The sequence below is a fragment of the Sciurus carolinensis genome, chromosome 13, assembly GCF_902686445.1.
Source record: "Sciurus carolinensis chromosome 13, mSciCar1.2, whole genome shotgun sequence".
Classification (NCBI taxonomy): Eukaryota; Metazoa; Chordata; class Mammalia; order Rodentia; family Sciuridae; genus Sciurus; species Sciurus carolinensis.
The window spans coordinates 53,790,178-54,078,535 of NC_062225.1; the positions used below are offsets into that span (position 1 = coordinate 53,790,178).

General features: G+C 38.6%; 1 protein-coding gene, 1 non-coding gene and 1 pseudogene across 3 annotated transcripts; 1 reads left to right on the plus strand and 2 right to left on the minus strand.

Moving 5' to 3' along the window:
- The first annotated feature begins 71,751 nt into the window (after positions 1-71,751).
- On the plus strand, positions 71,752-229,160 carry Fshr (follicle stimulating hormone receptor). 2 transcript variants are annotated; one of them, XM_047523033.1, is made up of 10 exons: positions 71,752-71,903; positions 143,969-144,040; positions 182,895-182,969; positions 185,050-185,124; positions 206,482-206,553; positions 208,165-208,242; positions 211,806-211,874; positions 211,986-212,060; positions 223,367-223,552; positions 227,927-229,160. In XM_047523033.1, exons 1-10 carry the CDS (start codon positions 71,752-71,754, stop codon positions 229,158-229,160), a joined length of 2,088 nt encoding a protein of 695 aa, XP_047378989.1. The 2 variants fall into 2 exon arrangements, with proteins under 2 accessions (XP_047378989.1, XP_047378990.1); XM_047523034.1 differs by lacking the exon at positions 208,165-208,242.
- Positions 89,359-89,993, minus strand: LOC124963489 (60S ribosomal protein L12-like; annotated as a pseudogene).
- Trnaa-ugc (transfer RNA alanine (anticodon UGC)) lies at positions 137,813-137,888 on the minus strand. The gene has a single exon. It is a non-coding gene; the product is annotated as a tRNA-Ala (tRNA).
- Positions 229,161-288,358: the final 59,198 nt, after the last annotated feature.

Consider the following 288,358-nt stretch of genomic DNA (forward strand, 5'->3'; position numbering starts at 1 on the left):
ACTAAAGAAAGAAATTAAAGAAAACCTTAGAAGATGGAAAGATCTCCCATGTTCTTGGATAGGAAGAATTAATATTGTCAAAATGGCCATACTACCAAAAGTGCTATACAGATTCAATGCAATTCCAATTAAAATCCCAATGATGTACCTTACAGAAATAGAGCAAGCAATTATGAAATTCATCTGGAAGAATAAAAAACCCAGAATAGCTAAAGCAATCCTTGGCAGAAAGAGTGAAGCAGGGGGTATCGCAATACCAGATCTTCAACTCTACTACAAAGCAATAGTAACAAAAACGGCATGGTATTGGTACCAAAATAGAAAGGTGGATCAATGGTACAGAATAGAGGACACGGACACAAACCCAAATAAATACAATTTTCTCATACTAGACAAAGGGGCCAAAAATATGCAATGGAGAAAAGATAGCCTCTTCAACAAATGGTGCTGGGAGAATTGGAAATCCATATGCAACAGAATGAAACTAAACCCATATCTCTCACCATGCACGAAACTAAACTCAAAATGGATTAAGGATCTCGGAATCAGACCAGAGACCTTGCATCTTATAGAAGAAAAAGTAGGTCCAGAACTTCAACATGTCGGCTTAGGACCAGACTTCCTCAACAGGACTCCCATAGCACAAGAAATAAAAGCAAGAATTAACAACTGGGATAGATTCAAACTAAAAAGCTTTCTCTCAGCAAAGGAAACTATCAGCAATGCAAAGAAAGAGCCTACAGAGTGGGAGAAAATCTTTGCCAATCATATTTCAGATAGAGCGCTAATCTCCAGAATCTATAAAGAACTCAAAAAACTCTACACCAAGAATGTAATAATCCAACTGACAAATGGGCTAAGGAAATGAATAGACACTTCACAGAAGAAGATATACAAGCAATCAACAAACATATGGAAAAATGTTCAACATCTCTAGTAATAAGAGAAATGCAAATCAAAACCACCCTAAGATTCCATCTCACCCCAATTAGAATGGCGATTATCAAGAATACAAGCAACAACAGGTGTTGGCGAGGATGTGGGGAGAAAGGTACACTCTTACATTGCTGGTGGGGCTGCAAATTAGTGCAGCCACTCTGGAAAGCAGTGTGGAGATTCCTTAGAAAACTTGGAATGGAACTACCATTTGACCCAGCTATCCTACTCCTTGGCCTATACCCAAAGGACTTAAAATCAGCATATTACAGAGATACAGCCACATCAATGTTCATAGCAGCTCAGATCACAATAGCCAGATTGTGGAACCAACCTAGATGTCCTTCAATTGATGAATGGATAAAGAAAATGTGGTATATATATACAATGGAATATTACTCAGCCATAAAGAACGATAAAATTATGGCATTTGCAGGCAAATGGATGAAACTGGAGAATATCATGCTAAGTGAGATAAGCCAATCTCAAAAACCAAAGGAAGAATGATATCGCTAATAAGTGGATGATGACACATAATGGGGGGTGGGAAGGGTTAGTGTTGGGGTTGGAGTTGGGTTTAGGGAGGGGGGCAGGAATGGAGGAAGGAAGGAATGTATAGATGGAGAGGAAGGGTAGGAGGGGAGGGGGGAAGGGAAAAAATGGCAGAATGAATCAAACAACATTACCCTATGTAAATTTATGATTACACAAATGGTATGCCTTTACGCCATGTACAGACAGAGAAACAACATGTATCCCATTTGTTTACAATTAAAAAAAAAAAAGGGCAGGATGACAACATAGATAATGGAAGATCTAAAATTAAAAGTGAGAGAGGGCAAATGAAAGAGGTAAATATTCATGTTCCATAGGGAGAAGCCAATAGACAAGTACCAATGCTGAAAAACCAAGAAATAACATGATGAGCCTATAAGGTAGAGATATGGAGGTAACCAATCAAAACAACTGAAAGCAGTTGTCATAAGGATAAAACAGGATCATCTGGGCAGAAGACTGACATATTTGGTAACAGACATTGTATAAATCTTTAAAACATTTCCATGGAAAACTTCAATTTTTAAAAAACACTATTTCTAAACAGTACAATGTTTCTGCCTTTTAAAGTATTAGTTATGCTTTTTAGAAGGTTGGGGTACATTACTCACTTCTTTAAGATCTCCTTATCCATATATAGGGAAGAGCAATCTCTGTCTCACCAAATTGTTTTAGGCTTTTATTTTTTTTTCCTTTTTTTTTTTTATTGTAAACAAATGGGATACATGTTGTTTCTCTGTTTGCACATGGCGTAAAGGCATACCATTTGTGTAATCATAAATTTACATAGGGTAATGTTGTTTGATTCATTCTGTTATTTTTCCCCTTCCCCCCCATCCCTCCCACTCCTCTTTTCTCTTTATAGAGTCCTTCCTTCCTCCATTCTTGCCCCCCTCCCTAACCCTAACTCTAACCCATAACACTAACCCCTCCCACCCCCCATTATGTGTCATCATCCACTTATTAGCGATATCATTCGTCCATTGGTTTTTTGAGATTGGCTTATCTCACTTAGCATGATATTCTCCAGTTTCATCCATTTGCCTGCAAATGCCATTATTTTATCATTCTTTATTGCAGAGTAATATTCCATTGTATATATATACCACAGTTTCTTTATCCATTCATCAATTGAAGGACATCTGGGTTGGTTCCACAATCTGGCTATTGTGAACTGAGCAGCTATGAATATTGATGTGGCTGTATCTCTGTAATATGCTGATTTTAAGTCCTTTGGGTATAGGCCAAGGAGTGAGATAGCTGGGTCAAATGGTAGTTCCATTCCAAGTTTTCTAAGGAATCTCCACACTGCTTTCCAGAGTGGCTGCACTAATTTGCAGCCCCACCAGCAATGTAAGAGTGTACCTTTCTCCCCACATCCTCGCCAACACCTGTTGTTGCTTGTATTCTTGATAATCGCCATTCTAATTGGGGTGAGATGGAATCTTAGGGTGGTTTTGATTTGCATTTCTCTTATTACTAGAGATGTTGAACATTTTTCCATATGTTTGTTGATTGCTTGTATATCTTCTTCTGTGAAGTGTCTATTCATTTCCTTAGCCCATTTGTCAGTTGGATTATTTACATTCTTGGTGTAGAGTTTTTTGAGTTCTTTATAGATTCTGGAGATTAGCGCTCTATCTGAAGTATGATTGGCAAAGATTTTCTCCCACTCTGTAGGCTCTTTCTTTGCATTGCTGATAGTTTCCTTTGCTGAGAGAAAGCTTTTTAGTTTGAATCTATCCCAGTTATTAATTCTTGCTTTTATTTCTTGTGCTATGGGAGTCCTGTTAAGGAAGTCTGGTCCTAAGCTGACATGTTGAAGCTCTGGACCTACTTTTTCTTCTATAAGATGCAAGGTCTCTGGTCTGATTCCGAGATCCTTAATCCATTTTGAGTTTAGTTTCGTGCATGGTGAGAGATATGGGTTTAGTTTCATTCTGTTGCATATGGATTTCCAATTCTCCCAGCACCATTTGTTGAAGAGGCTATCTTTTCTCCATTGCATATTTTTGGCCCCTTTGTCTAGTATGAGAAAATTGTATTTATTTGGGTTTGTGTCCGTGTCCTCGATTCTGTACCATTGATCCACCTTTCTATTTTGGTACCAATACCATGCCGTTTTTGTTACTATTGCTTTGTAGTAGAGTTGAAGATCTGGTATTGCGATACCCCCTGCTTCACTCTTTCTGCCAAGGATTGCTTTAGCTATTCTGGATTTCTTATTCTTCCAGATGAATTTCATAATTTCTTGCTCTATTTCTGTAAGGTACATCATTGGGATTTTAATTGGAATTGCATTGAATCTGTATAGCACTTTTGGTAGTATGGCCATTTTGACAATATTAATTCTTCCTATCCAAGAACATGGGAGATCTTTCCATCTTCTAAGGTTTTCTTTAATTTCTTTCTTTAGTGTTCTGTAGTTCTCATTGTAGAGGTCTTTCACCTCTTTTGTGAGATTGATTCCCAAGTATTTTATTTTTTTCGAAGCTATTGTGAATGGGGTAGTTTTCATGATTTCTCTTTCTGAAGATTCATCGCTTATGTATAAAAAGGCCTTAGTTTTATGTGCATTGATCTTATATCCCGCTACTTTACTGAATTCACTTATGAGATCTAAAAGTTTTCTGGTGGAATTTCCTCTAAGTATACCATCATATCATCAGCAAATAGGGATAGTTTGAGTTCTTCTTTTCCTATTCGTATCCCTTTAATTTCTTTGGTCTGTCTAATTGCTCTGGCTAGAGTTTCAAGGACGATATTGAATAGAAGTGGTGAAAGAGGGCATCCCTGCCTTGTTCCAGTTTTTAGAGGGAATGCTTTCAGTTTTTCACCATTTAGAATGATGTTAGCCATGGGCTTAGCGTAGATGGCCTTTACAATGTTAAGGAATGTTCCCACTATCCCTATTTTTTCTAGTGTTTTGAGCATGAAGGGGTGCTGTATTTTATCAAATGCTTTTTCTGCATCTATTGAAATAATCATGTGATTCTTGACTTTAAGTCTATTGATATGGTGAATGACATTTATTGATTTCCTGATTTTGAACCAACCTTGCATCCCTGGGATGAAACCCACTTGATCATGGTGCACTAACATTTTAATATGTTTTTGTATGTGATTTGCTAAAATTTTGTTGAGAATTTTTGCGTCGATGTTCATTAAGGGTATTGGTCTGAAATTTTCTTTCCTCGATGTGTCTCTGTCTGGTTTAGGTATCAGGGTAATATTGGCTTCATAGAATGAGTTTGGGAGGGTTCCCTCCTCTTCTATTTTATGGAATACTTTGAGAAGTATTGGAATGAGTTCTTCTTTAAAGGTTTTGTAGAATTCGGCTGAGAACCCATCTGGTCCTGGACTTTCCTTTGTTGGTAGGCTATTGATGACTTCTTCTATTTCATTACTTGAAATTGGTCTATTTAAATTGTGTATGTCCTCCTCGTTCAGTTTAGGCAATTCATATGTCTCTAGAAACCTGTTGATGTCTTCAAAATTTTCTATTTTGTTGGAGTATAGATTTTCGAAATAGTTTCTAATTATGTTTTGTATTTCAGTCGTGTCTGTTGTGATATTTCCTTGTTCATTCCGAATTTTAGTGATTTGGGTTTTCTCTCGTCTTCTCTTTGTTAGTGTGGCTAAAGGTTTATCAATTTTGTTTATTTTTTTGAAGAACCAACTATTTATTTTGTCAATTTTTTGTATTGTTTCTTTCCTTTCAATTTCGTTGATTTCAGCTCTCAGTTTAACTATTTCCTGTCTTCTACTACTTTTGGTGTTGGTCTGTTCTTCTTTTTTTAGGGCTTTGAGCTGTAGTGTTAGGTCGTTTATTTTTTGAGTTTTACTTCTTTTATTAAATGCGCTCCATGAAATAAATCTTCCTCTAAGTACTGCTTTCATAGTGTCCCACAGATTTTGATATGATGTTTCTTTGTTCTCGTTTACCTCTAAGAATTTTTTAATTTCCTTCCTAATATCTTCTGTTATCCATTCATCATACAATAGCATATTGTTTAATCTCCAGGTGTTGGAGTAGTTTCTGTTTTTTACTCTTTCATTTATTTCTAACTTCAATCCATTGTGATCTGATAGAATACAAGGTAGTGTCTCTATCTTCTTGTATTTGCTGACATTAGCTTTGTGGCATAATATATGGTCTATTTTAGAGAAGGATCCATGTGCTGCTGAGAAGAAAGTGTATTCGCTTTTGGTTGGATGGTATATTCTATAAATGTCTGTTAAGTCTAAATTATTGATTGTGTTATTGAGATCTATGGTTTCTTTGTTCAATTTTGGTTTGGAAGATCTGTCCAGTGGTGAGAGAGGCGTGTTAAAATCACCTAGTATTATTGTGTTATGGTCTATTTGGTTTCTAAAATTGAGAAGGATTTGTTTAACATACATGGATGAGCCACTGTTTGGGGCATAGATGTTTATGATTGTTATATCTTGCTGATTTATGCTTCCCTTAAGCAGTATGAAATGTCCTTCTTTATCCCTTCTGACTAACATTGGCTTGAAGTCCACATTATCTGAAATGAGGATGGACACTCCAGCTTTTTTGCTGAGTCCATGTGCATGGTATGTTTTTCCCCATCCTTTCACCTTTAGTCTATGTGTATCTTTCTATGAGGTGAGTCTCTTGCAGGCAACATATTGTTGGATCTTTCTTTTTAATCCAATCTGCCAGTCTATGTCTTTTGATTGATGAATTCAGGCCATTAACATTCAGGGTTATTATTGAGATATGATTTGTATTCCCAGTCATTTGGTTCATATTTAAAATTTTCTTTCTTTCTTTCTTTCTTTTTTGACACATCTTGGTTCCTCCTTTATTTGACAGTTCCTTTAGGGTAATTCCTCCCTTTGCTGATTTGCTTCTTTGTTTTTTCTTTCTTCCTCTTGAAATATTTTGCTGAGAATGTTCCGTAATGCTGGCTTTCTTTTTGTAAATTCTTTTAGCTTTTGTTTATCATGGAATGATTTTATTTCATCGTCAAATTTGAAGGCAAGTTTTGCTGGGTATAAGATTCTTGGTTGGCATCCATTTTCTTTCAGAGCTTGAAAAATGTTGTTCCAGGCCCTTCTAGCTTTTAGGGTCTGGATTGAAAAATCTGGTGATATCCGTATTGGCTTCCCCCTGAATGTAATTTGGTTCTTTTCTCTCACAGCCTTTAAAATTCTGTCTTTATTTTGTATGTTAGGTATTTTCATGATAATGTGCCTTGGTGTGGGTCTGTTGTAATTTTGTGTATTTGGAGTCCTATAAGCCTCTTGGACTTGATTTTCCATTTCATTCTTCAGATTTGGGAAATTTTCTGATATTATTTCTTCAAATAGATTGTTCATTCCTTTGGTTTGTTTCTCTAAGCCTTCCTCAATCCCAATAATTCTCAAATTTGGCCTTTTCATGATATCCCATAGTTCTTGGAGATTCTGTTCATGATTTCTCACCATCTTCTCTGTTTGTTCAACTTTGCTTTCGAGATTAAATATTTTGTCTTCAATATCTGAAGTTCTGTCTTCCAGGTGTTCTATCCTATTGGTTATGCTTTCTAAGGAGTTCTTAATTTGGTTTATTGTTTCCTTCATTTCAAGGATTTCTGTTTGGTTTTTTTTCAATATCTCTAACTCTTTATTGAAATGATCTTTTGCTTCCTGTATTTGCTCTTTTAACTGTCGATTGGTGCTATCATTCAATGCCTGTTTGCTCTTTCATCTCATCATTCAATGCCTGCATTTGCTCTTTCATCTCATCATTCAATGCCTGCATTTGCTCTTTCATTTCATCATTTGCTTCCCTAATCATTTTAATTATGTACATTCTGAACTCCCTTTCTGTCATTTCTTCTGCCATGCTGTCATTGGATTTTATTGATGTAACATCTAGATTTGTTTGGGGCATTTTCTTGCCTTGTTTTCTCATATTGTTCAGGAATCAGTGGGTCATTAAGATATTGCAGATTTCCTCTATGGACTTATAATGTCCCTGAAGATTGCTAGTATATCCCCTCTTATCCTTTAGTAGCCTGAAGTCTTGGAGGAAGTTGATACTGCGGAGCTCCACGAAGAAGCTGCCTCTCTAGGGGTGGTGACCCTCAGGTGGCGTATATTCCCTGCTAGTGGGCAGAGGTGCCTCCACTTGTTGACCAATGGTCATTCAACGGGGAAGTAGGCTGCAGGCTGAGGCAAGTCCTGTTTGTGCCTGTGTCTCTGGTTTTACCATCCCTGTGGGAAAACCTCACCCGGCAGGGAAGACTCACTAGGTGGGGACGTCTCGCTGGTCAGTTGCCCTCCTAGAGGTTCCCCTCAATCTACAACTACCGCCTGGGCTGGGCTGTCTTCCTCTGCAACGTTCCCAGGGGCCCGGACCTACGTCCTGGGCCTGGGAGCCTCACCCTCTGCAGGCGAGTCTCCTTAGGCTGCCTCTCCCAGAGACTCTGCCCGCAGTCCTGGAAACTTCGCTCTGCCCCTAGGCGTGTCTCTGTGTTGGTCTTCCAGCAAGAAGCCACCTAGCTCCTGGGACCCTGCTCTGCACCTAATCGCCTGGCTCTGCTGCCCCTCCTCTGAGCCACCTGGAGCCCCATACAATAGCTCCGATACCCAGAGACCCGCCACACACCTCCTCCTCTGGACAGCGGCCGGCCGGGTTTCCAACGCAGTCACTAGGAGCCCAAGCAATTCACTTCGCATCTCCTCCTCCCGCCAACCACCCGTAGCCCTAGGCAGTCACTCCAAGTCCAAGTGACCCGCCCTTTTCTTCCTCCTCCTCCTTGGGGTAGCCCCCCGGGTGTTCAGGAACGGTGGCTCCAAGACCAAGTGACCCACCACGCTCCTCCTCCAGGCAGGCCACCGGTGTTCAGGAGCGGTCGCTTTGAGTGCAATCAACTCACCACTCGCCTCCTCCTCTGGCAACCGCCTGTGGCTCTGATGCAGTCACTCCTAGACCAAGCGACCCGCCGCGCTCCTCCTCTTCCTCCGGGCAACCCCCCGGTGTTCAGGAGCAGTCGTTCTGAGTTCAAACAGCTCACCACGCAGCTCCTCCTCTGGCAACTGCCTGTGGCTCTGATGCAGTCACTCCTAGACCAAGCGACCCGCCGTGCTCCTCCTCTTCCTCCGGGCAACCCCCCGGTGTTCACAAGTGGTCATTCTGGGTTTAAACAGCTCACCACGCAGCTCCTCCTCAGGCAGCCGCCCGGAGCCCCAGTGGTTGCTCCGAGTCCAAGCGCTGTGCTAAGCCGCCTCCTCTATGATGATCCCAGTTGTCCGTGTTTACTGCTCCAGTGGGGGGAGGGGCGTCTCGCCGAGGGACTCTACTTCACAAAGTTCCCTGCGTTCCGGGGCTACCGCCCCATCCTGGACGCCTCCCCAATGGGAGAGACTCACCGAGCGACTTTGAGTTGGTCCCAAGTCTCTCACTATCTCCTCTTTTGAATCTTGCGTCCTGGAGCAACGTGAAATGCAGCCGCCCTCTAGTCCGCCATCTTGAAACCCCTGTTTTAGGCTTTTAAATAAGATAACGTATGTGAAGAGTTGACTAACATTCTACTAAGTATTACAGAGCATAATAAGTGTGAGTGATTACTTATATTCCCTAGGTTAGGTAGAAATAAATTCCTCTGTCATTTGCCAGAGGATTCTCTCATTCCACCTTTGTTTATGATGCCAGAGATACAAAAGGTTTTGAAAGAAAATTATATTTCTAGGACTTTCTCTGGACTTTTGAAAGTATTTTCCAACCAGTGATTTCTACACACTAACCATTGGCATCTACAGTTGGCATCTATTAACTACCTCCCTTTGTCAGAGACAAAAGTCAGAATGGAGCACTCATCTGGATAACAAGGAAGGTAACATGAGCATTCTTATTCTGTGATAGATAAATGCTTTTTTCATGTTATTAATTATTCTTTTTACCCTAATACATTTCAAGGTGTTGAATTTCAGAAAAATTTAAAATAGTAACAATTTTCGTGGTAAGCAGATTGAATTTCAAAGACCTCTCTGCCCCGCTCCCTGGAATAGGAGTGCATTCTTTTACATGGTATAGGGAGCTTTGCAAAACCATCCTTCAAAGAGGGATTTTTCCTAGATTACGTGAGTAACCCAATCTAATCATATAAACTCTTAAAAGAAGAGAATTTGCCTATAATCCCAGCAGCTCAGGAGGCTGAGTTGGGAGGATAGCAAATTCAAAGCCAGTCTCAGCAACTTGGCAAGGCCCTAAGCAACTTAATGAGACCCTGTCTCAAAATAAACAAACAAAAAAATTTTTTTAAAGGCCAGGGTTGTGGCTTAGTGGTAAAACACCTCTGGGTTCAATCTCCAGTAACAGAAAAAAGAGAAAGAGAGAGAGAGAGAGGGAGACAGAGACAGAAAAGAGAACTTTCTCTGGCTGGATATAAGGGAAATCTAGAATAAGGGGGTGTCAGAGAAATTAAAAGCAGGAGAGAGGCTTGATCTGCCATGTTCAGGGCCACTGAAGAGGAATGCAAGACATTTCTAGGAGGAAACACCAGTCTTCGGCTAAAAGCCAACAAGGAAATAAGGACCCCAGTTTTACAACTGTTAATAGATGCAGCAGCCTAAATATACCTGGAAACAGATGCTTTCTCAGAGCACTGTAAGGATTATAACCCTGCCAACACCTTCAGTTCAGACCTGCTAGACCTTAGCAGAAGATGCAGTAACTTCCATCCAGACCTTTGACCAAGAGAAACCCATACAATAAGTTTGTGCTGTTCTAATTTACAAAGTCTGTGGTTAACTGGTTATGGCAGTCTCAAATACTGATACTATATTCAAACAGGTCTTCTGGTAGAAACTCATCTGACTCAGAATGGAGAATCTGATTCACCGGATATGTATACAGAGATTCCACAACATGGAAACATAATATTGTAGCAACTTGTGTATTTTTTAAATAATAATATCCATGTTAAGTATTTTTATCTTCGAGAAATCAACGAGTCTTGATAGAATCTATATGCTTCTGCATATAAGTTAGGTTCTAATAGCTGAATAAAAAGCCAGATAACTCGATATTTCTCAATATCAACTACTTCAAAAGTGATTTGAACTTTACAAACTGCTAAGAACACTAATATACACCATAAAGTATAACCTGACCATTTCTTTCTCTCATTGCTATTAGGCTACCTTTTAGCCTTCATTGAAAGGTGGTAAAGTACATTATAGGAAATTACTTAATACATTTCTCAAAGAGAACATTTAAGTACAAAATGAATAATAGCACAAGGTGTTGACAGTCATTGAATTAGTATGTTATCATTTGTGATATTATATAGTAGAGCACTCCATAAAATGTCCATATTCTGGGTTAGACACTAGAAAATGAAATAAAATGAAAACAAGATAAGGTCCTGAGGTTGTGGGTAAACTGCAGACAATGAAAAGTAACATAAGGTCATATTGTATCAAACTAAAAGAGCAACATAAGAAAATGATAGGGCTCTAGGGAAGAGGGATACTGTAATGTCACAGTTATTGAATATCTTCAAATCCCCCCAATAAAGACAGAGAGATCAACTAAATCAAATTTCTACTACAAAATAAGGTAGCAAGATATCACCAGTTTACCCCCAAAATACTAGCAAATGAATTTAGACTACAAACCTGTGTGTTAGCAACTGTGCAGGAATAAGTAAGAAGAAGGAGAAAGGAATTCCTGATATGTCTGAATTCATAATAGCCTCAAAACAGTCCATAGATACTCAATAGAAAAATCAGCAAGTTATGATAAGAATACATAAGTCTAAATGGCAGAAAGTTTTGCAAACTCCAAATCTTAGGTGAAAGCAAATAGGGTGAAAATCTCAGACCCATTATTGTTCTTGATAACTTGAGAGGTAGTATTAGGATGTTCACAGGGACATGACCTTCTACAATAGGACATATAGGGCCCCAAGGGTTGGCTTCAAGGACATAAGAAGATTCCCTGGGATTCAGTATTAAAAAACCTTCCCAAGTGGCAGCCAGGGCTAAGATTCACTGGTACAAAAGTAAGAAAGTACGTGGTATAAGCAGGAATAAGTGAATGGTTGTGGTGGAGACAAAGGATCATAGAGAAGCTGTGGCAGTAGAGGTGACAAGGCCAGGGCAGACCTGTGGACCAAATCAGGGCTGTCACTCTTTTAAGGTGCCCTATTAGCTGAGAATATTTTTTACATTTTTGACATAATCAAATAAAGAAGGAAAAAGAGAGATATTTCATTATAAACATAAATTATATGAAATTCAATCAAAGTGTTCCTAAGTAAGATTTTATTGGGACATAGCCATGCCTATTTATTTATGTATTTATCTTTGGCTGCTTTTTTACCATAATGACAAAGTTGAATGGTTGTGACAGAGACTGGGTGGCCCACAAAGCCTAAGATATTTTTTTTATCTGATTTTTTCTTTTGTTTGTTAACCTAAGGACATTTTTGTTTTTAACTAAGTTAACTTCTAAAATTTTAAAGATTGTTATTTTTAGAGCAGTTTTGGGTTCACATCAAAATTAAGCAGAATATATGGAGATTTTCCTTATACCTCTTGCCCACCCCCACATGCAGAGACTCCCCTACTTCAATACTGAACCTGCCCTGACACATCATTCCAACACAAAGTCCACAGTTTACTGTGGGTTCATTCTTGGTATAGCACATTCTACGGGTTTAGACAAATTATAACATGCATGTAACATCGCCATGTCATACAAAGTAGTTTCACTATCCTACAGATTTTCTGTGCTCTGCTTGATTTTTGTACAGAAAATAATTATAACCACTGGTATAGATCCTCAGTTGCCATACTTACATAATTGAACATCTTTTCTATGAACATTTGAAGAATAATATCACCAAATGAAATCATAATTAACTCTCACAGCAGTATAGAGGATGAATTACATGAAGAAGCACTTAGAAATTATAACAAGAACCCCAATCACAGATGAAAAGAGAATGCATTTGGAGAAGAGGGAGGGAGGCAATGCAGAGGAGGGAAATATCTTGGGAGACATTGGTCATGCATGTAGAATTGACAGAATCTGATAGGAGAGGGAAGGTAAAAATGGGGAGGAAAAGATTGCTATTTCAATTCTATTGGCTCGAGTGACATTATTTAAAGAAAGGAAGAGGGAAAATAAAAGAAAAATGAATTTGGTATTATATATTGAAGTTTTGCATAGATGCAATATAACTAGGTAATCTTTGCCTCATGGCATTTATACACACTCCCATTGAACACTGTGTCCTTAGAATGTTGTGATCCCTCAAGAAAACAGTTCACATATTATTCCTTTAATAACCTGGCACAACAGGTTAGTAGGTAGCCTACATATTCTTGAATGCGTAAATTATATTGTAAACTACTTAAGGGTACGAATATGTTTTTAAGTTGCTCCAGAGCCTCTCAGCACTCAAGACAGAGCAAAGAACCCTCTAGTTACAAATAAATGGTTTGTGACAGGTGTCAAGAGGACAAGCCCTACCATCTCCAAGAAAAGAATACAGTGGCTATCATGCTACCTCTTATCTTTAATTAGCCAAAATTCTAAAACATCACTTTAGACCAAGAAACGGTCTGGTCAAAAACTGCTCTCCCAGCATTAAATGCTTTAGAAGCAAAAATTTTGCTTTTTACCTTTCTGTCCTCAGGGAACACAGAGAGACAATGGTTGCTATTTTAAAAGACAGGTTATTGGAAAAGTTGACTGTTCAGATGAATGGGAGCACACTTTGGCAGTGAAGAGAATAAACACCAGGGTATTAGAGCCATCAAGAGATGCCATCCCCAGAGGCTGAATAAACCCATCTGCCAGTGACATTATTCAAAACCATAGGCCAAACTGCAATTGTCTGGCAAATAGACTCTCATACCATTAGGTGAAAATGACAAGTAGTGACAGGTAAAATGGAATGAAGTCTACCCTGTTATGTATATTGAATGCCTGAGGGTCATTTCTAAATGTATAGATTACAAATTTGAGGTTACATCACTCACCTGTAGTTATCAAAGAAAGAACAAGAAAGAATAAAGGAATGCTGATGTAGGGGTCAGGTGAATATGTGGCTGCTGCTAAGCACTGACAGTGATAATTAATCAGGCAAATGAGGCCAGAGTCACAAAGAGAAGGTCTGCCACAAGGACAAGGGAGGTCAGATCACAGTGGCAGATGACTTTGGTCTTATGGTGAACACCCCTTTTCCCCTTACCTGTCCCAGCTCCCAGCCACTGCCTCCTAATTACAAATTCTGGTATATTTTCAATGCACAACACTCCACAGGTCTACCATAGGGTAGACCTAAAAGTATTAAAATATATTCTTTCCTTTTTCTGACTCAACTTCCATAGGTACTCAGCCAAAAACTACCTTCTAGCCAACCTCTCCTAATTATAAATTAGCATAATGCTCAATTATGCTCACTCTCTACAATTAAAACATCTGCTTCAAGTAGCCTTCTTAAAGAGTGGCTTTTCTCTAAAATAGACACTTTAATAGATTTTTAGGGCTACTTTAGCATAAGGGGTCATGTGGGACATCTCAGCTCATGAAGCCAACTGTGCAGTTCCAGAGGAAAAAATGAGCAGGTTCAGTAAGAGGGTCCTCTGAAAGATAGACGGAAAGAGATGACATTAGAAAGCAGGGAATCCCTTGAGCAGACCAAATCACACCACACCCAGGTCTTTTGTCCTAAAGGAAGTTGTCAACATCTACGACCTTGTAGTAGAGCAGGAAGTAGCTCATCTTCTCATCAACATGGGTAATAACAGACCCCAATTACATTTTTATGCTTGTCAATCATCATTCAGAGTTCACCCTTTACAAAATAAATGAATTGTCCTTTATATTTCAAGAGTAATTTTCAATTGAATAGTTCAAAGAACCAGCCAAATTCTCAAATTCTCAGATCTTTCTCAAGAGTCACAGTACATGAAGTTCTTTTAAACCTGAAAAACAGATCATCATGCTTTTTTTTTTTTTTTTATGATTGGAGACCATCGGAAAATAGAGTGTGTGGGACAGATCATCACTGGAAATTGTTCATTTAAAAAGAGAAGATTGGACTGGGGATATAGCTCAGTTGGTAGAGTGCTTGCCTTGCAAGCACTAGGCCCTGGGTTCAATCCCCAGCACTGCAAAAAAAAAAAAAAAAAAAAAAAAAAAAAATTCATAGAGACTTCCTTCTAAATTCTCTTGATCAAATAGTGTGGCCAAGTCCAAGGATGGAATGCATATCGAAGGAAACATGAGGAAACAAGAAACCATTCCTACTTCAAGGGGAATAGTAAAGAAGAAAGAGAAAGGAGACATGCAAGCTTTTGGGTTAGCAGTGTGCTTGAATACTGCCTCTGTGGATTTCTGTGTGACCTTGCGTAAATGTTTGGGACTTTTCTGCACTCTTAGTGTCATTTGTAAAAAGTCAGGATGACATATTATTTCACAGGGTATTTGTGCCTATTACATACTAGGTGCCACATAGTGATTCCATGTAAACCTTGTTTTCCCACATCAGCTGGGTAGACAAGGTTTACCTAGAATGATAACATTTTAGTGGATGCAGATTGATATATGGTACTGGACAGAGCAGGAAAGAGTCAGGGGAGCTGTCTTGTAGGCACAGCTCTGTCACTACAATAGTAGCTACTATTTCTATAGCAATTTTCAGTTGATAAACATATTAACATATTCCAATGCACTCATGATCACCACTTTAGTGAACACCCAGAATTTCTATAAATTTTCCCCATCTATTATTATTCTAGATTTCTCCAAGTCTCAAGTCACAACTTACATTCTGTCCTCTCCTGTGACAGAGAATAGACACCCAATGATACACACAGATTAGTCAACTACTTAAAACAAACCTACTCCTTATAATTCTGTGACCCATCTATGTTAGCCACAGAGTGGTATTGCAGTTACCACTGGACCATGTTCAATAGAAAGAATAATTCAGTTCCAATATTTAATTTTTCTCTAAAACCTAATACGATTAAAAGTACTTTAATCAACAGCAACATTTCTCAAATTTTTTAGATTAAAAAATTTTCTCTCCCGTGCAAGAACTGTACATATTACACTTGCTCTTAAGCCTGCCCTCCAAAGTACCTGAAACCAATCCCTCAAAACTTTCTTGTTTTCTCCCTTTGGTCCTTCCTTTTCCATCATCTACATTCTTCAGCCCCCAAGTTGTAAAAAGAAGCCAGGGTGGAAGCAGAGAGATACTGAATGACCAAATATGGAATTCTTGAGAGTGGAAAGGAGGAGAATTTTGTAGATATTCATTTATTAACCATTTTTCACACAAACTTCCAACATCTGCTCTTTGTTGAATCAAATGAAGTGGGGGTATGTGTTAGTCAGCTTTCCATTACCATAACAAATACTGGAGATAATCAACTGATAAAGAGAAAAGGTTTATTTTGGCTCATAGTTTTGATCAATTGGCCCTGTTGCTTTTGGAATTGTGGCAAGGCAGTGCATCATGCCAGGAGCACACAGTGAAATAAAACTCCTCACCTAGGCACAAAAGAGAGAGACAGGAAGGAGCCAGACCCCACTATCCTCCTTAAGGGCACAGCACCAATAACTGGAAGACCACTGCTAGGCCCCACCTCTTAGTTTCCACCACCTCCCCATAGCACCAAGCTGGGAAGTAAGCCTTTAATACAAGGGTCTTTGGGAGACATTTCAGATCCAAATCATAGCATTTATGTTTAATATTTTGCATCTCATCTAAATTATACAAGAGATGGGCTCTGAAAAGCCTAATTTCAGGGACTTAACTGGGGCAGCAAGGCAAAACCAGTACTCCACACGACTGCAGAGAGAAAAGCATGCTTGCTGTATCTAGACTGACCCAGAGCCAGGACAATGACTGAGAGTAGAATTTGAACAGGAAGAAGGAGAAGGAAGCATGTAGGTAATTCTGATATTAACATAAATCACAAACTCCAAAGTTCCTCAGTTGAGTTTCTGGCTTATCTAATCTCAAGGGAACTAGTTATCACAGCACTCAGAAAACTCACCTCCCCTGGTTGCTGGCTGCTACTCCTGAAATCCCTTTATCAAGGGTCAAAATATCACTTGCCTCTTGGGTACCCATGAGAAATAAGAGCAATAATAAGCCCGACTTGCAAAATGAACCCTGCCTCTGGTGTTTGGGGGTAGAATTCCTGCAACTTTTTGGAATAGCCTAGGGAGAAAAAAGAACAAAGCTTATTTCTCTAGGGCATGCTGGTACATTCATTCCCACATGACTCCCCTTCCTCCCCATTTAGCTCACAGGTTTCTTCCTATTAACCAAGGGCAGCCTGAATCCAATTTACATATCAGCCCCTGCCCCCCCCATCAACAAGTTTTCATCTGTTTCTTCTAAGGAGACTGTACCCTACAAGACTCTCACAAAGTATGTGATGAAAAGTCCGATTCTTGGGAACTGTGTTCCTGCAAGTCAGAAAGATGCCCTACATTTTTTTTTTTAAACTGATCAGTCTAAAAACAGCTTCAGCCAATTTAAACCACTTTTTATAAAATATCATTTGCATCAGGTTTGACAGCCTGCCTGCCAGTTTTCTACCCCATTATGATATGAAACAGCTGAGCTACCAACTCTGGGAAAAACTAACTTTTGCTGGAAACTGCAACTCAACAGTAATAATGGTCATTGTCCTGGAAACTGGTTTTAGGCCACATTATGAAGCTGATCCTAAGAAATTTAGGAGAAAATAAATCAATCTGTATAGGCAGGAAACAACTAATTCTTCTGTTACATAAGTGGAGAGAAAGAATCTGCTGACTCTCCATTGTGTGACCTCAGACAATGGTGCCAAAGCTCCTATAGCCTTGCTATGGGCTCTGAGGGGGAGAGTCTCTTTCACCAAGGAACCCTGTAGCCAGCAGCCTAACAAATGGCTGGCCTGCAGAATGAACTTGGGGACCCTGGTAAACAGAACTAGAAGACACAGTCTAAAGCTGCCTGGAATCAAGGAATTAACTGCCTAGGACTTGTGACTCTGAACTTGCTCCTCCTGCTTGGACTTTGTTTTGCTACATGAAATTGCACATCTGAACTCTCAAAGAACATGGGGATATGTGCAATTTAGACAACCACATGAAGGCAGGTAGAATATACCCCCTGACTTATCCCCCAATGGTTTTGACAGATGGTTCCATTAAGAAAATTGCAACCCAATTTGGGAGCAGAAACCCATATTTCATTTCTTTTTTAGGAATTTTTTAATCATTATTTTTTTAATTGGTGCTTCATAGATATACATACATATAGGTGGAATTCATTGTGGCATATATATGTACATAGTAAAATTTGGTCATTTTTATTCCTCAGTACCTCCCTTTTCCTGACCTTTCTTCCTCCCCATCAATTTCCTTCCTCTACTCCCCTGATCTCCCTTCTGTTTTCATGTTTTTCTTTTTCCCCTGTTATTTTGCTCTAGCTTCTGCATATGACAGAAAACATTCAACCCTTGACTTAATGAGTCTAACTTATTTCACTCAGCATAATGTTATTCAGTTCCAGCCATTTACTAGCAAATGTCATAATTTCATTCATCTTTATAGTCAAGTAAAACTCTACTCTGTGGATAGATCACATTTTCTTTATTCATTTGTTGATGGGCACTGGGGCTGATTTCACAACTTTTCTATTGTGATTTGTGTTGTTGTAACATTGATGTGCCTGTATCATTGTGGTATGCTGATTTTGGAAAAATACCCAGGATCAGGTGACTGTATCAAGAGTGGTTCCATTCCTAGTCTTTTGAGAAATCTCCATACTATTTTTCAAAGTGGTTACACTAATTTGCAGTCACACCAACAGTGCATGAATTTACATTTTCCCCCGCACCTTTGTCAGCATTTGTTATTAATATTCTTGATGATTGCCATTCTATTGTAGAGAGATGAAATCTCAATGTAACTTTGATTTGCATTTCCCTTATTCTTAGGGATGCCAAATAGTTTTTCTCATATATCTGTTGGTCATTTGTATTTCTTCTTTTGAGAAATACCTTTTTAGTTCTTTTGCCAATTTATTGATTGAGAAACCCATAATTCTAATTGTTCTGAGATAAAGGTTGTCATGACGTGGGTATGGGCTGTCTAGTTGTAAGAAGAGGACTTTGTTTATATAAAGGGAGCCTGCTTTTCTTCCCTCCAGTCAGGGGGCTCTTCAGCAGAAGGGAGAATACACTTGAGAGAGACTTGGACCCTTTATTCAACTTATTCAGAGGAACTGAGACCTTTGTCAGAAGTAGTCCTAAACTTTTGGAAAAGGTAACAAGTCATGAGAATTGACCCAAATGCTAAATACTACACTTAAGTTGCTCTTTCTCTACTATTGCTTTAAATCCTGGTTCTCTCTTATCTACTCCCTCTGCCGTTGATAACTCTCATTTTGCTCCAACCTTGACCTCAGTCCTCACCCCTATCAAGCAGTATAAGGTTGAGATTATTCTCCCCCATCCTAACTGTGATTTAGAGGGGTTTATAATTGCTTCTCTCTCCTATCAGCATATTCTATTCGTGTCTCACCTCCTAACCAATGTAAAATAGTATTCATCCATTCACCCATTCTTTGATTCAGTAATATGTACTGGGCACTATTGTAGGGCTTAGAATCCAACGCCAAACACATGAAATGAAAATCTCTCCCATCATGAAGCTGACATTCTAAGAAGTAGGAGGGAACATTGATTTTGGAACTTTTAAGAATGTCATTTAAATTTTTTCTTCATCTCTTACACTCCAGCTACCGTCCCTAATTTCTACTATTTCGGTTCCCCTGTAGTAAAAATAATATTATTTTCTTTTTTTTTAATATCTAAGTGTGCTACTTTTTTAGGCATCTTAAAATACTATTGAAGGGGTTCTCTAAACAAATTTGTGAGACAGGGTTTTTAACTTTTTATTTTGACATAATTTTTGATTTACTAACAAGTCACAAAAATATTTCAGAGAATTCACATAGATCCTTTGCCCATTTTCTCCAGTGTTAATATCTTACATAACTAATGCATACTTATCAAAATGAATAAATTAATATTGGTGCCAAACTATTAACTAAATGACAAGCTTTATTCAGATTTCAAAATTTTCTCATTCCCATTAATCATTCTGTCCTAGGATTTAATCTAGGATCCCACACTACATTAAATTTTCTTAATCTCCTCAAATACGTGACAGTTTCTTAGTTTTTATTTTTCCTGACTATTGAAGAATGCCATTCAGGCATTTGCAGAATGCTCCTCAATTTGGGTTTGTCTGATGTTTTTCTTATGATTGGATAGGGATTATGGATTTGTGGGTGGAGAATACCATAGAAGATATGTGCCCTCTTCATTGCATTATATCAGGGACTATATGATATCAACATGATTTACTACTGGCAAGGTTAACTGTGATCACTTGATTTAGGTGGTGTCTGCCAAGTGTCTCCACTTTAAAATATATTTTTTTCTTTCCATATTCTTTATTAAAAATATTCTTGAGTTCAGTCAGTTTTCCAGGACAGGAGAATTAAGTCCCCTCTCATGGAAAGAAAAATATCAAAGAATTTGTAGACATGTTACAACTACCAATCTATTTAATAAATATCTGGGAGGAGATACTTTGAGGTTATGCAAATATCCTGTTTAAAGTTTTACCAATGGTTTTAGCATCTACTTGTGGATCTTGAATGCAGCAATTATCTAATGGTGATTCTATTCCTCTATCTACATTTATTATTTAGAATTCTTCTGATCTGCTCCTTTCTCCATTTATTTGATAATTTATTTATATCACTTTGGGCTCCTGAGTATTTGTTTCATTTATACTGCTGGCTCATCTTCTAATTGTGAGGTGCTGCCTTTAATCTCTGTTCCACAAATAAAAAACTGAAATTCAGAGCATTTTCATGTTGCACCCAGGATAACAGTCACTCAGCTACAAAAGAGGTTTGAATTCAAGTTTCCTAGCTTTGAACTCTATGCTGCATCTTTCTTCATGTTGTGATTCAGATAATAGGTGCTCCCCAAAAGCTCATGTGTGAGACAATGCAAGAAGCTTTAGAAGAGAAATTATTGGGTTATAGGAGTCTTAATTCAATCAGTGGATTAATCTCCTGATGGGATTTACCGAGTAGTAACTGTAGACCAGTAGGGTGTCGCTGGAGGAAGTGGGTCCCTTGGGCATGCGTTTGGGGTATATATTTTCTATCTGGTTAGTGGTGTTTCTTTCTTCTTCTTGATAATCATGTGAGCTGCTTCCCTTTACCACATTTTGCCATGATGTTTTGACTCACCTCAAGCCCCCAAGAATAGAGCCAGTTATCTGTGGATTGAGACCTCTGAAACTGTGAGCTCCCAAATAAACTTTTCCTCCCTAAAGTTGTTCTGGTCAGGTCTTCTAGTCACAGCAGCAAAAAAATTGACAAAACACTTCACCAGGTCCTCTACTTGCTACATAGCATGAGGGATAAACACAAACAAGCAAATAAATAAATGAATGAATGCAATAATACATTTGCAAGTTCATTTGATAACGGGAGTTGACTATCAGTGCTCTTATTCTAAGAGCACAGACAGGAAATGTATAGTAAGGAGATCTGAACACAAGGAAGAAACTTCATACATCAGTAAAAAGACATCTCCCAATTCATAAGGGATTTTGTAGTTCTGGCTTTTGTACAAATGATTAGAATATATCATCATTTCCTTTGGCCAGAGTTGATTTTAGGCAAGAATAGCAAAATAATCCCTATATAAAGAAGCTCAGCAACTAGTTATTCTGATAATCTACCATGACCCTACATGTAACTCTAATAATGCTCCTAGGAATCTATAAGCTCCCCAGGGACTTGTCAATTTATGTTGCTGAATATGCTTCTTAAAACAAGAGGTTCCTTTTGCAGGAGTACCACATGACTCTTCCCCTTTAACTGCCACAGATTTAGGGTTCTGAGTTGTTTTTAAGTGGCAACTTTAGTAAATAAACTGTATTAATAATAAATCATATTTAAAAAACCAAGCAGAGTTGGTAGAAATGTCTAGCATCTTGTTCAATTTCTGACACAGTGGTAGTAAATGACTGCTTGCAAAATGAACCCCTAAAGAAATGAATGAGTAGGCTGGAGTAGTTGGGGAAGAATTCATGCAGAAAATAGTGTTTGAACAGGACCAAGAAGAATCTGCAGACAGGTGGAAAGGGCATGTCATTAACACTGCTAAATATTGTTCCTTTTCTGGTTTTAGTTATATCAGATGATGATAAGACTTTTACCTTTATTAGAACCCCCTGATAATCATAAGAGGCCAACACCTTCTAATATCCCTACAACTGTCTTCCAAATCCTTAAACACTCTACCTTCTATCTTGGTATGTGGAATTGGTCTATGATACCAAGAGATGAGCATTCAACCACCTGCTATAGGATCACTTCTAACTAATTCCATCTTTCCAGCCCATCTCATCAACCACATTGTACCTGAAATCAATCTGTTCTGAATGTTAAAGCCTGATACTCCACTTCCAAAGGCTAATTTCTGTTTTTCTAGGAATCTTTATATATGTAAGAAAAACTCAGAACAAAGTCACTTAACTAAAAGGGGCTTATAGTCCCATTTAACTGGATGGGCTCACAGAAACAAAGATACAGGTCAAGGTAGCAAGGGCATCTGTTAGACCAAATAGAACTAGAATAAGGAGCTGTACCAACATGATCATTTCTTTGTATACCAGTCTCTCAAATCTACTTGTTTCTGACTTTATTCTCTTCTTCTACTGACAGTGATCCCCTATGGCAAGAGAGCCATGTCTCAGCTTTCCCAGTCCATGAAGTCAAAACCAGGTCCCTCCTTCCCCAGTTCAACTAGACATTATGGATACTATAGTAAAGATATGGGAGAGTTTTCAAGATGGCGGACTAGAGGGCAGCTGCATTTCACGTTGCTCCAGGACGCAGGATTCAAAAGAGGAGATAGTGAGAGACTTGGGACCAACTAAAAGCCGCCGGGTGAGTCTCTCCCGTTGGGGAGGCGTCCCGGATGGGGCGGTAGCCCCGGAACGCAGGGAACTTTGTGAAGTAGAGTTGCTCGGCGAGACGCCCATCCCCTCACTGACTGATCCCACACAGACAACTGGGATCATTGTAGAGGAGGCAGCTCAGCACAGCGCTTGGATTTGGAGCAACCACTGGGGCTCCGGGCGGCTGCCTGAGGAGGAGCTGCGTGGTGAGCTGTTTAGACCCAGAATGACCGCTTCTGAACACCGGGGGGTTGCCCAGAGGAAGAGGAGGAGCACGGCGGGTCGCTTGGTCTAGGAGTGACTGCATCAGAGCCACAGGCAGTTGCCAGAGGAGGAGCTGCGTGGCGAGCTGTTTGAACTCAGAACGACTGCTCCTGAACACCGGGGGGTTGCCCGGAGGAAGAGGTGGAGCGCGGCGGGTCACTTGGTCTAGGAGTGACTGCATCAGAGCCACAGGCGGTTGCCAGAGGAGGAGGCGAGTGGTGAGTTGATTGCACTCAAAGCGACCGCTCCTGAACACCGGTGGCCTGCCTGGAGGAGGAGCATGGTGGGTCACTTGGTCTCGGAGCCACCGCTCCTGAACACCCGGGGGGCTACCCCGAGGAGGAGGAGGAGGAACAGGGTGGGTCAATTGGACTTCGAGTGACTGCCTAGGGCTACGGGCGGTTGGCGGGAGGAGGAGATGCGAAGTGAATTGCTTGGGCTCCTAGTGACTGCGTTGGAAACCCGGCCGCTGTCCGGAGGAGGAGGTGTGTGGCGGGTCTCTGGGTATCGGAGCTATTGTACGGGGCTCCAGGTGGCGGGTCAGAGGAGGGGCCGCAGAGCTAGGAGATTAGGTGCAGAGCAGGGTCCCAGGAGCTAGGTGGCTTCTTGCTGGAAGAGCCACACAGAGACACGCCTAGGGGCGGAGCAAAGTTTCCAGGACTGTGGGCAGAGTCTCTGGGAGAGGCAGCCTAAGGAGACTTGCCTGCGAAGGGTGAGGCTCCCAGGCCCAGGAGGTAGGTCTGGGCCCCTGGGAACGTTGCAGAGGAAGACAGCCCAGCCCAGGCGGTAGTTGTAGATTGAGGGGAACCTCTAGGAGGGCAACTGACCAGCGAGACGTCCCCACCGAGTGAGTCTTCCCTGCCGGGGGAGGTTTTCCCACAGGGACAGTAAAACCAGAGACACAGGCACAAACAGACCTTGCCTCAGCCCGCAGTCTACTTCCCCATTGGATGACCATTGGTCAACAAGTGGAGGCACCTCTGCCCACTAGCAGGGAATATACGCCACCTGAGGGTCACCACCCCTAGAGAGGCAGCTTCTTCGTGGAGCTCTGCATTATCAACTTCCTCCAAGACTTCAGGCTACTAAAGGATTAGAGGGGATATACTAGCAATCTTCAGGGACATTATAAGTCGACAGAGGAAATCTGCAATATCTTAATGACCCACTGATTCGTGAATAATATGAGAAAACAAGGGAAGAAAATGCCCCAAACAAATCTAGATGTTACATCAATAAAATCCAATGACAGCATGGCAGAAGAAATGACAGAAAGGGAGTTCAGAATGTCATAATTAAAATGATTAGGGAAGCAAACGATGAGATGAAAGAGCAAATGCAGGCATTGAATGATAGCACCAATCGACAGTTAACAGAGCAAATTCAGGAAGCAAAAGATCATTTCAATAAAGAGTTAGAGATATTGAAAAAAAAACAAACAGAAATCCTTGAAATGAAGGAAACAATAAACCAAATTAAGAACTCCATAGAAAGCATAACCAATAGGATAGAACACCTGGAAGACAGAATTTCAGATATTGAAGACAAAATATTTAACCTCGAAAACAAAGTTGAACAAACAGAAAAGATGGTAAGAAATCATGAACAGAATCTCCAGGAACTACCAGATATCATGAAAAGGCCAAATTTGAGAATTATTGGGATTGAGGAAGGCTTAGAGAAACAAACTAAAGGAATGAACAATCTATTCAATGAAATAATGTCAGAAAATTTCCCAAATCTGAAGAATGAAATGGAAAATCAAGTCCAAGAGGCTTATAGGACTCCAAATACACAAAATTACAACAGACCCACACCAAGGCACATTATCATGAAAATACCGAACATACAAAATAAAGACAGAATTTTAAAGGTTGTGAGAGAAAAGAACCAAATTACATTCAGGGGGAAACCAATACGGATATCAGCAGATTTTTCAATCCAGACCCTAAAAGCTAGAAGGGCCTGGAACAACATTTTCCAAGCTCTGAAAGAAAATGGATGCCAATCAAGAATCTTATACCCAGCAAAACTTACCTTCAAATTTGACGATGAAATAAAATCATTCCATGATAAACAAAAGCTAAAAGAATTTACAAAAAGAAAGCCAGCATTACGGAACATTCTCAGCAAAATATTTCAAGAGGAAGAAAGAAAAAACAAAGAAGTAAATCAGCAAAGGGAGGAATTATCCTAAAGGAACTGTCAAATAAAGGAGGAACCAAGATGTGTCAAAAAATAAATAAATAAATAAATAAAATTTTAAATATGAACCAAATGACTGGGAATACAAATCATATCTCAATAATAACCGTGAATGTTAATGGCCTGAATTCATCAATCAAAAGACATAGACTGGCAGATTGGATTAAAAAGAAAGATCCAACAATATGTTGCCTGCAAGAGACTCACCTCATAGAAAGAGATACCCATAGACTACAGGTGAAAGGATGGGGAAAAACATACCATGCACATGGACTCAGCAAAAAAGCTGGAGTATCCATCCTCATCTCAGATAATGTGGACTTCAAGCCAATGTTAGTCAGAAGGGATAAAGAAGGACATTTCATACTGCTTAAGGGAAGCATAAATCAGCAAGATATAACAATCATAAACATCTATGCCCCAAACAGTGGCTCATCCATGTATGTTAAACAAATCCTTCTCAATTTTAGAAACCAAATAGACCATAACACAATAATACTAGGTGATTTTAACATGCCTCTCTCACCACTGGACAGATCTTCCAAACAAAAATTGAACAAAGAAACCATAGAGCTCAATAACACAATCAATAATTTAGACTTAACAGACATTTATAGAATATACCATCCAACCAAAAGCGAATACACTTTCTTCTCAGCAGCACATGGATCCTTCTCTAAAATAGACCATATATTATGCCACAAAGCTAATGTCAGCAAATACAAGAAGATAGAGACACTACCTTGTATTCTATCAGATCACAATGGATTGAAGTTAGAAATAAATGAAAGAGTAAAAAACAGAAACTACTCCAACACCTGGAGATTAAACAATATGCTATTGTATGATGAATGGATAACAGAAGATATTAGGAAGGAAATTAAAAAATTCTTAGAGGTAACGAGAACAAAGAAACATCATATCAAAATCTGTGGGACACTATGAAAGCAGTACTTAGAGGAAGATTTATTTCATGAAGCGCATTTAATAAAAGAAGTAAAACTCAAAAAAAAAACGACCTAACACTACAGCTCAAAGCCCTAGAAAAAGAAGAACAGACCAACACCAAAAGTAGTAGAAGACAGGAAATAGTCAAACTCAGAGCTGAAATCAATGAAATTGAAACAAAAGAAACAATACAAAAAATTGACAAAATAAATAGTTGGTTCTTCAAAAAAATAAACAAAACTGATAAACCTTTAGCCACACTAACAAAGAGAAGACGAGAGAAAACCCAAATCACTAAAATTCAGAATGAACAAGGAAATATCACAACAGACACGACTAAAATACAAAACATAATTAGAAGCTATTTCGAAAATCTATACTCCAACAAAATAGAAAATTTCGAAGACATTAACAGGTTTCTAGAGACATATGAATTGCCTAAACTGAATGAGGAGGACATACACAATTTAAATAGACCAATTTCAAGTAATGAAATAGAAGAAGTCATCAAAAGCCTACCAACAAAGAAAAGTCCAGGACCAGATGGGTTCTCAGCCGAGTTCTACAAAACCTTTAAAGAAGAGCTCATTCCAATACTCCTCAAACTATTCCATGAAATAGAAGAGGAGGGAACCCTCCCAAACTCATTTTATGAAGCCAATATTACCCTGATTCCTAAACCAGACAGAGACACATCAAGGAAAGAAACTTTCAGACCAATATCCTTAATGAACATCGACGCAAAAATTCTCAACAAAATTTTAGCAAATCGCATACAAAAACATATTAAAAAGATAATGCACCATGATCAAGTGGGTTTCATCCCAGGGATGCAAGGTTGGTTCAACATCAGGAAATCAATAAATGTCATTCACCATATCAATAGACTTAAAGTCAAGAATCACATGATTATTTCGATAGATGCAGAAAAAGCATTTGATAAAATACAGCACCCCTTCATGCTCAAAACACTAGAAAAAATAGGGATAGTGGGAACATTCCTTAACATTGTAAAGGCCATCTACGCTAAGCCCATGGCTAATATCATTCTAAATGGTGAAAAACTGAAAGCGTTCCCCCTAAAAACTGGAACAAGGCAGGGATGCCCTCTTTCACCACTTCTATTCAATATCGTCCTTGAAACTCTAGCCAGAGCAATTAGACAGACCAAAGAAATTAAAGGGATACGAATAGGAAAAGAAGAACTCAAACTATCCCTATTTGCTGATGATATGATTGTATACTTAGAGGAACCAGGAAATTCCACCAGAAAACTTTTAGATCTCATAAGTGAATTCAGTAAAGTAGCAGGATATAAGATCAATGCACATAAATCTAAGGCCTTTTTATACATAACCGATGAATCTTCAGAAAGAGAAATTAGGAAAACTACCCCATTCACAATAGCTTCAAAAAAAATAAAATATTTGGGAATCAATCTCACAAAAGAGGTGAAAGGCCTCTACAATGAGAACTACAGAACACTAAAGAAAGAAATTAAAGAAAACCTTAGAAGATGGAAAGATCTCCCATGTTCTTGGATAGGAAGAATTAATATTGTCAAAATGGCCATACTACCAAAAGTGCTATACAGATTCAATGCAATTCCAATTAAAATCCCAATGATGTACCTTACAGAAATAGAGCAAGCAATTATGAAATTCATCTGGAAGAATAAAAACCCAGAATAGCTAAAGCAATCCTTGGCAGAAAGAGTGAAGCAGGGGGTATCGCAATACCAGATCTTCACTCTACTACAAAGCAATAGTAACAAAAACGGCATGGTATTGGTACCAAAATAGAAAGGTGGATCAATGGTACAGAATAGAGGACACGGACACAAACCCAAATAAATACAATTTTCTCATACTAGACAAAGGGGCCAAAAATATGCAATGGAGAAAAGATAGCCTCTTCAACAAATGTGCTGGGAGAATTGGAAATCCATATGCAACAGAATGAAACTAAACCCCTATCTCTCACCATGCACGAAACTAAACTCAAAATGGATTAAGGATCTCGGAATCAGACCAGAGACCTTGCACCTTATAGAAGAAAAAGTAGGTCCAGAGCTTCAACATATCGGCTTAGGACCAGACTTCCTTAACAGGACTCCCATAGCACAAGAAATAAAAGCAAGAATTAATAACTGGGATAGATTCAAACTAAAAAGTTTTCTCTCAACAAAGGAAACTATCAGCAATGCGAAGAAAGAGCCTACAGAGTGGGAGAAAATCTTTGCCAATCATACTTAAGATAGAGCACTAATGTCCAGAATCTATAAAGAACTCAAAAAACTCTACACCAAGAATGCAAATAATCCAATCGACAAATGGGCTAAGGAAATGAATAGACACTTCACAGATGAAGATCTACAAGCAGTTAACAAACATATGGAAAAATGTTCAACATCTCTAGTAATAAGAGAAATGCAAATCAAAACCACCCTAAGATTCCATCTCACCCCAATTAGAATGGCGATTATCAAGAATACAAGCAACAACAGGTGTTGGCGAGGATGTGGGGAGAAAGGTACACTCATACATTGCTGGTGGGGCTGCAAATTAGTGCAGCCACTCTGGAAAGCAGTATGGAGACTCCTTAGAAAACTTGGAATGGAACCACCATTTGACCCAACTATCCCACTCCTTGGCCTATACCCAAAGGACTTAAAATCAGCATATTACAGAGATACAGCCACATCAATGTTCATAGCTGCTCAGTTCACAATAGCCAGATTGTGGAACCAACCTAGATGTCTTTCAGTTGATGAATGGATAAAGAAACTGTGGTATATATATACAATGGAATATTACTCAGCCATAAAGAATGATAAAATTATGGCATTTGCAGGCAAATGGATGAAACTGGAGAATATCATGCTAAGTGAGATAAGCCAATCTCAAAAAACCAAAGGAAGAATGATATCGCTAATAAGTGGATGATGACACATAATGGGGGGTGGGAGGGGTTAGTGTTGGGGTTGGAGTTGGGTTTAGGGAGCAGGGCAGGAATGGAGGAAGGAAGGACTGTATAGAGGGAGGGGAGGGGTAGGAGGGGTGGGGGGGAAGGAAAAAATGGCAGAATGAATCAAACAACATTACCCTATGTAAATTTATGATTACACAAATGGTATGCCTTTACGCCATGTACAGACAGAGAAACAACATGTATCCCATTTGTTTACAATAATAAAAAAATAATAATAATTAAAAAAAAAAAAAAAAAGATACGGGAAATGCCAGGTTTGGTCACCAGTCCATCTCGATGACCAGTGGGGTTGAGGGCTATGATAGAAAACCCCACCAGGATCACAGAATATAGTGGGTAAGGAGCAGTTTCCCTAGAAAAGAGGGCAGCAGGGCAGGCCAATCTCCCATCAAAGGTCTATAACTCTTGACTTAGCTAGACAGAGCAGGGATAAGCATTTGGGGAAAGCATTTATAACATCTACAACCTTCACATCTGACATGTTTGACCCTATAGAACCCCCAGGTTCCTATTTGTCTGACTCCAGACTCCCATAACAAACTCCTCACTGATGAGCTAGAGAAGGAAGAACAATGGAGGTGAACATTAACTACATGGGCTATAACAAGTGGAGAAGAGAGGCGATGAGGAGTGATGATCTTGTCTTGCTAGTCTTCTGTTCACTTTGGCAGTAAGTCGTCACTAACATTCTAAACCATTAAGACCATATGTGATGGACAGAGGACATGTGGGCCAGAATAGTGTACACAATAGTGCAGGTATAGCACAGCTCTCAATCTGGAGGAAACATAATCTGTGCTTTTGGAATACTTCATTTACCTGGCTTTACATTTTCCTCAGCAAGTTACAGCCTTTTGTGTTGCATCTTTCTGACCCATGTTCAACACCCAAATGCTCCCTGTACTTCAACCAGATGTAATATAACTCACAGATACTTAGTATTCACATTTCGCAAATTTATAGTTTCCTCTATGAATAATAAACTACTTTTTACTCTCTATAATGTCTCATCTCTGCCTTATGTATATATTTGTTTTTTTCTCTGGGTAGCAGAACTGGATCTTCTTAAGTAAAAGAGAAAAATTAAACATGCAATGGCATCTGATACTTCTTCCCAGTAGAACATTCTAGCATTGGATGACTACGGAAGTTGCTGTATCAACACACTTGAAAGCATGGCAAGGAAGTCAGCCCTGGAGAACACTCTTTTCTGCTCCTCTATCTCCAGGAACCAAAAGATTCACTACCAAAAAATCCATCTGCTTGTTGAAATATTCCGACTCAATGAACCTCCGACTGGTAAACTATGAGAGTTTTTCTTTCTTGAGTTTAAATATTGGAGATGGTCCTTCAGTTACAAAGCTGGGTGGTAATATCCTACACAAACATTGCCACTCTTTGCCTGTCAGTACTAAGACCTGGGAAATAATTCCCATATGAGTTCAGTTATCACTGGGGAGTGGGCAGTAGCAGTAAACTCTGAGAAAGTATACCCAAGGACTGTGGACACTTCTGCTCTAAGTCATGAACATATGGCTTGTTTACCACAGGCTTTGTCTTTTTACCTTGGTCAAATACAATTCTGAGCACCTCAACTGTAACAGGCAAAGAAACATCAGGAGTCAAGCTGATAAGCAGAGAGTGAAAGAGTGAAAACAAGCCATTGCCAAAACTGAGTGTTAACTATGCAAATATTTTGAGTTCCTTGACCTCCTCTTTAAGGAGTAGTTTCAAGGACACGAGTGCTGCTAGGAAAGGTAAGTCCACCCTTCTGGCTACCTTTCAGGAGCAAACAAGTGCACACATGAAGATAACAAGGGGACGGGAGACAGCAAGTGGATTTATTCTGTGTCATTTAAATATACCAAGATTTCTTGCCATACCCGCTGATAGGGTTTAGATAGATGCCTGATGGCTATGTGGAATAGTGGCTTAGTGAACAATGCCTTAGGATCTGTGGAACCAGAAATACACACACAATCAGAAAGGTAGCCACAGCAGGGGTTTTTGCTAGGCTTCTCCAGCAGGTGCCAAAGTGATAGTAGTACACCATTCACAGGAGCATTTGCTTCCTTTAGTGCTTGTGACTCCTATTGCACAAGCATCCAGCTTCTCTCTCTTTGCAAAGATATCATTTCTCTCCTCACTTCAGCAGAAAACTTGATAGGGGAGGTCAAGGAATTTGTCTAAAATTAATTTTAAGCCCGTAGCACTGCTCAGGTGACCGACACCAACAAATTCAAAACTACACCAGGGGGATACAACCTTCAACTCAGGTCATGCAATGTTTCCACAGAAATTTCTAGAGTGAGCACAAATTCCAAAATTGCAGAATAAATGAAAAAACAATCAAGCATGAATAGAGCCAGTCAAAGGGCAGAAGCAAATCCCATTCAAAACTTCAAATAATTGAGATGTCAATTTGGCAATGAAACTAAGTATTTTAAATAAGTTTAGAAATGAAAGAAGGGATCAGAATCATGACAGGAGACTGATTTGGAAAGAACCAAATAAAATGAAAAATATTGTGACAAAATTAAAATTGCCCTAACAGAATTTTAAAGTTCTCAATGTTCCCTTAAATTTAGTCTCTAAGTGCATGATTATCAGCTATGTTTTAATTGTTATCTTTTAGCTCTCTGTATGGTCTTTGCAATCGTAAACTTTTGTGTCTACCATCTGGTTTGGATATGTGGTATTGCCCAAAACCTCATGTGTGACAGACAATGCAAGAAATTAGGAGGTAAAATGATTATATTATGAGAAATGTAACCTGATCAAGTCACTTAGGGGTGACTTTGGGATTTATATTTTGCCCCTGATGAGTGGAAGTGTCCCCTCCCCCTCTCTCCTTCCGGGTTACCAAGTCCTGAGCTTCTTCCTTCTGCCACACTCTTCCACCATGATGTTCTGCCTCACCTCAGGCCCAGAGAGCTATGGTGTCAACTGACCATGGACTAAACCTCTGAAACTGAGCCAAAATAAACTTTTCCTCCTCTAAGTTGTTCTTGTCAAGTCTTTTGGTCACAGCAACATAGAGCTGGTTAAAACATTCTTTGATCAGAAAAACGAACTGTTCTTTTGACAAGCTCAGTAAATAAAGCATAAATCAGTTTTATAATGCATTGTTAATAGCTGGACTAAGATAACTATCACTTTTTTGTTTGCTTTATTTTACATGTTTTTTCTTTTAAAGATTCTGGCTTTTCCTCTGTGTTTGAAGATAATCTCAGACATCCTTGAATAGGAGTGCAGCCTCTACTCTGCCTTTATAAAAGGGGTGTACGTGGTGATTCAGAGGTGAACCTACCCAGTGAGGGGAGAAAAAAAAAAAAAAAAAGATCTGTCTTCCCTGCAACTCTGCAATCCCTTAAGAGCACATGACTTTGGGTCTGAATTTACACCTTATTTTTTATTTATGAGACTACAACTCAAGAATTTTAAAGTACATTGAGTTCCATAGTAGTATCCCTAGAGAACTGCAGAAGCAAGGCACATCTCTCAAGAGGAGCACACCTAAGCAGAAGCCTCTTGCATTTTTAGCAAGAATCAAACACACAGAGATTTTGCTTTTAAGAACTAAAATAGGAATTAAAAACAAGAGTAAATACCAAAAATGAGCTAACTAGTTTGATAAATATTCAAATAGAATGCTTAAAATTGAAAAATATTACAACCAAAATTTTAAAAGTACAATCAGAGGGTTAAACAATAGAAGAGATGGACAAAGTTAGAGAGCAAATAAGTAATTAGAAGGTTGATATGATGAAACAGCAAATTTAAGTACTGAGACATGGAGATATTGAAGTAGAAGACAGGTTAAGAATATAAAGAATGGAGCAACTTCCACCTAACTACTAGAGCAGATAATGAAAGAGAAAGTGTGATGAGTAACCTCCAAAGACACAATGACTGAGAGTTCCCAAAATTAATGAAAGATATCAACCCTCAGATCCAGAAAGTCATTAAATACCCAAGAAGAAGAAATACAAAAAATCTATTCTTAGATACAGTACAATTAAATTACACCAATGATCAAGGGAGGGTCTTAAGAGCAACTACAGAGAAGAGGTAGATTATGAACATAGAGAAATATTAAATTGAAACAACTTTTCAGTGTGTCATGAGGGAACCACAAAGTAGAATGGTACCAACTAATATCTCAGATTGTTGGAAAATTATTTCTATTCCATCAAGAAGTGTCTTATAAGAACAAAAATGAAATAAAAGTACATTCACATATAAATACAAAAAAGTGAGTTTTTCATCTACAGAACTATAGTAAAGCTTCTAAAGGAAAAAAGAAATGTTATCCTAAAGGTAAATAGTGGACAAAGAAAATGCTAGACAAGTGATTTAAGTTAATCCAACATTACTTGTACAGAATGATAAAAATAATTTATGAATTTAAGAACAAATAAAAAGGCTATGAATGTAGTTCAGAGGTAGATCTCTTGCCTAGCATGTACAAGGTCTTGAACTGATCACCAGCACTGGGAAACAAAACAAACAAATATAAAAATAAGCAGTAAAAAGGCTGAACAATAATTTCACATGGGTTTGGACTGTGTATTTGCAACTGAAGCATTCATTCACCCAGCAACATTTGGGGAACACTTACTATAAGTAGGAATCTTTGAAACACTAGGTAAACAAAAATGAGAACAGGGCTAAAAAAAAAAATTCTTGTCCTGTAAAATTTGCATGTTGGTGAAGGAAGGAGTGCAATAAGCAAATGAATAAATTTAGATATGTTAAGTTCTATGGAAGAGAACATAGAAGGAAGAGGAAGAGCTGAGGGGCCTTGTTCTTCCTTCATATCTCTCTTATAGTCCATATATTCTTTCTATAATTTTTTCTTATAATACACAGAACACTATTATAGGATTTTTGTATTTTGGAGGAAAGTAAAATTCTTAATTAAATATAGCATAAGTATATGAAGTATGGATGTTAAAATTTTTTAATTGAAAAACAGAAGAATATATATCTTCAAATTAAGCATGAGGAGGGATGGAAAGTGAAATAGGGGGGTAATCAATTCAAAGAAACCAAGAAATAAGATAAATCTGAAACATAGAAAGAGGAGGACAAATAGCTTAAAAATAAAGTTCAATTGATTAATCCTCAGCTGAGTTCTACCAGACCTCTGAAGAACTAATGCCAATCCTCTTCAAATTATTCCATGCAATAGAAAGGGAAGAAACCTCCAAAATTCATCCTATGAACACAGCATCACCCTAACCAAAACCACATAGACCCATCAGAAAAAGAGAACTATAGTCCAATATCCCTAATGAAGACAGGTGCAAAATTTCTTAATAAAATATTACTAATTCACATTCAAAAATACATTATGAAGATTGTACACCTTGGTCAAGTTGGTTTCTTCCCAGGGATGCAAGGTTGTTTCAATATATACAAATGAATAAGTGCAACTCATCACATACATAGAAAAAGAAAAAAGATCACATGATCATCTCAATAGGTGCAGAAAAAGCCTTCAACAAAAGTCAACACCCATTCATGTTGAAAGCACTGAAGAAGCTGGGCATGGTGGCATGAGCCTGTAATCCCAGTGGCTCAGAAAGCTGAGGCAGGAGGATCACAAGTTCAAAGCCAGCCTCAGCAAAAGTGAGGCACTAAGCAACTCAGTGAGACCCTATCTCTAAATAAAATACAAAATAGGACTGGGAGTGTGGCTCAGTAGTTGAGTGCCCCTGAGTTCAATCCCCAGTATCCTCCCCCAGAATAAATTAGAAATAGAAGGAGCTTACTTTAACATCATAAAGGATATACACAACAAACACAAAGCCAACATCATATTGAATGGAGAAAACTGAAAGCATTTCCTCTGAAATCAGGTACACGACAAGGATGTTCACTCTCACTGTTTCTATTCAATATAGTTCCTGAAATTCTAGCCAGAGTAATCAGGGAAGAAAAGGACACTAAAGGGATGCAAATAGGAAAAGAAGATGTCAAATTTTCTATGTTTACTGATGACATAATGCTAAATTTAGAAGACCCAAAAATTTATGAGCAGACTTCTAGAGATGATAAATTCAGTAAAGTAGCAGAACATAAGAATAACATACAAAATAATTGATTTCTCTCTACCCCAATATTGAATCTGCTGAGAAAGAAACCAGGGGAAAAAATTCATTCACAATATCCTTAAAAATGGGCTGGGGAGATAGCTCAGTCGGTAGAGTGCTTGCCTTGCAAGCACAAGGCCCTGGGTTCGATCCCCAGCACTGAAAAAAAAAAAAAATAGCCTTAAAAAATGAAAAACTTGGGTATAAATCTAATTAAGGAGGTGAAAGACCTCTATAATGAAAATTCTAGAATGCTGAAGAAAGAAATTGATGACCTTAGACAATGGAAAGACCTCCCATGTTCATGGATAGGCAGAATTAATGTTCTCAAAATGACCATATTACCAAAAGTGATTGACAGATTCAATGTAAGTTCCATCAAAATACCAATGATATTCTTTACAGAACTAGGAAAAGCAGTTCCAAAATTCTTATGGAAGAATAAAAGACCAAGAATTGCCAAAGAAATGCTGAGCAATAAGAGCAGTGCTAGAGGCATCACAATGCCTGATCTTAAATTATATTACAGAGCTATAGTAACAAAAATACCATGGTTTTGGCATAAAAATAGACATGAAGACCCCAGAGACAAATTCACATAGATAGAGTTATATGATCCTTGACGAAGGTACCAAAAGCATTCTTTGGAGAAAAGACAGACTTTTTAAACAAATGGTGCTGGGTAAATAGGTTTCCCATACTTAGAAGAATCAAACTAGGTCTCTATCTCTCATCCTGCACAAAAATCAACTCAAAGTGGATCAAAGACCTAAGAATTAGACTGGAAACTTTGCAACTGCTAGAAGGAAACTTAGGGTCAACTTTCCAACATATTGGTGCAGTCACCAATTTCCTCAGGATAAAACTCCTAAAATTCAAAAATTAAAACCAAGAATCAATAAGTGAGGTGGCATCAAATTAAAAAGCTTCTTCATAGCAAAGGAAACAAGAGTATAAAGGGAGAGCTTACAGAATGTGAGAAAATATTTACCAACTACTTTTCCTACAGGAAATTAATATCCAGAATTTAAAAAGAATTCAAAACACTTAACACCAAAATATCCAACTTAATCAATAAATGGACAAATGAGCTAAAAAGATATTTCTCAAAAGAAGAAATACAATCAGTCAACAATATATGGAAAACAAAAGTTCAATATATTTAGCCTTCAGGGAAATGAAAATTGGTCAACAAATATATGGAAGAAAAAAGTTCAATCTATTTAACCATCGGGGAAATGAAAATCAAAACTACTTCAAGATTTCATCTTACCCCAGACAGAATGGTGATTGGGAAAACAAATAACAATTACTACTGTGGATGAGGGTTAAAAAAGTACACTTCTACATTATTGGTAGGACTGCAAACTAGTACAACCACCTTAGAAAGCAGTATGGAGATTCCTCAAAAGATTAGAAATAGATTCACTATGTGACCCAGTTAACCCAGTCCTTTGTATTTATTCAAAAGAACTAAAATCAGCATACTATAGTAATACATGCATGCCAACATTTATAGCAGCACAATTCACAATAGCCAAGTGGTGGAGTCAGTCTATGTGCCCATCAACAGATGAACGAGTGAAGATAATGGGATATATATACACATCAGAGATTTGCTCAGTCCTAAAGAAAATGAAATTATGTCATTTGCTGGTAAATTAATGGAACTAGAAAACGTTGTGCTAAGAGATATAAGCCAGACTCAGAAAGAGGAGAAAAATTAAAAAGGGGGGAATCTCACAAAAATAGAAGGGAGACCAATAGAGTAGAGCAAGGGGATCAAAAGGGAGGGAGGAAGGGAGGGCATGGGGAAGTACTGAAGAATTAAATCTACCAAATTATGCCAAATACATGTATGAATATACCACAATGGATCCCATTTATATGTCCATATCATAATGTAATAATAACAACAATAAGAGAAAGGATATCAGTAGAGTAGAGCAAGTGGATGGGGCAGAAGGGGAGGAAAGAGAAGGTACTGGGAAATGACATTGATCAAATCTCATTTTGTGCATGTGTGAATATGGCATAATGAATCTATTGTGTATAATTATTATGCATCAATTAAAAAACCCAACCCCAAAACAAATAAACAATAGAGAGTTCAATAAAAACATCACATAAAGCATTTAAAAATGAAGGCCAAAATAAATAAAAATATTTTTTAAATTACAGTAAATGAGAATGAACTGAACTCTCTGGGTGAATGGCATAAACTGTCAGACTTGGTTACAAAAAGCAAGGAAGAGTTGCCCTTTAGAGGAAACAACCCTTACAGTAAATACAGAAATGTTGAAGATAAAGAAATGAAATAAACACACTAGGCAAAAATTAGTCACAGATACCTTGTCTGCTTATCTCATGCTTGCCAAGATAGACTTTTCCACAAATACACATATAAAACCAGAGTTAAAGACTGTTACAACATAATGAAAGAAGGTTCCACTTTTCTAGAAAAGACAATAATTCTAAATTTACATAACTCTTCAATCTTTAAAATATCTAGAGCAAAAACTGAAAGAACTAGGAGGAAAAACTGACAATTCTATAAATTTATAGGAGATATTAACATTCTGTACTAGTGATTTATAAATTAGGTAGGCCAAAAATTAGTAAGCATGAAGATGATCTAAATATTATCAAGCCTAAATAATGAATATAAAGAATAAGGAATACAATATTAAAAATGTTATATATACCATTTCATTTTCAAGTACAAATAGAATATTTATAAACATTAACAGAGACCACTATCCTATTGACCTTGCATTCTCCTGGAAGACTATAAACAATAAATAAGTAAACAAATAATATAATATATGGGGTATTAATAAACATTGAGGGAAACCTGGAAAAGAGGAAAGCAAGTAGGGTGGGAAAGAGAATCAAGTAGGTATGTTATGGAGCTGGGGCCTACTGAGAAACTGAGGCAATGTGAAGAGCCTCTCTTCAAGCCTAATTCTCACACCAACTCAGGAATATTTCAGACATGTCACTCATAGTAACAGGGAGTGAGTTTATTGAAGGGAAAGGCGACACTCTCAAGGTGGAGAGTGGGTCCTCTCAGAGGAGAAAGGGACAAAGTGCCTCTCCTTCACTCTGGTTTTATTGAGGATTCCAGAGAAGTTCCAGAGAGTCCCACCACCTCTTGAGATTTGACTGACAGCAGAACAGCAAGGTGATATCAGACTTTCACGTTCCCTCTGTCATGGCAACTCTAGGTCCCCTTGGCCCCTGCTGACCAGTTCTGATTGGATTCTTAACCATAAATTCTTACAGATTTTATGGTTAGGAGGAACTATCCTTATTGCTCAGAGTTTCAGGATCTAATCACAAAAGTCTCCTTGAGGGCAACTTGGGTTTCTCCTATCAACATTATTTTGGGTCTGCATTTCTCCTGAAGTGAACAGTTAGTTTGCTGAGGAATGCGGCATATCCTGTCCACTTGGGTTGGGCAGGGCTGCAGATAAATTACTTATTAGAAAAGAAAGCATGTTCCTTAGCACATTTATTGATTGGGTTATTTGGTTTTTTGGTGTTAAGTTTTTTGAGTTCTTTATGTATCCTACAGATTAATGCTTTATCTGAGGTGCATGTGCTAAAGATTTTCTCCCAATCTGTAGGCTCTCTCTTCACATTATTGATTGTTTCTTTTTCTGAGAAGAAGTTTTTCAGTTTGAATCCATCCCATTTATTGATTATTGATTTAACTTCTTGCACTTTAGGGGTCTTGTTAAGGAAGTCAGATCCTAGGCTGACATAGTGAAGATTTGGGCCTATTTTTTCTTCTAGTAGGTGCAAGTTCTCTGTTCTAGTGCCTAAGTCTTTGATCCACATTGAGTTGAGTTTCTTGCAGAGTGAGAGATAAAGGTTTAGTTTCATTTTGTTGCATGTGGTTTTCCATTTTTCCCAGAACCATTTGTTGAAGAGGCTATCTTTTCTCCAGTAAATGTTCTCGGCACCGTTTTCTAGTATGAGAAAATTGTATTTATGTGGGTTTGTCTCTGTGTCTTCTATTCTGTACCACTGGTCTACATGTCTGATTTGATGCCAATACCATGCTATTTTTATTACTATAGCTCTACTGTAGTATAGTTGAGGTGTGGTATTGTGATGCACAATACCATGTGATGTGGTATTGTCCTGCTTCGCTTTTCTTGCTAAGGATTCTAAGTAATACAATCCACCAACAAATATATGAAAAAATGTTCAACATCTCTAGCAATTAGAGATGCAAATCAAAACTACTCTAAGATTTCGTCTCACTCCAATCAGAATGGCAGTTATCAAGAACACAAGCAACAATAAATGTTGGTGAGGATGTGGGGGAAAAAGTATACTCATACATTGCTAGTGGGAATGTGAATTGGTGCAACCATTATGGAAAGAATTATGGAAATTCCTCAGAAAACTTGGAATGGAACCATCATTTGACCCAGGTATTCCACGCTTCAGTTTATACCCAAAGGATTTAAAATCAGCATACTACAGTGACACAGCCACATCAGTATTTATAGTGGCTCAACTCACAATAGCTAAACTATGGAACCAACCTAGGTGTCCATGGAACCAACCTAGGTGTCCTTCAACAGATGAATGGATAAAGAAAATGTGATATATATATATATATATATATATATATATATATGAAATTATGGCATTTGTCGGTAAATGAATGGAGTTAGAGAACATCATGCTAAGTAAAATAAGCCAAACCCAAATAACCAAAGGCCAAATGTTTTCTCTGATATGTGGATACTAATTTACAATAGCGGGAGGGGTTAGGGAAGAACAGAGTTACTTTAAATTAGGTAGAGGGGAGTGAAGGGAGTAGGAAGGATAGTAGAGTGAAACAGACAATGTTACCTCCTATACATATATGACTGCATGACTGATGTGATCCTACAACATGTACATTCAGAAAAATAAGAAATTATATGCCATGAATGTATGATTTATCAAAATGCATAAATGCTTTCTACTGTCATGTTTAACTAATTAGAACAAATAAAAGTTAATTGAAAGAAAAGAAAAGAAAGCATATGGGGGTCAGCACAATGGGCTGATTTTATAGAATTATTCTCTTAACCTCATGTCCCCATCCTTCACATTTGTCTGTCCCCTAGCAGGCCATGGTACATCTCCCTAAGAAAGATTTAAGTAAAGAGCAGGATAAAGTGTTGGGTCGAACAATACTCTATCTGGAGGGAAATTATTCCAAGCAGATAGAATAAGAAAATCTTGAGTCTAACCACACGTTCAGCGTGGGTAAGGGAAAGGGTTTCTGTTGGAGGGATGAGCCAGCTGTAAATTAATCACTAAGAAACTTATTTAATAGAATAACCACAGAAGACAATTATCTTTTGAAATAGGAGTGTGAAGGATTGAGTCATGCTAAGATCTGGCTCTAATAATCTATGGAGCCCGCTCTTGGTTTATTTATAGTGGTACAGATCAAAGGGGGACTGGTAGGAGCTTCTTTCCTGGGAAACAGGATGGGGTGGAGTTAAAGAAGTCATTTTGTTCTAGCCGGTCATGGGACACATCGAGGACACAAATCCCAGCAGTGAGCCACTCTGCAAGGAAGTCACATACTTCAGGCTATCTAAAACAATCTCTTAAGATTGCCAGTTCCTGAAATCCAGATTTCCATGTCTGATGGCTTGATCCAGCCTGATTTTGCTAGTCATAGACAGCTACCCGCACTTGAGGTTGACATATATTTAGGTTCCAGCAAGGTAGACAGAACAGTGTGGCTGAAGCCTGGAACAGAATGAACTTGAAGAGAGAAGAGTATGAGATAAGCTGCAGAGATAAGGGATGCTGGATTAAGTAGGGCCTCCAAGCTATCATAAGGAAATGTTAGTTTTTACTGTAACTAAGAAAGTACAATATTGAGAGAGGATTTAATCTGATTTGTATTTCACTAAAACCACTTTGGCTTTCATGCTGTGAATAGATTAAAGGGATAATAAAACAGATGCAAAGAGGCAAGTTATGGACTATTCTAAAACCCAAGTTAGAAATCTTAGTCACTTGGGACTTGGTGATACAAAGCAATGAGAAATGGTTGGATTCTGCTTTTACTGTGAAATAGAGTCAGTGGTATTTGGTGACACATTGGGTTCAGAGTGTCAGAGTCAAGCAAGTTTTCAAGGTCATTTGGTCCACATGACTTCGAGGATACCATCACTGTTTCCTAAATGGGAAAGCTGTGGGGGGAGCAGAAACTTTATTTTTAGATGGGTTAAATTCTACATGTGGAGTGAACATCCAGGAGATATCATGTTGGCTCTTGGATATCTGAGTCTGAAGTTCAGAGAACAGATGTGCTCGCCAGCTTTTCATCACTGTGATCAAAATACCTGGCAAGAACAACTTAGAAAAGGTTTATTTTGTCTCATGGTCTCAGAGGTTCAGTCTGTGGTTAGTCCACTCCATTGTTCTGGGCCTGAGATGAAGCAGAACATCATGGATAAAAGGCATGGCAGAGGAAAGCTGCTTTGCTTGTAGCACCCAGGAAGCAGAGAGAGAGAGAGAGAGAGAGAGAAAGAGAGAGAGAGAGAGAAAGAGAGAGAGAGAGAGAGAGAGAGAGAGAGAGAGAGAGAGAGAGAGAGAGAGAGAGAGGGCGCACACAAGGAACCAAGGACAAGATAAAAACCCTAAGGGCGCAACCCAAGGACCTACTTCCTCTAACCTTGCCTCACCTTCCCATAATTACTACCCAGCAATCTACTTAAGTTATTAATTAATCCATAAAATGAATTAATTCACTGATTAGGTTACAGGTCTCATAATCTAATCATTTCACCTCTGAACATTCCTGCATTGTCTAACATGAGCTATTTGGAGGGTACACCTCATACCCAAACATAACAGTCATCATATGAGTGGTTTGTAAAGTCATGAAATAGTGAGCTTATCAGGGGAGTGAGTGTAGATAAAAAAGAGAGAAGATCCAAGGATTGATGTTGAAACCAACTCACAGTTGAAATTAGGAAGGTGAAAAGAATGAAGCAATGCTGTCCGAAGAGTGCTCTGACAGGCGAAAAGAAAATCAGAGCCAAAAATCACATTCAATGCAGTTGATAGGCTAAGTAGAATGGCTGGATATAGGTCCAAAAACCTGAAACAAAGTAACAATGAACTATATTCAGCAGTGTTTGAAAATGAAATCATATCATGACCTAATTGGATTTACCACCAGGATGCAAGACTAATGTAGCATTAGAAAATCTATTAGGGCATTTGCTATTCTGACAGTAAAAAGAAAAATTAAATGATCATATTAAGAATGCATAAATGTATTTGATAAAATTCAGCATTCAATCATAATCAAAAATATACACCCAACTAATAAAACACTGGACACTCCTTAAACAGATTGTGTGTCCACCAAAAAATTTCTAGCCATGATCTGTTGTATATTCAAATAGTGGAACTGTCTTTTTAAAATAAAAAGTAAGACAAAGCTTTTTTAATGTTTAATTGGTCTTCTGTAATATAGTACTCCGCTGATTTAAAAATGAAGAAATTGAGGCAAAGAGAGATTAAGAAGTAAACCTCAGGTCACACAACTAAAGAGTGGCAGAGGGGAATTGAATCCTGCTTAATTTTATAATATGAAATTGGATTATTATAGATCTAACTGTAGTCCTTCAATTACTTCTTTATAATAGGTTGTTTCTAAAATCTTGAACAAACTATTTTAATGCATAGTGGTATTATAATTAGAATATTTTATTTATAAATAATATTAAAATGTACATGAAAATGTCACTTAAGATGAAACAAAATAATAAGAATCCTCACTATTCAATGTATTCTAAGCACTATGTTGCAGATCTTAGAGATCTTGTAGGTAATAAGAAAAAATAATTTATAAGTATTGGCATAGAAGACACAAAACCTCATTATTAAAGAATCATATCATTGTCTTCAATGAAAATGAAAAAAAGTTCTATGTATAAAATGTTAGCATTAGTAAGAGTTTGCAATATAATTAGATACAATTCCATTTCTGTATACTGACAAAAGTCCACAAATGCAATTTTAAAAAGGTAGTCATATAATAATAATAGCAATGTAACACACATGTATTAAATATATATTTTACTTAAGAGTACAATTAGCAAAACGTGTGCAAATAATTTGTTGAAAAAATATAAAACGATTTGAAAACATTAAAGAAGAATGAAATGAATGATGTTTGAAGTAAGTGAAATACAATGATTTTGGACTAAAAGCTAAATATTATGATAATATTCAATTATCCCTAAATTCACATACAGCCTCACTGAAGTTTTATCAAAATTCCAATAAAGTGTTTTAAAAGATATTAAGCATGCTGATTTTAATATTTATGTTATAGCCCAAAGGCCAAGAAGAGTCAATATGCTTAAATAAGAGGGTCTTGATCTACCGGAAAAAAAGATTTATCAAAAAGTTGTAAAAAATAAAACAATAAGAATTTGTTAAATGATAAACAAATGCAATAGTAGAACAGAAAAGAACACCTAGAAACAAAGTTGTGCATATGTGTGATTTATTATTCTGATGGATGTAGCATTGCACAGGGGAAATAAGGGATTGTTTAATAAATGATGCTAGAAAAATTGGTTATCCATATGGAAAAATTGAAATTATACCTCTAAGCCAGAGCATACACATAAAGCAATTTCTAATATCTTGAAGGTTTAAAGATAAAAAAGCAAAACTTTGAAATAAATCTCTCTGATTTGAGGGTAGAGAAACAAGGATTGACCATAAAAAGAAAGTATTTTATTAGATTAAAAAGAATTAATAATAACTTTTGGTCATCAAAATATTAAAGGAAGAAAATTGAAATACAATTCATAAATTTTGAAAAGGATTAGGACAAAGATTACACTTATAAATTCTTAAAAAAAAAAAAAGTAGCCATATTTGGTGGCACATGCCTGTAATCCCAGTGGTTCAGGAGGCTGAGATAGGAGGACTATGAGTTCAAAGCCAGCCTCAGCAACGTAGGGAGGTCCTCTAGTGAGACCCTGTCTCAAAATTAAAAAAAGGGCTCAGTGGTTAAGCACCCCTTAATTCAATCCCTAGTATTACAAAAAAAAAAGGTAAAAGGCAAATAAGCTTACATAAAAATAGTTAAAATATATTAATATGTATTTCAAAGAAGAAAAACAAATGAATAGTAAATATGTGAGAAAATATACACTGTAAATAATTATCAGAGAATTGCAAAGTAAGAATGAAATACAATGTACAGTTACTAATATAATAAAACTTTTAAAAATCAGACAATACCATGTATGGCAAGAATATGCAACAATGAGGATTATACACTCTTGATGAGAATTCAAATTAGCACAACTGACTGCAAGTACAATTGGTATTGTCTGAGTTTCACTCTTATGAATATGTTTTATACCCTAAAGAAGCTCTGACCAATAGTAATTTATCACAAACCATATATGTAATTTAAAATTTTCCAAAAGTCATATCCAAAATAGTAAATAAACAAAAGTGAAATTACTCTTAATAATTGTTTTCATATGATTTTTTTTTCTCTTTTGAAATTATTTATTATTTTATTTGGTTTATTTAACCCAATATAACCAACATATCATTTCAACATGTAATAAAATGTGAATAAACTAAATAAGATATTTACATTTTTTTTTGTACAAAGTCTTTAAAATTTGTTGTACGTTTGATGCCTTCAACAAATACCAGTTCAGACTAGCCACATTTCCAATTTTCAAGAGCCACTTGTGACTAGTGGACTAGCGGTTACCATATTAGACACTGTCATTTAAGAAATCACAGAAAGCGGTATTGTTCATAATAGGGAAAATCTGAAAACAATCTAAATACTCATTGGCAGGAGAATAGTTAGTTTAATTGTTGGTTGTTATATGAGGGAATACTATGCAACAATTTTAATGAAAGAACAGCTGCCACAAACAGCAGGAATGAATCTTAGAAACAAATGTGGAGCAAGCAAAGACAGTTCCATAGGAATATATACAGTTTAACATTTTCAGAAAGTTCAAAAGGAAGAAAACCAGACACCATGTTGTTTAGGGACACACATATGTATGGTAACAGTATAAAGAAAAGCAAGGGAACAACAAAAAAAGGCAGTTATGTCTGAGGGAAGGCAGAGAAATAGAGTCAGGAAAAATTACAGAAGTTTCAAGGGTTTAAGTAACCTTTCATTCTTAATAATGTTTTCATGGGTGACCTTTTTGTTATTCTGATTCATAACTTGCATGTGTTATATGTACTGGTTTGTAAGTCTTAGATTCTTCATAATAAAATGAGAAAAAATAAAGAGCTCCTTCTGGAAAAACTCCAGCTCACTTTGCCTATGGTCATTTCCCTCTCCCCCTTCACACGTTTTTCAACATTTCTCTGTAGTTACAGAGAAAGCACAGTATGGCCAGACATAATATATATAAGTTGCAGTTTAAAAACAAACATTTATCATGTGTCAAGCCCTGGACTCAAGACCTTATATCCAAAATCTTATTTTCATCACTTCAAAAAGCAACTGGATGGACTCTTTTAAGGTCTCCCTTTTCATACATGAGGAAGTCAGCTTAGAGAGATGAATGACTCACTGATAAGATTGCCCAAAGTTGCATGGTTAAGTTGCGTGGCCAACACAGGTTGAATTCAAATCTGACGAGTGACCATACCTAAGCTCCTAAGCTCCTGAGGTGCAATATTTCTATTTGAGTTTTCAGAATGCTGTCGTCCCTTGGCCTTCTTTTTCTCGTGTGTGCCGGAGACTGAGTCAGAGCCTTGTGTATGCTAAGCACATGCTCGAACACTGAGCTACACCCTTCAGTCCCCATTGGGTTTTTCTTTACTTGCAGAATGCACTCAGAATATACTGAGTATGTGTCAAACACAAAAGGAAAACACCATTATTTTTTTAACATGAGAGGGCTCCCAACTGCTGAAACTAGAACCAAATGTCATTAACCTGGAATATGGAATAAATAATAGACAACTGCCACTGATGAATTAAATTATTAACTAAGTGCTTTCTCTATATTAGTGATGGGTGTGCATCACATCTCTAACCTTCTGCTGGACATGCTGCTGGACAGCTCGACAGTTACTATCCCCTTTTACACATGAGGAAACTGAGGCTCAGAACATTTCCACTGTTGCCTTAAGTTCATACATTTAGGTAGTGGGAATATCAATTTAGGTGTGGATGTTTCCTGAATCTTAAAAGGCTAAGGAGAAGCTAGAGATGTAGTTCAGTGGTAGAGCATTTGCCTACCATATTCAAAGCTCTGGGTTCTATCTTCATTACCACAAAATTAAGTAAATGAACAAAAATGTTAAGGAGATACAGGTAGGTGGTCAGTCCATCTGTCAAGAGAATTTTTAGTTGGACTATAACTAAATGAGAGATGCTATCTTTCCATGTATGTCCATGCATTTAAATGCAGCCTGATTAAATGTAAACCACACTTTTGGGCTGGACAAACCCTGATAAGAGATGGAATGAAACCCTGTCAAATTACCGAGGAGGTAAAGTGGGAAAGAGAATCAGACCAACAAAAAGATGGCCAGGAAGCAACGTGAGTAACGATTTTACAAATGCTGCCTTATTAATGAACATGAAACCAGAAAGCAAAGCATTGAGTGGTTTAGGCAGTTTTACTTTTCAAAAAGTAAACTTGAAGCTCGATGCTATATATAGTGAATGATTCATGCTCTTTGAGATCACAGAAAGACTTTGAGATGCTCTAGGAAAAAGAAGGGGGGAAAAATTGTCCAGGGAGTTTTGTGGGTTGGAAAAAGAAGGGTATGTGTACTACGTGTTAACGCAACTTTAACCAGGGGTCCAAATCAGTAAATCTCTCCACAGTCCATGTGATAAGGAATCAGGCTGGCTTTCAGTGGGAGTTCCACCAGTTTTGCAATTTTTTTTTTAAAAAGTCATCACACAGTGAACATTCTGTGTGATCCTCAAGGCTGAAAGTGCCTTCCTTTTGCCTTTACTATTATCCTAATAGGTTTCTGTCTCCTTTCTCTCTAGGTCAGCGTTACAGATTGATATTTTCATCCCTACCCACTCTGCCTCCCAGATTCACTGGGAATAGCTCTGTGAGGCCTGAACCAAATCTGAAAAACTTGTGATGCAGCAACCTTAGAAGGGACACTAGGTTTGAACGAGTCCCACTGGATGATCTGACCTGGATTTCTGTTAGTTCTGTGACATGCATCTCAGAGATATATTTCAACAAACTTCCAGGCACAATTGTCAAATATACTTTACACTATGAAATCAGCCCACCAGCCATCTCGTTCCCACAGAAAGTGTCCAGTTTCCCCTTTTGGGAGCTGAGGAAGCCCACAGGGAAAGACAGTCACAAGGATCCAGGCAAACAACAATAGGAGAGTCTGGGAAGTCTCCTGAATGATCCACAGGTACAATCTGAGGAAAATAAAGAACCAAGACCAACAAAATTATATGAAGGGCCATAAAGTGACTAAGAAAGCATAGAGCAGGCAGCCCTGCTGAGAATGTCAAGAAAGTTCTGGAAGCCATCTAAAGTCAAGGATTGAACCACCACTTTCCTCCCCAGAGGTGATGCATGTTCTACACTGTTAGACAGGGTTGGGACTTCCAGGTGATGAAGGGTCAGCAGTCTGATAACTTCAGTTGGTCCAGAGATGGTGATATTTCCTGTGGTCTCTCTAGCTCTCCCCTATGGAAACAAATATCTTCTAGCAACATCTCTTATCTTCCTTGTCTGGCTCTGCCACCTCTTGAGTCTCTCAGCTCAAAGTTTAAAGAGAAATAATAACAATGATGATGATAACTCAGTGGGTACCAGAGATCCTTATTCTGAGGATCATTTATTCTTCATAATAACCACATGTTATAATTATGATGATGATACCCCTTCTAGCAGATCAAGAAAACAAAACACAATCCAGTTAAATTACACATTCAAACTGAGACAGTTTTTAAGTGTGAGAGCTCAAATTTGAACTCAGTTCTGACTTTGAACTCTGTTCCTGATACCTGTAGCAATATCTCCCAAGTTTGAATGATGCACAGATCCCTTTAAAAAGAAAAAAAATTCTTGACTAAAACTACCTATAAACTCCTTCTAAATATCATTAAACCAAAACTAAATGTATATATTAAAAGCATTTAATAACTAAACGATAAGACCAATAAAATTCATATTAAAAACATTAAGTCACTGTGAAGGATATTCTGCTGAAACTAGATCCTGGTGTTGGTTTTAATAGGAGAAAGAGAGCCCCAGGTCAGGTTCTGTATTGAATAATTCTTTTGTATTTTGGCTTCAGTAATTCAGATAATGCCTGTTAGCATAAGTATGTTATTAATTATTTCAAGGTTCTGCTTGCTGGTTCACAATAAATAGACCTCACGTTTTTCCAAAACACTGCCAACAAACAATCTTCAAATGTCAATTTTCATTAAGTGTTAGTTGATAACTCTGTAATTCTGTCTCGTTTACTTGAAAAGTTTATGATTGCAGCATTATTGAAATATTCACAAAATACTGACTACCAGAAACAGGCCTCATTTCACGTGTCTGGCCATGCTTACAGCAAAGGAGCAGAGGCCATTTGGTGTTTTCAAAGGAGGAACCTGTAGAGATCATGTGTATAATTTGGGAGTCACAGCCCAGAGGCATACTGTCTTGAGTGTGATGTGAGAGATGCCCTCTGCCCTCCGATGGTACAGCCTTCCCATCACATTTCTTTCTGTGATAGTTTATCAGTGTGTCACTCCCTGAAGTCATTTGACTTTCATGTAATAGAAATAAGTTTATAAAAACAAATGCAAATGTCCACATCGAAGTTGTACAGCAGTTGATTTGATGCCTATAATTCATCAGATAATCAGTGAAATGTAACACAGATTTTTAAAAGTTCTTTTATGAAACATTTGGACATGAAAGCATTTGAACCATGGGTTCCAGTTTGAGAAACATGATCCATGTGTACTGAGTTGCCAGCATGCAGTAAGCAGAGTATCACAGTTCTTCCAAAGATTCTTCACTGTTAAAAAAAAAACCTTGGTCCTGGCATCTCTCAAATACACACAGAGGGTCTGTTCTTTCCACTGGGTCCTAAACGCAGACCCACATACCTGTTTCTATATGCCTTACCCACAGGCACAAAACTCCTGTTTCTCAGCACCCAGATTTCCCCAACAAAGGTCCAACCATAAGTAAAGGAATGACTCTGAGTTCCATGTTAAGAGAGGGAAGAAGGTGTACAAAAGCAAAGCAACTCCACTAAGATTTAATATTGCACCTGCTATTTTACAGATAACAACAATAACCCTGCTGAACATGGAGAATTTTAGATTAACTTCTCTGGTCAATGCCATTTGCACTATTTGAGAAGTAATTATTGTGGACAACTTATTTATCATAAGACTCTAAAATTTATGTATTAATTCAATAAGTACTTAAATAATGAGTTACCAGTAAAGACAAACTTTAAGTGTTTTAATTTTATTTTAATGGAAAACTGCTATTGGGAATAATTAGAATTTTTTTAAACAGACTTCTTAATTTGAGGCAAATTAACAGGATGGATCCTTGAGTTACATAGATAATGCAAATGCCGACAATTGTTCCCAAAGAAAACTGATTTCCTAACAAACACAGATGGCATAGATTCAAGTTTGCATTTTGTATTCAGTTGAGTAAATTGAGTGCACCCTTTGTAAGCTAGCCTAGACCTTTAAAGATTCAGATAACTGTTCTAAATAGCAGGTTTAATAATTAATGCTCCTTAAATGACATTATTTAAATTAGAATATCTCAGAGTTGGAGAAATACATTGTTTACTATTGCAACTGCCTTTTTCTAGCATTCCCCTGAAATAAATTGATTATTCAAATCCAACAAATGGATTGAAGAGGACATAAAACCTTCTCCAGGCTCAGGAATTAGTGCCTGTGGGTCCCAGAAATGACCACTGCTGTGACAGTGCACGTTAAACTTGGGACTGTTCTTCCATTATTCCATCAGCAATCCATAAATGAGTCTGACCTTAGCTGTGTTTTTGAAGACAATGGAAGAAAGACACTGTGCCCATTCTTAGCACAGAGAGAGTCAGCAACCTGGAAAGTGAATTATAGATAACATGATAATGTAGCATGGGGGTAAGCAATGATTTGGAGCTGAGTTGATAGACGAAGTAAGAAGTGACTACAAGATTAATGTGAAGAAACTCTAAACATTCATTTGGGACCCCTGGAAGAAAGACTGACTTTTCCTAAAGTTTCAGTCATAAAGTATTTTACACTCGTTTTAGGAGCAAATTAAGTAACTTTTCTAATTAAGTTTATCATGTATATGCACAGACACAATGCTTGAAATTGGATGTACAAAGGTCAATAAGGCATTTTAAATCTGGTGGGTGATCATTTTTTTGTGTGTGTTGTGAGGGTAAGGGGGTAGTAGGGATAGACAGCTGGCTGTGCCCTGCTCAGAGTTATTCCATGAAAAAGAGAATAGTCATTTTCAGGCTGTGCCTAATCCTGAGTTGTTCCATTTAATAAAGCAGTAGTTTGCCATGAGTTACTCCATTTTGAGTAAGAAATCTCCTTATTCAATGCTGGGATAGAATGACTCTATACATTGTTTATACAAGTAAACGACCACCATCTGCCCAGCACAACCATAGGCACATATTGATAAATAATTTAATTGTGCTAATAAAAATGACCACCTGTGAATTTATCAAATAAATCAGAAGCACATGGATATATGGGTGTTTCAACCCGATATCAGAAAAAACAGGTCCATGAGCTTATCAAATACACCAGACCACCAAATAAAGCAAGCCCCTCACCTGAGACTCATAAAAGGAGTAGCCCAAGACTGAATGCAGTTAGCACATTGATCCTGTTACCTGGTCACTCATCATAAGCCTGAACCACTCCAATATAACATCTCAAGCTGATACTCTGAAACTACCATCCATCTATACCCTCTACCTTGACAATTCTGTAGCACTAGGTTAAAACTCTTATCCAACCACCTATAGTGATTCTTCGCATTCCTATATGCTCTCAGCCTTTTCTCTCAGTTCTGAAAGCCTATGGTCACCTTAACTCTTCCTTAGCCTTTTTCTAATGTGTGTGTAACACACACACACACACACACACACACACATATAAAATGTAAAGTGCATGTGTGACTTGTGTACTATAAACACAAACATAAGTAGTTAAAATTGAAATAAAAGGATTCCTGATGGCATGGTGTATGACTATCAGGTGACCCATGAATATTCAGTGAATTGTAGCTGCTGAAAGTGGTATAGCTTATGAATTTATTGTTATTCAAATTTTGACATTGTGGAAAGACACCAACTCTTTGGTCTATGTTAATAGCGTAGATTGCTCATGACAGTAGGCAAGTTGGGAGAGTTTGAATAGACTGGGTGGTAACTGGGCAGGTGAAGCTTGACTGAAGGAGGTGAGTCACTGGAATGGTGTACCTTCCTTACTGTCCCTTCCCCCCTCTCTCTGCTTCCTGATCCAGTCATGAGGTAAGGACCTTCCCTCCACTGGGCCCTTAGGTCATGATGCCCCACCTCGCCTTGAGCCCAAGGTAATAGAACCATATGAGATGGATTAAACCTGTGAAACAATGAGCCAAAATAAACTTCTCCTCAATTTGTTCTTGTCAGGTACTTCAGTCACAGCAACACAAAGCTGACTAACATACCTTTAAAGAGCAGGATACCAAAGTATGAGTGACCATTTCCAAGTTTATAATTGTCTATAGAAGTGAAAATATTTGGTACCTCAAAAGGCTCTACATTATAACAAGTCACAGAGTAACTTAAGCTATAGGCTTAAAACAACACATGCAGAGTGTGGGAGGAGTCTTCTCCAAACTGGCAGAATAGTATAGCGTGGCTAGTATCCCTGTGTGCATGCACGACGCTGTCAAACAACGTGGTGAGGCCAGTATCTGCACCCATGAACAACTTTGTGGCACAACAGGGCACCTTCAGTAACCATGTACACGTGCCTTAGACAAAAGAAAGGCAACAAGGCACACTCAGTGCGCATGTACAACCCTGCTGACACTCAAAGCGCATGCACGGCCCTTCCCCAGTGCGCCTGTGCAGTTCTGTTGTAACTTCTTGCTTTATAGTTTAGAATATCCGTGTGAAATGTATTTTTCCATGGAGAGGAGACAAAGGGGCTAATGTGTAATGGGGTGGGGGAAAAGGGGACTAGTAGGAGCTATACATGGCAAAGCCCTGCCGTGTTCAGGGCTCAGCCTTTAGATGAGAATCTGCAGAGTCTGTGCTGGCACAAAATAATCACTGCTTCCTGTCAAAGGCCCCAGTGCCCTGTCTCTCTGTGCATGAGTCCCACAACAAGAGCAGAAGCCACTTCTCAGTCACACATTCCTGGGAGGAAAAGATTGCTCCATGGGAACTGTGGTTTATTCCACTCTTCATAAACTATAGGCATAGAGTTGTTGTTTTTTGTTTTTTGTTTTTTTTTTAAAGATTAACATTTATGAAGACATCAGGAGAATGCCAATGAAAAAATGAATCCATGTGAACTGAATGCCAAAGAGGAGCAGAGTAAGCATATAATTAACTCCATCTGCTGATAAGTAAGAGGAATTTTGTTCTCTCTGGCCTCTTCCATCTATGTGAGGAAGTAACATAAACTTCCTCCTTGGGGTTACCTGGCCCGAGGACAACCGCTATGATTCCCAGGGCAGAGAGCAATAGAGAATCACCACTTGCATTGTGTCTCATGAAGAATGATTGTGACTCACTCAGAGAAACCAGAAAACATGATTTCTGACTGAAGAATTAAAGACAAGGCAATCTATTAGATTTAGAAAGAGCCATTTCTCTTCCCAGTTCTCTGCCATCATCATTCAACTTATTGACAAGTTATTGAAAGGTTTTAAATGGCTTACCACATACATGAGTGAGAATCGAGTTCTCTTGGGGTAGGGGTGGGGAGGGAAGGAGGTTTCTAAGAACTTTATCTGCACATTGTATTTGGAAAAGATGGCCTCTGAAAGAGAGGAGTCATCTGACTGCCAATGCCAAATCTGCTTTGTTCCATTAGCTGTAGAAGTTTACTGTTATGGTTTAGATATGAAGTGTCCCCCAATGCTCATGTGTGAGACAATGTAAGAATATTTATGTTTTGTCCCTGGTGAGTAGAGCTTGCTCTCAGCTTCCTGTTTGTTGAATCCCTTGCTGCTTTCCTCCACCACATCCTTCCACCATGATTTTCTACCTCACCTCATGCCAAGAGCTATGAAATCAGCTGACTATGGACTGAACTGCTGAAACTGTGCACCAAATTAACTTTTCCTCCTCTTAAGCTTTCCTTGTCAGGGCTTTCAGTCACAGTGTTGAAAAAGCTGACTAAAATATTTACTATATATAAAATACAATTTTCTCAAGAATTTCTATGTCCAGAAGGCCAGTGAAAGAATAAAATAAATTCAACTAGTACTATTTGACCTGTGGTCACCAATCATATCTGCATGGTTTTAAAATAGAATGAACAATTTGTCACCCTCCTAATTTCCTTATACTTCTGGCCACTCCTATAGTTTGATCATGGTTTGTCCTCCTCTGAAATGCACATGGGAGTTTAATCCCTATTGTGAGGGTTGGGAGAGCTTAACTTGACCATGATATTTAGAGGTGGATCCTTTGGGTGGTAATTAGAATTTGATAAAGTCAACAGGGTGGAGTGCCCATAAGAATACCTTATAAGAAGAAAAAGAGAAACCAAAAGATAATCTCATGAGCACTCTGTCTCTCACCATGTGATGCTCTGGGTCACCTTTGGTGGGTGGGTACCAGGTAAGGGTATGACCCAACATAGCTTGCTAAAGAGATTATTACAGATAGAAAGATGTTAAGGGATAAAGTTCCAGAGAGTGGAATAAAGTCCTCAAGGGCATCTCAAAAATCTTTGGGCTCTCCTATCACAATTCTAAGGGCATAGAACAGAGTGCTTCAGGGAATCCTGGGATACTCTTCATAGGCTGACTGCCCAGGGCAGCTTCAGGCATCTGTTCCCCTAATCCTAGTGCTCAAGTGGACCCAAGTAAGGCTTGTACCATTGCTCTGTAGGGAGTTAATGGCAGACTGCCATTCACCTGGTGTTAACTCTGCCAGCACACAGAATGCAGGGGTGATGGAGTTGTGTTGGCTTCCATCAAAATTTCAAAGAAAAGCCCAGAAGATCAGGCAGAGGTCTGCTTCAGGGGTTCAGCTGCCATAGAGCACTGTTGCTGGGGCTATGACTAATAGAGTCACTGAGGCAGGACCACCACTGAGACCCAAACTATAGAGCAACCAGGATGCACACCAATCTGGGAATGCTATAGCCTTGAGATTCCACATGGAAAAAGATGGAGTGTGGATTGAGCCCAGGAATCCATAAGGGCAAGAAGGGCTGCTTGAAGCCTTGAGGACCCAACAGAACCCCAAGGTACATAGGATGCTAGTTGGAGCTTTAAATTTTAATTCCTTTAAGAGAGGAATACTTTGTATTTCTCTCTTTTAAAATGGAAACATGCACACCATGCCTGTCCTACCACTGTATGTTGGAAGCAGATAATTGGTTTTGATTGTGGGCTCACAAATGAAAGGAGTTGGCCTTGAGTCTCAGATGAAATTTTGTATTTTGAACTACTGAATTAATGGTGGAAATAGTTAAGACTTTGGGACTATATGGGTGGAATGAATGTTGTAGGTGAGATCCAGGGGGCAAGTGTTGTTGTGGGCAATAGAAAATGGACTAAGACAACTACTTCCCTCTTTTAATGTTCTCCCCTCCCTTTTCTTTCACCCTTTTCTGATTTTCCTACAACCTCTTAGCATCTTTAACAATTTTCTTTGCTCAACCCATGTAGGGTGGTATCTCTGCATTCTCTTTGATCTCTGTTCCTCTGTATGAGTGATGTCCATATTGTACTGTTTGCATTTTGTTTTAATTGGAACTGATGCAACAGGTTCCTTCTTTATCCTCCTGCCTTGATCTTACTTCTCTGCAATTTAGCTTCTACATAGCTGCCAGAGCAATTTTCCAAAATAAATCTCATCAATCACTTATTTACTTCAAAGCACTCCAAAGTTCCCTATTGGCCATAAAACACAGATTCCTTGGCCAGGCATAAAATAATTTCATGATCTGGCTCATGCCTAACCTCTACAGAGTTACCTCTCACTACTCCTCTCAGTATATGTCCTATGATGTACTTCTAGAGATTTATTTACAGCTCTAAAATATTTCACATCATCTCTCTGGAATGTCCTGTCCTGTTTTTCAACATCACCAGTCCTTGAAGTTTTCCTTGACCACGTCATGATACTACACAGTCTAGGTGAGATTTCATTTATTTCTAATTTTCCTTTGTGCCCACCACTTTCCTTCATTATAACATCCTCATACAATGACTTGAATGGGTTTTGGACAAAGAAATTGATTCACTGTAAGTATTATGGGAATAAAGGATTTTTTGTAAGAGTTTGATCTCACAAAACTATGAGAGGAGTGGAGGAAGAGAAAACCTTGAAAGGAGAGGTGGAGGGTCACAAAAATAGTCATTACTCAGACACCCTGTAATAAAAGTATGGGTAGATCCGTGAGAACATGGAAGGAAATCCAAGAAGTCACCGAAGTGGGACCACAAGCAGAAAGTGTCCTGAGAAGTCAATAGAAACTGTTTCTGGGGAAGAAGTTACCTAAGCAGAGCTGCAGTGTTCATAAGTCCCCACCCAAACACCTGTGGTGAGGCTAGTGCCACTGCCTGAAGACAACCTGGAGGAGTCATGGAGTTCAGAACAAGCTGGAGTCCATTCATTCCTCTGCATTGACCATTTAAGAGACAACCGTGTGAGAACAATGAATTCTGCTTCATTTCTGTCAACCAAATCTCAAGTTCTTGTTTTGGAAAGCCAGTAGAGGTGGCTATGCTGGAAAATATAGTTCCCAGATTTGGCCAAGTTTACCTAACATAGTGCAGCACACCGTGTTTGTACTCTAGACTGGGAGGTCAGAAGTCAGGGAATATGTTTTATCCATTTTAACCTATTCAGCATAATGCCCTGTGCCAAAGACATGGGGTGACGATGGAGGTCTCCTAGGATTGAGACAGGGGCAAAAGACAGGTAGTCAGTATAGATAGTAAATGATCAGTTAGAAAGATGAGGGCTAATTATCAAAGAAAATAGGCTAGGTTGCTAAAAACTCCTCCGGAGCACCCCCACCACCAGGGAATCCATCCTTCCAACACAAGGAATTGTTAATGATTACCCCCCAGGGCTGCTCTTTCCTGCCCTTGAGCATATACACAGGGTAGAAAGAGGAGGTGGGGAGGCAGAGAGGAAATCTGAGATCTATAAAAGAGATAAGACCACCCCCTCCCAGCTCTAGGCCCCCTTCTCTCTGGAGAAGTCTATCTCTGTCTCTTTCTTAAATAAAATTTGCTTTCTACTCTTGCTTTGGCATTTCTCATGTGTTTAATCTTCAACACTGGGAGAATGAGGCCCCAATTCTGATTTCCAAGCCCAGTATCAAGGATGAATGGAAGAGCATTGATATGGCTGATTTGGATTTCGATTTTTAATCATTTTCACAGCATAGGGTGGAAATAGTGCTGTGAATTTGGGTTCAAAAATTTCTCTTATGTCAAGACTGAATTCCAGTGGCTAAAAGAATGTAGAAAGTTTCTACTGTGGAGGCTAAATTTAATAATCTACATCAATATTTACTTGAAATTTAAAGAAAATAGAGAAATGTTTTCTAAAATCAAATTTGCCCTTTACCTTTCATACTATCAACATGTTCAGCTTCATTTTTGTTTTGGTTTCAGGGTAGTCATTCAGTTATTTTGTTCCTTGCTGCTGTTTTTAGGATGCTGACAATAATGTATATAATGAAGGACCTTATTATGTTAACAGATTTATCTTGAGGTTAATTGTTCTTATCAGAAAATAAAAATGAGCTTGAAAGTACATCTGTTTTATGTTTTAAATCTGCCTCAAGAATGCCAAAGTTCCCCTTTATCTATTCTTACCTCAGAGAAGGAAAAACAAGTGTCCATCAACAAAAAGAGGAGAGTGAATTCGAACTTGTTAAGGAGCCTCATAAAACATTGTGACTTCGTTTTAATTCTACTGTATCCTGAAATTACAATTTGTAAATTGTCGTTTTGATTTAAAAAAAAAAATCAATGAAATATTTAGTGGTAATAGAACATTTTGAGAAAAGAGAGTCACTACATCCTATCTGGTCAGCATTTTCCCATGATTACTCGCCTCAAAATGAAGCCAAGAATTAAAGACAGGCAGTTAGTATAGAATAGGTAATCAGGTCAAATCAAGAAAATGGAGGCCAATATGAGTCTGGGAAATTGGAAACTACCCCTGGGAGATTGGAATGTTCATGTCTCCAGAGCCCTTTGTTACCACCCTTCCCAAAAAAGGTTATTAATGAAGCAACTCCTGAGCAGACAGAGAGCTACTGATCAATGCCCGCTGGGCTGCAGCTCCCTTCCTGCCTAGCACTGCACCTTGGCCCTTCCAGCTCCCCTGCTGGCCTCCTCCCCCACCCCCCACCCCCCACCCCCCACTCCCGCCATCCCCCAACCTCTCCTGGTCCTAGTCATGGAGGCAGAAAGGAGAAAGATAAGGGGGGGAGAGAGCACAAGAACAAAGGAAACTTTAGTCTATAAAAGGGGCAGGGTGTTCTCACTTCTTAGAATACCAGAATGCCAGCCATGGCCCCCTTCTCCCTCCCAGGAGAAGTCTGTATTACTACCTTTAAATAATACCTGCTTTATATACTTGCCTTGGCATGCTTCTCTAATGTTCAAATTTCAACATTTGAGGAAGCAGAACTCCAATAATCGGTGGTATCAAACATGCAGCCTTCCACCAGCTGCTTTGGTTCTTCTTTGAGAAGTAAGTGAGTGGTGGACACCTCAATTCTGCCATCTTACATTCCCCCAGGTTGGTCAATACAAAGACTTTAGCATGATACTTCCCTTCTTGTGTGCTTCCTGGATTCCTTGCAGGAACTTCCTTATTTGGTACTGTATTTCCGGTTTAATGAACTACTTAAAAAAAGTTTTGAAATGAAATTAATAGTTCCAGATTTTTAATTTTCTTTTATAAAATCAAAACTCTTATGTCTATAATGCTAGAAATAATTACCTCTTCCCTTCTGTCAGTTGCTATGGGGTGGTTGAATCCTCACATTTTTAAACTGGAGGAAATGGCATTTTGCCAAAGGAAAACATGAAGTTGTGGAGTAAAAAATGGCACATCTTTTCTTCTTTGCACAAAACTCTTACTAAAAATATGTTGAGAAATTTGATAGTAAAGTAAATGTGACTGTATTGTAAAGTAGAACGTAAAATTTGCATGCATGCATAATATAAGAGACTCCATAGAAATGGTGGACTTCTTGGGGGATCTCTTTGGAAAACTCCCTCATTAGAGGTGTTTGATGGAAATTGTCAAGGAGACTCATCTCAGAGCAAGCATTATTTTTGGCATTAGTGATGAGAACTTTATATTGTAGACAAAGGAAAGTTGCTGTCATTCCAGACAGTTATAGGACTGGTAGCTACTATCTAAATTGATACTGTCAAGTTACTCCAAAAAGCATTTTTATGTTTCTTTATTACCAGATGTAACAAAAGACAGCATGTCATTTGATCGATGATGCTGTCATAAATCAACACCTATTTGTCAGCTCAAAGAGAACAAATGACAAGAGGGTAAGGGATTGAAGAGAGGAGGGGTCTGGGTTGGAAGGTCACTGCCACATTGAAGATGTTGCTGGATCCTGTTGATTTAAAAACCACCTAGACTGTCCCCTGCCTCTCCCATTCCTTATCCCTACTCCTCATCTCCCTTCCTTCTTTTCAGAACAATAGTATGGGATATTTTACAGATTCTTGCCAGGTTTTCTCTTAGGAGAAACTCTAATGTTTCTGGTTATGGTCCAATGTATAGATCTTAAACAGAAGAGTTAAAAGGTTCCTGAGAATAAGAAATTCTTTAAATCCCATAAGTTAGATCAGTCCAAATGCACTAACTGTGGCAGTAAGCAAAAGGTTTCCACATGTCACCCTGACACAGTAAATCAGAGCTGCCTTGGCTAAGTAACAGGTGGGTGAAGGTTGAAGGACTAAGTTGCCCAAATCCGTGACCTGACATCAGACAGGAGATAATCATTGCATAGCAAAGGAAGTTACTTCCATTTTGCTGCTCCTTGCCCTGAAGATGTTCTGTTCTGAATAACATGGTTCTGTCTCCATGTTTACTATATCCTTTGGTCCCATGCTGGTAGGGTTGCCCTTAAGTCTGGATGCCTGGGATTGTCCTAGCATAATTACTCCTAGGAGTGCCCTTTCACTCTTAAAATTGTACTGATTTACATGATAAGTTAAACGATTATTTTAAAAACCTCACTAAAAACTGGTATTAAAGTTGAGCTATTTTCAGTTAAGTGAGAACCACAGAAATAAAAATACAGCATTAATGTAGGTAATTTGGCCACAGTGAGGTTGGAATGATTCAGCAGGACTATCTGGCAGAAACAAATAAGGAATCCAGTCTTCTAGGGTCACCAAGGCAACACAGAGAAGGGCTCCTCTCCCCAGGAAGGTCGACTGAGCACAGCCCGCAGAGGTCACTGTGCCAGCCTGCTAGTTAACAGCTTCAGCTGCTGCTTCCCATCTCTCTCCCAGGCTGCCCTTGCTTTCCAGGATGGTGCTGCCTCTCAGTAGTGAGGTGCTGACTTTACCATTTTGGTTCTGGACTTTCACTTAAGAGCCATGGGACTTGGGGCACATTCACTTCACCTCTGTAAGCCTCAGTCTTTCCAGCTACAAAATGAGAATAATCAGAGGATTATTCTAGAGGATTGGTAGAAGGATCAGAAATTACATAGCGAAGTATTTATCCTGAAGTCTAGCACAAAGTTAACCCAAAGTAAGTAGAAGCAGTTTTATTCAAATACCTAAATTTGAATTCTGAACAGTTTAGCATGTGACTCTTTATATCTTATAAGTGGGTTCATATTTTTATAGACTGGCTCTCATCTCTCCTAATAAATGGTAAACACCTTGACAGCACAGCCTCCATTTTACATCCCAGCTTTGCTCACAGACCTAGTGCAAGGCACATAGGTCAATTGGTCAGCTATCTCCCAAGCCCAGTGAACCCTGGTGCTCAGGGCCCTCCAGCAGGGCCCAGCACAGCACAGCACAGCACCAGGGTAGCTTTGGGTAGGGGAGATACTATGAGGCAAAAAGTCCCTGTGTGGAATCGCAATAAATTATTCTTTGAAAGCAGTAAAATTTCGCTGCTTCTCTTTTCTTTAAACATGTTCATAAATACTAAAAGCTCAGTATTATTTTTCTTCATTCCAAAGAAAAACAATAGAGAAGAGGCCTTGGATTTTCATCATGCAGCACAACATTGCTGACAATCATCATTCACACTTTCATTAGCAAAGACCCTGTCCCGAAATGCTGCTGTTTCAAATACATGTACAAGTTGCATATGTATGCATATTTAAAGTATTTTGTTTAACTAAGGGTTTGATTAAGGGATCTAAGTGGGTGCAAGAAACAAAGAAGCTAGAAAATTGAAAATCTAGTTATCTCTACTGCTATGGAGACCACTTAAATCAGTTTCCTCAAGCACTATGGCATACATGGTTTGCAATTAAGTATACACCTGTACTTTAATTCAATTATATTCCTACAAAGGAAAGAATGTCATCTGTTTTATTACACTGTCAAAAGTTAATGTGTGGGCTCCTTAGGGCAGCTTCTTACACATGAACTCCTAGGATTAGACCTCTTTGGTAGGCATGGGGTCTAGATTTATATTACTGTTAACATCACCACAAGCATTCCTGAGAACATTTGTTTGACTTGAACTTTCTGTGAAAATGTCCACAGTAACCAAAAATTCCTGTTTCACCTACTCCCACTGGCTCCTGGCATCTGGACACTTAAAGCATATGACCGTCACCTCACAACACCCCAATTCCCAAGCACACTCCCTTTCAATTTCTTCTTTCTCTGAAACCTAGAAAGTTGGGAATCAAAACAATGATCCAAAGATCATTTTCTATGAGAAAATGATCTAGATGCACTCCATTTTATTTTTAAAGGAGCCTGAGACTTTCTGTGTCCTTCTGTGACACATTAAATAACACAAAAATTTTAAAATCCTCTTTGTTCACTCAAAAGCAGCACCAAATTCCCAAAACAAACTTCCCAAAAAGCCTTCCTTCCACCCATTGTTTGTCTTCATAGTAACATTTTTGTTGATACAAATTTGCCCGTATACTGAGTTATCTGAGGTGGTCAAGGACAAGTCCAGGAAGGCATATCTTCATTCTGCTCGTGGTAAATTGACCTTGACTTCCCCAAGTCCTGAATAGGAGAATGGATTCAAAGGGGAAATGCAGGTACATGTCATCAATGGCATAATTGTGGTGACTGACTCAGCAGGGTCGGGGTCACAGAGGAACTGACCAAAGCTGTCTGCATACCCTTTCATCACACAAACTAGCTGGGAGGTTGTCCTCAAAAAGATTCACCCTCATAATGATGAGCTGGCTACTTCTTTCATGACAGCTGTGAGGAGAGAATCATACATTGACACCAGGCTCTGTCACAGTGCCTTTTACTATTAATTTCAGTCTATCTTCACAAGAACTTGGTAAGTTAAGTATTCACACCTCCATTCTGAGAAGAACCTGACTTCTGGATGATAGGAGATATCCTAAGATCTCAGAGTAGTAAGAAAACTATGACCAGAGCCCAGTTCTCCAAAATTCAGACTACTGCTCCTCCCTTTGCTGGTCTTAAAAGTGGGTAATATGGATGATCAACTGTGTGGTTCCTAAAGGATGCTCCTCTCAACCAGCTCCCCATACTCTGTGTATTCATCAATTGTTTCTCCTCAGCCTCTACTGCGATCGTCCACTCATCTCTGACACTCTTTCTGAGCCCCAGGACAGGACATACATACCAGGTGCATGTGTGTAGATAGTGCACTGTTCAGCCCAAGAAAGTTCATTAACATTACAGCCTACATTGACTGTTCCATTTCAGTATGGAAAAGGTGTGCCTTGGCCCATCAACCATGTGTGGCTGGTGATGGAACTGGTATGCTAGGCTTATATTTAATATCCTCCTATCTATATATAATCTCATCTAATCTTTATCATAAAAACGATAGAGGAAGAAAACATCAATAAAGTCCATGTGTAAAGAAAGTATATTGAAAACTAAATCAACACTCTGATTCTGACAATAATGTAGATCAGTTGAAGTAGAAAGGAATTTGTTTCTTATTTAATAATATAAACGTGCAAAATAAGACTTTCAGAGTCTTATTTAAGCATCTAGGACTAATTCATAATGTTATAATTTTTAAAAGACTACCTTACGTTACTTTTCCTCTTGGAGTAGCAGCATATTAGTTAGTAATTTAACAAACTATTAAAAGCTGAAAATGAATCTTCAACATTGTAATTGTCAGCATCTCAATTAGGTGGCCCTACTTGAACTTTGAAAAACAATAGGGAAAAAAAAAAGTAAAAATTACTTAACATGAACAATGATGTCTTCTGAATGCTTGGATACTGTGATAAATTGTTGGTAAAAATGGTTGCAGTTATTTATATCTCTGTTTGCACAACACTTTGCAATGTGACATTGTGTTCCTACCGTCAAGAGTTAGAATCTGTCTCCCCCATCCTCAGCCCTTGAGTCTTGTCTCTGGCCTTGTGACTTCATACAACCAATAGACCAGAGCAAATGTTCAGGTGTATGTTTTAGTCCGTCCTTTTGCTGCTGTAAACAAAAGACCTGACAAGAATAATTTTGGAGAAGGAAAAGTTTATTTGGATCTCAAGGTTTCAGAGGTCTCAGTTCATAGACAGCTGATTCCATTGCTATGGGCCCAAGATGAGACAGCATATCATGGCAGAAGAATGTTGTGGAGGACTACAGCTTGGCACGTGGAGAAGGAGCTCTGCCCACTGAAACAAAATATAAACCGCAAAGGAAGGCCTCCAGTGACCCACCTCCTGTACTCTTCCTGCCTACGGTTACTACTTAGTTAATCCCTATCAGGGGATTCTTGAGCTAATTAGGTTAAGGCTCTCATAACCCAATCATTTCACCTCTAAACCTTCTGGCATTATCTTATATGTGAGTTTTTGGAGGACACCTAATCTAAACCATAACAATGCACCAACACTGAGTCTCCTGGACTATCACCATGTACATAGCACCAACCTGGCCTGCTAGGGATGTGCAGCAAGATAAGGGATCCAGGCTGAAGCCATCTTGCACCAGACAGATCCCAACCCACCCAGCGCTGACCACAGACACATGAGTAACCCAGACAAGTCTACTACTCAACTGAACCCAGACCAAATTACTGACCCTCAGAATAATGAATAAAACAGTGTTTGTTTTTAGACATAATAATTTGGTGTACTTTTTTAAGTATCAAAATCCAATATCTCAATACAAAAGAAAGAAACCTGCATCATCTTCTATTCTTTAAATTTAGTTTCCTTCTGACAGGAGAGTTCCTAGTACAAATGTTTCTACCTCAACTCATTTTTCAGTCCTACTTGTAAGATTTTTATCCTTTATGTAGCTATTTCTCTACCGTTAGGACACCTTTATTCCCAGCCAAAGAGCATCCAGGTGTTCTTCCACCAAACTCAGAGGCATTATCTTCACATGAATTCCCAACAAGGAAAAGAAAATTGGCTTGAAAATTAATTTTCAGATTTATTTATAAGCCTTTTCAAATTTCTGACCTATGACAAACCCTCCTTTGTGAAGAATTACACACAGGTTTGCGAGATAGTCCAAGTCCAAGAAATAAAATCTGTCTGAACAAACCACATTCCTCTTCCAGTTCAGCAAAGCAAAGCTGGGCTACTGCCTCATTATTGAGATTTGAGATCTATGATGTTTGAGAAACTTTATGTCATCAATTCATGAAGCTGAAATGGACCTTGATGCAGAATTCCTAAGAGACAGATTCCTAAGACTATCATAATCATAGTTATGATCACACCCCTGATGTTTGCATATGTCTCGCTCTCTAGGAAATCAACGTGGAAGCCTGAGTAACCTAAAGACAGCATCAAGTTGCTTATAAGGTATCCTCTAATATAAGGAAGAACTGGCAGTGATTCAAAAGAAAGCTGTTCATAAAACAGAATAAATGGAAGGAAAGGCAAGGAAGGCAATTAGAGATAATATACAAAAAGGATCCCAGTCAAAGAGGAGATTTACAGAAACAGAAAAAAGATCTGTATTCCACATAAACTTTTCAACAGTGGATTGTTTAATTATAAAAAACTTAATTCAGGTTTATCACCACTAATCTCATTTTTCACATCTAAGTGCTTTTTATAGTAGAGGGATATTTTTCCTCTCTTTCTGTACCTAATGATCGTGCCAAACATTGCTGTTTAAAATTTGCTCTTATTAGTTATACATGGCAGTAGAATGTATTTCAACATTATATTATATTTTACATATGTTTTATATATATGGAATATAATTCCTCATTTTTCTGGTTGTAAATGATGTAGAATTACAGTGGTCATATAATCACATATACACATAGGAAAATAATGTCTGATTCATTCTACTGTCTTTCCTATTTCCCCTCCCTTCCCTGCATTCATCTTTGTCTAATCCAAAGTACTTTTATTCTTCCCTGACTCGCTTCACCCCAGCCCCACCATTGTGAGCTACCATCTGCATATCAGAGAGAACATTAGCTTTTGTTTTTTTTGGAATTGGCTTATTTCACTTAGCATGATAGTCTCTAGTTCCATCCATTTACCAACAAATGCCATAATTTTATTTCTCTTTATGGGTTATGCCCACTTCTCTGACCATGGAATGAGTAGTGTTTCTCCTAACTATAAAAGAAGAATGTAACTCTTCAGAGCTGCTTCCAAGCCCTTGTGCATATATTCTTACCCTAAAACACTTTCTGTCAGGCCAGACCCTCATAAAGCTCAGAGAACTCACAATGGAGCTAAACACACAACTAAATCTGCAATCACTAAAGCAAAACAGCCCAGGTTGGAGGTTATTCAAAAGTAAAGATTCAGATACTCTCTAGCACATGAAAGTCTAATTAGAAATGGCTAAAGAATTTGGGGGTTGCCTAGACAAGTGAAAACATGGTTCAAGATGTACAAAATAACCAGTGATATGCAGGAACCAACCCCTACCAGCTCATATGAGCAGAACGAGAACTGGTCAAATGTTTTGAAGTTGGTGGCATCACTGAATGCTTGATGTAGGCTATCGTGAAAGAATTTATACCATGGAAACAAAACAAATGATACAAAATAAGGACTTTTTATTTAATTCACTGTACACAAATGGGGTACATCATTTTGTTTCCATGGTTGTACACAATGTAGATTCATATCATTTGTGTAATCATACATGTACCTAGGGTAATGATGTTGACCAAAATCATTCTTTTTTTTTTTTTTTTTTGAGAAAAAAGGAAAAGAAGTTTTTATTGATTTGCTAGTAAATGAGAAAATGCAGCAGACTCACATCTCAAAGGCTGCAATTCTAACTGCCAAGGGGGGATATATGGGGTTTTTTTCTTTCTTTCTTTCTTTCTTTCTTTCTTTCTTTCTTTCTTTCTTTCTTTCTTTTTTGGGGGGGGGCATGGGGAGACTGGCACAGTTTATTTTATTTTTTTTTCTTTATAGTTTTCTTTTGTCTACAATAAAAAAACTATAAAGGAAAAAATCATTCTTAATGGAGAAAAACTGTAAGCATTCCCTCTAAAAACTGGAACAAGACAGGGATGCCCTCTTTCACCACTTCTATTCAATATTGTCCTTGAAACACTTGCCAGAGCAATTAGACAGACCAAAGAAATTAAAGGGATACAAATAGGAAAAGAAGAACTTAAGCTGTCACTATTTGCTGATGACATGATCCTATATTTAGAAGATCCAAAAAACTCCACTAGAAACTACTAGAACTAATAAATGAATTCAGCAAAGTAGCAAGATATAAAATCAATACACATAAATCTAATGCATTTTTATTCATAAGTGATGAATCCTCTGAAAGAGAAATTAGGAAAACCAGTTTATTCACAATAGCCTCAAAAAAAAAAATACTTAGGACTTTTTTTTTCCTGAAGATTTGGTTGTTAAACATTTGCCACTATATCACTGAAATTAGCTATCTTTGATTGTTTTAAGGCTTTTCTTTGGACAGAGACTATTTTGAGTTATAAGCAATGCTTCTCAAAACTTTCCAATACAGTATTTACAAAGTCAAATGAGAATAATCCAAACTCCTACAAACTCCATGAACAAAAGTGTCAGGGAGTGTAAGCAAACACTGAATGAATAAAACAATAAAACAATAATGACAGAAAAAAAAACTGGATAATAATAAATACATGTTATGTAGTCACTGATTAAACTTTCAATTTCAAGATCATGTATTTTTTTCAGAAGAGGAGTTAAAATGTTGATAAAATCACTTTTGTAGGCAAAAGATATATGTATATAATAAAAGCATAAATAAAAGGTAAAAATTTTAGTTACCATGAAAATTTATAAAGAGATTATACAATTTGTACAATGATAGAACAAAGTGGAATAAGAAAACAAAACAGAAGAGCAATAAAAGAAACAAACACAAAAAATTTGACAAACAAAAGATAAGAAAGGAGAAAAATGAACTGTAAAATTAGAACAAATAGAAGGCAAAGTTGCACGGTAGAATAAAAGGAATTCATATCAATCAATAATTACAATAAAATGTAAATAACTAAGTTCATCTGTTAAAAGAATGAGATTTTAAGAATGGATTAAAACACAAAATCCAGTTGATAAGTGGTTATAAAAATCATGCCTAAAACAAAGACACAGAAAGGTTGAAAGCACAAACTAGGAAAAAAATTAAGGAAAAATATTCATAAAATGAAAAGCTGATATATCTATATTAAAGTCAGATAAAATAAAATCCAATGTAAAAGGCAATATTCTGAATAAAGTAAGGTACAACAAAAGATAGAAAATTTAATTTACCAGGCATATCATTCTAAACATGTTCTTCCCAAATAAAATAAACTTTAAATATATAAAGAAAAGTGAACATGACTATAGAAACAAAAATATCACTTGTGAAATTTTAGTAGAAATACCTCAATTATTTAAGCTAAATTTTAAATTTTAGTAAATGTGTAGAAGATTTTAGGAAAATAATTAGTTGGCTATATTGGGTAAATATAAAACCTGGCAACAAGAAAATAGAACATTTTTTCTTCTTAAGTTCACATTGAATATTTGCAAAAATTAACTGCATCCTAAGTCATGAAAACTTTTAATATGTTTAGGGGAAAAAATAACATCAACATAGACTACATTCTCTGTTCCTTGTACAATTAAATTAAAGGTTGATAGTAAAAAGATAGTAAAATACCTCTGCTATTTTAAATTTTAAAAGCACATATGTCAATCTGTGTGCCAAAGTAGTGAAATTAAGATAAACTCAGAATTAAATTATAATGAAAGGTTTACCTGTCAGTATTTGAAGAATAGAACTCAAACAAATCACAGTCAAATTTATAGTGTATATGTTAGAAAGGAAAAAAGACTAAAGACTTTAAGCTGACATTCATATAAGAGATTAAGCAAAGAACAAAGAAAATTAAGGAAAAAAAGACAAAAATTGTGGAAAGAAGTCAAAAGTAGAATAAGAACATTAAAGGCAAATGTCGGTTCATTGGAAGGACAAATACAATAAAGGAAATCTGATAGGGCTGATCAATAAAAAGAAACCAGGCAGAATTAAACAACATTAGAAATAGTTTGGGAAAGATTTTAAAAGAAAATACTAAAATTTTATGACCAAATTTAAAACTTGAATAAAATGAAGAATTCCTAGAAAAATTGTAATAATGAATTTAAAAAGAAATAAAAGGTCTCTTCAATAACAATTTTAAAAGTTGAAAAAATATTTAAATCTACAAATGCACATGCATGTGCAAACACACACACACACACGCACACACACAAAACCAGGATTTAATGGTTTTACAGGCAAATAACAGTCATACTTTTAACAAATAGATTATTAGAATCTAAAATAGATTTTTTTTCTTTTGGGACAAAATTCAAGGGATTATTCTCCAACCCAGTTTATAAGACAAATATAACCTTGATAATAAGCCATATAAGGACAGCATGGGAAAGGAAAATTAGAAATCAAATTACATATAATTATTCATTTCTAAATCCCCAAATTATTTATGAACATAGGTGCAAAAATCCTAAATAAAATATTAAATCAAATCTCTCACTGCATAAAATGACAATAACTCATAACCAAGTATGTTAATCCCAGGAATATGAGTAGGTTAATACGATAAAATTATTGTCATAAAGAAAAAAGGAAAGAGAAGGAGAAGAAAATAAAAAGGGAGAAAAAGAGAGGGAAGGGATAGGAAGAGAAAGAGGGCAAAGGAGGAAAGGACATTGGAAGGAATTGAAAAGAAATAAATTTTCATTTATACACACATACACATGGAATTATTTAGATGTTGAGATAGTCTACATAAAAAAATGAAACAAGATAATTGAATATAAGGATAAGTAGCCCAAAATCAGTTGCATTTTTACATGACAATAAACAAAAATGTGACTTTAAATATTGATAACATTAACAACAGCATAAACATGTATATGTTATGTCTAGAAATCAGCTTAAGATATTAAGACATTTGTGGATAAAAGTATAAAACTTTATTGAATGACATCAAAGAAGGACTATAAAAATTGATATATAGAAGACTTAATATCTTAAAGGTGACAATCAATGTAAGTTCATCCAAATAAAATTGTGGTTTCTTTTCAAGGAGTTTAATAAGCTAATTCTAAAATTCTTTCATAAAGGTCCAAAATAGGTCAAATACTCCTATCCTATAAGAAATGGTAGAAGTATTTTCTTACTATATATTAATGCTTACCTTAAAGATCTAGTAATTGAGGACAGTATAACATTGGTGCATTATAGATAAAAAGACAATGGAATATGAAAAAGCTTAGACACAAACCCATGCAAAAGAGTTACTTGAGATATAAGAAAGTTAGTTTTATAAATTAAAGGAGAAAGGATAGTCTATTCAATAAGTGGTTCTGGAACAAATTATTAATCCATATGGATAAAAACAATTTTTCTATTACATAAAAACTGAAATTGAGTCCCTGACTCACACCATACATAAATACCAATACCAACTAGATCAAAGACTAAAATTCACAGAGAAAAAAACTATAAAACTGTTAGAAGAAAATATAAGAGAATATTTTCATGATTTATGACCTCAGGATAAAGAAAAATTACAAGAGAATGTAAACATAAATTGCAAAGTGGATCATACAGTAGTGAAGATTAATAACTACAGTTACCCAGAACAGCATGTCTGAGTCTTAGAAATGTCAATTAGTATAAAATGGTGAGTAGCAAGATTACTTAAAATATCATTTGTATAAAATCCAAGACCAATAAAAAACTAAACTACATATATATATATATATATATGTAGTTTGTACAATGTATGTATGTATATGTACATTTGGAGATACATACATTGGTGATAAAATAATTTTTAAAAAATCAGACTAATGGTCACTTCTGGGCATAGGAACATTAAGAAGGGATAAGGGAGAATCTACTGAGTAGGTGCAACAGAATTGGTTATATCTTTTTACTCTTTTGTCTACAGTTGCTTATTATTATGCTTAATAAATTGCATGTTATACATATGATCTGATGTAGTGTTATTTATTTATTTATTTATTTACTAGGGGCATGCTACCACTGAGCTATATCCTCAGTCCTTTTTAATTTTTTTTTTTTTATTTTGAGACAGGGTCTTACTAAGCTGCTCAGGCTGACCCGGAACTTCCATTCTCCTGCCTCAGCCTCCTGAGTCACTAGAATTACAGTCATGTACCACTGCATCCAGCATGACATATATTTAAAAATAAAAATCTCAATAAAAAGAATATTTTAATTCATTATACAAAGACTAATTCAGCTATAATTGGAACTCTCCAAAATTTAAGTGGGGGTTTGTTGGGCAGAGGTATGTGTGTGGAGATTCAGTTGGTGATGTTTTTTCATGACTGGAGTTATTCCAGCACAAGTAAGAAATCCCTTTTGCATTGATACGAATATTTTAAAATAAACTTAAGCATTAGTTGAATGATTGAATTAAGTCCAACATTCTCCATCTGAAAGACTAATTCCTTGGATCCATTGTTGAGTGAACTAATTTAACTGCTCATGTTAGCCAAAATTGTTAACAATATGGAGTCCATACTGATACTGTTCTTATCTTCCACTCCCAGAATTAGAATGAAGCAGTTGTTTCCAGAAAAAGCTAGGGAGCAACTTCACCCCCCAAAATCACTTACTTCTGTTTTCCTCCTGATAATTTAATCCATTCAGGGAGACAGAAGTGGGGAATAGATATATATTTTTAGCACTTTCATGAGCCTCAATTTTGTGCAACTAATTATCTAAAGATGGTGTTGAAACTAATTTTAGCAGGTAATAAGCTGTAGGCATGATTTTAGAGAATTTCATGTCTTTTAATCTTCATAGATTCTGGAGTTGAAAGGACAAAACCACTTTACTAAAAGCACTGCCAAATATCCCTCATATCCCTCACCATCAAGGAGATTACTAATGCCAAGGATAGCGTCAAACTGTCACCTACAGGAAATACTTTAAAGTTAAAAGTATGGATTTATACCATCAGCCCAAAAGTATAGATTTAATGAATTCATTTGTGCCAACTGCTAAAAGGCCCGGGCAATCTTCAGCGCCTAGAAATGAGAGAAGTCAAAAAGGACATGAGGGAGGAGTACAAGATCATGATGGTATTTACCAGTTCCCCACCAGAAACAGCTCAGACCTTAGATCCCTCAGGTCAGATATCTCTGTAGAGAAGTACAGATCTGCCTGGGATTGCTAACTCTCCTATTTACGTCTGAGTAATGCCATTAATTACAAAGAGAAAGAGGATCAATGACTCCCATCCAGAAGGTCTAGTTTTACATTAGATGGGCCAGAGGAAGAAGCTGATGCTGAAGACTGAAAACAGGCCCTGCCCCTCTTCCCATCAGTACCCCTTAGTGATGTGTCATTTTACAGTTGTGCCTTTTGGAGAGAAAGTCGATCAGGTCGCTTTGTTGAGAAGAGAATGGTGACCAGCAGGGACCCTTGTTCAGTGACATAACACCAACTGTTCTCTAGATAGGCATCGAGGTTCTATTTGCTGTCTTCCTTGGGTCAAGGTATAAGAAACCCAATCTTAAAAGATAAGGGAATAGCTTATGTTGCCTTGGAAATCACTGCTGGCACACAGGAATTTTACTCAACTGGATGTGACCAAAAAAAAAAAAAAAAAAAAAAAAGTATCCCTTGGCGGGTCACATGACCTCACAGGTTCTCAAGGCAGATCTCTTCTCAGAAGGACACTCTGTGGAGTCCCAGAAATCTGAGGCAGTTTCTTGCTGCTAGTGAAAGAAGGAAACAGGTGGATGGATAAATAAGTATGGCCTTGCTCCTGGTCTCTTTGCTGGCATTCCTAAGCTTGGGCTCCGGATGTTATCATCGTCTCTGTCACTGCTCTAACAAAGTTTTCCTCTGCCAAGACAGCAAGGTGACAGAGATTCCCTCCGACCTCCCCCGGAACGCAGTTGAACTGTGAGTATCAGCGGGAATAGCAGCACCGCCGGCATTTGTGTGTTGAGTACTATTATTATTTTCCCGTGAGGTGATATCGATTGGGCTGAAATATTTCTGCCCTGACCAAAGGCTTGAATAAAACAAACTCCCCCAGCCCAACACTCCTGCCTGTGGCTCTCCAAGGAGCTCCGGTGAGAGTTTGTATCAGGAAAGGGCGGTGTGGAAACCTGAATCCAAAGGCAAAGGAAGGGGTTATAGTCTTTTCTCAACACATTTACTATAAGGATCCATGTTCCCTTTAGTGGAACCAGAAAAGCAAAAATGAAAGCAAAGTGGAAAACTTAGGAGACCTAGAATTGGAGGCAGAAAGATGGCTCATGTAAGCAGAGTACACAGTGTGTCTCTCCTGAGGACAATGAATTCAAGAATGTCAGAGTCTCTGTCTTGAAGGCACCAGCAATCATTCCTACACTGAGATTTTGCTTCCTGGGGAAAAGCAGGAGAAAGAGAAGAAGGCAAGAGGCATAAAGAAGGGAAGGAAAGAAGCAAGGAAGGAAGGCAGCAGAGAGGCAGGGAGAAATGCAGGATCATCTTTCATAAGCTGGGAAAATGTGATGCCAACTTTTAATTTTTATAGAACTATTTTAACAGGAAGTAGATCAGTCTCCTAAAGCTGGGCACAACTTGAGACATCACCTTATTCTGCCTCTTCATCTTAGAAATTAGGAATCTGCTGTCCAAACTCTCACAGTGAGTTGAGGCAGAACCCAAACTGAAAATCAGTCCCTTTAACTCAAAGCAGTTCTTCCCTTAAGTGCCTGTGCCTAACTTTGTAAGATCACAGCCAGGCAGAGCCATCTGATGATCTGGTTACTACTTCCTCTGGGAACCACAAGCGGTGATTCCTAGTGTAGGCATCCTCGGTGCTTCTATCCCAAGGATTTTAAGCAGCAGCCACTATTTTGGATAGAGGTATGTTTCAACTTTTGTCCCCTAAAGCCGTTGATGACTTTTATTTTATTGCAGGAGGTGGTCATCTTTTCAGTTTACCAGTTGCCTTAACGACACTCAACGTGTTGGTGCCATATTTCAGATTTTCACTCAGGGACAAATGGTTACAGTGTGGCTATCTGCCCACCACTTTCCCCTTGACATCCCCCAGTCTTCAGTTCCTATCCAGAGGCAGCTGCAGAGACAGGAAAAATAACTGGCCAGCTCTGTGTTTTGGCTACGCTGCCTAGGATGAGACAGTTATTTCTGATCATGCTGAAGAGCATGCCTATGCACAAACACAGTCTGACTTATTAGGTCATTCTAAACACAAGAGAAGACCAACGGACCTGGTCTCCTGCAAGAAGTCACTTGCTCCTAAGTGGCTCTGAACAATTACTTAACCCCTTCTGAGTCCCAACTTCCTCACTTCTAAAGTGATTTTAATACAACCTGCTGGGTTGGATTGTTGTGAACACTAAAAGATATAGATCCCCTCCTCCCCTACCCACTATTCCCACCTCTCTTTGGCCTGCCCTACTTCTTCCAAGGTATCCCTGTGGGCCAAGTGGTGCCATCCAGTTGCTAAAGCAAACAGCCACCACCAAATTTAAATGTAGAGTGATGCTCCTTTACCCACTAAAACTCCCTGTCTGAAATCTCTTAACCAGAAAAGAGCATTTTTGTTTTATTTTGTTTCATTCCACATAGAAACATAGGAGAAAAAGAGGGAGGGAAGCAAGGATGGGCTGGAAGAAGGAAGGAAGGGAGGGAAGGAAGAAGGGAAAGGAGAGGGGAAGGAAAGAAAAGAAAATTCCACCACTCCACCCCCGAAACTCACAGTCAGTGTATGTGTATGATTGAATGTAGAAGGATCAGGATTTGCTTGTTTATTTTATACAGAGCACAAATAACCAAGATACATCTCTGTCCAAGAACATTTTGCAGTTGAGGAAAGAAAGCTTAAGGTTTTGAGATTTTATAGAAAGAGATTGTGGGAGAGTATTGGATAGAGCACCAGAAACAAATTTCATACTCCTAACACCTGACTCTGGGTCAGATGTTACCTTAGGTGTGTACAATAGAAGACAAAGCTGCCTAAAACTAGGAAGGGGTAAGGAAGTACTTGCCAGTTGTTGGCATTTTCCCCACCTGAGGAATGAGTATGTTTGACAGCTCCAGGTACTAAAGGTTTCCCAGATGCCTAATCTTTAGAAGAAAGATTCTTTTGTCTGCATGCTCAGTAGGACTTGAGTTGGATGAACCTAGAGTTTGGCTTCACAATCTTCTTGGCAACGTATTTTGAGGGAAAGAAGAGAAATGTTGCTTTGACTATTAGAAAAAGGAAAGCATTTGAGGATCATTTTAGTGCATTAATCACTAAAGAGTAGATTAAATGCCAAGTGAACTAGAACTCAACATTCTGTTACTATGAAAGAACAATTACTTTATTTTTCTTCCTTAAAAGGATTGGATCAGGGTTATCAGGAATGTTGGTAGAAGAGAGTTGAAAGGGCTGTTGAATTAGAAGTATTTGTAATTCACCAGGCAGTCTTACAAGTTTGGGTCTGGACTTTAATGATGATCCTATCAGGTGCAGGTGGATGGAATATCTGGTTTTCATTGACTGCAGTTGCTTAATCCACCACCACGAAAAAGCTTTATTGTTACTCAGGCCCAACAGGAAAACAAGTCCTATGTTTTACCACATATTTTTATCCTATCATTCTGTATAAGCCATAGCAATTTCATTTCATTTCATTTATCTGCCAGTTAGCACCAAAGATTTCTAATACCCTATGATCTGCACATACTGGTAAGAACTCAGAGGCACCACCAACAAACAGGTAGATTCCATTTACCAAATGGCTCCTACTATTTGCTTTATACTTTATACATACCGCTTCACAAAATGTTCACAGTAGTACTGCAAGTATGGCATTACAGACAGCTTTGTTTCTCAAATGAAGCAAACCAAAGCACGTGAAAGTTGAATAACTTGGGCAAAGTCATCCCTGTGGCTCCTGGATAGTCGAACTGGGAACCAAACTTGAATCTGTATTTATATTTCCTCTGCATGTCTTCTGGCTCTTCTTCTTCTGGGGCTCAGGGTGGGGGCTGTCCTGGAGAGTTTGGACCAAAAGTCAGCTATATGGGACATAGAGTCTCTTTTACAACTACTCTATGATGACAGCGTGGAGGAGCCCATAGGCAACAGATAAATGAATGTGCATAGGGTGTGTTCCAGCAAAATTTACCTTAGGGACACTGAAATTTGGTTTTAATTTTTACATCACAAAAATGTATTATTTTGATGTTTTCAACCACATAAAAAGGTAGAAAAGATTTTCAGCTGATGAGCCATAAAAAATCATAAGGCAAGCCAGATTTGGTCCACAGTCTATATGTCACCCACTTCTAGTTTAGACGATACTTGAGAGAATGGATTATTAATGGTAGCCTGAAACAACATGCAAATGGAGAGAACACTACACTGGGTGCATAGATCAGGAATTGGGCAGCTCAGAGTCAATATTCTCAGGTTATCCTTTAACTGGCTCTGACAAGTCAGAGATAGTAGAGAATATCATCTAGAATCTGAGGGACCTGAATTTAAACCTAGGTTCTGCCATTAAGTCTTGGCTCTGTCTTCTGGGCTCTTGGTTGTATAATGGAAATTACATTGTGTGCCTAACTCACAGAATTACTATGGGGACTAAATTAGACAATGTAGGTAAAACACTTTGCACAAAGTCTCTCATACTATAGTTATTTTTGATAGTTATTGTGGTGCTGTTCTCATCTGTAAAATACTAGGCAAAAGCCACTTACCACATAGGGCTTTCATGAGGAGCAAATCAGTCAAGAGGTATGAGACTGCTTTGGAAAATTGATATAAAGATGTTTTTATAACTCTGAGATAGTTTGCAATCTTCCTCTTGCTTAAGAATAATCTTCTCTTCCCAGTTGGCTGGAGCACTTAACCTCCATGTACTTACTTTCTGAGTTAAAAAAAAAAAAAGTATTTCTTAAGGTTGTCAATATTTGCCAAGAACTTAGGAAGCAGGTTCATTCAGCAAATTGTCAAAGGAGTTTTGATTTCTGACTTATTGCCAAAACTGCTTCAGCTGGAGGCAGTCAGTGACTCTAGAAAGGTCCTTTTCATCTTGTCTTATTCTTTCTGGAGTTAGAATTCCTATAATGAATGTAAAAACTCATTCTAAATCGAAAAATTTAAGTCAAGACAATTGTATATTTACAACCATCTTTTTATTCAGTAGGGTCGGATGACACCAAAGGAGAGAAGGATCCACTGAGGGTCATTCTTGGCTTAGGGAGATTTGCACTGGGATTATATTGTAGGCTACCTGTGTGGAACTCTTCTCACAGCACATTCTTATAGCTCTCTGCAATTCATGTTTGATAAGCACTTTGAATTATCTATCTTTTCCCCTTTTTATTTTCTTTCTCTGCTTCCTATCCTTGTTGTGTTTTCTTGGTTTAGATAATTCTCCATACTCTACAACCCAAGATGATTATTTATTTAGGAACTTAAAAGTGTGTCTAGTATATAGTCTTTCCTTAATAGACCTTTAATTCTGAGCAACATGTCAGTGTTTTGTGCAAAAAGGGCCACCAGTGAATTGTGTGATCTCCAAGTGAGAGAGTTTTTGGTGTTTGCAAACAGGCTTAATTGTGGAATGCTGTTACTAAAAACATCTTTGGGGTTTAATATTTCACAGAACACACTTTGGGAAAGACTGGTCAAAAGGCTGGTATATCCAGCCTCAGAAAGAATCCCTTATAAAGTTTGAACCACAACCAGACCACTTTACTCCCCACTCAGTTCTCAAAAATAGCTAGAGATGGACCCACAAATGGGTTTTCATTGCTTTGTGCCTGAGAAGTAGCTGTTAGAGAATGTGCTGTATTCTTATAAAGAAGATGATTCTAAAGTATCGACTACAGCCATTAGGAACTAGCTGTAACTTGTTAACATCATGTTAAGTCTCAAACTTTTCCAGTCACAAGTCTAATCATTTCACAAAATCCCTTCATACGACTGATGGCAAGAATTCTCTTTTCATTGCCATCATCTTGGCTTGGGTTTAGACAATCTAATTACTTCATGATTTATCTCCTTCCTACCAGTTCCTCTTTTCCAAACCAGCCTGTACACCATCATTCCATTTCCTCCATAAAATACCCCTGCCACTATGTTATGATGTCCTAGTTCAAAATCATTCCATAGCTCACCTTTATGATTTACCTCTCACTATTTTCCAGCAGGAATCTACTCCACAAGGCTGATGTGAACTTTCTAAGCACTGTGTGTGCATTTCTATCTCCCTGGATCTCTATGTTATGCTTCTCAATTGTGCTGTCCTCAGTTTCTTCTTTGCCTCTTGGAAAGCATATGTTAGTTACAATCTCATTCAGATTTTGTCTCTTTCATGACACCATCTCTTATCACTGTCTTTACTTAATCTTGCATTCATCTGAACCCTGCTGCAGTTCATTTCACACTTAATCTTGCTTTGCAGTTAATTTTTCATGTGTGTCTTATTTCTTCAACTGCAGCAAAAATTTCCTTTGTAGTGCTTATTGTGCCTGGTTCAATGCAATGTATGTTTCAGGCTCTCAATTACGTGTAGAACAAATGATTTAATAAATCAGGGGGAATTACATCTGTTTATTTGCTTTGCTCCCAGTATTGAAGAAAAGATTTCTATAAAAGATGATTATTGTTCTCTCCTGCAGTGAACTACTATAGGATTTGATAGTTTTCTTGTTTTCCTTGCTTTTTTATGTGTTTGTTTTAAGAAAATGCCTGTTATTCCAGAATCTATTAATACATTCAGAAAGACAGAAACAAGTCTTCTAAGTTGAAAATTGAATATTCCATACTCTAGGCATGTCACTCAATTCTTTTGACTTAAATAATAGTACCTGTCTCTCTCTACCTAGCAAGAAAAAAAAATGAATGAAATTGCTTAAACAAAATCAATTTAAACCAAACAAAAATGTTCAAAAAAATAATTTTTGCCAATTAGGATCCAAGCTCAAACCCTGAATGGTTTTCTACATTCCTTAGATGCATTTTAATTGTGGTCATTCTCTGTGGTTATCAATACCCAAAACTCCACTGTACAGATTGCCATAGGTATCCAAGTCCAGACACGCCTACTGATATGTCTAGATACTCCTTTGAAAGAAACAAATAGGACTATATTAATGCTAATGAATACATAATCCCTTTTCTTAATGCAAAATCCTCTACTTTAGTGAGAAATGATATGTCTATGTCCAACATTTAGAATTTAATTGGGCTGGGGGAAAGGGAGGTTTCTATTCCCCACAGAGGAATCAGGAAAAATGACGAAAGAAATAGCTGTAGAATGCAGTGCCTTGAAAAAGTAGCAATTACATTGTAAGGAAAGAATCTTTTAAAGTAGAAGATGAACTCTACCCTGAGAATTGGCTAAGAGCTATAATTTACAGAGTCATTATCAGCAATTGAAGAGTAGGGGTTTGAAAGTACAGAACTGCACTCACTTGGTAATGATAAAATCTCCTTGTTTACCTAAAGGTGCCCGCTGTCCTTCCTCATCCAAGTCCTCTACTAAAGAAACCTGAGCTTCAGAAGCAGGATATCATGAAAGAAAATGGGAAAATCATTTAACTTTTGATTATCCTTCTCCAAAGCCACTAATTGGGTTATCTAGTTACTGTGGTTGATTGGACTATACTTTTTTTTTAAGCTGTTGGATGTAGACTCTCCAATTTAGCTTTATTTAGACTAGATTCTAGTTTATATATCCCACAAGGTCAGCTAGGAAAGAGAGTAATTATTTTTAATTGCCTAGGATCTGATTATAATGAGATTTGGATGTTGATTCTTAATCTGACCTCTCCCTAAAGTATCTCACTATTTCATATCTCTGACCTGAACATGCCATTACTTTGGTCTTTCACATGGAATATGCCATCTGATCTGGAAAACTTCAAGGGGGCTTGCAAAAAAATTTGAAAAAGCCACCAAACCCTTGTCATGGACTTGAACTCAATTATATTTTAGTCTTATGAGGGACTCGAATCCAATCTTTCATGTCTTCTTCCACACCTCTTTCAGCAAGAGCCAACACAGAGCCATGACAGAACCCCGTGTCAGAAATAAAGGAAAAGACACACTGCCTCCATAATGTCAAGCTCAGTGAAAACCTCTAAAAAATAGGGATCCCAAAAGCTTAAGTTTCAACAAAGCATAAAGGTCAACTAGCTAAGGATATCTGAGAGAAATCTCATGAGGAGATTGTTGAAAGATTGAGGTAAAGTGATGCTGAGTTTACTTCAATTCTAAAAATGCTTTGATTTCACAAGTATCTTTAGGTAACAATTTTCCCCAAAACCAATAGGCTTTTTCTAGACCTCAGAGTCCAAAAGCTATGGAATACTAGAGTGCTCTGATCCCAGCTGTGGAATTTAGGGGATGAGGATATTTGCCTTAGGTTTAATGGACGGTTCTGTTATTTTGGAAAGCAACATGGAAACCCACATACAAACAGCCCTCTTGTTACATTCAGTTTGGTAGAATTTTAAATAAATAATTTGTGAGGGATCCTAGCTCCAACAATTATTTCCAACCTAAATAAATAAAGTCTGACTGGTCACACTGAACACCGCACCCCTTCCAGTATTCTCCTGGAATAAGGACATAAAAGAGAGAAGCCCCTCAGATGAATGAGCCATAGCCATGAGTACTAGATTTTTAGGAGTGGCTTTAGTTTAAAGACTATGATAGTCTATGAAACTTTGGTTCAGGAAAGAGGATCACATCCCTAGAAGATCATGTTACCTTGATTGCACTTTGCCAGCCTCTCAATTGCTCTTTGAGCCTTCTGTCTTCTCCCCTCCTAGATCCCTGGTCTGGGCTCTGCCCTGCTCTGAACTCCAATGTCCAAATCCAGGACAAAAAAGCTGAAGTCATACATTTGGCATTGAGGCCCTTCATATTCTGGCATCTCATTAACTCTTGCGTCTCCTCTCTCATCTCCCATGCTCTCAGCCCTATATTCTACAAACTATTTTCTATTCCCCAGCTCCCAGGTATGTCTTTATATTCTCCACCCTGAAACTGTTCTATTTTCTCCAAACCGAATATATTCTCCTACTCCAGTATTATTCACCTCTGAGACCACAGTAGAGAGGCTCATTTTTCATGAAGTTTTCTTTCAACGGCAAATATGTATTGATTATATATGTGCAAGACACTATACTAGGCACTTGGGAGAAAACAATCAATAGGATAGGCAAGGTCCCTGCTCTTATGAAGTTGCTAAAAAAGAACATCAAACAAGTAGTGACAAAAATGTTTTTCCTCACTCTTACCCACAACAATCAAAATCCCCATTGGAACCCAGAATAGTCATTGTCAAAACCACTAATTTGACAATTAATTGCATGTTGCTTTGTGCAATATGAAATCACAGACTGAAAGCTAGAAGAAACGGATGCCCAGGGAAAGCCAATGAGAGGATGGCTGCCTGTCTGATGCTGGAAGAAAGCTGATGAGAAGGCAGGCATCAGTCTGTCCCATCTAGACCTGCACTTCTGACCCCTCCAGTGTTGATTTCAGGAGCTGTGCAGGGCCACTTCCCAAATACCCCATTTACAAAACATGAAATAAAATAGAATGACAAATGAACACCAGCAAATAAAAGATAGAGTTTAACTGGCAGATATCCAAATATTTAAGTTTGTCTACAAGTTTTCAAACTGTGAAAATGCAAGGGACCGGATCCTTTGAGTTTGGATGAAAGGGACTAATACAGAAGTCGGAGAAAAGCACCAAAGGGGGAAACTTAAGCTGCTCTATTTCTTTTCCAACTTCATAATTTTTCCTAAAGCTACTTGTGTTCCTGAATGCTATTATGGGTAAGAGCCCTGTCAATGGGCCCTGTATGCCAGCTTCCCCCCAGAGTAGCGGGGTATAATCTTTGAAACTGGTAATTACACAGAGTTTGCCTTAACAAAGCCCGTAGGCTTCTGAAAACGACACACCTGCTTTGGCATAAGGGGGACACTAATAGGGAATTATTGAAGGCTGTTGAACTTATAAATTATTTCCCTTTCTTCTAAATTTCAAACTATTTGAAAAGCTATGTTAGCTTTAGAATAGAAAAGCAAATTAAATGTAGAATGATCACTATCCATCATCAGATCACAGCCTGAGCAGGTATCAACACTGAGCCCCAGACCATTGTCACTGCCATTTGATCACCAAGATTAATTTCTGATCGGGGCAGAAATTAATCAGAATTCATTTATGGGCCATGACTGTAGCATTTCTCTAAGTATATGTATTGGGGGAAGAACAGCACAAAACACATGACAAACTGAAAAAGCAACAAAGGAAAATAGAAGGATTATGAAGAGCAAAGAGGTCATTGGGAATACTGTGTACAGCAGCAAAATCGCTTATCATGCCTCTGATTGTGAAAATCTGCTGAACTCCTTCAATACAAACGCACAGTCTTGGAAAGGCATCTAATTCTACCAAACAAATACGAGAGACAAATGGAAAGAGAACAAACAGTTCTGGTAGCCAGATAGGAAAACAACAAAGCAGCTCTTAGAAGCAGATCTCTCAGGGAAGATTTTGGAGAAAGTAGAGAAACAACAATAGCAACAGAAGCCATAACAACCTCAGTAAAAGAACCAGCTGGGTCATTAAGTCAGGAATTGCTGCATCAAAATCTTCAGGTCTTGACTCAGGCTGGTCAAATTCCCAAGAGAACATTCTTCCCAACTCCCACCTAAAGGGTGAAGCCCTCACTGCCAACGTTCTGGCATTTCTGGTAGCTGGGATGAAAGTTGGGTTGGGGTTGGGGTTTCAATTTCCAGCACTTATAAATAGTATCTGGTACCCCCCAGCCCAGGAACTCTATTTTACAGTCACTAAAGAATATATTTTTGGTGTTTTGCTCAGGTGGGCAAGGTCTCTTATCTAACTGCTCTAAGTAGGAAATCTGGCTGCATCTTAAATTTTGCACCAATGCTCTTTATTTCATCCATATCACCTTATTTCCACCTCCTGCTCCACTGCCACAGGTACCCAGTGGTTCCAATTCCTGAGTACTTTAAGGATTGTGTAGTACAAATCACATCGGCTTAGGAATCAATCTTCTTGAGTCTTCTAAGTTAGCCCTTCTCAATCTCTAATGTGCATGCAAATCAGAGGACTATATTGAGAAAACTCACGTTCTGCTTCAGTAAACTTAGGGAGGGTCCTCAGATTTTATGTTGCTAACCAGTTTGCAGATGTTGGCAGTGCTAGTTCCAAACCACATGCATACATCTTCTTCAGGATCCTAATATTTTGTTAAACTTATTCTTAGGTCCTTATGGTTTTATGCCTTTTAAAAAAGTTCCCTTCCTGTCTTTTCAGTAAGGTTTTTGGAGGAAACAAATAGTTGTATGTTTAATATGCTATTTCTACCAGAATCCCCATTTGTTAGTCAACCTACTCAATCTGGCTCTGTCTCTATGGGTTCACTGAAAATTCTTTTTTGTCACAAGTGTCAGTAAACCTCTTTATTTTTAGTATGTTTTATACTTTGGTTAAATTATTTTTCAAATGAAAGCAAAAGTTTGAATATTAGAGGAATACCCTCAATTCAGATGACAAAGGCTGTGGTCTCTTCTTTCTTCATATAGTACCCATGCTCAGGAATACACCATGTAGCTGATCATCCACCTGCTCCATTTTATCTTTTGACTTCAGGCTTCTGTGACACCACACTACATTTTGCCCTATATGTCTAGTCAAACCCTGATCTTCTCTGCTGAGTTCTCTACTGCTAGCCAGCCTCCGAGTGTTGCAGCACCTGGCTTCATCCTAGACCCTCCTCTCCATGCATCTTGACTGTCTAGGGTGATCCCATCCAGTCCCATGTTTTAAAATAGAACCTACATTCATAATGTATATGGCATGCCTGTCCACTCCATGGAGACTTGGACATTGAATATCCAACTCAAACTTTGATATCTCCACTTGAATCCCTTTCTGGCATCTCACAATCAACAAGAAGAAAACAATACACTAAATATCCCTTTCCCAAACCCCATAGACTCTCTTCTCCTAGTCTTTGTTATCTGTAAAAATGCATGTGTCATCAAATCCTCACCCATCAAATCAATTCATTGCCAGATTCTGAGGATTTAGCACTCCCAACTATAGGTCTAAAGACTGCATTTCTCCATATTGTCCCTACCTTAGCTCAGACCACCATCATCTCTTGTCCACTGAAATAACTTCCATCACATCCCATTCCTTGGTTTCACTTAAACCTACAGTCCATGCCCCCATGTGGCAGCAAGAGAGACTTTTCAAAAGATTATGGCACATAATTACTTACAATGCCATTTGGAATAAAATTTATTCAACCCATGTTTTATGATTCCCTACATGATAGGCACTGTTCTGGGTACTGAAGATTCAGCAGAGAGCAAAACAGACCAAATTCTTCTCCTATATGGAAAGTGTATGTGCTTTTCCATGACACAAGGCATCACCTGGCCTGGCCTGACCTTCGTTTGACTTTCCATAGTACTCATGGCATAGTGCTTATCTATCACCACTGTTCTCTAGCCACCCTGGACCCACCTGGATCCCTTACTACTCTTCCAGGACACCAATTTATTTCTACCTGATGTGTTTTCAATTGCTTTGTTTTCTGTCCAGAATGTTTTCCTCTCTTTTTTTAATATGGCTTCTTGTCTTTCCAGTCTCTACCAAATGCCACCCCAACAGAGGGGTCTTTTTGTCCGTTCCACTATAAAGCTATCCTCCATTGTTCCAGCAAAGTTTATTACTTTCATAAATTTACTGCCACTTGAATTTTTTTTTTCCAGATACCTTCTTTCTCCCACCCCCGGTCACTATAAACTAAAATTAAATTTGTGTGATGGCAAGAATTCCACCATGTTGAACTGTCCCTAGCACAAAGTAGATATTTAACATATATGTGAATTGAATGAATAAAATATGCAAAAAGACCGCTCAAGCAAAGAATTAAAATAGAAGATTGAACAATACATATATATGTATGACTCTAGCCTTGCATATATCTATATGTGTGTATACATATGTAGATGTATATATGTGTGTATATATATATGTATATGTATGTATATATGTATATATAAATATGTATGGTCCTACTATGCCACTATGCTATATGCCTCTGACAGTGTCTTACAAAATAGTTTTGTACTATAGCTATCACTGTCCCAATTTTGGAAGTAATGAAATCAAAGGAAGAATGGCCCAAAGTCACCAACTTCTTGGTTTCACAATTTAAATTTACATCCTTGAAAGACCTGATTTTAAAACACACCTTTTTGTACTAACCACGAAAAAAGAATAGAGACTCTCCCTCTTCTCTAAATTAGTCTAAATTTTTCACTTGAGGATTTACTTATGTGCAAGGCTGGAGTCTTTTATAACACAAAATTTACATAGTATCTTGCCCCTCAGATTTACCACACTGAGGGTCAGCACTGCACCCTCTGCTGCACCCAGCCAGGTTGGATACTCAGTAACTACCCAGTAAAGAGGAGAGAAGAATACATATAAAGAATGATTCAGTGGGGTCATTAATAAGTAAGATGAAGATGAAAAAGTAAACATCAGTACAATTTCCATTGATGAATTACAAAATAATCAGAAACCATGTAATGTTAGGGAGCTGTTTGAGCACAGATATGCCTATAGAGGGGGCAGTTTCAAGGCTGGCTCCAACTCTCTGTTGCCTTTCACACCTTTTCTATGAAGATAGCTCCCGTGCTACCTCTCAGCACGTTGAATAGCTGATCTTCTGCAGGTGCAGAAGCTTAACAAAAAGAATGCTGTGTGAAATAGAGGGCTTGATGGAGGCTCAGAAATCATGTACATACTCCCTAAATGGTCCTCATTGAAAGAAATGAACCTTGATGATGATGTTTCAAAAACTCCATAGAGTTTGGAAAAAAAAAGTTTATATTGATCTAACATGACTTCATGGTCTCTTTTCTAAGACTTACTTCTAGATTTGGAGAATTGTATGCCTATTTTCTCATTTTGGATGTGATTTAACATGTAGGCCAAAGCTGTTCTAACAAGCCCACAGCTTGCTATATAATAGGATATGTGAGGCACCAAGGAGGCTCAGTTGCCTGAAAATATCTCTTCTACTACTTGTCACAATACTATCATTAATAAGCCTATCCTTAGAACCTTAAAGATTTCTCTAATTTCTAAGTCTCTGAAATTGAAATATAAATCCTACTGGTGAGATGGGATTCGTAAGTTTTTAACGGCTAACCCTTTTCTTTGGCTTTTTAAAATGTATATTTCTCACAGCCCTATTTCCATAAGACCTTACATAAAAAATAATTCCATGGTGAAATCAGTTTGGAAAATACTACACAGTATATCCCCAGTTCTAGAGATTCATATGCACATAATGTACTAAAGACTCTCAGAGGCTTTCCAATTTGCCCAACCCATTTTTTTATAGAACACACTTTTTCAAGAAATGGATATGACATGATTCACAAAGAACATGTTTTGGTAAATAGGACTTCATAAGTACCCAATGGAACCGAAGGGTTAAGAAATAAAGGCAGTATGTATATTGAGAAAGAGATGGTAGACACAAAAATTGCTTTTTAAAATCCTATGTAGGCCATCTTCTCTGCAACCCACCTTGCCCTTCAAATCAGAGATGATTTGCTAGATGAACTTGAGGCAGTATATACTACTTCTCTTCCCTTGTTTTAGAAAAGAAAAATGAAGCCTAGTGAGATGAAATGACTTGTCTAAGGTCATACGGGTAATTAAAGGCAGTGCCTATCCTCTGTTTCCAAAGCCAAAAACTTTAAGCCTGCAATTTCCAAGATTCTGAAGCATAGGCTAGGTTATAGCTCAGTGGTAAAGGCTTGCCTTGCATGTGTGAAGCCTTGGGTGGTTTGATCTCCAGTTACAAAAAAGAAAAGAAAAGCTAAAACATAAAGAAGAAAAATATTATGGCATTTTCAGATAAATGGATGGAATTGAAGAATATCATGCTAAGTGAAATAAGCTAATCCTAAAAAACCAAAGGCTGAATGTTTTCCCTGATAAGTGGATGATGATATATAATTGGGGTCAGGGATGGGGAGTGAGAGAAGAATGGAGGAACTTTAGTTTACGTAGAGGGAAATGAGAGGGGGAGTATGAAAAATGAAACATGACAGACATCATTACCCTAAGTACATGTATGATTACACGAATGGTATGAATCTACATTGTGCACAACCATAGAAATGAAAAGATGTACCCCATTCGTGCACAATGAAAACGCAGTCTGTAAAAAAGAAAAAAATGGGAAAAAATGCTTCTGAGACAGATAAAACATACCTCTCTGCTCCCACAAAGCAAAGTTAACCCTCCTCTGTCAACTATACATAGTGCCTTTTACACTCAAGACATTATGAGCATGAAATTCTACTCCTGACTTGTTTTTACTTTAGCCTGTTTTTTAAATAAAATAATTGAGAGATAATTATTATACCAATTTACCCATTTAAAGTGTACATTTCAATGATTTTTAGTATATTCAAAGATAGATGTGATCATCACCACAATTTTAAAACATTCTTAGCAACCCAAAAGGAAAACTCATACGAATTAACTATCACCCCTCACCCTGCCCACAATCTACCTAACCCTAAGCAAGCACTCATCTACTTTTTGTCTGTAAATTATTTCTCTAGTCTGAACTTTCATGAGTGGAGTCACTCAATATGAAGTCTTTTATTACACACTTCTTCCATTTAGCATAATATTTTCAAGGTTCATACAAGCTGTTAAACTTCAGTATTAGTAGGCAGATTGTGCTAGTCTTTCAATAATTTTTTAGGACATAAATTCCTCTATATAATAATCCAATCTGATTGTTGCTTCTTCAAAGAAATCATTTCAAAAGTCATAATTTTATATTTATTCAGACCCTACAATGGCTCCTTCTAGCTGTCTTGTTTTCCTAGTCCCATCCTACAAACTAACTGGCCTGCACTAGAGTTTCATTAGGTCTATGAATCTCCCAATTGCCTTTCACCACAACCTCCACTGTTCCTGAGAGTGCTCCTAGGCTTAACTTCACCGTGTTCTACTGCCTTTAAAATGTTATGTGCATGAAGTCAACTGCACTGGGAAAAAAATTTTTAAAAGTACCAGTATCACAATTTATTTTATAGCCTGCTTCTCCCTTGAGGAAAAATCTCTGAACCAGGGCTCTGGATCTGGGGTATGGGTTTAATAGGAGGCTTCTCTCTGATACACCACTCTAGTAGCTGAGTGCTCAGAGAACAGGGTGTGGGGCCCAAGATCTTCCTCGTTTGATTCTCCAGGACTGGAACACCTGTCCCATTAACTGGGGCAAGAGCTATCAGGTGATATTGCAAAAAGAAGTGAGTCCCCACCTCTTAACCACACTTTCCCAAAACTTAGCCTCCTCAACAGGAGTTTGGTGGTATGATGAGAAATGCTGATGTCCTGTCCCTCTTGGGAGCTAAGAGAGAGAGGAGAAAGAGAACCCTCTGTTCTTCATGGGACAGTAATGTGGACCTCTCTGAGGTCAGAGGGAAGGATGAGCCAGTGGTCCTGGTTCAAATACCACAGACCCTTATTTTATTTTCACTACATTTTTCTAAATTCTTGAAAACACTGCTTTGGGGGCCATTTCCAGAAGTTCTAAATAGGTTTTTTGGTTTGTTTTTATGATTTTCATCTGTTTCACCATGGAGCCCAGCAGCTGGTTTCCTCACACTGTCATGCTGGAAGTCAATCCCACCACCATGTTCTTGACCAAGAAAAGCAGAAGAGGGCTATGACTGAAAGCAGCAGAGTAGGCAGGCACCCAGAATGATCATCTCCGAAGTTCTTGGTGTGCCCTTGAACAAAAGAAAACAGCTGGGCAAGCCAGGAAGAAATAAACGTTATCACAATAGTTATTCATCCCATTTTTTACTTTAATGTTTTCCATGTGCGTTATTCATTTTAAATAATTCAGTACACATGTCCTAAATATTGGTCTAGTGAATGGTAATGACTCTATCACCTACAAAATAAGACCACTAACTGCTCTTCTTGGCAGGCACTACAGTTTCTTAAACACTGTGATATGGCGAGCAAAGCATGTGGAAAGGGAATTACAACTGAAAGGATGCTTTCCAGGGTTGCTTCAGTTTGTTAGAACAAAGGAAAAGAGCAGATTTATTTTCTCCTGAGCAGAATAGAGACAAAATGACCTTCTCTCTGTGTATTTACAATCCTGACCATTCAGTTGAAGTAATTTCAGCAACAAAGAGTGTGCAGTTGTACCAAATGGAAAACAAGTCAAAAGTTATATCAAAATCCTGAGTTCAGCATCTTCAACAGCAAATCACTGAGACTCTAAACAAAGCCATACATCATCCAAAACCCATAACTACAGGCAACACATCTTTATTGAACACTTTCAGTGTGAACAGCAATTTGCTGGGATATAAGAACCAAGGGTACCGGCCCTGACACACAGACCCTTTGCCCACCACCCCCACTGCAGTACTGAGAATTGAACCCAGGGTGCTTAGCCACTAAGCTACATCCCCAGTCCTTTTCATTTTATTTTGAGACAGGGTCTCACTAAGTTGCTGAAGCTGGCCTCACACTTGCAATCCTCTTTCCTTAGCCTCCTGAGTAGCTGGGATTACAGGTATTCATCACTATTCTCAGTTACCTGTTAGTGCACCTAAAGAGAATAGGCACACATTTGTATAGATACAAATAAAGAGAACAAGACTTTCTAATGTATCATGTGATAACATTAGGATAAGGACAATATTCAAGTCCTGCAGAAGTCCTTTGAAGGACGAGGAACCTACACTAGGATAAATGTAGTATAGCACTTCCTTGAGGTGAGACATGTGCTGGTTATAAAAGAATTTAAATATATGTTTGTGAGACAAAAGTGCAATAGGCAGAAAGAACACCTAGAGAGCTAGTCCTATAGCAGCAAATCAAAGAAATAACTTTTACTTCTGAATGAGAAAGCATTGCCTTTAAATTATAAATTTCAGTTCTGGAAATGTACCAAGTTATAGCACATGGGTGGAAGGGAGGAAGTTGAAGTATTTCCATTCTGGAAAATTCAGGATTATCCAATAGGAAACAAAGCAATTCTTTTTTAATGGTTTGTGAAGGTTTATATAGAAAGAACTAAGGTAAACTTGAGAAAAACTTTGTGAGATGCACTAAATGGCTTTAAAAGCTCTATGACTGAATATAGATCAAATTAGATCCTCCTTAGTTTACAATTGAGAAAAATAAATGACTTGAGTCACTAGAAATATTTTAGCATAGAAGTGATTTTTTTTTTGGTCAGATGATCCTTTATTAAAATATTGTCTCATGTATTTCTTAACTAGCTGGACACTCCATTGCACCACTGTTGATATCATCTATGATGTCATGAGGGTGGCGGCCATGGACATTACAGCCCACAGACTAGGCAGTCCCCAGAATCCCCTTAATGGTGCCAGAAAGTTCTCTAGCTAAAGATCAATGACACATCTGTCGGGCAATGTTGACAATTTCATCGAAAGTGATGTTTCCACTGTGTTTAATGTTTTTCTGTTTCTATCTCTTGGTGGCTCCTTGAGGGCTTTTATGATCAGGGCAGAGGCAGAAGGTACCACCTCAATCTGGGCCTGTCTGCTCTGAATGGTCAGTTTTACTATAATCTTCAGACTCTTCCAATCTGCAGTTGCTTTGCCAATGTCAAAACCAAGCTTTTTTGGAGACAGACCCAGGGGGCCGATCCTGGGGACCAGGGCAGACGTGGCAACGTCCTCGCTGCCACCAGTGCACCTCAAGTACAGGAATTTGATCTCACTGGGGTCAAGCTTGGGCAGCGTAGCATAGGTTGCTGGTGTCAGATGAACCCAGATTCGGGACAACCGAAGAGAGTTGCACCTTGACCTCCTCTGAACTGAAAGGTCGGAAGCCCTCCTGCCACACCAGATATACGCAGGAAAGCCTGATTTTTCATTCATTTATTTTAACTGCCTTGAGAAGGGAGTGACTGAGATCACAATAGGCCTAGAAAATCTTTGGATCTGAAGCAACATGATTTCCAAAATAAAGACTTCCTTCAAGGGAAACATACTTAAACATTGGGTTAATTTAGTCTTTTACGCATAGAAGTAAGTAGGCCCCAATTAAATATAGATAACTTTCCCCAAAGTTAACTTGAATTTACCATTTTGTTTATTGATCCTCAAGTGTGCATCTTTCTTTCAACAAAGAAAATAATAATGAATGAAAAAGTGAGTATAAAAAAGTGAATATCAATAAAATGTTGCAAATATCCTGCCTCCCCATTTATTGTATTTTTCTAACTCTGCCTTCAAGGTAAGCAGTCAAGATCAGCAGCCCACCTCATTTCATTTTTGCATTGCTCTCCTTAAGTTGTCTCCCTTCCAATAATCATTATGTGTAAGTGACACTCCAGGGGAAATCAATTCCTTTTGACTAAATAGAAAAGCCCATCTACCTCCCTCGAATCATAATTGGGGCTTTGTTTATTTTGCTGTTGTTTGAACCCTGCAACAGCCACCCTCTTGTTTTCACCAAAGTTGAGTAGTTTGTCTGCTGCAGCCTCAGGGGGAAGGCTTGCCAGCTTTTAGGAACTTCCCCCTCAAGGAGGGAATAATTAGAAACACTTTGTTATCACAAGTATATTTCCCAGCAACTGGCTAGATGTTGTTTTTCTCAAGATTGTTTAAAGAAAAAGTCCTTTAAGCCCCTAAGAGGATAGAGCCTTTCTTATTTTCTCCCAAGAAAGAGGTACGGCTATAGAAAGCATTCAAATTTGTAAGAACCTCAGAAACAGGGATCCCCATGCCTCATTTCTATTTGTCTTAGGTCTGCTGAGTGTTATGCATGTCTTAGATCTCAGGAGATATTTTTGAATAATTATAATTAATAACCTCCACTAAATGGAACTGATGAGTTGAATTGGATTGAACTAAATTGAATAGAGCATTCATGAACTGACAGGTCTTGGTTATGAAGCCAGAAGGAAGGCCAAGATGTTCCATTCACCAGATAATCAAGGCCCAAGTAATCAGGGAATCCAGGCTTCCTGACCATTGAGGAAACCGATTAAGTGACTTACTCAAGGACAGATAGCAAAAAAGGAACACAACTGAGATTCCAGACATGACAATACATGCACATTGGGCTCATGCATGTTGGGTACATTCTGTATGTCAGGTGTAGCTCCAAGGGTCACTTGCCTCATCTCATTGATTCCTCTTAACAACACATTTGCTTAATTTGCTTCATGCCAATAGAAACAGAGGCATGAAGCAATTAAGTAAACAACCTACGTGGTACATCTAGGATTTGGAAACAGGAAGCAAGACCTCAAGATACATTTCTTCACCATCTCCAGACACCACAGACAGCTAAGGAAAAGAGTTTATAGCATAACTTAAGTAAGAACTTATAACAAAGAAAAATAACTAAATTTAAGAAAATGGAGAAATAGAAGACGAGCATATTTCCCCTTTTGCGAACTTAAAATTATAAACTGCCCCAATGTCATGAATTAACATTTTTAAATATCCAGATTATACATCTCTCAGTTTCCTCAAGTTCAGCCTCAGTAGGACCTTTCAGATCACACTGTACAAAATTTGTACAAGTGTTGAGGTTCTAATTTATATTTATGAGAATACCATAGGTAAAAGCTTTAAAAAATAATGTCATCTCATATCTATATTTATCCTTTCATTTTAAAACATAAACCCATACTATTAAAATGTTCAATTATTGCCTTGGGCTTAGAGGTACTTGTCAGTGCTGGACACCATGCTGTATCCTTATCTCCAAAATGACCAAGAGTTCTGACATGGGGCTAATTTCCTGCCTTGTACACTAAAAGACCCAACCACCTCTAGGTTTGCAGCTCCCATAAGTGAGGACTGAGTACCTTCACCTAGCCCAAAACAGAGGGGATCTAATCATCCTATCCCATGTAGAACCACCATTTGGGATGTAAATGTGAAATTAAGAGCATGAAGAAATTGGTAATAGAATCAACACTACATTTTCTGATCTACAGTTTTCAGAATCTGTTTTCCATTTTTCTGAAAAATTGGGCAATTATGTGTTACATTACAGTCTTCTAATATCATTGCTATTCTTCATAATTCTTCAAAGATTAAGGAGTTTCCTATCCGCTTATTCAGGTTTTTCCAGAACTCTGAGATGTCACTCATCTGTCTAGACACAGATACCCTCTCCCTTCCCTTCCCCTGCTACATTGAACTTCAACTCCAAAATAACAAAAGATCAACACTTTCCAAGACAATTCTCCTTGATAAAGAAGGCAGAAGTTAAGAAGACAGGTACTTCAGTGTCCCTCATCATCTGTGAGCATTAGGTGTAGCAGACTGGCCATCCTTGACTTTTCTTCTGAATATAAACAAAAGGTCTTCTTTGTAGGTCTTAGCATTTTTTCCAAGCCTCAGATTGCTCAGATTTTAGGTTTCTGTTACTCTTTTATATTTACCCTTGATACTGTGTTCCTTTCTTTAGCATATAGTATAACTTTATTAGATAGTACAAAATTTTCACTGTTTTCTCAGCATTGCTCCATTAGTTCATGTGTTTGCATATTACTGATTATAAATGATTGTAATTTTATCTTTATTGCTGTAAGAAAATGCTCCTAATCAACACTTATTCATTCAATGAATGTCTACCAAGCCTGCAATGAGGTAGTCACCATGAAACACAGAAAGACTAAGTAGACACAAATCTGTGTTCCAGGATAAGTTAGGCACAAATCAAAAGTGCCGCGGAAGATATGTAAGTCTTATGGAATTTAGAGGAGGCACGTAACAGTGAGTGTTGGGCTGCAGAAGGAAGACTTCATAGTATGGATGTCAAAAGAGCTGTGCCTTGAATAATTTAGATAAGGGAAGGTGAAGAGAGAGGTGTGTGTGTGTGTGTGTGTGTGTGTGTGTGTCTTTGTGTGTGTTTTATGGTGGTGGTCATTAAGGGAGAAATAAAGTAGTCCAGGAAAAAGACAGAATGAATATTATGAACATTACCAAGTTATTCATTTTTAATGAATACTGCAAATTAAATGTATATACTTGTTCCATTTTTAATTCCTTTTCTTCTCTATAATTCACTTTTAATGCTTATTCTTATCTCTACTCTTTTACATGTTCAGATATTTCAATTATTTTGCCATCCCAGTACTCTTTCATCCAAGATTATTTTTTCTTTTCTTTCACAAATATTTCCACTGAGTTTACCCAAACCCATTTTTAGCTACCCACCCGTTTGTCAGCTTATTCTCTGCTGTGACTAAAGGACCTGACAAGAACAATTAGAGGAAGAAACGTTTATTTTGAGGCTCATGGTTTCAGGGGTCTCAGTCCATAAATGGATGACTCCATTCCTCAGGGCTTGAGGTGAGGCAGAATGTCATGGCAGAAGAGCATGATGGAGGAAAGCAGCAGGGAGCAGAGAAAGAGTTCTCTTCTCCACAGACAAAATATAAACCCCAAAGGCCTGCCTCCAATGACCCACCTTATCTAGCCATACCCTACCTGATACAGTTAATTTACACCAGTGGATTAATGCACTGATTAGGTTCAGGTCTCATAACCCAATCATTTCACCTCTAGACATTCTCACATTGTCTCACACATGAGTTTTTAGGGAGATACTTCATATCAAAACCATGACACCACCCTTTCTCTACCAGCCTGACAGAAGTGGACCCTCTTTTTCTCTGATTAATTCAGTGAGAAGAAATATTAGAATATTAAATAGATGCCTCCTTGCAGGTTGTAGGTCATATCTATAGCTTACAGCCTGACCACCTCCTGAGGGGTATGTCCTAGGGCAAGGAGGTCAAGCAGCTTGGTGGAATGAGCCCAGAAAGTGAGCGAAAAGATCTGGGTGTATATCTGGCACCCACAGTACATCATTATACAATCTAGGAAAATCATCTCTGAGCCTCAGTTTGTTCCTCTATAAAGTGATGGAATTGAACACAGTGATCCCTAAAGTCCCTTTGAGCCCCATTAAATAGAGGGAAAACTTGAGTTCTAGGAATTAACTATGTCTGAGATCATTCAATTATTTAATATGAGAACTTGTTTCCTATCAAGTTCATTGTTTTTCCAAGTTTGCCACTTTAAGAGACCCCTTACAGCTCTGTTGTGGTTCTAGGAATTCCCCATGGATAGTAGAAATCCTGCTTCTCTTTCTGATGCCTTTCTTCTAACCTATTATGAATAAGAGGTAGCAGAACCAAGCTAGAGGATCCAGTGTGTTTTTACTGACAGCTTGCTTTCTAGGTACTGCTCATAGAGGACAAAAGACAGAGTTAACTGAGCTCATCAGTCATCCACAGTTTTCTAGACTAGGTCTGTTAACAACTGAAATTTCATCTGCACCACTCATCCAGTGGGAATACTGGAGAGTGAGGTCCACCTCAAATGTAAGTGTATGATCCTTCTTGACTTTCTTTATCTAAGTTCAAAGTTTAAAACCAACAGTCCTACAAATTTGAGGCAGCAATGGTCTTCAAATTCTTCAAGTAATTCAAAGTTATATTCTAAGGAAAGAAGAAAGCAAATATTGCTTGGGACCAATTCATTCATTCAGTAATTATCAATTACCTATTATGTGCCAGATATTGTTTTATATGCTGAAGACACAGCAGAAAACAAAACAGACTACAGGAAGAGATGATAAGCTCTTACGGAGTTTATATTCTACAGGAGATGACTGATAATGGGAAAAAAATAGATCAGATATATAATATATTAGGTGGTGATATACTCTAAAAAAAGTAGAAGAAGAAAATAGGGATTATGAGACTTGGTAGATTGTGCTGGTCAGGGAGGCCAGCAGATAAGAAGGCAACTCGATTGCTTTAGTCAGCTTTTTTGCTACTATAACTAAAAAATCTGACCAGAACAATTTTAAAGGAGGAAAAGTTTATTTGAGGGCTCATGTTTCAGAGGTCTTAGTCCATAGGCCAGCTATATTACTCGGGGCTCCAGGTGAGGCAGGACATCATGGCAGAAGAGTATGACAGAGGGAAGTGACTCACATGTTGATCAGGAAGCAGAGAGAGAGACGACACTCCCCAGATACAACTGTATACCCAAAGTCATGCCCCACTTCCTACCTCCTCCAGCCACACCCTACCATTTCAGTTACCACTCAGTTAATCCCTATCAGGGGATTAATTCACTAATTGGGTTAAGACTTAAACAACTCAATCCTTTCTCCTCTGAACCTTCATGCACTGTCTCACACATGAGCTTTCAGGGAACATCTCACATCCAAACCATAACCTCAATAAAGACCTAAATACAGTGAAGAAATGAATCATGGAACATCTGGAGTTAGATTGTTCTGGGACAGGAATACACAAGAGCAGAAGTTTGGGGTAGAAACACATCTGCATATACAAGGAAAAGCAAAGAATCCCATGAGTGAAATGGATACATGAAGAGGGCTTAGTGTAAAGTAAGTTGAAAGGAAGAGGTTTCATGTAATGAAGGGCTTGTAGACACTTGTGAGGACACTAGATCTTCTTCATGGAGAGATGGGAAATAATTGAAAGGATGTAATCAGATTTAAACTTTAAAAGAATTATGGTTAAGAATAGAGAAAGAAAGTCATGACATCCAGGAAAACCATTTAGGAGGCTATTAAAATAACCCATTGAAAAGGAGATGATGGATCACATGAAGGTAACCATAGTAGAAGTGATAAGAAGTAATCAGTTTCTGGTTATATTTTGAGAGTACAGAAAATGAGACTACTGACAAATTGAATGTGGGATAGGAGGGGAAAATAGTGTCAAAGATGGCTATAGGGTTATAAACCTGAACAACTAGAAAAATGGAGTTTCCATGTATCAGGATTAGGAAGAATCCTGGAGAAACAGGGCTAGCAGAATTAAGAACCATGAGCTAGATTTAATCCTAAGGAAGGCAGAGCTTTAAGTCTTCAAAAATTATTCCTTAGGCCAAAGATTATGATTTGGGTATTTAATTACACCCTTGTTTTCTAATTCTACCCACACTAAACTTTTGTTCATCTTTTGTCCTTAGAATGTTACACTAAAAGCCATGTACCCTAGCACATCTAGCGATAGTACAGGAAGGACCCTCCCTTTGCTGATACCTGCTGGATCTGTTCATTTTATCATTAGCATTCTCTGTCCTTCTTCTTGGCTTTCTTTGGCATAGTCCCAGTGTCTCTGCTGGTTCCCTTCTCCCCCTCCCACACCCTTCCTTAGAAAGCAACTCTGGATGGAGGTCTCTGATATACAAACCTTGCTGGAGGAGACTTGATTCCTTAAATCAGAGTTTATAGACTTAATGTGGAAAGATAGACTACATGACTCAAGTAAGCCATTAGCTTCTTTTATTCCCTGAATTTTTTTTTAAATCCCAAATTGAAATGTAGAGAAAATGAATGAAGGAGAGGGGATAGGGAAGTGCGAAGAGGTGAATGCCATGATTTTGTGAAAAGTGGATCATTGTGAACTAAGCAGATAGAACCCAATGTGTCTATGACAATCTTCATTTTATAACTGTAGAAGTGGAGATTCAGAGAGGGGAGAGGACCTCCCAAAGACAAAGAACCAAGATTTGGCAAGGCCAAGAATGCAACCCCAAGATGGAAACTTAATTTTTAGCAGATTTGAGCCCTCTTTACTGAGCTCTCTTTACTTTACTTAAAAGTGAGACAAAGTATTATAAATTCAATATAATTGACAATGGAAAGCCATAGTAAATCCTGGAACTGGAATGGAAACTCATGTTTTCAGAGCATTCTTTTGAAGGTAGGTGTTCAAAATGAATTTGAAGAGGGAAAAGATCTGTGAAATGGAGGCAGAGTGGAAGCCTTTGCAGTTATTCGATCATGAGATAATCAAGACTCTGGACCAGAATAAAACAAAAAATAGAGAAGTAAGGTGGATACAAGACACATTTCCAAGAAAGAAGTGATCAGATTTTGGATAATAAAGGTTGAGAACAAGAGATAAGTCAAAAGAGGCTCCAACTGCTATACCCACAGAAGTAGACTCACTTTGCAAGTTTGTGGGAACCCTGTGGCTTTCCTTCCTAGAGAGAGCCAGAGCTATCCTCTCCCCTGCCCCCATGCATCAAGAGAGTGACAGTTCTGTCAGCAAAATCAGTGAGTTACCAGCTCACTCCCTATAAGTCAGGAACATGCCGGGGTGGGTCTGTCAGTCTGTTTCGGCTCTTTCTTTCCATCTCGAAGGTACAAAGAAAAATGCTCAGAGCATGCTTTAGGCAGAGCATATTTTATCCCAAAGCTAAGAAAGAAAAAAGTTCACCTCTCATGCCATCAGTATTAGGATTTTGAAAGTACCAAAAAGTGGATAAAAGAAAATAAGCTACAGCAAGGATTCTGATTCTTTAGTTATGAGCAATTTGCAGTGGCATGCATGTCGCCTGGCTGAGCAGACATTGGGGAGGGGAAACACAAAAGGAGATTTGATTGAAGTGCTTTGGAGGAAAATTTTCTCAAATAAATAAATAAATAACTGGAAAAAAAATCATGATCAAGAGAAAGGATGTTTATTTTTTTGTCTTCACCATAAAGGGATGAGACAGAGAAGAGATATTACCTTATGGACATTTTTTTCTAAAGAAAAAAGTCTTTGTTATTAAAAATGAAAAACTTGGGGACTTTGATGTGGTTTTGCAGGCCTTCCTATATCAGACTCCAATGCCAGGATTAAGATTGCTATGCATGAAGCTCTTCCTCAAGCTTCTTTTTTTCATATGTACTGTGGTATTAAAGATGACAACATAAATAGGAAGCTATACAGCTATATAGAATCTACCACTGATTCTCTGCCCACAAGCAAAAGACCCCACAAAACATCTGGAATATAGTAGACCCAAAATAAATGAGTTAGCCCTTTTTTTATACCATTCTTCCTATAGAAATGCATGATATTAGGTGCTTTTAGAAATATCAAAAGCAGTCAGATTTCTGTGCCTGCAAGTTATTTTCTTTTAAAACAATAGGTGACATTTACTGTGCACCTCACCATTTAGAAAGCACCTTGGCATTATCTCATTTGGTTTTCACAATGTATAAAGTAGAGGTTATTATTCTGTACCAAGGAGAACATCAAAGGTGAGAAAGGTTAAATGATTTGTCCAAAAGTGTACACTTCATAAATGATGAAGCAGACTGTGAATCCAAGGTTGCTGTGAAAACCAAAACTAGTTCTTGGAAATCACTTGGCAGTGAATGGCATGTAGAACCTGCTTTGTAAATAGTAGCACCTTGTTTCCCCACACACAAGCACTGCACTGACTACACACATCCAACACTACACCCAAGCTTTACCAATTCTTCCGTCAAAGGATGACCACCTAAGGCAGAATGATTTGGTGCATCCTCTCTCACTGTCTGGAAGTCTCAAAGGAACTTCTAGTTCCTGGTGAAGAAAAACCCAAATTCCCAAGTGCCCCCTTAGTACATCACAATGCATTGCACCTTCACAATCTAATACCTGATTAATCTGCCTTAATATTGGTTTAGAATTTAAAATATGAAAGTGGAAAGGAAACCAGGATGTACTTGGCATCTGCTACTGGCCAGCAGCTGTGATAGGCCCTTTCAAAAAAACCTGCAAGGCAGTTGGGGGTGGGTGGTGACACTGCAGTTTTTTGTACAGAAAAGGTTGGCTCAGAAAAGACTTAAATTATGTTCAAGATATAACTGATACGTCACCAAGGCAGGATTTGATGCCAGAAAGTGTGTCTGTCTACACGCCCATCCTAATTTAACTGTAGCACAGGATATCTCGATTTCAGAGATGGCTAGAATGCTGCAGAGTGCAATTAAAACCAACAAACACTAGCCCTTTCAAGAACACAATGCTACATCAGTGGATCCAGACAAGTCAAAGTGTTAGATTCTCCCCTGACTTATTTTAAAGTGTCAGCTAAAAAGACTATCTTGTCCCTGGACAGAAACTACAATTCATCAGTATCATCCACAGGGGAACATAATACATTTTTCCTCAATTTTGATCCATAATGAATTTTACTTCCATGCTGACTTAGGAAGTTAAAATCTGAACCTAGAGCATAGGACTATAACCATTCCCTTGTTCATTGAGCCATGTTCAAGAGCCATCATTGAGCTTCCCTAGGTCCCTGCCACTGCCACATGCTGTGATCACAGTCTCTCATTTAACCCTCATAGTGTCCTTAATAGGGAGACTATCCTTAGCCCCAGTCTGCAGATGGGGAGACTGAGGTTTGGGTTGTACCACATGCAGGCTCACATAGCTCTGTGTGAAATGGGACACAATCCTGAGTCTGGGCACCTTGCTCCACTTTAATACTTCTGTCTACTTGTCTTAGGTTGAAAATTGCCTCAGAATCATAACTGCAAAGTGAGCAGGTCCTAGGATGATAAATGCTACCTGGTACTTTAGTGGCAATCTATTATAAATGTTTATATAATATTTGCACAAGAATCCTGTAAGGTAATTCAGTGCTAACAGATTTGGTCAAACAAAACAAAACCAACCAGTGATTTAAAAAGTGTCATTGCACAACAAGGAAAAGAAAAGAAACAAAATTGTGCAGGTGTGAAGTAAATTTAATTGATGAGTTTGAAAGGGAAATTAAGGAAATAATTTTGTTTTCCATCATGGAAGTTTCTAAAGAAGAGAAGATGATTGAAATTATTTTTTTTAAATAATTTAAAAGCAAAAACAAACCTAAATGAACAAAACTATGCTTCTTGTCTCAATCTTTGGCCAAAGTGTTATTTCCTTACTGAATGTTAGCTACCCATATATGTAAATGTATACAGTAGCAGCATGGTAATAACAAATCACTCTGAAGTAACAGTAAATTACAAAGTTCACGACTTTCTTTCCCCACTCCCCAGTAATGTCAGACTTCACCTCCCTGTTGAGTTACACTGAAATTCCTGGAGATGCGTCACATGTGTTTAGAAGCATTCCTGTCCTTCTCGCTGATGTTTAGAGCCCATGAAGCCACTTCACATGACACCTCTTCAGTCCCACTGCTGAGAGGAGCAGGGGTGCAGGAACCTGTCACAACTGGTGCTCTGTCTCCTTTGGAACTGAGAAGTGGGAGAGAGTGTCTTTTCTCCCTCTTCAAGCAGCCTTGCACAGGAAGTCTCCTGCTTTGGTTACGTCACTGAAACACCCCTTCCCCCCACCCCGCTGCCCCACTCAGTCCTCCCTCCATGGCCCCTTGTCTCCACTGAAACTTCCCCATCACCTTCTGCCTCAGGTCCCTCTCTGCTGGGGGATTAGACCCAGGCCCACTGCTTGGGAGTGGATCCACAGCTCCACATCTTCCTAGCTTCTCCTTTGGCTCATTTGCCTCCAGTCATCCCGACACAAATTATGTTCCTAGGGTCATTCTCTCGCTACCCAACCACCAGGAAATCAACATTTTCTAAGAGATGCCGCATGGCTATGGGCTATACCAGCTATGCCTGATGGCTTGCACTTCTCCAAATGTTAAGGTCAACTAGGTCCCGTGCATCTCATTCTGGTTCCTAAACCATTGCTTAGTCATATTTGCTAAGCAATTAAGCTAAGGTTCCACTTCATATTGCCTTAAAATAATCCCATAACTCTCCTTTGTGTTGGGTTTTCTACCTGCTAAACTGGGTATCACTGTGATACAAAATACAGCCCATGGAAGTGCATAAAAAATGGTAACATGAGATAAGTTGAAAAAGATGAAATGAAATAATTCACTTTTAAGAATAGTCAAGCAAAATAAACAATGAAACTAAAGATAGGAACATATATGGAAAGAAGTTTGAGAAACAAACAACAAAGAATGAGAAGGTTAAAAGGCTTTTCTGGGTACTACACTCAATCTAACTCATAAGTACATATATATTGGGCTTTTGATATTATTGAACTTTTTCCTTACCCTTCAACTACGTTGCTCTAATAAGGACACTCCATTTATCTGAAATAAAACCCTACTCTTTAGGGCTCTCACTGATCCTCAACATAAACGGAAGCAGCTGCTAGTTTCTATGAGTTGGATTGAGTTCCCGAGAAAGGACAGGTAAAATAACTATTCACTTATAAACTCAATTTTCTTTTATCCTAACTTGTCGATAAACTATTATTACACTAATAAGCCACAGAACCAGAGGAAGCCATGTTTGATTTAAGGCTTTAGTTGATGTACCCTATTCACTAGAGAGTTCCCCAAAATGACACTAAGGATACATAAGAGAGGCAAATGTGTGCAGTGACGGGTGAACAGGCTGCTTTGATTTGGAAAAACCATACTAGAAGCCTGGATGGGTGAGCATTAAATACAGAAGTTGAACATTTCATAGTTTTCCTCAGACATGTTTTTAAAATCTAAAACAAAAGAAGGTCTCTCCTATGACTCTTTTCCTTGGCCCACTATTGGGCAGGTGGCCTCTGCACACTCCCAGATCAATGATAATCCCAGTCAACACTGATGGGTGCTTACAAAGTGCCAGGGCTGTATTTTGCACGGTGACAGATGAAGAGGGGATCAAGCCCCTCCCCTTGCCTAGGCTCTGCTCTCTCACATTTTTCTTCCTCTGGGAGTAGGCAGGACTAAAAATGTTTCCATCTTATCCCAGCCTCAAACAGAAATAGAACAGGGCAGGGTGACTGTCCCCTTGTTTTCTTTTGACCTTCTAATTGTGCCAACAAAGCAGATATTGGGGAAGGAGGTTGGAATCTCTAAGAACGTTACTTATTCTAAGAAGTATGATCATAAAATGTGGGTGGATAAAAAGCTGTTGCTAACATAACCAGAGGCAATGAAAATTCCAACTCACTTTTTCTTCATTTATCAAATACCTAACTGGGTTAGGCACTGTGATGGGAACTTCATGAGTATTTGCATTATCTCATTAAATACTCGCACCAACCATTTGAGGAAGTCTTTTTTTATCCTCATCTTACAAAGCGAAAAACTGAGGTTCAGTAACCTATAAGGAGCCTGGCAAAGATGTCTGATGTTAGAGCCCATGTCCTCCTCCTCACCCTAGACTCTTGGATTTCTGTCTGCCTCTCTCTCCTCCCCAACCCACCTTACTTAAAACTTTTCAGAGTCCCCTATTTTTCACCGAGACAAAGTCCAAATTCCCCAGTTGGGTTCCATAAGGACCTTTCTGACTTGACTCCTTCTCAGCAATCAGACTCTGTTCTCAAAAACTCCTCATGTCCTTGCTCTACCCCTGGTGATTTTGCTGCAGATGATTGAAAATAGCAAAACTCCTCTTACTTGCAGGTTTTGGTAGGAGATACTCCTCTTACCAAAAATAATGCATTACCATTTTTTTCTAATGCAATGCACCCACAAGATCTGGCACTGATTCATATCCTCCCAGAAGTCTTTGAGACCCCACGGGGCTCAGCTAACTGCCCCCTTTCTCTAGGTTCCCACAGCTACCCTTCACCTGTGTCACTGCATGTAGCACACCAAACTGCAGTTCTCTCTCTTACCCCTCAATTGAGGTCCTTGAAAGCAGCAATTGTATCACATTCATTGTTGTAGCCCCAGCATTTACCACCATGACTGGCACAAATCAAGCCCTCCATAAAGCAGTCCAGTGGAGAACACTTTGACTCTACAGCTGATTCTTGCTAGTGACGCAATAAGGCAAGTAGACAACGAAAGCATGACTTCTTACCCTTTTCACCATATACTGCAGTATAATTTGAGGGGCCTCTGTCTCTAGCAGCATAAGCCCCCTAGATTCAAATCTAAGCTCTATCACTAATAATTCCCTAAAATGATCTAATTCCAAAAGATGTTTTTCCTTGTAATTCTCTCATTTCCTCAGCAACAGCCTCATATTTGTTTTCACCCTAGACCCAAATGACAATTATTGTTCCAACAGATTGCACAGTTCATAAAAATCAGGACCATGCTAGCCCTGTTCCTCCCTCTTTCCACAAATCTACAATACTGTCTGGTGCACAGAATGTGCTCAATCAATGTGAGTGACCTCAACCTTGGTGTAAGATAATAAGTATCACATCATGTTTTGCAGATATAAAATGTTGGATTCACAAGAGGTGTTTGAAGCATTCATTTCTAAAGATATTAAAGAGGTGTGTCCAACTACAATACTGTCTCTACTTTTCTCCCTTTCTGGTCAAGAGGTCACGCAGTAGACAAATCTTTCTGCCTATCCTTCTTTCCATAAGCCACCTTTTCTCTATGTAGCATCTGAGGGAGCCGACTGCCATGCACATCTTGACCACTAGAATCAGGCTTACATGGGATCATTCTCTTACGACAGGGTGGGGCCAAATTTTTCAACTAGGTGATTTAATCCAAATTCCAGCCCTCTATTTTAGCAGTAGGCAGTGAAGCTTTTTTTCTTTCCAAATCTTCTTACCTTTCCAATGATGCTTATTCCTCCATGTCACAGTCATTTTAGCACAAAGGTTTCTGTGATCATTATAACAATATTTAGCTCTGAGCCAAGTATGATTTTGAAATTCCCTCCCTACCCCTCAAGAAGATTTTTGCTTTTATTTTAATTCAGGGTGCTTCAGCCTCCCAAAGGCAGAATGAGAGAAACCATTCCAACTTCTGACTTCTTAAAAAACATGAAAGTATTGTGATTGTCACTACTATCTTTATTACATTGTTCCAAGTATTTTTCACACATTTGCCCCTTTTAAGTACCATAGTAACCCCATTAAGGCTCTTACTCTCCTTTGTCTTTCTTTTAAAAATGTTTTTATTAGTGCATTGTAGTTATACATAATAGTGGGGTTCATTTTGACGTCATCATACATGCATGGAATATGATTTGCTCCATTTCAGTCCCCTGTGCTTCCTCTTTCCCTCCTCCTGTTTCCCTTCCTCTACTCCATTGGTCTTCCTTTAATTTATTTGATTGATGCTTCATAAATATACCACTTACTGTGGTATATTCATTTATGTACACAGCATAATTTTGTCAATTCCATTCCACAGTTCCTTCCCTTCCCCTCCCTTGTTTCTCCCCCTCAATCCCCTTCCTTTACTCCCAAGATCTCCCTTTTTCTTTTTATTTCTTATGGTTGAGGCAACTGAAACTTGGAAAGAGTAACTCTCCCAAGGTTGCACAGCTGTTTAAATATTAGAGTCAAACTTTGAACATGGGATTCCAAGTTAATGCTCAAATCTTTCCATTCATTCATTTTTGCTCTGAAGTGCTTCCCCACAGGCCATCCTGGGAACTGTGAACAAAAGAAAATACAGCGGACTGTTGTTGACATGTTACATTAATGTGATGCATTAGGAGAATATTTCTCAGTCTAGAATGCACATGTGAATTCGCCGAGGCTCCCTGGGATGAGGAGTGGGTTGTTCCACCACCACTATGTTTGGCATTTAAATAACACCCCATCCTGGGGCATGCAACTCAGCAAAGCTTCCATAAGTGCAGGTGGTTACACTGGTGATGTAATGAAGTCGAGGTTCTAAAGTTATTCATTCTCACAGTGATCTCTTTGTCATCCTCTGGTAACCAAGGAGAAGAGTAAGAAGATGAATTTACTAGAAAGCAAGTCTGCAGTGAAAGAGGCAGGAGAGGATAGTCATCCTTTGGATTAGAACAGTAGCATGCTTCCTAGTGTGACCTGGGAGCTGGAGAAATGAGCTCTTGGCAACTTGCCACCCCTGTCTTCATTATTCCATCTTCTAAACAGGGGTTGATAAGGCTCACTTGAGATAATATCAGGTCACTTGAGGATGACAGGAGATAATGGGTGTGGATGCATTTAATGCTCTTTGCATATAATCAATAGAGAGGCAGGGCTTACTGCCAATAAGTCTGGCATCTGTCAGGGCCCATGTACCTGGGTGCCAAGGCCTCCTCCTGAGAGTTTGGAGGACTTTTCCTACAGTTTCAATTCAGAAACCACTCCCAAAAAATGTCACTGTCAAAGCAGGAAACCACAATCTGTCTCTAATGGGACTATTCAATTAAATTAAAACTAGTTGTTGGGAAGAGAAGGGAGACAAAAGAATGAATTATGTTCTCACAGGCTTAATTTTTCAAGGAAAAGATGTATTTGGGCAAAAGAAAAACAAAAAGACTTGAATGATTTTCAATTTAAACTTCACCTCCTAAACTGCTGGGCTAACCTCAGTATATACCTTGTCCACAGCTTCCCAGAACATAAGGCGAGATGTTGCTGGATGAACTGTTTTATAAATTACCATCGTTTTCAATCCCAGAACTGAGGAGACAAAAACTCATAAGAGCTAGAAGTAGCTTTTTCAGGGTACAGCCTCGCACCCCCAGTACCTGTCATGTTTGCACAGAGCTCCTCAGAACACACGCACAGGGATTTCCAACCTGTTTTTTGCCAATGAGATAAGTGATGTGTGAAAATGGCTTAGCCCTGTCTGGCAGAACTGACTCCAGGAGCTTTGAGCCTCACACATCTGGAGGCATTGGCTTGTGCTCAAGGTCACTGGTAGTTAAGGATGATGGTGAAGGGCATCCTTCCTACAGTGCCTCCAACTTCCCCTCTGTGAATAGCTCCCAGAGTACTGCTCTGGCTCCCACCCTCCCTGCTCCTTGAATATGGCCTTTTCCTTCCTTTAAACATTCTTAGGGGTTTTTCTTTTCCTCTCCAATTACTTTCTCCCAACAGAGCATTGGGACTTGTCTCAGGAATTAAAGTTCTCAAGGCTGGAAACTTAATGATCCATGTTGCATGAATGGACCTTGCAAATAAATATGTGCCATGACCAGCTCATCAAAAACATCTTGGTGCATCTTAAGAACCAAATAAAATGTTGTTTGGCAAGAATGAAAACTTATAGGGCCAAGATGTACTAAACTCCACTTTGCATAGTTAAGTAGGGGGAAATTTCTCTCCCCCAAATAAAAATGAACTGGGAGTCAGCATTGGTGTTGGTGATTACAGGAATCCTTGCATCTGACGCTGTCTTTAATTTGCTCACCAAATGGTACCTCTTCTGCTTCAAGATTCCAAAGATAGGGCCTTTTCTACCTACCAATATATCTTCGTATGTTTACCATTTTGTTTTGAAATTTTTCAAATATTTAAAAATATGCAGAATGCAACATAACCCAGTGTACCTAAGATTCAGCTTCAGCAATGATCAGTAAGTAGCTAATTTTGTTTCATCTATGTCCACCACTTTCCTCCTCTATTTTAAAGCAAGTCCCAAATATTATTAGTTCATCTATATTTTCAAGTATGTTCTATTAGGAAAAAGATGACATTTCCCTAAGCCAGTTTCACCTTTTTATTACAATATATATAACATTATTCTGAAGCGCCTTGGGCATACCTAGTTGCAGTTTCATAAATGGACATATAATGATTAGAATGAGATTTTTCTCTTTGCTGAGCTTGAAGACTCCAATTGAAGGAAGCTCACACATGTCTGAAGCATTAATCTCATTTTCTATAAGAATTGACACCATGAAGTGAGAAGATGGTGTAAGAGATTCTAGCTGTGACCCTATCTTGGAAACTGTGTTACCTTAAGTCCATTGCTTTATCTTTCCTCAGTCTCCTCTTCTGTAAGTTGGAATAATGTTTCTGCCCTTCTGACTTTACCAAGGCTTTGTGAGAATCCCACAGGATGATCCACATGGAATATGGAATCTATAAAGACAATGTACTATTCAAGTGTAAGAAATAATTACTGAGGGGGGAAAGAAAGACACACTGCGGAAGTGGAGCTCAGCACGAGTGTGTAAAGAATATGGAGATTTTCCCTGCCAACTCTGCCGTTATGGTTCCTGGAGCCTTCTGTGAAAGCTCATAATGGACGCTTGCTGAGGAGCCAGGGAGGGCACCAGCTGCAGAGCTGTGTCAGGAGAGGCCTCTCATATATGATCTCCATCAATAAACCCGCCATCCTGGGCAATGACGACTTCCTCCTTCACGGTGCGGGGTGTTCAGACACAAAAGCCACCAGAAAAAGTATATTTTTCACCTTCTTTTGAGACCTGAACAGAGGAATAAATCGCTGCTCTTTCCCCTTAGAGAGAAGAAAAATTGTCTAATAATAATACTTTCCTCAGCCAGCCAGAGAAATGAAGTGACCAGCTGAGCTGCAAGTAGATGATTATTCTTTTGGCAAAAACTATGATCGGTCTGAATTCAAAGACCAAATGCATTTTAAAAGCAAAAACACCTGGGGAGAAGAATGGACAGTGGATTTAAACAAATTTCCCTCACAGGGCCAGCCAAAAAAGAACAAGAGGCAGAACGGGCACTGGGAAGGAATGGAATGATGGTTGGTTATACAATGGCCCTTTGTCAGAGATGCACTCTGGGGCTGCCATTCTCTCTGACATTCAGAACATGGGCTCTCATGTGTCCTAACCACTCGGTGAGGACAAGATGGTGGCAACTGAACTAATCAGGACAAAGACAAATCCTGAGGGGGTTTCTGCCTCAGGTCAAGCTGCATGATCGCAGGTTGTATGTGAAACAGGACACCATTTTTTATCATTGTTTAAAGAAATCACGGTATATTCATAAAGCTAGATTAATTTCTATAATAAGCAGCCTCCCTAAGTCACAGTGGCTTACACGTACACACACACACACACACACACACACACACACACAATTTTATGTTCCTTTCAGTAAAATCTATTTGTCTGAGTAACTCTTCCTCTCCCTCCTCTTACCAGAGTTTCAAATAGCACCATGAGGAAGCAAGGGGGCTGGAAATGTCCTTGACTGGACAGCCATTTACCAGTGACAATGCCACACCATGGAAGAGTAGCAGGGGGAACAGCTTAAGGATTCTGACAAATCCTTGCTGTCTTTAGGATTATTAAATTGGGGAGGGAAGTATAGTAAGGAATTGGCTAACGGCATTTGTGAGTATCTCCTTTATGCAAAAACCTCTACCAGCTTTTATAACAGAAACAGACAGTACGGAACACTTTATCTTCAAGGGACTGAAAATCTAGGGAAGGTGACAAATATGCAGTCAACTAACCACTGACTAGAAGTTGAACCTCTGTCCATTCCTTTTTCTTTGAATGGTGCCAGCTAATTTCCTTTAATGGAATATTGATGAATGTCGTAATTCCATCTAGAAATAAATGATTTAAATACAAGTGCTCTGCAAAGAAAGTTTTATTGAGGAACTGAATGTGCAGAGGCAGTAAATTAAGTGATTAAGAGAGTCAACATTAGAGCCAGACTGCCTGTATTCAAATCTTGAGACTGTCACTTCCCAGAATTTATCTGTTCTGGGCCTCTGTTTTCTCACCTATAAAGTGAGGATGGAGAGTGTCCCTATCTCATGTTATTGAGAGGATTAAGTAAACTAATAAAGGTAAAGTATTTAGAACTATGTTTGGCACAAAGCAAGCACTACATTAATGTTGGCTGTTGTTACTGGGAAATGATGTCTGAAGTATAAAAGGCCTAAATAACGTGATGATTCTTGTATGACTCAGTTTGTGAATTATCGCCATGCCAACCATGCTACCAAATGCACTCTTCCTACTGCCCTCGTGCAGCTGTTCCTGACTCTCAGGTGTTCTCAGGTGATCTGCCACCTGTATGATCCACACTCCCTTCCCAGATGGCCTCTTCTACTTACATTTTTAACCCTGGTCCCACCTAAGTGGATTTGTCTTAATTTCTTAGAAGTTAAAAGAATGTATCTTCCCTAAAGGACATCTTATCCTTTTTCTAATTTAAAATTTTGTTTTCACTTTCCTAGTGTGACCAAGTTGCTTTCCTTCTTCCACCATGGTGATGTGAAGGAGAAAGCAATTAGGTCCAAGGCATTGGAGAGATTTCTTAGAAGTGATCCTGAGTGGTGCAGGATGGTGATAGAGGAAGGAAGCTTTCAATGGCAGGTTTATTGCCTCTTTATTTGGCCAGCTCTCAGTCATCTGTCTGGTCCAAATAGCCATATCTGGAGTCTCCCTATCCCACCAGAGTCCATCTTCCCAGGCCAAGACCTGAAGGAACAATCACTAGTAACCCTGTGTGTGACTTCAAGGAATGCTCTCTCACCATTCAGCTTCTGCCCACTCCAGTCTGTTCCTACACCGTGATCAGAATTATCTGCATGAAAAAGTATAAATGGCACTTTCACTGACCCCCATGAAATCCTTATATGAATAAAATACACAGGAGGGCATGAAAGACCCTTCCTGCCACCTGTTCTCAGGTCTCTACTCTGAGCTTCCATGTACTCTCTGCTCCCCCAACACTGAACCACTCTTTCTCCCCAGTCTCATCAAAATTCTCAGTTTTGCCCTTGACCTAAATCACACTGTTCATCTTTTTGGATGGAGACTTTCTACTCAACCATAAGCACCTTAAAAGTGGGAATTTGATCCTAACTGTCCCTGTGCCCCTCTTGACACATTGTTATATATGTTTATATTATAAATTATTAAGGTCTCTCAAATTATTGAGATCAAACTTTTGACCTTTTAAACCATCCTCATCCCTCATACCATTGCAGTTTTCTTCATTTTCAGGTCTCATATGATTCATCCCTCTGCTCTGGTTCAGTCTCAGCATCCTCAAAAGCACAATCTACAGTAGTGCATGTCTCTTGACCCTCCCTTTACACTCTGATTTGCTCTGTTTTGCTTCCATTTCTGAAAATGCCCATGCTCAGCTTTTTCATGAGATGTTCTTGACAGAATTATAAATGAGACATGGTCAACACCCAATTAGTTCCCAGACCTCTGCCTGCTTTAGAACCAGATCCAAAGGTGTCAAAACTCTAAGATGGGCTTGGTTGGTCAGAGTAGGGAAGAGAAAGGAATGAGGAAAGCAAAAGACATGTAGCACTTGGAGGGCAAATACACTCAGGTATGGATATGAATACATATTATATGTAAAAAGATCTGTTTTAAAGAAATCTATTGTGAAGAATTGGTTCACATGATCATAGAGACTGAGAAGTCCCATAATCTGCTATCTGCAAACTGGAGACTCTGGAAAACCAGTAGTATAATTCCAGTCTGACTCTTGAGAACCAGGTTAAGAAAAGTGGCCTTCTTACTTCTCACTCTTGAGTGTCCCAGCTCAAGTAGGAAGGCAAAAAAGCAAAAGGGATGAATTCTTCTCCCTTTAACTTTTGGTGCTACTCAGGCCTTCAATGGATTGGATGGTGTCCATCCCCTTTAGGGAAAATGATCTGCTGTACTGAGTCCACAGATTCAAATCCTAATCATATTTGAAAACAACCTCATTGACACACACAGAAATGGTTTTCTATACAATCAAATTGACACATTAAAATAGTCATAACAGTTATCATTATGTTCAGGTAAAGAACATGTTCTCAAAATGTATCTCAATGTGCATTTGAAAACTTGCCTAAAACTCATCTCTGCTAAGAAATTGTATGAACATGGAAAATCATATGGTCTCTCTCAATCGTATTTTTCTCATATATAAAGCTGAGTGTAGCTGTTCTTACTTTGTACAGTTATTAAGAAGACTACAAAGCGGGCATATAAAGCCTCCTAGTAGTTCTGGACACATGGTAGACCTCCAATGAAAGACAGTGATTATTTTAATTTTGTGATTTGTCATTGTCCATCTGTTTGCATTTTATAACTAGGTAGTTTCTCTTATACCATCACAGAAGGATCACTTATTCCCCAGTAAGTACTTATTAAACACTTATAATTTTCAAGATAGAAGATGAATGAAATGCACAGCCTATCCTCCTGGGGCTAATTATAATGTAGAAAAACAGCTAGGTTGGCAAATAATCACAGTAGTAAGATAAGCGTTATAAGATAGGAATTGCAAGATCCAGGTGTGTTCCAGAAGAAGAAAGGTTTAGCAGAGAGAATCTAAGAAGTTCAGGGGCATTTGCCCAGAGGAGATGAGATTGAAGAGAAATTTCAAAGGAAGGGAGGAAAACCCCATGAGAACCAGGAAGGAAGGCCATTTCAAGCAGAAGGGACATTGCAGGCACAGAGCAGAGATAAGAATAGCACAGTGCATTCAGAAAACAGCCAGAAGCTTGAGGTGACCAGAAGACAGGACTAAGGAGTAAAGCCAGTGCCAAGTCATAAAGGACTTGTTCACAACTGCCACCCTGAGGAGTCTGAACTTTATTGTACAGGTCATAAGCAGTCCTTGAAAAGCAATGACTAAATAGGATTTGCATTTAGAAAGTTTTCTGTAAATATTGCAGAAAGTGAATCAGAATAATGCTTTCCAACTTTTTTCACGTCATGGCACATGCAGACTAGGGCACTAAAGGGTTGACTTCTTGAGTTAGCAATGGAACTGCCCCAGACCCCCGCACCCCAAGATCTGCCAAGAAGGTTAAGAGGGTCATAGTTGTTGCAATACATAATCTTCTGGTAGTCACCAGCATGGGGGTGACATATGGGCAAGGAAGCTCTGGATTACAGGTTGGCAAGATCATCAGGCAAAAAGTGCTTTGAGGAATAAACTACACTGAAATCATTTGTCAGGAGGAGTTCTAATGAGCAACATACAGGTAACAGCCTGTGACACAGATTTAGCGTCAAGAATGTGACTCCATTCCCATGGGCCTGATATTTGGTACCATTTAATAAAATGTCTCTTTATATGGCATAAAACTGACTAACAAGGAGAATGGAATAAAATATGTCTTCCTTCTTCTGAAACTGATTTTGGTCTGTATCTCTGAAGAATGGTAGGATCAGTCTTCAGCCAAACTATAAAATTAGTGTGGTTCATTTTGGGACTCTTGCCTTCCCCCTTTCCTTATCCTTCCCTTGCACCTCTCCTCCCCTATCTGTAGGCCAGCTGCAGGAGCTCTCCCTTGCTCTCTTTTTCTAGCAAACCTACCTCCCTGACACATCTCAGATGTATACAATCACCTTAGGTGTAAATCTCTCATTGCACATCTTCTCCCTGGGTTATTTGGAGTTCAGATTGGCATCTTGGTAAACATTAAAGCTTGCTTCCTGCTAAAGGTATTCCAAACCTCAGGGCTCAGGAAAGAGAGGTGTGCAAGCAGAGAGCCTTATCTACATGGTCCTAGCATCACACTAGGAAAATGTCTCTGATAGCTACCAAAAAGAGCCAACTTTTACCTTCCTACCACATGCTCATTTTACAGAGGAGCAAACCGAGATCCAGAGGAGTAAAGTGATTTGCTTCAGATCATAAGGTTCACTTTTGGAGTTGGCTCCAGCTTGCTGACTGGGGCAAGGGGGCTGCCTCAGCTCACTGTGAAACTCTTCTGTTGATTTATTACTGGTTCCTTGACTTCCACTTCATTGGAACATCCAGCCAGCCTGACACAGTAAAACAAGGTCAGTAGACCCAGGCGTGCCCCTTCACAGAGCCCAGTATGTCTGCCCAGTGGCCTTGAGCTGGGTAGCTCCCAGCTGGCTGACAGGGGAGTGCAGTTCACAAGGACAGTGGTGCTTTGTCCTGAAACACTAAATGTATCAGTGTTGAGACTGCGATGGGCTGTCTGGGGGATGGGAACCAGTGGCACATGATAGGAGTCAGCTGGCAGAGCTAGATCTTTCTGAGAAAGCTGAAATTTCCATCCTTTTCCCCTCTTTAAGCCTCTTCTACTTTTTTTTTTCTTAACCTCCTAGATTTTGAGGCTTAATTGCCAATTTCTGCTTTTTAAGCATGAAAGAGGAGGTGTCTGGCTTTCTAACACGTGATGTGACTTAAAGAGAGCTTTCTTCGAAACTCCGCCTTTTTGTTGAACTTTGGAAAACAGGCATCCAGTCTCAGGAGTAACTGTTGGGGATGGCAGGTGGTGGAGCTTGCCACCACAATGCAATTAAAACATAAAACACAGGCATTGCAACCCCAGCACACCAGGCAAAGAGGAGGAAACTATTCCTTCTTCCTTGGATATGGGCTGGTTTTTGCTTTTAAAGCTGCTCTTGATACCATGATAAACCAGATTCCACTGGTGAAAATAAACTCAATCTTTGTGCTTTGTGTCATGTTTTTTTGAAAGAACAATGTGTGATTGGCCACAGGTACTCTTCCCTTCCTCACTTATCCAGGATTTACGGTACCTATGGACTTCTTAACTCAAAACAGGTATTTCTATTCATTGCCTGGATTGTCTTCCCTTTAATTTTTGAGTCTCTATAAGCTTATCTTTCTCACTTTCCACAAGCCCCAAGTAGATTTTAGAAGATGGTCTCCTCTCTGTGCAAATATTTTTGAACTCTGACTAAACAAAAGGACTTTCCCTCCTTCACACAAAGCTCTCATTCAGGTGGCCTCTGTATATCACCACCTATTTCTTCCCAACACCTAACAGTCTTTACCTTTGCTGGAAAAATATAGCAATGACCAACCACAAGTCCCTGGGATGCTGAAGAAAAGCAACTTGCCAGTTTCAAGGACTACCCCTTTCTCTGAGGGGTCATTCAGCCTGTGGGGCATTTTACGAAGATTAAATCTACTCTAATCTTCTTCCAGGTAAAAGTTTGCTAAGTAATAACCTGGCTTTCCTATTCTCCTCTCTGGCATGATTGCTGATACTATCATCTCCCCCAAACTTTTACAAACTGAAATAATAATGGTGAGTTCTTTCAGTGTTATTTTAGAGGATAAGGAAAGCACAGCTCACCAACTCACAATAACCCATGGCACTTGTGCTTTGGGAAAACCAGTGCAGACTCAGTCACACTGAAAGAAAACAAGTTGGTTGTTGCCCTTGACTTGCTGTGCAATGAGCCGATGATCCGTCTTTACTCCAGTTTCATCCTAGGCATTGAGTGTGAGTGTGGCCTTTCTTGTGCCTAGTCTGTAAATTATGAGAGGGAAACCTGGCCCTTTTGTAATTGGTGTTGCATAAGAACAAGAGAGTCAGATAGAATTGCTTAGGGACCTCAGCCGCCTTCTCCCTCTGCACTCACTTTTATTTAATAAGATAAGGGAAGGGTCTCCCTCTACTGATGACCCAGCTATCATAAGCAGGCCCCCAGTTCTAGGGGATGCCATTTTGGAATGTGCCCTTGGTCCTAAGATAATAGGTGGTATCTGGCCCCTGCCCTAGATCTGGGCTGAGATCCACTGCTATTCATGAGGGACTCTGCAAAGTAAACTCTAAGCTCTTGGCTTTAGGGGAGAAAAGAAGTCCTCCTTGAAGCAAGACTTTTGTTTCTAAATCTTATATGATCCTATTATGAGAGAAATGCCAATGTGACCTTTTGATGTGAACCTGAGTTGACTTAAAGTCTTTTAATATCTTTAGGATAGAATATCCAACAAATTATTAGAGGAAATCAACACAAATATTTCAATGCCAATCCTTTCCCAGAATCCTCCAGAGCTCCCATTTCCCCCCAGGTAAAATCCAAACTTACTTACCTAGAATGTTACTTCTCAGTGGGGGCAATATTGCCCTCAAGAAGGCAAAAATTGATTTGGTGTTGGGAGAGAAATGGTTCTTACTCCTTTTATGTATAAAGAATAGCTTTACATATAGTACATAAACAAATATACTGTAATCTGTGGTATTAAAATTTCATGGGCACCAGGAGGAGAAGATTGGGGGAGGGGGATGTCTATCTAAAAAGGCTTCTCTGGGAAGCAATAATGAACTTCATCCTATGTCAGTCCTTGCATCAAGGTACATTTTCCAAATTGGTTCTTAGACTTTTGTAGTCAACTGCTCAATGGACACTGTATTCATTTCCTAAGGCTTCCACAATGAAGTGCCACAAACTAGGTGGATTAAAACAATTAAAATGTATTGTCTTATAGTTCTGGGGGATAGAATTCATCTGAGAAATCCTCTAAGAGAACCTCAGTCCCATGCCTCCTTATTAGCATCTGTATATGACCAGCAATCATTGACATTCCTGGGCTTATAGATATATCACTCCAATCTCTGCTTCATAGGGCTCTTACCCTTGTATGTCTCTGTGTCTTCATATGACATTCCTATGTCTCTATTCTCTCCTAAGGACTTCAGTCATCTTGAACTAGGTTGCTTTTCTACCTATTAGTGTAGACCTTAATCCAATATGAGCTAATCTTAGTTTGATTACAACTGCGAAGGTCTTATTTTAAAATAAGGTCATGTTCACCAGTATGAGAGGTTAGTACTTTATTTAGGGGATGCTTTTCAACCACCAAGAGATCTCACAGAGGTGGCCTACATATAAAAATCGATACCAGTTCTCCTCTGTCCCATACTCCCCATATCAAATGAATCACCAAGTCCTGCTGGGTCATGTGTATACATGTTTGTGTATATAGCCATATATATTATATGCATGTTTACGCATTCACAAACACACATATGCACACACACACACACACATACACACACACACAATTGCCTCTCCTTGACTCTTCTGCTTTTGCTCTATTCCATCTCAGGCCCTCCTCACCATTTAAATGACAAGAGCAAATTTCTGTAACATGACATCTACGTAGGTCCTCCAGAACCAGGTACCTGTGTTTTGCTGGTTCCCACCTCCCTCAAATTGTTCCCATAGCCTGACATATCTTTCTCCATTTTCCTTTTCATCAGGTCAAAATCTACTGACCCTTTGTGACCCAGCTCAAGCAACACTTCCTCTAGGAAACCATCTCTCTCTCCGCACCCTACCCTCCAAGATTGAGTAAGGTGTCTGACCTTCACTTTTTCCATAATAACCTATACTTATTTCCATCACTGCATTTATTATGTGCCTTTAAACAATTGCTTTTATGCATCTTTGCTCTGTTCATCTGTGAGTTCCTTAGAGACAAAGGATGTTTTCTTCTTTGTATTTGAAATCAAGTGCTTCTTGACTTATAATGGATATTCACCTCAATAAACCTATCATAAACTTAAAATATCATAAATTGAAAATGTTTTTACTCTGACCTACCAATCATCATAACTTGGTCTAGCCTACTTTAAGCATGCTCCGAACACTAGATCAGTCTACAATTTGGCAAAAATCTATATAACACAAAGCCTGTTTTATAACAAAGTTGACTCTCTCATTAATTTATTGAATACAGTAAACTGTAGAGTATCAGTTGTTTACCCTCAAACTGCTTGGAAGCTCCCTGACACTGTCCAGCATCACAAGGAAGTAAGGTATCACAGATTGCTAACCCAAGAAAAGATCAAAATTCAAAGTACAGTTTTGACTGTGTATCATTTTTGTACCATCATAAAACCAAAAAATCATAAATCAAACCATCTTAAGTTGGAGACCATCCAAGCATGTCAGATTTAGCAAACAAAAATATAGAATATGCATTTAAAATGTTCTATTTTAGAAAAATAAGAAAAATATGTTAATGTAAATATACCTCACAAAATATTTTGGTATACTTAAATTTAAAAAAAGAGCTATTTGGGTAATCTATATTCTATTTAGTAACACTATTAGCTACATATTTTTTAAAAATGTACTTCTATAAATGTTTATTGGATGAATAATAAAAGTATAGGTGTGTAATAGTAGACACTCAATGATGAGAAAATTTAAGAAAGAAAAATTTTGTCAGAGGGTGTAAGTTCAAATGTATGTGTAAACTCCAAGTATGAAAATAAAATATTTCCTATTAGTCTTTAAACAAAGTTTGTTCTCTATTATGAATTTCTACTTCTATCTAATAGAAAAATTAAACTTATATCTAGCACTTTATCAATTAAAATTTTAAATTTAGTTCATAGTATAATTTATTTTCTAATTCCTTCTCTACTGTCCTTTCCAGGACTTATCTTAAGCTTCAGAAATTGGCACATCTACCACAGGGCAGTTATGGATGAACTGTCTGCCTCTGGCTGTTCCCCTTTGTCCTAACTTCATTCTGTGCCAGACCTTGCTCAGAAGTGTATTTTCCAAAATGGTGCTTGACTCTAAATGCACAGCTAGTTTTCCCTCAGATGGTACCTGGTTCTTTCTTAGCTCTCTAGCATTGGTAGTTCACACAAGGTAAACCATGTTCTCCTCTTACCCTTCAGTAGATTATTTATTCCTTCTTCCCTGCTATGGGAACCCTCATCTCATCCTTGTACTCAAAAGTGCAGAAAACAAAATTTAAAAATTCTTTGGTGGCATTTGTAGGCAAATGGACGAAATTGGAGAATATCATGCTAAGTGAGATAAGCCAATCTCAAAAAACTAAAGGACGAATGATCTCGCTGATAAGCAGATGAGGACATATAATGGGGGGTGGGAGGGGTTAGCATTAGGTTTAGGGTTAGGTTTAGGGTTAGGGATAAGGAGAGCGGTAAGAATGAAGGAAAGAAGGACTGTATAGAGGGAAAAGAGGGGTGGGAGGGGTGGGGGGGAAGGGAAAAAAATATAAACATCATTGCCCTATGTAAACGTATGATTACACAAATGGTATGCCTTGACTCTATGTACAAATAGAGAAACAACATGTATCCCATTTGTATACAATTAAAAAAAATAAATAAATATATTAAAAAAATTCTTTGGTGGGCTCACTAGAACAATGAAGATGATAGAAAAAATTAATGAACTTAGAGTCATAGAAGTTACCCAATTCTCACCTGATATTTTACAAAAGACATAAATCTATAAATTCAAGAAAAAGAAAGAAAACCCAAACAGAAAAAAATCAAAGAAATCCATTTCCAGAACAAAATAATAAACTGATGACAAGAAATTTTACTGAAAGAAGAAAAAAAACACACCAATTTCATATAAGAGAACAACAAATGCAAATGACTGTGAATTTATCATCAAAACCCATGGGCACAAGAAAGAAGTAGAATATATTATTGTTATTATTTTTATTGAGATATTTACATACCATAAAATCACTCTTTTTAAGTGAGTGATTCAGTGATTTTTGGTACATTCACTAGGTTTTATGACCATCCCAGTATCTAATTCACAAATATTTTCATCACCTCCCCCAAAAGAAAACTCATACTCATTAGCACTCCATCTCTATTTCCTTGCCCCATGCCCATGCCCAACCCGCACACCTGGCAATCATCCATTTTTTATTTCTCTATATTTATTTTCTGCCTTCTTTATTACAGTTATCCTAGACAATGTGAAATGTCATCTTGTAGTTTTGATTGGCATTTGCTTAATGACTATTGATGTTGAGCAACTTTCCATATGCCTATGGCTCATTTGTATATCTTCATTGTAGAAATATATCCTCATATCTGTTGCCAGTTTTTAAACTAGGTTGTCTTTTTATTGTTGAATTCTTCATATATTCTCTTTTTCTTTATTTTTCTTTTCATTACTGGAGATTGAACCCAAGGGCACTCTACAACTGAGCTACATCCCCAGCCCTTTTTAGCTGTTATTTTGAGACAAGTTCTAAGTTGCTCAGGCTGACCTCAAACACAATCCTCTTGTCTCAACTTCTTGAGTAGCTGGGATTTCAGGTGTGTGCCATCATGCCCAGCTCTTCATGTATTCCTGATACAGGATGCTTATCATATATATGAATTGTAATTATTTTCTCGCATTTTGTGGGTTGTCTTTTCACTTTCTTGATAACGTCCTTTGAAGCACAAGTTCTTATGAATTTTTCTTTTGTTGTTTGTGCTTTTTTTGGTCATATTTAAGAAATAATTGACTACTGAAGGTTAGAGAGTTACTTCTATTTTTCTCCTACAAGTTATGTTTTAGCTCTTACATTTAGTTTTTTTATCCATTTTGAGTTAATTTGTATAAATAATGTAAGGTAGAGGTCCAATTTTCTTCTTTTGAATGAACCTCTCTTGATGTCCTGGTGCCATTTCTTGGAAAGACTTGTCCCCTATTGAAATGTTTTTCCATCCTTGTCAAAAATCAATTTCCCAGAAATATATGAGATTATTTCTCATCTCCCAAATCTATTTTATTAACCTATATATTTATCTTTGTGTCAGTACCACATTTTCTTCGTTACTGTAACTCTGTAATAAGTTTTGAAATCAGAAAATGTGAGTCCTTCAAATCTGATCTTTTTAAAAAGATATTATTTTGACTTTTATGAGTGCCTGGCATTTCTGTATGAATTCTAAGAGAAGTTTGTCAATTTCTAAAAACAAGGTATTTGGGATTTTGATAACAATTGCATTCAAACTGTATATTAATTTGGGGAGTATTACTATTTCACCAATGATTAGTCTTCCACTCAAAAATAAGTGATATCTTGCCATTTATTTTGGTCTTCTTAATTTCTTTCAACTATGTTTTGTAGTTTTTCAGAGTGAGTGCTAAGTTTAATATAATTTTGCTAAACTGATTTCTAAGTATTTCATTATTTTTCATTCTACAGTAAATGGAATTTTTTTGCTTTTGTTTTTTGAATTGCTTATTGCACATGTAAAGAAATACAGCTGATTTCTGTGTATTGATCTTGTATTCAGCAACCTTGTTGAACCCATTTATTAGCTCTAACAGTGAGTGTGTGTGTGTGTGTGTGTGTTCCTTAGAATTTTGCTTATTCAAAATCATGTTATCTACAAATAGAGATAAATTTACTTCTTCCTTTCCAATCTGGATGCCTTTTATTTATCTTTTGTTGGCCAGTTTCTATGGCTAGAACCTCCAGAATCATATTGAATTGAAATGGTGAGAGTGGGTATCCTTTTCTTGTTCCTGATCTTAGGGAAAAAGTTTTCAGTCTTATGCCATTAAGCATGAGGTTTTTACAGAGGCCCTTTATCAGGGTGAGGAAGTCTAGTTTTAATTCTAATTTATTGAGTACTTCTTATTATGAAGCATTGTTGGATGCTTTTCAAATGCTTTTTTAGTTTCTACTGAGATACCATTTTTGTCCTCTGTTGCATTAATAGGGTGTTGCATACTGATTGACAGTCACATGTTAAACCAACCTTGCATCTATGGGATAAATTTTTAAAATCATAGTGTATTATCATTTTAATATATTGCCAAACTTGGGTTTCTAATATTTTCTTTAAGACTTTTGCATCTGTATTTATTAAGGTATTGGTTTATAGTTTTCTTATGATATCTTTGTTTGATTTTGGTATCAGAATAACATTCATCTCACTAAATTAGTTAGGAAATATTAGCCTCTCTACTATGTTTTAGAAGATTTTATAAAGTATTGCTATTAATTCTTCTTCAAATATTCAATAGAATTCAGTGAATTTCTGGGTTTTTTGGTAAGAAGTTTTTATTACTATTATTATTATTATTAATTCAATTTCTTCATTTACTACTAATAGATTCAGATCTATTTTCTCCTATTTGTGTCTTTCTAGGAATTTGTTAATTTCATCCAAGTTATCCACTTTGTTGGCATACAATAGTACCCAGAATTTACTTATCCTCTCTATTTATTCTGTAAGGGATAATGTCCCATCTTTCATTGCTAATTTCAGTATCTGAGTTTCCTCCCAATTTTTCTTGGTCATTTTAAAGTTTTGTTGAATTGTCAAGTTGTATTGATTTTTTTTTAAAAGAAGAACCTTTGGGTTTTGTTGATTTTTTTCCTACTGATTTTTATTCTCTCTTTCATAGATTCTCTAACCTTTATTATTATCTACTATTACTTCTCTTTCTCTAATTTCTTAATGTAGATGTTAGGTTATGAACTAGAGATCTTTCTTCTTTTATGATAGATATCAATAGCTATAAATTTCTCTCAAAACACTGATAATGTGCTACATTATCAGATAACTGAATCTACATAACATTTTCTGAGTTATTTTATGAAATCAGCATTACTGTGATATCAGAACTAGATAGGGGTCAGGCATGGTGCCACATGCCTGTAATCCCAGTTGCTCAGTAGTCTCAGGGAGGAGAATCTGAGTTCAAAGTCAACCTTAGCAACTTAGCGGCACCCTGCCTCAAATAAAAATTTTTAAAAAGAGTGCCCCTGGATGGTTCAACCCCCAGTACCCAAAAAAAAAAAAAAAAAGAAAACTGTCATACTTTATACAAAAATTAACACAAAATAGATCACAAATCTGAATGTCAAACATAAAACTAAAAAATTCTTTAAAGAAAAATCTTAGAGTTAAGCAGAGTTTTTAGACATGTCATCAAAAACACTATCCACAAAAGAAAAGAATGATGTGATAGACTTTATCAAAACTAAAAGCTTTTGCTCTAAGATACTAGTAAGAGAATGAAAAACAAACCACAGATTGGAAGAAAATATTAGTAAACCCTTTATTGACAAAAGACCTTATATCCAGAATATTAAAGAACCCTCAAAACTTAACAGAAAGAAAATAAGGAAATTAAAACAAAAAAATAGCAAAGACTGAACAGACACTTCACCCAAGAAGATGTGAGATGACAAATAACACATGAAAAGATTTTCAACACCAGTAACCACTGAAGAATTAATTAAAACCATAATGCAATAAAATTGCCCAGTTATTAGGACATCTAAAAATGCAGATAAAATAAAACTGACACCACTGAGTGTTGGGAACAACAGAGAGCACCTGAAAACATTAAAGAAAATCATCTTTGGCAGGTGAGAAGTAAATATGTACAGCTTCTCTGGTAAAACCTGAAGTACTATCTTATATAGTTAAACCTACTATTTAATTGAGAAATTTTACTACCAAGTACTTATCCTGAAAAATAAAAGTTGTATTCATACCCAAATCTACATGTAGAAACTCTGTTCATAACCACCCCAAAATGGAAACAATTCCAAAATCTTTCAACAGGTAAAGAAATAAACAAACTGTGGTTCAGCCGTACTATGGAACACTACTCAGCAACAGAAAGGAACCAACTATTTACTGACCTACATAACAAAATAGATGAATCTTAAATGAACAGTAATGATTGAAAGAAGACAGACTCAAAGATCGTACACTGTATAAAACCACCTATGTAGCATTTTAGAAAAGACAAAAATACAGTGCAAGAAGAGATCAGAGGTTGGCAGGTGTTCAAAGTGCATCCAATTGTTGTGATGGTTACATGAATCTATGCATGTGGGCGGGCCAAGATGGCGGACTAGAGGGCGGCTGCATTTCACGCTGCTCCAGGACGCAAGATTCAAAAGAGGAGATAGTGAGAGACTTGGGACCAACTCAAAGCTGCCGGGTGAGTCTCTCCTGTTGGGGAGGCGTCCCGGATGGGGCAGTAGCCCTGGAACGCAGGGAATTTGTGAAGTGGAGTTGCTCGGCGAGACGCCCCTCCCCCCACTGGAGCGGTAAACACGGACAACTGGGATCATCGTAGAGGAGGCGGCTCAGCATAGCGCTTGGACTCGAGCAGCCGCTGGGGCTCCGGGCGGCTGCCTGGGGAGGAGCTGCGTGGTGAGCTGTTTGGACCCAGAGTGACCGCTTCCGAACACCGGGGGGTTGCCCGGAGGAGGAGGAGAGGCCCGGCGGGTCGCTTGGGTCTAGGAGTGACTGCATCAGAGCCACGGGAGGTTGCCAGAGGAGGAGCTGCGTGGTGAGCTGTTTGAACTCAGAGTGGGCGCTCCTGAGCGCCGGGGGACTGCCCGGAGGAAGAGGAGGAGCACGGCAGGACGCTTGGTCTGGGAATGACTGCATCAGAACCACAGGCGGTTGCCAGAGGAGGAGTTGTGTGGTGAACTGTTTGAACTCAGAGCTAGCGCTCCTGAGTGCCGGGAGGTTGCCCGGAGGAGGAGGAGGAGCGTGGCTTGTTGTTTGACCTGGGAGTGACTGCATCAGAGCTGCGGGCGGTTGCCGAAGGAGGAGCTGCGTGACGAGCTGTTTGAACTCGGAGCAGCTGCTCCAGAACACTGGTGGCCTGCCTGGAGGAGGAGAGCGGTGGGACACTTAGTCTGTGAGTGACTGCATCAGAACCACAGGCGGTTGCCAGAGGAGGAGGCGAGTGGTGAGTTGATTGGACTAAAAGCAACCGCTCCGGAACACCGGTGGCCTGCCTGGAGGAGGAGCGTGGTGAGTCACCTGGTCTCGGAGCCACCGCTCCTGAACACCCGGGCGGCTACCCCAAGGAGGAGGAGGAGGAACAGGGCGGGTCACTTGGACTTGGAGTGACTGCCTAGGGCTACGGGTGGTTGGTGGGAGGAGGAGACCCAAAGTGAGTTGTTTGGATTCCTAGTGACTGCGTCGGAAACCGGGCGGCTGTCCGGAGGAGGAGGTGTGTGGCGGGTCTCTGTGTCTTGGAGCTATTGTACGGGGCTCCAGGTGGTGGCTCAGGGGAGGGGCTGCATAGCCAGGCGATTGGTGCAGAGCAGGGTCCCAGGAGCTAGGTGGCTTCTTGCTGGAAGAGCCGCACAGAGACACGCCTAGGGGCGGAGCGAAGTTTCCAGGGCGGCGGGCAGACTCTCTGGGAGAGGCAGCCTAAGGAGACTCGCCTGCGAAGGGTGAGGCTCCCAGGCCCAGGACGTAGGTCCGGGCCCCTGGGATCTTTGCAGAAGAAGACAGCCCAGCCCAGGTGGTAGTTGTAGATTGAGGGGAACCTCTAGGAGGGCAACTGACTAGTGAGACGTCCCCACCGAGTGACTCTTCCCGGCCAGGGGAGGTTTTCTCACAGAGACGGTAAAACCAGAGACACAGGCACAAACAGGCCTTGCCTCAGCCCGCAGCCTACTTCCCCGTTGGATGACCATTGGTCAACAAGTGGAGACACCTCTGCCCACTAGCAGGGAATATACGCCACCTGAGGGTTACCACACCTAGAGAGGCAGCTTCTTCGTGGAGCTCTGCATTATCAACCTCCTCCAAGACTTCAGGCTACTGAAGGATAACAGGGGATATACTAACAATCTTCAGGGACATTATAAGTTGATAGAGGAAATCTGCAATATCTTAATGACCCACTGATTCCTGAACAATATGAGAAAACAAGGGAAGAAAATGCCCCAAACAAATCTAGATGTTACATCAATAAAATCCAACGACAGCATGGCAGAAGAAATGACAGAAAGGGAGTTCAGAATGTACATAATTAAAATGATCAGGGAAGCAAGTGATGAGATGAAAGAGCAAATGCAGGCATTGAATGATGAGATGAAAGAGCAAATGCAGGCATTGAACGATCGCACCAATCGACAGTTAACAGAGCAAATTCAGGAAGCAAAAGATCATTTCAATAAAGAGTTAGAGATATTGAAAAAAAAACAAACAGAAATCCTTGAAATGAAGGAAACAATAAACCAAATTAAGAACTCCATAGAAAGCACAACCAATAGGATAGAACAGCTGGAAGACAGAACTTCAGATATTGAAGACAAAATATTTAACCTCGAAAACAAAGTTGAACAAACAGAGAAGATGGTGAGAAATCATGAACAGAATCTCCAAGAACTATGGGATATCATGAAAAGGCCAAATTTGAGAATTATTGGGATTGAGGAAGGCTTAGAGAAACAAACCAAAGGAATGAACAGTCTATTTGAAGAAATAATATCAGAAAATTTCCCAAATCTGAAGAATGAAATGGAAAATCAAGTCCAAGAGGCTTATAGGACTCCAAATACACAAAATTACAACAGACCCACACCAAGGCACATTATAATGAAAATACCTAACATACAAAATAAAGACAGAATTTTAAAGGCTGTGAGAGAAAAGAATCAAATTACATTCAGGGGGAAGCCAATACGGATATCAGCAGATTTTTCAATCCAGACCCTAAAAGCTAGAAGGGCCTGGAACAACATTTTTCAAGCTCTGAAAGAAAATGGATGCCAACCAAGAATCTTATACCCAGCAAAACTTACCTTCAAATTTGACGATGAAATAAGATCATTCCATGATAAACAAAAGCTAAAAGAATTTACAAAAAGAAAGCCAGCATTACAGAACATTCTCAGCAAAATATTCCATGAGGAAGAGATAAAAAACAAAGAAGCAAATCAGCAAAGGGAGGAATTATCCTAAAGGAACTGTCAAATAAAGGAGGAACCAAGATGTGTCAAAAATTTTAAATATGAACCAAATGACTGGGAATACAAATCATATCTCAATAATAACCCTGAATGTTAATGGCCTGAATTCATCAATCAAAAGACATAGACTGGCAGATTGGATTAAAAAGAAAGATCCAACAATATGTTGCCTGCAAGAGACTCACCTCATAGAAAGAGATACCCATAGACTAAAGGTGAAAGGATGGGGAAAAACATACCATGCACATGGGCTCAGCAAAAAAGCTGGAGTATCCATCCTCATTTCAGATAAAGTGGACTTCAAGCCAATGTTAGTTAGAAGGGATAAAGAAGGACATTTCATACTGCTTAAGGGAAGCATAAATCAGCAAGATATAACAATCATAAACACCTATGCCCCAAACAGTGGCTCATCCATATATGTCAAACAAATCCTTCTCAATTTTAGAAACCAAATAGACCATAACACAATAATACTAGGTGATTTTAACACGCCTCTTTCACCACTGGACAGATCTTCCAAACAAAAATTGAACAAAGAAACCATAGATCTCAATAACACAATCAATAATTTAGACTTAACAGACATTTATAGAATATACCATCCAACCAAGAGTGAATACACTTTCTTCTCAGCAGCACATGGATCCTTCTCTAAAATAGACCATATATTATGCCACAAAGCTAATGTCAGCAAATACAAGAAGATAGAGACACTACCTTGTATTCTATCAGATCATAATGGATTGAAGTTACAAATTAATGAAAGAGTAAAAAACAGAAACTACTCCAACACCTGGAGATTAAACAATATGCTACTATATGATGAATGGATAACAGAAGATATTAGGAAGGAAATTAAAAAATTCTTAGAGGTAAACGAGAACAAAGAAACAACATATCAAAATCTCTGGGACACTATGAAAGCGGTACTTAGAGGAAGATTTATTTCATGGAGCGCATTTAATAAAAGAAGTAAAACTCAAAAAATAAATGACCTAACACTACAGCTCAAAGCCCTAGAAAAAGAAGAACAGACCAACACCAAAAGTAGTAGAAGACAGGAAATAGTTAAACTGAGAGCTGAAATCAACGAAATTGAAACGAAAGAAACAATACAAAAAATTGACAAAATAAATAGTTGGTTCTTCGAAAAAATAAACAAAATTGATAAATCTTTAGCCACACTAACAAAGAGAAGACGAGAGAAAACCCAAATCACTAAAATTCGGAATGAACAAGGAAATATCACAACAGACACGACCGAAATACAAAACATAATTAGAAGCTATTTTGAAAATCTATACTCCAACAAAATAGAAAATTTTGAAGACATCAACAGGTTTCTAGAGACATATGAATTGCCTAAACTGAACGAGGAGGACATACACAATTTAAATAGACCAATTTCAAGTAATGAAATAGAAGAAGTCATCAAAAGCCTTCCAACAAAGAAAAGTCCAGGACCAGATGGGTTCTCAGCCGAGTTTTACAAAACTTTTAAAGAAGAACTCATTCCAATACTTCTCAAAGTATTCCAGAAAATAGAAGAGGAGGGAACTCTCCCAAACTCATTCTATGAAGCCAATATTACCCTGATTCCTAAACCAGACAGAGACACATGGAGGAAAGAAAATTTCAGACCAATATCCTTAATAAACATCGACGCAAAAATTCTCAACAAAATTTTAGCAAATCGCATACAAAAACATATTAAAAAGATAGTGCACCATGATCAAGTGGGTTTCATCCCAGGGATGCAAGGTTGGTTCAACATCAGGAAATCAATAAATGTCATTCACCATATCAATAGACTTAAAGTCAAGAATCACATGATTATTTCGATAGATGCAGAAAAAGCATTTGATAAAATACAGCACCCCTTCATGCTCAAAACACTAGAAAAAATAGGGATAGTGGGAACATTCCTTAACATTGTAAAGGCCATCTATGCTAAACCCATGGCTAATATCATTCTTAATGGTGAAAAACTGAAAGCATTCCCTCTAAAAACTGGAACAAGGCAGGGATGCCCTCTTTCACCACTTCTATTCAATATCGTCCTTGAAACTCTAGCCAGAGCAATTAGACAGACCAAAGAAATTAAAGGGATACGAATAGGAAAAGAAGAACTCAAACTATCCCTATTTGCTGATGATATGATTGTATACTTAGAGGAACCAGGAAATTCCACCAGAAAACTTTTAGATCTCATAAGTGAATTCAGTAAAGTAGCGGGATATAAGATCAATGCACATAAATCGAAGGCATTTTTATATATAAGCGATGAATCTTCAGAAAGAGAAATTAGGAAAACTACCCCATTCACAATAGCTTCGAAAAAAATAAAGTATTTGGGAATCAATCTCACAAAAGAGGTGAAAGACCTCTACAATGAGAACTACAGAACACTAAAGAAAGAAATTCAAGAAAACCTTAGAAGATGGAAAGATCTCCCATGTTCTTGGATAGGAAGAATTAATATTGTCAAAATGGCCATACTACCAAAAGTGCTATACAGATTCAATGCAATTCCAATTAAAATCCCAATGATGTACCTTACAGAAATAGAGCAAGCAATTATGAAATTCATCTGGAAGAATAAAAAACCCAGAATAGCTAAAGCAATCCTTGGCAGAAAGAGTGAAGCAGGGGGTATCGCAATACCAGATCTTCAACTCTACTACAAAGCAATAGTAACAAAAACGGCATGGTATTGGTACCAAAATAGAAAGGTGGATCAATGGTACAGAATAGAGGACACGGACACAAACCCAAATAAATACAATTTTCTCATACTAGACAAAGGGGCCAAAAATATGCAATGGAGAAAAGATAGCCTCTTCAACAAATGGTGCTGGGAGAATTGGAAATCCATATGCAACAGAATGAAACTAAACCCATATCTCTCACCATGCACAAAACTAAACTCAAAATGGATTAAGGATCTCGGAATCAGACCAGAGACCTTGCATCTTATAGAAGAAAAAGTAGGTCCAGAGCTTCAACATGTCGGCTTAGGACCAGACTTCCTCAACAGGACTCCCATAGCACAAGAAATAAAAGCAAGAATTAATAACTGGGATAGATTCAAACTAAAAAGCTTTCTCTCAGCAAAGGAAACTATCAGCAATGCAAAGAAAGAGCCTACAGAGTGGGAGAAAATCTTTGCCAATCATACTTCAGATAGAGCGCTAATCTCCAGAATCTATAAAGAACTCAAAAAACTCTACACCAAGAATGTAAATAATCCAATTGACAAATGGGCTAAGGAAATGAATAGACACTTCACAGAAGAAGATGTACAAGCAATCAACAAACATATGGAAAAATGTTCAACATCTCTAGTAATAAGAGAAATGCAAATCAAAACCACCCTAAGATTCCATCTCACCCCAATTAGAATGGCAATTATCAAGAATACAACCAACAACAGGTGTTGGCGAGGATGTGGGGAAAAAGGTACACTCTTACATTGCTGGTGGGGCTGCAAATTAGTGCAGCCACTCTGGAAAGCAGTGTGGAGATTCCTTAGAAAACTTGGAATTGAAACACCATTTGACCCAGCTATCCCACTCCTTGGCCTATACCCAAAGGACTTAAAATCAGCATATTACAGAGATACAGCCACATCAATGTTCATAGCTGCTCAGTTCACAATAGCCAGATTGTGGAACCAACCTAGATGTCCTTCAATTGATGAATGGATAAAGAAACTGTGGTATATATATACAATGGAATATTACTCATCCATAAAGAATGATAAAATTATGGCATTTGCAGGCAAATGGATGAAACTGGAGAATATCATGCTAAGTGAGATAAGCCAATCTCAAAAAACCAAAGGAAGAATGATATCGCTAATAAGTGGATGATGACACATAATGGGGGTGGGAAGGGTTAGTGTTGGGGTTGGAGTTGGGTTTAGGGAGGGGGGCAGGAATGGAGGAAGGAAGGACTATATAGATGGAGGGGAAGGGTGTGAGGGGAGGGGGGGAAGGGAAAAAATGGCAGAATGAATCAAACAACATTACCCTATGTAAATTTATGATTACACAAATGGTATGCCTTTACGCCATGTACAAATAGAGAAACAACATGTATCCCATTTGTTTACAATAAAAAGAAAAAAAAAAAAACATTTCATTGCATGTGTACACACACACACACACACACACACACACACAAATTTTACTGTATATACAGTTTTTATTTTTAATCTTGCTTTGTAACACTGCATTGAGAATTAAAAGGGAGCTCATGTGGTAAACAGCTTTGACCAATGACTATACATCCTAGGACCTCAATCAATGTTCATTTCCCTGGCTCTTTCTTCTCTCAGCCAAAGCTAAGCCCCTTTCAAGTGGTCAGTGTCTCTAGTAGCCAGCACCCATGTGCTTTGTACAGTTCAGAATGAGAAGAGCCGGACAGAGCCTATGTCAACCTGGATCCTCACCAGCAGTGCCTGCACCTCTCCTCCCCCTTTCAGAGTAACATTAGTGCAAAGCCCTTTCAACATAACCATTCCTTTCTTAGACCAATGGGCATTGTCAAAATAGGAAACATCAGAAGTCAAGACACAGATTTCATTCTTGTGGTAACTTGAAATATATTCCTGATTTTTGGAAATTGGAGACACACTCTTTGTTAAATATCAATATGATTGTGTCACTGTTGTTTTAGAGCCCTGAGCTGTTGCTGCGTCACACACAGTTACTCTCTAGAGATGACCATTTAATAGATTTTAGTCCCTTTTAATGAAGCGTTTGCTAGTTATTTCTACTAGGTAAGTATTATAAAAGACAAACATTGCTTTTCCTCTACTTCAATTTATGTACTGTCTATTTGGGACCTACTTTGGGCTTGCCCTTGGTATCTTGAAAAAACAGAATGTGTGCTTGATAATTATTTGGTGTTCTTCTGATGCAAAGCAGAAGTATTTACTTTGATTTTTTGGTAAAATCTCTGATTCATATTTGAAAGAACCAATGCTTTAAAAAATGCTTTCCATCACCAGAGAAAATTAATTTTTTCAGGTAATCATTCCCTCCGTCAATATATATGTAGTTCTTAAGAATCAGATATAGATATAACCAGGCTATTACCAGAAAGTTTAAATAATTTAAAAAGTCATTCTTCAAAATCCTATAACACATTTTTTATCTTAGAAGTGAATTTGGACACAGGGTTGCATTCTGAGCACTAAATCTTGTTCACTTTTCTTTGAATCTGTTTTAAATAGTTTTATCCATTTGTTCTTGTCTCAGAGTTCATTTGCATTTTATAGTCAGTAAAATATGATTATTCAATGTATATGTTTTCTGATTAAATTGTGAAACTTGCAAAAAAAAAAACAAATTAGTTGTAAGTGCATTATGAAAGACATAGATTAATCTTGGATTCATGCAGCAGTGATCTGCTTTTCTTCTAGTCTCATTGTTGGTAATTGTCATACTGCCAGAGTCCATAGAGTCTAGAAGGGAGTTTATTCCTAGTAAATCTTCTCCTATCTGAGCAGAAGTAACTCCCAAACTGACCTGTATGTGACAGTTGTCTTTCATTATTGCATCTTGAGCTAAATGTTGTCAATAAAAGTCGCAGTTAAATCAGTTGATGTTAACCAAGAGGACTGAAGTAACTGCTTTAGAGGCTTAATATGTTTGCCATTTTATCACATACTGTCTGAGACAATGGTGAGTCATTAAAGTGGAATTCTGTTTATTCATTCTGACAAAGCAGAGTAAAAGAGAGGGGACCTAAATTTATTCAGAATGTTTAGTAACAAAAAAATTCTGAATTAATTTGACAATATTAGGGCCTCTGAAGAAGTCGTGGTCAAATCTCTCCTTTAACCTTTATGGGGTACCTTCATGTTTCCCCAAATTTGCAACACAACCTCAGATGACTGTTGTCCACCTTTAAAGCTGGTTACCTTCTTCCTAATGAAGTATCTAAGCTCCAGGCCTATTTTGTTATCATTCATCCCACTTGATCTCATTAAAACTACAAACCCTGGGTCCCAGTTTCCTATCCCTTTGAACCAGAGACATATGGAGGCTTGTGAGCATGGCTTTGGGTCCAGACCCAGGTATGAGAACCAGACGTACCACTTACTAGCTATGTCCTTGATCAGTCACTAAAACACTCTAAACAATGCCTCCAACTATGGACACAGTTACAATTACCCACTTCATAAGGTGTTTAAGGATTATCGTAAATGCTGCAAATGAAGTATTTAGCACAGTACCTCACACAGCAGACACTAAGCATCATCATCATCACCACACACTCTGAGCTATAATTATTAGCTACAGTGTGTGTGTATGTATTTTTCTCACAATGGAATTAAACTTAGTAGGGAAGGAAATATATCTTGTTCACCACTGTTTTTACCAGAACTTTAGATAAATGTGTGTCATATAGTAAATGCTCCCTAAATAATCTGTAAGTGTATAACCAAGGTAATTATACCTGCCTCCTTCCTTCTTCCCTTCCTCCTTCCCTGTCTTTCCATCCATATATCTGTACATATGTAAACATATGTGTGATTTTTAAATGATGTTTCTTTTCTTTCTTTCTCCTCATTACTTTATGTGAGGTTGACCCTCTTCAATCCAATCCAACTAATTGCCCCATAACTACACGTGTTTTTTAAACTATTTCTCTTTGCCACTTCTCCATGAAGGACACAATCTCATTATGGCAGACAGTTGGTTTTGGGTTTTTTGTTTTTGTTTTTGTTTTTGTTTTTTATCATTGTATCACCAGGGCTTAAAACAACATCTGACATTTGAATAAGAATATTCAAAAAACAAGTGGATGCCCTCTGACTTTCAATGCTGCTCTGGTTTGTTTGTTTGTTTGTTTTTTACTTTTAACGTCATGGTGATTTATTCTTTTTTTTTTCATTTTTTATTTTTATTTTTATTTTTACAGACTGCATTTTGATTCATTGTACACAAATGGGGTACATCATTTCATTTCTATGGTTGTGCATGATGTAGATTCATACCATTTCTATAATCATACATGTACATAGGTTAATGATATCTGTCTCATTCCACAATTTTTCATACTCCCTCCCTCTCATTTCCCTCTACATAATCTAAAGTTTCTCCATTCTCCTCTCACCTCCCACCCTCCACCCTGATAATATATCATCATCCACTTATCAGGGAAAACATTTGTCTTTTGATTTTGGGGGACTGACTTATTTCACTTAGCATAATATTCTCCAATTCCATTCATTTATCTACAAATGCCATAATATTATTCTTCTTTATGGCTAAACAGTATTCCATTGTGTATACATACCACAGTTTCTTTATCCATTCATCTATTGAAGGGCATCTAGGTTGGTTCCACAACCTAGCTACTGTGAATTGGCTACTCTGGTTCTTAAACCTGCATTCTTCTCTTGCCTGTGTTACCTCCACCCCATGTTCTTCTTCTCTACTAGAATGCATTACACACCTGAGGTAGAGTCCTCCCCACTCTGATCCAGGCCAGGTTACCCAAACGCTTGAGCTCTTTGGATCCAAGAAAGAAGTCTCCAAGGGAATATATACCTCTTTATTTATTGGGGTACATTTTTTGTTATTCAAAAAAAAATCATAGTAATGTGTTAATTTAGGGTTTCTCATTCTTCCCAGGTTGTCAGGAACAGCTTAGATTATTCTCTAACCACATTCTGAAAGGAGAAAGATGTGGGGTAGGAGCAGCTTTTAAAAACCTGCCCCATCATGCTCGCAGGTGCTTGCCAACTCCCTACTACTGATCAGAGCAACTTGCTGCTGGTTCTTTGTGCCAGCTGTCCAAAGCAGGAGTCCTCAACCTCATTATGCATTAAAATCACCCGCAGAGCTTTTAAAATAAGGTTGCCTTATGTCCCACCCCCCTTCCTGGGCAAAGTCAGGGACTCAGAGCATGTAAAAATTCCCCCAGACAATGATGATATACCACCAGGAGAGAATCCCTGGGTTCTAGAGTGTTCAAACCCATTCAAAATGTGAGTTTTCAGATACAGAAATCCCAATCTCAAGGTCTTCAGGTAGAAAACAGCAAATAATAGCCAGACTCTGGTCAACTGGTGCTCCTGCCACAGCTAAGATGTCACACATCATTCAACTGCAGCCCATTGTGATTCTATGGGAATGCAAACCAGTGTTGCTACATCTTCTATATGTTCAAGAAAAGCCACAAATCTACAATTTTAGATGAACTTGCATAATTTGAAGTGCTGGAAACCAATTCAAATTTCTATACTATATGGGCTGAACAAAATATTCTTTGGGCTAGATTTCATTGATGGGCCAATGATTTGCAATTTTTACTTTACACCAAATACTAGCCCATATCATAAAAAAACTCTTTTACATTTTTCATCATGTCTGTGTTAAGTTCCTATTTAGATTCCTTTTTCATAATTCATAAATATTCTAGATTCTGTTCTGAACAAAACTGATCAGTATGGGAGGAATAATTTTAAATGGACTGAAAATTTCTTTGATTTAGAGTATGAAATACTCAGATGTCTTAAAACTAAGAACAATCAACAGCATGAACATCACTCTCCCCTATTTATTAACGCATATCAAGACCTGAAATATGCAAAGTACTGACTAAGCTCTGTAGAATCCAAACAAGTTCCTACTCTGTACAACCATCCCATATGCTTAGGAGATAGGATCTAGACCTGAACTATTTTAGAACAAATGCAACATAAGCCAATAAGTGGTAAAAGTCTAGCCAGTTGAGTTCACCTGCAGGAAGTAGTAGAGCTTTTAGCTGTAATGAAGGGGGAGGCAGATTGTGGAAGCCTCAAGTGGTTGATGGAGAGGCAGTGGTGAGCACTTGAAGAGCTTTGTGTTTCTAATTTTTGTTGGCTTTAGCTTTACCTTGCTTTTGAGTGGGAGAAGTAGTGTTTAGGAGGACCACTCTGATCATAGATGAGACAGATTGGACCATAGAGACCAGAGGAGGAGGATCTGACAGTATGTCACAGTCCAGGCTGCAGACATGAGGGGATTAGGGCTGGTCCTGGGTAGTGTGAGAGATGGAAAAAAGGGACAGGCTCAAGAGAGGTGACCTTGACTCAAGAAAAAGAAAGGTTAGCCCTTATTCTCTAATCCCCAAGGATGGGCTTCATGCTGAGTTGAGCACTTACTGTAAAATTGCCTCTTTTACTTTAACCAGAATAAGCCTGAAGTGCAAGAGAACCTGAAGAGGATTCCACTACTAACCACATTGTAAAAATTACCTTATAGAGCCTTAGAGATCAACTGGTGCAACCTGCACGGTTTATAGATGGGACTTGACTGTTCCCAGTCACTTAAGTACCTTATAGCAGAGCCAGAATAGAGATCAAACTTCTCATTTTGACCCCAGTGATGTTTTCTCTTCATCAAGTTGTTTCTTCATTCAAAGCTTTTGTATGAAAATGAATTATAAACCAGATATCATATTCGGGTAAGAAGATGAAAGAGAGCAGGTGATAAACTGTGACCAGTCACTGCAAACAAGGGAGTCAGGAAGAAAAGTCTCCACAACCTTGGTGAAAGGTTGCAGGAAGGAGGAGGTAAGTCAGGAGTGATATATAGTAAGCAGTGGTGTCTTGTCCCTTCTCTCAGCCCAGCACAGATGTTGAGATAAAGGGACATAAATGGAAGGAAAAGGAAAGCAGATTTGAACAGCTATTAGAAGGCACTTGCTCCCTGGGAGATGATAAAAGTGAAGAATCATCACTCCAGAAAGGTTGTTGAAGGGAAGTCACGGCGAATCAGATGGAGGTATGACTGGAACCCGGATTGGCGGGGTGCCTACCTCACTTGAGTTTCTATCTTATGAGCTTTTAATCAACTTCCCTAAGCGACACATTCTGGCATTGTGACTTGAGTGACACAAGGGCCTCATCTACATGAGACAGATTATCTGGAAGTTTACCTGAATAAATGGTCTCCCCTCCTTCAGTCAGCCATTCTGATATTTGGTAGACAGTCCCCACCTTTGCGCGGTGACTAGCAGTTGTTTCTTGACTATGTTAAACTGCACCAAGAGATAAAGCCAAATTGCCCTCTCTGTCCTGAATAGCTCAATATCCCATATCATAAGAGCTAAATAAGGAGGCTTCCCTCTCATTTCCACTCATTGTCTCACTTAAGTTCATGACACTTTTCTGCCCACAGATGTAGCATTACATCTCCACAGATGTAGTTGGAGGGTTTCACCAACTCAGAAATCATAATATATTGATGGATGTAAGCACACTCTCTTGATTCATTTTTCCATACCCAAGATGAAGCTATGGACAGGCCCCAAAGCTGTTCCAGTTGCATAAACGTAATTAAAGTCCAGCACTGTCTAGTATTAAAGTTTCACTCTTTCATCCTATTGAAAGCACTCCTCCACAGCATGAGCTTCCCTCAGCTTGAAAACCCACAATTGGTGAAGAAGACATTTCTTCTCTCTCCCTTATTTCATTTCTTTCTCCAGTTGCTGTTGTTTCTGGTCCCAATAGGGTTGGACCCATCAGGGAGAAAGACAGGAGAGAAAGGAGCTAGACTGATGGCACAGTGACCATCTGGCCTTGGGACCCTTGTGGTGTGGCAGGTATCCAAATGCTAATGTTCTATGGAAGATCCCGTGGTGTTGGTAGTATACCCTCCTGCTGGAGACTTCACTCCATCTTGTTTCCTGTGTCCACTCCATACCACTTCTCTTTTGTTGTCAGTTCTCCATACAGGCAAATCCATTTTTCTCAGAATAAACAGTTCCCTTCTGCTGGGTCCAGGTCTGGCTCACCAGGAAACCCATCCCCTCACTTAATTGTCTTTGGACCTGCAACTCTCTCCCAAAGCAACTGGCCACTCTTAATCTTTACACATAACACCTGAATCATGTTCTAATCTGCCCATCCCCTTAAATGCAGAAAATGCATGACAATCCCTTTAAATAGCTCATGTGAAGGACAAGCATGCTTTCCACACGATAGAAGAGGGATACAGAGAACACAAATGCTTCTGTACCCAGATGTCCTCACTGGGAGATTTTATAACCCCCAATGAATCCTTTGCACTTACTTTTACAAGCGTCATGTGAGTGATAGGATAATGCTGGCTGGATCAATTTCTCTGTATTTGATAATGACCTAGGACTTCATATGAAGGCACAGGGCAGTTACATCTATTTTATATCCTAGACAGTTAGAATTTGAGCCAGCCAAAATGTGAAGGAGTTTTTCAAAATGTTTAATTTAAGGTTACTTTATATATGGAAACCACCTCTTCCTACCTAATAACTGCTCCCACCACCCCCGGCTACAAACCCATGTGTTTCAACATGAGAAATGCAACCATTTAGATCCCTAATGATGTTGAAAGTGGAGTGGTTATTTGTAGGGGCATGGGAGAGAGTTAATTCTAGTTCCTTAGACTAAATTTTTTTTTTCCTGTATAGTTTGTTTATTCACTTCAATCCACTTCTCTGGAGAAATTTCCTAAACACAATCCCAAAAAGTTAATTAGGGTAAGAATTTGACCCAAACAGCGTGAAGCACAAAAACTCAGGATTTTGAGGTCAGGAAGATGATCAATTTCTTTTCTTTATATCCTTTACCAAGCTGTTCTCACTTTAATTTTTAAACTTGTGTGAAATTCAAAGAACACTGAGCACAGTGTCATTTACACTTGGGCCATCATAAAAAGGCAGCTTTCTCAAAAAGAATATTGGCCATTTTCCAGGCTGCCAGAAAAGCTTTTTATGGAATCTTTTAAACCATTCTCCTTTAAGCCAGACAGGGAAATTAAATTTGGCCAAGGGTGAATGGACTGCCCAAGATATGAATTGCTTCTAACAGAGACAGAGTTCAAGGGAATCCTACGGTTTCCCAATTTCAGGGAAGAGAAAAGTAAATCCCACCCATCCCATTTACCATGGAGGAAACATTAAGTAACTTGCAATATAATCCAGAAAAAAAAATTCAGAGCCATCTTGGTGAATTATGCATACTTACAGAAACCATTCATGTGCTTTATGTCCCTTAGAGTGGGGTAAAGGTGCCATCTGACAAGGATGGTAGGATGATACCTTTAAACAACTCTGTTTAAAAACAAGTAAGTAAATAAATGACACTTGGGATATGAACTGGTGAGAATTTCAATCTTGAAAAATTTATGAAATATTTCATGCATGAACAATATAGAAAAAATAATTATCCATAAAATATCACTCAGCTTTGCCAAATCTTAATGTTTGTTCATAATTGTTCGGTTCTTTTATAAAAAATAGAATATTTTAGATACTGTTTCATACCACTCCTTTTCCTCTTGTTGGCAAATATTCTGTTGATTCTGATGCCAAGTCATTCTCAGAAGTTATTTTCTTTTTAATAAGTGTATATGCATCTCTGTACATGTTTTAAAACACAGACTTTTGTTATTTAGATATGGTGAGGCAAAGAGATAGTCAGCTGTCACTGAAAAGATAGTTTGTTTCGTTATACTCACAGACCACCCTCCCAAAATGGGATCATACCACAGAAGGGTGGGGGACACATAGGGAAGGACCCTGTCAGTCAGAGACAGAGGAAGCAAGGGAATAGTGTGGGCAAGAAACTTTATCATGGTCCTAGAGAAGGTATGGGACAGACAAGGTAAACAGATTAAGATAGACTAGTTTGAATAACTTCAGACTCTGCAGATGAAGGTGGGACTGTCCCTACATGTCGGACCCTAGTGTGATAAGAGCAAGAGAATAGTGGCTCAGAATGCAAGAGCTTGCTAAAGGAAATGGTTGGAGGTTTGAACTATAGATTCTTTGGTTTGCAAATAAAAGGTAGGCTCACAGGTCAGTTCTTTCAGGGTCAGCAAAGCCCCCCAAAATAAAAGCATCAAGATTACAGAACAAAAATACATGATTTATACAAAGCAACATACTATATTGTTTTGCACATTGTCAACCTTCATAAAAATCTTTATTTATTTTTTTTGGGGGGGGTGCTGGGGATCGAACCCAGGGCCTTGTGCTTGCAAGGCAAGCACTCTACCAACTGAGCTATCTCCCCAGCCCCATAAAAATCTTATCATACTGTTCACATTTTAAATGAAGCTTGTTAACCTTTCTTTTTTCTTCTCTCAACATGATTTGGAAATTTATCCCAATTGTTCTCTGCAGCTATAGTCACGTCATTCCACTGCTTTATAATCTGGCATTGTCTCAATGTATCATAGTATATTAATATTTATTCGTGCTCTTGTTCATGAACATTTAAGGTTTCAGTTTCTTGGATTCCTAATGATGCTGCAATCATTAATTTTTTACCTCTCTCCATGTGCACATGCAGCAGAGATAGAGAATGGCACAACCATGTCTAAGGGCATTTGTATTTTCCAGTTTAATACATATTACCAAATGGCTCTTAAAAACATTTGTAGCAAATTACCCTTCCATCAAGAGCGTAAAAAAAAATGTCTTATTGTTCCATTGCCTTGCCAGCACTGATATTGTGAAGTTTTCCTTTTCATGTTTGCCAGTGTAATAGTATCTAATTATTGTTTAAATTTGCATCTTCTTGATTACTAGGGAAGTTGAGCATCTTTTCATATGTTTATTGGCCATTTGAATTTTCTCTTCCATGAATTTCCCATTCATATCTTTTGTCAATTTTTCTACTGAGTTGTTTGTATATCTCTTATTATTTTGAAAAGTATTTTATAACTTAATACACTTATATGTGCTGAAAATATCTCCTACCAGTTTATAGCTTATCTTCTTGGTTTGTGTGTCTTTATTTTACAGAAATTATTGTTAAATGGTGTTAAATTTATTATTTTTTTTATTTTGGTGCACTAATTTTGCATCCTTTCTAAGAAAGTCTTCTGAGGATAATGTTACTTTGTATTTAGAAGTTTTAAAGTCTTAATTTTTCCATTTAAATCTTTAAGATACCTGGAATTGAGCTTTTAATAGGGTAACAAGCAGAGGTCTTATGTTATTTTTTCCATATGAATAATCAATAGTTCTATCATCCCTTAGTGATCTGTTATCTTCCTCAGTTTATTTCTAAAGACACCCTGACATTTCTCATTTTTGTTTGTTTGTGTTCTATTACTATGTCCTTTATTTCTTCTATTAGTTGATTCTTGAGTCCATGTTAATACTAGAGTATTTAAATCACTATAGTGTAATATAAATCGTGTTGCCTTTTATGCCAATTCTCTCAATCTTGTTCTAATTCTTTAGAATTATTTTAATTACTCTTTGAAACTTTCTCTTCCATATGAATATTAATTAATTAATTTCAACACACACATGCCAAAACAAACAAAAAACTATTGTGTCTTAGACTGGTCAGGCTTGAGTTTATATATATTAAAGTGGACTAAAATGGACATAATTACAATACTGAGGTTTCTCATTTATAAGCCTATTTCTGTTTGCTTGGGCTTTTAATTTCTTTTAATTAAGTATTTGATTTTTCTCCCCATCTTAAGTCTTTTTTTCTTATGTTAATTTCTTCATGCTGTTCAAGTTATGCAACATTTAATTCATATACTTTAATGTGGGAGAAGTATAACATAAGAATGCAAATCAGTTTTTTGTACTAATCATATAGCCATCTACTTTGTTAGACTTTCTTGTTAGTTCTAACAGTGATCTTTCAGATGTTACAGAGTTTCTCCATATGTGTAGGCAGTTATCTTTTCTATGGAATATGAAAAGTATTTCATTGATAATCCTGATATTTCTTTTTCTTCTTCTCGTACTGTGTAGGCTAGGGCATCCAGAACAATTTTGAATAGAAGAGCTAATAGCAGGCATTCTTGACTCATTCCAATTTTAAATGAAATGTGTCTAGTATTTCGCCCCTGAGCATGATATTTTAATATTTGATAGATTTTGCCCATTTGAGATTCGAAATGTTCCTTTTTTTTTTCTTCTTTGTCAAAAAGATTTATCATCGATGGGTATCATGTTTATCAATACATTTTCTGTGCCTATTAATTAAATTATGTGGTTTTTCTTTTTTAATTTCTTTATATGAAACTTCTTCAATAGCATTATCTAATATTAAACAGCTCTTGAATTCTGTGAGAAATCCAAACTGAATGGTGATATATTATTTCTTTAGACTCTGCTGGATATACATTGCCACTATATTATTTCAGATTTTCCATTTATATTAATAAGTACATTTGACCTAATATTTTCACTCTTTTATTGTTAAAGTCTATTTTTGTTACTGATATTGTACAATTCACATAAAATGGGTTGGAGAGCATTTCTTCATATAAAATGGTAATCTCTAGAATAGTTTGTATAAGATTGGATTTTCTATTCCTTAAAAGGGGTAAAATTAACTTCTAAAATCAGATTATTCTGAACTTGTTTTTTGGTGGGTAGTTCTTAAAGTACCAACCAGTTTTTAATAGTTATAGATCTGTTATTGCATTTTCTGTATCTTCTTGAGTCCATTTTTATAATATTATATTTCTATGAAAATTACCCATATTGTTTTATTTTTCAAATCTAATGTTATCAATCATTATTAGAGCTATCTAACTTAAAACATGTTATATGTGAAGTTAAGCTCATTTTCCTGCCTTTTATTGTTTCTCTCTCTCATTTTTCCCCTTGATCAATATGAACAGATTTTCTTCCATTCTATTAATCTTTCCAAAGAAATAGCTTTTGTTTTTGTCTATCCTCTGTGTTGTCTCTCTGTATTCTCCCTTAAGAATTAATTTGTATTACATTCTTAAGGCAAACTTAAGTGGTGTAATATGTTTTTAAAGTTAATCTGTTAGACTTTCATTTACTTCATTTCTATAATAAAAATTCACCAAGGATGAAGTCTTTACCTGTATTCTTGATTTAAAGGAACTTTGCACACACCCTTAAATTAGTTGACTACAACTAGGTCATCAAAGTTATAATGAATTATCAGAAAGTTTCTTGTTAAAATAAACCTTCTGTGATAACTAGAGTTTACAACTTTGAAAATAAAATACAGCTTTCTTTAATAAACATTCAAATAAATGTAGTTTTCAATAAAAATCATCTTTAATGATAAAATTATAAGCATTAATACTATTCTAATAAACCTTTGTCTATCTTAGCAACAAATGCATGCAGAACACTAACTTACAATTATGAAATACAAAGTTAGTGTAAATTAAACTCAATCTATACAAATGCTTTCAGACTGACAGCATGATAAACCCATCATAAACTGAAAGCATCAAAAATCAGAAATGCATTTAATAACCATCATAACTTAGCCTACCTTAAATGTATTCAGAACACTTGCATTGGCCCAAAGTTGGTCAAAATCATCTAATACAAGGTCTATGTTATAATAAATTGCTGAATATTTGCATTTAAAACCAAACACTGGCAACACAGTACAGTCAGCACTCCACATCCAAAGAGTCAACCAACTGTGGATCAAATTTTTTTTGAAAATTGCATATGCATTGAATATGTGCAGACTTTTGTAATTATTCCCTAAACTATACAGTATAACTATTTACATAGCACTTACATTGTATTAGTTATTATAAGTAATCTAGAGATAACTTATACAGTAGTATGCAGAAGGATGGGCATACGTCATACACAATTACCACACCATATTGTATACGGGACTAGAGCATTCATGGATTTGGGCATCCTGGGGGTGAGGACATCCTGGAACTAACACCCCCAGGATACCCTGGAAAAATTCACACTGTAAAGTACTAGTTGTGCACCCTCCTGAGCACGCAGCCGACTTGGAACTCTTCCAGATCTATTTCACCAAATCCTAAATCATATTACTTTTGTTTAAATGATTTTATAATAATTATACTTTTAGCATGAACTAGTAGGTTCTTCTATATGTTTGTGTACCTTGGGTCCTTTCATATATTCCCCTTGAGTAACAATTTTGGTTATTACATCAACGATAGCCCACAACTGGTTCTTGTCCGTCTCAAAGTCTGATTTTGCCTTCCCAAGAAGTACATAAATTTCTTTAGAGCAGAGCAGCACACAGAATTCTTTCTCATGATTCCTCACCATACAGCAGGTGCACATAAGAGCCAAATGTAGACAAAGGGAAAGAAAACACCAGTTTGCCTCTGTAGCACCTCTATCTGAAACTAGTTTTACTTACATCAGCAGATGATAGGAGACTAAAGTAGTGAGTTTTATAAAACTGTCCTAGTTCACAGTGTTTAATTACAGTTCCTGCCTGCAGACTGCCTTGTGGAAGGAAGGGTTACAATGAAAAATAAACTAAATCCCTGTTCATCAGTTGTGAAGCAAGAAAAAGCCAGAGGGATGAAAGCCACAGAAAGAGTAGTATACCTGCTGTAGAGATTCCCAAAGGGTACTTGTAATTTCACCCTTGAGCCTAGAAATTTTCAGACTGTATCATAGCCATCATTCAGCCATACAGCACGTGCTATGTGCCAGGCACTGTTCTACAGCAGTAACAAATCAGAGAAAAATCCCTGCCCTCTTGGAGTTTACATTTGAGTTATGAGAAAAAGATAAACAAATACCTGTATACACAGGTAATGAAACAGAATGTAGAACATAGCAGAATTACTATGAAGAAAATTTAAGCAGGGGCCACATAAGAGATTTGAAATATCTTCATTTATTTATTTGTTTGTTTGTTTTATTTTTGGTACCAGAGATTGAACCCAAAGGCACTTAACCACTGAGCCATATCCTCAGCCCTTTTTCCTTTTTATTTTTTACATTTTATTTTGAGACAGGGTCTTGCTAAGTTGCTTAGGTCCTCACTAAGTTGCTGAGGCTGGCTTTGAATTTGCAATTCTCCTGCCTCAGTCTTCCAAGCCACTGGGATTACAGGCACCATGCTTGGCTAATTGTCATTTTAAATAGAGTGGTGAAGTAAAACCTCACTGAGAAAATGACAACAGAGCAAAGAGGAGCTGAGGTAACAAGCCTTGAGGATATCTGGGAGAGAAATGTTCTCAACAGAGAGAACTGCAAATGCAGAATCATTAGGAACCTGGTGTAACCAAAGAATAGCAAGAGGGTTCTGTGACAAGAGCAGGATAAGCAAAGTGATGTAATGAAGTTCCTTCTTGCTTCTCAAAAGGACATCCTAATCACTGCGTTTCAAGTTTTATTATTAGGAGAATATGCATACATGTGGAGTAGATGAATCTGGGAATATTACTTAAAGCACACATGGTAAATTCTTTTATCAGAGTGAATTAAAATGTTTACCAAACTTTCAAAAAAAAAAAAAAAAAACGGAGGTTAGAGGAATAGAGAGCCAGAAGCTCCTTCGGAGTATTGAAAGTCATTGTAAACAATTTGGATTTTTCCCTGAGTGAGATGAGGAGCTACTGGATGGAATTTTTTTGGCAGGGGTGAGACACATTTTTTTTTAAGTAGAAGGAAATGGCAAAACTGAAGATGGCTGATATTAATAGAAGATTTTTTTAGATGGAAGAAATTAAAGCATATTTTTCTATTAATGGGCAGAATTCAGTAGTGGAGAGAAGCTAGATGGATGAAATCATCAATCAATGAGAGAAAGGGAAAGTGCTATAGTGGTTACCTGGAGTAGAAGAGAAGGGAAGGGAAGAGATAGAGTGTGAAAAGGACAGGCTATTCTTAGTCAGGACCCTGGACAGTTCTCCATGGTGCCCAAAGGAAAGGCGGGAGTATGATATTGAGGGCAGTGAGTCACATGAGAGCCTGAGGACATTTTCTTCTGTTGGTTTCATTTTCCCTTTGGAATGGGATGCAAGGTCAGTACAGCAGGACAATGACAGAAGAGGTATTTGAAGTTGAAATGTCCACATGGTTAGGAAATGACATAGAGCAGAGGTGACAAGCAAGGCTCATATCCCAGTCCTGTCATGTACCAGTCATGTGAACTTGGATAAAATTTTTATCCTCTCTAAACAGTCTTCCTCATGCAAAATGGGGAGACTAACAGTGCCAACATCACTGCTTTATGTTGAAGATGAAGAGAGAGAATGTATAGGCAATCTCATTCATGATTGTAATGGTAGGCCCTTAGTATATGTTGGCTATTCACTGGTGTAGAACTATAGGTACTTGGTTATTTATTAATGCATATGTTGTGACATTTTATATCTACTCTTTTTTCAGGAGATTTGTCCTCACCAAGCTTCGAGTCATTCCCAAAGGAGCATTTGCAGGATTTGGGGACCTGGAGAAAATGTATGTACAAACACTGCTGTGTACAAATACCTTGTGTGGTCTTTAGGGAGCAACCTCAGATTAGACATATTATGCTGCTCTACACAGTGGGTCCTCCAAATCTACAGGTTCTGCATTAGTGAATTCAACCAATTGTGAACTGAAATTTTTTGAAAAATGTGTATCTACTGAACATGTACATATTTTCCTATCATTATTCCCTAAACAATACAGTATAACAACTGTTTACATAGATATACATATTTGATTTTATAAGTAAGCTGGAGAAAAATTATATGGAAGTATATGAGAGAATATGAAAAGATGTGCATAGATTCTATGCAAATACTACACCAATATGAGAGACTTGAGTATCCCTACAGTCTGGTGCCAGAGATGGGTCCTGAAACCAATCCTTCATGGGGACATATGTACTCAGAAGTCAAACTGATGTGACAAGCAAACTACGTGCAACTCCTCCCATTAAATTTCCTTACTATGCTTCCTAAGCAATAGTGTGGAATCTTTCCAGACATGACCATTGATTGAAATTAACCAAAGTCAACCCAAAAGCTGTTCTCTCCCCCCACTTCCCTTCTTCCCCTCCCCCTCCACCCAAGGTGGCTTCCAAAGTCCCTGTGAGTTGAATGTTCATAAACTGAACCCTATCTTTTCTGCTTATATCCTTTTTCTTTCAGAGATATGTTCTATTGTCTCTGGCTAATTTTTTAATTGACAGCAGGGTCTAGTATTTGTACTCTCTAGACTTCTTGTTCCCAAGTCATGCACACAGGCAAATGATAATTGTCATATAAACATTTAAAAGTATTGGCAAGTTTACAGCACTGACGAGATTTCCTTTGGAAATAGAAGACTACTTCATTACTGCAAATGTTCACTTTTTATTAGGCTCATTTAATTTAGGGTTTAACCCAAATAGGGTTTTCTCAAAGTAGGTTACAGCAATAAAGAACACAAAAACTTCACCCACACTTAAAGTATCCTGCCCTCCTTTTGAAGGCTTCTGGTCCTTGCTCATGGTTCATAGGAGGAGGGAGATGTGTTCTCTGCTGTGTCTCAGTCAGGATTCAGTATTCAGGATTTAAATGCCAATAAGTGCAGCAACAGATAGACTGAGTGTTCAGAAAGGAATGATTTTTTTGTTGCAACAAGATGAAAGCAAACTTCCCCTCCAGTTCACGGGTTTCTCCTTTTTTGAAGCTGTTCAATTTTCCCTCTTAGTTCTTTAACCCCCCTTTAAGAATATTACTTCCTGAGGTCCGGGGAAGCAAGAAAGGAATCCATTAACAAAGGGAGTACAAAGCGCAGAGAGGGCAATGTGTTTGCAGCAATTAAGCCACCCGCTTAGAGGAAAGTGGTCAGAATCCTGAGTTTGAGTGTTACTTTTCATATAGACTTACTGCATAACCTGGACTAAATCACCTTACTTTTCAGGGGCTTGGCTTCCCCATCTGTGTGTTAAGAGAGGAGTTTCAAAGTCAGGTTTATGTGATCAGGAGTTTCCATCTCTGAATCATATGGGAGCCCAGTTTAATACCTGCTCTTTTCCAGGGCTTACCTTGTTAAGGACCCTCCAACACTCACAGGGATTTCACCTGAACAGAGCTCTCCAGGGGAAACCACAGAATTGGAGAGTTTAGGAATGAAGGCATGTTCCTGGATTAATTAGCCCACAGTCTGGATGGCTAATGGACACTCATGGGTCCCCAAACATTCCTATTATTGCATAGAGATACATTATAAAGACAGGAATATCAGATATTGTGAATAATCCATCTTAAAACACATCTTAAAACATCTTAAAGCAAGTATTACTGATCCTCCCTGGGTGCTCAGTCTCTGTGAGGCCTCTTTGTGGTTGTATGACTATTGGGCTGAGCTGATGCAGCAATAAACCAAGAGCCACAGTGGCTGACTCAGTAACTGAACTTCCTTAGACATAGCTTGTCAATTTCTACTTCATGTCTTTATTAATCAGGTTGTGCTGACACAATGAGATGGCAAAAATAAGATAATCTTATTTTAACATGTTTTTCACCTTAAGACTTTCCTTAGCAGGGACCTGGTGCTGAATTAAACTCTGAGGAAACTGTGTGCCCCTTAATCTCCAGACATAACCTTGATTCCATTGTCCCACCTTCTGTTCTTGATTGCTGATCAGTCCTCATCTCCTTTCTAGACCTATCTCCTTCTCTCTACTTTTTAACCAGTTTCCAGAATTTAATAAATATCGACTTCACTTTCAATATCTCCCTCTTCACAGATCATAGTCTCTTTCATTCATTCTGCACATGTGACCAAGTTCACTTATACTTTATAAAAAATTTTTTAAAAGTTCTCTGTATAAATTCTGCCTTTGAACTATGCTACCTTTTTCTCTTCCCTATCAGGACTAGTCTTTTGAAAAGATGGCCTGCATTTACTGCCTCCCTGTCCTTTCCTTTCAATCACTCCTCAGTCTGTGCCCACTTGTTATTCGACTGCAAATTCTTCAACACTATTAAGTTAGTTTATCAAAGGTCCCAACAATAGTATGGTTGCCAGATCTATTGACTTCTGGGATTATGGGAGAAAGAAATGATAAACATAACAGGCTTTTATCAGTACTTGGCACACAGTAAACACTCAAAAAATGTTTAACTAGAAGTCCTGCTTATAGAAATCCTGCCCATAAATCAAGTCTTAGTTTAATTCCAAAACCCTTCTCCAACTACCCAAGCCACAGAGACCTGTGTCTTCCACATGAAAGCAGGACTAATTTTCTTTGTAAACAAAAGTTGTTGGCCTAACTACCAGTATTTAGCCCCCATTCTCCCCCTGTCCCCATCCCCCTGCCAGCCATACCCTGAATTTTAGTTTGTGGGCCTTTTTCCCCTCATTCCAAGTTGGGGTGGGCATTGCCAACGCTAAGGATGGAGCCCTTAATTCAGGCAAAACTGTTTGAACACCACACTCTCTTAGCTGCAGTTTTCTTCCAGAGGCAGCTGTGTGATCTGAGCAAGTCAGACCAAGTCTTAAGACTTTATGGGATTAAGGAAAAGGCCAGCTCTTTCTTTCTAAAAAGAACCCTGAGAAGATCTGAAGCCAGGACTGCTGCTGCCATTGTCCCACCAGGAGTGGGACTGAGTGATGGAACTAAAGGAAGGGAAATGTGTGTATGTGTGTGTGTGTGAGAGAGAGAGAGAGAGAGAGAGAGAGAGAGAGAGAGAGAACACAAGCGTGCAAGAGTGAGCCTAAATCCTGAGGACATTGAAACTTGAATAGAACTCTTTCTAAAACCATTCTTCCTCTCTGGCCATCAAGTTAAATGAGCCATTAAATTCCCTTTTTTTCCTTTAAGCCTGTTGGGAGTTTATTTTCTTTAGTCACTCACAGCAGAAAGAATCTAAACAGATATAATATTCATATCACTTATTTTGTACACACTTCTCATACATTTTGTTTGCTACATTTTAAATTATAACTATATAACTGCCTATGTTATAGCCTCAGTCAGGATTCACATGCCTATCAACTCCTACCTTATTGATCAATGTCATTCATATTATTTAGTATATTATTTTTATGAGATATCATATCTTGCCCCCCCCACTAATTCATTTACTCTTATCTATGCCCTTGTCAGATACTTATCATATGTCCCTGATTCAATGCTTTATTAAATGAATTCAATTCAATTCAACTGTATGGATTCAATGCTGAGTGAAAACAAACATGCCCTTATGCTCATGGAATTTACAGTTCAATAGGGTTGTTAGAAATTAAATCATCACATAAATAAAAGTAAAATTACTAAAATGGTAGTCACTATGTAGACACTAGAGGTGATTTGAGAATATATATAGTGGGGGGTTGCCCTAGCTGGCAAGGCTATGGAGAGTCTTTCCGAGGAAGTGACAATGGCATGGGAATCTGAAGGATGAGATATGGCCAACTAAATGAAGGTGGCAGAGTGACAAGGACATTCCAGTCAAAAGGGATAGCATGTGCCAAGGCTCACAGTGGGTTGCATAACATGGTATGTTTTATGAACTGAAAATTGGCTAGGAGAGCAGGAGGTTCAGCAATGTGGAGCTGCACCCCTACCTGTGTTAAGGGTCTCCTTTTTCATGTTAAGAACTGTGGTAAAGCATGGAGAGAGAGAGAGAGAGAGAGAGAGAGAGAGAGAGAGAGAGAGAGAGAGAGAGAGAGAGAGAAAGAGAGAGAGAGAAAGAGAGGGAGAAGGAATGTATGTGCGCGGGGGTGGGGGGCAGGTATGAAGTGGGACACCATCAGATAGGAACTCAGAAGAACACTTTACTTGCTGTGTTGATTATGGACAGGAGTGAGGAGAAAGTGAGCTCATGGATGGGGCAGCACAAGTAGAAGACTGTTGCTGTTATCAAGTGCTGAAGTCGTTTCATCTGTCTAGTCACACAGGAGGCAGGTTCCATCACTACTGACGTTTTACAGATGTGGAAACAGGCTATGGAGACCAAATTCCCTATCCAAGTAACAGAGTGGATAAGGCATAGAAGATATTCTGGAATGAAATGTACCTCATCTACATGGAATTAGACTAGTTTGCTTAGATTCTGAGACCACACCTCTTCCTTTATTTCCTTCTCCCTTCAGCTCTGCACTCATGTTGTACTCTTTGAGACCCATTGGCATCATCTGTAAAAATATTAAGAGTATGACCTATTTCATAGTGTTATCAAGGAATGGAAATATCTAATCCCAGTGTCTGGCACAATAATGGTACTGAAGATGGCTTGGTTCTTGCCCCTCTTCTAATCTTTATTCCTGTTGAAATGACTCAAAGTACAAGCCCCAGCCATTGCACATGATTCTCCCTCACTCATTAGCCCAGCTTAACACATTCCCTCTCCTTCTATCATAGGTTAAAAGGGAAACAAGTTTTTTTGGCAGAACCTGGAACGGGAGCTTTGCCTTTGAAATGAAATGGCCACTGTTCACACCTTCGTTTCTGCCAGTCAGCATCGTTACCTCAAACCTCCCCATTCTTCCTTGCTTTGGGACTTGCTGGGGAAGAAAAGAAATCATTAAACTCTCTGAAATGTGAAGTGGCTTTGCAAAGTGCACTGTAAACTGTTTACATTGTCTTTAATTACTTTGGAGCCATATGTCAGCTTGGTATAAAGTGTGAAGATTACACTGAATAGGGTGGGGGAAGTAGGTGACAATGTGGTGATTTATGGTAACCAGAAAAATTATGTATGGAAATGAGTACAATTTAAAAACACATCTACGTGCTATTATAACACTGGAGGGGGAAGAAAAGTCAGTTTATAACAAAATATCTTTGAAAATAGGACCATGATGAATATGTAAATGAGACCAATCAACATCAGCTGAGATATGGTATATGCAGATGAGGCGGCAGTGAGCCAAAAAGTGAACTAGCTCCCACACCATAAATATGAACCATATAAAATTCATTTGAAATATTCATGATAACATAAGGATAAAAAATATAATCAAGTGATTTATTTGCATATAAAAATGAGAACACTAGTCTGACACTCCACCCTCCACCCCAGATCACTGAGGAAAGAAAAGTTAGCAGAGGGACTTTCAGAGGAAGAGATTTATCGAGTGAGAACTCTTATAAATACAATAAAAAAGATGAGGATCCTCCAAATTCTCAGTTCTTTCTTTGGGCCCACTCATTACAGATAAAAAGAAAAGAAGAAAGGAAGGAAATTAGCTTTGCCTTCTCCAACAGTTCCTGGTTAGAGGAAATGAGTCCCTTTTTACCCCAAATTCTGTGATTCTGAGAGTTGATAGGCAAAGGAGACTGAGTCCCACTTACTGGAATAAAGCAAAAAGGATGATTCTATAGGCCTCTGGTAAAAAATGGAAGGCCAGATATACACTGGTTAGACTGAACTGGAAGAAGAATCTGAGTCTCTGGGCAGAACAAGGAGGATAAGGAGATTCAGTGGTTCTCAATTCAGGTTGCACTTTTGCATCCCCTGGGGAGTTTTAAAATAGTCCACATGCCTGAAGATCATTCCCAGAGACTTTTAAAATTCCCTTTCTTGTGGGGAGGAGCATTACAAGCAGTAATCGCTTTTTAAACCTTCCTTGTTGATTCCAGAGTCCAACACTATTAAGATAGATGGTAGTTAAGTCTGAATCCAGTTTGCACAAAGATGCATGAATATGCACAGTGTAGGTAGGGTAGAGCAGAATAAATAATAAAGTTGACTGGAAGGTGGCTAAAGAGGAAGCTGAGGTTGAAGTCATAGCACCTTATAGATCATAGAGACAAGTTCGGGTATCATAGTGTGATGAGATTTAAATGGGATGGTTTTGAGCAATCAAGGGAAATTATCTAGTTTGCATTTTTGCTAAAGATTGCTCACACATTCAGATTTTTATTTGCTGACATTTTAAAAGGATTTTTATATCTGTATTTGTGAGGATATTAGTTTATAAATTTCTTTCAATTTCTTTGTTTGATTTTATAATATTGGTGTTTAAAAATGAGTTAGCCAATACCTCTTCACTATCTACATCCTGAAAGAATTTGTTCTATAGAATTTAGTAGGGAAAGAAAAATTGTTGTCCATGGGGGGGGTGTGATACACAAAATTTAACTCTAAATGGATCATAGACTCAAATGTAAAAAGGTGAAACTAAAATTTTTGGAAAACGCATAAGAGAAAAATTTCATAATATTGAGATAGGCAAAGATTTCTTAAGTTAGGGCAAGGTAAGTATAAAATAAAAGTGTTATTTTGGACTTTATCAAAATAAAAATCTTCTGCTCTTCAAAATACTATCAAAAAATGAAAAATCAAGCCCACAGACTGAGAGAAATACTTGCAATCCATGTATATGAAAAAGAACTTGTATGGTTGTGGTTCAGTGGTACAGCACTTGCCTAGCATGTGTGGGACACTGGGCTTGATTCTCAGCACCACATAAAAAGATAAATGAGGGTATTGTGTCCATTTACAGTTAAAAATATTTTTTAAAAAAGAATATATGAAGAATTCTTAAAGTAAAAACTAAGTAAGCAATTCAATTAAAAACAAGAAAAATGTCTGGATTCTTCCCAGAATAAAATCTGTAATTGAAGAGCAAGCACATGAGAAAACAAACAAAAAGCTCAACATCCATTAGGAAATGGCAATTTGAAAGCATAATGAAATAACGTTATATATCCCCTAGAATAGCCCAAATTCAAAACCAATAATGCAAGTATTGGTGAGGCTATGGAGCAACTGGAACTCTCCTATATTTCTGATGATATAATAATAAAACCCCTTTGGAAAACAATTTTTTCAGTTTCTTATATTTGCCCAAGAGTAATAATTTCATATGCCCCCAAAAATTTGTTTAAGAATATCCATGAGAGATTCATCCATAGTAGCCCCAAACTGAAAACAATCCAAATACCCATGAGTAGATCAAAGAGTAAACAAATTTTTATATTCATACAATAGAATGCTAATCAGTAAAAACAAAAACAAAAACAAGAAAGTGCTAATTCTCACAGCAACATGGATAAATCTCTCAAAAGAATACTAAACAAAGAAGCCAGACACAAATAATATGTATGATTATATTTATATAAAACTTTAAAAAAAATCTAATCTATGATGACAGAAAGCAGCCCAGGGTATTGATGGGGATTATTTAGGAAAGAAAACAGGAAACTTTTTAGCATGGTAGAGATATTTGATATCTCAATTGTGGTGATAGATTCAGAATGCATTATTTTGTACAAATTCATTGAACAGTTAAATGACTGCACTTTATTTGTTAAATGATACTTCAACAAACTTGATTTTTTTGTACCAATAATTATTCAGCACTTACTATGAGCAAGGTGTTTTCAGTTAAGGTACATTTTACAGACAGGGACACTGACACTCAGAAAGGGCAAGTCATCAACACCCAGCAGTGGGTCCTGATGTGGGGAAGCCCAAAGTAGTCTGGTCCTTCCTATTACAAAGGATTCCTTTTGATTGGCATTTACCATTTTGCAGAATTATTCTACTAGACTAAAAGAGAGACTAAGGGAGAAGATGGAGACTGTGAAAACTTCTTCTGGTGTCTTTTATAATTAAAAGGGAAAGAGTCTATGGTCAAATACTTGCAACCTCCAGAAAGGAGAACCTGGAGTCATTTTCTATTTTTCCAGTTACAGAGGGAAGGAATTCCTTTCTTGGAGTATTTTTATTTTGAAATACCAGTGTGCCAACTCATTTCTGGGCAAAGGTCCTGCTGAGAGTAGTCTTGGTCCAAGGGTTTGCAAACTGAACTGCCTGTTAGGCTGCAAAATAACTTAGTCAGCAGTTGGGAAATGTAAGAGTTGGGCCAATTAAGTTGTCATTATTGACCCAGGTCAGGCATGAGTTAGTGTCTAGAAAGTGAAAGTCCTTATCTCATTTCCTGTTCTCCATAAATATTCTGAAAATAAGTATTTTTGTTGTATTTATTGCTTCAACCAAGAATACAAGCACTTTTCTTGTCACTTTTTGTGTTAATGTGGTTTTACTGTTTCCATTAAGTCTCGTTATTTTCAACCATTCTAGGTGGGTCCTTAAAATAAACTGTACAATATCTGAGTGCTACACAGCTCAGAAAGGGAATAACTCATAAGGTTTTTATTTATATGCTGGCTTTTTTGCTTGTTTGTTTTATTTCTGCTTTCATTTCTTTTTACTTATTGGGTTGAGGGGTGAGTCTGATAGAAGAAACAGAGTTCCCAAAATGTATGATTTTATAGACACCCCCAACCCTCTATTCATTATAACTCTACCCACCTCAGTACCTTATGCTTTATCCATGAAGGTAGAGTAGGGTGTCCTTGACTAGCAAGCAGTACAAGGAAAGGAAGATAGGAGGGACAAGAGTAAGAGCTCCACTGTGAACGGGTAAGCTTATAGTCATAAGGATGGGAGTTATAGATGGTCGCTCCATGGCTAAGATCCTCCACCATCTTGACCATTTGATTCTCCATGGCATTATTGGTTCTGATAATTTCTGCTTGGAAGCTAATGCTTCCAGGTGTTGAGACTGACAGAGGTGTATATAAGGCTCACCATCATACAAAATCTTCTTCCAGGTGAGACCACCCTCTGTATCTTTGAAGATGTCTGCCCCAGCACCCTTGCCCTTCTGACCTTTCTTGACAAGGTAAGCCATGGGAGAGACTTGCCAGCAGGCTGCTTTTGTCAGCACTCACGGATGTACAGGAAAATGAACTGGCCTTTTTCCCTCCCTGCCAGTAACCCAGTGTGTGTGTCTACACAGAGAAGATAAAATTAAGGCAACATAATACTCAAGTTTAAAATACCCTCCTGGCCCTAATCAGGGGACTCTTGCTAGATTATTTTTGATAGAAAAGTATTAAAATAAAAAGATGCAATCTAAAGGCAAGCTCCAATCAATACACAAACTCACAAGCTATTTTTATTTCCACATTTAGCTCATGCCCACCACAGCCACATCTTTCTTGGCCATTTATAACTGCATAAGATGCCTAAAACAGTAAAAGACTCAAATTGATGGACCCACTCACCTGCTCACACCCCTCAAAAAGTAAACAACCTGAATCTTATACTTCTTAAGCCTCTTCGGCAGTACTCAGATCAGATCCACCCTGGCCAGTCTACACAGATATCAAATGTGTTTTTATAGTTCAGATGATTCCAGAAGTTAAATAGGCAGAGAGGAAAAGAGTAAGAGTAAGGAATAAGTGCCAGAAGAGTCTAAGTGAATAAAGCGGAAGCTAACCATCCCAGTGGGTCTGAGATTCTGAGAGAGTCTGGGCACAGAGATAGCAAATGTTGATGCCAAATGTTTTATAAACATGTAGTTTTCACTTGGATGTGAGGATGCTTTACAAAGTTAAAAGACCATACAAATGTAAGGTATGAATAATAAGAGAGCATGTTGTTCTGTTTCCCATTCATGGTGTCTGGGTCCAACTACACACTAGCTACTGATCTTCCCTTTTGCTCTTCTTGTAGTCCTCCAAAGCACCTAGCACAGAGATGGGCACAGAGGAATGATAATGACAGACAGAGTCTGTGAATTTGTCAACTCTACCTCTTGGTTTCTTCCCCAACCTTTCTGAACCCTACCTATCTCCTTACCTTTTTTTATTTCTATAAGAAAACTACTTTATTAATTATTATTATTATTATTATTATATTATCAGCCTTATTGAGTTGTGAATAACTTATAAAATTAAATTTATTTTAATAAAAATATATTTAAAATATATAATGTTACACTTTGATATTTAAGTATACATTATGAAATGATGACCATGATCAACCTAATTAACATAAACATCACCTCTTCTTTCTTAAAGCAGGTTCTCAATGTTTTTAAATCTTGTTCGTGATTATTCTTTCTCAGTAAGGATAAAAGCATCTGAAGTACTGAATGACACCAAAAGTCTAAGGGGCTCATGAACCAGCTCCTCCAAGACAATTTGCCTTTTTTAAAAATCATGAAGTGGTTAATGCCCAATCTGAAGAACTGAATTGCTAGTAGTAGGATTTTAGTCAAAATGTAACATGTGCTTAAAGAGTTTTGCTTTAATATGTGAAAAACCAAATCTTGACTGACTTGTTTAGGCTTGCAATGCCCGTGTGTACATGAACTTAAATTTGGAAAAAAATGATCTTCCTGCAATCACATTGACATTAGTGATAGATTCAATCTACCGAGAACGGGCTCCTCACTGCCTGGTGACAGTTATCACATAGTTATTTAAAATTTTTAAGTGGAGGCCCATTCTACCTTCCCTTAAATTATCTTCCCTGCTTCTCTTCACATATACACATAACTTTTTAATCCAATCAAGTAGACAGTTGAGATGTGACTTTCTATTTAGTAAAGCAAGCATTTGCTTTGAGGAAAAAGAATGGTGAATTACTGCAGTACCAAGACCCATAACAATAAAAATATCCTGCTCAGAGAGAAAGTTCCACACTAACTTCAAGGAAGTGAAGCCAAATCAGAGATTACTGGTTGTACCTTTCCAAAGGGAGATTTATAGACTTCAGTCAAATATCAAGACAAGTGCAGACTGATGGATGACACCAACTAATCCATCAAGTGATTTATCAAGGTTCACAGAGTAAATGATTGTGACTTCCATCACTCCCTGTGCATCTGTGAGAATAAGACTTGCAGAACTAATGAGCTTCCTTAAGCTGGGTACACCTCCTTCTGACTAGTATACATGCTGTTACATTTGCTCTGTTCTACTTGTGAGCAACTGTAAGCAAAACCATGCAAACTAAGAGAAGCATATCAATCAATAATTCAAAAAATTCTTCTTACACCACAAAATGAGTGTTAATTACATGAAGGAATGATTTGATGATACTTATGTGCCAGTCACTGCTAGATGTTATGGGCAATAAAGATGAAGGTACACAGTCCCAGCTCTCAAGGAGTTCCTGTATTGCTTAACAACAACAATAATCACAACTGTCATTTGTCAAGTGATTACTTTGCCATAAACTGAGATAAGCCACTTTATATACTTTGTTATCTAATTATCAAAACAGTCTTATTATCCTCTCAATTTTACATTGAGGAGGTTGACTCATCATACATTTAATGAGTGGTGGAACCAGGACTTGAACCCAGGCATTCTTACTGCAAAGTTCACCCAGCAACCTAGTAATCTGTGATATCTGTGAATGAAAGAAGTATAATTCAAATAATACATGATGTCGAAGGGTAATTTTATCTCTAATCAAAATAAGTAGAACGTTGTTGTGGTTTAGATAGGAAGTGTCCCCCAAAAGCTCATGTGTGAGACTATGCGAAAAAGTTTAGAGGTGAAATGACTGGGTTATGACTCTTAATCTAATCAGTGCATTCATTCCCTGATAGGGATTAACTGGTAGTGACCATAGGAAGGTAGAGTACGGCGGGAAGAGGTGGGTCACTGAGGGTGTGCCTTTGAGTGTATATTTTGTTCATGATGAGGGGACATCCGTCTTTCTCTGCTTCCTGGTGTCTGTATTCTGAACCTCTTTCAACCACCACACTTTTCTGCCATGATGTTCTGCCTCATCTCTGTCCTGAAGCAATAGAGTCAATTGACTGGACTGAGACCTTTGAAACCATGAGACCCTAATAAACTTTTCCTCTTCTAAAATTGTCAGGTCTTTTGGTCACAGTGGTGAAAAAGCTGATTAAACAAACATACATAGATACAAATTTGTGGAGTTCTTGTCCATTTGATTTATAGGAGTAACTTGAAGACTTTTGTGTTGGTATCCTATATTACGCTTTCAAAATGCCTCTTATACCTATTAACTTATTAATCTTCCACACCAACCCTTTAATGGAAACTGAGGCAAGTATTTGTGCCTATCTCACAGGTGAGAAAATGAAGCTCTGTGATGCTTGGTAACTGGTCTGAAATTAACAGCATGGAATCATGGAGATGGGTTTCTTTTGACACCATATTCTGTACATTTTCTCCATATAATGCTTTGCTTGCCATGTTGCCTCTCATCTATTAAAAAGAAACTAGAAGTGAGAGTCTTATGGTCATGTCAGTACAGGTTAGTAAGAGAGTGTCTGAGTCAGAAAAAAAGAGCAGCCCTTAGACTTCTATCAAGTAGGTGACCTTACAAGCAGGTGCTTTAGCTTAGCCTTTCCCATTCTTCCCACTTTTATACTTCTAAGAGAGTCTTGAGCACTTGGCAGTGGGAAAAAGGGATGTTTTTGAAGCAGAAGAGCATCTGATTCAAGCACTGAAAAATTCAAGTGCAAAACTGGTCTTTTCCATGCCAAAGGGGAAATGCTCCAATATGATACATCCATTATTAAAAATTGGCCCAAGCTGTCCCAGTAAAAAAGATCTTTTTAAAGAAAACATTCTAACTCTACTAGATATATCAGGTTTCTTTCTTCTTGGTTTTTGCCTGCTTGTCTCTATGTCCTCTTGAGATTAACATTCTATTTACAAGTAAATTCAACCAGAACCTCTTAACCAAGATACAGGATTTTCTCTCTGCATAAAAAGCTTATTTGGGGGAGGGTTGAACTTAGTGAGCATTTCATGAGTTTCTGCTCAGTGTTTTCTACATTAAGACACTTCAAATCTTAATGTGCATACAAATCATCTAAGGATCTAATTCTATGAAGAGTCTGATTGAGTAGGTCTGAGTAGTACCTGAGATTCTGCAGCTCCCAGGTTACATCAATGCTGCAGGTCTACAGCCCATACTGAGTAATAAGATCCACAAAACACTATTCCAGTATTAGGAGCTATGCAGTACAGCATCATCCAAGAAAAATGGCTCATGGCCTTTGTTACAGTGTAGTTGTTGATAACGCACACATGAAACAATTAGAAAAAAAGCACAGAACATACACATAAATGCATGCTTTGTTGCTATTAGTCAAATAAATTGTAGACTATGGGAAAGTTTTCTTATGCTCTTTGTCATTGTCAGATCCTATGTAAGAGTTAAATTGGTTCTTGGTTTTGAGTATAATTAGGCACATATGAAAGTATGTTGTAGTTTCTGAAAGCCTCTCTGTCGGTGCTCTGGAAACCCAGCTGGATGCTGAAAAATGCAATCTACATGTAACAGTTTCAGAAGCAGGCCCATAGTATGGTTCAAGTAGGCAAATTGAGCCTGAGAACTTCCTCTTGTGGCAAGAAACCTGAATCTTAGGCAAGAACAGAGACTGAATAAAGGCATTTATATCCTGGAAGTCTGAGGTAGGCAAAGGTCAGAAGGAAAGTGCAAGTCAAGGTAGCACATAGATTTCTTCCAGTTCAAACAGCTAGCATTGTGTGTGAGTAAGGTGGGTTGGGAGGGGCAAGATGGAGAAAGGCAGTGAGAATGCTGAAAAGAAAGAAAGAGACCTTCTTTGCTCCTTCACTTCTCATCCAAGACCCAGTCACATTGCTGCACACCCAATGCAGTTCACAGAAAACCTAGAGCAGAATGAATCTATGCTGGTCTGCATGAGTTCCAAAGAAGGAATGCTGCAGAGCTAATCACTGGACTGAGATTGCCATTTAATGCCCTTCCTCCACAAGCCATTCATCAAGTTTATAGCAGCAACAAGAGTTCATTACCATGTTCCTGTTTTGCACATTCTTGAACAAGGTTATGCCTCCAATTTTAAGTGTGGTGTATAAAAGGAATGAGGGGAGGTGGGAGGGTGAGAGGGTTCCTGGAGGGAACAGTAATAAACAGAATAGGTGCTCCTTGCCAACTGAAAATGTGACTCTCCCCCACCTGTTTATGACTTTGTATAATCAGAAAGAACAGCACATCACTTAAATTATCAGATTCATTCTTATTAGTACCTCCTAAGCTGCTTTTATGAGTCTATCTGTCCATTCATCTCTCAGTCTTTCATGTAGGAGCTACAAGAAAGATATATTTGGTTCTAACTAAAATTTGTAACAAAGCTACAGAAATGGAAATTCATGTCAAAAGGTACAGACAGGAACGCAAGCAACCCCTAAATGCTGCTGTCCAGGCATTGGGTGCTGAAGTACTTCAGAGAGATGGGAGTTGGAAAAGCAAAAGATTTTGTGGAGACCATAGAATTTCCATAATCAGAAGGAAGAGGGGAAAGCATTCTGTATGGAAGATATTATTAAAACAGATTCAAAGTTATAATGGGGGTTGAGGCCTCCCTAAAAAGGTTACAGGTTCCCATGATCCTTGTCATTTGATCACATTATTCACAATGGGCTCCCTCTGAGTTCTGAAAGTTCAAACAGAAAGAAAAGAAGCACCATTCACTGGGATAACTAATCTAAATTCACCAGAATGTTGATTCTTCTTAAGCTTCACTGCTGATTCTATAAGCAAGATGTGAGGAGTTTGTCCATCCATGTCCTGATAGTGTAGAGATCTTTGTAGACAGACTCACATGACATTCAAAAGGACTAAGTACTAAAAAGAACATTTTTTTTTTCAAAAAAGTTCTAAGTCCCAAAAGAAAAAAGTGCTAAGTGCCTGATTTAGGGAACTGGTGTTAAGAAAGTCAGGTGTCTGTGGAATAAATATTCCATAGGCTGGGTTTATGAGAACCAAAGAAAATGGAAGATTTTTATGTATTCATTTATCTCAACCTAATTATTTCAGTTAATTTCTCTGATTTGTGGATTACATTCACTAAGAAATAAGCATGCACACCACTACCTCATCCCCAACCCTGTCCACCCATCAGAAGCACACAATTCCTAGAGTTGTTTAGTGCCAGTGGGGTTCTTAATTCTAAGCAGTAGTTCTCCTTTCTAAGGATAAAGTATTGTTCCTCAATTCCCACTAAACTTGGGTAAGAATGAAATCAGAAATGGAAATATTCTGCTTCTATTCAAAGAACAACAATGTTTTTCCTGCTGTCCTTTAGAGGCAGTTAAGTGAATTCTCACTATTTTCAAGCCTAGTTTTCTTAGTTGTAGGAATCTGGAAAGGGCTGGGCATAATTTTCACAATGCTCCAGGGTCTATTATGTTCTGCATTTTTTTCATAAACTGTTGTCAGTGTCAGACATTTAAAAAACAGGCTGTCTGGTCAGTGAATTCATGGGTGGCATAACACTACAGCTGGTCTCTGCCTCTTGGCAGTCCTCTATTTGAACACTGCAAATGGCAGGATTGGACTGAACTAAATATGCCACATCCTTGGACCTTCCTCATTAACTGTCTCTTCAGCTCTAACCTGCCTCCTGCCCCTGGAATGTAGAAATGACCAAACTTATTGATATACATTTGGCTCTTTCAAGAGTCATATGCTGCATTTGAAGCCATGAAAAAATAAAAAAAAAACAAAAATCTCTGCTCCTGTGTTCACAAATATATGCTTAAAAGCAAAAGTACAAAGTTAGGGATATAGCCCAATGGTAAAGCACTTGCCTAGCAAGGTCCTGGGTTCAATCCCCAGTACTAGAAGGAAAAGTAAAGCAAATGCAGTAATGTTTCTGCAGTCATATATTTGGAGGAAAAATGGTAATGGTAATGAATTTTTAGATCATTATCAAGGATAGTGATGAATTTTGACTTCTGCCTTCGTCAAATTCATTTGTCCCCACAAGACTTATCACCACTCTGATGATCTAGTTTCAACTTGTTGCACTTCTCTGCTCTTCTTCTATCATTGCTTCTTCAGTATGCAGAATCTCTACTATCCCCCACTCACATCTAGTCTGGTCTTGTTCTCACTCCACAGTTCTTAAAGGGATGGCTGACCACTTCTGAGTCTTACATTAGATGCCCCAGAATCAGGCCACATAGGCAAAAATTGGGATGGCAAAATGTCATAATCCCAAATGTAGAAACTACAGTGTAAATTTAGTATGGAAGAATGTGCACTTGACTCGCCTACGCCCCTTGAAATGTTTCCCAATTAACGTTATGGACATGACAGAGGGTGGTATTTTAAGCTACTGTCATTGAAACATTTCTTTCCTGTACTTTCTTCTCTTTCACTTCCTAAAGTAAGTGCCCATGGTGAGATGGAAAGGAAGCACTCTCTGCATCTGAGGGAATCTATTTTCTTCCTTTTACATGATGATGTCAAAGAGATACTCTCAAGGAAACAATGCACTGGCCTAGACCTCCTCAGATTCCATGTCAATTCTAGAATATTTCATTGCAATGTTTTCCAATGACCCTCATCTTGGGTCTTCCTCAGAATAATCTAGACATATTAAAATAAAATCCTCTCTGGCCATCAATCAAACAACATGAGGACAGAAATGATTCTTCATGCAGTTTGGAAATCTTACAACAGAGTTGCACATATCTGGAAAGAAGACAGGGTCTCAGTTCTGCCCATCCTAATTACAATTTCCATTTTCTAGTATAATTCATGATTTCCGCATGGCAGGAGGAGCTCCCTGACATGTCATTCTCAGAAGCTGGACTAAGCAAAAAGGCATGCTGTCTCTTTTCAGAAATAGCAAAGGCGTGCTCATTGTAGCATGTAAACATTTTATACTGAGTGAATTCCATTTCTATCCATACTCATCACAAATGAGCACCGCCAAAATGCTCAAATACATATTCACGGTGTGCCTCCCAAATGCACTGTATGAAAAAAATCAGAGCTAAGCACGAGATCCATTTCATTTAATTAGAGCTTCAGAGAAGCCTGAAGGAAAAAGGTCTGTATCTCCTTAAGTGTTCTCTTTCTGCATGAGTATAGCTGTCTTGCATCATCAGGTGGTTTGAATTGAAAATGATTCTAAATGCAAAGCCTTTAAACCCTGAATGTTTGACTCAGGTAGTGTTATCACAGAAAGACAATGAAAGGAACCATCTGTCTTGTTCCTTTTCTAAACTTTGTACCAGTGTTCACTTTTCCCTTTACTGTAAATCGGGGTGAGAGACTGCCCCCCTCTGTATCAATGCTGGAGCCCACTTAAGGCCATGTCAGAAGTTCTGCATTTGCTCTCAGTATATCCTGAGTGTGCTCACCCTTTAATTCTCCCATTTTATTCTCAACCCTTTATCATCTTTTCCCAGCCCATCCATCCAACTTTGTTTGCTACTACTCATCTCCAAGGACCCTACCGCCAGCCAGGTGAGACTCCTCGGGTCTCACACCCACACCTCTCACCTCATGCCATTCCCTTGCCACAATACTCCATATAGACATGACCATTTTGCACTTCTTCCTTCCTTCACCACATATTTACAGAGCACCTGTTCAGTGCTAGATGCTGCAGAGACTAAAACAGGCAGGTCTGTGCCTTCGTGAGGTTTAGATCCCTGGAGTAGGAGACAGAAAATAAACCTTCATAAAGAAAAGAAGAAGAACTGATATAGACAGTAAGATGATATAAGTCCTGGGGTTGGGGAGAGAAAACTTAGGGCAGGGAAAGGGGCATAGAGAGTTCCTCTTCTAAGGCTTACTGCCTTGATCTGAAATATGTAGTCCACAAGAGACTCAAATTTCATGATGGTCATAGTATGTCCATGGCCATTTCTGCAGTAAATTCACTAAGTCTTTTCCTAAACTAAAATTCCTTAAATGCAACTGAATAAAAAAAATCAAGCAGGCATCAACTTTGTTTTTCAAACTACAAGTGTATATTGCTCCATAGAACATGGTACACTTTCTGACTGTGTATTTTTTGACAACCTATAGACTTCCCTAACTGTGGAGCCAGGGAAGATGTCCTTGGTAGAAATGCCTTTGGTTTTGTTTCTCACATTGAGATGGAATGTTTTTATGATTATTAAAATGATTGTATACTTATTATAGAAAAAAACAAGCAATGCTGAAAGTTATTTTTTTAAAAGCTCCACAATTAGATATTCATGGTTAATATTTTGATAAACAACCTTCCCATAAATTTTTCTCTGCTTATACATCCATTTAAGAAAAATTAAATGGTATTATAATATACACACGCATTTATAACCTACTGTTTTCACTTAATTGTATGCTGTAAAAAAAAAAAAAAAAAAAAAAAAACTTCTAGAGGAAACAGATGGCCATTAAAGTGTTAAAAGAGATTTATGAATGAGAATCCCTAGTTCAAGACAACAGTGCACCCATGACTGTGATAGTGGAGGGGGTCAGACACCAGCTGGGGGGCAAGTAGGAGGCCACAAGGAACATGTCACCTCTGAACCCAAAGCTTTGCAGAATGCACCCCCCCCAAAAGAAAATACTGAGAGGACACTCTTCTGAGGAAAGTAAATATTTGTTCATCACTTTGAAAGGACCACACAAAAGTAGAGGGACATTTTTCTTTTCACAGTGCTCTATACCTCCTTCAGGATGACTGAGTCTAGACATTGCTGCAGATGGAACCCTCTTTGAAAGGGGCTCTGTATGTGTTATCTTTATAGTCGAAGGATTTTGACTGTCATTAGAGGGAAATCAATGTAAAAGATGTCAGATCCCCAGAATACCAGCCTGGCAACACAAGAGCAAAGACGACCTTGGGCTCCTTCAAAAAACTGACCAGAAAACAAGGATGTAAAAGGGTCCCTAGAGGGACCTGCAGCCTGGTTTTCACAGAGATGAAAAATCATTGACTAAAGTAGCATGTACAATAGTATTAGCTGTAACAGAAAATCTGGAAAAAATGTCAGTCTGGGTCTATGAATGTGTTAAAACTGCTTTTGATTTACAGTTAAGATACGTATTGTGGAAATAGAGTTGATTCTTGAGAAAGCAAAGGACATCTAGTACCCAGCACATAACCCCACATGGTCACACACACACACAGTGAAATCTTTCCTGGCAATACTTGAAATGTCACCATTGCAATTTCTTTAATCCCCCTTTTCCCCGCCTCTACTGTTCTAGAAGATTTTTTCTATCTATATTACTTATAGTTACTTTATATTTCTTAAAAACAGATTTATGAAACCCCCAAATTAATCAGCATCACTTTGCTCTATTTTAGCAACATGAGAACCTTAGAATGTTTTAACTCTGTTCTTCCTTTGTAATTTGTCATGTCATTATTGACTAATGTTTAGTTCTATCTTGTCTCTAAATTCCTCTAAACTAGAAAATTAGATTATTAGATTAATTATTCAATTCAATAAGGATTCAATTCAGCCAAGGTTGGACGTGTTCAGGGTGATATGGCAGTAGACTAAGAATTCAAGTCACTCTGATGAGGATTTTATCATTTGCCAGAGATCTTGCTTCTTAAACTTTGCTTGTTTCTTCTGGGGGCAATTAAGATTTATGAATAAGTTCTTTTCAGTCTTTGTCTATCTGAAAATATCTTCCTAACCCTCCTGAACTATTAACAGGTGAGTTTATAAACCTGGTTGACCATAATTTTCATTCAGCAGATAGCACTAATTATCTTCTGGTATACATTGTTGCTTATATGAAATCAGCTATCGGTCAATTTTTGGCAATCTATCCTTTCTTCTGATAGATTTTCAGATTTTTTTCCTCTGTCTATAGTTTTACTCTGGAGATGAGTTTCTTTCTATTTTTTTATGCTGTGACTTAGTGGTTTCTTTAATGTAAGGGAGTCTTTCCTCAATTCCAGAAAAGTTTTTGTTATCTCTACTCCCATCTTCATTTTTCTTCTCTCCTTCTAGATTTCATATGAGACTTGTGTTGTAACTTCTTATACAATCCTCTATGTCTCTTCACTTGTCTTTCCCATTTCTATACACTGAATTATGAATCACTTCCTCATCTATTTCTAATTCATTCATTTTTTATTTTATATATTACATATATAATATTATTCAATCCATTTATTGAATATCCAATTACTGTGACTATATGTTCATGTGTTAGTATTCCCCAATAATTTTTTTCAAATCTTTTTTTCCATACTTTCCTGTTTCTCTTGTGGTTTATATAGTTTTATCTTATTGAGCCCTTTAAAATACTTATTTTAAGATCTCCTGTAGTCTTATCTTAATCCCCAGTCTTGAAGTATAAATGCTGGGTCTAGTATAATATTTCCTTGTGTGGTTTGTGACATTTACTCTCATCTCCCATCTTAGGAGACATGGGTGTGTTTGTGAGAATCCCATGCTCTAATATGGAACATCCTAGCTTCTCATTTGCTGCCATCAAACAATTCCATTTTCTCCTGTTCTGTGATGATCTTTTATTGGATTATTGGGTTGAGTTCACTGGACCCAGCAATGCTGTGAATTCTCACTCAATATAAATGTGTCCCTGACCTGGTATTATAAATACTGGTAGTTACTATTTCCACCCAAATCCAGGCTGCTCCTTTGATGTTTCTCCTGGTTTAGAGACCCCCCAGGTCACTGATGGGAAGCCTTTCTGTATTCTGACTTATGCAGTTGAGTCAGCTAGAGCTCCCCTCAGACTAAAGGGTCTGCAAAGTGTCTCATATTCCAAAGTAGGTTTTGAAGCTCCAAGACCCAGCCATTATGCAACTGAAATTTTTCCTAGGTCTTTTGGCTTCAGTGTGCACTTATCATTCTGATCATGTTGGGACTGGCTAAGTTTTGGCTAAATAGTTTTTAAATATCTGACATACTTTATTCAACTTTCTATGTGTCTAGAGGTAGAGAGGCCCTCATCTCAGACTTCCATATCAGCCAGAAATCCCAACATCATTGTTTTGTTCTTTGTGATAGTGTATTGTCCTCTCCTGTTTCTTCTTTGAAGATGGAAATATGCCAGAGGGAGGTAACCAGTATTTTCACACTATCTTCTATAAGCAAGGGATGCCTGGTGGTACTAAGCATCTAGATAAAGAAGAAATAATAAAAAGAGGAAAGAATTTCTAGAAACAAGATGCCAAGGATACCAAAGTCCAACTTGTCTGAAGATCCAGATCTAGCTGTGTCCTATACATTCATATATATAGATAGATAGATAGATAGATAGATACAGATAAATATGTAGGCATATAAATATATATAAAATATACATATAATATGCCTTATATCCATATTCAACACAGACATGTATGTATAAATATAAGTATAATTACAAAGCTCAGAAATAAACAATATCTAAATATCTAAGATTGTACTCAGCAACAGAAACTGAACAAGTTAAATCCTGTCATTGATATGTGGACTAGGAGGGAATATAAACCACAGGTCAGAGAAATATCTTCAAACTATGGGATAAGAAGGTAGATGGGGCTAATGATTCTAAGACTGAGAACTAAGTCAGATCACAAACTAAGCAATTCACACAAACATCATAGCTCTACAACCAGGTAATGACATTATATATCTATTATCATGTAAGTTGCCTTTGTAAAATATAAACTAACTTTTCAAAAGCCTTTCCTACATACTGTTCACTTACCCTTTCAGCATATATTGCTAAGTTGATCATTTCATCATCCTAGAAAAGTGATGATATAGGGGTTATCATTTTCACATAAATCATGAGCCCACTTACAGTTCCTTTAATGTATTATCCCATGGGCCAATGGCTTCTCTTGATTCCTGACCTTTTTCTCTGTGTAGCACCCAGCATTACACTATTTTTACCATTTACACCTAGGCACCATTGAAAAGAAGTTGACTTAGAGACCGGACTAAAGAACATCTGACATGTGGTTGCTCTTCTAAACTTGACCTTCAGACCAGCCCTCCTCAGCATCAATTCTGTTCTAGCTTTCCCTTCCCACTGACTCCAAGGGTGTTACATTCATAAGTCCTCTTGGAGAAGAAAAGCATCAAGGATCATATTTTGGACTCTCAGAACCAAGATACACTACAAAGTTCAGTGCTTAATCAGCTTTTGAGAAGTTGATTTTTGAAGTTTCAACATCAGATCATGTTAAATTGATAGCCAGCATCAAGAATCCTTAGGGAGAACTATCCAGGTAATTTGAGTAAAGCTCTGGGAGGCACTCAAGGCTTCAACATGGTCCAATGTTTAAGTGCAGGGTAGAGAGTAAACAAAAATGAACATAAAGAAAAGATGACTGAAGATGATGAAAACAGATTAAAGCTAACAAGTCTAATCCTTGATACATTTCAGGTTCCAAAAGAAGAAAAACTAATTTCTTTGGCAAAATATCAGCCACTGTTCTTTCCATCCCAACTTCTAGACATTGTTCCAGTGAGAAATATGATCAATAATTAACCTTGATGTGTGTCCATGTAGTGTAAATAAGCATGGCTAAGGATGTTGGTTAAATGTCCATAGCAAAGAACGTACAATGCTGGTTACATATCTACTTTGTTTTTCATTAGAAGCAAGCATACATAGTATCCATATCTACTTATCCACATATTAATCATGGGGATGGGGAGAGAGAAAGAGAGGAAGGAAAAGAAGCATTGATCAACTTTTCAAATAAAATCTATGTGCTTCAACTTGCTAGTAATGTTCACTATAATGAAAAGTTATCAAGTTCTATGTCTTGTGATCCAAGGATAAACGTCAAAAGCTCTGTTTGCTCAAAGATCTCTCCTACTGACCAGCCAGAGTGCTTGAAATTCTAATGTTGCTCCTGGTTTAAGAATTGCAGTCCTTTATTAAAATGCAAAGCTATTACTTGGAAATAATAACATATAAACCATCATCATCCATGAGAGTCTTGAGCAGCTGGGGACTAGTCACCTTCCGGTAGCTTTATATTCCTCAGAGACTTTGAACAAATCATCTCTGAGGTCTCTCCTCTCATTCAGAATTATTTGGTAATTCTGTAATATCATAGTTTGACAGGTAAGTTTTGATGGAGGACTAAGAATCAGGGTAGATCCATAGGCTTTAATGTCATGTGGGATAGTTGGTGTGGAGGGGTGGTATAGTCAAGATAGGCATAGCGATGGAGGCCTCTGGATTCAAACACTTCCCTGGTGAAGGCAGAAGAGATGGTACCACTGGGTAGTGACACTTCACAACTTTGCCCCCTAGTTGGGCATAATATTAATACACATAAAATGCTCACTTTCCTTGGTCCCTTCTGCCACTTCTGTCACCAGACCCCTAAAAAACAAAAGGTAGTATAAAATCAATAAAATATTTGAAAAATTATGCCAACTGGAGAAAGCTGCACATGAGGACCTCCTCAGGACATTGTTAGCATTTCTGTCCCCCTCTCTGTATATAATTTTCAGTAATGTGTCTTTTCAGCAGCATTAGAGAATGTAGTTTATCTTTTTAACATAGTCATCCCAGCTTCTAATGTTCTGTATAAAGTATAAAGCTTAAAAAGACCAGCCTTGATGCTGAAACACACAAAACGTGACAGTGGGTAGCTACTTGTGTGAGTAAAAGAAGCAGTCACATGGGCAGAATTAAAGAAAGGAGCGCTAGCAAGGGTCATTGCCACAAAACAGAATTTTAAAATGAAATGCCTTCTTTGTTTTATCCCTAATGCCTAAATTTTCCTCCCCAAATCATTTTATGTATTAACCATCCCTCTGTATCTAACCTTTCTTCCTGTTTTTCTAGAGGAGAGAAACGCTAGGCCTACAGAAATAGCTCTGGGGGATGAATTTATCAAGTTGGTTATGATTTTCACCTCAAAAATGGGTGTCTGGAGAAAAAGTATAATGGGAAGGAAGAAAAGGAGTGCAGAATGGGTCTGAGAATGGAGGTGTCATCAGAGAAAAATAATGGTACAGTTATCCCCAAGGTCAACTGCAGTCTAAAAATATCAGATCAAAACTTCCATCAATAAACAACTTGTAAGTTTTAAACTGCATGCCATTCTGAGTAGCATGATAAAATCTCAGTTCATCCTCCTTTATCTCTCCCAAGATGCAAAGCATCCTTTTGTCTAGCGTATCCATGCTGTATATACTACCCCTTCATCAATTACATAGTAGCCTCTTGGTTAGAGATTAACTGTTGTGGTGACATACCAACATGAGAAAGAGAGAACAGATTCACATGGCTTTATTAAATTATCTTGTTTTAATTGTTCTATTTTGTTATTAATGATTACTGTTAATACCTTACTGTGCACAATTTATATATTAAACTTCATCATAGGTATATATGCATCAGAAAAAAACATAGTATACATAGGTTTAGGTACTATTCATGGCTTCAGGTATCCACCGAGAGTCTTGTGAGAGTCCCCCACAGACAGGGAGAAGTATTATAATAGCAATGCTAATCATCATTCCAATCATTCCAAAATATATTATGTGTTTGCTGCTTTACAGTTCACCAAATGTTTTCATGGACATCATTTAATTTTTATCATATGAGTAGACAACAGAGTTTTTACTCACTTTGCACATGAGATCTGAAGAATGAAAGGATCTTGTCCTAGGTCACACCATAAGGAGTGGAAAATGTAAACCAGAGTCCAGATATTGACTTCGACACACTTTTCTTTATCCTAAAGGTATCCCCAGGGTCACAGAGACTCTGGCAGAGGAGAGCGATTTGGGGAAGTTAACCACAGGATTAGCAGGTCAGACTTCCCTTAACTGCTCAGGGTTTTGTTGGTGGTCGGGGAATGCTGTGATAATGTAAGGCCCATCTCACCAGCCCTCATCCTCTCCCATGTTAGAACTGCTTCCTCCCACTCTGTCCTCAAGTTGAGAATAAATGGTGAAGGGAAAAAGGAGGAGGAGAGGGGCAGTCAGATGGAAAGTCAATCACCCTAACTCCTACTAGATATTAAACACTTGAGCCCTACAGACTCTGGGTCTTGTCTCCTCAACACAAATGTTCCCAGACAATGTGCTTTCTGCTCGCTTTCCTCAGTTGCTGACAATTGATATGATTAGCCAAGGTCTAACCCTTGCATTGTGCCTGAGCAGTATCTACACTTTGGCCACTAGAACAACTGCCTCCTTTATCTTTCCATCAGTGATGTGGACCTGTGGCCATTTATATCCAGCCTGCTGTGCAATCACAGTAGGTCACAGATGTGATATAAAGGGCTCCAGAAAGGCCCAAAAGTTCCAAAAACACTTCCACTACCTATTTCTTTGTGTCTAGTATTCATGAGGACTCTTATTCAAGCCCTGCACACTGTGACTATGTAAACCTGTCCCCCAATTGGACTTTACTCAGTCACTAGACACTGACGCTTTGGTGTGAATAAATTCTTCTTTAGAGCAGGGAGTAGTGGAGGGAGAGACTACAGAGGAGGACCCTGAAAGGGGCCCAGGGGATGCAGGGTGCCAGGCCAACTCTACCTCCCATGATGCCCTGAGCCAGGCTCTGCCTTGCACACAGCCTCCAGTCCAGGTGAGCTTGTACGGACCATCCCACTTGCTCTCAAAGACCCTTGTTTCCTCCCTAAGCTGAAAATAACTCTCCTACACTTCCCTCTTCATTATCTCCCCCTCCAGCTACTATTTATTATCACTTTCAAATTGGTGATTTTCAATCTTAAATTTTGGAAAGCGTTGGAGACTAGATGAAAGAAAAAACCACCCCCACCAAATAGCTTCCAGCCTCCCCTCCCAGGTTCTGGTTGGCAGGTTAAACTGTTGCTACTGTAAGATACTTCAGGTTTTACAGGCAATGAGCAATAAAGGAATCACAGTCAACTCTGGGGAGAGATTTCCAATAGTTTCCTCATTTCCCATTGTCCCTGCACATCCCTGGCTCTCTTTAAATACTATGGGGCTTACTCAGTCACTGACCTTGTCTAATCATATTGATTGTCAGCAATTGCAGTCTAATTGGAAAGCAAGTTGCTATGGTAATTCCTGCATCTTATGTCTTACATTTAAAGGCACAATGATCCTAAAAGGAGGAAAATTGCTTGTGGTTGTGACAGAGAAAAACATAATTAGATATGCAAATTATAAAACTAATGTATTCAAATGAATTCTGAAATCTAAATCAGGATTTGATGTAATAAACTGGTCCCAGAATTTCTACTAAAGGCACATTTGGTCAGAATGTATTTCTTTCCCCAAAAATACTTATATTCTTAGAAAAAAGAAAGAATCAAAGAAAATGTATCAAGCATATGCAGGAATTGGGTGACTGGTCATAGCTGGAAATCAGGTATGGGATCCTGGGACACTGCTTGAAAGAATACCAGCATGGAGGTGGCCGAACCACCGCTCCTCCTTCTATTCTTAACTTGCTGTGTGGTTTGGGGTAAGTCAACTAACTTTTCTGTTTTTTTGAGCCTTTAGTTTCTTCATCATTCTTCACTTCTAAATGAAATAACAGCTTTTTTTATTCATTTGGTCTACCAACAATCACTTACAGAGCACACACCATGTTCTACACAGATTCCAGGAAGACTTGAAAATCAGTCTTTTTGGTTACAATGCATTGCAGAAAATTGTATGATTTCCTAGAAGCTCCTTGAAGGCTTGTACAAACCATGAATGTAACAAAGATTAGGCTCTGGTAGAAAACAACAATTCTTTAGTACTTTCTAAGCTTCAGATACCTAACATGTAACTATTTCATGTACAGAATTCTCACAACTTTATAAGGTAAATACCATTATCTTCATCTCAAGGATGAGGAAACAGGCTCAGAGAGACTGAGTAGTTTTGCCAGCTTCACACAGTTAGTGAGTACTTACATGAATCTTCAATGCTGCCCTCCTGCTGCCTGGCTCATAAACTAGGCCCTTTCTTCCCTAGAAGTGCAAACCTTGACTCACTGGTTCTACAGCTCCAGCAAGAAGACCCACGTCATGGAATTTGGGTGGATTTATGAAAACACTTCTACTATCATAGGTAAAGAGCATCTTAACCTAGACAAGCTAGATTATTAATTAGCCACGTAATTATAATTTACTATGATTTTTGTTTCTTTATCTGCTTGGAAAAAAAGAAAAAAAGAGGATTTATAGGAAAATAAATCTGGAAGAGAGCTAATAAGTTCTCTTGCTTTCGTTGTGGATTATCTGAAATTCTAATTTTAAGAGCATTTGAAAAAAACTTTGAGAAATTCCTAAAAAATGTCTTCCTGACAAGATCACCATTATTTGAAATTATTTCAACAAAGGCCAAGTGTGTGTTTGAGAATTAAATTGTGCACAACAAGAGTAGTACAGAAGAGTCCCTCAGTTACTCAGAAGACACCAGGAAGGGAACTTGGCTCTTTTGTCCCCACATGATCAGCATCCTCCTTCCTCAACAGGAACAATTCTGTGGTATGCTTTGCTATTCTCTGAGCTTAAAGAAAGGGGTCCAAAGCACAGAAAGCCTGAGCATATACTGAACTAGCATGATGATTTCTGGCATCTTGGGCAGACAATCAGCTGAATCCAAAGAATCACGTTAAAAAGAATTCACTCTTCTCATACTTCCCTCCATACCTCCCTCAAATGATGGTCTTTTTCTCCAGGCAGTGACAAAGTTTCATATATAAGGAAGTTTTTTAAACCTTTCATTTCTTCTTCCTGAGCATGTGGGTCCCTTTGCTGTAAACATATGGACACTCTAGGAACCTACATGACACAGTGGAAGGGCTTGGAGCTACCACTGCAAGATGGGACAGAGAGAATCTACTACTCAAAAACAGATATAAAACACAATTAAATGTGGTATCAGTGAATATGTTCCCTGAATTTCTGAATTTCACGAAGGGCAGGATAGACAATAGCTCCAAATCCAGGGTGTTTATAAGAGTGAGACCCTCAAGCATTCCAAAGAGGAAGGCAAGACCATCCATGTGACTCAAATTCAGAAGCAGCCAAATGTGAGCTTCTTGTTGTTCCTTCACTGTGGCTCATAAAGGAAACATTTTTATGCCAAGAATGAGAGTTAATGAAGTGGAAAATGGAGGGGCATAAAAGATGGAGTAATTATGAATTACAGAGTAAAAACAGAGGCTGGAAGGAGGAGGAAAGTCAGGTGGGAGCAGGAGGATTATGTTACAGGTGTGGCGAGGTTAGTGATAAGGCACAATAAAACCCAGAGAGAATTATGGAGGAAGGTTTTGGGGTGCTGTGGGGTGAAAGTAGTGGGCAGGATGGCCTTTAATAACTGCATGCACACACACACACACACACACACACACACACACACACACACTTGCTGTTTCTTTGGCAAAGAGGTTCAGGATACATATCAAGGAAGAACATCAACACTGGCTTATAGGAGGTACCAATGGAGCCCTTTATAAGCTGACAATAAAACACACACTACCTTTAAAAGGATAATGACTTAGGCTGGGGTTCTTTCTTACTTTGTCCAGGGCTTAGAAAGAATGGCCCTGCAGGCTACCCTAATGCCAGTCCCTCCTGGGTCTGCCACAGAGCTGCCTCCCAAAGGAATAGTCACAGTATCTTGAAAAGGATGCTTCATGGAGCCTCACCTGGCCACAGCTTGTTAGAAATGGAAGCTAGCTGTCATCATGGGGCACTGCCCATGATGTGGCTGGCTGCCTTCTAAAAAACAGAATCAGAAATAATTAAAATCACAGAATTCTAGGTCTACAAGGGACCCTGGAGATCATTTGGATCAACAGTATTGTTTTATAGATGAGAAGCAAAGGCCCAGAGAAGGTAACCGATTTGACTCAAGGAGAGTAGTTAATTAGTGGCAGAGCCAGGACTAGAACCTAGGTCTCCTGACTCCAGTGAAGTAAGAAAAATAGTCGTAAGCTGCATGACCTTTGTGTAGCTCTGTGTGCTTTGTTCCCAGTGTATGACATGCATTATTCATACAATCTTCAACAGCCCAGTCAACTACACAGGATTGAATACACAGTGTACTGAGAGATAGAGGGCCTTAGCAACATCCTACAGTGGAAAATGGATCTTGGATAGAGCCAGTGATTTGCCCAAAGTAATGAAAGACTCCCTATAGCCCATTTAAGAGACCTTACCTCATGCAGCTCTGCATTACTAGAATTTCTTAACCTGAATTCCCTCCTAAACTATGCATGCTAGGGATTCAGAATCCCCATTATTAAAAAAAGTTGTTCTTCCTGGTCAGCTGAAGGTTTTTGTTTTGTTTTGTTTTTCTTCTTTTTCATGAAATAACTGAAAAGGGGAGAAGAAGTCAAGGGCCCAGATATTAATGAACAGCAACCACCCAGTGTGCTCACCACAGTGGCCAGGCAATACCGTCACAGGGAGCCAGCACTGTGTCATGGAGGAAGTATGGTCTGTGGCTAAATGAGGTCAAACACAGATTCAGTTTCAAGAGGTTTTTTTTTTTTTTTCCCCCCCACTGTTATGTGTTTTCTTCTAATTGGCCAAGCAGTACTCCATTATGACTTCTAACTAATCAGACCTTAAGAATTTACTTAATACTTCTCAACATACCCACTTTTTACCAGAAGGTAGATGCAAAACTCTTACCCTGCCCTCTTGGGAGAAGTATTTGTGGAGAAGCACTAGGTACCAGGCAGGTTGTTGGACTCTGGTCTGAGTATGATAGACAACAACAAACTCTAAAATGTCAAGGACTTAAAGAACAAGTTTCTTCTTCTCATCTAGTAGTATGTGGTGGTTTTTCTCTGCACTTTATTTAGGATCCCAGAGCAACAGCAGATGTTCCATCTTCAATTCTGCCTTTCAAGCACTTCCAGTGGACAGCTTGAAGGGAGAGAGTATGGAGAAGCTCTGGGGTAGCACATCACTCCTGCTCACATTCCTCGGGGTAGGCTTTCTTCTCACAATGCTATAACACAACAGCAAGATTGGTTAGGAAGTGTATTCTAGCTTATGCTTGCAGGAATAAGAGGGAGAAAACAGATTTTGGAAGACAGCTAAATCTATTTCATGCCATATACTATCTCCATAATTCTTACAAAAAAACCTAAAAGGTAGGTATAATTACCCCCATTAAAATAAACAAGTGTCATAGGTGTTAATTGACTTGTCCAAGGTCATAAAACCAGGCAATGATAGAGCTAGAATTTGAATCCAGACCCGTTTGTCTTCCAGGTTCATGCTGCCACTTACATGTGAACATGAACCGAGACAAAATACAGAGCAGAGCCCTGACAAAACAAGGCCATTAGTGAGATTACCCACAAAGAGCATTTAGTGCTATGCTTACTACACAGCAAATGTCTAATAAAGGTTAATTATTATCACATCATCATTATTCCTGCAGCCTCAAATTACACAGCTCAAGCTTACAAGTGCCCTGAGCCTATAGAGAGTTACCATCCCTTATGTATCAGAGGCTGCTGCATCCTCCCACTTCCTTTGCTTAAGCCTCTGCCAAAGCTGGCAGGCCACACTGAAACCAAGTGACACAATTAACATCCCTTTCCTTTCTCCTCTATAATGTCCATTCCTTTACTACCTTACAAACTCATCTTTCATCACTAACAGAAAATTCCTGTGTAAACTATTTCTGATAGACATACACAGACTAATAAAACAATTGTCTACCTTTTCTAGTTTCCAACATTAATCTGGTTCTACCTATAGAAAATCTCTCTCTCACCTTCACTTTTTATCATCCTCTTTTAATTCCATTTGTTTCCTCAAACAACATTTTACACACAGTTGCCAAGCCTAAGTAACAGCCATGCTTCTGTATCCACGCAGAGATGGACTCATACACCACCAGACCCCACGCCATTCTGTTCTCCCCTTGCCACTCCATTCTTACTGTTTTACATATTATACACCTAACCTTGAATCTATTCCAAATTTTTAGGAAAATCATTGGGGCGCTTAATTTGTTTGAAAAACAATGACCCATGACCCACATCAAACCTCTCCTAAGACACCACAAGACTGTCAAGGACTGTTGATTTGGCAGAAATTCAAAAAGCCATAATGATAATAATTATGGTTGGAATTGAAGGGACATTTGTGAGAAATACTGAAAGAAGTAATTGAGAGGATTCAGGATCTGCTTGAATACTAAATGATTAAGAAAATTCAAAGATAACCTCAGGATTAAAACCTCGAGTTGGTCCAGTGAACCAATGGAGGTATCAGATGGAGCTATAGGCTTGGAGTTGGGATCAAGGAAGGAAAGTGATGGGAAAGGAAAACAATCTGTCTTCTCTGGACCAGCTGTCCATGAAGAATTCACATGACAGGCTGCTTTGGGCAGCTGTAGACATGGGACTCCGATCCAAGAGGGAAGTTGATCCAATGACGTGTGATTCATTAGCAAAGGGGTCTAGGAAAACTTCAACAGGGAAAGTGTGAAAGATGCTAAAACAGTTAAGAACTGCTGGTCTGGTAGAAATTGAAAAGAGCCATAATTATGATAATTTGAGAGGGCATGATGGGAAAAATAATAAAATTGTCAACCCCCAACTATTTACCCAGCTCTGTGCTGGGCATTTGGCATCCTTCCCATTCTTTCCTCTATTCTGTTCTATTGACTTTGCACTCTCAACTTTTCATGCATGTGACTTTTATCCAACTAAACTGCAGATTCTTAGAAAGCAAGAGTACTACTTTTTACTGTTTTATCTGCTTTATACTTACATTAAAAATGTGCTAAAAAAGCACTTATCATATGATGTGATACTTGGAACTTTGATATGTCTGTAAAAGGTAAATTTGCATGTGAACTCACATAAAAGTCTTGCCAGAACTCAAGTACCATGCATCATGGAGGGAGGTGTGTATAGTTATGTTGTAAGAATATTACTCTCCAAGAGATTTCTACTGTGTTAGAAAGTTAAAAAAACAAAACAAAAACAAAAAACAGGATTTTCTGAAATGGAAAGTTTTTTCAGTCATTGGAAACTAGCTGATTTCTGCCATCCTTTTGAGGTTTCCTGAATTATAGGCCTATATTCCACGTTGACTTCCCATAGTGGCTGGGTGAGATTGGGGAAATTAGTTAACCCATATGTATCTCTTTTTCCTCTTCTGTAAAAGGGGCTAAAGATGGTATTTTCCTCATAGGGCTGTTGTGAAGATCAACAACCTAATAAATTTGAAGAACAGAAAAATTGCCTGTCATTTAGTAAGTGCTTAAATAATGTTAACTATTATGATAGTCATTTTAGTTCCTTTCTTCATCTGAGAGAAGCAAGGCAAATATTTAAAAATACAATAAACTTAGTATTTAAATAAAGATAAAAAATAAAATGGAGACAATAGTTTGTTGTTGATGTATTTAAAAGTGAATGAGAGGGGCTGGGGATATAGCTCAGTTGGTAGAGTGCTTGCCTCGCAAGCACAAAGCACTGGGTTCAAATCTCCAGCACCACAAAAAATAAATAAATAAATAAGTGAATGAGAGTCAATCCCCAAAAATCAAAGGCCAAATGTTCTCTCTGATATGTGATGCTAACACACAAAATGGGGGGAAGGAGAGCAATAGAAGTTCACTGGATTAGACAAAGGGGAATGAAGGGAAGGGAGGAGGGATGGGAATAGGAAGATAGTAGAATGGATTGGACATAACTTTTCTATGTTCATATATGAATACACGGCCAGTGTAACTCCATGTCATGAACAACCACCAGAATGGGAAATTATGCTCCATGTATGTATAATATGTCAAAATACACTGTACCGTCATGTATACCCAAAAAGGACAAATTTTTAAAGAAAGAAGTTGAGTTAGGCTGAGCCACTGTGGCTGATTTTAAACCTCTGTGTCATTTGGAGGACATCTTTAGAGCATCTGTAGCAAAGATGACTTGCTCCTGATAAGGAAGATCTGGGAAGGCAAAACAGTCTCAGATATTCCAGAAAAGGAAGGAACTGACTTTCTGCCATCTGGGAGGTGGGAGGAGCCCTTTGGCAACATTCTTACCACACCCTGACAACCTGTCCCATCCTGTATTTACCTAAGAGAAGAGCAAGATCTTTAGGTTATGACTTTAGCAGTGGGGATAACCCATGCTGTGTTCTCAGCATGCCTACTCTCATTATTATGGCCAATAGACCAGATGGTTAGTCTCACTGTAAGACTCAGAATGGGGCTGAACTTTGGGATAATGCCATAGGCCAGTTTAAGAATTGAAATGATCTGTACATGAGGCTAGGGAATAACCTGGATTCCTCTGTCTAAAGCTGAAAGAAAGGTTTCTAGGACCTTCACTAGCACAGTTATTCCCCAGCACATCAGTTGTGTAGCCCAATAGCTCCTGATATCTCTGTCAAAAACTCCACAAAGAAAAGAAGGAAGGCTGTCAGGCAGGCACAGTGATGTCTGTGTTTACCACAGGAAGAACACTGTGTTTTCACACATACCACCTTATTTATTCCCTTTGGCAGCCCTGTGAGGTAGTTATCATTCCAATTTTGCAGACAAGAAAGTGAAGCTGAGAGACATTTGGTAACCTGCCCAGTCATAGAACTAGTGAGAAATGCTGCACGATTCAAATTCAGGACTCTAGCATTCAGGACTCTAAATCTAACCGTAAGGGATTCTAAATGAGAGTAGAGTGCAATTTGCAGAGCTTTGTGAATTTTTATGGAATATATTTTCATCAGTCCTTTCCTGACTTGAAACTGTATAGCACACTTCCAGAATTGATGCATAGACATGGTAGAAATATAGGAGACTATACATATACTATATATGTGTTATCACTACTATATACATATATTATGTAACACATAGAACATATGTATTAATATGTAATTATGTACCATGTACATGTTATATAATTATTATATATTATACATGTATTATATAATTATACTTATAATGTTTATGATTACATATTTTATATGTGTAACATATATATATATAAAATATGTGGGGTTTTGTATTTCTTCCATGTCTAGTCCTTCAGTTCTTCTGGAAATGTACTATATAGTTATATATATTAATACATTATATATAAATATATATCATATATATGTCTATATAAATAATATATATAACTATTTCTTCTGGAAATGTACTACATAATTTTATATATTATTTACATATACACATATATGCAACATATATATATTACATGTGTGTATTCTATACACATATTATTTATATGTATATATGCCATTATATTGAATTGCAATAAACCAAAAAATCATTTTATTTTTTCCAGCATCTTAAATGTGCCCAGCAAATACAGATAGTCCACATTAAGGAAAGCCTAGACTACTATACTCTGAGTTAGAGATGATTGATAAAACCCAGGACCCAGTTTATTCATCTCTAGTTTCCCAGCACTGATCCCAGTACCCAAAACACAGAAGCTGCTTAACCAAAATTTGTTGAACATTTGTTGAATTAGTTCTCCACTCTTTAGAATCTCTCTCCAAGATTCTGCTAAACAAGAAGCTTCCCTCCTGTGTTAATACACAATTTGATTTGCAAAGACTCTATTTACTGCAAGTTTTCAAGAACACAGCTTTAATGTACAAAAACAAAGTTGGAAAATCTTTTATAATCTTTCAAAGATAATTCATTCACTTAGCAAACACTTGGCTGGGAACAGGAATACTAAGATGAAAGGCAATGTCACCGTCCTCCAGAAGTTCCTTGCCTAGAGAGGAAGATTTATTTATTTAAACTACAAAGTACATCTCCAGAATGCAAATCTAATGGAATATGTGAGAGCTTATGATAGAGTATATGGTTGGCTAGACTATAGGGACTCAGGGAAGGAAAACAGTTGACTAAATCTAGTCTGAGATTATTAAAAAGAAAAGAAAGAATTTGATTCAGTGAATATTAAAAGTATTTTTATGCAATTGAATCCCCTAATGTACCTAGTCAGGGAGGAATATAATGGCTATATTGTGGGGGAAGTGCTCTGTGAAGAGAGATTGATTGGAGAAGAAAAAATATGGGAAAAATATAATTGGGGAATATCTCCTCTATCAGAAAGGACACAAAGAAGTTTCTTTGAGTCTCTTGATCCATTTTGCGTTGCTGTAACAGAATACCTGAGACTAGGTAAGGTACAAAGAAAAGAGGTTTTTGATTCATGATTCTGGTTGCTAGAAGGGCCCAACAACATGGCACCACCATCTGTCTGTGTCACAACATGACAGAGAAGCAGAAAGGGAACAAGCCATGTGCAGAGGAGTATGTATGTGAGTAAGGAAAGAATTAGGGAGGGGCCAGGCTCAGTGTTTTATAAGAGCCTACTCTCAGGGAATTAATCCCCTCCTGTGAGACCTAACCCATTCTTTGAGACCAGCTTTAATCCCTTCAAATAGGCAATCATGACCCAGTCACCTCCCACTAGGCCCCACCCCTTAAAAGTTCCACCACCTTTCAACATCGTCACCCTGGAGACCAAGTTTCCAGTACATGCGCCTCACTGGTCAGAGCCCTTCAGTTTTCCTTTATCCCACAAAACCAATAGCAACTTTGCTCAAACGAAGCAGTTCCAGCATTTGGTAAATGAGTACCAGCTATAATGGTGGGCATGTTAACATCACTCTGGGACAGGCTGAAAATTATGCTGACCCTGACTACATTCAAATAATCATTACTTCCTGAAGTTCCCCCGACTGGAAAACATGTCACCCCACCCCTTTTTCTAATGTACTCGTTTTGTACCAGATTACCACTCCACTGAAAAGAAGAATGTAAATCTGAAGGAGAATTTCATAATTCCCTGAAATCCACTCCAGAGGGCATGTCCTCCTGATCCCCAGGACCTCATGCAAGCACATTCCCCCTTCCTTCATGCAAACATGGGATCTCATGGAAGGAACCTTGAAAATCTTCTCTAATCCCCAAATGACTTATAAACCCCTCACTCGTCAGTTATCTTCCCTCCTTGGGCTTCTGTGGGTAGCCTATCAATTCAAGGACCTTGTCTGGCAGGCAGAAGGGCTGGGGAGGCTATTCCACTGAGAAGGAGGGATAAAGACATCCCTCTATTAGTAGCAGCCCAATACATGTGTATGTTCTTTGCATGTTGTATATTACTAAAACTCCCTGGGACAGAAGCCTAAGTCATAGACAACACTAGGCTTGGCTGTCATTTGCTGGAGTTGGGCATGTTGGCAACAAAAAGGGCATCAAATAGGACCACATCTCGTCTGCAGTTTAGCAGATGCCAGTCATAGACTGAACACACTTCACCTACTATCAGCCATTTGTCCACCTACTTATCATTGCAAAACAACTCAACACTAGATGCTGGACATACAAAGACAGAGGAATACAATACCATCTAGGAACCCAAGTTAAAAAAAAAAAAAAAAAAAAAAAAAAAGCCGGGCAGGGGGGAGAAAGAAGGAGATGGGGTTGGAGGAGAGGAAAGAAAGAAGCAATGACAGAACAATGTGGTAATTATTTTAACTGAGGGGGAAAAAAGTCTTGTGATGATAAAGAAAAGCTTTCCAGAGGGAATTCTTTTTAAACTAAATAATTCACTCTGCTTGAGCTGATATCCTCAGACTGCTGTATCATGCTTTCCATATCCACTTATGTGTATACATGTTGGGGAAAAGTCTGGTGGGATATTATTATTCTCCTGAAAACTTTGCAATCCCAAGAATGGTCTTGAGACCTGAACTGTAAGAAAAGTAGACCCTCAGGCTCACTCAAGGCCTTCACCATGGGGAATTAGCATTCTGGCAAGGTCCTCAGGTGACTAGTGATATGGTAATATCTGAGAAGCTTCGTTGTAGAAGTAAAGAGAGTTTTTATCTCTGGGATCAAGCCTTCGGCAGAGCTTCTGTCCTAAAGGACTTAGGTCCCTTGCACTATTATTGTTTTCAATAGGACCTAGCAAATCATCCCATCTATCCCCTCATTTTACAATGAAGAATCCAAGATTCAGAGAGGTGGAGTGTATGGAAGAAGTGTGTGAGCCCTGAGGTCAATCAGGGTAGGTTCTGCCAATAGGTAGGGCTATTTACTTACAAAGCCAAAATGCCAACTTGGCAGGCATGTCAAAAGAATTGGAGAGGGTATCTGTAAAGTGACTGATAAATAGGAAACATCCAAAAAAAGATAACAAGAAATGGAGACAAAACTGGATTAAACTGGAATGAGAGCTCTGAATTTCTCAGTAAAGCACCTTCTACTGCTGCACCCTGTGTCCCTTCCCCTAACAAAGGCCAAAGGTGCCCTGCAACCAACCCTAACCACCCTTCCTGTGACTGAAGTTGAGACTCTAAAATACCCTCTGAAATACTTACATTAGAAGTGTTTATTGGTTGTTTTAATACTTTCTATTTTATTTGAACTAAAAAGAAAAAGAAATCCAGAGAAGTGAACTCTCAATAGATGAATTCAGGTAAGGAGAAAGGTTCTATCAGTAAGCTGAAATACGACCATGAGTGGTGACTAAATCTATGACTAATTGTTAATGAGCCTGGAAATAGCTCCTGAAGAATGTGGCATCACTTAAGTTTAAACTCTCCTTGTTGTCTAGCCTTTTCCACCATGCTGGTATTTTCAACCCCTCACTCCTTTAGATGTTCACACAAATGCCCCTTCCATGCTATCATAGAAAAAGAAAAGCTTTTCTCTCACAAAAATGTCTCCTCTCTCACAGGGTTTGTGAGGACGGCCTTGCCACCAGGGGTTGACAAGTCCCTGGAGTCTCCAGTTCTCTCACTGAGACAGTTGCTATTCACCCTTGCACTTGCCCTCCCTCCAGCCAGCCTCTCCCTTCCCTACCCTGCAGCCCTTTTACAGAACCTTTCTGGAACTCTCAGCTAAATCCCAGGCCTGTAGACAGGTTTCTGCCTCAGTCAATTTGGACACATACGGCCTGTGCAAGTCCCTGAGACACTCAGCAGCTGCACTAAAACTGCATGAGAGTCTTCTCAGGAGGCCTAGTAATAGCACGTTTCATTCGTGAGCCACTTTATAAACATTAACTGATTAAGCCGCCCTTTCTCCTCACAAGCTCTGGGCTTCTATGTAGTGGACTTCATTCTCCACTGCCTTCAAATTACTCCAGGAGACAAAAAGCTGGGATCTGAAGGATCTTTTCTGGGCATTTTAGGCTAAGACATCATTAATGTCTAAGACCTTGTGATAAAAACTTGACTGGAGTAAAGTGATGGAGGTGAAAAGGACTTAATCTTTATAGAGACTGAATGGAAGGTCTTCTCTTCTAAAGTCAGATTAACAGAGAGAAGAACTTGACCCCATGTTCTAGGACATGATCATTGAAATACAGCCTACTGGTCAAATGCAGCCTACCACCTCTTTGTATAAATGTTTATTGGTACCCAGTCAGGTCATTTATGTGCCATCTAAGTCTTCTTTGGGGTTGTATTATCAATTGAATGACTGCAACAGAGGCCAAATGATCCCCAAAGTCGAAAAACATTATCTGAACCTGTAGAGAAAATTTTCTAACCTTTGGTCTGAGGACACTTATTTCTTATCATTCTGTATATTTTCTAGACACTTGTAAGCAAGTCTCTTTCCCTCTCTGGGCTTCAGTCTCTACATCTGCAGACTACACAGTCTCTAATTTGCACCCCTGCTTTGAATTCATTCTCCCATTTTTCTGTAAGTCTTAGCATCTAATGTTTGTTCCATTATTACAGCTTTATTTGAGGACAGGAAAGGAATTTTGTGTAGCTCATGAATCCTCCCAAACCCAAGTCTCTAGCTGAGCACTAAACACCTGCTTGGAGTGTAACTGAATGTATGTTTCTTTCTCTGCAGAGAGATCTCTCAGAATGATGTCTTGGAAGTGATAGAGGCAGATGTGTTCTCCAACCTGCCCAAGTTACATGAAATGTAAGCAAGAAAGCTGGGGATCAGGGGGTGTCTCATGGCCATTACTGGTAACAGCCTCAGTGTTCTCTTGTATTCCTGGGAAGCTCGGACTCTGTTCTGTCCTCAGATCCTTAGATGGTCATTATATGTCAAAGTCAACTGAAAAGGTTCAGCCATGTGTCTCTTCCTGGTGATCCACGCACCAGTCCAGAGCCTAATATCTTGTTCACTACCTCCCACAGTTTTTGTATTATAGAACCAAGAACTTTATCCTATGACTGTGAGAATGCACCTCCATCTCATCCAAGTCCAAAATATATCCCAAATTTACTTTCTCTTGTTAACATTCCAGTTTTATATCAATACACTGATTCACTTCTGTTCCATTCTGGTTTATTGTCATCATAAATTAATTCACAGAATCAACTGAATGTCAAGACCACAAGGAGACTTTAGAGACTGACTAGTCTAAAATTTTCCCAAGCATATTCTGTGTATTATCATGTGTTCAAGCAAAAAAGAAAGAAAACGATTCTATGATCAAATAAGATTACAAAACCCCAGGCAAATAAAGTAATGCAAGTTCACTCACTATAGAAAAACTTTTCACCAAGTTTTTCATCCTAGTATATATTTGAAATCTCCAAGATGATTATGTATTAAGTGTTTCTGAACTAATGTTGCTGGAAAGGTTTCTTTCATGGAGCATTTATTAACCTCTCACAAATTCCAATGGAACACATTTCGAAAAGCCGATGAGTCCCTCTTTTCATTTAACAGATGAGGAATGAAAGACACAGAAGTTGTGAGGTTTGTCTAAAGCCACTCAGCCAAACTCACAGGAGATTAAGGATTTTCTCATAAATATCTCTGCTCCTTTGTATCTTCCTTAAAAATAAGGATTTTATTTTAGAATCTTCTAAATATCAACAGGGGACAAAACCAAAAATGAGTATAGAATATATACATATATTTTATATATTACTTGTTATATATTAAGGTGTTTGATTAGGAATGACACTCAGTCTGCCCATTTTGACAGACTCCCACCCCCCTCATTGTTATTACCCTCATGCCTCTTCCCTTCTTCTCTCTCTGCTTAGACTCCTCTTGCCCTAGTTGGGAAAAGAGACCTGACGGTCTTGGAACCCACAGGGCATATCAGATAAATGAACCAAAGGGCAGAGAGCCCTCTGGGCTGGTCAAGCAGGCATCCCTCCACACAGTCCACTGGGAAGCGGGAGCTAATGAGATGGCTCTTTCATCTCCTCCTTGCATCAAGAGGTGCTCACCCCCATGCAACACTGACTGTGTTTAAAATGATTAATTGCCTGGTACTTGAATCCAAGTAGCTACAGGTTACTGCAACATAAAAGCTAATGAAACAGGGAGGAAGTAATTAACAAAGAGCATCTCTGCAAATATACATTGATCCAGCAAGATGTGGACAAGATGTGCGCTCTCTGTTGAAATCCAAATGTGAACATGCTCACCTCCCCACTATTGATCAGGACACAGTTCAGGCCAACACAGGGCAGAAGTCACCACTTCCCTGGGGCTGTGAGAGAACGGCCTCAGTCTGTAGCAGGAAGGGAATCACTGGCCTATTCCCAGCTATTGGCTGCTGAAGTTCACCATTTACAATGAAGAGATAGCAATTGGTTTTTCCCCTCCATCAGTTTTTCTTTACCATTTCACCTCTATTTCTCAATCTCCTCTTCCTGCCTCATCCTTTCTCCCCCGTCATCTTCTTCTCACCCTCTTTTTACCTCCTTTCTTGTCTGCAGACCAAAATTCAATTCCCCCCTGTTAGTCTCATCACCTTTTAGCTTCCTCTGCCCTGAGAGGTTTTTTTCTGGTTAAAGACTCAGTTCTGCTCAGGGTGACATGACAGGTGGAGAGGTCCCAGGTGGTGAGCACTAAATGGGACAGGGTTAATAGTTTGCACAGTTTAGTATAACAAAAGGCACTGCAGGTTGCTCAATATTTTTTGAAACAAAGGATGGGTGGGCAAATGACTAGATGAATGATTTATTGATGTACTCAGCATAATATGAAAAATACTGTCTAGATCACTTGCATGTACTTTCCTCTTTTACAGTAGAATTGAAAAGGCCAACAACCTGCTGTACATCAACCCTGAGGCCTTCCAGAACCTTCCCAACCTTCGATATCTGTAAGAATTTACATTCTTTGCCACCCTCTCTATTATCAATTTGTATATTCTTGTTTTAGTAAAATGTCCCGTTGTTACTCTGGGGCATAATTGCTTTTTATCGTGGATGTGGGGCAGAAGTGAAGGTAGGGAGACACTTGGTGTAGATTTTAGTTTAATGAGCAAATTCCACTAATATAATTGCATTTTGTTTTCATTTGCAAAAACAGAAATAAGGAATGCCATTTGCATTAATGGGAATGTCATGCAGACCTCTTACAGAACTCAGTCATAATTTTGTGTAAATGAGATGCAACCAAAATTTCTGCTATGATTTAGTTTGTGACCTTGACCTCAAAAATATTATTTCTCTTGTTTTGCATACATGTATTTCTTTCTCTGAGAGATTTCAGTGTTTCATTTGATAAGTTTTGGTTAATAACAGACATGGTATTTATTAGTAGAGATATTCCTGGTCTTTGAGCTCCATCCTTTGGGCCTGTTCTTATCAGCAAAAATGCTGCTGCTTCTACTCAAATGGTTTTCAAATTAGCTGAAGGCTTGACAGAGTCCTGAGTGTTATGATGGGCCTTACAAAATAACAGATCAGAATCTGGATCCTAAATTTTCTGAATCCATTTACTAGCTAGCAATCACAAGCAAGCACCTATCCTCTCAGAGAATGAAAATAATAATAATGCATGTGTATCTGTTATTTATTAACATAATAATGATACATGATCAACACACCCAAAGATACTTAAAGCAACAACCATCTATCATTTTCCTGTCTGCGTGTTGGTCAGTGGAATAGTTCTGCTGATCTGGACTATGTTTGCCTGACCTCAGCTAAGCTCACTCATGCATCTGTAGTCAGCTGGCAGATCATCTGGAGGCCGGCCATTGTGGAAGGTCTCAGCTGGAATGACTCAGTTCTCCTCCCAGTGATGCTCATTTCCAGCAAGTTGGCATAGGCTTGTTTCCACTGCAATCCTGGGTTCCAAGAAAGACAGCTGAAGAGTACAAGACTCTTTGGTCCAACACCCTGAACTAGCACATGATCTCTTCTGATGCATTTTTGTTAGCCAAAGTTCGCAGAACAGTCTAGTTTAAAGAGATGAAGAAATCGATGCCATTACTTGATGGAAGCAGCTGCACAATCACAATACAGCAGTGTAGATATATGGAAGGATATAGACCTGAAACCACATTTGCAATCAATTTAAAGTATGTAGAAAGTTTTCCACAGTGCCTGTCATACCAGGTGCTCAATAAATATTATGACTTGATCTCTAAATTTTGGTCATTAAGAACTGGAGTGAGCAGGTATAATAAAGAACCCTGAACCACTGTGTGCATCGGCTCTCTGAATGGGGGCTGAGGAATAGACTTAACAGAAGAGTTCATGTCATCTAGAACTCCTGCTCTCTGATAGGAGTCCCAGAAAGGGTCTGACAAAGAAAGAAGGTGGTCTGATCCTGAGTTCATGTCAGAGGCAGGACGGCTTCATGGCACACCACTGGTGAAGGGCCCCACTCTCAGAGGGCCTTACACTAGGTTCATTTCTCTGCTGTCAAAATTTTGAAAGGTTTAAATGTCTGAACATTTTTTAAACAAGAGACCCAGACTTTTCATTTTAAACTGCACTCCACAAATTAAGTAGCTAGTGTGTTCAGAGGACATGATCTCTTTTAGGTTGAGGCTTGGGATCTTGACTCCCTACGTGAACTTTTGTTCCTTAGGGGCAGAGACTCTCTGCAAGACTAATCTGGTTAGGCACATAATAGTGGAGGAAATATGTGGTAATAGAAAAAGCCTGAGTCCTAGAATCAGAAAATCTAGAGCTTCATCTTATCATTTGCTAGCTGAGAAATCTTGGGCCAACCACAGCTTCTAAAATGCACATGGCTTACATGAGCCTCAAGTGAAATTTGTATATAAAAATGTTAACATATGAAAATATTTTGTAAACTACAAAGTGCTAAAAAATTAATCAGAAATTATTTCTAGTCAACTAGTCTATCCTTTAGGAAAATTCCAGTAAATGTTGAATAGAGAGTTATGGTGATCACAAGGACCTGCTTTTGTTACCTAGAGTGTCTGGCATGGGTTCAAAAAGAATAGATTGAAATATGTCTTTGCACTTAATGGAGGAGCATAGAAAAGAAAGAGAAAAAACTACTATATTGGAAACCAGAAAGACTGGTATCCAGATAGGACACTGACATTATTAGTTACATACCCAGTTACCTTCTCTAAAACTTAGTTTCCTTATCTGTAAAATGGGTGATTATGAAAACCAAAGAAGATCATGCGTGTAAAAAAAAGCACTTTGCAAAAACACAGTATAAACATGATGACTAACTCTGCAAATATAAAATCATTAGTGCCCTTTACTCAGTTGGTTTTCTTTATTTCTTCTTCTCTTTCTCTTTCCTTTCCAACTTCCCTCACTTCCTTCTTCCTTGTCTCCTTTTCCTCTTACAAAATGCTTGAGTGGAATATGGACAGCACAGAGTCATCTGTAAAAGAACAAAAATACTCTATGAGGGAGAAAGGAATCCCTGGGTGCACCTCCATTCACAAGCTATTACATATGGTTAGTGCTAAGTGACCCTGCCAAGAATAAACTCATGAAGAGAACTGTCCATTCACACAATTTTCATAGCCTGTGACAATAACATCATGTCTGAAAATGGTGGACTAGAGTTTGTAAATGAGGACTGAGGAACCACTGCAAATTTGAAACCAAAAGATCCTGGTTTTGGACAACCCCTTGTAGCCATCACAGTTCATTCTTCATAATGAGGACCCTGGGTAGGGGAGAAACTTGGAAGGATTTGGGCAGAGAGAGAGAGAGTAAGGGGATCTTGGGCAAAACAGAAACACAGCTATGCTTTTGACCTGGAAGAGGAAGAAATCCGTGTCATCTGTCTTCGAGTTCCACCTCCCTTCATATCCTTTTCTCACTTCAAGGTGAGTAGTCCCCAATCCTACCTGTCCCCTTTGCAGTTTGCAGAAAAGTGAAGGTTATTTCTCAGAGTATTTTAAATCTGCTTTCTCACTGAAAAAAGAAATAGTAAGGAAGAATTATGTCATTATCAAAAGACCCTCCCTTTGTTACTCTGAAAATAATACTATTGTCTTTGTCAGTTCTGGCTGCTATAACAGAACACCATAGCCTAGATAGCTTAAACAACAAATTTTGATTTCTCATGATTCTCAAGGCTGGAAATTTGACATCAGGGTGACAGCATGGTTAGTTCTTGGGGAGGGCCCCTTTCTGATATGCAGACAGTCTTCTTCCCATTATGTCCTCATATGGAACATGTACATGAAGAAAAAGAAAGATTACCTATGTCTCTTCTTTTTTTATGAAAGTACTCATCCCATCATGAAGGACCCAACCTCATGACCTCATTCAACCCTACTCACAAACACCATCAAAGTCCCCACCTCCAAATTCCATCCCCTTGGGGATTAGAGTTTCAAAATATAAATCTCAAAGGACATTAATATCCAGTCCACAGCAGTTACATAATTTTCCACTGAACAAACTCTTTTAACATCTATTGCTATATGAATCCACTGTTGGGAAGCTGAGACTAGGAGTAACCTATCTTAGGCAGGCTTCTTGCACAGGCTAAACCTTTCTGAGCTATGCACTCCTCCCCAGCATGTGCTCCATGGTGGCCCTGGGGACTGCAATATTCTGCCTTCCAATGACACTTCTACCAGCAATACATCTATTGGGAGGTCAGACTATAGCATTTTGAAATATTTTCCAAACTGCTAAGGGGAATCACAAAAAATTCACTGTCAGTTCTCAGTCTGAAGGATTGTATCAGGGAAGCAAGGCCCAGTTAAGCTTCTATCTTGTATATGTCAACTCAGGCTGCCATAACAAAACACCATGGACTGAGTGACTTAAACAACAGAAGTTTATTTCAGACAGTTCTGGAAACTGGGAAAGCCCGTGTCAAGTTACAGGCTGATCGGTTTCCTGGTTTGTAGATGGGCACCTTTCTCCCTGTATCCTTAGATGCCAGAAAGGGGATGAGGGAACAGAGAATATTCAAATGAGTAAGAATGAGCAAAAACAATTCTCTGATGTCATTCTTAATCCTATAAGATTAGAATTCCACATGGATTACCTCACTTAAACTAAATTATCTCCTTAGGGTCCTATCTCCAAATAGTTATATTGAGATAGGACCTTAAGTATATATGAATTTTCAGAGACACAATTCAGTCCATAGCCCATCTCCATCCATGTTTATTTGTGTCTGAGCAGCAGTCATAATAGTTGCACTATACAGCAGCCAGGTCAAGGCATGTGGTAGTGATTTCAGATATTCTTTGAGTTGATGAACTACTTCCTTCAAGGCAAAGAAAATCACAAAATGAATTAAGGAATCCAGTGGGGACCAGTAGGGGTTGAGTTGGTTTTTTGTTGTTGTTTTGTTTTGTTTTGTTTTATCTTGAGCCAGCATAAATGTTTAGTATCAAAGCCACCGAAGCAGGAGATTAGAAGGGGGGAGGTAGGAGTGAGTTGCTATTTGACTTCAGCATCCTAATTGCTACACACACATACTTAGAAATGTTGTTCTTAAGTTCTCCATGTTGATTCCATTTCATGCTGTTCATTTGATGGCACAGAATTCAAGACAACTAGAAATCAGTGCTCTTCATCAATGCCTTCATGCTTCAGTGAGGAACCTAAAGTGGTTAGGAAAAAAAAAAAACTCATGAATAAAGAAATGTTCTTTAGCAGAATATGCATCAAAGGATTCATCTGGGTGGATTTTTTAGAGTCAATATTGTACTTGCATGCAATATTTCTTTCTTTACTGCTTTGCCTTCCTGGAGCTGACCTTTTGTGTATGAAAGATTATCTATTGATCTGTAAATAAGATTTACACAATATTCTCTTGCCTTTGCATCCTGTCAATGTAATTCTCAGGCAGCTGGGTGTTGCTCTTTGCTACTCAATAAACCATAGTTCCATTTTAGCAAACATGTCACACAGCTGTGTGGCCCCACTCACAACCCCCACTGGAAACCATCTTCCACTCAGATGTGGCCCATTAGACCTCCTTATGATGCCTGATAATGGCTGCCAAACCATCTGCTTTCTCCAACTGGAGACAATTGCAGGAGATTCTTTATTGGTACTCCTCTTAGCAATCCAAGCCGTTTCTTCCCCAGCCCTTTGCTAAGTCTCTCTCTCCTTTCTGAGTTCCTCTCCTTCATGTGGTTTGGTGGAAGTAATGAAAGTAGCTTTTCTGATTGTAAAAGCTAAATCATTTCGCTAGGTAGCATGGTAAAGGGACAGAGGGCAGGGACTCAAGAGACCACTTAGAATATTAAAGAAGGACATGGGCTCCAGTACCATCTGTCTGGGCTCAGGTCTCAACTCCTTCCCTTGCTAGCTGTGTAACCTTGGATAACTGGGTTAACTTCTCTGAGTCTCAGTTTTCTCTTCTACAAAATAGGAATGTTAGCATTGCCTGAATTATTTAATTGTATTAAATGAGTTGAATCAAATGTACTTAGAAAACTGATTGGCATTTTAAAAATTCCCAGTGTTAGCAATTATTAAATCCCTGACCCTATCCCTAACTAGCTGCCCAAAGGAGTTCATTTTTTTGAATCTAAGTCCTCTCCTCTGTTCAAACAATAAAGAATGAAACATAACAATACCTACCTTTTAAGAATGCTGTAGATTGAGATAATGATTATAAAGCCTCTTGTATATCATTGGGACACAATAAATGCTTCTTATTTAATGATGACAATCATAGTGGTGGTGATGACAATGTCTCTTTCCTCTTTCAATATTTATAAGATTTTGAAGACCTCTTTAACTGCTTCTTTTGGACAGAATTCACCAACCAGCATTCAAACATGGAAATGTATCATTTGTATTTCTCAAAGGACAAGGGCATTCTTATAGAACCTCTGACATCCAGAAAGGTCTTTCCAACAAACAAAAGTACACTACCCTAAAGAGTTCTAACAGAGGATTCCATTCTGTCTTTTAATGTTTATTTTCAATCCTTCTGATCTATAAGCTCACTTGCTATTCCCAAACAAATGGTTAGATAAATGCTTCTTATTTGTACATTGATTTATAATTTAACACTTTTATCATACTTTATTGCACTAACACATCACAGTAATCTATGAGGTGGTCAGAGCACTGTACGTGTATACTTGATATCAGAGAAGTAAACTGACTCGTCTATAGTCCTTGGTTATAGGGTTTTCTGACAGAAACATGCAATGTCCCCACAGAGTGGATCATTCTGATACTTTTGGTTCTTATCCATGTTTGCCTCTCTCCAGGGGCTACAAAAAGAGCCATGGTAAGGTTCATTTTTATAAATTATGGCAGCCATATGCTTGGTAAAAAGAAATGGTGTTTCTCCATTAGTCCTCCCTAATTTTGGACCTAAAGTTGCCAATCAGTAAGAACTTATAAAATATGAAAGAATAGATGAAACCTCTGACCTTAACAAGCTGGCTTTATAGTTGGGGAGAGAAACAAGGTAGAATATTATAGCAGGAAACAAGTGAGTAATGTTTTAGTAATGCTTTTAATGATAAAGGATGGTAAAGTAAACAGCCCTGTAAATAACCCATATCTATGGTCACACACACACACACACACACACACACACACAAATACTGCTCTCTCTATATGTATATACATATATATATATATATATATATATATATATATGTACTGGTCTATACGCACACACACACACACACACACACATATATATACTGGTCTATATATACATATACATGCTGGTGTGTATATATATATGTACATAAATATACACTGGTCTCTCTCTCTATATATATGTATATATATATTCTCTATCTCTCTCTATAATATATATATATATATATATATATATTCTCTTTCTCTCTCCTATAGAGAGAATGTGAAAGGACCATGGAATAGGCAGAAGATGAGAAAAACTGAGTCCATAATCAGTTTTTGTGGCAATGATTTGGACTACAGATTGAGCAGTGCAGACTATACTCAAGAGAGAGCTACTAAAGGAAATTTGCTACAATCCAGGGATATAGTTATGGTAGCACCAAAAAGAACAGAAAGGTATGGTTCAATGGACGACACATTTCCAGAAGAGAATGACCGGCATGTGTTTTACCTCTAGGTGAGAAATTAATCCAAATGATTGCACAGATTTTGCCCACTAACCTCCATATGCAGTCAGATACCTCCCACCTCAAAGCCTTCCCTAAGCACCTCCCACTCAGAGTCATCCTAAAGATAATATTCATCAAGAATACAGTCATCTTACACAGGGGCTGTGATTAGTGGGGGGAAAAATATTAGCCATGTCCCTGGTTGTCAGTGTCATAAGTATCTAAGGATGTTGCCATGACTACGAGGAAGTCTGGACACAATGGAGAGTATACAATTGCTTCTTTTATCAGTAACCTGTCTGGCAGATCCAACTTGCCTACCATTGTCAACTCTAAGAAAATGTGGCCAGATTTTCCTTCTGGAATACTGATGTTCAAGGTGAGATTTCAGCCTGAGTATGTTAGCTCCTGGGAGGGCAAGAACTTCCTCTTCATGGTGAAGATGATGATGTTTTTTATGCTGTTAACCTTTCTTCCATATTCAGTATGTTTTTCCTGCAATAACCTCAGGTCCTTTCCATCAGTGAGGAAATCATTCAATTTATCAATTCACATAATGTGTTCAGGTCCTGATATTTTTCTTCTCAGGAAGAATTTGCATTTGTAAAACAGGAACCTGGAAAAGATAGTACTAAACTCAGAAGTTGATAATGCTGGAATCCCAGGTATAAGAGATTCCAAGGAGAGAAAATTGCTACAGGGGCCATTCAAATAGTACATTGTTAACCATTCATACCATGCACTTTCAGATTCTGAGCAATGTTATTTTTATAGGATACTCCTTCTTACAAGGTACATGTATCCTCACATCTTTAATTATAAAATAAGGCCTGTCTTTCTGTCATCACAAGAAATTCAGATACAAGCTGGGTTCAGTGAGAAACAAGTCTCAGATTGGCTGAGTAAAGAGCAGCCCTGCTTCCTTCCTCATCGCTAGTATCAGCCTCGCTACAGCCATCAGGCTAGTGATGTACAAATTCCTTTAGGTTTCTTCATCTGCAAAACTGAAATAATGAAATACACTTCAGGAAACTCTAGTCAAAGGATGAAAATGAACTCCATGTCCCTAAGATCTCTTTTAGCTGGCAAGTGTTTGGCTTCCAAAATGAGATCTACACAAATCTGGGACTCAGTGTCTCACTGTTCTGAGTCCAGAAAATTCAGGGCCAGGCCTGGAATGCATTCCTACCACTTCAGTCCCTCACAAGTGAGCACACTACCTCAGCAGAGCCCGAGGGGCACTAGATATGGGGATAGGTTTCAAGAGGAAGACAGCCCCCAGCAGCCACTGCAGCTGAACTGGGTGGGACAGATCCTTGGCAGGGCTTGCCTCAGGCACAGGCAGAGAGAGCAAGCTTGGACAGTGAAACAGGAAAGGGTGTAGGGCAAAGCCTTGCTCTATGGAAAACAAACTGCCACCTCTTATTGCACCACTGCAAACTCAGTGTTGAGAGTTTCAAAGGGTATTTTTGTCCTTATACACCACTTCAGACTTGCATGTGTGGGAAAGACCACACAGCTCCATAGGGATGGGCCAGAGCTGGCTGTGGGCAACAAGGGTAGGAAGGACATGGAGAAGAGGACAAGTGTTATGCAAGTAAATTAACTCCTTCTTTTCTCCCCCACCCAATTACTGGGGATATAGTGCTAAGGAAAACCTGATCCGCACCCTGGAGTAGTGCAGAGAAGGAAGGAAGGGCAGAGGGGAGAGAGGCGGGAATCTCATTTTCTTTAGAGCAACCTGGTTGTGATCTAGTCCTCTTTGGCCTGGTTTTCACCTCACTTTTCAATACTTATTGAAAGAGATGCATTTTCTCCCTGCTTCTATGCATTCATTCATCTCCTCTATTTTATCTTCCACAATGCGTGTTCTTAGGGTATGAGCTCCTGGAAGGGGCATGCTCTAGCTGAATGCCCAACTGCTCCCAAATCCTTGACTTGTCTATATGTGGAAGGATTTGTCCTCCCCAAAAACACAGCTGCAGGAGGAACACATCCTCGGGACTCACCAGTCAGGACCAGGGACCAAGCAATTGGCAGGAGATGTCACCCCTGGAATCCACTGACACCTGATCTAGAGCAAGGGCTGTCCAATTCATCCTGGGCCCACACAGAGTGAAAGTCTGCACACAGTAGGCCCTTAATGACAATGTGGGCCTGGCATGGGAGCTTTCTTGTTTGGGTAGAGAGAGGGGAGCAGCTGCTGTTTTTAGAGAAATATCTTGGGGCGTTATGGAGTGTGAACACCAAAGTGACAAATGCTCTAAGAAAGAATATTTTCATCTTCAGCAGACATCTCAAAAATGTTCCGCTGCAGTTTAATCACAAGCTCACCCACAGTGATCAGCCCACAAGTAATGTCTAGCTCAAGAGGTGGTGATCTCTTCCCTCACCCACTTGGGATGTGAACATAGCAGTACTTGGAAGAGAGGACAGATTCTTGGGGTGGGGGACCTGCAAGGGAAGCAACTGAGCAACCCTACTAGCAAAGTTCGTCCAGCACCACCTCTCTGGCAAGGACCAACCCAACAGAGCCACATGGAAACAGATTCACTCAGCAAGACACCAAGGAGAAGCTCTTCTCTTTATGGAACAGTTCATGATCCCAGTTCCAGTCCTGAGCCTACTTGTGAGAAGTTGCAAGCAATTAAGAAGAAAAATAGCTTCCCTGGGCCTCAAGAAAAATGGAAGGAAAAATAACTGCCCTATCTTCTGTAAAAGAAGGAAGAAACAGAGTAAGACAGATAGGGTATGGGGTATTTTGAAAGTTAAAAGTAAAAGGCAACTGCAAGGACTGGTAGGTGCACAGCATTACTGGGTAACAGGAATCAATTTAGAAAGCACTTTTGCTTTGTATTAATTCGTTTTGTCATCAAAAATCCTGTGGAATATTTGGTGAGGGTTCCATGTTACAGATAGGAAGTTTGAGGTACAGAGATGGTGACTGAATTGCTGCTCAAAAATTAAATTAAGAATTCTTTTTGGACAGGAGGCCCAGGAAAACTGATACTTATTGAGCATCTCTTATGTGGCAGATTCTGAACTAGGCATTTTGTTCATACAATTTAGCTCATCTTTCAGTCTTCCAAAACAGCAAGATAGGTATTTTCCCCTATCTACAGATGAGGATTTTGAAACTCAGAGATTATATAAATGATAGAAGAGGGAACTGAAGCCAGAAAAGTCTAACTCAACCCATTTCACCCTGCTCTCCAGCACACCACAGCCAGGAAGGTAAAGGATGTGGAAGAAAGCAAATACACCCATTGTTCAGAGTACAATGTGGACACCTTAGTAATATGTTTGTCATTTGGATTTTGTGATCATGTACACAGGTGAAGTTGAAGTATAATTAAGAAATAGCTTTCTAAAAAATTTATATTTAAAATGAGTTTCAGTGAAAGATGTTCAAACTTAAAACATTAACTCTTTCGTGATCCCCCACTATGTATTTAAAAGTTACTGCTTGACACAAATTGGTGGTTTGATTAAAGTCATTCTTATATCATCACCCAAAAAGATCCCAAAAGGTTATCACTTGGCAACATTTTTAGCTAAAGACCAGAGAGGTCTTTAGAGGCTTTGAAAGTTGTTATACAGCCAGGATGATATAATGGGAAGAACATTATCGTCTATTGACATGGGAGCCAGAGAACCTGGATTCAGATCCCATGTCTTCCACTTTCTATCACACAAGTCAACTTGAACTCTACAAGTCTCACCTTCCATATCTATAAAATGGAACTAATAATAGTGTCTGCCTCATAGGGTTGTGGACTGGACTCAATGACTTTAATTCATGTAGAGTATTTACAATGGTGCTTAACATGTAGTAATAGAACTAGACGTGTCTAAACTATTCTGTTTCAAGTCTATAAGTTTGGGAAAGTCACTTTCCTTTTGTGAGCCTTGCTTTTCTTATCTGAGAAATGAGATTCATAATTATGCTTGTTGTAGCTCATTAGAAGCCTAGTGAGATCATATGAAGTAAGTCTGTCAGGCCTAGGTACTACACAAATAAAAAGGCCTGGCTACTTTCAAGTCATTTTTTTCTTAGGAGAGAAATCAAAGGATTTTCTGTGATTCATGTAACCAGCTTCTAAGAGTTCATTTACTTCCCAAATAGCAGCCTTCTGGTCTGTGGTCACCTTAGCAAGCCTCTCATTCAGTTCAAAGTCAGACACCAGTCATTGTGTCCCCAAGATGGAGAAGACAGCTATGAATCTTGCCACATTGTCTTCTTAAACTATCTCTTTCAACCTCCAAAATTATCTGAAAGGCACTAGTAGAAAGTGAACCCAAGTTCTGCCCTTTCACCAATGCAGTTCTGAGTATGTGAACTGTAAGAATCTTATTTGTATCATGTTAGCATAATGTAGGGTGCTGCCTAATATATTTACCAACTGTGTCCTCATAGTGATAGCATTTTCTCATAATTAGTCTACAGAAAAGGAAATTGGCATGAATGCTTTAGCTTGTAGAAGGGCTTCTAAGGTTGACTAGGAAGCACCAACTCAGGAGATACTTCACAATCAAGATGGAGCCCAAGGACATGTTTGGGAAAGCCAGCATACTTCTTCCTTCTCCTGATATTTACAATGGATAAAATTGTAGTAAAGGCTCCAAGAATCCTACAGGAAAGAAACTGCTTAATCCTAGAAAATACTAGTATTTCCCAAGCTTACTTTGCTATTACAACCTTGCCTTTTTAAACAAACCATTTGTCTCCTTTATAAATAGTGTTTCTACAGAGGTGCTCAGTTTCCAAGTTGAAAGGTCTTAGAGGTCATAGTCCAATTCCCTCCTCAGAAAGAAACTCTTCCACACAGTTACTTGAACACATTTCTAGAGGTGGGACATCATTAACTTTGCAGTACAACCCATTCTTCTTTTGGGCAACTCTCATAGTGAGAATCTCATTATGGTAACCCACTAATGGTAAGAGCACAAGCTTTAGATTCAGAAAGATCTGGATTCAACCTCTGACTCTACCTCTCCTTATGTGGCCTTGAAAAAGTTCCTGGACCTCTCTCAGTCCTCAACTCTGAGATGATAATACCTATCTTCTAAGGTGGCAGTGAGGAATAAATAAAATAATCAATAGTAAGTGCTCAGTGTGGTACATAGTACATAGGAAGTGTTCAATAAATGTTGACCGTTATTATTATGAATCCTGTATCTACTTTCCAGAACAGCACAACAAATCTATTACCATTTCCACTTGGCAGCTCTTCAGAAATGTGAACTACTCTTCCCAAGAAAACTATCCTACTTGTTGAACAGTATGGTATTAATTCCTTACTCTTCCATGAAAAAACAAAACAACAACACTGCACACTCCAAAATAAGTTGATTTAATTATAAAGTATGCACATACACATACACACAACTTCAGTATTGCATATATTATAAACATACACAAAATAATACAGTATTAAATAATGATTAATAAATAATGTTCCCACATTTTCCTCTTGTTATATATTAACATGGCACCAAAAGTCTATTTTACTCTAACTATAATATTTTAGAAAAAGCAAGGTCATATGGTGCATTTTGTTATTTTTAATCCTTTTAACACTAAAAAAAGCAATTTGCAGGTCATATCAATATTAGATTTTAATAGTTGTCAAAGCTAAAAATAAAACTTCACAAAAATAAGTAGATCAATGCAACAGTGCTCCATAGGTACATAGATACTTAATTTTCAATCCTATGCTCCTTTTATGCAAACATTTTTATGAACTCAGCTAACAAATTTTCTTCCTTAATGTCAATCAGATGTTCTTACAAACTGACTGTAAGATGTTGCATTTTTATGCTTTTAATGAAAACATTCAAAATCCCATAAAAAAACTGATTAGAGATACATATTTCCTGATTTTTAAAATATGCAATGTAAGAGTTTTCATACATATTGACATACTTACATCATTTTCAACCATAAAATAACCATTAGCATACATGTTTTTTCCAATACTCTTTTTCAAAAGCTCTCTTCATAGCATAGATTTTTCTTCAAATGATATTGCACTCCACCTCATTATTAATATAGCACCTTTCCCTTAAAGAGGCAATTTAAACATGACCAGTAGGAATATCTGCTTTGTAACATTATTTCAGTCTGTCATTTGTCATCACAGAAAAAGTCAAGTTTGGATCACGTGTCTTTTTGTAAAAAATATGTAGGTCATCTCTAATTTTGTCAACTCTGTAATTTTCTTGAGATGGCCAACAGACCTGTAAGTGATAATATGATCCTGACAAGAAAAATTCAGAACTCAGAGACTGAACAGAATCAGACATGAAGACTGGTCCAGGCAGGTTTATCAGAAGGAACTAGGGGGCAATCAGAGGAAAAGCACAGGAAGAATCTGGAAAATGCAGGTGTGGCTTTCTGCTTAGGTGTCATGGAGGTCCCATGGGAACAGTAGGGACTTGGACACCAAAACACCATTGCAGAACCCAAGAGCACTGGGGAAATACAAGCCCCCAGCAAGCCAGGCCTAGCAGAATTGGGAAATCAGACAGAGTCACACTTATAGCAACTAGAATAGAAGGTTGGAATGTGACCATGGCAGTGAAGGGGCCTGGACAGGGCATTAAGTCTCCTTATAAGTTAAATCTCATTTCACTACATAAAAAATAAATGATCTGAGTCCTGGAGACTTAAACTAACCTTCAAGACCATACCTCTTAAAGAACGATACAGCCAGGACTTGAACCCAGATTTTCTGGTGCTGGAATCATTACCTTTGAAGCTATGCTACATGCCAACTTAAACAGAAGCTTATTGCTAAATTCATGTACTGGGTCAAAATAGAACTGCAACCTGGCAGAGCAGATAGAACTGAGCTCTTGGAAATGCTGTCCTTGGGCTAATTAAATTCCCCCTGATTATTAAGGAGTCTGGTTTCCATGGAGACTGAGGTTAGTTTGAACTGAATAGGACAGTTAAATAGTCCTAGCTTTGAAGGTATGAGATTGGGAAGGCAGGAAATGAGGGTCTCATGAAATTCCTTACACAAAATCATTTTACAGAAAGAGAAGCTGAGATTCTCAAAAGGTAAGTAAAATGCTTGGTGTCATTTACCTAGCTAGAGGGAGAGCACATGAAGCTAAGGTCTGTATCCTTACACCTCAGGTCATAGTCATTGGGTCAGTTTCTCACACACTGCTATCTAACACCAAGTTTCTGTGCTATTATACCTGCACTAATCTTTATTTAATGAGCAGGAAGCATATGTTAGCATCTTTTATCATGTTTTATAGACATATTCAAATTCCCAGTTAATAAAGATCTGTAGTTAATAAAAATCTCAATCAGCAGGCCTCATAAAGTAACAAGTCTTTTCACATACACATGATCCTCATTATTTGCACATTTCATATTTGCTAATTCGCCTACTTGTTAAAATTTATTTGAAACCCTAAATCAATACTTGCCACACAACTGATGGCATCCCCTCCCTAAATTAAAATCTTCTAAACCATCTCAATAGTTGGTTCAAACCATAGCATAAACTCTGCTGACTCAAGTTCTAGACTAAAAGAACTGGTTTACACAGTCTCAGAATAGATCATTCCCTGCTATGGTAGATTTGGGGTGGGATAAAGAATTTTATTATTGGCTGGCATATGTGATGGGCAGGAATGTCTTGCCCTTTTTCTTGACTTAATTTTCTTAGTCCAGTGGGGTAAGAATTTGCTTCCATAGTAGGTTCTCAGTAATCACCCATTGGTTTGGCCTGATCACTACTACAAAGTCTTGAGGTGATGAACCAGTGAGAACATGGAATGCCTCTGCTCAGAGAACCTCCAAGTTCTCCTTTCGGTATCATAATGTGACTTCCAGTGATTGTCCATCAAACCCACTCTTCTCCACCTACCTCTAACGGTTGAGATACTGCCTTTTCCCTCTCTTCAGTTCTATCTTCCTTGGCTTCCCACCCTCCCACACCCCTCCTATGATCCAGCTGTATATACCTACTCTTAGCTCAGGTCAGAGGGCTCTATACTCCCCAAGACATCTAGTTTCTTTTCCTAGGAGTGGACCTCACTACTCCAGCCCACATTGCCCCACTCTTCTTTGAACTTTTGAGACACCCATGATCAGTAGCATACTATTTAGTACTGGATCATTTTCTAAATGTTTCATCTGTGTTTGTCTTACCTCAATTCACCTGAAAGCTCCCTGAAGCCAGGGCACTATCTCTGGCTTCCTCTTTCAGACAGATGGAGGTTTTACTAGAAGGTCAACACATAGTTCAGGGCAACTTAAACAAATAGACCCTACTAACTTAAGAAAAAACAAGAACCCACTAGTACTACTGAAGATAAATGGAAGCATTATTGATGCCATGAGCCTCAGAGCCAAAGGGACACCTGTTCATGAATGGCAAGTATATTATCTTGTGGCAGAATAGGTAGGGTGGTTCCTAGCAATTGTGGGGCCCAAATAAATTCATTCTGACAAGAGAGGTATTCAAGGTCATTATTGTAACCTAAAGATTAGGGACAATCAGGCATGAAAGGCGCTAACACCTGCTTAGAATGTGAAACTGGCTGTTGACAGGGGAGAACTCTGAGCCAGTTACTTTTCTTTAAAAGACCTATTTGCAGAACTTAAATTTGCTGACATTTTACCCTCAGGCCTTTAACTGTTTTTGAAGATAAACTGCAGTTGAGTGAATCAAAATAATTTTGCCGCAAACAGTCTTTTGACCAAAGCAAACCCATTGAGACATAGAGCTCCTAGCTGATTACCCACTTCCACTCTCCATCAGACATGAATTTATTGATCAGAAGGGAAAAATGAATTGAAAACTAAGTGTTCATCTGAACTCCATTTCCTGTGTTATCTTGGGGTTATAGAAAGTCTCAACTACACAGCTATAACCAATAATCCATCTCACTAGATGGTCACTAGATCTTTTTAAGTGTCTTAAACTCAGCACTACTGGAATAATTCTAGTCATTTTTGCAGTGTGTTTTCTTTTATATAAAGACCAAAGATTTCAATGTGCTTTTGTAGATATGTATAGATATTCATTCCACAAGTATAGTGACCATGGAAGTTCATACTATTCATGTTAGTTAAATGATGCATTTGTACCATTCTCATTGGAAAATCATGAATTCCTCAGTCTTCCAATTATATAAAACATATCAATTCACTCAGAGAGATAAGCTAGTTGCTAGGTCAAATCAGTTGGATGCGATGACAACAGGCAGTACATAAATTCCTTGTGTGCTCATCTACTGACAACTCATAGCACATTAGTTGACTTAAAAAGCTTGGTAAGCATGGTGCCAACCACTGTGCCAACATTGAGTTTCCAAGAAACATATGAATCCTACCCTTACACCATTCAAAATCTGAATGAAGAGACACTGGATAAATGAACACAAAATAATACATAGTTCAGAATTCCGATGGGTGACTATAAAGGAAAAGTGCCAAAAAAGAATATAATTATACTGGGAATAAATCAGGGACCATAATTTAGATTGGCAGTCAGGGAGTTTCTCTCTGAAAAAAAAAATGACATTTGTAACTAAACTCTGAAGGTTGATTCAAAGTTGACCAGGTGAGGAATGAGTGTGAGACTTCCTGATAAGCACACCCAAACACCTGGAGAGAGTAAAGAACTCAGTGTATCTGAGGAACTGAGAAAGAGCCACTGGGGCTAATGCATATTATAGAATGGCATGAGATGAGGATGCAAGAAGTGGCAGTAAAGAGTATAAATTTTGCCCTGAATGTTATGGGAAAGAACCAAACCCGTCACAGAAGTAGAGTAAAGACATCTGATTTTCAGTTTTTAAAAGAACGTTCCACATGCTATATGGAGAATGGATTAGAAAAGAACAAGATTAAGTGTGTGGGAAACAGGAGACTGTTGCAGAAATCCAGAGGAAAGATTTATTTTAGAATGGTCTTATTTTAGAATGGTGTCAGTAGAGATGGACAAAATTGTATGGAATCAAGATCTATTTTGGAAGTGGAACCTAAAGAGACCAAGATGGACTGGATATTGGAATAAGAGGAAGCAGCAGCCAATCTTGTCACATTTCTAACAGGCAACTGATGAATGGCACTGCTATTTATGGAGAAGAATTGAGAGGAGTGGTTTGGTGAAGGTGATAGTGAAGGAATGAATTTAGTTGGTTATGTCAATGAAACACTTAGGAAAATATGTGAAGTAACTTTAATTAGTGATGGACTAGAAAGGTCATAAGACAAGTATAATCCAGGAGTCGTCATCATATCCATACTACTTAGAGCCATGGGAAACGAGATCTACCTACCTGAGATTATAGAAAAAGGGGGCGAGGGGAAGACCCAAGTACACATAGAGGAAAAGGAACCTACAAAGCACACTAAAAAAAGAGGAACAGAGGAGGAGGAAGTGGTTTAACAGAAGAGTGCAACATGACAAAAAGCAATAAAAGAGTTCTAATGATCATGAAACTTCCAATACAGTGAGAATTTTAAGTGTTTATTAGATTTGTAGTAGGTTGGGTGGTAGATTTTTGGCATGGTCATAGTAATTTTGATGAAGAGGTGTAGTATGGAAAGACAGATTAGAGCAGGTTGAAGATAAATGAGGTAAGAGAAGATGAAGATGGCATTTGCAGACAACCCTTTCTAAAACCATTCCTGTAGAAGAAGGAAGAGAAACAGGACTGGGCTGCAATGCAATTGGACATGGAATAAAGGGAGCAACTGTCAATAATCTATGTAAAATATCAAACACAGTGCAAGTTGGTATCTGACAGCCTAGGTTCTCCAAAAAATGTCTGAGCAAAGACTTACAAGCAAGTAGTTTATTTATGTATCCAAACCCAAGGAATGAGTTTAGCTGACTAGAAGATGTAAACAGGGAAGGAGAGAAAGTCAACTCAAGAATGCATTATCAAGAGAAACACAACCAGTTAACTGGGGCTCAGTCAGGTTAGAATCCTCTAAGGTACCCCATATAATATGCTCAATTATTTGCCCAAGTAATAGAAGAAAGAAGTTCATCACTAGTCAAGAGTTGTCCTAATGGGTATTAACTCCCTATTACTTCCACATTTTCAAAGGTCTCAGAATGGTTAAATGGATTCCTATAAGTGACTCACTTGAAGATGGTGGAAAAATCCAGGACAGAAAAAGAGATAACCAGTATAGCTAAGACAGGCATCTTCCAAGTAAAATCAGATAGTGTCTCATTGCCATGGTAACAACTAGAGTAAAAGTTGAACCAAGAAGAGGTGAAGCAGAGTACAGAGGTGTTTGATAAAGTCTACCTTAACTTTCATATTTTATAGTCTTTCTGCCTTAGAGAGACGAAGTGACTTGTGTCTAGTTCATGCCAGAACTAGGTTCTCCTGATTCCTCCAGACTTCCCTGTATCTGTTTAACACTCATTACCCAAAATAGTAGTGATACTGACAAGAAAATTAGCTAAATCAGGGTTTTGATATATTCTGGTGACAGAAGCAAGAAATGTTTTAGAAACATCAACCAAGTAACCTAATATTTTATGAACACATACTGCATTCCAAACCTACATACATACGGTCAGAAAACACTAAACATGGTCTCTGCTTTGAGGCTTCATTAAAAGAACTGCATAAACACATGGGAAGAGATCAAAAGAGCATAGAAGGCTGGATCTGATTAAATAACAAATGCACAATAGGAGTGTCAGAGAGCAGGTATTTAAAGTTATGGCACTGTTTTTGTTGAGGAGAATCTTGGATTATGGAGGGTAATGAAGAAAGCTCCTTTGGAGACTCTTCAAACTTCAAACATTAACAGAAGTTATCACTGGCTAATGAGATTATAAGTGATTCTTCAGTATTTTTCATAAGTCCCACAATAAGTAAATATTACTTTTGTATGCAAAGAATATATTTTTAAATAACCAAGAAGGCAGAGCAACTAGAACTCTTAGTGCAAATAAGAATGCAAAATGGTAACCCTTTGTAAAAAAACCTCTGAACTGTTTTCCAAATAAGTATGTGCTTGCCATATGACCTGCTATCCCACACCCAGGTATTTTTTTGCCCAGGGAAAAGAAAAACATGATCTCATCTTAAAAAATTTATACAAATGTTTAAAGAAGATTTTATGTATGTATATACATACATATATACACTATATACACAAACATAAACATAATGCACATTTTTTTTGCACACACACACACACACAAAAACAAATAACCTAGATATATCCTTCAATTGGTGAATGGATTAAAAAGCTGTGGAACATTCATGGAGTACTACTTAGCAATATGAAACAATGAACTACTGACACACAAGATACAGAAGAATCTCAAATGCATTATTCTAAGTGAAAGAAGCCAGTCTCAAAAGTTTCATACTGAATGATTTCCCAGAGATGACATTTGGGGAAAGGAAAAATTATAGGAATAGAAAACTGATCACTGATTTCCAGTAATTGAGGTTACAGAAAGAGGTTAACTACAAAGAAGAAACAAAAGAATTTGGAGGGTAATGGCACTGTTCTGTATCTGGATTGTGCTTGTGATTACAGGACTATATTCATTTATGTTCACTCACAGACCTCTCTGCCAAAAGGAATTAATTTTTCTGTATATAAATTTTTTAAAGAGAAATAACATTGCAATAAATCATCCAAAAGAATATATTAACTCCTTTCCTCCAGTTAAAAAGCAGAAGGAGACCATCTCAAGGGCTACTGAAATACCCAAAAGAGATGAGCAAGATGGGTTCTACATGGATTGTTGGGAACAAAATTGAGAGGAAAAAAAAAAAAAAAAACCCTGAGAACCATTACAGAGAACTCAAACCGAATTCACTGACTCTCTAGATATAGAAACAGATTAAAAGATACCAAAGTCTACTTCAGAGTCATAAATTCCAAAAAGCTCACAGTCCTTTACAATAATGAGTATATCAATAAGGGTTCTGTAGGTTTTGAACAACAAAGACCGACTCTAGTTTAGGTAAGTCTCACACAGAAGGAAATGGGAGTAAAGAGATATTGGAAAGTTTCTGAGCAGTTTATGGGAGTGAGGGAAATGCTGAAGAACAGTGTGTCAGACAATTCTCATGTGCTACTTGAGACCTTAACTGCTGCTGTGGCAGCCACCTCCATGCAGATTTCATCCAGCTTAATGCAGGTGCAACTTGACAACACCTAGCTAGCTTTGTGTATTTCTCACTTCCTGCTCTGGGGCTTCTTCTATACCATGGTAAGATGCCCATTAGGACTCAGAAGTATTCAAAAATATCCAAGACAGAAGTGGGCATTCATATCATGGTGTCACCTTTGACCAATAGGAAACTTAAGTCTATGAATAAATCCTTCCCTTCACTACTCTCCTCTACTAAGATCAACAAATCTGATAAATGTTTTGAAAATCTCCTAAATCATGTCCTTGAAATTAAGGAACAATCACCAGTAGTGGTGGCTGACTTGATAATTCATCCTGATATTGATTAGCTTTCCTCCTTCCCTGTTTCACACTTCCTATCCAGGATGCTGTGAATCATATAACCAATTATATTATAAACAGGCCAGCCTTCATCTCAGGTTCTCAGGCTCTACTTACTGAGGAAGCCAAACCAAGACAACTAGGCCTTGGGAAGGAGCCAGGGTAGGTCTAGAATGGTCAGGTTTAGAAATTTATGGGCCATCCCTTAGGTAATAACAGCAGAAGACTCAGCTTTAAGCAGTCCTCAGTCATTCCCAGGAGAAAGTCTGATTTGCCCAGCTTAGGTCATATGCATACTGAGGTCAAAGGGCAAAGAATATAATGTTCCAATTCCAACAGAATCACTTGGAGCAGGGAAGGACAGTTCTATAAAAAGTATGCCAACACTGGAAATAGTAAATAACTTAGGAATGACTTGTTATCTAGTCGGAATTTATTTTGGAGTCATGTTAACTTATCAGTCTTTTAAAGTAGTGTGTTGGGATCCTTTGTCACCAAAGTGTAAGTTTCTTTGGTCTAAGGAATCAACAATGTACTCTATCCTGATCCTGATTAGTATCTAAAAATAGAGAACATAAGCATAATTTAGGTATATTATGGGCTTTTCTGGTAGATTTTTCTGATAGTTCAAAATTGATATTTTGAATTTGGAAAGTTCATACTCTAACAACTGTTTAAATAGCAGTTTCATTTTCCCTCTCATTTTGTCTCTCTCTAGGTTAATATCAAACACAGGCATTAAGCACTTGCCAGCTGTTCACAAGATTCAATCTCTGCAAAAGGTTTTACTGTAAGTTTTTCACTAGACTGTATTTTAGTCACCTTTCTGTCACTATAACAAATACCTGAGATAATTAACTTATAAAGAGAAAAGGTTTATTTTGGCTCACAGTTTTAGAGATTTTAGTCCATGATAAAGTGGCCCTGTTGCTTTGTGCTTGTAGCAATACATCATGGCAGGAGAACATGGTCAAGCAAAACTGCTCACCCCATAGCCAGGAAGCAGAAGAGAGAACAAGGAAACTCATCCCCAATGACCCAGAGACCTCCCACTATGCCCTGCCTCTTAAAGCTTCCACCACCTCCCAAGAGTACCAAGCTGGGGACCAAGCCTTTAACACATTGGCCTTTGGGGGACACTCAAGATCCAAACCATAGCAAGCAGTTACCAAATCTACCTAGTGGTGGTCTTACTCAATAGCCTTCCAGGCCTCTAATATGTATTATGTGGTTGGTCTGTGTCCTCCAAATGTGTTTCCCTGGAGGAGCAAAGGTAGGAAGACAAGCAGCAAGGTCTTCAGTTTTATCTACAGGCCAGCCAATCTCAGTTCAGAGGAAGTCAGCAGGCTCCTCAACAAGTGTTATTATCACCAAACAAGCTTGTAGCAAAATCACAGTCTCTCCTTTTTTCACTAATTAAAGCTTCGTTACTGTCTTCTGCAACTCCTCCTGTATTCCATCACCTTTCCTCTTTCCTCCAGATTTCCTGTGCTGCCTTATGCATAAGGAAACTGACAAGTTCATACTAAAGTATTAGGGACAAGGTGTGTTTGCACCTGTATTTCAAAATGGGAGGGGAGAATCAAGGTATAATGTCAGCTTACTTTCCAATAGTGAAATTAGAAGAATATGGACAGACCCCAAAGGAAGAAATTAGGAAGAGGTGCACCTGTATTTCAAAATGGGAGGGGAGAATCAAGGTATAATGTCAGCTTACTTTCCAATAATGAAATTAGAAGAATATGGACAGACCCCAAAGGAAGAAATTAGGAAGAGGTAAAAAGAGCTAAGGAGTGGAGAAAAATAATCTTCTAGAGCTTCTCAAATGGTTTCAAGCTGTTTTCTACTTCTATATTTATATTTTAGATAAACCTACTATATAAGTTTGATGGGAGGGCAAGAAATACAAACAGAAAGATAAGATTTCCCCACCCTTTAATTCACGAAGAGAAAAATTGTTCTGTGACCAAGGAGAATAAGCAGAAGAAAACAAACTGTAATAAAGGGATTGAGATTGGAGAAGGAAGGCCCACCTAAGGCGAACAGAGAAGTTTAAAAGGGAGGGGGCAGGTCAGTTTTAGTCTCTTTATCATGTTGAGCAGAGAGACCAACTGTGGAAACAAGGCTATAAATGACTGTGTTAGAACACAGTGACATTAGGTAAGAAAACCTTCAGAGAGAAGACACTGCATGCCTGCAATTCCATCTTTAAGAACTGACATACGAAAGATAAATTAGAGACTATTTATCTCCCCAACTTTGAACTCATTATCCTCTGAACAAAAATTATATTAAAACATTACCTCAACTAAAGATCACAGCCTTCCCAGAAATATAAATGAGGGAAGGTTTCCTAAGTGGAGCCAACACTAGTATCTAATTTGTCTGTACTTTCTTCCAGAGACATTCAAGATAACATAAACATCCACATGGTTGAAAGAAATTCTTTCATGGGGCTGAGTTTTGAGAGTGTGATTCTGTAAGTAAGGGGAAAAGAATCCAATGGGGTAACATTTGATTTTTCACTTAATGATCTCTTTCTCATAATGGGATACTCCTTCTTTGTTTGGATAACTGGAATTTCACCTTTTAAATCTCTCTCTGGTTCTGTGTCTTCCTCTCATCTTTACTTTTCAGAATCACAACATGGAGTCATGTTAATAATTTATGATGCCATGGTGTGATTCAAGTATTTAAAATTGCTCTTTGAATGATGGTCTCCTGTGAGGCAACATCTGTTCCAAAGGACAGAATAACTCATGCATCAATAAAGCTAGTTATTGCCTGGCAAGGCTTCTGTTGCCTAAAGAAAAAGACCAGGAAGGAGGCTGAAGTGGGAAGATATGGCTACTCTCTCCTAAACATATTAAGCAGGCCCATGCTGAGCAAAAGATGACTTCTCATTTTCTTGGAATGATCACATTTTTTAATGAGCTTGAGTTACTCCCTCTGACTTCTGGGGGGCAAGTTTTTAAATGCACGCTGCATCATTAATGAACAACCTTCTAATCTTTTGTGCCTGTATCTAGCATGGCAGTTTACTCATTCTCTATGATAGCCGAGAGACAGGCCTATTTGGGCTATCAGAGCATTCATGGGATCCATGAAAGTTAGATGGACAGAGTGACATTTGAGGAACCAGTATTTGCAATCACATCTGTAAGAAAAATATTTTATCTTTCCATTTTGAAAACTTTTACTGGGTTTTTGTGACAAGATTTCTCATAATTTTGTTTTTTAATAAACTTTATTGTGTATATTTAACTAAAAGATACAAAAGAAATGCATAGTTCCTTTCTGCCCTTCCCTAATTCCTGATGGACACTGTGTGAATTCTCCAGAATTTAGGAACACACTTCTCAAGACAGAATGGTTACTTTAAGAACTCAAGCTTTTCAGACATGTCTCTAAAGTACACTTTCACATTTGTGAGGAACATCTGTTTCTTACCTTGACCGATCCTTAATCCATAGATACAGAATCAGAAGATTCATACCCAACACAGCTTAAGTCTCCAGTTGTTCTTAGTTTGGGCGTTTTATCTAATGCAGGGGTGCTTTCTCCCAATAGCGTGAAAAGCATGGCAAATTGCACTGAAGACTGAGAAAGCTTTCTAACAAACACTCAAGGAAGGATTATCAGATACTTGCCTATGACTCGGGGAAATGAGCAGTGAATGCCCATAGTGTGGAGGCCTCTGAGCCTTTCCACACCCTCCCTGAGCCATTGCAAGTAGAGGATCTACATGGGGAAAGCACCCATGTAGAACTAGGCCAGGAGAATGGACTAGTTCAGAAGAAATGCAGTGAAGTGACACGCATTACCTCTCCCAGCACACTCTGGCCTCTGGAGAGGCTTACTTTGTGTGTTTCCTCCTTTCTTCAGTTTCCATCTCCCTTACCTGCCCTCAATGAGTTTCCATAGACCGTGTGCCTCTTACCGTCACTCTTTATGATGAGCAGCCTCTGCTGAGAGAGTACATGGTCTTGTCCCCAAGGACACAAGAGGGTTTAGGTTGTGTAGGTAGTTGTCATTATCATCATCATCACCACCAGGTTTTAAAATAGGCCCTTCATATCTTAAGAGATGAGGAGTGAGCTGTATGAATGTTGGTTTCTTAGTAATTTCCTTTAACCTAACATAAACCGAATTAAGACATTTAGGCCATAATTTGTATTTTGTGAAATGATTCATCATTGAAATTTTAAAAAATACCATCTCCCTCCTCACATGATGATATCTATTGATTGAGAAATCCATAAAGACAAAGTTCTAATTTTTTATTTGTTCTAATTAGTTATACATGACAGAAGAATGTATTTGAAAAAAAATAATTTTAAATTAGCCTATGCTTTAATCATAGCAATATCTATTTGCAGGATATATATGAGCAGGAAGTATTATCTAGTCTATAGACAAATAGGAGGAACCTATATGGATTTGCACACTCCTTGGGATAGATTAAGGATCAACCAACTACTATTCCAGAGGCCAAATCCAGCCTATGAGCTATGATCATATTTTAGTGATCAGGAATGCTAACATTGAACCTGAATTAAGCAAAACATCATCTTTCTAGAAAATAGAATTATTTTCTTCTCAACAGTAGACCTAAATTACAAAAGAAAGAGAAGCTGAATTCATACTATTAAATTTTGAAATTGGTTGATAAAAATTGGTTTGTGAAAGTTTTTTATAAGATTCTACATTTCTATACAGTATCTCCAATCTTGCCTCTTGGCCCATAAAACCTAAAATGTATTATCTGGCTCCTTACAGAAAATGTTTGCTGACCCTTGTGTTTGATCCCGAACCCCTAGGGATATACATCCCATGGGTTAGGGACAGCTGCCCCTGGTACTGACTACTCTGGGCCAGGCTGACAAGTCAGGAGTCTGGATGTCCCAGGACAGGCCTTCTCATGGGCAGGTAGAGGTGAACAGGTACAGTGCTCCGTCACACCTTTGCCAACAGAACCCATTAACTGGTTGCTAATGCTTTGAAAGATGTACCTTGTTCTTCTGAATTTTTAGCCAACTGGCCTTGCAGAAGAGGGGGTGGGGAAGTGCAATTATTCTGCTGTGATTTTAAGCATATTCTAGGCACTCATTGTGGCCCAAGAAAGAGCTTGAGTCCTAAAACACAGGAGCCTCTCTGGTCAGTTTTTTCAACAGTGTTATTTGTAAAGTCACTCAGGGAAAAGAAACTGACAGACAAACAAGAGCAGGTGGTCGGGGCCCTTTGTTGGCCCAAGGTATCCTTGAGTTCCTCAGTCAGGCAAACCTGCCCCCTGACTTCCTTTGCACAATAGCATGACTGTTCCATACATATCCTGACCTCCCCCAGAGCCTCCCCATGCCCACTCACACCACCTCACCCTGCCAAGCCACAGTCTCTGTAATTGATTTCTCTTCCTATCTGGCTTAACCCAGAGTCACTTCCACAAGCCTCCAATAACCAGGTTCCTATGGGTCACAGGAGATGTTCAAGTTGTATGACAACTTAATTAGATCACTTTTTGATGACAGTCAGGCAGCTGCTGTGGGTGAGCATGGGTGAAAGCCTTAAGGATTTGGAGAAAGGTAGCACAAAATGTTCTTTCTCTGTCTTAGAAACACTGGTTCAATAGTTATATGATTTCTGTCCTTCAGAACAGAAAACATCTTCATCTGTTTCTCCCTTAGTATCTTCTCTGCTCAAGGGGAACACATGCAAAGACTATAAGTTACAGGATCTGGGCTGCTGAGCCTAAATGTGTCTTTTAGAAATTAAATTTTATTTATTCCTTTTTTTTCTACATGAAGTTATTTATTTCTTTGAATAGATAACACACACACATACAATGCAAACTTCAAAAGTTACAAGAGGTTATACAGGGACAAATCAGTCTCCCTCCTGCACCTATTTCTGAACTTTAAGGGTGGCATTTTATTTATGCCACTAAACTATGCTTTCTGATCTTGCCCCAGTGCTTCCAAATATGAAACCCCCGTATTGTTTGAATCTGACATTATTGTTTTTTTAATGGGCCTTTTATTTCAGATGGCTGAATAAGAATGGAATTCAAGAAATACAAAACTGTGCATTCAATGGAACCCAACTAGATGAGCTGTAAGTAGCCCTGGCTATTCTTCCAGGTCATTTAGAGGGAAATGGTTCTTATAACAGTGATATTTATGTAGCTTTGTGTCTCCCTTCTTCTTTTCTCAACTCCATCCCCAGGAATCTAAGTGATAACAATAATTTGGAAGAATTACCTAATGATATTTTCCAGGGAGCCTCCGGACCAGTCATTCTGTGAGTATCTTCCCCTGTTTCTGCGCAGAAGAGCTCAGCTTGTGTAAGTTAGAACTATGCTCTCTCCAGCTCAAAGAAGCTTCCAAGATAGGACTAACAATCAGTGAGGTTCTTATTCATGTCATCTGCAAAGAATTAGAGGGACATTTAAGGCTGATTCACAGTCTGATTTCAATAAAATGGCAACAATAATAATAACATGTAACGGGCACTTACCAAGTGCCAGACAGTGTTACAAGAAATTAAGAGGCATTTTCTTATTTAATCCTTAGAATAACCCTCTGTGGTAGGAACACTAGCCATTTTATAGAAGGAAAAACTAACTGACTTCCCTGGAAGGGTTAACTAACTCACTCGAGGTCATGCAAGTTTTAGTAGCAGGGATTTAAAACCAAACTGTTCTGACTCTTAGTACAAACTAACCACTGTGTTCTATAAGTCTACCCTAGAAGAAAAAGCACAATTCTTCATCCTCACCCTCCACACCTAGGAGACCTGTGGGCACACACTATTCAACGCAGTCAGACCAACATACACACACATTATTTCTGGATCCTCTTTCCAGATTCCTTGGGATGTATTCAGTGCCCCTTGGCCCTGCATTGGCATCGCTTCCCTATTGGCACATCCACTTCCTGATTCTTCCTGCCAAAAGGGACTTTTCCTTCTTTTCTTATCCCTGCTGCCCTTTCCATTAAAGATCATCCTGAGACCCATCTCTTCTTCAAGTCTCTCTGATGACCTGAGTTATCAGTGACTTCCTCCTGTAACTTCCACAGCCTTTATGGCTTAGAAGTGGGAGGAATCTGCATCATGATTACCAAAGGGCTTTTAAAAATGTGTTTTCCTGAGCTCTAAGCAAAAACTACTGAATTTACTGAAGAACGTACTTCAGGAAGAAGAAAGGCACCCAGAAGGAATGAGAGGCAAAAAGGAACGATAAGCTAAGAAATAAACATGGGTAAAAATAAAGCTTTCTAGGTGGACCTTATCCTGCCTGCAGTGGATGCAGGCATTTGAGTCACACACTGCACCTCTTAGTAGTTGGCACAGACTGCCATGCATGGTTATCCACCTATCTACCATCTATTGGCATTGCCTTTGCTTTCACCAAAAATCTTATATTCTCCTTTAGGCTGGAATCTATCTCTAGAATTAGATTCTGTATGGCAGAGTAGAAAGTTCACAAATGTTAATTATTGATGATAAAGAGTATGCTATGCCCCATACATGGCTCTCTGCCCCTTTGAAGAAAGAAGTATGTGTTTTAAGATAGATTTATCATTCAGACCAAGTTCAAAGATTACTCCAGAATGCCTGGCTGGAGACAGCAACATATACAAAAGCAGGCTGTGTCTGCATGATTAAAGAAGAAATGCCAAGAGCAGAGCCTCAGATCATACCCAGTTCCTATTCCTCTGTAAGCTTCTGTTTCCTCTCCTAAAGACTGGCAAAAACAGTAATATCTATTTTTGATTATTGTCTGAAATTTCAAAGTGTCCATATGTTTTTTTCATCCACTGAATAGACTTTTAAGTGCCAGCCTTGTGCCATGTGTGCCCTATACATTAGTACAGGAAACAAGAGGAGGTTCTTCTTCACAGAAGGCTAATGTTCTCATGGTGCGAGGGGGAGTCAGATAATAATTAAATGTACAACATAATATATCATAGTACGACATGTGCTATGAAGTAGAAAGCAGGATACAGGCCTAACAAATGGAGAGTGCCAGGCATCTAGTCCAAGTGTTCAAGTATACAAAGTACTTAATTATAATGCTTAATGCTTCCCATTCTTAAAGTGTTTGAGAGGCAAATGGACTTTGACAAAGTGTTTCTGATGTATTCTGGATGGGGAGCAGATTGTCCATTTCACTCAGCTAAAAATCCTATGAGTTTTGGATGTTCCTAAATAGATACCACTTACTGTTCAGAATATAACAGTTGTGGAGTATATTTCCATATGAGACCTGGACAGGTATAACATTGAATCTACAGCAGCTTAACCCACTGTCTGCTCCTAAAAACGTTTACATTGGACAAGAGCTCCCACTGGTTCATTATCCAATCTGAGGAATCTAGGCCCAGAGAAAGAAAGTGACCCTTTAAAGATCACTCGGCAGCTATAAGCAACAGAGCTTGTTTCAGAAACTAGCTCTTCTGCCTCACATTCCCATATGTTCCTACCATACCATGTTTCCATGAATACATCTATTCGCATCTAAAATGTTATTCATTAAGGCCCCCTGCAACTGGTGGCGAACTGAAATAGAGGGGAAGATAATTATTATACCAGCCTCTCAGTCTAAGAATACAAGTCAGGAATACATAATCACAGCACAGAGGAACATCTCCTGAGGTTGCAGAATCAGGTTCCAGGCTAAGGCACTAAACAATGTATCTCATCAGAATGTTTAAGAGAAAACACAACACGTAAGTCCCCCAGCCAGCCCTGCTGTGAATGCAGGCAAGAAGAGGACTGTCACCAGCAGATGCAGTTCTGCAGGGTCCTTAAGTTACAGTCTTGTTGTTTCCTCCCCTTTACTATAGAAACATATATGGTCAGAATTAAAATTTATAGAAAGTTCAATGGAATTAAAAAGCACCACTCAAAGGGTCTAGAGTAATAATGCATTCCTACATCTTTTCATCTCAATGCATGAGGATATATGTGCAAGATCCTGGCCAGAAGCCCAGTCTATAATTGCTAGTTTTATTCCTCTCCCACAGGGACAAGTTGATCACTTTACCATCAAGTCTCCCCTTCTGGAACTTTCAGGTTAGTCCTAATGTCATTTAAGCTTCCCTGCCTGCTGACCTGGGATGCAGACCAATGAATGGCCTATCTCATTTCCCACTTCTGCAACCTGATACACCAACTCAGCTAAACTCAGCCTGAGGTATGCTTGTGTAGGTGTGCAGAGGACCAGCTCACCTCAGGTGCTATGAGTGAATGGTAGGACTAGGTGTGTGTGTGGACTGTCCAGCCCACAGCAGTTGCTGCTTGAACTAGGGCTATGTATGTGCTTTCAGTCAGATCCCAATCCCCACCCCCAGATAAGACTTTAATATAGACAGTTAAATTCAGGAGGTTTAATGAAATATACTCTCAGAATATGTGAACGACGTCTGATGGAAGCAAAATCAGGCTAAGAGGGAAATTGAACCATAATGCATTTGCAGCAGAAGGTTCAGCTGATCCCACGGGGAGCTTTGGAGTTAAGATGAGCCTTCAGAATTGGACTGAACTAAGGTAGGGGACAAGCCTCCATGTAAACAGACATTGGGTTCAGGTTGTCTCCAGGAAGGAGGTGATCTTGGGTCAGTCCAACAGGGGCAATTCCCAGAGTAGAACCTGGCTAAGCACCACTTCAGTGTGAGTGGTTCTCAACTGTCTAGAGCAGTGGTCCTGAATTTGATTGGGCCTCAAAATCAGCTGGAGGACTTTTAAAACCTCAGTTTGTTAATCCCATCCATGAGTTTTCAATCAGCAGGGTCAGTGTTGGGGGTTTAGGACTGGTGTTTCTAACAAGTTTCCCAGTGGAGCACATGCTGCTGGTCCAGAGAGAACGCTGGTTCTAGAGATAGGATTCTCTAAGTTGAGAACTGAGAAGCCCTGCCCAGTCTCCAAAATATCCCCTCCACAAGGAAGAATCTTTTCCCTGCCCCTCAAGTTCATCTTGTCTTCTACACACACATACATGGGATTCTACCAGAGGTTGTCCAAGTGCATCCAAACTGAGGAGCCCTCCTTTCCCAAAGGCAAAATTTCTAGTTTAGTGAAGAACAGGGAGCCTCTGAACAGCTGAGGGCACAAGAATGAGTAATTCTGTTGTAAAGAGAAATTGATGCAGAGAAACCACGGCCATGCAGACAAGGTACACGGAGTACCAGAGGGGCAACCCAGCATCTTCATTTCCCTCTCATGAGTCTTGACCTTGAACATCAGCAGCCATCTAAGTTTTCACCTGATATCCTGAACTCACTGAAGCTTTTTTTTTTTTTTTTAAAGCAATCAAGCAATTGCTGTTTCCTTGGGAAACAGTTTCCTGTGGGGAAAATTTAATGCATTGCTTTTGCAGGTTGGAGCCAGTACAATCATATTCTGATGGTTTATCAAATTGATTTGGCTATAGCTCAGATTCATTTGATAGTTCAGATTCAAACACTGAGTTATTTGTATAAGAATGATTCTCTTCCATTACCAGTGTACCCACAGTCCTATAGATAGTAAATTGCCTTTTTATCCCGCCTGGGATCATGAAAGAGAGGTCTTCTAGCCATCTGTCAGTGTAGCATACACCAGAAATGTGCTCTCACTTATGGAAATGATTGACCTGTAATAACATCTTTGCTGGGAAAAATAGAAATTGTTCAAATCAAATTTGTGGCAGTGGCTATAACACACTTTATTAAACGGGGCACAGAGCGCTATTTAACTCCTGCCTCTCCTAACTCTGTCATTACCGACTGTTGCCTTTCTTGCCACTCTAACTTCAACCCAATGTTGAACAATGTTGAAACCACTAGGATTACTAAATCTCTTCAGGGTCAACCATTAGCCTGTGGTGTCTCTACTGGTATTTTTCAGGATTTAAATTCTCTAAACCACTCACTTCCAGAATATAGCACGTGCTAAATGTTAACTGAAGTGATACTTTAAAAAGAAAGGCCATGGTCATTAGACCCAACCAGCTTCCAAGCAGAGGATTAAAAACACCAACCCAAATTGTCCCTTCTGCCTTGTCCAGCCCACTAGCTCCAAAAACAAAGAAAGAAATCAAGTAAATATTCTCAAGCGCTCACTAAAGACATGGAGTCAGACATGGTGCACGTGTAGTAGATGTTGACTGAACACCTATGTGTCTGGCACCAGGTAAGGTATAAGAGATAGACTTTGAAACCAAACAGTACCTGACCTAATGTATCTGGTGGTGGGATAAGCATTATCACCCACAACAATAAGCACTGCAGGAGTTTTCAGAAGATATACCCAGAAGATACCCAATACATCTGTTTCATCATGTGATGCAATGACTTTTAACACATGAAGTGACACTGTGGGGAAAAGAGAGTCTATCATCCTAGGCCTAAATTTCTCTAATAGCCACTTCATCCTATTTCTACTTTCAATTCTTTTCCTTCCAGTTCATTTAACAAGTATTTATTGAGCACCTACTATATATCAGTTTCAAGATTTCTAAAACCAGTCTTATAAAAATACAGATTGCAAGAAGTCATTCATACAAATTTTAAACTCTGACTGGCTTTCAAGACTCAGAGATCTAAGTACATCCCATGATTCCCTTTATTTTTCAAAATATGGTTACCGTGAATAACTCCTCTAAATACTCATCACTCTGCCATGATTTGTGTTCTGCACTTCTCTCCAAGCCCAGATTTATCCAATAGTCACTATACTAGTCAGGGTCTTCCAGAAAGTTAGAACCAATAGGATAAAGACATATGGAGATATGTGAGAGGGAATTTACTAGAGGAATTGGCTCAAATGAATATGGAAGCTAAAAAATCCCACAACAGACCATCTGCAAGCCACAGGACCTTGGTGGCTAGTAGTGTGAGTCAGTTCAATTTCAAAGGTCTCAGAATTAGGGCATAATTCTCAGTCCAAAGTCAAAGGTCCGAGGACTCAGGAAGTTGCTGATATAAATTTCTGAGTCCACAGACTCAAGAACCTAAAATTTTGAAGTCCAAGGAAAAGAAGGGTGTCCCAGATCCAGGAGAGAAAGCAAGAGAGAAGTTGCCTTTCCCTTTTTTGTTCTATCCAGGACCTCAATCAATTAAATGGTGCCACCCTCATTAAGGGTAGATCTTCCTTACAGTTCACTGATTCAAGAGTCAATCTCTTGGGCTAGAGTTGTAGCTCAGTGGTAGAGCGCTTGCCTAGCATGCATGACAAACATGGGTTTGCTTCTCTGCACCACATATAAATAAAATAAAGGTCCACTGACAACTAAAAAAAATCACCTTTTAAAAAAGAGTCAATCTCTTCTATTTCTCTTCTGGAAATACCCTCAGAGACAACAAGAAATTATGCTTTACTCACTATCTGTGTATCCATTAATTCCAAATTGACACCTAAAATTAACAGAGTCACAATAACCTATTTTCATAAAGATGTGAATGAATGATAACATTTTATCTTATTACACCTCCAGGGATATTTGCATTCTAAGAACAGAATAATTTTACAAAAGAGTTATAAAAGCAAACATCATATTTCCAGGACATGTGGAAGGACTATAGCCACAGAAGCGGGGAGTAGGGGAGAGGAGAGGAGAGAACAAAAATGGGAATACTAGTGTAGTTAAATCTCAAACAACACTGAACAAGATCAACTTATCTTCGTTCCTGTTCATATGAATTACTATGAATTTTTCTTAATTCATGGCAATACCAGAGGAATAATCTTTTTGCCAATCCAGAATTTGGAAATCTTGACAGGTTCCATGTTTGGTCTTTTTTTTTTTTTTTTTTTTTTAATTATAAACAAATGGGATACATTTTGATTCTCTGTACATGGAGTAAAGGCATACCATTCGTGTAATCATAAATTTACACAGGGCAATGTTGTTTGATTCATTCTGCCATTTTCCCCCCTTCCCCCCATCTCCCCACCCACCCCTCTTTTCCCTCTTTACAGTCCTTCCTTCCTCCATTCCATGTTTGGTCTTTCCAGCAAGTATATGGTAAGCTTTAAGTAACACCTCTTGCCTTATCATTCAGGAAGCACTTTTGCTAAAGAATTTGCTTTACTGAATTTTAAGTGACCTTGTATCTCCTATCAACCATTCCCTTCATCGTCATCTACCAGTAGATCTGGATTCCAGGACACTGACAAGAAGCCTTACTTAGTCTCACTGAAGAAAAGCCACTTGTGCAAATGGCAATGGTACACATATTTTGTATCTGTGATAAAGAGGAATACAAAATAACAAGCTAGCTCCAGAACATGGAACAAGTTTCCCATGGGGGTTTCCCAATCTAACATCTAGGCATTGGATTGTGTTCAAGTTTTTTCACTCAACACATCATTCTGTTTAGTCCCAAATGCATGCCTATCTCCTTGTGAACTCTCACAAGACTGCTCCCTTCCTTGGTAACTTTGATACTCTTAGTCTCATATAATGCCTGCTGCAGAAGCATCATTTCACTGAGCTCACTTTAAATTCAAATTTTTTTCTCAGGCTGCTTTGTGCTCCTCTCCCTTCAGAATCAGCCCTCTTATATGACTTGCTCCAGCCTGTCATTCTTATCACAGTGCTGAAGCATCTCTGCTTATCAGACAACTGTAGATTTCATGAGTCCTGCCCTGTGCCAGCTATGATGCAGAACCCCAAAGCATCTTAATAATCTCTGCTCTTGGGGCATGTGAAATCTGCCTGAGGAAACAAACACATGAAAAGTCAAACAATTTGAAACCATAGAAAAGGTAATACAAGGTACAAGGTTCTTTGTAATTGCTGGAGGTCAGAAGATATCACGGTTGACTGGGGCAATGTATCTATTCCCTTTTCAATTCTTCTCCAATGTCACTCCCCAGCATATCCTGAAATAAAGCAATAGTTTTCTGGGTACATACTGCTAAGGATGCCAGAGTCTTCAACCCTCAAACAGAGAAATATGCAAATACAAATATCTAGAACATAAAACAAAGGAGTAAGTGGTGAGAGAAGTAAAAATTATACAGAATGCCTTTGCACACTTCATAGTTGTCAAGTAAAAAAAAAAAAAATACCTCTATAACTGTTAAGAAATGATGGAGATGAAGTCACAGAGACCTCAGTGGAATCTGCTTTGGTTCTTTTTGGTTGCATTAAAACTTAGTGAATTAAAACATTCGTTCTATTTTGCTCTCAATTTCATGTTAGAAATGTGAATGGTTTGTCTCTGATTCATGGGATGTCAGAGCAGGTGGCTGGGTGTAGGGGATCCAATTCCAAGTTGTCCCCTTCACTTGCATGACTGGCACATCTGCTCACTGGCATGTTTGTGTGCACATGCAGTGAAAAGTCTTGGTCCTCTCTGTCCACATGCCATCTTATCCTCCATGGCCTCTCCATATGGCTTAGGCTTTTACCAATGTAGCAGCCTTGGGGTATTCAGAGTTCTTTCATGGAAACTTGGGACTCTACAAGATCCATATAGAAGCTGTCACTGCTCTTAGAAACTAGGCCTAGAACTCAAAGAGCAACACTTCCTTCCTATCTGTTGCCCAGAGATATCACCCCAGCCCAGATTCAAGGAGAGGGCAAACAGATCCTCCAATGGAAATAGTGCTGAATAATTATCAGTCATCTTCAATCCATCACAGAGTATATTAGATAATAAGATAGTATTCCATGGAATATAAAAATTTGTTTCTCTTTGTAAATCTTCTACTGTGATTTTTTTTTATATATTCTAAACTCAAGGGAAAGGCACAATTAAGAGATAATAGTCTTCTGTTTTGTATTGCTTGCTTTTAAAAAAAATGTTCATGACAGGTAATGATTGCCTTGGTTTAAAGTGTTCCTGAAGGCCTTTTTTAAATGCTTTTATCTCATTCCTTAGAGAGATTCTTGAACTGTTGTAGACAAAACGAGGAGCTGGATCTCAGTCTGTGCTCTTTTCCACATTTGAGAAAAAAGAGGAGCCCAAAGGCCAGATGAAGTGTGAACTTGGTCACAGAGAACAAAATGAGTGCTGATAGCAGAACTGGTCAGAAGAAGGACTGCCCGAAATGAGAACCCAGAAAGATCTCCTACAACAAAGAAAGTTGGGAAATTCCGGAACAATAGGAAGTATAAGTGAAGAGCACGCTAGAATAGCTGAGAATTAGACTCATCACAGGGACAAGATTTCATGGAACAGACTCTTATTTGCAGGGACCCTAGATCTAAAGCTATAAGTCATAGGAGGGAACTAGAAAAGATACCTTGGGACAACAGAAGCATTGCAATGAATGAGTAGTCACAGTATATACATGTGGTACCTAAAGCCACAAAGTTTTGCTGAGAGTTTGGTTATGGGGTGTGAAAGAGCGGAATCAAAGTTGTTGCATAAAAAACAGGTTGGAATAGGCTCCAACCTGCTGAAAGTGGAAAAGGATTCTGGAGAAGATCAATAGGTCAATTTCTAGTATTCAAAACTTGACATGCCTAGTAGGTATCTAAATGAGGATTGTAATGATGAGGTGGTTGAATATGAGTCTGGATTTCAAGGGAAAAAAGTAATCTAGAAGTAAAAATTCTAGCATATAAATGGTGTTTAACTCATAAGACTGGATGAGTTCACCTAAAAAGTAAGAAGTATAAAAGAAAAGAATGAGAGATAATAAAAAAGAAGCAAAGGTATACCATGGGTACTCTTAACAATGGGAGATTAGAGAGGAACTAGAAAATAACTGGAAACTTCTAAAGAGTCGGGAGATAAATATTAGTAAATATGAAGAAAGTCACCAGGAAGCTATAAAAGTTCTAAATTCTATGGGCCTAAAAGCAGGTCATCAATAATATATAAAGAAAAATTAACAAAACTAAAAGTATGCAATAGTTAGTAAATAGTAGTTGAAGATTTTAATATACTTCTGTAGTACTAATAGAACAAGTAAAAAATCAGTAAGTATATGGAAGATATTAATTTGTATGGACAAATTTGATCTAATTGACATCTAACAAGGAAGGCAATAAGTGTGATATTTATAGGTACTACATAAAAGTCATAATTAGTTCTCAAAATATAAATCTGCCTGAATATCAAACAGGGGATCAGCTACTCAGAGATTGGCAATTTCAGATAACCACTTCTAACCCTAGGTCTTGAGGAGCAAGTGATAAGGGACTTAACCAAAGTCTGGGCACTTGCAGAAACTGGATTCTTGGCAGATATGTCCAAGGAGAGCATTGTTTCTCTAAGGACTGGGGAACAACTTGATTGGGTTCTAAGATGAGGAACTTAATGGTATTGTGTATGGAAAAGCAGTATCAGTTTGGTTGGGAAAGAGATCTGTCAAGGAGGGCAACAGTTAAAGGAAATTTCAGTGGACAATAAGAAACCACGATCAATTTTTGAGCAAGAGAATGACAGTGAAAAAAAAAAGTTAGAGAATGTAATCTTCACAAGACTGTGAGAACATATGGAAGAGAAGACATATATTCACACCCCCAAGGTTCATTTGCTCTGAGTGCCTACAGCTTTGACTTACAGGGAAAGCGGATATTAAAAGATTCTTTTTCCTCAACTATATCCAAGGGTTCCCAAGGGAGATGATATGAACTCATCTGTTACTACCTCCATCAGAAACACCCACTCTTAGCCAAACCCTGGCCCCAACATGTCCAAGCTGGTGCCATTTAAATCTTCTCATTTTCACCACCTGGTCTTGGTCTTGAGGATTGCAGCTGCCATTGGTGCTGCCAGAAGAGTACCCACATCAATAGTGTTGCTGCCAAAATGAATGGAACTCAGAGTCCTGCAGGGACTGGGACCCAGCTGAACCATGCCTCTGTCCTCCTCTCCCTAATCATTTATTCATTCATTCATAAATGAATCATTCATTCATCCCCGCTTCCCTCCCTGCCCCTGAGATGTTTACTAATAATAGCTGCCAATCATTAAGCACTATCTTTGGAAGTTTCTTATATTCCTTAATTCATTTATTTTCCACAAGAGCCTCTGAAGTAAATATGATTTCTACCCTCCCATTTTAAATTTGAAACATAGAGAAGTGAGATAACTTGATCAAGTTCAAAAATCTAATAGGTATAAGATAGGTAGGCAAGTCTGCCATGGAGGCCAAGCTCATAACTACCACCTCTGTCCTCCAGACTTCTCTTCCCCTTAAGTGTGTACTCTTCTCACCTTTATCTGAAATTTGGCCACAGATTCCATCCCAGTTTGCTGGAAAGATTTTTATAGCTAATTTTATCGGAGAGGGGAATGACCTCAATCTCTCAGGCCTGTGTAACTCACTAGGCACAAACAGATGACAGAGGAGGAGGTGGTTAATTCTACTCCCCAGCAAGAGTTGAGCCCCAAATCATCCAGTGTGCAAGTATATCCAGGAGGCAGGGCAGCCTGTTATCTAACTCCTCTTACCAGGAACACAAAATCAGGGATCCTATCCAAACCAAACATCTGGTTAGCCAAATACTGATCTGACCAAGGTAGGTATGAGAAACTGGAGTCTCCCTTCTCACTCACATGAGAATATCACTACATTAGAATGTCTGCTATTTAGCCTGTTGAGAGCAGAAATTTTTAGGCCCATAGTAATCATGTTCTATTTACCTTTTCTTCTTGTAGAGATATTTCAAGAACAAGGATCCATTCCCTGCCTAGCTATGGCTTAGAAAATCTTAAGAAGCTGAGGGCCAGGTCTACTTACAATTTAAAAAAGCTTCCCAGTCTGGAAAAGTTTGTTGCCCTCGTGGAGGCCAGCCTCACCTACCCCAGTCATTGTTGTGCCTTTGCAAACTGGAGACGGCAAATGTGAGTTTTCTATGTCCATTCCTGGAGCCTAACTTGGGCATTTCCCCAGAGTAGAACTCTGTCCACACCTTCTACCTGTCTGTGACATGAAGAGAATCCATGTTCAGGGAAAGCTCCCTAACTAAAGTCCTGAGGCATATTCTGGATCAAAGATTCAGTTTTGTGGAGGGTTAGGGAGGGCTGGATTCATAATTTCTTTGGAAATGAGCTCCTAAGAAAGGGTTTCCCACATAATGGAGCATCCACTGAATATTAAATAAGAAAACATGAAAAACCTCAAGCATAGCACCTGATTCATAGTTCATGTTTAATATTTTTTTCTCTTTGCACCAATATGTATTAACCTTTCAAGTTCCAAACTCTGTACCCCATAAATGTCCCATCCTGCTAACATCAAAATCAACTTTGGAGGTAAGAAGCAAAAATGCCACACCAGAGATGAATGTGCACATCTGTAACACACCCCGACCACTCTAAGCCTCTCCAACTCACCTACAGATCTTAGCAACTCACAGAGAGGACAAAAATGGAGACATCTCTTCACTGTGGCTATCAAGGAAGAGCAGCTCCAGGAAGTGCAATTTAAAGAGGATAACCTAAACATAGGCAAGGCCCAGTAGGTAACTGGTTAAAAAAACTGAGATAACCATAGACAGGATCTGGAGAGAGCAGAGAGGCAGAGGCTTTGGAGATGACACACATTTCAAACATTTAAAGGACACATTGGAGGTAAGAACTTACTGAATATCACTTCTCAAAGCTCTCATCCTCTCCAGAGCTCACTAATACAACTCACACCCTGTAGTTGCACTCAATCAAATGATGCCTTTTCACTATTCTTGAACAGTAGCCCAGCACTAAGACAGCTGCCCTGTGATATTATCTCACTGTTTAACAGTAGCCTCAATAATTCAAACTTCAACATATATTGAGCTGCAAATGTGGAAATAGCCCCTGCTCAAAAGCAAGACAAAACAAAACTAAGAGCAACACAGCAGTTCATACCCCAAAATATTTCAAAGTAGCTTGGAGCACTCAGACCCATTTGAAAGAAATGCAGAAAAAGAGCTGCTTTTCAGAATTAGTTCTGGCAACTATCCAGAATCAGACACTCCTCACAGATTAGCTCAAAAGTCAGAGCATTTCTTCCTGACAACTGTAATTCTTAAGAGCCTGGGCTCAGGCAAAGGTTGCCTCTTTTATTTTCCAGACAGGAATTATCCTAGCCAGGGCAAAAAAGATTCCATTTTGCTGCCAAGACCCTGCAACTGAATACCTCTCAGGAGAAATCTCAAAGAATGTCGGGATCACTGTAGGAGCAGCTTGTGGTGTGGTACTTGGCCAAGTGCCAACATGCCACAGGAACCTATCATTTTACTGTGCTGCTCAGACTCCTCTGGTCTTGCCACCTCCTGGTTGTGTAGACATAGCCTCAGGGCTCTCCCAACCAGAAATCTCCAGTCTACCTTATATTACCTCATGACAGGAAGCCTTCTCTGATCCCTCCAGATCAGCTGGTCCTTACCTCCTAGGTCCCTGGTGGAACTTAACATCAAGGCCTGTCAGGGTACAGCCGGGGGAGGCCCACATTTCTTCCATGACATTCCAAAATGTGGAGTTTTATTTTTACATTTAACAAATCCACACACACAAACCCAATATAAAATAATAATTCTTTTCAGAAAAGAATCCTGGGATTTATTCATAAATTAGTGTCATTTCATTATATACCATAAACAGTATGTGTTGGTAATGGAATTCAAGTTTAAAGTTGTATGACAAAATTGTTCTCCTGATCCTCATTTGGAAATAATGCTCATTGCATAAAGATGAAGCCCCTGCTACTATGAGGTTTTGGTCACTGGTCCTTCTGGACATAGGCTGGGTCAACCACACCCCACATTTGTCATTGAACCAGATATTTTCTTATCATGGTTCTATATTCAGCTTGTATTTTTTTTTGTTTTTATTTTATTCTTCAGTTCTTGTATTTCATCCATTGATTCACAATTAGATTTTAAACTGATGCACAGTGGCATATCCTTCTAAGTACCTGCACAGGACTGAGACCCCAATGAGAACTCAATAAGTAACCACCATCATCTGTCTTCATAATCTGACATTGGCTGAATACTCACAGCCAGGTGCCATAATACAATCACACTTAGCTTATTTAATATTGCAAAGGTAATATCATTATCATTATTAATATTATTGCCTTCTCAAAGAGGCAGAAATTGAGGCTCAGAGATTCTGAATAACTTGATCAACACGAACCAAATTCATATCCAAACCCTACACTTTTTCTGTCTCCAAAGCTAAGGCTCTGGGACAGTCAGCTATGCCCACTCTAAGTACTATTCATTGACTGATTGCAGTTCACAATTTCCAAACTGACCCTAAGCTGAATTCCCAACTCCTTGTCATGCTTAGGATTTGCCAAGGTACTGCAGAGGCAAGAATTTATTTCCCTCAACTTCTACCTTTATTTCTGTTCTCATCTCAGAAACACACATTATTTACCTTACCCCCTACCTCATGTCAGTGAGTCACTTCCATTTCAGGAATGGGAAGCATCAATATCTAGAATAGCAGTATTGACAACAGGAATCTTCACAGAAGCCCAACCATGAGCCCCAGGAAGTGAAGACTGTCTCTAGATAGTTAGATCTCATTCCAATCAACCAAACTACAATAAGCTCCAGGTTACTTACTTTCTGTTCCTAGAATTGGGCGGCAGCTAATCTAGAGACAAGATTTAGGAGTCACAAATTAGACTAAGAACCACACAATTGCCCTCTTGTCCCCTCTATGCTCATCTCAGAGCTTGATTCACTCTCTTTTAAGATTGAAGACTAAACCAAAATATTTTCTGAACTCTGGTTCCACTCAATTTTAACTGTGCTAAATGTTTAGCTTGCTTAGTGCAACTTCTGACCGATTTGAGAAACCCTAACAGCTTATAAAACAAACAATGGCACTTTCTTCAGCCAAAAAGGAAAGAAAAAAATCCTTTGGGTCAAGAGAAAATACTTCCTGATGATTCAGTTCACTTACCAGAGGTGAAAGAAAAGAGAGTTCAAGACTCTTCTTGTGGGGCTGAAGTATGGAGGCTCAATCTGTGGGTGTGTGTCAAGCACTTAGCAAGCTTTCCTCCTTTAGAAGCAAATGGAGACTGTGCCTCCTCCACTGTTCCAGTCACTTGTCTCCCACTTATTGAGAGTCTTTTGAAGGGTCTTAATACTCGTATCCTAGCTGAAATTATGTTAGTTTTTTAAAAAATGCATCATTTAACATTGCTATGAACATCCCCCAATAAGGAAAGTGAAGTAGGGATAAACGTGTGATTTTTTTTTCATTAAAAAATACTTCCAACATGAACCATACCCATCCCTTAAAACTTTGCTTCAAAATAAAAGTACTACCTTCTGTGTCTACATGCAGAGACTTGGTAAAATATTTATGCATGTACTGATATAATCATGGGTTGAATATTTATCATCTGGACTTTATTCAAAGCCATCTGTAAGTGCCTCCGTCCTGTTGACAAGGACTCTTGTATGTTTCAGTTTAAAGGAAAAATCAAGGCAGGATAGTGAGCCTAAGAAGAGCCAGCTTCCCTGTAAGATGTTACAATCTTGAAATAAACCAGGCCCCTTTGCAACCTTCTTTTGCTCTGTTCGATATCCACTAGGGAGCAATTTAACATGAGAGAACTAGGCTTACCTTGAAGGACAAACTCATGCCTGAAACTTATTGTGGTCCCTGGGGAGTGAGATAATAAAGAACAGGACCCAGGTAACATTTTAGGCAAATTAGGAGTCTACCAGTAGCCTGAGTACCAATGAGCTAAGGGATGGGACTGACTGGGAACTAACTACAGATTCTGATTCTCTAATTTATGTATATAAAACAAGCAAACAAGTCCTCATTTGTGTTAAAGAGCAACCTGGTCTTCCAGTGATTGGAATATAGAGTAAAGAAATAAGAGTATGTCCTCCTTGGGCATATTAATAGATAGCTGAATAGAGATCAGGGAAGGAAAAGGGTAGAGATGATACCAAGTCTGTAAATTATTTGCACTTAAAAGCAAGGTTTAGCTAGTCCCAGGCGCCTTCCTCCCCACATTCAGGTTGTGGCCAGATGGTTTCCCCCGTGGGCCATCCAACTCAAGGAATATATATACAAGTTGTTCTGTTCATTTACAGTAAGCGCAGCATTAACCCACGAGCTCAGCCTCAAGGGCAGACAAATGTTAGAAGGAAAAACAATCTCAGGAAGAAAACCCATTATTTCTACGCTGTGCAAAGATGGTGATATATTTGCCATTTTGGATCCAGGATGTTGATTCTATTTCTTTTTTTTTATTTCTAGCTCTGAGCTTCATCCAATTTGCAACAAATCTATTTTAAGACAAGAAGTTGATGATATGACTCGGGTTAGGGGTCAGAGAGTCTCTTTGACAGAAGATGATGAGTCCAGTTATGACAGAGGATTGGACATGATGTATGGTGAATTTGACTATGACTTATGCAATGAAATGGTTGATGTGATCTGCTCCCCTAAGCCAGATGCATTCAACCCATGTGAAGATATAATGGGGTACAACATCCTCAGAGTCTTGATATGGTTCATTAGCATCCTGGCCATCACTGGGAACATCATAGTTCTGGTGATCCTGACTACCAGCCAATACAAACTCACAGTCCCCCGGTTCCTTATGTGCAATCTGGCCTTTGCTGATCTCTGCATTGGAATCTACTTGCTGCTCATAGCATCAGTTGATATCCACACTAAGAGCCAATACCACAACTATGCCATTGACTGGCAAACTGGAGCAGGCTGTGGTGCTGCTGGCTTCTTCACAGTCTTTGCCAGTGAGTTGTCAGTCTATACTCTGACAGCCATCACCCTGGAAAGGTGGCATACTATTACCCATGCTATGCAACTGGACTGCAAGGTGCAGCTCCGCCATGCTGCCAGTGTCATGGTGATGGGCTGGATCTTTGCTTTTGTAGCTGCCCTCTTTCCCATCTTTGGCATCAGCAGTTATATGAAGGTAAGCATCTGCCTGCCCATGGATATTGACAGCCCTTTATCACAGCTGTATGTCATGACCCTCCTTGTGCTCAATGTTCTAGCCTTTGCAGTCATCTGTGGCTGCTACACCCACATCTACCTCACAGTGAGAAATCCTAACATTGTGTCCTCCTCTAGCGATACCAAGATTGCCAAGCGCATGGCCACACTTATCTTCACCGACTTCCTCTGCATGGCCCCCATTTCTTTTTTTGCCATTTCTGCCTCCCTCAAGGTGCCCCTCATCACTGTGTCCAAGGCAAAGATCCTCCTGGTCTTGTTCTACCCCATCAACTCATGTGCCAACCCTTTCCTTTACGCCATCTTTACCAAGAACTTTCGAAGGGATTTCTTTATTCTGCTGAGCAAGTTTGGCTGTTATGAAATGCAAGCTCAAATTTATAGGACAGAAACCTCCTCCACTACCCACAACTCCCATCCAAGGAATGGTCACTGCTCTTCAGCTCCCAGAGTCACCAATGGTTCCAGTTACATACTTGTCCCTCTAAGCCATTTAGCCCAGAACTAAAACACAATGTGAAAATGTATCTCCCTGTTGCATGACAATTACATTTTCCTTTGAAGAGGAGGCTAAGGAATAGCTATCAGCATTTCTACATGTTTCATCTAATCGAATTCCTAGCTACCTGTAAGGTAAATGGGTCGGGAACTACTAATTTAATGTGACACATTAGGAAACAGAATTATAAATAATAAAAATTAAAATACAATGCTACATCACATTTGTCTTATGCTTTAAAATGTTCAATTTGATTTGTTCAGATTATCTCAACTGATCCTAATAAAAATTCTAATAAACAGGCAGGACAGAGATTATTCTTTGAGTTTTACAAATGAGGCAATCAAGACTCAAAGAATTCAGTGACTTGTTTAAAACCATTTGGCTTGTAAGAGGTAGATATAGGATTAAGTGTCTGACTCCCAGAGAACATCCAAGGGATGCACCACAGAATTCATTCAACAAATTTCATTAATGACCCTGGATGGTTTTTTAATGGGTCAACATGGATAGACTGAACTACATTTCCCAGAATTCTCTTTCTCATGTGTTTCCAGTTAGGGTGGGCCACAAGGAAATTCCTTGAGATAATGGGAAGTCAGAAGAAAGAAAACAGACATTTTGCAATTCGATATATTTTGTTGCTGATGCTGACTCAGCTCATTGCTGTGAAGCAGCAGCTGGGTTTACAATTGCTCCACTTTCTGACTCCCGGCCCCTGCATGTGGGTTTAGCTCCATAACAAAGGACCTGACTCCTACAGGATACTTTCATTGCCAAGGTCAAGGCAACAAGAATGGAAACAGGGCCCGGTTTGTCTTCCAGGGGTTGTACCTTGTGCTGTGGCCTCTAGCATGTTTGTGATCTTTCCTTTATGACTGTCTGACATGAGGACTTAAGCTCCAGCATCAGCTGTTGACATAACATTCTTTTTGCTCAGCCAGCCCCCAACTACACAAGCCAATTCTCTGTAACAAATATTTACCACCTATGTACATATGCATACATACATATGTATGACTGATTCTTCTTCTCTAGTTGAACCCTAACAGAAGATATACCTAATATTTGAGATATATATGGATTATAATGTTAACAACACCACAGTTTTGGAATCAGACAAAGCCAAGATTTTATTCAGACTCCATAATAAGGCAGGACTCAGCCTCTTTAGGCTCAGGTTCTTCCTCTGTGTGTGTGTGCACACATGCGCCATGCGCACACAAGCGTGTATTTAACTAAGTTTTGGGCCCATGATAAGTGGATAAGAAAATGGTTATATACTACCTAGGTCTGGAACTGGTTTGGTATGTGTTAGTTTATTCTCTCCTCTCAGACCAGTGCCTGGACTAATAACCAGCTGTCATGACCCTCAGTGTAGAACTCATTCCATTGCAGCATATAGCCCCAGATAAATAACCATACTACCCACATCTATTCTCATAAATGACCCCATCTGAATAATTGAATCATAAATATCCACCATAAATTTCACCAAGCACTGTGCCTTGGCTAGCCCATAAAGCTCTGAGTCTCCTCTCTGAGTATCGTCTTTCAATGTCAAAGCCAATCCTTCCTCCTCTTGCCCTTTGGCAAACATTTCAAAAGTTAATCCCAAATGCATTAAGAAGGAAGTCTTTATAGACACACACACAAAAAAATCATCTCTGCCCATCTGATTTGGCAACCTCTGGATATATTGTGAGCATCAAATGAAAAATAATTTTCCTTGTAAAGAGTCTAGAGCTCCCCTATTTAGTACAGTAGCTACTAGCCACTAGTGGCTCCTGAGACTTAGAGTGTGGGTAGCCAGAATTGAGGTTTGCTCTCAGTGTAAAGTACACACTGAATTCCAAGTACTTTGTACACACAAAAAAGAAAGATTATAAAATAGCTTGATAATTCATACATTGATTATGTACTAGAATAATGTTTTGGACATACTAGAACATAATAAAACATTTAAAATTAGTTTCAACCATTTCTTTTTACATTTTTAATGTGGCTTCTAGAAAATTTAAAACTATGTATGTGGTTTGCATTTGTGGTTTGTGTTACATTTCTGTTGGAGTTCAATGATCTAAAACTCCACAAAAACAAAGGATTTTCATTTAGCGTTTTCCTCCCCAGCCTCTACACTCCAGTGTAGATGGAGCCATCCAGCTCCATCTTCTGTCTCACTTCTTCCTTGTTTGTGGCCAGAGGCAACATATTTCTGAATTTGGACTCAAAAGCAAGTAAAAGTTAAATTGTAAATATGACTGTGTAGTAATTATCTTACAACATAGCTGCTTAATGACACACTGGTTTAAGAGCTTGTGACTCTGATGGGCAAGAACATGTTCAGAGACAAATAAACATCAAGAAAAGCTCAGAAGACATTCTACCCATCAGTTTACCACTGTAACGCTTCCTGGCAAGAGATGGAACTCTTCTTAAACAAGCAAACATATTTTGGGGTAACTAAATTCAGGACTGGTGAACCCTGGAGATAAGTCTCCAGGGAAAGAAACACATCCTATACCTCCTGTATTGGTGATAAAACCGACTAGAATCCAGTATAGCAATCCCACTTCCTCTAAGAGTGATTATTCAAGTTATATATTCAAAGCAGTGACCCCCAGAGTGGTGGGTCACTCCCAGTGGTGAACCAGATAGAAACACACACACACACACACACACACACACAAAAGAAGTTTCAAAATAATACTGGTTTCTGGGGCCTTTTTCTTTTAAGCTTTTATTTCACATCACAAATACCATCATGAGGACTAATAACAACCAGAGATATCTTTAAATAGCCACGTCTCCAAGGGATAATATTTAAAACATCAAGCTTCCTATACAATCCAGGTGCTGATCTCTCGGAATGGATACTGGCTGTGAGAATTCTATTTGGCCATCAGATGCAAACCGGGCAAATGCTAGCCCTGCGTGTTACCCCACTGCCCTGGCCTCATCCTGGAGGAGGCACTTGTGTCTTTCTTCAAATATTAACCTCCATAAACTGCTTCAGCCTCATCCTGACTGGCCTCTTCATTACCTTCCTTCCTTCTCCTTTTCCTCCAGATATTCCCTTACTGAATCCCAACACGTAGCTGGGTATTCCTTCTTAAAGGGGTTGGAACAAAGAAAATGAACGGGTAAATCCAGAAGTTCCTAGGTGGCAGAGTGAGGAGATGAAATGAGTACACCCATTGATAAACCATTTTTATCTTGCCACACACAGAAGCAGTAGTAACGGATGGGCTGTGGCACTGGAGGATATTGTTTCCCTATGGGAAACATGTCCGGGCCTCTTTCTGGGAAGGTTGAATGGAATAAGGAAGAAAACCAAAGGAAATCTTGTACCAAAGAAGCTGCAGCTCTTACAAGTGGCACTGTGTTTTATTTAGGCCAGTATCAAAGGACATTCGTTAGAAAATCAGAAAAAGATTGTTGAAACTTTTGGTCTCAAGCTTCAGGTTCATAAATTGTCTTATTAGGGAAGTTTATAAAGGCATAAGCAAGGAATGAACTTTCAGCTTCTGCATAAGAAGGGCACTGGAGAGAATAGATAAATATATAGAATGCTTTCTTTGTTGAAAATATAACCTAGTCTAGTAAATAAACTAAATTAAGGGTCAGCACAAAATACAACCCAACCATAGGTTGTGCTTGCTGGTTCTCATCAAAATGCTTTCAGTTATAAGCAGCAGAAACTCCAGCTACAAGTAACTTGAACAATAAGACTAGTTATACAAGATGCTCCTGGCTTGGATTGAAAATGTAATGATCTCAAGGACCCAGGACTGTTTCATCCTTTTGCTCTACCATCCCCAGATTGTTCTGCCATGTCTTTCCTCCTGGTAGCAAGGCTGCTACAGTAGTTCCAGATGTCACATGCAGTCATGATCAAATCCAGAAACAAAGAAGAGAGATCCTTCCAGGCATCTACCTTTTCAATGGGAAAAAAAATTTCTCCCCACAAACCCTAAAAAAAAAAAAGCATTCCTTCCTACCCATTATTCAAGATTGTTGCCCTAGAGGGAAGAGAAGTGGCACAGTGAGATTCTGCCATTTTCAGACCCCAGTGGGAGGTAGGCTTTTCCATTAGGAAGGTGGAAGGGGGAGCTGGAATAGGGGATATGGCTGGATGGTCAACATTATCCTCTGATCTGAAACAAACCAAATCCTCCCCCATGGGATGCCAGGGAGGGAGAAGAGTGCAAGGTCAAGATATATATAGCACCTTCAAACCTCTGTCCTCATCCTCCTCTCCCCAGCTCCTCTTCCCTATGTTAGTCTGTCCCATCCCTCCCTAGAACAAACCCTAGACGCTACTTAGATATGAAGACAACCACTAGAGGCAGACACTGTCCAAGAAATTCCCTGTTTGAGACAAAATAGGACCAAGGAAAAGGAGGAAGAGAAAGAGGAAGAGAAGTAATAAATAAAAATAAATGGGTTAGCAGGGGAAAAGGTAAGAGATGAGGAGGAAAGAGAGAGATGAGCAAGACAAATCAAAGAAGTGGCCATGGGAAGAAAACCAAGCCTGGATTCTGCCCCCTTTATGCTGGTACTTGTTCATCTTTGTCTTAAGAAAACCCCTACAACTTGATGCAAGGAGGTCAACCATGAATGAGCTCCGGCTTAGATCCCAGCAGAAAGGCCCAGCAGTCACATAATGTTCCAGGTTTCCTTGAGCTCCACATACCATCAACTGGGTCTCCGGATCTAGTTTAAAGGATAAGTAATGGAAAAATATTTCTGAAGGTCTTCAAAGTCTCCTCACCTCAGACATCAGACAATGTAAAGATGGCTTCATCTTTTTCATGATCCAAGATCTTCATCATGTTCTCTGCTCTCCAATAGCATTAGCCACAACCTCTGTTCATTCTGTTCTGGGATAGATAGGCCTCAAAAATGAATTGAATCCCATGGTTTGTAAGATGCTCTATTCATTGTATTTATTGTACTCTTGTTTCCTTTTCTTCTGCTGTTTTTTATTTATTCATTTTTTATAACAGAGCATTCCTTGAATCCTGAGACATAAATACATACAAAAGGAGAATATCATTAAAAGTTGTCTTATTTTTATGATATTCATCACATAATAAGATGCAAAGAACATTTTTGGCTCTGCATTTAGAGAACTTGCAGGCAATTTTCCCCCCATGTATCATTAAGTGAGGGTCACTTAAACTGCCAGGTATTAATGAGCTGCATAAAGAAGTAGTTTGGTCAAAGATGATTTTAAATTGCTTCACAAACAGCAGAAGCTATACCACAGGGTTTCTATTTCTAAAGAATGAATTTACCAAACAACTCTGTGTTCCTATTATGGAAAGTAGGCAGTCAGGATCAGGACCTCTGGTAAGACTCTGGCCACTCAAAAAACTCCCTCCTTTCTGCAATTTACCAAGTTAAAAGGGATTATATACCAGAACTTGGAAGAGTTCTTTTCCATCCTCACAATTCAGGCTAGAGGATGAGCCTGAGAATTTTGCCAGCATCAAACACTACCTTGGACACTCTAGCCAGACACAATGCACACAGACATAGTCAAGATTGTATGACTGATAGCAATCAAGCAAGAAATGGAATTTAGTCTGAGTTCTTCCTTATAATTTCCTAAATCAAGGGCTTAGCTGCATCCCCATACACACGCACAGACACACACAAGTGTATCCCATACTTATATAGCTAGATTCCTGGAATTGAGGAGTAAGCCAAAAAAACAGCCATTCTAGGTAATTAAATACCAAGAGTAGTTTTGTAAGACTTTCAAAGAACTGTAAGAAATTCACATTCTTCCTCTTCTGTATTATTTCCCATATTTGTTTGCTCAAAATGCTCCATTGGAAGCAGAAATTTTAAGTGCACTGACTTCAGGTGACCACCTCAGGAGGCATAAAATTCTTGGTCTTTATCTCCACCCTTGCATTTGCCTCTAAATCCCCTTGAAGCAATTACAAATCCTCTTCATCCAAAACAGATGTTGGTCATCCTTCCTGCACAGAAAGGGAAGAGAAAAGAAGGTTGGGGAGAAAGATTGAGTGGAGTAAGGGGAGGAAGCAGGGAAGGGAAGGAAAGGAAAGAAAAAATAATAAAATGTGCAAAATACCATGAATAATAGACTGCCTTTGTCTATGAAGTGATGGAACCTTTCATAGACCATATCCCTACAGAGACACCAACAAAATTCTCCTCCCCATCTATTCCCTGTGCAGCATGAACTGCTTCTGGTCTAGGCCCCTAATACCACAATCCAAGGTAATAATTCAGGAAACGTCCCAGGTAGATGTCCATCCACCTTGAGCTGCTGGAGTACTGGTCATGGGTTACCCAGTCAAGCCCTCCTTCCTAAGAGTCTAGAATGCTCAAGGAAGCTTGGGTTTCCATGTATTTCAGTGAATAGCTTTAGTTCAAAATTCAAGAACCAACTCACTTGTGGGAGAGAATCTAATCTAAAGACATAAGGGCCAGCATTTGGAATTGTGCTAATATCTGGTGTTGCAATAAATTATATCATTGGTCACCACCTCCAGAAATCAAATTTAACTCTGAAGAAGCCCACACAATTTTTTTAGATTCATTCATTCATTCATTCAACAAATTCTCATTAAATGCCTACCACAACCCAAGCATAATTCCTGTCACTGAAAATACAGTAGTAAATAGACAAAAACTGGAAGACTTCACATTCTAGTTGGGGTGACAAATGACATACAAACTAAATAAGTGAAGTACACTGATGCTACACAGTGATAAGTGCTGATGACAAAAATTGGGGAAGAGGGATGTGATGAAGATCAGGGGCCTCCTTAAGAAGGTGACTTTTGACTAGAGACCTGAGGAAGCAGAAATTGAGACATGCACATGTAGAGGGAAAGGTGTTCCAGGTAAAAGGAACAAGTGCATAAGTTCAAAAGCTTGAGTGAGCTTGGTGTGTTCCAGAAAAACATTATGGGGCTAGAGCAGAGCAAAGTGGGTCAGGGAGAACAGTAAGACAGCAAGACGAAAATGTGCAGGAAGACGCTTTGGATTTCCTTATTTCTAAAAGGGTGGGTTCTAAGTGGAAACACACACACACACACCCTGATGACCTAGCCTAGTATTTAACACTAGGAGATCTTGAATTCCAGTCACTTCCAGTCACTTTTCATTTCCTTTAACAGCTTGCTCTGCCTCGGCTTCCCCTTCCCCATCATCCTGGTGCCCCAGCTCCCACTTGAATCCTCTGTAGTCATCCCTCCAGCCTCTCTACAGCAAAGCTGCTCTCCTGTAGAGCTGTCATTTTGGAAAGGATATGATAAATGACTCACACCACAGTGATAATAATCTCTTACATTTCAATGGGCTTTTACACATTCTGGAAAACTTGGACTTACACTGGCTCATTAGATCCTCAAAACATTCCTGTGAGGTAGAATGACCCAAAAAGCCAGAGGTCGAATGTTTTTTCTAATATGTGACACTAATCCAAAATAAGGGGGGGGGGGACATTTCATCAAAATAGAGGAAAGATCAGTAGAGTAAAGGAAGGAATTGAGGGGGAGAGTGTTGGGAAAGGGAAGAATAATGGAATGAATCTGATGGAACTTTCATTATGAACATACATGCATATACCACAGTGAGTCTCAACATCAAGTATATTCACAAGACACTAATTTAAAAAACTATAATTGCAAAAAGATCAGTAGAGGGAGGGAAGCAGGGAGGAAGTGCTGGGAACTGAGTTAAAGTAAATTATTTTCCATGCTTTTGTGACTGTGTCAAAATGTATCCTAATGTTACACATAACTAAAAAGAATCAATAAAAGAAAAAAGAAGAAATTACCGTTCAAAGGTCAAGTGACCAATCCAAGGTCATGCAGTTATGCAGTGGCAGAATGAGGGTAGAATTCAAGTCCCTTTATTCCAATTCAGACTGTCTCTTAAATAATTCTCACACAAATGTGTCCACTTCCTAGAGTTAAAGAAAAGTACAGCTACTGAAATGCTAATCTCAGCAAGATTAAAGGGCTGTGGCCTGAATCAGACCCCTCTGGCAGCAAGACAGGTCCACACTTGGTCAGGTGCTAGGTACTCACACCACTGACACTTGCTGGTCACGTCAGAGGCTTGTCGTTATGACGGAGTCACAAAGTCCAGCCCAGCACTCAGATGAGCAGTATTTTTACTAACTTCCTGGAAAACCATTTTTCCTCCTGATCCTAAGCACAGGGACCCCCCAGCTGACATGTGGCTGAGCTCAGTAAAAGCCAGAGAGAGACAAAGATAAAGACCACAATGTGTACTCTGGCCCGAGAGAGCCCTAACTCACGGCCCATTCTTGGCTGTAAGTCGATGTGGTTAAGAGTATAAAAAACTCTTAGGTGTTTCCTCAAGAGGAGAATAACCTTTAATTTAAGAGTATCTCTGCTCAATCCTAAAAGAGTTCATTTGTTGGAGGAGAATAAGACCACTGCATGGACTTGACCAATTTTTTTCTGCAGCAATGAGTCATTTCACAAATGAGTAATGTTTGGTAAGGAAGGAATGTAAGAGCAGAAGTGCCCTTAGACCTGAACAAACAGGACCCATGCTGACTGTCCCCTGGCCATGCTCTAAACACACATGAGGAGTCTGGGAACCCACAAAGCCAAAGGGACATGACAACCCAATCCTGCACTGAAAATACTCAGATACAAAATTCACATGCCCAAGGTCTGCCTTGTCATCCCCAGAGAGGGCTGTAGCCCCACGATGCATGGCAGGCCTACGGATGGCTGTTTGCAGGGTGTTGCTGGATCTCAGAGGTGCAAGCTGAAATGGCCTTATGAATGCTGGACAGAGTTAGGGTGGGAAGAAGGGCGTGTGACAGACCAGTATTTCTGTTAGCACTTCCTTGAGCCCTGTGAATGTCAGTGGTAGAATTCATGCAGCAGTGCAGCTGAATTGGTGTCCCTCAAATGCCACTGCTGAGAAAATCACTCCAAGCACAGCTGGCAGGCTTGGGTTGTCACATTAACTTGGGACACATTCATATTGACCCTGCTCTGCCTTTCTCATCATCTCACCATATCTACCTCATTCTAACATTTATCAAAACCCATCTGCTATAGATTGATCTTGAGTGTCCCCAAGGCCCAAGTGACAAGGCTTGATGGTGCTGCTATGAAGCTGTGGAAACTTTAAGTGGGACGTCTTTGGGGGCATGCCTTTGAAAGGGATTATGGGACCCCAGTCCCCTTCTTGTTTTCTTTTGTTCCTTGGCCAAGCATGGACTGTTCTGCCACATGCTCCTACTCATGATGTACTACTGCCTTGTCACAGGCCTAAAGTAACAAGACCAATCAATCAGGGACAATTAGTTTTATAAGCTAAAACAAGCTTTTCCTAAATTATAAGTTGATTAACTTAGGTATTTTACTACAGTGTCAGAAAGCTAAGACACCCATGTTGGCACCTTAGTCTCCATGTCCTTCCCCACTCCTGCACCTTCCTTAGTACCTCCAGGGTCCTTCAGCCAGACTCAGCTTCAGCCCTACAATGCATGAATTAATTCATTTTCAGGGCCTTACACTTTTATGGCAACTTGTAACCACATCATGATCTTGAAGTTTCCTAAAATGACCCTCAACCCTCTGAAGCCTTTCCCTTCAGAAACCCTCCTCCTAAACTCCGGGTACTCCACCGCCTCTCTCAAGCCTTTCCTCCAGCATGGCTTGTCCTCCAGGCTGCCATGCCCCTGCCCACAAAGCCCCCCCTACATTTGTCTGCCAGAACAGCTTCTGCATCTATGAAAACAGCTCAAGCATCACTTTTAATTCAACATACATTGATTAAGCACTTACTAGGAAGCCGTATCACAAAACTTAGAATGTCTTCCTTCCCCCACAGAAATTAGCTCAGGAAATAGACAAGCAAATATATATTTTTTTCCATTTATATGGTCATTTAAAGTTACCATGGGATCAGAGGTTTTTACCAGATTCAATTTTACCAGGCAGGAAACCATGTCCAGTAAAAGAGAAAGACAACTGGCTGGTGTTTTAGGGATATGTTTACCTTCTTTGAAATTATTCACATATTAACACACACAGACACACACAAACACACACACTATAGGCAAAACGTGAACATACCCATCTGATACCTTCTATTGGTAAACCACTTGAACAGAAGTTTCATCTTAGGAAATAAAGGAGTTAATATTAATTCAGCTCTTACTACATGTTTGATATCATGCTATGACATATACAGATGCAAAAACTCAAGTTAAAAAAAATGTCCAACATTAAATGGTTGGCAACTAGCTAAAACAGGATTCTCTTACTCATTATATTCATCATTCAATAGTTATTGAGCTCTTAGTGTGTACTGGGTATGCCAGACTCCTCGATACAGACCTACCCACAACAGACAAGGTGGCTCCTACCCAGATGGAGCTTGCTTTCTGGTGATGAAGACAGATAATAAACAACTAAGTCATGAAAGAGGCAACATGATACTGGAACAGTGCTAAGAACAAATGAATAGATAAATGTAATCAGGAGGATCTGTGAAGGGGGTGGATGTTATCTGAGACAGGACAGTCAAGAATTTGTCTGGTTGTAAAGCACAGCTCTTTCCACAATCCCTTCTGTCACTGCAGCACCTCTCTTCAGTTTATGTGGCAACTAACTCTGGTTCCATGGATTCTATCACTTATTGCAAATCCAGCAAATGTTTGCAGAGATTACCACTGCCATTGACCCTCAAATTATTTTCCTAAAATGCTATCGAATTCATAAAATGCTTCCCCAGAATAAAAAAGAGATTTGTGTGTGTGTATCAGTGTGTCACCAAAGAGGAGGAATCATAAGGAAATGCATGATTAATGTGTGTTACACTGACTGTGGATAAATTAGTTAGGTCACTGTGATATGCAGCTGCAGTGTGTATGCACAATCCTCTATAGTTCCATGATTTGATGTGAAAGAGGATGAAGCTCCCTCTCCCTGTTTCTTCTCTCCCTCACCCCACCCAAACTAGACTCTCCTTCCTATCAGTATCCTCCAACACCTGAAATCTGCTATCTTTACATTATCTTTAAATTAGTTATCTTTCCATTACTATAACAAAATACCTGAGGCAACTTACTTAAAGAGAAAAGGTGTATTTTGGCTCATGGTTTCAGAGAGTCCATCCCCAAATCAGGAGGTCCCATTTCTTTACCCCTCTAACAAGGGAAGCACATCATGGTGGGAATGTGTAGCAGAGAAAACTGCTTATTTCACAAGCCCAGAATCAAAAATTTAAAGATCTTTAAGAGGAAGAGGCACACAATACCCTTAAAGGGCACATCCCCAATGACCTAAGATCCTCTCGCAAGGTAGTCTCCTAAAGGTTTCACCATGCTCCAGTAGTGTTACCCTGGAGACCAAGCCTTTAACACATGGGGCTTTGGGGAACATTCAGCCCAAATGGGTATGGTACTACCCCATCAATCAAACACACTGTGATAGGAGGAACTCATACACACGTGCATGTGCATCCAAAGCTCTAATTTAAAGTTTGCATTTCATCTTTTACCTGTTTGGTGACCTTGATGAAATCACTTAGTTTCTAGGATTTTCAATTTCTTCCCATGTAAATTGGGGGAAATACCCTATTATCAAAAGAACATGTGAGTTAGTGTGTGAAAGAATGTCGGAAACTACACAATCATGAACATTTGTCCAGCTGAAATGCAAAGGTTGCTTGGGAAAGGTACTAATGTGGCTTCATTTGCTAAGTCACTCACCCCCTAAGGCTTTACCATTAGGAAAAGGGGCACATGGCTTGTGTGGTGCAGGAAAGAGGCAGGGTGCTGAGAGTCAGGATAGAACTATGTGGAGTTAGAGGGTACAGGGCATTCAGTTGGGCAGCATTACACCTTCAGGCTGCATGAGAAGACAAAGACAAAATAAAATGAAGGGGCATTAAGAGTAGTTGAGCCCATGTCATGTAGCTTGGACTTATCTAGCTGCACAGCATAGTCCAGGAGACAGTCAGAGCCCAGTTGGGAAACAGTCAGTCCCCAAGAACCACCAGGAAGGCAAGATTATCAACAGAAATCAACTTAGCACCCCTCGGCTATCAACCCAGAATGTGTAGCTGTGAACCCTCTCTGCCAGCACTGTGAGGACAGAGTAGATTTTTTGGACTAAGAGTCAACTGCCCCAGACCTGGAAAATAAGTCCATAGGGAAATGGAGCAGGGTCATGGAAAACAGAAACAATAACATATGAGTACATGCAATTAACTACTGACTCTTTAGAAAATAGATATTTTTAGTTGCTTAAAAAGCAATACCAAGATGGGCAAACTGTATAGAGTATTAAGACCTTACAAAGATTTTAAAAAGAAAGATGAAATACCTTTAGACATGGAAGACATTTTTTAGTTCTAGAATATATGTTACAGGGAGTGATATTGGCCAAATTATATTGTTAAATTATGGACATGTATGAAAATGTGACAACAAATCCCATCATTATGTGGAATTATAATGTACAAATTAAAATATGTGAAGACAAGGAATATATGTTACAGGCACAGCAGTGCATGCCAGTAATCCCAGTAACTTAGGAAACTGAGGCAACAGGATCAGAAGACCAGCTCAACAACATGGCAAGAACGTGTATCAAAATAAAAGTGCTGAAGATGTAGCTCAGTGGTAGAACATCCCTGGGTTCAATCCCCAGTACCTATCTCCCCAAAAAATGTTAAAAAGAATATATGCAAACAGGGAAGAGCAGTCACTGACTAGACACAGAAAAAATAAAAGCTAGAATTATAAAGTCTTTTAAGTGAAACAGAAAATTGTACTGATGACTTTAGGTAGAGCAAAGATTTCCAAGTCAGGGCCCAAAAAACACTAATCACTAAAAAAAGATAAATTAGACTTGATCAAGATTAAATATTTTGCCCATTGAATGACACATTTAAAAAATGAAAAGGCAAGTCAAAACCTGAGGAAAAAAATTCAAGGCATATCTGACAATGGACTCATATTCAGAACACATAAAAACACCTACAAATGAACATAAAAAAAGATAAACAACCCAAAAAATAAAAAGGGTAAGGCAAATACATCTACTGTATGACCTAGGACTGCACTTTTGGTTTATGTGAGAGAAATTTTAAAACACATCACAAAACAATATGTATATAGCAGTCTTATTCATAAAAACTCAAAACTAAAAATTATTTAAATGTCAAATGAATGGATGAATTGTGATATATTTATGCAAATGAATACTATTCAGCCATAAAAATGAATAAATTACTGATATATACCACAACAGTGGTAAACAAATATCTAAAACATTGTTAAATGAATGAAGCTAGACACAAAGGAGTAACTTCATGATTCCACTTATAAAGTGAAAAAAAAGGGGCTCTCTTCACGGGGCGATCCAAGATGGCGGCCTAGAGGAGACTGCACCCCCAGTCGTTCCAGAACCCAGGAGTTAAGAAGGGGAGGCATTGAGAGACTCGGACTGAAGCGGAGCCACGGGTGAGTCTGCCCACTGGGTAAAGCTCGGCCCGGGTGGCAGGCCCAGATAGAGGTGGCTTATCGGAGCCGGGCAGGGCAGCTAGAGTCATCCACAGGCAGTCCTGTGCACTCCGGCGGTGGGCCCCGCCCACACAGCCAGCTTCTCCAGGTTCTCGGAACGGAACTGGCCCGCTAGTGAGAGCCTGTCTGAACAGAGCAGGCTCCGAGTCCCGGAGCCGCTGCAGTGCAGTGTACTCCTGCAAAGAACCAGCGGAGAGCCTCGATCTGCAATCAGCCTCAGGGATAAGGGCAGGGCAGCCGGAGACCTCTTCAGGCGGCTCTGCCCACTCCAGCTGCGGGCTCTGTTCACGGGGCGATCCAAGATGGCGGCCTAGAGGGAGACTGCACCCCCGGTCGCTCCACAACCCAGGAGTTAAGAAGGGGAGGCATTGAGAGACTCGGACTGAAGTGGAGCCACGGGTGAGTCTGCCCACTGGGTAAAGCTCAGCCCGGGTGGCAGGCCCAGATAGAGGTGGCTTAGCAGAGCCGGGCAGGGCAGCTTGAGTCTTCCCAAGGTAGTCTTCCACACTCCGGCAGTGGGCTCTTCCCACACGGCCAGCTGCACGGTGCAGGCCCACAGTGAGAGCATTTCCGCACAGAGCCAGTTCCAAAACGTGGAACCAGTAGGGGGCTAGGGGCAGTATTCTTCGAATGAGCTGCTTTATCAGATTCCTCCAAGACATCAGGCTACTGAAGGCTGGGAGGTGATACACTGGAAATCTACTGGGACACTATAAGCCAATAGTGGAAAACTGCAATATCTCAGGGTCCCACTGACAACTGACCATTATGAGAAAACAAGGGAAGAAAATGTCCCAAACAAACCTAGATACTACATCAATAAAACCCAATGACAGCACAGCAGAAGAAATGTCAGAAAGGGAGTTCAGAATGTACGTAATTAAAACGATCAGGGAAGCTAATGAGGAGATGAAAGAGCAAATGCAGGCATTGAAGGAGGAGATGAAAGAGCAAATGCAGGCATTAAATGATCGCACCAATCAACAGTTAAAAGACCAAATACGGGAAGCAAGAGATCATTTCAATAAAGAGTTAGAGATACTGAAAAAAAACCAAACTGAAATCCTTGAAATGAAGGAAACAATAAACCAAGTTAAAAACTCCATAGAAAGCATAACCAATAGGATAGAACACCTGGAAGACAGAACCTCAGACATTGAAGACAAAATATTTAACCTTGAAAACAAAGTTGAACAAACAGAGAAGATGGTAAGAAATCATGAACAGAATCTCCAAGAACTATGGGATATCATGAAAAGGCCAAATTTGAGAATTATTGGGATTGAGGAAGGCTTAGAGAAACAAACCAAAGGAATGAACAATCTATTCAATGAAATAATAACAGAAAATTTCCCAAATCTGAAGAACGAAATGGAAAACCAAGTACAAGAGGCTTATAGAACTCCAAACAAACAAAATTACAACAGACCCACACCAAGGCACATTATTATGAAAATACCTAACATACAAAATAAAGACAGAATTTTAAAGGCCGCGAGAGAAAAGAATCAAATTACATTCAGAGGGAAACCAATAAGAATATCAGCAGATTTTTCAATCCAGACCCTAAAAGCTAGAAGGGCCTGGAACAACATATACCAAGCCCTGAAAGAAAATGGATGCCAACCAAGAATCTTATACCCAGCAAAACTTACCTTCAAATTTGATGATGAAATAAGATCCTTCCATGATAAACAAAAGCTAAAGGAATTTACAAAAAGAAAGCCAGCATTACAGAACATTCTCAGCAAAATATTCCATGAGGAAGAGATGAAAAACAACGATGAAAATCAGCAATAGGAGGCGCTAGCCTAAAGGAATAGCCAAATAAAGGAGAAACCAAATCATGTCAAAAACAAATATGAGTCAATTGACTGGGAATACAAATCATATCACAATAATAACCCTGAATGTTAATGGCCTGAATTCATCAATCAAAAGACACAGACTGGCAGATTGGATTAAAAAGAAAAATCCAACAATATGCTGCCTGCAAGAGACTCATCTCATAGAAAGAGACACCCATAGACTAAAGGTGAAAGGATGGGGACAAACATACCATGCACACGGACACAGCAAAAAAGCTGGAGTATCCATCCTCATTTCAGATAATGTGGACTTCAAACCAAAACTAGTCAGAAGGGATAAAGAAGGACATTACATGCTGCTTAAGGGAAGCATAAATCAGCAAGACATAACAATCATAAATATCTATGCCCCGAACATTGGCTCATCCACGTACGTCAAACAAATCCTTCTCAATTCCAGAAATCAAATAGACCACAACACAATAATACTAGGCGATTTTAACACACCTCTCTCACCACTGGATAGATCGTCCAAACAAAAATTGAATAAAGAAACTATAGATCTCAACAACACAATCAGCAATTTAGACTTAACGGACATATATAGAATATACCATCCAACAAAGAATGAATACACTTTCTTCTCAGCAGCACATGGATCCTTCTCTAAAATAGACCATATTTTATGCCACAAAGCTACTGTTAGTAAATACAAGAAGATAGAGATACTACCTTGTACTCTATCAGATCATAATGGATTGAAATTAGAAATAAATGACAGAATAAAAAACAGAAACTTCTCCAATACCTGGAGACTAAATAATACACTATTATATGATGAATGGATAACAGAAGACATCAGGAGGGAAATAAAAAAATTCTTAGAAGTAAACGAGAACAAAGACACATCATATCAAAATCTCTGGGACACTATGAAAGCAGTACTTAGAGGAAGATTTATTTCATGGGGTGCATTCAAAAAAAGAAGTAGAAATCAACAAATAAACGAGTTAACACTACAGCTCAAAGCACTAGAAAAAGAAGAGCAGACCAATACCAAAAGTAGTAGAAGACAGGAAATAGTTAAAATCAGAGCCGAAATCAACGAAATCGAAACAAAAGAAACAATCGGAAAAATTAATAAAATAAATAGTTGGTTCTTTGAAAAAATAAATAAAATTGATAAACCCTTAGCCACACTAACAAAGAGAAAGAGGGAGAAAACTCAAATTACTAAAATTCGGAATGAACAAGGAAACATCACAACAGACACGAGTGAAATACAAAACATAATTAGAAGCTATTTCGAAAATCTATACTCCAACAAAACAGAAAACCTTGAAGACATCAACAAATTTCTAGAGACATATGAACTACCTAAACTGAACGAGGAGGACATACACAACTTAAATAAACCAATTTCAAGCAATGAAATAGAAGAGGTCATCAAAAGCCTACCAACAAAGAAAAGTCCAGGACCAGATGGGTTCTCAGCCGAGTTCTACAAAACCTTTAAAGAAGAGCTCATTCCAATACTCCTCAAAGTATTCCATGAAATAGAAGAGGAGGGAACCCTCCCAAACTCGTTCTATGAAGCCAATATCACCCTGATACCTAAACCAGACAGAGACACATCAAGGAAAGAAAATTTCAGACCAATATCCTTAATGAACATCGATGCAAAAATTCTCAACAAAATTTTAGCAAATCGCATACAAATATATATTAAAAAGATAGTGCACCACGATCAAGTGGGTTTTATCCCAGGGATGCAAGGTTGGTTCAACATTCGGAAATCAATAAATGTCATTCAACATATCAACAGACTTAAAGTTAAGAATCACATGATTATTTCAATAGATGCAGAAAAAGCATTTGATAAAATACAGCATCCCTTCATGCTCAAAACACTAGAAAAAATTGGGGTAATGGGAACATTCCTAAACATTATAAAGGCCATCTACGCTAAGCCCATGGCTAATATCATTCTAAATGGTGAAAAACTGAAAGCGTTCCCCCTAAAAACTGGAACAAGGCAGGGATGCCCTCTTTCACCGCTTCTATTCAACATCGTCCTTGAGACTCTAGCCAGAGCAATCAGACAAACCAAAGAAATTAAAGGGATACGAATAGGAAAAGAAGAACTCAAACTATCCCTGTTCGCTGATGACATGATTATATATTTAGAGGAACCTGGAAATTCCACCAGAAAACTTTTAGAACTCATAAGTGAATTCAGTAAAGTAGCAGGTTACAAGATCAATGCTCATAAATCCAATGCATTTTTATACATAAGTGATGAATCTTCAGAAAGAGAAATTAGGAAAACTACCCCATTCACAATAGCATCGAAAAAAAATAAAATACTTGGGAATTAATCTCACAAAAGAGGTGAAAGACCTCTACAATGAGAACTACAGAACACTAAAGAAAGAAATTCAAGAAAACCTTAGAAGATGGAAAGATCTCCCATGTTCCTGGATAGGCAGAATTAATATCGTCAAAATGGCTATACTACCTAAAGTTCTATACAGATTCAATGCAATTCCAATTAAAATCCCAATGATGTACCTCGCAGAAATAGAGCAAGCAATTATGAAATTCATCTGGAAGAATAAAAAACCTAGAATAGCTAAAGCAATCCTCAGTAGCAAGAGCGAAGCAGGGGGTATTGCAATACCAGATCTTCAACTCTACTACAAAGCAATAGTAACAAAAACGGCATGGTATTGGTACCAAAATAGACAGGTAGATCAATGGTACAGAATAGAGGACATGGACACAAACCCAAATAAATACAATTTTCTCATACTAGACAAAGGTTCCAACAATATGCAATGGAGAAAAGATAGCCTCTTCAACAAATGGTGCTGGGAAAACTGGAAAACTATATGCAATAGAATGAAACTAAACCCCTATCTCTCACCCTACACAAAACTCAACTCAAAATGGATCAAGGACCTCGGAATCAGACCAGAGACCCTGCATCTTATAGAAGAAAAAGTAGGTCCAAATCTTCAACTTGTTGGCTCAGGATCAGACTTCCTTAACAGGACTCCCATAGCACAAGAAATAAAAGCAAGAATAAACAACTGGGATAGATTCAAACTAAAAAGCTTTCTCTCAGCAAAGGAAACTATCAGAAATGTGAAGAGAGAGCCTACAGAGTGGGAGAATATCTTTGCCAACCATACCTCAGATAGAGCGCTAATTTCCAGAATCTATAAAGAACTCAAAAAACTCTACACGAAGAATACAAATAATCCAATCAACAAACGGGCTAAGGAAATGAACAGACACTTCACAGAAGAAGATGTACAAGTAATCACCAGATATATGAAAAAATGTTCAACATCCCTAGTAATAAGGGAAATGCAAATCAAAACTACCCTAAGATTTCATCTCACCCCAATTAGAATGGCGATTATCAAGAATACAAGCAACAATAGGTGTTGGCGAGGATGTGGTGAAAAAGGAACACTCATACATTGCTGGTGGGGTTGCAAATTAGTGCAACCACTCTGGAAAGCAGTGTGGAGATTCCTCAGAAAGCTTGGAATGGAAACACCATTTGACCCAGCTATCCCACTCCTTGGCCTATACCCAAAGGACTTAAAATCAGCATACTACAGAGATACAGCCACATCAATGTTCATTGCTGCTCAATTCACCATAGCCAGATTGTGGAACCAACCTAGATGCCCTTCAGTTGATGAATGGATAAAGAAACTGTGGCATATTTATACAATGGAATATTACTCCGCAATGAAGAATGATAAAATTATGGCATTTGTAGGCAAATGGTCGAAATTGGAGAATATCATGCTAAGTGAGATAAGCCAATCTCAAAAAACTAAAGGACGAATGATCTCGCTGATAAGCGGATGAGGACATATAAGGGGGGGTGGGACGGGCTAGCATTAGGTTTAGGGTTAGGTTTAGAGTTAGGCCAAGGAGAGCAGTAAGAATGAAGGAAAGAAGGACTGTGTAGAGGGAAAAGAGGGGTGGGAGGGGTGGGAGGGGTGGGAGGGGTCGGGGGGAGGGGAAAAATATAATAAACATCATTACCCTATGTAAACGTAAAAAAAAATAAATAAAAAAAAAATAAATAAAATAAAGTGAAAAAAAGAGGAAAAATTAAGGTCTGAAAATATCAAAAATTAGTTATCTCTGAGGTAGAGGGTTAACTTGAAAAGGGAACTCCATGATAATAGAAGTAATCTATATTTTGTGTTGGTTACACACATGTAAACAACTATCAAACCTACCAAACTGAACATTTAAGATCTATGGATTTTACTATATATAAATTATATCTCTATTTTTTTTAATCCATAGAAGTAGTCTTTTTGTGTTCCTTCACTAACAATTAGCAATTATAGTAGAGGAAGGAAAAATCTCCCACACCAATAATGAAAACAACCAGGGATTTAGGAATAAATATAACAAAGGAAGTATAAGACTCTGCAAGACAAAGAAAATTATAAAACTTATTGAAAGTAAATCTAAATAAATGATGAGACAAAATATGTTCATCAATATGAAGTTTCAGTATTGTAAAGATAACAATCCACCCCCAAAAGAATGTGTAAATTTAAAGCAAATACAATGAAATTCCCAACTTTATGAGCAGAGAGTTATGTATCTTTAGAGATCCATTTGGCTGTGAATAAGATACATGTATCAAAGATTTAGAATTCCCACTGTTACAGGTTAGATACGAGGTGTCCCCCAAAAGCTCACATGTGAGACAATTCAAGAAAGTTTAGAGATGAAATGACTGGGTTATGAGAGCCTTAAAATCAATGCATTAAACCCCAGTTAGGGATTAACTGGGTGGTAACTGTAGGCAGGTAGGGTGGAGGCTAGTGGAGGTGGGTCATTGGGGGATGTCTTTGGGGGATTTATATTTTGTAGTGGCAAGGAGAGCTCTCTCCCTCCCTCTTTCTGCCTCCCTTTCCACCTCTCTTTATCTTCCTGGGTGCCATGTTCCCAGCCATTTTCTTCCACTACATACTTCTGTCATAATGCTCTGCCTCATCTCATGCTCCAAAGAATGAAGTTGGCCATCTATGAACTGAGACTTCTGAAACCATAAAATAGACTTATGAGACTTCTATAAGCCCCAAAATAAACTTTTCCTCCTCTGAGCATTCTTGTCGGGTCTTTTGGTCACAGTAGCAGAAAAAAAAAAATAAAGCTGAGTAAAACACCCACCTTTAGGAACATTCTCCAAGGAAAAGTCTTTCTCTTATGCATAAGATGACATATACAAAAATGGCTACTGCACCATTCTTTAGGAAACACCAATAAAAACATAAGTTGCTCTTAATTATTTCTGATTGCTGAACTGTTTCTTTGCAGTTGAAGAACCTTTCTGTGAGATTGGATCTTAGGAATTTAATGATAAATTCCTTATGGGCTAACTTTGCACCCAATTTTTAAAAAGTAATCTTTGTGTATTCAAAATAACATGTATTCTGAACTTATTCTTTATTTATTCACCTTTATTCCTAGAGTCATTGACTCCTTCTCCCAGATTCAGTCCACATCTAGTTGGAGCACATCCTTCAGAAGTTCTCTCAAAATGATGCCTTGGTAGTGATTCCTATGAGACACTGCATGCCCTGAAATGTCTGTAATTCAACCTCACATTTCAATAATAATTTTGTCCACTGTAAAATTTTAGTTTTTCTTCTGTCTTTTCTTCTCCAACATTTTGAAGGTATTAATTCACTATTTTCCCCATGTCTAGAATAGCTGTTGAAATCTGAATTGTAATCTGAATTGTAATCTGAATTTCTTCTTCCTTTAGGGTAATATGCTCTATTTCCAAAAACTTGTAGAATTTCCCCTTTTTCTTTGCTGTCCTTTATTGCTGTAGAATGCCTATGTGGGGTCACCTCTCCTGTTCAGCACACTCTACATCCTTTCAGTTCAGGGCCTTTCTTCTGTGATCTTGTTAGAAGGATATTTACTCTTCTACTTCAATCTCCCAAATATATTCTTTACATTTTTCTATCCTTTTCCAGTGCCTTCTAAGAAAGTTCACTGTTCTGGGATTTCAATCTACTAAGGTGTCCTTTGGCTGGCCATTCCTGACATGCAGTCCATCCATTGAGTTCTTTATTTCAGCAATTATATGTAAATACCCAGTATATCTAATTGGATTCTCTTCATGTTTGTTTCACCCTGTTTAATTTTTCAATATTCTCCTTTATCTTGCTAAGAATAATTGCTATACTTTTTTTTTTTTTAATGATTGTTCATCTGTTCTCTGGCTTAACATGTATTTTGTTAAATTTCTCCCATAGAACTTTAACTCTCATGTATCTCACTTTTTTTTTTTTTTAAGCAAATCTCTTAGGCCCTTAGGAATAACAACTACTTTGCAAATCATCTCTGTGTGGAAGAAGGTACGTACTCCAGCCTTTTTTGTTCTCCTGGTGAGTGGAAAGAAGCTGGTTTTCAAGGTAGAAAGACTCAAAGGTCCCAATCTGAATTCAACCATTCCCCAGGTGCCACCAAGAGTTCCCCTCGTGTCTCACCGCCTAGTCTCACAGATGCATTAAGAGAGCAGGAGATCCAGGTGTCACTGCTGGCGTCTAACTTTCGCTCCAGAGCTGCCCTGAGGCTACTCTGCCACTTTGCCTGGTGCTGTTGCTTCCCTGCCCCCAGAGACAACAAGGAGTCACAGTAACACAAGGAAAAGAAAGCACGCTCTGGAGGGCTCTCTGCAGGTCAACTCCTTGGATGTCCCTAGTTTTCTTCCTCTTCAGTCCATCATTCCTTCCTCCCTGGCAGTCAAACACATTCGGCTCCCTGAGGGTTCTCACATTTTTGTGTTAATGAAAAAATGGCTGAGATCTATCAATCTTACTTTTTCCCCTATGACATCTCTATTGTTGGGTTCGGAGGGAAAAAAATAAAATAAAAAATAAATAAAACACCATGCAAAGACTGGACCATATAGGACTTCAGAACTATTAAGGCTACACAATAAAAATTTGATGTGGAAAAAATTTTACATTAAACTCTAAGACAGATGATATTTGGGCTTTGTGACTGAGTGCAGAGTTCGATTACATGTTAACACTCAACTCAGGCTACACAGCTCTCCTGACCACCCTCACACCAAAGAGAGAATTTCAGAATCCGTTTAATTTGATCAGAGATCACCAGGGACACTAGAGAGAAAATATTTGGCTACTTTTAAAAATTGCTCAAAGGCAGTAACTCCTAAGAGGACTGAATAGACAGTCACGGACATATACCCTCTAGGAACATCCCTGCCTTCATCTAATGCGTCTTTTCTTATAGCATATCTTTTCAAATTTCCACAGCTCCCTATCTGTTCCTTTCCATCCCCAAAAAGCAAATGCTCCGCTATGCTAACTTTACTTATTCTGTCCCAGTAGGAAGATCCAGACACCAGTTAGGATAAGACACTTCTGTGGGTTACGTCTCAGAAAATTTATCATCTCGTTACTTCAGTGAGTTCTGTGTAAGCATTGAATACTCTGAGATCCTGCAAGACACTTCCTGTGACTCAATTTTGGAAATTCTGGATTACTAGGTTAGAATCCTTCTCTCTAGGATAGCTCCTTCTCTCTGCCAAAAACAACTCAGCATTTGCAGAATACCCTGTGAAAAACTGAGAAACACTGTAGTAACTTGAGCTCCTAGAAGTTTACCCTGCTAGAGACATTGTTTTCTCTTAGTGGAATAGAATTTAAAAACCAAATCATTTCTGGATAAATGGATAAGGTATCCCATATGCAAGGCCCTTTGATTAAGCATGAAATAAAAACACTGTCATTATAACATATGCTTATGATGAGATTCAAAGTAAGCTCTTAACATTGAATAAACATATATTACAAGAACTCCTATAAATCTCTCAACCATCATGGGTTGTTGTAAGGATTTAGTGACAATTAAGGGTATCCTGTAAATCAATAACATTAACAATTCTCAACTATAATTAATATTTCCTATTTCTCCACCTTTCAGTGGTCCTAGACCCAAGCAGACACATGTAGATGCACACAAATGTCAATACCCATCCCCTTCTCTACTCTTGGTCTATAGCGAAGACTCATACTCATGGTTCTCCCAACAAGAAAGTATCTTCTACTAAGACTCGATTTACCTAACAAAGAAAGAAAGTTGTTTTTTTTTTTAAAGTAGACAATAACCAACCAAGATTCTCTGATGCTTTCTTCTGAGAAAACAATAAATCTCTACCTCTCTTTCCCCATCCCAGAGGACCAGGAGAGGTTGGAGGAACAATTAGCACAACAGATGACAAGTTAGGTTGTATGATGTCCCATCTTACAAATGAAGCTATTGATACTCGTGGAAGTTAAATGAGTTCCTAAGTTTACCACAAGCAACAGGTGAACTAGAATGCAGACTGCAAACTTCCTAAAACAATATTCTCCCCAATTCACATACTCAGATGTTCAAGTATTCTCAACTCATCATATTCTGTATAAATAAGTCTAAATAAATGTCTTTATTAGTTCAAATCTCCACCTCACATCAAAAAAGCTTTATTTTACAGTAGTGTGCTTCAACCACCTAGAGTGGACAGTATGCCACCCTTTGTCAATGTGCAGCTCACCAACCAGTACAAGATCACCATCTAGTGGTCAAAATAGTAACTGCAGGCGACACAGCACATCCTAGATTCTTCTCCCCACCCCCTAGCCCATACCCCAGTCATTTTCAGCAAACTTCCAGAAATAATTTTCTAAGAAAATCAAGAATTTCCTAATATACAAAAAAGCAATTGTATTTTTATAGTTAATTGTTATCTATGCATTTAATTTTACATAATACTGGGATTGTGACATGTTTATACAGGTACAAAATATAATTTGGTCAATTTCATGCCTCAATACTTCATCTTTCCCTTATATCTTCCCTCCCCCTGTCCACATTACTCTGCTGGCCTCCCTTCTCCCTTTTCCCCCTATTTTTCTTCTGGTTTGTACATATGAGAGAAAGCATACGATCCCTTGAATTTCTGTGTATGGTTTGTTTCATTTAACATAATGCTTTCAAGTTCCATCCGTTTTCCTGAAAAAAGCATAATTTTATTCTTTATGGCTGACTTTGTGAGATTTTCTTTATCCATTCATTTACTGAGGGACTCTTAAGTTGGTTCCATAATCTGACTATTGTGAATTATGCTTCTATAACAGGGGTATGCACGTATCACCATAGTATGACTTGAATTCTTTAGGATAAATATCAAGGAATTATATAACTGGGTTATATGGTGGCTCCATTAGTCTTTTGAGGAGCCTCCATACTGATTTCCACAGTGGCTATCCTAATTTATAGTTCCAGCAAATGTATGTGTCCCTTTTTTAAAGTAATTTAAAGTTATTTTAAAATTTAGGCATCTACTAAGTCAGTACACTTAGATTCATATATAGGTGATGTGCTACCCTGCCAGCAGACTTATCTTAGCAGCTGAAGCTTCCTGGTGAACACCAAATATGAACCACCTTGCAGATAATCACAGACTGAGGTAAATGCTAGTCCACTTTCACTGAAATAGATCTAAGGTCAATCTCAGCAACTTTCTGATAATTGAACACATATATCTCAAGCAAAAATAGCTGCTTCTAAAACAAGATAAGAATTCTGATTTCTCTTTCAAACAAGTATTTATTGGGCCTATTGGGACTAAAAATAATAATATGAGGTATCCTTGATAAGCATTGAATAGTCCTTTGGTAGTTTTGCTTTTGCCCACTATTCATTATCCTATGGAAGCCTCTCCTCTAAGACCTATTTCACATGTTTAACTATGTGTCGGCTATCTCTCATTGAAACTTCAAATATAACTTCCTCATACCTAAATCAGAGATCAGCAACTTCACCTCCAAACTCCATACCTCTCCATCAACCACTTTAACCCATCAGGCTCCACAGTTTGCAGTTAGTTTAACTCCTTCCTTTCCCAATGCCCTTTGTCAGATCCAAGGGCAGTGGGCTCTGCATCTGCATGAACACTAGTCATCCCAATTTCCCATCTCTCTCTAGGGTCACTATTCAGTCTCTCACTCTTTCCCACTCTGATCACATATTTCAGCATGTTTTTATTCTGAATAGACTTGGTGTAAACCTATCACATAGCAGGCATTGACTAGGCATAGCAGGGGCCAAACAAGACAGCTGCCTTGTTCTAATGGAGTTCCTGAGTTGGAAAGAGATATTAAAGACATGAGGAACAGGGCTGGGGATATAGCCTAGTTGGTAGAGTGCTTTCCTTGCAAGCACTAAGGCCATGGGTTCAATCCCCAGCACTGCAAAAAAAAAGAAAAAAAAAAAAAAAAGACATGAGGAACAATGTAAAGAGAAATTTCTGAAATTCTCACCCTTGTCTCCTTTATTCAACAGAACCCAAGGCTCTATCCCAGACTCACACTTTATCCCAGGCTACTCAGGAAGTGAACTATAATGAAACTCAGGCAGTGAACTATAAGGAAACTCAGACAATGGGAGACATTTAACATAGCAGATGGCCAAAAAAAAGGAAAGAAAGAGAAAAGAAAATGCCTAAATTGTTTTCTAAAACCTCAAATCTTGCTTAACTTTTTAAGTCATCTTCATAAATGAAGAAACAACTTCTAAACTTTTGAGGGTAGATGAAGTTAATTAGGCCAAAAATTGTACATGTGCCTTGCCATAGCAAAAACTGTGAAACTATCAGTTTTTGTTACTAGGAGGCAAATTAGTAGTGTATCCCAGTTTTGATCATTTTTGTTGGAAACTTAAAAATCTAAATTATGCTTATTATACTTGGAAGAATTAGCTTATCAAATTGATGCTTATGGAGCCTAAAAAGCAATCAACAAGATTCGTGTTTGTTCATATTCCCAATATTAATTGCTGATTTTGAAGGTCTTAGATACCTAAGTGATTGATTCATCCATTCTTTCTTTCATTCACTCATTGAATATTTATAGAATGTCTACTATGGGCCAGACATGGGATGGTTTCTAGCTTAAAGAAAGATGATGTTATAATTATCCTTGAGAAATCTACATCCTAGCATAACAAGGAATTATGAAACAGTAAATGAGATTAGAGTTATAAATAGAAACTCAGATCGGATTTCATGTGGAAGGTTCTGTGCAATAGGACAGGTAGGAGTCATGCAAAGCTTCACCAAAAAGATAACTAAGTTGGGTCTTGAAGGATGAGTGTTTTCAGTCAAGATGAAGAATGATAATACAGACATAAAGAAAAAGATGTGCTGGGTATGACATTATGCATTGGGCAACTTCTAATACATGACATGAAGAGTTCCTACTTCTAGAGGGGAATGAGCCAGTCCTCAAATGAACAGAAACATCACTATGGTGGTGTACTTACACATAATAAGCAGATACTAGCCAATTCACAACACTGGTTTGTTTGACATGTACTCAAATGACCAAAGATCATACAGACAATATGGATACACATATGCACAAATCTACTCCAAAGCATTAATTGCTGATAAACTCTCAACTACTGACTCTGCCTTTAACCCTCTCACAACTCCTCCAAGATCTTAAATGAGCATGCCATGAATGTGTTCAGTTTTTTCCAAAGCAGCCATGAATTTATTAATAGAAATTTTTGTTCTGCCTACCAGTTTGTGTTATCTAGTGTTTGGCTGTTTGTGTTGTTACCACAGCAACATTTGGATGGATAAATTTGGCACAGAACACGTGGTACTGCTAAAATATTGCTTTGTGAGTTGCTTTCTGGTACTATTTCCACCAAAAGAGTTAAAGATACATAACAGGGCTACTGTCTGAATAAGAATCAAAACAGAAGAGAAGGTAAAATGAGGGACTGTGTTAGATAAGGACCCTGCAGACTCCGTTCTGTGACAAATAATTAATGGCTCTTTCCAGAAAAGTCTCTGAGGCAACAGTGGGTTCAACAATGCTAATAATGCTATCATGAACTTGACCCTCTCAGAGGAAGAGCAGATAGTCAGGGGTGCCAATCTAATTGGCCACGAGTCACTTGTTCACCTAAAGGCTCAGGAACCTTCCATGAGACGTACGCATAAAAAAAAAAAAATACTGGGTTATAACTTTTTAAAAAGCATATTAACAGAGGAAACTGAAATGTACATCACTAAGTGAAAGAAACCAATCTGAAAAAGCTACATGCTATCTGATTTCAACTATATGACATTCTGGAGAAGGCAAAACTGTGGAGATAGTAAAAAGATCAATGGTTCCCAGGGGATAGGGGGAAGGAAGGATGAATAGGCAGAGCACAGAGGATTTTCAGGGCCACGCAACTACCCTGTGTGATACTATAATAATGGTTACGTGTCATTATACATCTCTCCGTACCCATAGAATGTACACCACCAAGAGTGAACTCTAATGTAACTACGGACTGTGGGTGATAATGATGTGTCAACGTGGGTTCATCGGTTATAGCAAACGTACCATTCTGGTGGGGGATGTTGGTAGTAGAGGCAGCTGTAGGTGGGTGTGCAGGGACAGGGATTATATGGGAACTCTGTGTTTTCTGCTCAATTTTTCTGTGAGCCTAAAACTGCTCTTTTAAAAAAAAATTCTATTTTAAAAAAATTATACTCTAAATAGAAAAATTACAAAATTAGAGAAATATCCTCTCACTGAGCTATGATCCCCCAAAGTCCCTTCTCTTCTATATAAAAATAGTGCTCTGGGTGAACAATTATTGAATGATCCCTCTAAAGTAGGCCCTATGGTAGAAACAGGAATAGAAATCTTGATTCCTAAACACAGAGTTTTCAAACTGGGAAGGAGAGAATGTTTAGATAGGCAGAGAGAGATAGACATAAGACAATTAGAAAAATATACTTAGACATAATGGTAGGCTTAGGTATTTAGTCATGAACTATGGTCCTTCTCCTTGTGGAGCTGACAGTCTGGGGGTAGGGGTGTTATGTGAGAAAAACACAAATGAGCAGATGAGTGGGACAAAGGACACATGTGTTATACAGACTAATGGCAGCTTAATTTGGGATCTGGCATCCAAGACTTTTCTGAAGAAGTGGTATTAGTCCACTGAGTCAGAGGAACAGTGTTCTAGACAGAGTAAGAGATGTGCAAAGTCCTGAGATGGGGAACAGCTTTCAGTTCCTGGAAAGATAAATTACAAAGAGAAAGTGAATGAGAGGTGAATGGAGGAGCAGGCAGGACCCAGTATGCAGGGCCTTGAAGAGGGTGAAGGGGTTTGCCTTCTGCTCCAGTGGAAGCAGGAAGCCTTCGAAGGGCCTGAAGCAGAGAAGTGTCTTGGTGCTGGGAATCACTTGTCGTATTTGCAGATTCAGTCACTGATCCATTCTCTGATGAAATGGGAATCCAGAAAAGGGGGAAGGCACTTGGGTTGAAGTTTAAATGTGACATCAGCCAGAAGCAGCAGCTGTTGGAGGCAGAGGGGAGGATATGCTTTGGGAAACAGTTTATCCTGCAGTTGGGAGAAGCTTCCTAACCTTTTAGAAGTGAGGCAGTATCTGTATGTGTATGTGCTGGGGAGAGGTATAGGTTTTCCATTCACAGAGCTTGCCCTAAGCCAGCAAGAAAGATCCTGCGAGAAGGAAGGATGAAGGCAAAGGCCTTGCTTGGTGCTTAGCACCAGAGCATGATTTTTATGTCCAAGCCTCTGCTGTTAGTACACAATTTTCCCTGAGAGCTGTTTGAATTGGCAACATGCTTTTGTCAGAGATTAGTTAGGTAATAGTCAGTGGAAAGCAAGATGAGTTAGCCAGACCCAAATGAGAACTCAAGAGAGAGGAAAGAAACAGCTGGTGATCTGGGTCAGGACTCTCCTCCCCATTTTATTTTCTTGTCAATGCTGAGGTCTGAGACCCTGCTCTGTTGCAACCTAGCTGTGTGGCTTTGGATAAATCATGCACTTCTCTGAGCCCTTTCCTTCATTATCTGTAAACTGCAAGAGCTGAACTATATGCTTGAGAAGGCCCTTTTCCATTCCAGCTCTCTTAGCTTCTGTTTACTGAACAAAGCCCACCCTGAGACTTCTCCCAGCAGATGTAGGGGTGGCAAGGGCCAAGGAGAGGGGTTCTGCATCTGAACAGCTGCTCAGTTCACACCAGCCTTGCAGTCCTCCACTGTCACTCCCTGGAGACTATGACAGGGCTTGTTAAGGAACAGCCCAGGGGTTGTAAGAACACCAGGAAGCAAAAGCACTCTGCCACATGCTACACACAGCCTGTTGCATTTTTAATATTCCATGCAAACCCATGGTGTGCTATTCCAACTCACGTAATCAAGGTGGGGAGAGCCACCCTCCTGGGGAAGCCAAGATGCTTTAGGGCATGAGCTGAGATGCATGACTCTCAGGAGTCACTGATGATAGTCACATTTTATTAAAATATGCTTGCTTTTGAAAATACTCAATGTTTGGCTTTTATAGATTAAAAGATCTATTTTATTAAATGATATCTGAAATGGGGCTGCATTTTGACACATAATTCTCATGCATTAAAAAATGTATAGCAGAGGGGGTAATCAAAAATAAAGTTTGCCTTGTATTGATAATTGCTGAAACTGGGTGACAGGAATATGTGGATTCACTATACTATTCTCTCTACTTTCATGTCTGTTTGAAGTTTTTTTTTTTTATTATTGTTGTATACAAATGGGATACATGTTGTTTCTCTATTTGTACATTGAGTCAAGGCATACCATTTGTGTAATCACATGTTTACATAGGGCAATGATGTTTCATTATTTTTTTCCCTTCCCCCCCACCCCTCCCACCCCTCTTTTCCCTCTATACAGACCTTCTTTCCTTCATTCTTACCGCTCTCCTTATCCCTAACCCTAAACCTAACCCTAAACCTAATGCTAACCCCTCCCACCCCCCATTATATGTCCTCATCCGCTTATCAGCAAGATCATTCGTCCTTTAGTTTTTTGAGATTGGCTTATCTCACTTAGCATGATATTCTCCAATTTCATCCATTTGCCTACAAATGCCATAATTTTATCATTCTTCATTGTGGAGTAATATTCCATTGTATATATATGCCACAGTTTCTTTATCCATTCATCAACTGAAGGGCATCTAGGTTGGTTCCACAATCTGACTATGGTGAATTGAGCAGCAATGAACATTGATGTGGCTGTATCTCTGTAGTATGCTGATTTTAAGTCCTTTGGGTATAGGCCAAGGAGTGGGATAGCTGGGTCAAATGGTGGTTCCATTCCAAGTTTTCTGAGGAATCTCCACACTGCTTTCCAGAGTGGCTGCACTAATTTGCAGCCCCACCAGCAATATATGCATGAACCTTTTACCCACATCCTCTCCAACAGCTATTGTTGCTTGTGTTCTTGATAATCGCCATTCTAATTGGGGTGAGATGAAATCTTAGGGTAGTTTTGATTTGCATTTCCCTTATTACTAGGGATGTTGAACATTTCTTCATATATCTGTTGATTACTTGTACATCTTCTTCTGTGAAGTGTCTGTTCATTTCCTTAGCCCATTTGTTAATTGGATTATTTGTATTCTTCGTGTAGAGTTTTTTGAGTTCTTTATAGATTCTGGAATTTAGCGCTCTATCTGAAGTATGGTTGGCAAAGATATTCTCCCACTCTGTAGGCTCTCTCTTCACATTGCTGATAGTTTCCTTTGCTGAGAGAAAGCTTTTTAGTTTGAATCTATTCCAGTTGTTGATTCTTGCTTTTATTTCTTGTGCTATGGGAGTCCTGTTAAGGAAGTCTGATCCTAAGCCAACAAGTTGAAGATTTGGACCTACTTTTTCTTCTATAAGATGCAGGGTCTCTGGTCTGATTCCGAGGTCCTTGATCCATTTTGAGTTGAGTTTTGTGTAGGGTGAGAGATAGGGGTTTAATTTCATTCTATTGCATATGGTTTTCCAGTTTTCCCAGCACCATTTGTTGAAGAGGCTATCTTTTCTCCATTGCATATTTTTGGAACCTTTGTCTAGTATGAGAAAATTGTATTTATTTGGGTTTGTGTCCATGTCCTCTATTCTGTACCATTAATCTACCTGTCTATTTTGGTACCAATACCATGCCGTTTTTGTTACTATTGCTTTGTAGTAGAGTTGAAGATCTGGTATTGCAATACCCCCTGCTTCGCTCTTGCTACTGAGGATTGCTTTAGCTATTCTAGGTTTTTTATTCTTCCAGATGAATTTCATAATTGCTTGCTCTATTTCTGCAAGGTACATCATTGGGATTTTAATTGGAATTGCATTGAATCTGTATAGCACTTTTGGTAGTTTGACCATTTTGACAATATTAATTCTGCCTATCCAGGAACATGGAGATCTTTCCATCTTCTAAGGTTTTCTTGAATTTCTTTCTTTAGTGTTCTGTAGTTCTCATTGTAGAGGTCTTTCACCTCTTTTGTGAGATTGATTCCCAAGTATTTTATTTTTTTCGAGGCTATTGTGAATGGGGTAGTTTTCCTAATTTCTCTTTCTGAAGATTCATCACTTATGTATAAAAATGCCTTGGATTTATGAGCATTGATCTTGTAACCTGCTACTTTACTGAATTCACTTATGAGTTCTAAAAGTTTTCTGGTGGAATTTCCAGGTTCCTCTAAATGTATAATCATGTCATCAGCGAACAGGGATAGTTTGAGTTCTTCTTTTCCTATTCGTATCCCTTTAATTTCTTTGGTTTGTCTAATTGCTCTGGCTAGAGTCTCAAGGACGATGTTGAATAGAAGTGGTGAAAGAGGGCATCCCTGCCTTGTTCCAGTTTTTAGGGGGAACGCTTTCAGTTTTTCACCATTTAGAATGATATTGGCCATGGGCTTAGCGTAGATGGCCTTTATAATGTTTAGGAATGTTCCCATTACCCCAATTTTTTCTAGTGTTTTGAGCATGAAGAGGTGCTGTATTTTATCCAATGCTTTTTCTGCATCTATCGAAATAATCATGTGATTCTTAACTTTAAGTCTGTTGATATGGTGAATGACATTTATTGATTTCCGAATGTTGAACCAACCTTGCATCCCTGGGATAAAACCCACTTGATCGTGGTGCACTATCTTTTTAATATATATTTGTATGCGATTTGCTAAAATTTTGTTGAGAATTTTTGTGTCGATGTTCATTAAGGATATTGGTCTGAAATTTTCTTTCCTCGATATGTCTCTGTCTGGTTTAGGTATCAGGGTGATATTGGCTTCATAGAACGAGTTTGGGAGGGTTCCCTCCTCTTCTATTTCATGGAATACTTTGAGGAGTATTGGAATGAGCTCTTCTTTAAAGGTTTTGTAGAACTCGACTGAGAACCCATCTGGTCCCGGACTTTTCTTTGTTGGTAGGCTTTTGATGACCTCTTCTATTTCATTGCTTGAAATTGGTTTATTTAAGTTGTGTATGTCCTCCTCGTTCAGTTTAGGTAATTCATATGTCTCTAGAAATTTGTTGATGTCTTCGAGGTTTTCTGTTTTGTTGGAGTATAGATTTTCGAAATAGCTTCTAATTATGTTTTGTATTTCACTCGTGTCTGTTGTGATGTTTCCTTGTTCATTCCGAATTTTAGTAATTTGAGTTTTCTCCCTCTTTCTCTTTGTTAGTGTGGCTAAGGGTTTATCAATTTTATTTATTTTTTCAAAGAACCAACTATTTATTTTGTTAATTTTTCCAATTGTTTCTTTTGTTTCAATTTTGTTGATTTCGGCTCTGATTTTAACTATTTCCTGTCTTCTACTACTTTTGGTATTGGTCTGCTCTTCTTTTTCTAGCACTTTGAGCTGTAGTGTTAAGTCGTTTATTTGTTGATTTCTACTTCTTTTTTTGAATGCGCTCCATGAAATAAATCTTCCTCTAAGTACTGCTTTCATAGTGTCCCAGAGATTTTGATATGATGTGTCTTTGTTCTCGTTTACTTCTAAGAATTTTTTTATTTCCCTCCTGATGTCTTCTGTTATCCATTCATCATATAATAGTGTATTATTTAATCTCCAGGTATTGGAGAAGTTTCTGTTTTTTATTCTGTCATTTATTTCTAATTTCAATTCATTATGATCTGATAGAGTACAAGGTAGTATCTCTATCTTCTTGTATTTGCTAACAGTAGCTTTGTGGCATAAAATATGGCCTATTTTAGAGAAGGATCCATGTGCTGCTGAGAAGAAAGTGTATTCGTTCTTTGTTGGATGGTATATTCTATATATGTTCATTAAGTTTAAATTGTTGATTTTGTTGTTGAGATCTATAGTTTCTTTATTCAATTTTTGTTGGGACGATCTATCCAGTGGTGAGAGAGGTGTGTTAAAATCGCCTAGTATTATTGTGTTGTGGTCTATTTGATTTCTGGAATTGAGAAGGATTTGTTTGACGTACGTGGATGAGCCAATGTTCGGGGCATAGATATTTATGATTGTTATGTCTTGCTGATTTATGCTTCCCTTAAGCAGCATGTAATGTCCTTCTTTATCCCTTCTGACTAGTTTTGGTTTGAAGTCCACATTATCTGAAATGAGGATGGATACTCCAGTTTTTTTGCTGTGTCGTATGCATGGTATGTTTTTCCCCATCCTTTCACCTTTAGTCTATGGGTGTCTCTTTCTATGAGATGAGTCTCTTGCAGGCAGCAGATTGTTGGATTTTTCTTTTTAATCCAATCTGCCAGTCTATGTCTTTTGATTGATGAGTTCAGGCCATTAACATTCAGGGTTATTATTGTGATATGATTTGTATTCCCAGTCATTTGACTCATATTTGTTTTTGACATGATTTGGTTTCTCCTTTATTTGGCTATTCCTTTAGGCTAGCGCCTCCTCTTGCTGATTTGCATCGTTGTTTTTCATCTCTTCTTCATGGAATATTTTGCTGAGAATGTTCTGTAATGCTGGCTTTCTTTTTGTAAATTCCTTTAGCTTTTGTTTATCATGGAAGGATCTTATTTCATCATCAAATTTGAAGGTAAGTTTTGCTGGGTATAAGATTCTTGGTTGGCATCCATCTTCTTTCAGAGCTTGAAAAATGTTGTTCCAGGCCCTTCTAGCTTTTAGGGTCTGGATTGAAAAATCTGCTGATATTCTTATTGGTTTCCCTCTGAATGTAATTTGATTCTTTTCTCTCGCGGCCTTTAAAATTCTGTCTTTATTTTGTATGTTAGGTATTTTCATAATAATGTGCCTTGGTGTGGGTCTGTTGTAATTTTGTATGTTTGGAGTTCTATAAGCCTCTTGTACTTGGTTTTCCATTTCATTCTTCAGATTTGGAAAATTTTCTGATATTATTTCATTGAATAGATTGTTCATTCCTTTGGTTTGTTTCTCTAAGCCTTCCTCAATCCCAATAATTCTTAAATTTGGCCTTTTCATGATATCCCATAATTCTTGTAGATTCTGTTCATGATTTCTTACTATCTTCTCTGTTTGGCCAACTTTGTTTTCAAGATTAAATAATTTGTCTTCAATGTCTGAGGTTCTGTCTTCCAGGTGTTCTATCCTATTGGTTATGCTCTCTATGGAGTTTTTAACTTGATTTATTGTTTCCTTCATTTCAAGTATTTCAGTTTGTTTTTTTTTTTTTTCAGTATCTCTAACTCTTTATTGAAATGATCTCTTGCTTCCCGTATTTGGCCTTTTAACTGTTGATTGATGCGATCATTTAATGCCTGCATTTGCTCTTTCATCTCCTCCTTCAATGCCTGCATTTGCTCTTTCATCTCCTCATTTGCTTCCCTGATCGTTTTAATTATGTACATTCTGAACTCCCTTTCTGACATTTCTTCTGCTGTGCTGTCATTGGGTTTTATTGATGTAGTATCTAGGTTTGTTTGGGACATTTTCTTCCCTTGCTTTCTCATATTGGTCAGCTGTCAGTGGGACCCTGAGATATTGCAGATTTCCTCTATTGGCTTATAGTGTCCCAGTAGATTTCCAGTGTATCACCTCCCAGCCTTCAGTAGCCTGATGTCTTGGAGGAATTTGATAATGCAGTGCATCCGAAGAAAGCTGCTCCTAGCCCCCTACTGGTTCCAGGGTTTGGAGCTGGCTCTGTGCGGAAAGGCTCTCACTGGGGGCCTGCACCGTGCAGCTGGCCGTGTGGGAGGAGCCCACTGCCGGAGTGTGGAAGGCTAGCTGGGGAAGACTCTAGCTGCCCTGCCCTGCTCTAATAAGCCACCCCTATCTGTGCCTGCTGCCCAGGCCAAGTTTCACCCAGTGGGGGAGACTCACCCCGTGACTCTATTTTTGTCCAAGTCTCTCAAAGCCTCCCCTTCTTGAGTCCTGGGTTCTGGAGCGACTGGAGATGCAGTCACCCTCTAGGCCGCCATCTTGGATCACCCCGTGGAAAGAGCCTGTGGCCGGAGTGGGCAGAGCCGCCTGGAGAAGTCTCTGGCTGCCCTGCCCTGATCCCAGAGGCTGCTTGCGGATCAAAGCTCTCTGTTGGCTTGGGGACTTGTGACTGGCTCTATGTAGAAAGGCTCTCACTGGGCGGTCTGTTCCAAGAAGCTAGCCTTGAAAGGCACCTCCCACCGCAGGGGTCCAGGCTACTTGGGGAAGTCTCTGGCCGCCCTGTCCTGGTCCCTGAAGCTGCTTGTGTGCCGGAGTACGCTGCGCTGGCTCTGGGACTTGGAGCTTGTTCTGGTCAGAAAGGCTCTCACTAGGGGGCCTGCTCCGAAAACCTGGAGAAGCTGGCTGTGTGGGCGGGGCCCACCGCCGGAGTGCGCAGGGCTGCCTGTGGAAGACTCTAGCTGCCCTGCCCTGCTCCGATAAGCCACCTCTATCTGGGCCTGCCACCCGGGCCGAGCTTTACCCAGTGGGCAGACTCACCCGTGGCTCTATTTCAGTCCGAGTCTCTCAATGCCTCCCCTTCTTAACTCCTGGGTTCTGGAGCGACTGGGGGTGCAGTCACCCTCTAGTCCTCCATCTTGGATCGCCCCTGTTTGAAGTTTTAAGTAGTGAAGTTTTAAAAAAAGAGAATTTGGTCATTCTAAATGTACCCAAATGGAATTTTCCAAATATGTTTCTAAGCTCTGTGAAAGAAAAGTAGATGGCTGCAGAGGTCATGGGTTGGCAAACTAGAGCCTGTGGGCCTACTCTGTCCTCCTACCTGTTTGTGTAACAAACAGTTATGCTCACTGTTTATATATTATCTATGGGTGCTACTATGCTATGAGAGCAGTCAAATAGTCGCAACAGAGTCCATAGGGCCACAGAGCCAAAAATGTACTATATGGGTTTTACAGAAAAAGGTTGTCAATCCCTTATCTAAAGATTATGGTTTAAGCAAACTTTGACACATGCATAATGTGGGGACTACAAACATTCAATTCTAGCTCCTCATGCCTCAGCCCATACTGTTACACCAAACATCCAATGAGAACTAAACAGCTGGTCAGGGCTGTTGGGTAGGGCTGTGATGGTGGACATGTTCTCTATCTGTGCCTGTACAGCAGCCGCCAGCCACATATGAATATTGAGCATCTAAAATCTGGCTTAGGAGACTAAGAAACTGGATTTTTAATTTTATTCAGCTTTAGTTAATTTAAATGTAAATGACCACAAATGACTAGTGACTACTATATTGATCAATACAGAGCTAGAATTCAGATGCCTTAGCCAGTGGTGTGCTGATAAATGTTAGATAACAAGGTGGGCACCTGAATATGTACACATGCACACATCTTGATTTGCAGAGTTTGCAGAGTTCAGATTTCTATGGTGCAAATACTCCCAACATGGGAGATCCCAAACATTCAATGTGATATCACCAAATGCAGAGGTTAAGAAATACACAGGATTTACTCTCCTAGGTCAGTACAGCTGGCACCAGCATACCAATGTCTATGACCAAACACAAAAGAATGAGCGCCCAGGAACTAACCAGAGTAAGTTGTAGAAGAACATTCCAGTCAGAATGGCACACACAAAGCCCTAGGGTCAAAGAATGCCTAGTCCATTGGCATGAGGGCCATAAGTCCTCATTCACCAGGGATAGACCTAGCTGATTCTTGCTCAGGTGTAATGATCAAAACCTCACTATCAATGGACACTCGAATTTTTTTCCCATGAGAAAGGTACACTCATACATTGCTGGTGAGACTGCAAATTGGTGGAAACACTCTGGAAAGCAATGTGGAGATTCCTTAGAAAACTTGGAATGGGACCACCATTTGACCAGTTATCCAGCTCCTTGGCATATACTCAAAGGATTTAAAATCAGCATACTATAGTGACATGGCACATCAGTATTTATAGCAGCTCAATTTATAATAGCTGAGCTATGGAATCAACCTAGGTGCCCTTCAACAGATGAATGGATAAATAAAATGTGGTATTTAGACAGAGTGGAATATTACTCAGTCATAAAGAAGAATGAAAATATGGCATTTGCTGGTAAATGAATGGAACTGGAAACTATCATGCTAAGTGAAATAAGCCAATCCCAAAAACCAAAGCCCAAATGTTCTCTCTTATATGCAGATGCTGGTTCACAATAAGGAGGTAGGGAAAGAACAGAAGTTCACTGGATTAGACAAAGGGAAATGAAGGGAAGAGAGGGGGTGTGAGAATAGGAAAGACAGTAGAATGAATCAGACATAACTTTACTATGTTCATATATGAATATGTGATCAGTGAATCTCCACATCATGTACAATCACAAGAATGAGAAGTTATACTCTGTATGTAGACTATGTCAAAATACATTCTACTATCATATATAACTAAAATGAACAAATTTTAAAAATTGTCCCCATTTTGGATAAGCTATGTGATCTCTCTATTCTCTGACAGAATGTAGAAGAAAGAGGAACCTGAAGAGAGGAAGGCAGTGGCCCCCTCCCTCCAGTCACCTGTTCTCTGCAATAAAAGGTACCTAGGCCAAGCCCCTGGGCCTAGAAATGGTGCAGCATGCCCTGGAAGGGTAGACTGAGCAGAATGAAGGGTAGCATGCTACACTGCTAGACCCTGCCTGTCTAGGGAAACAAACAGGAAGAGTAATACCAAAGAGAGAGGCAAGTGTTTCTGACATCCTGAACCAAGTTGGAGAGCTTTCCCTCCCAGAGAGTGATTTGAAAAGGCCTCTAGAAAAAAAAGAATCATGAGAACCTTCACTACTGCTAACCAGTTGACACAGAATTACAATGCTTTATTTGTTTATATGATCTCATCTTTAATCTCAATTATTTGGAGCAAATGTACAGGGGAATTTGATTTTAGAAAATGGGCAAAGAAGCAGATCCAGCATCCCTCCCCCAACAAGCACATCACAGGTGAAGAGGCCAGAGGGAAGCTGAAATTCCATAAATGTTCTGTTGCCATCACAACAGAAGAGAATATAACTTCTTTGTTATTGGAGCAGGCAATTACACAAGTGTGCTTCAAAACCTGAGCCCTTATGTGAGGTGGAGTTGATGGAACAATAATGAAAGACAATTCTTTTATCACCAGAAAATAAGTGTTAGTTTTCAAACAACATGTATACATCTCAGTATCTGAGTGACAGTTTTTAGTGACCACCATAGAGCTGAGGAAGAGAAATTGTGTCAGCCTGTTCAAGGTGACCAAGAGCTGATCTTCTGCCCATGTTCTCTATGGGTAGAGCTAATCTGGAGAGACGGAGATGGACCACTTATGGTGCTTAGGATTATCCCAGATGGTTTATTTCTGTTTCCCTATCCCTCAGAGAAGCAGAAAAGCAGACACACTTGCCTTTAGCACCTTTGCATTCTTGCTGAACCCTTGGTGATATTTCCACTCCCATTCCAGCTTCCCAATGTCTGTGTTCTACTATTTTGCTTGTGTGCTGCTTCTATGCTACCTCCAGAATTAGCAGGGAAACTGACCAGTGTTCCCCTGACCAATAGCTGACCTCCTCATTTGCCATCATTCCCACTAAATTCTACTACTGTTGATCTGCCTGGTCTTCATGATGACCCAATAAGGGTTTCAGGAGAGATTTGGGAAGTTGAGTGTTCTTGCAGAAAAATCTTAGCCCCAATTAATAATCAAGCAGGGAAACTATTCACTCAAGTTAATTTGATTGTCTATTAAATAGAAGATTCAAGACCAGGGTTGGCATTGCAGTAGGCATCATGGGAAGATGTGTAGGAGACCATCATTACCAATTACCTATGCCTGAAATCCATGGACTCATAGAACATTAAAGTTCAAAACTAGTTTGGAAATCTAACCTAGTCCATTCACTTTACAGATAAATAAACTGAGGTCTAGAGAGATTAAGTTATCTAAATTACATATTTCACTATAACACAGGATATTTGTCACAATAGGAACACCATACATGACAGGCAGAGATGTGTCCCAAAGGGAGCTACTTCTGATGATTTTCGGGGTCTCTTCTCACCTTTGATGTTGTTACTTGTGAAAAGTCTAACAAGTGGCCCCTAACATGTAGGCAAAAATAGAAGTTCAAAGGTTGATGGAGACACAGCTGCAGATACTGGCTCATTTGTTCGAGCATCTCTTAAAATTTTTTCTATTTAGGTCCAGGTTATATTTTCTGCAGGCCAGGAAGTCTTTCAGGGGACAGGATGAAAAGAACTGGCCCTGCTCCCTTATTCTTGGTTAGTCCAAGAAAAAAGACAACACTGTTCCTCACATCCATAGCAAGAACCATGGGGTTAATGAAATCAGCAATTAAATGGACTCTAAGTGTTATAGTTTGGATGTGAGGTGTCCCCCCAAAACTCACATGAGTCAATGCAGGAAGGTTCATGGGATTAATTAAGGGTGTGACTGGAGGAGATTGGAATTGGGGCATGGCTTTGGGGTTTATATTTGTATCTGGAGAGTGGAGACTCTCGCTCTCTCTGCTTCCTGACAATGCAAGCTGCTTCCCTCTGCCATGCTCTTCCGCCATGATGTTCTGCCTCATCTCGAGCCCTGAGGAATGGAGCTGGCCATCTATAGACTAAGAACTCTGAAACCATGAGCCCTCAAATAAACCTTTCCTCCTCTATAATTGTGCTGGTCAGATCATTTAGTCACAGCAAAAAAAGCTGACTGAAACACCAGGCAACAGCAAACATCTGGAATGTGTTGCTGCACTGCAACATCAACTATCATCGCTATTAGAAATGAGAGGGGAATGAGAAATGAGGAGCTGAAAGCTAAAGAGAAAAAACAACAGGGTTCTGAGTTCCAAACTTTGCTGAGACTTCACATCTCCAACTCTTTGAACTAAGAACTGCCCATTTTCCTGGTTAAAAATGCCTGCTCACATTCAAGTGTGCCATGAACAGGTCATCCTAAGAATTATCATGGCCAATAGCAAGTTTGTTGGTCTAAAAATTACAAAGCCAGCACCAATCCACCAGACATCCCAGAGAAGTCACAGTCCACAGACTTAGTCCAGCAAACCAAAATGTATGTTCAAAATAGTCTTGTTTGCCTTTATCAGAATCTGAAAGGCAAAGGAGTTCATGAAGTTCCTTTTCTTCCCTTTCCATCGCCAACACTTTCCTCACCCCTGCAGCTCTTCTAGAACTTCTCTAATCCACACCTTTCAGAAAACTCTTCTCCCAGCTCCATCTCCAGCCTCTTATTCCCTTCATCACTTTACCACATACTTCTCCCAGTCTTTCTTTTCAGCCCAAACCTCTAGGGTAAGACTATTCTGATTCCTAACTTACAGGTTTCATTCCAAGGGAAATGCACTGAAGGGTGGCCTGAGTGTCTGTCAGTTAGTCACATTCCATATCAGTCCCAAATTTCAGCTGGAAGACAACCATTTTGGATGACAGGACTGACTTCTTTTACTGAGAAGTTCTTTCCTAGATGATCCCTGTCCCCTGTGCAAATAGAGTAATGGCAAACCCAGTTCACCATTCCTCGGGACTCTGAATCCAGGGTAAGAACAGTTTAACCTCCAGCCAAGATCCCTTCCACTTAGAGGTCTTCCTGGAAGTCAATGCAATGCTAAGGAGAGAGTGTGGTCTCCAACCTCAGAAAGACCAGAATTTTAATCCTAGATCTGTCATTACCTATAAAATAGGATTCATAAAATCGACCTTTCAGGGTTACAGTGAGAATAAAAATGAAATAGTGTATGTAAAATACTCTGCAAGGGTGTCTTTTATTTTTATTTTTCATTATCGTGGTGGTCACTGGGGGGACTGGTAGCTGCCCTGGCTTTGCTCTCATCAGAACCATCTATCAGCTGCATCCTGCATCTCATCTCCATAAACGACCTCACATCTCCCCTCCCAGGAGGCTGGTGTGTGTCTCCTCTTCTGCCTTTCTCCAGGGCTCAGTCCTCCCCTTCAGTCGCTGATGAATATGCATACAGGGTCATGATGATCTGTCTGCAGTAGCTGCACTGTTGCTAACCCTTGGAAGTTATGCATCCATATAAAGGAGGCTGCTCCCATTCCTTATGCCCAAGGTCCATGACATCTAGTCCCCAAGACATTGAAATTGCCTTGGTTTTGAATGGAAGTTTGTCAAAATCATCATAAAGGGCTCATATGCAATTCCATTATCAAGAGGCTTGTCCAGAAATGACAATGGTAATGAAATATATTGATTAGAATAGCAAAGCCCATTTTTTTTAGCAGTCAGTCAAAATAATACCTTTTCATTAAACTGAGACTCCAGAGGGCAAAATGATAATTATAATAATAGTAATTATTATTATTATTATTTAGGATACTTGTGATGAAATGATTACAGATGACATGTTCCATTCACAGTAAATCAGAAGTGCAGACATTCAGAGAAGGAAGTGTGGCATGCAGGAATCTGGGAGAGTTGCCTCTTCTCACAACGAAGGCTTGTGTTCATCATTCCTCAGAGGCAACCTCTGAATCAGTCTCAGAGGAGCAAGTGATGTCTCCAGCCTCCAGCAGGGATACAGGGAACTCAACAGCAGCAAATAGAGCCCATGAAGAAACTCCAGACGGGCTTGCACAGTGCATCCCTTGCTCCTCTGCCCCACAACCACCGGGGATTGCTGCTGCTGCTGCTGATCCCATCAGGCCCTTATTGCTTAGCTCTGTGCTCAGGGTCTTCTCTGAAGCAGCACAGGCCTGCTTTCCTCATCTAGCTCACTGCTTCTCGACACCACCCCCTGAGAGGGGTCAGCCATTCCTTCCCCGCAGCATACTTCTTCCCACCTCCTGGACTTTGTTAGTGTGGTGCCCATGTCACTTTTGCCAACCCTTGCTTATGCCTCACTTCTCCAAATTCTGATTGTGTTCATGTTTTTATTGCTCAAGGTCTGTTACTATCCTCTCCTTACACTGTTCATTCAGTGAAAGCAGGGATGAGCACATTTGTATTTCTGTATACTTCAGAGTTCCCCCAAAAGGCTGGATTCCACAATAAGGGTTCAGTAAATGTCACTGAGCCATTAATTTTCTTCTGGGTAAACAATTGAATGTAAATAATATAATTCTTTTTAAAAAGAAGCAAAAATGAAGAGGAGGGAAATAACATTTGATGAATACTGACTAGGGTCTATGTACACTGTGCTTCTCATAGTATCTTATTAATTCTTTGCAATCATTCCATGAGATTGTGCTAGCCTGTTTTATAGACTTTTTTTTTTTTAAGTTCCAAGGAAGTTAAGCAACTCTACCAAAGGTACACAACTTGTTAATGATGAAGCACAGTTTAAACCCAGGTCGATCTGATTTCAATACATATGCTCATTCTAAAAGTTTTCTACCACCACCACTTTGCCATAGCCATTCTGATCTGTAGTGGCATCGAGCACTTTATCTGCAGAGACTTTCCGTGATCACCTTCTGTATCTATGCGGGCTTGAGGACCAAGGTAGACGATAGGAGATACCAATCTATCCATGGCAAAGCACAAGCCTTCATATTTTCATTGACCCCTCTGTAGAAGGGTTCTTCAACCAAATAAAGAAAACCAGTTCCAACAGGCCCCACTTACCTGCCTACTCTCCTCCTATCATTGACCAACTCACTGAGTGAAGACCTGCGTCATTCAGATACATGAGTAATTAAGAGTCCTTGCTCCACCACAGCTTAGCCATGTGCAGCTGGGCAAAGCCCTTCACTTCCCTGACCTTTTACTTTTTTACTTGCTTCATCGGTGACCCAGGAATCTTTCAGGTTCCACAGATACCATGGTACTAAGTGTTCCATAAATGTTGAATATAAAGATCCTAAATTTTCACATTAAAAGCAGAGATGATCTTAAGTCTTTTGAAGAAATTATTTTGCCAAATAAAGTTATTTTAAAATAACAATTTTTAAAATGACAAAATAATAACTTTTACACAAATATAAAATGAACATGTGTTAAGTATTTTATTTAGTCTATTAATTAAAAGGAGAAGCAGTAAGATATTACAATGAGTTCCAAGGAAAATTCAGAACACACATACCATATAGATAATCAGGAATGTTGAGATGAATTGATAAACAGATGTGGTCAATATCCACATGACAAGAATTCCTAGTATTTAATGAGACAAACTATTTACATTTCTATAGACAAAAATCATTTGCATTACACTTAGAATTCTGCTATTAACAGATTGAAAAACAGCTCAACCAGGTATGGTGACACATGCCTGTAATTCTAGAGACTTAGGAGGCTGAAGTAGGAGGATTGCAGGTTCAAGGCCAGCTTCAGCAACTTAGCAAGACCCAGTCTCAAAATAAAAGATAAAGAAAAAAGGGCTGGGGATGTAGCTCAGTAGAAAAGCACCTCTGGGGTTCAGTCTCCCAGGATCAAAAAAGCAAAAAGTTCAAAAAAATTGGAATAGCAAGCCACAACAATCTGATAATTCAGATCGATATGCAGACAACACCTAGAACTCCACAGAATACCCAGTAATTTTTTTTTTTTTTTTTTTTTGAAGAGGGGAAGGTCAGGAGGGAGGGCATGCAGGAGAGAGGAAGATATTGCAAAGTCTTTTCTAGTTTTTTTCATACATGATTAACATGTAAGACCCTGACTCAGGGGAGAAGCAAGAAAACAGTGATAGAGTCAGCAATGAAAGGCTGAAAAAGAACAGAACCTTATAAGCCTGACTTTGCTTCCCTGACTTCCCTGACTTACAGATCATCCTCTGTTGAACCTACCGTCTCAGGTAGGAGCCCAAACTGGGGAGTACTCCTGAGCATCCTTCCTCCACTCTAGCCCAGAATCTTCTCTGAAGGAGGTACTAAGTGGTGTAATATTAGGTTCTTGCTACCCAATTTTTTTTTTAAATTAGTGCTGCCCAGGGAACAGGAACATCCATATCACCTGGAAACATGTTAGAAATGCAAATACTCAGACCATGTCTCTGCTCTCCTGAATCAGAATCTGCATTCTTAACATGATCCTCAAGTGATTCATAAGAAAATAAATGTCTGGGAAGCACTGGCTTAAGTGATCATATCATAGCCCTGCCATTAATCAAGCAACTTTTGCACAAATATAAAATGAACAGGTATTATTTTATTTAGCCTATTAATTAAAAGGAGAAGCAGTAAGATACTACAGTGAGTGCACTTTGAGCAACTTGATTTGCATGTTTGGGCCTTGGCTTCCATATCTGCAAGATGGGTCATTGATCTTAGAGATCCTCTCCTGGTCTCTGGATCCATTTTATAAAGGTATTCTTTCTGACATCAGGCTCCAAATCCAATACCATGCCACCAAACTCCTGGAGTTTTGGTCTGTGGAGTTTTGGTCTGTAGAATTTTAGCTAAGCTTTGTGTCCCTCTCTGGGAAAGAATAAATTAACACACTGACCCTAATGACATTAGCCCTCTCTCCAAAGCACCGACAATTGTGCCAGAATCCCCCAAGAGTCAAGTGAGTAAGAAATCTTGCCATCTGCTTTCAAGTCAGGAATCTCCATAGTTTTGCTCGCCTTTAAAGTCCCAAAATAATCAATTCTGACAAGAAAGATTCAGATATGCTTTTCAAATTATAAAAACACATAGAACACACACAAATTTCCTGACAACCTGATAAAATGAGAAAGCAAATTACCAGCTTGTTATTTTTAACATATTTGTTTTCTTCAAGCAAGTCTGCTTGTTCCACAGGGAACCTTTGACCCCAGAGCCAGGCATAGGAGTGCAGAATTTTACAAAGTCTTGTCCTCACCATGGTAACGTGGAGCCTCTTCTGTAGAGAGCCAGAATTACACGCAGCCCATGTTTAGGGGGAGGGATGGAGTGAGTATTAGAATCACATAAGGAGGTTTCTATATTTGGATGCAAATAGTACTACCTACCTATAGATGGGGTGTTTTTCCCTATTGTCCTTTATTACCTGCACATCCAGAATTCATTCCCAGCCAAACTCAGCTTCTACTTGAAATCTATGTGGAGCACAAAGATTCTGGATCAAGAGATCCACACAATATTCAAACTCTCATTGCTCCTACAAGCATTGCTGTACTCATCAAGAGGAGCTAGAGTGTGGCCATTTGCCTCTTATGCATTCAGCACCCCAAGCCTTGGGTGTCAGAACCATCCTTCTGCCTCCGTGTCTCCCCAGATTGCTCATCCACTAATGGGAAATTGTGACCAAGTCCTGTGCTTAGAGCTCAGGCTTTGGTGGTAAGCAAGACAGACGGTCTCAGATCTTGCATGAAGCTCAGGGTTTGGTGGGACACATGGACCGTACACTGATAAAGATGCAAGTCATCACAACTATAATTTCAGCAGTGGCACCTGATTTGGTCCAGATAGTGAAGAATATTTCTACGGTGAATTCCATTTCCTGAAAAAAGTACTTCTCTCCATAACCCCCAATTTCCTGTAGCTCTCCACTATACATTCAGAGGTATTTGATACTCGAAAAAAGCAATTTTTAATAGCAAAAATATAAAGAGAAAAAAATGGTCTATTTGCAGTGTTTGAGTTTCAAAATGGACTTTTAAATCTGCTAGTAGAGCAAACTAACTTGAAAGCTAAAGCTTTCATTGGCAAGTGCTGGCCTTCTTGAGAAAAAAAGAGTTTTTTGAGTTCTATGAGCCTGAACTTGAGTATCAATCACAAGACATTGAGGGAATCGGAATATCAGATTATTCCAAGAAAATTCTTCAAACTATGGTAACTTAAAAGAGAATATACATATTTACATGATCCTAGGAGTTAACTGGGAGGGAAAAAGTCAGCTCAACCCAAGGATGTCTTGTGACAAGGAAAAACCACATGTTAGCTGAGGTTGGGTGGTGGATTGTCTTGCCATGGATGGCATGAAGACATGGTTAGTTCTCTTGATAATGAACGCCCCACATCCAGAAAAGAGCACACCTTGATGAAAGGCTGAAGGATAGGCTCCATGATCAGAGATGAGGCAAAAGGCAGTCACAGAAACAGACATCGTTTGGCTGGAGACCAAGGACTTGACACGCTCCCAAATGCCTTAACGACTTTTAAGCACCCTCATAAGTTGGATACATCCACATGGAGACCCACAGGTGGGGGAAAATATCCAAATTGACTAACCCTAATTCTGAAACAGAAAATTCTGGAAGCAATTGGGCTTAATGGATTAACAAATTTACGGTACTTTTTCCTGTCATTAGACAGAATATATCCATATTCTTTTGCATATCTGAGTTTTGTTTTAAACACAGAATACCTGCAACATTTCCCTGAAGTGACAGTGTTGGTGGGAACATACTAGATAAGAAGGTACCTACCAGGTGAGTCAAACGTTCTGAGAGGAAACAGCACATGTGAGGTTGAGGCCCTGAAACCCTGTGAGACATCCTTAGCCTCAGAACTTCAGTCAGTATGCCTGTTTGCACAGGGTGAAGTGTGCCACAGTTTGCGTTTGAAATGTTTCTCAAAGGCCAATGTATTAAAGAGCTTAGTCCCCACCTTGGCACTCTTGGGAAGTGGTAGAAATTTAGTTTAAGAGGTAACACCTAGTGGGAGGTCTTCCAGTCATTGGTATGTCCTTAAAGGGAATAATGGCACCCCATCCCTTCCTCCTTCTCTCTTCAAATCCCTGCTATGAGGCAAACGCTTTTGCTCCCCCAGGTGCTCCCGCCATGATGTACTGCTCCCCCAACAAAAGCCTAACTGCAACTGCTTAGTCCACCAATGACGCCTCCAAAACTGAGTCAAAATAAATCTCTTATCTTCACAGTTGATTATCTCAGGTATTCGTTACAGTAACAGAGAACTCACTGACACAAGGTGTGATGTGACATGAGACAAGGTCCACATCAGACAGAAGTTTCTGGCCAAAAGGTTTGAATTTCATCCTCAGAGCAAGCAGTGGAGAGACACTAAATGATTGTAAAGAAAATAGGTATACCAATGGGCTTTTGCTTTCACTAGATCATTCGGTGAATTTTAAAAGTCCTACTGTCACCAAATCCCCTGTCCCAGAAACTCTCCTGGACCTCTGCCACATATTCCAGGCCTTCCTATCTCTCAACTGGTGAACTGTACCTCATCCCTACAGAGCAGTCACTGCTGGTCTTCATGACATTCCCGTGAGGTTACTTTACAAGAGTACCAGGTGCCATTATGATGGTATTATGGCCAAGGACTAGAGAATGACCTGACCTAGCCCAGTTAATTACCACATCCCCACCCAGCAAAATTCTAGGGAGAAATTCAGAGAACAAATGCAGGATGGAAATCAGCGCTGTTTTTACTCACAGCATGGGTATACTGTACACTGTGCATGGGTCTGATTAAAGGCTGAGTTCCTAAGAGTTCAAGGTCATATTGAAGTCTCCTCTTTACTTCCTACCTCTCAGTTCTAAATATTGCATCAAAGACATTCATGACTGTCAACTGGGAATGAAGAAAAAAAAAAAACCTGAACTTATAAAAGAGAAGGTAAACACTGGGCTCTGATCTTTTTAGGCATAATTAACCTCTCCCCACTCCCCTTTGAGACCTAATTAAAGTCTCAGGTTTTGACCAATCCTTCACAAAAAGGCTTGTGCTTATGTCCCAGGCCTGACCAGGAGAGAAGCAGAAGTATCCCATTTCACCTTCATTGCCATACTTTGAGTTTTAGCTTAATTCATTGGATTGATGGCCTGATCTAAAATTGATCAAGTGGCTATCACTCATGGGAGAAAAGCCAGAAAATTCTCAGGGAGGTCTTTCTCAAAGTACTGCTGGGAGAATCAAGTGAATAGAAGAATCATCAAGGTTAGCTCAGTGCTGGTTAAATGTGACTTTGGTGGATTACCTCAACTGTGGAAAGCCCCATTTTGAAAGAGATCTGCAGGAGTAGGTTCAAGAGGAGTTGCTATCCTTACAAAGTTAAGCAGGAAGAAAAGCCCATAAGTCCATGGAGGACACTTTTCTTTTTTTACCAAGGGAATTTCCAGAACCCATCAAAAATCATATCCCAGAGGACTTTTTCAAGATGATGGAACAGAGAAGTTCACTTTCCTGGCTGCTCCATGGCATGAAGCAGATATGTAACTTCTCAGTGAGGTAGGTGAACAAAAAAAGGTGGGGGGGCTTTACTGGGATTTAATACTAGACATTCAAAGCAGATTGGGGACCCAGGAAGTTGGATATGATAAAATAAGGAAGGAATCCCCAGTGCCACCAATGTTGCCACCACCAGGGGCACAAGCCAGAACAATGTGAAGCAATAAGGGAATTAAAGAAACCTACATTTTTAGGAGGCCTGAGGTATATCTGGGTACAGAGAGATCAGAGATCAAAGACACTACCCAACTGAAAAGCTTCCTGCACAATACTCCTGTATAGAAAAGAGCCAAGTTTCTCCCAGCTGACTGCAAAGGATAGAGGAAGGAAGCATTTTGTAGCCACAGCTTGGGGACTGGTCCTGACAAACCCACACAGCACAATATAGAGTATGCCTTAGTGACCAGGATAAAATCCAATGTGGAGAGGGGTTTACACAAGGGAAAACTGGTCATGGAAACCCAACCAGCTTTCCCCCTCCCTATTCAATCCAGCCGCTTGCAGGACTGGCTGGGAGAGATGTGCCTGGCCAGGAATTCAAGAGGGCAGGGGTGGGAGAGATTAAGTTCAGAGACTGAAATGTGGGGTCTGCAGGTGACAGGGCACTAAGGATTGGTTCCTCCAATACATGAGTGGAACCCAAGGGAGGTCTCTAGGGTGCAATCTTCCAGCACGAACCAGCAATTGCTGGGCCCAGGAGTTGCACCGATTTAAAATCTATAGAACAACTGACATTCAATAAAGACCATAGAGCCTACCAAAATCTAAACCCCACCTCCAGAATTTTGCCTATGGGATTTCCTCTCACACTCCAGCAACCCTACCCTGAGGGTGGAACAAGCATCCCACTCCAGGTCATCCCAACTAACACTGCTGAGAGGGAAGCTGAGAATCCTACAAACTCCAATGGAAATAATTATTTAACTTTTCATTGAAATTTTTTACTTTTTAATTCTTTTTTCTTTTATCTATTTAATTGTGACCTGAATGGTTCATGGACACTTATACATATTCACATTTTTTCTCATTTCTAGTATTTTTGAAGGAAATTATTTTTCATGGGTCAGTATTTTGAGGACTAAGATGTTTGATTAGTATATTTCAGTTCCGTTTTATATTCTTTTAATTTTTAATTTTTAAAATATTTACATTATATATTTTCTCTCATTTATTTGTTTCCCTTGATTCTCTTTCTCTCTTTTCTTCTGCTACCAGCCAATCCTTTTGTTCTTTCACTCCTCATTTAATTTTTTACTTTTATTTTATCTCCTCCTCTCTCATAATCATCACATCCTACATCACTTCTCTTCTCTCTCTGTCCACCATTCAAAATTCTAAACCCTTTTGCAAACTTACATTACAACTGTGGGTAAAAACTGATCACATCATTTCTGTTTATTTTGACAATTAACATTATAGACGTCACAGCAGGAACTACTTGTTTTAATACTGTATATTGTTTGCATTGGTTGTTGTTATTATTTATCTTCCCCTAAATAACAAGGTACCAGAAACCTTCAGGTACACTGTAAGTTCACAGGGTAGAAGCTCTACTACTTCAGATGTGTACTGTTAAATGGGTAGACACAAAAACAAAAAGTAGCAAGGAACAAATCACCTCAAACAACCCAAGATGCTTCAAAAACAAAATCCATTGACACCACGGTGAAAGAAATGTCAGAGAGGAGTTTTGAGTTTTCATAGTTTTACTGATTTGCAAGATAAAAGACAATGTAAGGAGTGAAATCAGAGAGAAAATATAGGAGGTGAAAGATCACATCAATAAAGAGATAGAGAATCTCAAAAAAGAAACTCAAGCAGAAATCCTCAAAATGAAGGAATCATAAACCAAATCAAAAATTCAATGGAAAGCATCACCACCAGACTAGATCTCTTGGAAATACATATAAATATGTCTTGAAAATAAAGTATATAATTTTGAAAATAAAGTTGACCATGAAGAAAAGATGTTAATAGACCATGAACAGAACTTCAAAGAATAAGAGATAACATGAAAAGATCAAATATAAGATTTATCAGAATAGATGAAGGCTCAGAGATACAAATGAAAGGAATGTACAATATTTTCAATAAATAATATCAGAAAATTTCCCAAGCCTTAAGAATGAAATGGAAAATCAAATATAAGAGGTTTACAGGACCCAAAACATACAAAATTACAACAGACCCACACCAAGGAACATTAATATGAATGACTAACATACAGAATAAGGAATAGAATTTTAAAGATTGACAGAGAAAAATGACCAGTCACATTTAGAAGGAAACCAATCTGGATCTCAGCTGATAGTTCAACCCAGACTCTCAAAGCTAGGTGGTCTTGGAATAATGTACACCAAGCCCTGAAAGAAAATGAATGCCAGCCAAGAATACTATACCCAGCAAAATTAAGCTTCAGAATGAATGATGAAATATAAACCTTCCATGATAAACAGAAGTTTAAAAAGTATTCACAACTAGAAAGCCTGCACTTCAAAACATCCTCAATAAAATATTTCATGAAGAAGAAATGAAAAACAAAAATAAAAACCAGCAAAGGGAGGAACTAAACTAGAATAGACAATCAAAGGAGAAACTAATTCAAATTAAAAACCAGAAACCAATCAAAATGACAGGGTATAAAAATCATTTCTCAATAATAACTTTGAAAATAAATGGCCTAAACTCATCAATCAAAAGACAGACTGACAGATTGAATTAAAAAACAAGACCCAACAATATGCTATCTCCAAGAGACTCACCTCATAAGCAAAGACATTCACAGACTGAAGGTAAAAGGATGGGAAAAAATATATCATTCACATGGATCTTGTAAACAAACAGGGATTTCTATCCTTATATCAGATAAAGTGAACTTTAAGTCAAAGTTAATCAGAAGAGACAAAGAAGGCCATTTCATACTGCTTAAGGGTGTTATACATCAAGAAGACATAATAATTATAAATATTTATTCCCCAAACAATGCATCTATGCACATCAGACAAACCCTTCTCAATTTCTAGAATTAAATAGACCACAACATAATAATACTGGGTGACTTTAATACACCTCTCTCATCAACTGAATAGACTCCCTGACAAAAACTAAATAAATAAGCTATAGAACTAAAAATAATACAATAATTTAGACTTAACAGACATATAGAATATTTCATCTATCAATGATTAAATACACTTCTCAGCAGCATATGGATCCTTCTCTAAAATAGACTATATGTTAGCCCACAAAGCAACTCTTATCAAACACAAAATAGAGATAATACCTTGCATTCCATTATATCATACTGGAATGAAATTAGAAATTAATGACAAAATAAAAAAATTGAAGCTACTCTAACATCTGAAGATTAATAACATGCTATTGAATGACCAATGAATAGCTGAAGAAATCAGGGACAAAATAAAAACATACATAGTGGTAAATGAGAAAAGTGAGATAACATATCAAAATCTCTGGGACACTATGAAGGCAGTTCTAAGAGGAAAGTTCATTGCATTGAGTTCATTCATTAAAACAATAGAAAATCAACAAATAAATAACCTAACATTACATCTCAAATCCCTAGAAAAAGAACAAATCAAGACCAAAAGAAGAATACAGGAAATAATTAAAATCAGAGCCAAAATCAAGGAAATTTTTTTAATTAAAAAAAAAAAAATCAATGAAACAAAAAGTTGGTTCTTTGAAAAAATAAATAAAATTGATATACACTTAGCCAAGCTAACAAAGAAAAAGAGAGAGAAAGCCCAAATTACTAAAATTTGCAGTGAAAAAAAATCAGCATGGATACTACTGAAATACAGATGATAATCAGAAACAATTTTGAAATTTATACTCCAATAAAATAGAAAATGTGGAAGGAGACATTAACAAATTTTTAGAGACATATAACCTACCCAGATTGAATCAGGAGGACAAAGAAAATTTAAACAGATCAATGTCAAGCAATGAAATTGAAGACTCCATTGAAAGCCTACCAACAAAGAAAAACCCAGGAGAAGATGTATTCTCATCTGAGTGCTACCAGACCTTCGAAGAACTAACACTAATCATCTTCAAATTATTCCATGAAATAGAAAAGGAAGGAACCCTTCCAAACTCATTCTATGAAGCTAGTATCACCCTGACACCAAAACCAAACAAAGACACATCAATGAAAGAAAACTTCAGACCAGTATCCCAAATGAACATAGACACAAAAATTTTTAGTAAAATACTGGCAAACTGCATATAAAAACATAGTAAAAATATAGTACACCATGAATACGTGGGGTTCATCCCAGGGATGCAATGTTGGTTTACCATAAAGAAACCAATAAACATAATTCATCATATCATAAGACTTAAAGTCAAGAATCACATGATTATCTCAATAGATGCAGAAAAAGTATTTGACAAAATACAGCATTCATTCATGTTCAAAGCACTATAAAAACTAGGGATAATAGGAACAAATCTCAACATTGTAAAAGTTATATATGTGTTAAACCCAAGGTCAACATCATTCTAAATGGAGAAAAATTGAAAGCATTCTCTCTAAAAGCTGTAACAAGTTAAGGATGCCTTCATTCACCATTTCTATTCAACACAGTTCTTAAAACTCTAGCCACAGTAATTAGGGGAAAAAACAAATTAAAGAGATACAAATAAGAAAAGAAGAGCTCGAATTATCACTTTTGCCAACAACATTATTCTATATTTAGAAGTCTCAAAAAATTCCACCAGAAAGTTTCTACAACTCATTAATAAATTCAACAAAGTAGCAGGATACAAAATTAACACACATAAATCAACTGTGTTCCTATACACCAATGACAAATCTGCTGAAAGAGAAATTAGGAAAACTATCCCATTTATGATAGCCTTAAAAAAATACTCGGGTATCAATCTAACCAAAGAGGTGAAAGACCTCTACAATGAATACTACAGAACACTCAAGAAAGAAATTGAAGAAGACCTTAGAAAATGGAAAGATCTCCCGTGTTCTTGGATAGGCAGAATCAATATTGTCAGAATGACCATACCACCAAAAGCACTATACAGACTTAATGCAATTCCTATTAAAATTCCAATGACATTCATAGAAAGAAAAGGCAGTCCTAAAATTCCTTCGGAAAAATAAAAGGCCCAGAATAGCCAAAGTAATCCTTAGTGAGAAGAGTGATGCATGAGACATCACAATACCAGACCTTAAATTTTACTACCAAGTTATATTAACAAAAATGGCATGGTATTGGTACAAAAACAGACATAAAGCCCAATGGAACAAAATAGAAGACACAGGGACAAACCCACATGAATACAGTTATTTCATCCTAGGCAAGGTGTCATAAACATACATTGGAGAAAAAGTAACCTCTTCAGCCTCTTCAACAAATGGTGCTGGGAAAACTGGAAATCCAAATATAGCAAAATGAAATTAAACCCCTTTCTCTCACCTTGAATAAAACTCAACTCAAAGTTGATCAAGGACCTAGGCATTAGACCAGAGACCGTGAGCCTACTAGAAGAATATGTAGGCCAACTCTCCATTATGTTGATTTACGAACCAACTCCCTCAGTAAGACTCCTAAAGCATAAGAAGTAAAATCAAGAATCAATAAATGGGATGGTATCAAACTAAAAAGTTTCTTCACAGCAAAGGAAACAATCAAGAACATGAAGAGAGAGCCTAAAGAATGGGAGAAAATCTTTACCATCTGCACCTCAGAGCACTAATATCCAGGATATACAAAGAATTCAAAAACTTAACTCCAAAAAATAAATAAATAAATAACCCATTCTAATTGGAGTAAGATGAAATCTTAGAGTTGTTTTAATTTGCATTTCTCTAATTACCAGAGATGTTGAAAATTTTTTCATATATTTATTAATCACCTGTATGTCTTCTTCTATAAAGTGTCTGTTCAGTTCCTTGGCCTATTTATTGATTGGGTTGGATTCTTTGTATTTTTGGCATAAAGTTTTGTTAGTTCTTTATAAATTTTGGAGATAAGTGCTCTATCTGAAGTGCCTGTGGAGAAGATTTTCTCCCACTCTGTAGGCTCTCTTTTCATGTTATTGATTGTATCCTTGCTGAGAAAAAGCTTTTTAGTTTGAGTCCATTCCATTTATTGATTCTTGCTTTGATTTCTTGTGCTTTGGGAATCTTGTTAATGTAGTCTGATCCTAAGTCAACATGATGAAGATTCAGGCCTACTTTGTCTTCTATTTGGTGCAGGGTCTCTGGTATAAGTCCTAAGTCCTTGATCCATTTTGAGTTGAGTTTTGTGCAGGGTGAGAGATAGAGGTTTAATTCCATTTTACTGCATGTAGATTAGAATGGCTATTATCAAGGACACAAACAATAATAGATATTGACATGTATGTGGGGGAAAAGATACACTCCTACATTGCTGGGAGCGTTGCAAATTGGTATAGCCACTCTGAAAAGCAGTGCGGTGAATCCTCAGAAAACTTGGAACGGATGCACCTTTTGACCCAGTTATCACACTCCTTGGTTTATACCCAAAGGACTTAAATTAGCATACTACAGTGAAACAGCCACATCAATGTTTATAGCAGCTCAATTCACAGTAGCTAGATTGTGGAACCAACCTAGATGCCCTTCAACAGATGAATGGATAAAGAAACTGTGGTACATATACACAATGGAATATTATTCAACCATAAAGAATAATAATATTATGGCATTTGCAAGTAAATGGATGGAACTGGAGAATATCATGCTAAGTGAAATAAGCCAATTCCAAAAAACCAAAGGTCGAATGTTTTCCCTGATAAGCGGATGATGATATATAATGGGGGTGGGGGTGAAAGAAGAATGGAGGAGCTTTAGATTATGTAGAAGGAAATGAAAGGGTTTGGGGGTATGAAAAATGGTGAAATGAGACAGACATCATTACCCTATGTACATGTATGATTACACGAATGGTATGACTGTAAATCGTGCACAACCATAGAAATGAAATGATGTACCCCATATTGTGTACAATGAATCAAAATGCAGTCTGTAAAAAATTTTTAAATAAATAAATAATAAATAAATAAATAAACAACAAATAACCCAATCCATAAATGGGCAAAGGAACTGAACATGCACTTCACAGAAGAAGAAATACAATCAGTCAACAAATATATAAAAAAATGTTCAACATCACTAACAATTAGAGAAAAACAAACTAAACTACACTGAGATTTCATCCCACTCAAGTCAGATTGGCAATTATCAAGAATATTAGTAACAATAAATGTTGGTGAGGATATGGGGGAAAATGTTCCCTAATACACTGCTGGCAGGACTGCATATTGGTATAACCACTCTAGAAAGCACTATGGACATTCCTCAGAAGACTTGGAACCACCATTTGACCCAGTTAAAATCAACATACTACAGTGATGCAGTCACATCAAAGTTTATAGCTGCTCAATTTTTAATAGTTAAGCTATGGAATCAACCTCGATGCCATTTGAAAGATGAAGGGATAAAGAAAATGTGATATATAGACACAATGGAATACTACTCAACCATAAAGAAGAATGAAATTATGGCATTTGCCAGTAAGTGGATGGTATTGGAGACTCTCATGCTAAGTGAAATAAGTCAATCCTAAAAAACCAAAGGTGGAATTTTTCTCTTATATGTGATGGTAACACACAATGGTGGGGGGATAGAAGTTTGTTGGATTAGACAAAGAAAAATGAAAGGAAGGGGGGATGGAAATAGAAAAGACAGCAGACTGAATCAGACCTAACTTTTCTATGTTCATATATGAATACATGACCAGTGAATCTCCATATGTACAACCACAAGAATGGGATCCTAATTACAATAAGTTATACTCCATGTATGTATAATATGTCAAAATATACTCTACTGCCATGTATATCTAAAAAGAACAAATAAAAAAATCATATCCCAGAGATCACTTTCATCTTTCTCTTTATCTTTCTTGTAAGGTTAGATCTAGAATGATTTGTAAGAAAAGTTAATCAAAGAAAAAATTTATAAAATATTTTCACTACCATAGACCAATTAAGCATGACCAAAATTTGAATTTTATTTCCCAATTTCTCCCAAAAATACTAGCTCACTGATTTGATGTTTGCTTTGTACTATTTGACAATAAAAAGTTAGATTTTTTTTCCCCTAGAGGTAAACGATAGAGATCTGATTGCTACATCTAACAATTAAGAGTTCTAAAAGTAAAGACTACTGATGTGATCATTTAAATGCTAGCTGAAGTGCAGGCACAGATGAGAGTAAGAAATAGGTTCATCTGTTCACAGAGTGGTAGGCTCCCTTCTTTTGAGCCAGCAATATTGAGGATCATTCCCAGTCACTGTCCGATGCTACTGTTACCTGTGCTTCCATGGGGCAACCTTGATTAGTGATTTGAACATGATGGCAAAGAATCAACATTTTCCTCTTATTTTCTTGAAAAAATGACACAAAATTATTCAAAAGTTGTAATGAGGAAAACCTGAAAAGCCAAATATGCTCCCAAATCAATCATATAAGATACCCCATGTCTCAACCATCCACTGTTTTAATCCATTCAGGAAGGTGTAGTGTAACAAAACATCATAAACCATGTGGATTATAAACAACAGATGAGTATTTCTCGTTTCTCACATTTCTGGAGGTTGAGGGTCCAAGATCAAGTTACCAGCAGATTCGGCTTCTGGTAAGGATGGCTCTGTGCTTCATACATGGTGCCTTCTCAGGGTGTCCCTACGTAGTAAAAGGGTCAACAAGCTCCTTTATAAGAACACTAATCCCATTCATCAGGGCTCTGTCCCCATAGGTCCCACTTCTTAAACACTATCACATTGGGGACTAGGATTCTACACATACATTTTAGGGGAATGCAAACATTCAGATGATAGCGGTAACTAACATTATGCTTGTCTGAGGATAAATATTAAATAAATTAATAAAAATAAAGCTGTGGTTACTCCTCTGAATACCACTTTTCTTTTTCCTGTGGTTCTGATATGTACATAATGGTCATCTATTAGGTAACAAAGAAACCGCCAATCAAGTTCCAGAAATAGAGGTACTACAAACATTATCTTCAGTTCCTAATGCAATAAAAATTCAATAAAACAAAACAATGGTGATTAAAAACACTACATATGAACCAAAAGAAAAGTAAACATGGTATTCAGAATAATCATTGCCTTACTTTTAAAAAGGCAAAATAGAAAATAAATGAAATATGCATTGAACTCAAGAAATTCGGGTATGGGAATAGGAAGAATAGTAGAGTGAAACAGACCATTATTGCCTAATGTACAAATATGAATGTGTGACCAGTGTGATCCTACAATATGTAAAATCAGAAAAATGAGAAATTATACTCCTTTTGTGTATGAGTTATCAAAATGTATTAATGCATTCTACTGTCATGTATAACTAATTAAAACAAATAAAAAATTAAGTAAAATTAAAAAAAATTAATTAAAACCAAATAAACCAAAGGAAATTAGAGAGAGAATTTACCAATGGGAGCAAATAGAAATTAGAGAAAGGGAGTCAATATAGTGGCAAAGAGCTGGAAAATTTTATATCAAGAATAGATAAGGAATTCATATAAATTAAGATAAAATAATAACCCAAAATTAATAATAGATAAGAAACACTTACCAGAAAGAATATACAAATGACTAATCAACATATGAAAAATTGTTTCACATTTTAAATTCAAGTTAAAAACACAGAGATGTCACATTTTCCCCTACTGAAATAGTTAAAAAAAAAATTAATGATGCCAAATTTGATAAGAATGAGGACTAGAACATTCCTATCTTACTGACAGAAGCATAAACTGGTGCAACCACTTTGAAAAACTGATAGTATTTTTCAACAATGCAATTCCTAAATATGTACCAATAGAAATGGAAATACACAGGCACAAAAAGGAATACTTGGGGCTCGGGTTGTAGCTCAGTGGTAGAGTGCTTGCCCAGTACATGTGAGGCACAGGGTTCTATTCTCAGCATCACATATAAATTTTAAAAAGGCCCATCAACAACTAAAAAAAATATTTTTTAAAACAGAATTTTCATAGTAACATTATTCCATAACAACTCACATGCCCATCAACAAAGGTTAGGCAAATTTTGATTTTTTTTCATGTTAGATTCTACAAAGTAATCAAAGTAAGTGAGTTGCTACAACATGCAACAATATGTATGAATCTCGGGGGGGGGGCCAAATATAAAAATAGACATACCACATGATTACGTTTATATGAGCTATGAAAACAAAACTAAGGTATGATATTAGAAGCTATATGGACGGGGAGTGATAGAGAATCATAAAAACAGGTATTTCCTGGGGTGCCAATTACATGGGTATTTACTTTTTTATAATTTAATGGACTTACATGTTTTCAATTTACACAT

Bases quoted from the DNA above. Each gene is read 5' to 3' on its own strand.
- Fshr (XM_047523033.1), top strand. From the start codon at position 71,752: ATGGCCTTGCTCCTGGTCTCTTTGCTGGCATTCCTAAGCTTGGGCTCC. The intron at 144,041-182,894 runs GTATGTACAAAC...CTTTCTCTGCAG, and splicing joins TTTGGGGACCTGGAGAAAAT to AGAGATCTCTCAGAATGATG. The intron at 211,875-211,985 runs GTAAGTAGCCCT...CTCCATCCCCAG, and splicing joins GGAACCCAACTAGATGAGCT to GAATCTAAGTGATAACAATA.